The 211962-nt window shown below is 38.9% G+C and overlaps 1 protein-coding gene and 1 pseudogene across 2 annotated transcripts; both read left to right on the top strand.

Moving 5' to 3' along the window:
• The first annotated feature begins 8267 nt into the window (after window positions 1–8267).
• Window positions 8268–12740, top strand: LOC138437432 (ubiquitin-conjugating enzyme E2 D3 pseudogene; annotated as a pseudogene).
• A 15009-nt stretch (window positions 12741–27749) lies between these two features.
• MSRB3 (methionine sulfoxide reductase B3) lies at window positions 27750–211215 on the top strand. Of its 2 annotated transcripts, none has more exons than XM_069584718.1 (7): window positions 27750–28136; window positions 68498–68624; window positions 87769–87877; window positions 89493–89570; window positions 133323–133351; window positions 198088–198185; window positions 208005–211215. In XM_069584718.1, exons 2-7 carry the CDS (start codon window positions 68549–68551, stop codon window positions 208167–208169), a joined length of 555 nt encoding a protein of 184 aa, XP_069440819.1. In that variant the 5' UTR covers window positions 27750–28136; window positions 68498–68548; the 3' UTR covers window positions 208170–211215. The 2 variants fall into 2 exon arrangements, with proteins under 2 accessions (XP_069440819.1, XP_069440820.1); XM_069584719.1 differs by lacking the exon at window positions 27750–28136 and adding an exon at window positions 28269–28814.
• The last annotated feature ends 747 nt before the right edge of the window (window positions 211216–211962 follow it).

The raw sequence follows: 211962 nt of genomic DNA, 5'->3' as shown, positions 1-211962 counted from the left end.
TGGTAGGATTTTATTGATTGCTAACAAATGTCAGGCACTGTTATTTGTTAGGAGTGCAAAGATGAAAAAGACATGACACAATCGTCAAGATGGTCACAATCTAGAGAAAGAATATAGACAGCTTACTTAAAAGGTACTGTTGAAAATATAGTGAGTGAAGAAAGCAGAATAACTTCTGGGAGTATAGTGAGGTACCTTATGTATCTTGGTAGTTGGAAAAGATACCAGGACAGATGAAGTATTAATAACATTAGACACTTTTGAATTAGTATAGATACAGTGATATGTCTCTTTTCCCCTGAGCTCTCAGGGAAGCTTCTGTTCTTGTGATGAGCTCATAAAAATTAATGTGTGGAACCTGAGTTACTACAAAATCCATTTTCATGCTCATTAGTGTGCAGATTCTTGAATATCCTGTGAATATTGAAGCCTCTTATTGAACTTTGTTATATTTTGTGTGCTATTCGCTGTTTGGATGACAAGTTGTAATTTCCAAGTGAACAATGTCTTGAAGTATCATATGCCCAGAACATTTCCTTTAATCATATTGACCTTACAATTTTCATTCCTTGCTCCTGGTGACATTACATTACTATAGGTCACCTACATGGTGGCTTCACCCTTTTTCCCTAGACTTATCTCATCAAGTCACTTCTTCAGATGACTCAACAAAGAATGTAAATCAAGCAGACTTTTGGCAGCCACTCTTGAAAAGGGTGTTCAAGAACAGGTATTTGATTGAAAATTAGAAACCATTAGTTGTGGTCTAAAGAAACTGCCCATAATGCTCATTGTGCTGGTCTAGTGAGCATGACTAGCTACTCCCTTTAAGTCTCAATGGAGAAACTTTATGACTAGAAATACATCCTGACTGTAGATTTCTATACCTAAGAATCTCTGCTTGGGGCAGCAGGATAGATGCATTTTGTTGATTCTTAGACTTTAAAACCAGTAGAACCTGAGTACTTTAGATTTACTGTTTCTTGCATGGGTGGACAGTGGAGACCTGCACATGCTCCTTAAAGTTGGAAAGAAGGCCGTCTAGGTATAGAAAGATCCATATGGTGAAAGCTATGGTTTTTCCAGTAGTCAAGTATTGATGTGAGAATTGGATCATAAAGAAAGCTGAGTGCCGAAGAATTGATGTTTTTTAATTGTGTTGTTGGAGAAGACTCTTAACAGTCCCTTGTACTGCAAGAAGATCAGTCAATCCTAAAGGAAATCAGCCCTGAATATTCAACAACAATGCAGCAACTTTATTATACATCATTATACAACAGACAAATTCAAAATCTGTTTGGCTTAGGAATTTTACTAAAAAGATAGCTGGCCCAGAGATAAGCAAGCAGCAACTGAAAGAGGCAAAAATTGTTCATTTTTTAAATTATAGTTGATTTACGTCATTGTGTTTCAGGTATACAGCAAAATAATTCAGTTATACAAACCAGTCAATCCTAAAGGAAATAATTCCTGAATATTCATTGGAAGGACTGATGCTGAAGCTGAAGCTCCAGTACTTTGGCTCCCTGATACAAAGAGTCAACTCATTGGAAAAGACCCTGGGAAAGATCGAAGGCAGGAGGAGAAGGGGGCAACAGAGGATAAAATGGTTGGATGGCAACACTAACTCAACGGACATGAATTTGAACCAACTCTGGGAGATGGTGAAGGACAGGGAAGCCTGGCATGCTGCATTCCATGGGCTCGCAGAGTTGGACACACTGAGCGTCTGAACAAGGCATAGAGAACACATGAGAAAGAAAGATGAGGAGAAACAACCTAGTGCATGTATAAACTACACACAGTTTCTCATGATTCAATTACTGAGTACAAGACAATATAGAGACAGGAAAGGTAGGTGATGATCAGCTCATGGAACACGTAGGTTATATTCTGAATTTGGATGAAGGTTGTTAAAGGGAGATCAGCTGAGGATTTGTTGGGCTGAAAAATGGAGAAAGGATTTGAAAAATATGCAAGAGATAAAATGGGAAGGACTTAAGTAATTGGATATTGAGAGAGAAATTGATGTCCAATTTTCTAATATAGGAATTCTAATCCAATATTTGGAGAATAGGTGATAAGTGAGAAATTGGATGGGAAAGATGATTAATTGAATTTTGGGGTATGTTGAGATTCGGATGCCTATGGAATATCCAGGTGGATATGCCTAGTAGGTGATTAGATTTTCAATTCTGAGGTATTCTGAGAAAAATCTGAGCTGGAGATAGATACAATTTGGGAGTTTAAACCACAGAGGTGAATTAGATGACCGAGAGAGAGGGAGTCCCTATAGAGACAGAAATTTCATTTAATCTGAATTCTGCCATATATAGCTATTTGACTCTTCTGTGGAAATTTGGGTTGGGGTGAGATATTAAAATTCTGAAACAAATTAAGAGGGTAGAATTTGAAAAGGTCTTTGAATGGGGTGGTGTTGAAAGAGAATTTGGTATGACTCACATTTCTAGCTTGGGCAACAGGTTAGATGGTGTTGACATTCCCTAATTTTGGATGGGGATGGGGGGTGGGGAGCCAGATGGTAGTCAGGATACTAGATAAGACTTTCCAGAATTGCAAGAGTTAGGCTAAATAGTCCTTCTGACTTTTATTTTTCTAGTGTAGGGCACTGTTGGAGGAAAGGTGATAGGGACAATCTAACTTCCTCAAGGTTCTAGCATTGCCTATGATTGTCTAAGATTGAAAATTTTCCTGATTGTAGAAAATGAGATGTTGAGTATATCTGTAAACCTATGACTATTGAAAGAAGGAATAAATACAAAAGTTGGTTTTTAAATAGGATTGTTTGTAAATGGTTTGCCATTTACATGACCAGGAACTAGTTTGTTGCTGTATATTATACCCTTATAAAGCCTTTGTAAGCTAGTCAGGTTTTATAGGCCTGAAAACCATTTTTTCCCTTGGTGACTTCATTTCTCCTTTGATTTATTGAGTTAATTTAAAAAATGTAACTTTAAAGGGCAGTTTTAGTTTAATGGTTCCAAGTGCTACAATACTTCCTTTTACTTAAAAAAAATTAATGTGGATATTTTGAGATTTCAGTGACTTTATTTACTACTGAGTAATAGCTAAAGCTCAAGTTGGCCTGTCTTTCTCTAGACCAGTGCTGTATAATACTTAATATAATGTCAACCATGTATAATTTTAAAATTTCTGATGGTCACATTGTAGAAAGTAAAAAAACAGGTGAGATTAATCTTAATACATTTTATTTAACCTTATATATCCAGGATATTATTATCTCAACATGTAATAAAAGATTTTATTAATAATTTTTTACATGCTTTGACATCTAGAATATAGATTACGTTTACAGCTAGGGTGACCCTGTGTTGTATAACTTACAGTACTAAAACTTGTACAGATGGTCACCTTATTTATAGCCCATCTTTCAGATGCTACATTTTCACTGAAAATGTTTGATCTATATTTAGGTTTCATAAAATCTGCAGTTTGAAAAGTTTATTCATATACCCAGTTTCTTCCAAATAGACTTTAAAGTGTTCCTATAACTAAATCAGGTATCAGTTGTTAAATTTACATTAGTTGCGTAGTTGCATAGCGAAGTCGCTCAGTCGTGTCCGACCCTTTGCGACCCCATGGGCTGTAGCCTACCAGGCTCCTCCCTTCAGTTCTTCGGTTGTCCCAGCCACATTCTAAGTGCTCAGTAGCTACATGTAGCCAGTGGTTACCATATTGACAGTGCCAGTTTAGACAACCTGTACTTTTCTAGCTAAATCCTAGTACTCACCCAGCCACTGTGCTACAACTAAACTGCACTGGTTGCGCTTCCCCTTCATACTTAACTTTTGCTTGATTCTGACTTTACTGGCATTGTTGCTATTCTTTTAGCCTGAAACATGCTTCATTTCCTTCTTTTATATACCCAAATGTTGCTCCTCTTCTAGGAAGTGTTACTGTTTGCCCTTGGGCTGGAACTAATTTCTATCCTATGCATTCCTGAAGTATTTGATTTCACTTGTCTTATGATTTTGGCAGTTTCTGTCTTGTGTTCTAATATTCATTAATCTGTACTAGTTTGGATTCTGTCCTTATTACCCCTCTGAAATCACTCTTTAGGGATCACCACAAACTTCCTTTTGCCAAATTCTAGAGTAATTTCTATGTCCTCACCTTTCTTGAACTCAGCACCAACTAATACAGCTGATCATTACCTCCCATTTTACTTAAAAATTTTCATTATGAAGTAATTCACACATACTAGAATACATATGAAGGCTTCCCTGGTGGCTCAGACAGTAAAGAATCTGCCTGCAATGCAGGAGATATGGATTCGATCCCTGGGTTGGGAATGTCCCCTGGAGAAGGAAATGGCTAGTATTCTTGCCTGGGAAATCCTCATGGACAGAGGAGCCTGGCAAGCTACAGGCTCAAAGCGACTTAACACTTTGACTTTCACTTAGGAAGTGTATATTTTACTTGCATTTTGAAGTACAACATCATTTAAAAAATAGAACATTAACTTTGAAGTGCCTCAGTGTCTTTAGGAGAAGGCAATGGCAACCCACTCCAGTACTCTTGCCTGGAAAATCCCATAGACGAGGAGCCTGGTAGGCTGCAGTGCATGGGGTCGCGAAGAGTCGGACACGACTGAAGCGACTTAGTAGCAGCAGGAGCAGCAGCAGTGTCTTTAATGCTTCTCTTTCTTTCCTAACTTCCAGATGACAACTGTCTGAATTTTGTATCAATCAATCTTTATTTTTCATTATAATTTTACTGCTGGGAGCCAGCGTGGAGAATCCCACCCATGGCAAAGGTCACGAGGAAGAGGCCTGACGGGCAAAGGCGAGATCAGGACTCAAGGGACCCCCTGAACTTGCTCAAGCATCTACCCCCGAACCAGAATCTGTCTGTCTTATTATTTTCTATCTTTCACCAGCTTTTCTGACATTAGCAGGGGTCTGTCCCTGACCAAAAGAGTTAACTTAGGGCTCTAGTTGATAAATCTCCTGGGCATGAAAGGAGTGTTTTAAACCCCCTGTTAGCATTCTAGCTTACTTGGCGGCTTTATCCAGACTCTTGCAACATTGTTGAGCCTATGCAATGCTTGCTGCCAAGTTCTCACGTCCCTTATCCATTGTGTTCCTGGGAGTGCGTATAGTCAGGATGTAGAAAAAACAAGTAATAGCCTTAGCGTTAGCAACATTAGACTTTGAGTTAATAAGTTCTTTCTTTGCTGTAACCTGCTGAATCTTTGCTACATAAAAATGTAACTCTGTACTTTAAGGGTGACGCAGGCTGAGAATTTAAGAAGAAACACTTTAAGGAAAAATCATTGTTCTGGTGTTCTGGCTGACCAACCTTTATCAAAAGGAGGTCATGGAATATCAACAGGCCTCCGGAATAGAAGATGATGTACAGAAAATAAGACTGGCAGGAAGGAACCTGATATCGATAAAAGTTATTACTGATGGAATGTTGAGTTGACTCTGCATTTTTCACCTTGCCTTGCATTTTTCACTCAGGGTATAAAAGCCCCGAGAAGAATAAAGTAATGGGCCTCGCTCGAAGAAGCTTGGTCACCCCGTGTCTCTTTCTTTATCTCTTTATCTGTCTTTTTTCATTCGCCGACGTCGTCTATCCTGAGGATATCTCTGGACTCTGCTGAGGCTGGACCTCGGCATTTTACCACGTTTATGTGTCTCTATCAGTACAGTATTTGCCTTTTGGCTTTTCTGTGAATAGAATCAAATTATATGTATACTTTAGTGACTGTTTTTGCTCAACTTCATTTTTGAGATTCATCTGTATAGGTGCATGTAGCTATCACTCATAGTCATGGCTATATAGTATTCTATTACAAAATGCATACCATGATTTATCCATTCAACTATGGACATTTAGATTAGTTTTTTTTTTTTATTATAAGCAAGGTAGTTACGAACATTTCTTCTTGGACATGTTTCCAGCTGCATGCATTCAAGTTTCCTAGGTCATTGAGACTCAAGAAATATGGTTCTTCAATTAGCAGTATAAACATTACTTGGGAACATATTAGTCCAAGAGGATTTGGGGCCCCACTCTAGACTTACTGAATCAGAAATTTCAAGTTGGGGCCTGGTACTCTGTTTTAAGGGCTCCCTTGTGGCTCAGGTGTTAAAGATATCTGCCTGCAATGAAGGAGACCTGGGTTTAATCCCTGGTTTAGGAAGATCCTCTGGAGAAGGGAAAGGCTACCCACTTCAGTATTCTGGCCTGGAGAATTTGGGTCACAAAGAGTTGAACACGACTGAGCAACTTTCACTCACTCTGTTTTAATAAATCCTCCAGATGATGCTGGTGGCGTACTCAATTTTGAGAACCATTGATCTAAAGGTGAGATTAATTTGCACCTTCTTATGATTTTTGGCTTCCATATACTTTTTGAAATACTGTTTAATATTTTTCCCCTCTATTTTTCCGTGACACTTGAGTACTCCTGATGAGGAAATGATTTACAACTAAGGAACTAGACTGAAAAATCACAAAGAAAGCCTGTCAGGTGTATTCTACAGTGATGCTCTCAAGGCTCTGGCAAAGCCATAAACTGAAATAGTTTTCTTTTATGATAAAGTCAGCCTGCTCAAAGACAGTCTAGCTGCCAATTAGTTTATTAAAAAACTGTATAAACAAGACTTACTGTTTCTAAACTGTCTGCAATTTGTTCCCTCCCTTTTCCCATCTTTTGCACATTTTTTTGTCTTTTTTGCTTTGATAAGTTTTTGATTATGTCATGTGACTAAATCTGCATACAAGTAACTAGTTAAGTATTTTTGAGTATCCTTTCACACACCACAATTCTGTTACTGTTTTTTTTCTCCTACTTAACTGGTTACTCTTTTTCAGTCCCCTCTGCCAGCTTCATCCCCTTTACTCAGTCTTTTAATATTGCAGTGCCCTGGGCCATAGTCTAAGCTCCTCTGCTATTCTCTATCAGGATATTTGCTCTAAATAGCCCTGTTTTATGGTTTAGTTGCTAATACGTGTCCGACTGTTACAACCCCATGGACTAGCCTGCCAGGCTCCTCTGTCCATGGGATTCTGGCAAGAATATTGGAGTGGGTTGCCATTTCCTTCTCCAAGATAGTCCTACCTGAGCCTAATAAGTGACGCAAATTTTTATCTCCAGCCTTGACTCCTCCCCTAGGTCTAGACTTGTTTTTTCAGCTCAATACTTGATATCTCCATTTGGATGACTAAAGGTTTTTCACCTTTTACAAAGCAAAACAAAACGCTGATTTCCATGGCTAACTGCCTCCAAACTTACTCTTCTAGTCTTTCCTTTCTCCATCAATTACATACATCTTAAACTGAAAACCTAAGAGTTATCCTTTATTTCCTCTTTTTTTCCTCAATTACCACATTCAGTTAGTCCTTTCAGCTCTTCCATATCTATCTAATCTCCAGTCTATCCATTCTCTTGATGCCATCATTTATGTCTTGCCTGGGTGGCTATAAAAGCTTCCTAAGCTGGTTTCCTTGTTCCCTGCCCAGCAACAATTAATGCGACATGCAGGAATCAAAGTTGTCTTCAGAAACATGGATCAGAACATGACATTCCCTAAAACAAAATCTTGCAATGATTCCCACTGCATTTCAAATAAAATCCATATATTTTATCATGGCCTTCAAGGCCCTCTATATATTGGACTATGCCCATCTCTTCAACTATTTCTCCTATCATGCTTTCTCCACTCATTCTGGTTTACTTTCTACTCCTCTGATACACAACTTGCCTTCAGGCCTTCATACTTGTTCTGTCTGGAATTCTGTTCCCCTGGGCCCAGATCTTTATGTTTGATGAAGTCCAATTTACTATTTTGTCATTGTTGTTGCTTGTGTTTTGCTTCCTAAGCCTTTGTATAATCCTAGATCTTGATAATTTTTTTCTTCTAAGAGTTTTATTATTTTTCCTGTCATGTTTAGGTCATTGATCCATTTTGAGCTACGTTTTATATAAAATGAGAAGGTAGGGGTCCAGCTTCATTGTTATATATGTGAATATCTGTTTTGGATGTCCTGGCACCATTTGTTGAAAAGACTATTCTTTGCTCCTCTTGAATTTTCTTGTTACTCGCTGAAGATTAGGTGACAGTAAAAGTGAGTGTTTCGAGCCCCATAGGGCCAGGGAGGCACCAGCTGCCCCACGGGGAGGAGGCTGAGTCCGCAGTGTGAGGGAGTCCCCGGCCTCTCTGTGCCTATGTCTGGCAGAGCCGGTGTGAGATGAAGGAACAATCCTTCCCAGCCACTGGGATCATCAAGAGTTTTGGCCAGACCTTCAAGCACACACCGAGATAGCAGCTAGATGAAAAGCACAGACTATGGTGCTGAAACAGATTAATAAGGAACTTAGTAATTTGGCCTGTGACCCTCCAGCACAATGTTCTGCAGGTCCAGTTGGGGATGATATGTTCATAGGCAAGCCGTAATTATGGGACCTAATGACAGCCCATATCAAGGTGGTGTATTCATTTTCCTTCAGACTGCCCCTTCAAACCACCTAAGGTTGCATTTACAACAAGAATTTATCATCTAAATATTAATAGTAATGACAGCATTTGTCTTGATATTCTAAGATCACAGTGGTCTCCTGCTTTAACTATTTCTAAAGTTCTTTTATCTATTTGTTCACTGCTATGGGATCCAAACCCAGGTGATTCCCTAGTGCCAGAGATTGCACGGATCTATAAAACAGATAAGTACAACAGAATATCTCAGGAATGGACTCAGAAATATGCTGTGTGATGCTACCTTAAAGTCAGAATAACCTGCATTATAACTGGAGTAAACTTTACTTTTCCTTTTTTGATTTTCTTATCTGGCTGCTCCCCTATCAGACCTCATCTTTTTTAATTTTATTTTTTATTTACCTCCCTCCATTCATTCACATGCTCATCTGAGAAGACTTAAGTTTTTCCAGCTTTGAACAATAACTGCTTTTAGAAACTGTAAAGTAGTTACAAGAGAACAGTTGCCCAAGATTCAGAATTTTTTAAAAATGGAGCATGTGTATTACGTGGTCAATGTCTTCACTCTAACTTGGTTATGAGACTAAAATCATCCCTCACTGCTCTTAAGTGCTGAAGAATCATCTAAGAGGGAGGAAGATGTCACATCAAAGGAAGCAGCATTATTCTAGAAGCATCCATTCTTGTTTAAGCCTTCCACTGTTGGAGATTTGAGGTTACATGATATACTTTATGCTCATAACGATGTGGCTGGATAATTGGTATTGAATTTATAGTATCAGCAGAACAGAAAATGTGATTTTTTTGTGCATGTCAATAAAGAGATAACCAGTTCTGGTTCTACAGAGAATGGAAATTGGAAGTCAAACACCCTTTGTATTCCAAAATAGGGTCTCAAAACATTTTGTAATTTTCATTTAAATTGTTAGGAGGCTTGGAGTTACTAGGTAATCTATCTTCCAATATACTGTTCAATATAGCAGAGAATAAATGATGCAAGTTGTCAATGGAGGAGTGACCAACTATTAGCTCTGCTAGTAACTGGCTTATTTTTCTTCAATAAAGTTGCATAAACCAATGAATTAGCTCCCTGAATTAATCAGTATGGGAAACAATCTTTTGTAAGTGCAAAGCCGTTTTTTGTATGTACCTTTGGGATTTGCCTCATTGTTTGACATCAAATGATGTAAAGTTCAAGACTGAATATTTTGCCATGTTCAGTTAAAAGTGTGGAGTCTGTTACAAGTTGACGTATTGATTGACTTGATTTATACAGAATCAATAAGCTATTGAGATAGCGTAGCTTTACTATGCTGCACATGATACTGGCAGCCTGGGAGTTCATAGATGGGCTTGGAACCCAGCAGTTTTGAAATGTATATATGGAGTTTAAGAAATTTATTTTCCAGGTGCAACCCCCATATAACTAAATTTTTTCTTCACCTTGCACACTTGACTACCTATGTGGGATATTGAGTTTTTTAGCGGATTGAATATCCATTAAAATGGATTTGTTCAGCCATTTACGTTAATGAGCATTTAAGTGCAACAGATACCACTTCAGGTGGCTTAGTTCAGTCTCTCAGTAATGTCCAACTTTCGCCTCCCGTCCATCACCAACTCCTGGAGTTACTCAAACTCAACGTCCATTGAGTCGGTGATGCCATCCAACCATCTCATCCTCTGTCATCCTCTTCTCCCGCCTTCAGTCTTTCCCAGCATCAGGGTCTTTTCCAATGAGTCAGTTCTTCGCATCAGGTGGCCAAAATATTGGAGCTTCAGCTTCAGCATTAGTCCTTCCAATGAATATTCAGGACTGATTTCCCTCAGGATGGACTGGTTGGATCTCCTTGCTGTTGAAGGGAATCTCAGGAGTCTTCTCCAACATCACAGTTGAAAAGCATCAATTCTTCAGCACTCAGCTTTCTTTATAGTCCAACTCTAACATCCATACATGACTACTGGAAAAACAATAGCTTTGACTAGACAGACCTTTGTTGTCAAAGTAATATCTACTTTTTAATATGCTGTCTAGGTTGATCATAACTTTTCTTCCAAGGAGCAAGTGTCTTAATTTCATGGCTGCAATCATTATCTGCAGCGATTTTGGAGCCCAAAAAAGTAAAGTCTGTCACTGTTTGCATTGTTTCCCCATCTATTTGCCATGAAGTGATGGGACCAGATGCCGTGATCTTCGTTTTCTGAGTGTGGAGTTAAGTCAACTTTTTCATTCTCACTTTTATCAAGAGGCTCTTTAGTTCTTCTTCATTTTCTGGTATAAGTGTGGTGTCATCTGCATATCTGAGGTTATTGTTATTTCTCCCGGCAATCTTGATTCCAGCTTGTGCTTCATCTAGTTCAGCGTTTCTCATGATATACTCTGTATATAAGTTAAATAAGCAGGATGACAACATACAGCCTTGATGTACTCCTTTCCCTATTTGGAACCAGTCTGTTGTTCTATGTCCAGTTCTAACTGTTGCTTCTTGACCTGCATATAGATTTCTCAGGAGGCAGGTCAGGTGTTCTGGTATTCCCATCTCTAAAAATTTTCCACAGTTTAATTCAACAAATAATGTATAAGACATGTGAGGGAAACTTTTCTAAAACAGATCAAAGAAAATAAATGGAGACAGTCATCTTTCCTTGATAGAAAGACTGAATATGAATATAGCAAATAGGCTCCCTAATTCTCCCTAAAGTAGTGAAGAGGTTTAATGCAATTCCACTAAAGGTTTCCATAGATGTATTGGGTTGATGCAAAAGTAATTGTGGTTTTGCATTGTTGAGCTTTGCTGTTCAACAGTGCCATTTAAGAATGTATTGGGATACATTCTTAAATAAATGTGGTTATTTTATACATCATTTTATTGCACATTTCTTGCTTCATTTTTTTTGCTAATGACTTATTGCTGTTTATTTTATATTTATTTTAGACTAGGGAAATGATGTCTAAAAGCAAAAGACAAAAAAGCAAATTTGAGCGATTTTCTTATTTGAGTTCAAAATGTGTCATAAAGCACTGGAAACAACTCGCAACATAAACAATACATTTGGCCCAGGAACTACTAACAAACATACAATGTAGTGTGGTTCAAGTTTAGCAAAGGAGACAAGAGCCTTGAAGATAAATACAGTGCCTGGCCATCGGAAGTTGACAATGACCAATTAAGAGAGAGAAGTTAACAAAGAACTGAACATCAACTATTCGACAGTCATTCAGCATTTGCTGCAAATTGGAAAGTTGGAAAAGCTCAGTAAATGGGTGCTGTGTGAGCTGACCAAAAATCAAAAAAATTGTTTTGAAGTGTTATCTACTCATTCTATGCAACAACAATGAACCATTTCTTGATCTGATTGTGACATGCGACAGAAAGTGGATGTTATACAACAACCAGTGCCAAACCACTCAGTGATTGGACCAAGAATAAGCTCCAAAGCACTTCCCAAAGCCAAACTTGCACCATAAAAAGGTTATGGTCACTGTTTAGTGGTCTGCAGACTGTCTGATCCACTACAGCTTTCTGAATCCTGGCGAAACCATCACCTCTGAGAAGTATGCTCAGCAAATCAGTGAGATACACCAAAACTGTAACACCTGCAGCCAGCATTGGTTAACAAAAAGGACTCAATTCTTCTCCACAACAGCAACAGCACCCTGCCACACATCACACAACCAGTGCTTCAAAAGTTGAACTAATTGGGCTATGAAGTTCTACCTCATTCACTGTAGACCTGACCTCTCACCAACTGACTACCACTTCTTCCAGCATCTCAACAACTTTTTGGAGGGAAAATGCTTCCACAACCAGCTGCTGCTGCTGCTGTTGCTAAGTTGCTTCAGTCGTGTCCGACTCTGTGCAGCCCCATACACGGCAGCCCACCAGGCTCCCCCGTCGCTGGGTTTCTCCAGGCAAGAACACTGGAGTGGGTTGCCATTTCCTTCTCCAATGCATGAAAGGGAAAAGTGAAAGTGAAGTCCCTCAGTCGTGTCCGACCCTTAGCGACCCCATGGACTGCAGCCTACCAAGCTCCTCCGTCCATGGGATTTTCCAGGCAAGAGTACTGGAGAGGGATGCCATTGCCTTCTCCGTCCACAACCAGCAGGAGGCAGAAAATGCTTTCCAAGAGTTCATTGAATCCTGAAGCACAGATTTTTATGCTACAGAAATAAACAAACATTTCTCATTGGCAAAAATGTGTTGATTGTAATGATTCCCATTTTGATTAATAAAGATGTGTTTGAGCCTAGTTATAATGATTTAAAATTCATGGTCCAAAACCACAATTGCTTTACTAGTAAATTAATGTCTTGGGATTTTAAATGAATTTCTAGAAAATCAGCTGGAAGGAATAACAAAGATATTAAATTATTGAATTAAAATATGATTAATAAGGAGAGATTGGCATCAGATGTTAAATCTGTGTTAACATTGTTACACAGATATATAGTCAGACAACTAATGCTTTGAAACAGATACTTATCAGTGCGTAACTGATACCAGAAGGTCACTTAAATCTATTTAAGGGGAGCCAAATTTTCATAAGTAGCTTCACTAGAACTTTTAACTTGAAATTTTTTGCTAAGACTACAAAAAAACCTTACTTTCTTATAGTTAACTTATAAAATATTTTAACTCTTAGAAATGTTTTTTGACAAAATCATTTGAAACATGAAATGATAATCTTCACTTCATGTTGGCTGTTCCATAATTGAATCATTTTACAAAACATCCCAGACTTCATCCATTTTTGTAAGAGTATCTTCTAGTCAAATCTTGTATCTTTGACTTTTTGTTCTTGTCAGCTTTAAGAGCTAGTTGGACTGATCAACACAGTCTATGGCTCTGCTCATGTCTTGAATAGTTTTCCATAAGTTCACTTCATAGTCAATTTTCATTGCACTTGCATTGTATTTTTGAATGACAATCTGTGAGACAGTGGCAAACACAGACATTAACACAGGAGGTACTAGGAAGCAGGAAAGAATGTTTGAGGAAGTGTTGATTTCTCTTTTTTTTTGGCTACACTGTCTGGCTTGCAGGACCTTATTTCCTCAACCAGGGGTTGAACCTGTGCCCTCAGCAGTGTATACATGGAGTTCTAACCACTGGTTGTTGTTTAATTGCTAAGTCATGTCTGACTCTTGTGACCCCATGGACTGTAGCCTGCCAGGTTCCTCTGTCCATCGGATTCTCCAGGCAAGAATACTGGAGTGGATTGCCATTTCCCCCTTCAAGGGATCTTCCCGACCCAGGGATTGAACCTGTGTCTCCTACATTGGCAGGTGAATTCTTTACCACTGAGCCACCTGGGAAGCCTCCCACCATGCTTTAATAACATGGAAAAATCAAAATCACTTTCCTTGGTTTTCCCCAAAGGCAGCTGAATATACTTAAAACACTATTTAGAGACTTCCCTGGTGGCGCAGTGGATAGGAATCTACCTGCCAATGCAGGGAACACGGGTTTTATCCCTGGTCCAGGGGAATTCCACATGCTGTGGAGCAGCTAAGTCTGTGGGCCACAACAACTGAGACCACATGCTACAGCTTCTGAAGTTCACGTACCCAGCGCCTGTGCCCTGAACCAAGACACGTCACCACAGTGAGGAGCCTGTGCACTGCAACTAGCGACATTCTGTGAGCAGTAACACAGACCCAGCACGCCCAGAAATAAGTAATTTAAAAATATATTACTTGGTTATAAAACAGGGCCTTATATATGAAGATAGGTGGAATAAATATTACCCTATGAAATTTAAGTGTTTGTAGAAGTATGCTATTTTCATTATATTTAGAAAAAAATAAAGTTCAGTTGGACTTTAATATGGGTTTGAACTGCATGGGTCCACTTATGCTCAGATTTTTTTCAATAGTAAAAACTACAGTACTACACAATTCATGAAAGGCTAATTTGGCGGGTGCAGGACCACAGATACTGAGGAATCAAATATAGGTAGGGTTGATACTTGTATTTTTGACTGCACAGAGGATCACCACCCACAACCTGTGTTATTCACGGGTGAACTGTACATCATAAAGTATATCATATTCTAATATTAGAGAAATTGGTAAGAAAATTACTATTTACCTGAAGTAATTTTTGAAGATATGCCTTGAAAATTTTAATATTCCACTCACCTAGGAGCTAGAACCTGACTCAAAAATAACCAATTTTCAAAAAAAAAAAAAATTCACAGGGTTAAAACTATGGAAAGATTAATCACTGATGACTCATGAAGCAACTCAGAATATTGAAGTGCCTCATTTCAAAACTTACTGTAAATCAAAAATTGCAGTTATTTGAATTCCCTGTAAAGGTCATGAAAGCTGTGTTATTTATACTTGTGTATTTTCCTGTAATTTTTTCCACCTCTTATGGGCATCATAGAAAATAAGAGTTTAAAACTTATCCTCTGCAGTCAGAAAGTAGACACGAAAATTACTCTGGTTACTTAAATCAGGGCAAGATCTGTGGAAGACCTGTCTTAGAATCATTTGGGATGCTTGTTAGAAATGCAGATTTCTGAATCCCTCACCAGACCTGAATCACTGTATGTAGGAGAGCTCCCAGGATAGTAACAAGTTCTCCAGGTATTCTCATATTTAAGTTTGAGATCCATTGCCACATGACTTCTGGATCTGAGATATCAACCTTGAGAGCACTAAAATAATTCCTCCCATAAATGTTGATACAGGGGAAACGTGACATTAAAATGGGTGTGCTACTTCCCACAGAGTATAAGAACAGGAAATAATATGTTCTGCCATCAGACAAAAGGAATTTTAGAGGCAAAGTTGGAAATAGTTAAGAGCTATTTCATTCTTGATTATACTAATAACATCATTGCTTATAAAATGTATAGATTTTACAGTATATTTTTCCTTATTGATGTTAAGTGACATGAAATTAGCTGAGCATCATTTGATTCCTTTGGAAAATGTTTTTGTTGTTTTCGTGTTTTGCTTTTACTTTAAACACTCAGATGTATCTTTAGTTCTTTCCACTAAATATCTTGAGTTTTCAGAGTTGTGGTTGTGATACATGTTTTCATTAATGCTAGCCATTTTCACTTGTAATCCCAGTTATAATTGTTACCAGTGGAAACTGAATAAAATGGGTTTTATGGGACTTCCCTGGTGATCCAGTGGTTAAGTATCTGCCTTGCAATGCAAGGAACATAGGTACAATCTCTGATTGGGGAACTAAGATCCCACATGCTACAAAGCAACTAAGCCCACACACCACAACTACTGAGCCCGGGCTCCAGAGCTTCAAGGCTCAACTAGAGAGTCCCTGTGCCCACTGCAACGAAAGACACTGCAAACGCAACTAAGATGAGGCAGCAATATATACATAAATACACATACAGAAGGAATTAAATTTTTTTATTTTTCTTTTTACACAACTGTGTAAAGTTAAGTGGCTAATAGTTTTCATTTGGTCAATTTGTTTTCTTTGTGAGAGTTGAACACACATAATTCTTCCTTAATCATCTCCCAACTTACCCTTCAAACCTTGCGTTTCCTCCCTGCAGCCCCTCACCTCCCATTGCTGCTGCGCTGTGTTCAGTCGTGTCCCACTCTTTGCAACGCTATGGACCCACCAGGACCCTATGGACCCACCAGGCTCCTCTGTCTATGGGATATCCAGGCAAGAATACTGGATTGGGTTGCCATTTCCTACTCCAGGGGATTCCTGACCCAGGGATTGAACCCACGTCTCCTGCATTGGCAGGCAGATTCTTTACCACTGAGCAACCTGGGAAGGCTGCTTTTTGTTTTTTCTATAGGAGTTGAATATACATGAATTCTTCCTTAACTGTCTCCAATCTTCCGCTTCAAACCTCAAACCCCTCCTCCCAGGCCCAGTTTAAAAAGAATCAGTCAACAGCATTTACTGAGCGTTCATCACACCATGGGGAATCACAAAAGAAGAATCTAGGCTCCTTTTCTAAGTTCTCTGTCACTGATAAGAGTTCAGTCAGTATCCAAGTCCTGCCTCTATTACCCCCAAATTTGCAAGACTCACTTTTGCTCAGGGGCAGTCATGGACCAATCATGCGGTTTGGCCTTATTCTCCTCCACCTGTCTCCTCCAAAACGTTCTCCAGAGGTATGGGCTGTGGGCTTTTTGTGGTCTCCAGTTTCACAGGGGGCTATTCTTGGGTGCTGTTGATCATCAGTTGTGAATCCTAGTCTGCCCCATATCTGCAAAAGTGGATTGAAACCAGATCTCTTTCTCCTTGCTATCATGACTTTTCAGCCTCCACAGAGTGAGACACTAGGGCCTCGTAAAGATAATTTCAGGACAAAATTACAAAGTAGGAGAGCCAAAGGTTAAAGTTTGGCAGCTCTATTTTGGATTTTCACCTGCACTGCCCAGGAGAGAAAACCTTAAAGGTCTTAAGCTTTTAGATGGAGAAAGTCCTCCTGGCTTTGTTTGTAACACCACTTCAAATAGATTTCCTTCTTTGAATCTTTCAACTGTTCCTACTTTTCATTGAAAGGGACCTTGTTGTTTAAACTTCCTTCCTTCCTTCTTCTTTCCACTCATACCACACACTGTCCAGTCAGGACAGACCAGGGGTTTGGGCTGCATAGGGAAAAACTCCCTGGCCCAGTTTCATGTGCACATGGGTGTGTGTGTGTGTAGGAAATGATGGATGGACTATGGGTTCTCCAATTCACATCTCTTATTCAGTGTTCTCTCCAGGGCAACTGTAAGCCTGTGGCTCTTTTGCTAATTAGCCCATACCTTAAACACGCACATGTGCATACACATTCACATAGATTGTACTACATAGTACAAAACTCATATATTGAGAATAGAGTATAGCCACAATAGTCGTAACTTTCCTGTCTGGAAAACAAATAGGTCTGTAACGAATGGTTTGATATATTTCTTGATCTCTTTAGGATCTATGGAGGAGCTGGAACTAGCTCTGTATGACTCTTCATTTCATAGTGGTCACGTTGCCCACATTTTTGTTGTTTCAGAATATGCCTCAGAAACACGGGGATGAGGGTAGCAATAAGTTCACCAGTTTCTCTCCAGGATTGCCAGATATAGCAAATAAAAGTACAGGATGCCCAGTTAAACTGGACTTTCAGATAAACCATGAGTAATGTTTTAGTGTAAGTATGTGCTATGCGATATTTAGGATATACTAAACTATTATTTGGTGTTTATCTAGAATTCAAATTTATCTGGGCATCTTGTGTGTTTTTTATCTGGCAGTTCTTTTCTTATCATGTCTCCTTGTTCATCTCTAGTCTCACAGCTACCGTCTTAGACTAGGGGCTCTCATTAGCTCAGGCTTGGTTCTGCATCTGCCTGGGTTGCCTTCCCAACACTGCTCTCTACTGATCTATCCCCATAGCCTGCTACACACTAAACGTTTTTTAGATGCTACTTTCATTAGGTTTCTCTTCCACATAAGAAATCACAATGACTCCTGTTCCTTTCCAAAGTGATTTTCTAAAAAGATATGATTCAAATGAATTTATGTACAAAGTAGACTCACAGAGAATGAACTTACATTTGCCAGGGAGAAGGATGAGCAGAAGGGATAGTTAGGGAGTTTGGGATGGACTTGTATGCACTGCTATATTTAAAATGGATAACCAACAAGGACCTACTGTTGAGCACATGGAACTCTGCCCAGTGATATGTGGCAGCCTGGATGAAGGGGAGTTGGGGTTGGGGGAGAACAGAAACATGTATATGTATGGCTGAATCCCTTTGCTGTTCACCTGAAACTATCACAACAATTGTTAATTGGCTGCTACTGCTACTGCTAAGTCGCTTCAGTCATGTCCGACTCTGTGCAACCCCATAGATGGCAGCCCACCAGGCTCCCCGTTCCTGAGATTCTCCAGGCAAGAACACTGGAGTGGGTTGCCATTTCCTTCTCCAATGCATGGAAGTGAAAAGTGAAAGTGAAGTCTCTCAGTCGTGCCCTACTCTTAGCGACCCCATGGACTGCAGCCTACCAGGCTCCTCTGTCCATGGGATTTTCCAGGCAAGAGTACTGGAGTGGGGTGCCATTGGCTAAACTCCAATAAAAAGTAAAAAGATTTTTAAAAAACACCTGATTTTCAATCAGTGTGCAATTAATCACATACCAAACTATATGGGTTTGTGGGTCTATGAATTTTCCTTAGAAGATCTTTTATTTTTTCAATTGGGATCTCAATATGGTATCTTCAGGCTAGGTAGAGAACTGTGGCTTATACAGAGAGACAAAAGTAGATGAATTTAGAAAAATGCACCTTGCCTCAGTCATGACTTTTGCTTGAGACAGCAGCGTTTTGAAAGCTCCCTTATTAAATCGTTCGACTTCCACCAGCATTTTGCAGAATAGGCAGAGCAGGGATTATTTCATTTTAAAGATAAAGTAACTAAATCCCAGAGATGTGAACTGTAAAGTCATGCACAGCTGTCGCATGGCACAGCCGGAGTTTGAGGAGAAATCTGCAAACTGCAAGTCTGTTTCTCTTTCCACTTTTACAATCACCAGCTTTTAAAATGGCTCCCAAGATGGTTCAATGGGTGAAGAATCTGCCTGTAATGCAGGCGACACAGGGTTCGAATCCCTGGGACAGGAAGATCCCCTGGAGGAGGAAAATGGCAACCCACTCCAGTATTCTCAGCTGGAAAAGCCCGTGGACAGAGGACTCATGGGCTGCAGTCCCAAGGGTCGCAGAATGGTACACGACTGAGCGACTAAGTATAGTAGTACAGCTTTAAAAACTATAAAAACACTTGTACAATATTTTAAACAACAGTTTTAAAGCCACTTTGTATATATTTGAGCCTCATAAAACTTCCTCTCCGTCTCTAAAGAGATGTTGTTATTCCCCGAGCTGTGTGGTAGGCTTATCATTTAGCTGTCCTTCACACGTCGCAAAGATGGGGGAGTTGGCCATTTGGCCTATAGTGTTAACTTTTCAGTGTGGTCACAACAGTACTTGTATTCCAGTGCTTCAATTCCTCAGAAATCTAGAGACTATTTTTAGGGTAGGTTTCAGAGTCGATTTATAAGTCACAAAATAAAATCGTTTTTAATGTTTTATGTTTACTCACTTAAGCATAAAAAGGATATTACTTTACATGGTGATTCATCTATTTTGGGTCTGAATTTTTTTCCTTTTCCACAAATAATATATTCTAAGCATATAAATTGAAGAAAGAGAAAAAAAATAAAAGCTTCTGTTGCTTCCTAGGTCTCCTTATGGTATTTATTTTTCTGCTACCTCTTTAGCAGCCTCACTTTCTTTTTTCTTTTCTCTCTTTTGGCCAGGAGTGCAGCTTGTGGGATCATAGTTCCCTGACCAGGAATCGAACCCATGTCCCCCTAAATAGGGAGGTTGGAGTCTTAACTGCTGGACCTCCAGGGATGTCCCAAGCCTCACTTTCTTAGTGGTTTTGCTGGCTTAAAAAAAAAAAAAATCAATCTGGGGACTTTTCATGATCTCTCATGGTTGTTGTCTATGCCACCTGCAGCCCAGACATTTTCCTATAAATGCAATTTTCATATTTATTGCTCTAGATGAACATAGTCTTCTAACAGCCATTTCCAACTTAACATGCCCAAAACCGAGCTAATATACCACCCCACCACCTCCTTCTAAGTCATCCATAGTTTAGGAAATGGTAATTCTGCAATGCTCAAAGTATAGAGGCATTCTCAACTTCTCTTTCTTTCACAATCTATACTCGATCTGTCAGCAAATCTTATGGCCCCCTGTATCCAGATTTCTCCAAGACTAGATCACTCTTCACCACCTCGACTGCTTCCTCCCTACTCCCAAATTACTATCACCTCTTGCCTGGATTATGATCAGGACCCTCCTAACTGCTCCCCTTTTCTGTCTCTGCACTCCTTAACAGAACAGCCAAAGGACGTTAGATCATTTCAAAACTCAAAACCCTAGAGTAGCTTCCCTTCTCATTCACAATAAAAGCCAAAGTCCTTGCAAAGACCCAGAAGATCCTACCTAGTTCCCTCTCAGGCCACGTTTTCTAACTTTCCCCCTATGCTCCTTTGCATCCTTTTCTCCTGGATGATCCCCCTATGAGGCAAGCCTGACTCTGCTACGGGCATGGCCTTCTCACATGTCATTTCCCCTCTCCCAGACACCACACACACAGCTTCCTTTTTCTTCCATGTCTTTAATGTTACGACACCAACACTTTCAGCAACCTTTTCTGCCTTATTTCTCTTACTAACAGTTTATCACTAACATACTAAATATTTTACTGGTTTATCTTTTTATTGTCTATCCAGCATATAAAAAGCATTCAATAAATGTTTGTTGAATGAATGAATGAATGCAAAGATGATTTTCCCATGTTGAAGCTGTTTTTAAACACGTATTATATTTTTTTATGGCAATTCTAAAACTAGTTTTCACAAAACAGTTTGAGGAATCGTGTGTAGCCTTCTAATCTTATTGAGAAAGTTAAAAATATATTTGAAGACATAGTTACTATTAGTAACCTTGGGTATAAATATAAAATGTAAACTTGAAGAAAATATGTGTTGATGGGATTACTAAACTGAACAGACTTCCTTAAGAGGTGATTATAGATACAGACTTAGGACTCTCAGCTGCGAAGAGAATGAGTCATTTCAGAGGAAATCATATTAGATAAGGCTTAAAGGCAAAGAGTGGCTTTGTGGTAACTGAAAGTTGGTGAGCAACTATACAAGTTAATAACATTAGTACTGCATTGATATTTATTAAGGGTTTACCATTTGCTAGCATGAGGCTAAGGGCTAAACATCATGTGGTAGGTATCTTTATTTTTCCATTACACAGAGGAAAAAGAATATCAAGGCTTAGAGTAATTAAGTAACTTACCCACTGTCCCAGAAGCTTTAAGGGCAAAGGTAAAACTACCACAGAAAACCCTGGAATGTAGCACCATTTTGGAGGGCAAAATACCGTTTCCCAGGAAGCCCAACACAGCCAGGGTTTCCTCTACTTTCTATTGAAGCCACTTTGGATGAACAACACATCAAAGTGCTGGTTAGGGGTAAGTTGTGTGGAAAACACCGCACCTTTAAACACTGGACACACACACACCGTGGGGTGAGGTGCTCTGGATATCAGAAGCACTCAGGAACAGACCGCGTGAAAGAGCAAGTCTCCTGTCAGAAGTTTCCTGTACCGAATAAAAAGTTTGTCCCTCTCTTCCAGCCTCCTTATTCCGTGTGTGTAGTTGACTTTCCATATGCTGCTTTATGTGATACAATCTTGCCAAAAGCCAAGCAGCTTTGCTGGTCTAGAGAGGATTGCTTATTTCCCTACAATATTGAAAGTCTTGTTGTTAAATATTTATTACTTGTTGTAGCATATCCACAGCCAAAGGTGATAGAATTGGGCAGCACATTAATCATGGGAATGCGTTCTTCAGATGTCTTCAGAATTAATCAGCGAAAGGGATGGCCTCAACGGGAACAATTTACAAATACTATTTCAGATGCAGGCAAACCATTTTACCAAGAGAAGAAGGAAAATACCCACTTTAACTCAGCCTTCTGTCTTTAAGAGTTCTTGTCGTTTTAGCGCCTTTGATGACTGGGGGCTGGGAGGGTGTCACAGAAGTGGGACTCCTTCCTCAGAATCTAAGAAAATGTTTGGTGTCACCCTTAGCCAGTCAGCATTGAGTCTGTGTCCTTCATGTTGCTGAGAAGAGTTCTCAACTCTTTTCCTACTGCAACACCTTGAGGCATGGGGGTATGCTTCCGTCAGTGTAAAGCAGTGTTCTCAGCAGGGGTGAGAGTGATAGCAAGATAAAGTGAAAGTGAAAGTGAAGTCACTCAGTCGTGTCCGACTTTTTCTGACCCCGTGGACTGTAGCCTACCAAGCTCCTCTGTCCATGGGATTCTCCAGGCAAGAATACTGGAGTGGGTTGCCATTTCCTTCTCCAGGGGATCTTCCTGATCCAGGGATCGAACCTGGGTTTCCCGCATTGGAGGCAGATGCTTTAACCTCTGAGCCACAGATAGCAGAATTTTTGCAAGTTTGGATTGAATGAAGTTAGAAAAACTTTCTTCTGGAGAGTCTGTTACACCCTCCTATGAAGTAATTTCCTTACTTTCCAATTGATCGTTAGTGGTTTAGAACAACTGTTGCTGTTCAGTCTAAGTTGTATCCGACTCTGTGACCCCATGGACTGCAGCACGCCAGGCTTCCCTGTCCATCACTATCTTCCAGAGTTTGCTCAAATTCATGTCAATTGAGTCAGTGATATCAGCCAACCATCTCATCCTCTGTCAGCCCCTTCTCCTCCTGCCCTCAATTTTTCCCAGCATCAAGGTCTTTTCTAATGAGTCAGGTCTTCCCATCAGGTGGCCAAAGTACTGGAGCTTCAGCTTCAGCATCAGTCCTTTCAATAAATATTCAGGGTTGATTTCCTTTAGGATGGACTGGTTGGATCTCCTTGCAGTCCTAGGGACTCTCAAGAGTCTTCTCCAGCACCACAGTTTGAAAGCTTCAATTCTTCAGCATTCAGCCTTTCTTTATGGTCCAACTCTCACATCTGTATGTGACTACTGGAAAAACCATAGCTTTGACTATATGGATAATATACTTGATAAATGCTCATTGAATTGAGCTAACTCGGTTTCTCACCCTGCCTAGGACTTTTGAATAATATTAGGTTGGATGTGTCCATTTTCTGTTTGCATCTGCCCAGGCGATTTAGCAGCAGAAGGAAATGGCAGCTCACTCCAGTGTTCTCACCTGGAGAATCCCAGGGACGGGGGAGCCTGGTGGGCTGCCATCTATGGGGTCGCACAGAGTCAGACACGACTGAAGCAACTTAGCAGCAGCAGCAGCAAGGTGTTCTTTTGGGCATATGACGTGGGGGCTGTCTCAAAGCTTTACATAATGGCTGAGGGAATTTCATTAAAGAGGTGAGAACAGTATGTCAGAGAGACTGTAGTTTGAATGCCTGCCATGCTTGCAGACTCCTTTTCAAGAGGCTGCCCCCGATTCAACCCCCTAAAAAGGCAGCAACACAGTCTGCTTCTTTCTTCCTTTTTGCCATGTTGGGTCTCAGCTGTGGGGCTTGGGCTTTTCTCTAGTTATGTCATGTGGGCTCAAGAGCCCAAAGGCTTAGTTGCCACTCAGCATTTGGGATCTTAGTTCCCTGACCAAGGACTAAACCTGCACTCCCTGTATTGGAAGGTGGATTCTTAACCACTGGATCCCCAGGGAAGTCGCCAGTCTGTTTCTTTAGTACAGGTGACCATGCCATGTCCCCTCTGAGCCTTCCATCTTAGCGACAGCTGAAGAAGTAGGAGAGGACACCTGGCTCAGAGGCACTCAGTGGCTTATGAGATAACCTCATACAAGAACTTTCCCCAAGAGGAACAGTAGTGATAGAATCAAACTCTCCCCTCCAGAGCATTTGATTATGAGCTCTAGAGAACTGGCAGCTGGTAGTGGGTTTCCCTGGTGGCTCAGATGGTAAAGAATCTGCCAGCAACACGGGAGACCTGGGTTCAGTTGCTGGGTTGGGAAGATCCTCTGGAGAAGGGAATGGCAACCCACTCCAATATTCTTGCCTGGAGAATGCCACGGACAGAGGAGCCTGGCCAGCTACAGTCCATGGGGCGGCAGAGAGTTGGACACGACTGAGAGACTAACAGTGGGAGCAGAAGCAGAAAGATCTGTGGTTGTACAACTTGAATTATACTGTGTTTGGAAGACATTAACAAGGAGTAGGGGAGTGGTGAGATGGGCTGGCTCATGCGGTTGAAGAGCTGGTTGAGCACATCTCTTCTCAGCTTTGACTCCAGAGACTCAGGTTGCTGGGAGTATTGACATCCACATAAATTGGCTTTTGTCACAATTCAGGCTTCCTTCCTCCAGATCTGGTTGTTAAATATTTACTAGCACACCACTGGGGTGTGTGAGGCATCCCTGTAATATATACATAATAAACAGAAGAAGCAGTTACCTCCTCTGAGAGTTTCGTCTTAAAATTGATGCCGAAAACTCAGCTTCTCTGTACACAGTGTGGAATCAGATCTCTAAAACAGAGTTTGGGGAGAGGGTAGCAAAGAATATCTAGAGTGCACAGTGGTAAAGAATCTGCCTGTGGTGTAGGAGACACATGCAGGAGATGCAGGTTTGAGCCCTGGGTCAGGAAAATCTGGAGAAGGAAAGGGAAACCCACCCCAGTACGCTTGTCTGGAAAGTCCAATGGCCAGAGGAGCCTGGCGGGCTACCGTCCATGGGCTCACAAAAGAGCTGAACACAGCTGAGTGACTAAGCAGATTGCTTTGCCAGGCGAAGAGGGACACAGCAGGCTCAAGCCCTCCAACCAAGTGTCCCAGTTTGAGGAAGACTGTGGTAAGTTTTTCTGGTAATTGTGCAAAGAGGGTGTGATCAGCTCGTAGACATTCTTCTGATGGGTTGGTGGTGAGTTAAGTAGAGTCCACATTGTCAAGCTTCAGGTCCAACTGGTCTGGGATCTACATGCTTGTGGGCAGTATACCACTGTTGATCCTTAACTTTTCCCACCTGGAGGGGGTTTCAGTATCTGCAAAACAGCTCAGAGATATTGTTGTGTGTATTGATGGGGACCCAGGACCCTGCCCCAAGGCTGCTCTTGACAGTTTGTTTCTCCTTGGTCTCCTATCCTCTCCCTTCCCTAGTTAAAAACTGCTTGGATCTGCCCATTGGAACTCAGGGAAGGTCACGGAGGGCGAATGAAGGCTGTTTCCTATAATCAGAGAAACGTTAGACAGAAAGGCCTTGTGCCCAGGAGCCCCCCACAGGGCCCCGAACATATCAAAAGCAAGCATAGTTTAAGGTAATATTAATGTGATTGTCATTAAGATTATAATAACAGAAAATGTTGGGAAATATATGATTTAAACTACAAAACTCATTGGAATGTGGTCAGAGTATGGTAACTTTCCTGTTCCTGGTACCCATCAAAGGCAAAGGCCCCCACCCCCAGGCTCACAAAGGATGACCTGACAAGCCGGTTAAGTCTCTGGCCTTATTTCCACATGATTTCTTTACCCCTGTCACTTGAGGTAATCTGAGTGTACACCAGTTACTTAAAACCACAAGAACTCAATGGATACAGTTTTTGAAAACCCCATTTTTCTTTTTTTTCCTAATGTAGAGAAAATGGGGCAGATCAAAAGAGTAAAAAGAGTGTATGTAGCCTTTGGAATGAGATTTGAATTCCAATACTACTTTATCCCTTCCTGATAGCATAATTTACTTATCTATGCCTCTCCTTATCTGTAAAATAGGGACAAAAAATAAAAAGCTCAAAGATATTTGGAAGATTTAAACAAAATGCTGTGTGTAAAACAACTAGCAGAGTGACAGGCACTTACTATGTACTTAGGAACTTCTTTCCTTTCCTCTTCAACGTATTTATTCAAGCTTTTAGAACAGCTGCTGATATCACTGTCAAGTCAGCAGTTGACAGAATTAATCAACCCTCCACCTATAGTAACAGGCAGTGTTATACTGCATTCTTTGTAATTTTATGTAATTTTGTGCTTAAGGTCAACTAAAATATTTTAAATATAGACAAAATTATTACAATCCTTTGAAACAAGCTTTTCTCTACACTTAGGAAGCTCCTGTATATCAGTCTACAAAATGTGCTCATTTTACTTTAGTTTTTAAACAAACATTTAAACTATGGGCAAAGAATTATACCACATGTTTTGGTGGGTGTGTGCTAAGACACTTCAGTTGTATCTGACTTTGTGACCCTATGGATTGTAGCTGCCTGGCTCCTCTGCCCATGGGATTTTCCTGGTAAGAATACTGGAGAGGGTTGCTATTCCCTTCTCCAGGCGATATTCCCCATCCAGGGATCAAACCCATGTCTCTTGTGTCTCCTGCACTAACAGGCTGTGGGGGAAATAAAAAGTGAATATGAAACGAAAAGTGCTTATATAATACAAAATATATAAAAAAGAGGAAAGGGAGGGAAACTTAGAGTTTCCTGAATATTCCCTTTCAGATACCCCACTTCTAGGTACTTAAATTGAACAATGCCATGTGTCCTTTAAATCCCTAATATACTGTTCTACAGTTTATTTACTGTTAGTTTACTTAGGTTTTCTGACCTTCATCTCATTATCACTGCTAGCACATTAAGGGTGAAATATGCCCATTTGCCAGGAATAATTCATGGGATGTGGTGCTTCTCAGTACCAGATGATTTAAGGGGAACCACTTGCCAATGGACTGGTTTTTGGCATACAGGGCCTTAATACTATGCCAGAACTGAATTTGTTTTGAAATAAAGTTTCTAATTTTCAAATATAGCATTTTCAAACAAATAGTGTGATGTACAAATTACTGTACTTTAGGTCATGTTAGAATAATCCACCCTCTAAATCTGTTTGACTTTTACCCCTTAAGAATTTTGCATCAGTTAATCATTTCTGTAGCGTATCACAATGGTTATAAATAATTACATAATCCTACATCTTCAGGGCCTGTCCCATTAGTGCCAGTAAAAAAAAAAAAAAAAGTAATTAGACATCATTATGTCCTCTTGAAAAGCTAAGGTCATTTGGCCTTGATTGCTGGCAGAGTTATCGGTGCCAAAGAAAAGTCAAGCCACTGTTGGCTTAGGCCTATGATTAAACATTGGGCTTGACACTTTTGAATAAAGGTAGTACCTTTTGAATAAATTTCAACACTACCCTTCAGATAAGTTGAAAGAAATACAAAACTAGTGTAAAGGGGTTGAAGACCATATATGGTATTCAAATATAAGTTTGGGAAGAGCCTATTTTTGACTCTTGCTAAGCACACACACACTCATACCCACATCCTGGTGTAAAGGTCCCACTCATCTGGGATGCAGAGGGCTGGTTTTGTGTGTTAGATCAATAATGCCTGTTGGTTCTGTGTAGGATGGCTCACCTGAGTGCGTGCATAACTGACAGTGCTGCTCTAGCGTCTCCGCGCCCCCCCGCCCGCCACACACACTCCAGAGAAGCACTGGCCAAATATTTTTATCCCTTTACTCCCAGAGCTCTCAATTGACTGTGGGGCATGGGAAGAGTCTCCTTAAACTCCTTAGACGTCTTCCCGCGGGTCCCTGGCTAGCTGTCCGGTCTCCTCGTGATGGTTCTTCTCTCTTTTAATTCAGGGGTCTTAGGCGGGACCCGTGAAGGGGGGATGCTCCGCTCTGCTCTTGGGCCCCAATACTGGAAAGGGATGCCTTCTGGCAAGAGGGCACCTCCGGTCGCGCTTGGCGGCTGGCGGCCTCGGGGCGGCAGCCCTGGAGGAGGAGGATTCAAAGAAGGGAGGGAGCTGGCGGCTGCCGAGGCCCGGGCAGCGGGCCCCGTCCGCGGCGGGCGAGCTCCGCGGTCCTCCCTCGCTCGTCTCCTTTGCTCATATTTGGACTCGGCTGCCCGTGCCCAGGAATTTCCCGTCATGCCTCCCGCCGCCCCGTCCGTCGCCGGGAGCCGGGGAGGAAGGGAGGGAGGCTCGGACAGCGGCGCCGGCGGCGGCGGCGGCGGCTCCCTGGCACTTCCATGAGCCCGCGGCGGACCCTCCCGCGCTCCTTCTTGCTCTGCCTCTGCCTCAGCCTCTGCCTGGCCGCGGCCGCGGCCCGGAGAGCAGTGCAGTCCGGTGAGTTGGGGCTCGCTCCCCCACCCTTGTCTGCCCTCACGCCCCGACCCCGCCGAGTTGAGATGTGACCCCGACCTCCGCTCCCCTGCGAGCTCCGGCAGCGCCCCCTTCAGCCTCCTGCCGGGAGCCCCCCTCTCCTGAGCCCAAGAGGGGCGCGGGTGGTGAGAGGCGGATAGAAGGAGGTCAGGGCTGGCTTCGCCCCCGCCGACGGGAGGCGTCTGGCAGCGTGGCTGACACCTTATCCCGTCCCGGGAGCGAACCTGAGCCGGAGGGAGGCTCTGGACCGACGTGGGCCCCCGAGGGAGGGGCTTGGCAGGGCGGCTGGGGAAGGGACGCCGCCTCAGGCTCGGGAGGGCGCAGGTCCGCGGCGGGGACCACCTCGGAGCCCCTGCCCCCGCGGAGGTGTGTGTGTGTGGGGGGGGTACTCCTGCGCAGCAGCCGCTGAGATAACGGGCCCGGGCGCGTGGGAACGGCCAACCAGGCCCGTGCCTCCCGCCGCGCGTCCGGGAGGGGCGCCGGGGAGCCGGGCGAGTAGGGGGACAGCGCCAGGAGCGGCGGGCGCGTGGCGACAAGCGGCGCACCCAGAAGCGCACCGCCGCCCTCGCCGCGGGGTCAGGTTCCCGCGGGACCGGCTGGTGTCTAATAGGCCAACACCGAACAAAATCCCGAGTTTTCCAGGTACCAGTTTTTTTTTTTTTTTTTTTGAGCGGAAAAAAGGGCATCGGAGTCTGGTTTGTAAGTTTCACCCTGGGCTGTTTACAACTATAAGATCGAAAGGTGCCATTCCTGCCTTATTTGGTTTAGGACTACAAGCTATCGAGCGAGGTAATTTTGTAACAGGACGATTTTTAAAATAGTTTTCTGTAAATAATGTGGAATAAGATTATTATAAAAAGTAATTATTTGAAAGTACAAATGTAGAGTTTAAGGTAAATGTCAAATTGCAGGAACCGTTATATTTGTGATGAGTATATAGTCATCAAAACTTCTCGATGCCCAATGTTATCTGGAATGGAAGAACTGAAAATATAATTTCTCAGAGTTAAGACTTCTTCGGAAATTTTAGTTTGCTTTTGTTTTTGACACCAATAATCTAAACTGTCAAGGTATGGCTAACACCCAAGATTTATAAATTAGTTGAAAACTGACTCTACTAAGTATAGATTATATTCAACACCCTCTGGTCTATTGCTTCCTATTTCCATTTGCAGTCGTGGTGGCAAAGTAGATTTTGCCTGTAAAATAGTCTTTAGGATTCATGTAATTTATAAAATGGATAGGAGATTTTAAAAATATTTAGTGTGTGCAGATTATTGATGTTAATTTAAATAATATCAATTTCATGTTTGCTTCTGATTAATATTGTTTTTTAAAAAAGACCTATTTTTAATGAATTTACACTTTATTTTTTTATGGATAAAATATTTTTTTAATTTATTTTTTATTTATTATTATTGAATTTACACTTTAAAAGTAACTTTAATAGCACTTCTTGAGGGACACAACAGGTTCTATCTTCACATTTTATCGGCGGTCTTCTAAAATATACTGTGCTGCAGATAAAGGGTAGATTGTACTGCCAGACAGTATATGTTGTTTTTTTTCCCCTCAGTAATGTGTTGACTTAATACTTGTGGTCAACCAGCCCTTGAAGACTGAAATCCGGAGTACTATGGCCCCTTGCCAGCAATTTTGAAAACCAAGTTTATATTTGGACCATTTAAACATTTATTCTTTTAATTTTGGTCCCAACTGACATATAAGTCTAATTTCTGGTGACTTTTATTAGGGCCCTATGTGAATGTCTGGATTTTTTTTGTTTTTAATATGTATTAAAATAAGCAACTCTCTGCCATTTAGAGTTTTGTCACAGTGCCTAAACTGCCTATCTGCCAAGGTTGCAAATATACAACATCAGATAGGTTTTTGAATCAACACACAGTTTTTTGACTTTTAAAGGTGCTTGGTCTAATACCTTAACTGAAATGCTAACCCATTTGGTCAGAAACCGTTTTGCTAAACTTAAGTAATAAGAATATCCAAAAAAATATCCCAACAGTAGTTTTCATAGATTTTTCTAATACAGTATTTCTTTTATAATTAAAAATAAATTTTCAACCATTAGAGAAGCTTTAGGAAATAATCTTTTTTGGTTCTGTCACAATCTGGTTACAGTCCCTTTGGTTTTCATCTCACCTGTATTACTGTAGTTAGGGATTTGTTTGATGAATCTGGTTTCAATGTTTAGCTTCCTTCTCTGTAAAATGATGAATTTGTACATAAGTCTCTATGTCCCTTCCAACTCCAGGATCCTCCAGGATTGTTTTTGTTTATATAAACCTGCAGAGCCACCCACTAGATTGGTCCAGGCTTCTGATTGTCAACTCTGACTTGCTCTACGTGTTTAACTGGTCTCCTTGTAGTCAAATCTATTGGGTGTGGATCCAGCTTTGGGGAGACAGGATCTGTCTCAGGAAAATCTTGATACTTGCCCCATCACACAGATGTATACACCCAAAAAGAGTACCATGATATTAACCTTCTATTACTTTCTTCCCCTTATCTAATAGTAGAAAGTGCTGGTTATGTCATAGGGTCAATAGTTAAAGCAGGCCCTAAGATGTTTTGGTATTCAGTGTTGAAATGAATGACCCAGTGTTTGGGTCTGGGTCAGGGATATCACTGGAGAACACCCAGACCTCTTTGTATGGTTGGGAGAACTGTGGCTAGTCACTCGGGGCACTCCAGATGAAATGCCCTGTGCTCACTTATGACCTTTTTCTAATGCCTCAGAGGAGACTGAATTGGATCTACTCATCTGGTTTATTCAGAATTATATTGGCTTTGGGTAGGAGAGTAATCAGATAACTCTTTACGTTGCCAGTTCTTACAGATTTAGAGAACGATCTTATGGTTGCCGGGGGAAAGATTGAGGGAAGGGACTAGTTAGGGAGTTCGGGAGGGACATGAACATGCTGCTGTATTTTAAATGGGTAATCAACAAGGACCTACCCTGTAGCACAGGTAACTCTGCTCAGCGTTATGTGGTAGCCTGGATGAGAGGGGAGTTTGGGGGAGAATGGATACATGTATTTGTATGACTGAATCCCTTCACTGTTCAACTGAAATGTTCACAATGTTAATGGGCTATACCCCAATACAAGATAAACAGTTGTTTAAAAATTTACTAGTTGTTAGCATCCCTGATTGCTATGCAGATACCTCAAGGCTTTACCTTGAAGATTCTTACATTTTCTCCTTCCTGGAGATGATGGATTTTCCTTTTAAAAATACTCAACACAGTCCTGGATCCCTGTTCACATATTTGTCTCTATAATATACCAAAGTCGTGGTTATGGCTTTTAAAGGAAATACAAATGAGAAGAAAGTATAGAAAAGGTAGCTCAGTAATAAGTCAACCAGTTGACCTTATGAAGGATTTTGGTTGTTGCCTCATTTAAGCTTCTGTTCCAAGTAACAGCACTGAACTTGAACTAGTTTTAGGAACAAGACAGACAGGAATGTGATGGAAGTCAAATGCACGCAGACCTTATTAGGGACTAGGAATGGAAAACCTGGAACTTTCTCTGTCTCTAGTCTTTGCCTTTCTTAGCTTCATTGATCTGTCTGTGTGAGATCTTTCCCCCGCTGTGTTCACAGTCATATGTGGGTGCTCAGTGGTTTCTGGATATGTAGGTGTCCCTCAGTGCCAAGCACAGGGAGACACTAAATCAACGAGCCCTGATTCCAAATTCCTGGAATAACTAGATAGACGTAGTTTGGGTTACATGGTTAATCTAGATTTTCTCTACAGTCCCTTCTAATTGTAGACTTCTTTGTACTATGCAAACATTTACATGGTTTGACTTTGCATTTTTTAACTTTGTATTACAAGGTTACTAGTCCTGAAAATGTATGTATAATTTTTCCTTGATTGCAGTGTGTATGTAGAAGTCTGTCATCTTCAATGGGATCCCAAGATGTTAGTGCTTTTCATTCACACTACTGCAGGAATGCCGATGAGCCAGCCTCTGGGAGTAAACTGAGTGCAACGCCACACTCAGGGATTATAACGCAAGCTTAGGATCCAACAGAGTTGTGAAAATCCTGTTTAGTAACAACCTATCCATCTTGCAGATAATCATCTGCCTATTTTCAGGAATTCATTGAAGTAAAAGCCTGAGCTCAAATAGCTCATACACTCTTAATTCATTAAAACTGGGTAAGTGATCATTAGAAACATTCAAAATAGTAATAGTTTAGGGGCCCAGGGTTCATCAGTTGTTTTCCTATTTCTCACACTTGTAGCATTTTCCACCTCTACCTTTCCTTTAGACCATTTCTGCTGCCTGGAATACCTTTTTCTCAAGATTTGTTGAAGTCCTTACAGCCTCTGTTGTGTGGTATTTTATGAAGCTTTCTTAATCTCTTAGAATTTCCCATTTTTTTAATGCTTCTAAGACATTTTGTACCTTGACTGGAGCACGATTTTACTACCTTTCATTATGAAGTCCACATGTATTGATCTTCTTTGGGGGATTATAAGTTCTATGAGACCAATGAATCGTCTCGAAGAACTCTGGTAGAATGTTAGCATCCATTGTCCCACATGTAATGCTTCTAACTTTTCAAATGTTCTGAAACTTCTGTGGCATCCTACTTGTCACTGCCTTTTTCTTTTGACATTGCAGCTCAGTCATACTGCTTGTCTTTGTCAAGGTTCCTGTCTGTTTCCTAGGTTTTACAGGATTTTCCATGAATATGATAATTTTCTGTGTGAGAATCAATTATTCAGAATGATGAGATGTTTTCCTATAAATTGAGATGGCATGGGGAAGGAGAATATAGCAAACTCATATGGAAGGAAATCAACTTTTGTTGAGTACCCAATATTTCCCAGACCAGATTGACCAGGAGTAGGGCACAACTGGAGCATATATGAGGGGGCATAGAGAGAAAATAAAGCCCAAAGATGGAAAATTAGGTTTGGCCTAGAACACGGAAGGCTTTAATGCTAGTCTGGGAAAGTTAGTAGGCTATGATGTTGAAGTTATTTTTGGTCCTGGAAATGTAGTAATCAGAGTTGAATTATAGGATAGATGATTATCTAATTATCCAGAGGATGAATTAAATTGGGAAGGAAACCACTGGACTAATAAGGGAAAGTTACGAGAGTTTTTGTTAGAGAACGAAGACATAAGCCAGGAGTGGCAATAGGATTGGAGAAGTGTTGCTGAAGTGAATTAGACAGAAACAATTAATTGGATGTGGGGGTAAACAGAGGGGGAAAGAGAGGGATGAATAAAAGATGATGGTAAGATGTGAAGCCTGGGCGATTAGGAGGAGTGAACTTGGGGCAGGTTGGCAGGTGGGGGTAAAAAAATCAGTTGTGTTTTAGATCTCCTGCATTTGAGGCGCTGGTGGACTATTCATGTGGAAGTGTGTGGTAGAATTAGAAATGTGAGACTGTAGCTTGAAGAGACCGGAACTGTAGATAAAACATGTGTGAGTAAGGAAGGTTAAAAATAAAGGGGGGAAGAAACATTTGTTGACTGGAGTAAGAACAAGGGCACAGGAAAAGCATTGTAAAGAAGATACAGTTTGATCTGACTGAATATGCCTGATCAGCATATGGCATTCTGTTTATGCGTGTTCCTTGTTTAGGGTACGTGGCATCTTCTCCCTCCACCAACAGTGCCTGGGAAACATTGAGGAAAGGATACTGTATCTAGGATGACCTTCCTAAACTGCAAAATTGTTGCTGCTACATCTTTGCTTAATTTCCTTCAGTGGCTTATCTTTTTTTAAGCTAAGGAACTAACTCCTTAAAAGTCTTCATCATCACCAAGCCTTGTTCCTCTGGGCTTTGGGCTTCTTCCAAGTTGTTCAGTTGGCCTTGAACACAGGTTCTGCTAAGTCTCCTCCCAGTTCCTCCCTTCACCTTCCCCAAGAATATGAAGTGGATGTGATTCCCACCAGATGGAGGACTCTTTGGTTTGTTGTTGTTGTTCTTTATGGGCAATTAAAAATGATTTGTCATGTTTGTTTATGGCTGTGCTAGGTCTTCGTTGCTATGCACGAGCTTTCCTTAGTTGCAGAGAGTGGGGGCTAGTCTTCATTGCAGTGTGCAGGCTTCTCACTGCGATGGCTTTTCTTATTGTGGAGCATGGGCTCTAGGATGTGTGGGCTTCAATAATTGCTTCATTAGTTGTGGTACATGGACTTAGTTGCCCCACAGCACATGGGGTCTTCCCAGACCCTGAATCAAACCAGTGTCCTTTGCACTAGCAAGGTGATTTCTTAACCACTGGACCACCAGGTAAGTCTCTTTATGGGCATTTTTTATTGCTATGCTCAGATTTTTATTTATACAATAATCATTGACAATTTCCGTGTTGTTGTTCAGTCGCTAAATTATGACTTTACCGCACCATGAACTGCAGCACAACAGGCTTCCCTGTCCTCACTGTCTCCCTGAGTTTGCTCAAACTCTTGTCCATTCAGTGTATGATGCCATCCAACCGTCTCATCCTCTGTCACTCCCTTCTCCTCTTGCCCTCTATCATTCCCACCATCAGGGTCTTTTCCAATGAATCTGCTCTTCTCATCAGGTGGCCCAAGTGTTGGAGCTTCAGCTTCAGCATCAGTCCTTCATTCAGGATTGATTTCCTTTAGGACTGACTAATTGGAGCTCCTTGTTGTCCAAGGGACTCTCAAGAGTCTTCTCCAACACCACAATTCAAAAACATCAGTTCTTCGGTGCTCAACCTTCTTTATGGTCCAACTCTCACATCCATACGTGACTACTGGAGAAACCATAGCTTTGACTATATGGACCTTTGTCAGCCAAGTGATGTCTCTGCTTTTTAATATGCTGTTTAGGTTTGTCATAGCTTTTTCTTCAAGGAACAAGCATCTTTTAATTTTGTGGCTGCAGTCACCATCCACAGTGATTTTGGAGCCCAAGAAAATGAAATCTGACACTGTTTCCACTTTTTCCCCATCTATTTGCCATGAAGTGATGTGACCAGATGCCATGACTTTTGTTTTTTGAATGTTGAATTTTAAACCAGCTTTTTCACTCTCCTCTTTCACTTTCATCAAGAGGCTCTTTAATTCCTCTTCACTATCTGCCATTAAAGTGGTATCATCTGCATATCTGAGGTTGTTGATATTTCTGCTGGCAATCTTAATTCTAGCTTGTGAGTCATCCAGCCCAGCATTTCGAATGATGTACTCTGCATATATGTTACATAAGCAGGGTGACAATATACAGCTTTGACGTACTCTTTTCCCAGTCTCTAGGAAAATAATTTATAATAAATCACATCCCTCCTGCTTTCTTACAGAATACTTTGCTTCTCTAATCTCTTCAAGTGTCACGTACAAGGTTCTGGAACACTTGAGCTGACTACCCTGGCCACTATACCCTGACTCTGATGCTTGGCTGGGGGAGCCTGGAGCAGAGCTATGACCTGGCCTTTGTGTAATCAGATTGCCTAGCTGTGTGCTGATTTGTAAACTGTGAGACACTTTCTTGATACTCGACCTCCTGAAGGAAAGTGGAGGGAACACTGACTGTAGATAGAGAGGTTTGGAGATGACTACAGGCGAAATAGAGAAACAGTGCTGGTACAGGAAGTGTGTTCTCAAGGCCTAGTTCCTGACCAACTGTCTATCCTGATTCTGTTTCTAAAAATAGTACATTGTTCATAATGCTTGTCTAAAGTGACATGTTTATGTCCAAGTATTAAGAGTAATTTCTAACTCATTTAAGAAATGCTAGCAGTGTGGTTTTAGTAGTATTGACTGAGAAAATATATACTAACAAACAGCCACTGTGAAATTTTGAATATTTTAAAATATAGATGCATTATCATATGTTTGGAAAGTACACATATGTGGAAATTATGACTCATAAGTCTGTAGACAACATGATTTCCTGCTTTATGGATACTCTCAGGGAGGCTCCGGTCTCAACTTTCAGCAACTCATTGTCGTCTCACTTCAGAATGTTGGGGAGACTTCTGTTTGAAAATGTGAGCCATAGCTAAACTTTTCAATGAAAGGAAAACTCCTTCTCAACATCTTCTTCCAACTGTAGTTGCCTGCTTTATGCTAGGCAATGTACCTTATGCTAAAGCCGGGCTATTAAATAGTCTCAGGGATTAGTACATGAACACTTTTTAAAAATTAAATTTTCAGGTGTATGAGCATCATTTTTAGGGCTATGATCTTATTATAAAGATGAAATTTGATATATGGCTTGTATGAAGTGCTTTTCTGCAATCTGTCATGGCCGTGGCATGACTGTCTTCTATTACTATAAATTACACAGTGAAATTTTATAGTTTATTGGGTCAGTTATGTTATTTAAAGCAAAAATGAAAATCCAAACAAAACAAAATCAATCCTTCCATACAATGTTGTTAAGGCAACATTGAAAATAAACTCATGCTACATGTTAGAGTCCTTAACAGATATCAGGACAGCCCTTATATAAATCCAAGAACCCTGAATTTTCCATTATTTTTTCGTTTCTTTTGCTTGTCTTGTGTTTGGTTAACAGAGCATCCGAGCTTGGTTGGGGTTGGGAGAGATCTCTAGTGACTATTATGGGTAGGTATTTCTTTTATCTTAGATTAGCAGAGTGAAATAAGGAAAGGTGCACAGTACAAAAGAATTGATGTGGATAAGGGACCACAAGTAAGGCTTTGGAGCTCTGGGCTCACAGTACTGAGCGTGAAAGAGGGCATGCACTGTAGGCCCTGTTCCTGATTTCTTGGTGTCTGAATATGCCTTCTAGTCAGAAGAGGTCGGAAAGATGGGTTGAAGGCAGAGGGTGTTTACCTTTGCGCAGGATCAGTTGAAAAATTGCAGACTCATTGACATATCTGCATTCTTGCGTGTATGTTCATGTCCCAAGGGAGTCAGCATAGTCACTGGATAGCAACTTGAAAGGCTGGGTTTCCTAGTCCTGTTCTTATCTAAGGCATTTTAGCTTCCTATGCCTCAGTTTTCATACCTGTAAAATGAACAAATTTTGGATGGATAATAACCTGATATTGCTTTTGCATTAAGATTCTGTAATCTATGGTTTGTCTAAAAGTCTTCAAGTAGCTTTCATAATTTTTAACGGAAGTGACATGATTAATAAATTACACAAAATTATGTATTGTCTTGTTATACTTGGTTCAAGCTATTTTGTGGAACTAAATATAAAGGTTATTCTGAGACTAAGATCCTATTTGAACCTTGTAGCCTATTGTGCCCAGTAATTTGATCCATAGCAAAATTACATAACCCTTTTAAAGATTTAGTATATATTTAGAGGATAGGTTATAATGTAATAGAAATGTCATATTATTAATAACTGTCCCATCTAAAGTAATGGCATTAAGCATGAGAAATTACATTGGTTTTTGTAAATGTACAGCTAAGAATTGTTTGTTAAGGCTTGAAGATATATCCCAGTTAGGAAGAGTCTTCTTTTATTAGGGTACACTTATGTGGAATTTACCTTTGGCCATCCTAGAAATATATTTAACTGTTTAGTTAGTTTGATCTTATCATTAAAGAAGAAAATCTCTTCCATCGAGCTTTTTTTTTTTTCCCATCGAGCTTTTTAAAGAAAAAGAAACAACTAATTTGAGAGGTTAAAAAAAAAGTATCTTCTCTTGCCTTTAAAATGTGTTACTAAATTTTTGCTCTTTTTATTGTAAAATATTTCACACACACACGAGCGTATAACATCTATACAAGACATAAAGAATAATTTTTAAAAGTTTGGGTACCCCTACTCAGCTTCAGGAATGGAATGTTGAAGTTGCCTGTGTGACCTTCACCAGGCCCATCTTCCCTTTGCCTAGAATTACTCACAATCATGTATTTTGTGGTTATCACTTAACACAAATAATTAATAAACTCTTGATTTCTTTATAGGTTTACTGTAGATATATCCCTGCATTTTTTATTGCTTAGTTTTGCATGTATTGAAACACTACATAAATGGTATTAGTTGATGTATAACCTCCACAATTTGCTTTTCCCTCCATGACATTATATTTGTGTTATCCATATTGGTGTATATAACTCTTTTTTAGAGATTACCTTTTCTTTCATTATCTATATGTTTTTCTTTGTTTCATTTATTTCCACTCCTTGCACTTTTATCCATTAGGGCTCTTGTGTTTTCCTGTGAATCAAATCTTTGTATTTTGTCCCATTGCTTTTATATTTCACCATCCATATATTAAATAATAGTAATGATAATAATAATAGCAAATACATACAAATGTTACTGTGTGCCAGGCACTAGTTTCGCTATATACTATTTACATATATTAACTCATTTAATGCTCATGGTAACTTTATCAAGGAGATAAAATGTTACGATAGTTCATATGTTAAGATTAGAGTCTGAAGCACAGAGACATTAAGTCCTTTGAATTCAGGCAGTCTGGCTCCAGAGTCCATCCTCTTCATCATATACTGTTCTGACTCACTCCTCCTGTAGTCTTTTCTTTTACTTACATTTTTTCTCATTTAACTTTTTAGGGTATTACAACGTAATCGCCATAGTGAGATGTCAGATTGGTTCTCCTGTACAGTACCAGTTGCTTAAAGTCATGCCAATTTAATTTGCTTCATGGTTAGAGCATGACTTTTATTTATTTATTTGTCTGTGCCATTTCTTAGTTGCGGCATGTGGGACTGAGCTCAGGCCCCCTGCATTCAGGGAGTGCAGAGTCTTAGCCACTGGACCACCAGGGAAGTCCCTATACTGTGACTTTATTACACAGGTGTGCTTTTTCCCCTCCAATTTCCTGGGATTTATTATTGCTCTTTTTTCCTAATTAGAAGGAAAAAACTATGCCTTCTTCATATTCTTCGAAAATCTCTCAGTTCTGCACTTTCTGTGTATGGTTTGGAATTGATACCATTGATTCCCTGTGCTAATTTGGGCCAGTTTTTTCGTATTTAGACAATGGCATCTGCTTTTAAAAAATATTAGTGACCTTATATGAATCACTCAAATTTCCTGAGCTTTTGATTTCCCAACTAAACTGTTTTGTTAAGTGTGATTATTTTAGTAATCAGACATATATAATTGCTAATCAGAACTTCCTGTGTCTGTGGTATAACCAGGTGTGAAATAACCAAGAGAGATCATGAGGGAAAATAATTGAAGGGAAATTCTAGATAGTGATTAGAAACTGCTGATTTTTCCCAACCTCTTAAATTATAGACCAAAAAACTTCGGCACAGAGAGATAAAATCCCTTTGTATGATTACTTTTTAGGTATAGCTGTAATTTTTTCCTAAATTAATTACTTTTCTCTTATATTCTGTGATTTTATGACTCCTTTGGATGGTGTGCTTGCTCAGTTGTGTCCAATTCTTTACAACCCCATGGACTGTAGTGCTGCCGGTTCCTCTGTCCATGGAGTTTTCCAGGTAATAATATTGGAGTGAGTTACTATTTCCTCCTCCAGGAGATCTTCCCCACCCAGGTGTTGAACCCGCATCTCTTCCATCTCCTGCATTGTAGGCAGATTCTTTACCCCTCGAACCACCTGGAAGCTCTTGGATAATCTCCTAATATCTCTTATTTGTGTGCATGCTAAGTCGCTTCAGTTGTGTCCGACTCTATGCGACCCTATGGACTGTAGCCCACAAGGCTCTTCTGTCCATGGGATTGTCCAGGCAAGAATACTGGAGTGGGTTGCTGTGCGCTCCTCTAGAGGATCTTCCTAACCCACGGATCAAACTGCATCTCTCACATGCTCAAATTTCTCTCATCTTAAAAGAAAAAAAAGCCTACTCGTCATCCTCTGAGACCAAGTAGTTTTACAAGTTATTTACATGCTTGCTGTCACTGTTTCTCTGCCATCTATCCAAAAATATGATTGAGCACATGTTACATGTCAGGCACTAACTAGCCTAGTATCTGAGGATTTAGGATGAACCAAAGACACTAGGGACTTTCATTTTTAGTTTGGAACCATAATGGCCTGTAACAGAAAGAAGACCATTTTATGGTAGGTACAAGAGAGAGAATGGTTAGAGTTACGGGCAAAGTTCAGCTCAGTTCAATCGCTCAGTTGCATCCGACTCTTTGCTACCCCATGGACTGCAGCACACCAGGCCTCCCTGTCCATCACCAACTCCTGGAGTTTACTCAAACTTATCTCCAATCAGCCGGTATGCCATCTAACCGTTTCATCCTCTGTTGTCCCCTTCTCCTACCACCTTCAATCTTGCCCAGCATCAGAATCTTTTCAAATGAGTCAGTTCTTCACATTAGGTGGCCAAAGTATTGGAGTTTCAGCTTCAGCATCAGTCCTTCCAATGAATATTCAGGACTGATTTCCTTTAGGATGGACTGGTTGGATCTCCTTGCTCTCCAAGGGACAATCAAGAATCTTCTCCAACATCATAGTTCAGAAGCATCGATTCTTCAGTGCTCAGCTTTCTTTATAATCCAGTTCTCACATCCATATGTGACTACTGGAAAAACCAAAGCTTTGACTAGATGGACCTTTGTTGGCAAAGTAATGTCTCTTCTTTTTAATATGATGACTAGGTTGGTCATAACTTTTCTTCCAAGGAGCAAGTGTCTTTTAATTTCATGGCTGCAATCACCATCTGCAGTGATTTTGGAGCCCCCAAAATAAAGTCTGACACTGTTTCCTCTGTTTCCCCATCTATTTGCCATGAAGTGATGGGCCGGATGCCATGACTTAGTTTTCTGAATGTGGAATTTTAAGTCAACTTTTCCACTCTCCTCTTTCACTTTCATCAAGAAGCTCTTTAGTTCTTCTTTGCTTTCTGCCATAAGTGTGGTGTCATTGGCATATCTGAGGTTGTTAATATTTCTCCCGACAATCTTGATTCCAGCTTGTGCTTCATCCAGTCCAGTGTTTCTCATGATGTACTCTGCATATAAGTTAAATAAGCACGGTGACAATATATAGCCTTGACATACTCCTTTTCTGATTTGGAACCAGTTGGTTGTCCAGTTCTAACTGTTGCTTCTTGACCTGCCTATAAATTTCCCAGAAGGCAGGTCATGTGGTCTGGCATTTCCATCTCTTGAAGAATTTTCCAGTTTGTTGTGATCCACACAAAGGCTTTGGCATAGTCAATAAAGCAGAACAGATGTTTTTCTGGAACTCTCTTGCTTTTTTGATGATTGTTGGCAATTTGATCTCTGGTTCCTCTTGCCGTTTCTAAAACCAGCTTGAACATCTGGCAGTTCTTGGTCCACATACTGTTGAAGCCTGGCTTGGAGATTTTTGAGCATTACTTTACTAGCGTGTGAGATGACTGCAATTCTGTGGTAGTTTGAGCATTCTTTGGCATTGCCTTTCTTTGGGATTGGAATGAAAATGGACCTTTTCCAGTCCTGTGGCCACTGCCGAGTTTTCCAAATTTTCTGGCATATTGAGCACAGCACTTTCACAGCATCATCTTTTAGGATTTGAAATAGCTCAACTGGAATTCCATCACCTCCACTAGCTTTGTTCTTAGGGATGCTTCCTAAGGCCCACTTGACTTCACATTCTAGGATATCTGGCTCTAGGTGAGTGATCATGCCATTGTGATTATCCAGGTCATTAAGATCTTTTTTGTATAATGCTTCTGTGTATTCTTGCCACCTCTTCTTAATATCTTCTGCTTCTTTTAGGTCCCTAGCATTTTTGTCCTTTATTGTGCCCATCTTTGTGTGAAATGTTGCCTTGGTATCTCTAACTTTCTTGAAGAGATCTCTAATCTTTCCCATTCTTTTGTTTTCCTCTAGTTCTTTGCATTGATCACTGAGGAAGGCTTTCTTATCTCTTCTTGCTATTCTTTGGAACTCTGCATTTAGATGCTTATATCTTTCCTTTTCTCCTTTGCTTTTCACTTCTCTTCTATTCATAGCTAATTCTAAGGCCTCCTCAGACAACCATTTTGCATTTTTGCCATTTCTTTTTCTTGGGGATGGTCTTGATCACTGTCTCAATGTACAATGTCATGAACCTCCAACAATAGTTCTTCAGGCACTCTGTCAATCAGATCTAATTCCTTGAATTTATTTCTTACTTCTACTGTATAATCATAAGGGATTTGATTTAGGTCATACCTGAATGGTCTAGAGGTTTTCCCTACTTTCTTCAATTTAAGTCTGAATTTGACAATCAGAAGTTCATGATCTGAGCCACAGTTAGCTCCTGGTCTTGTTTTTGCTGACTGTATAGAGCTTCTCCATCTTTGGCTGCAAAGAATATAATCAATCTGATTTTGGTATTGACCATCTGGTGATATCCATGTGTAGAGTCTTCTCTTGTGTTGTTGGAAGAGGGTGTTTGCTATGACCAGTGAATTCTCATGGCAAAACTCTATTGTCCTTTGCCCTGCTTCATTCTGTACTCCAAGGCCAAATTTGCCTGTTACTCCATGTATTTCTTGACTTCCTACTTTTGCATTCCAGTCCCCTATAATGAAAAGGACATCTTTTTTTTTAAGGGCAAAGGGAGGGCCAGATCACGTGGGGCTTTTATACCATTGTGAGGAGCTGAGACACTGTTCTTTGTGATTGAAGCCAATAAGGGCTTTAGGGCAGGCAGTGACCGTATCTAATATATATTCTAAAGCAGTCATTCTGGCTGCTGTGTGGAGAATGGTTTGCAGGGGCCAAGTGTGGAAGCAGGTCCACCAGTAGGGCTAGTTCAGTGGCTCAGAGGGGAGTTGATGATGGTTTGGACCAGGGTGCTGGTGGCAGAAGTGATAGGTTGCTGATGGACTGGCTACAGGGTCTAAGAAAATGAAGAAACATCCAAGCTATTCCATTGAAACTGCTTTGATTGAAGCCATTAATGGTGTCCATATCACTAAATCCATTGGTCTCCCTATCTTCTTTCAGTGAATTTGGTATACTGACCACTCATTCCTAGAAACGCTATGACAAACCTAGACAGCATATGAAAAAGCAGAGACATTACTTTGCCAACAAAGGTCTGTCTAGTCAAAGCTTTGGTTTTTCTAGTTGTCACATATGGATGTGAGAGTTGGGCTATAAAGAAAGCTGAGCGCTGAAGAATTGATGCTGTTGAACTGTGGTGTTGGAAAAGACTCTTGAGAGTTCCTTGGACTGCAAGGAGATCACACTAGTTCATCCTAAAGGAAATCAGTCCTGAATATTCATTGGAAGAACTGATGCTAAAGCTGAAGCTCCAATACTTTGGCCATCTGATGCGAAGGGCTGACTCATTGGAAAAGACCTTGATGCTGGGAAAGATTGAAGGCAGGAGGATAAGGGAACAAAAGAGGAAGAGATGTTTATATGGCATCACTGACTCAGTGGACATGAGTTTGCGCAAGCTCTGGGAGATGGTGAAGGACAGGGAAGCCTGGTGTGCTGCCATCCATGGGGTTGCAAAGAGTCAGACAGAACTGAGCGACTGAGCAACAACACTCTTAAAAACAGTCTTTTCTCTTAGCTTCTAACACTGTTATTGTTAGATATATGATCTTGAAAAAAGTGAGAGTGTTAGATGCTTAGTCGTGTTTGACTCTTTGCGACCCCATTGACAGTAGCTCACCAAGCTCCTCTGTCCATGGAATTCTCTAGGCAAGAATACTGGTGTGGGTAGCCGTTCCCTTCTCCAGGGGATCTTCCTGACCTAGGAATTGAACCCAGGCCTCCTGCATTGCAGGCAGATTCTTTACTGTCTGAGCCACCAAGGAAGCCTATATGATTTAGGCAAATTAAATTATCTGTGCCTCAGTTTCTTCTCTTGTAGATTGAGGATAGAAGTGTTCCTACCACATGGACTATTGAATTATTAGATAACATATATGAGTTACTTAGTGCAGAGTCTTCCACAGACTTAATTCACAGTAAATGTTAGCTAGCACCCTCATCACCATCCTAATCTCATCACTGCTGTCTTTCTGGAACAATACTCTCCTTGACCTCTGCCTTCTTTGGCCACTGCTCTTTCTTGGTCTTCTTTGCTAGTTCTTTCTCTTCCAGCTCACCTCTGAATGTTGAGGTTCCTCAGGGCTCTGACATTTTGTCTTCTCATTTTACACATTTTCTTAGGCAGTCTTATTTACTCCATGGCTTCAGTTCCATCTGATAAGTCAGTTCCCCCTAAATTTACTGACAACGTAGCTCTGCATCTAAGCTACAGTCCTGTATATATCCACTTGCTTCTATCTCATCTCCATTTGGTTGGTTGTGTGTACCTTTAATAGGTTAAAAATTTATTATTAAAGGTACGTCTCCCAAGGTTACGTCTCCCACCTTGTCCCTTACCTTAGTAGATGGTATTACCATGTGCCCAGTTGCTTAAGCCAGAACTGGAGTCTTATTAAATTTATTTCTTGTCTCATACCCTGTGTCAATGGTTTGCCTAGATTTCTACAATAGCTTCGCAATTAGGCTCACTACCTCTGTTCTGATACCACTCCCATCCATTTCCTGCCTTTTAGCCATGGCAATCTTTTAAATTCGAAGATCTGATCATGTTATTCTCCTTCAGTTACTTCTTTTTCTTTTTAGGATAAAGTTCCAAATTGTTACAATAGCTTCAAGATTTCTTCCGCCTACCTCATCAGCCTCATCATCTCATCCATCTGTTCCTCACTTACACCTTCTAGCCACACTGCTTTTCTTTCATAACCTACAGTGGGCTACACTCACTTTAACCCCAGGGTTCCTGCTCATCTTTTTCTTTGTACACTTCTTTCCTCATTCTTAATTTGGGCAGCCCAGCCTTATCCTTTATTCTTAGTTTAAATATCACTACCTGCAGGTTGGCTTTCTTATGCCTCTCAAACTAGACTTTTTCCTTCTGTTTCCCCTTTTGCCTCTCCATGATCTTTATTGCACTTGCTAATAATATCTTTCTCACAAATATGTAAGCTTCTTGGTGGCAGGGACCATGGTCTCTCATTCCTCACTTTGTTCCCAGCATCTGTTTGTTAAATAGAGTAACATGAATACAGTGTGGGCTTGCCCAGTTTAGTGAGTGAGAGAGGCTTCTATCTGAGTTTGGTGTGTTTTTCTTAAATCTTTTAAGGTGATAAAAGGGAAGGAGACAAAAGTTTAGGTGTACAGCACTTTAACTTTCAGACTCCAGGGACCTCAGCTAGCGAGTAAGGAAGCAGCATCAGAACTGGAGGTGGCCCTAGCGAGAAGTGTTGCCTTAGGGTTAGTTTCTTTTCTAGGATTAAAGTGACATCAGAATTTTGAGGCAGTGCCCTGAATATTTCTCAGGCTTCACTGTCTCTTCCAAAATTCATCCTTGACAGTGCTTCCCAAACCCTTGGAATGCTAGGCTTGAGCATTGCCACAGAGCCCCTGTGAGTGTGGCTCTCAGTGTCAAAAGTGCTTGCCGAGGTGACCGTTTGGGTCTGGGCAGACCCTGTGCCCAATATCAAGCTCTCATTGCCTCCCACCTACCTGTTCTCTGGCCTTGGCTCCTCCTCCTTAGAATCCTGGATTCTCCTTCACTAACTTGCAGGAATAATGTTTGCACATGGATGAGTTAGGAGTTGGCCTTTTCTTTAAAACATCCTCTGTACTTTATCTTATACAAGTTTATTGTATTTTAGTTTCCAGGGCTGGTGTAGATTTTGCTCTATTTTTATATTCTGCTTACCATTTCAGTGGGAGGTGGTTGGAATCTGATTAAGGGAGAAGATGAGTGAGTGCTTTTCTGAAAGATATTTTTTATGTTGCCACCTTTGCCTTTGTGTACGTGTGGACACACTTTTGCACATGTATTGTGCATGTGTGCAGTCTCTTTTTTCTCTCTGCTTCTGTTCTTTTTTGATTGCATTATGTCATTTCTTTGCTTTGTAACTCTATTTGAGAGTCATTTTTTAGCAGGTGCATTTAAATCGTTTATATTTTGTTATCATGGACATATCTGACGACATTCTTGTCTTACTGTTTTATACCTTTTTTATGATCTTTTCCCTTGATTTTCAGTCTTTGGCATATGGTTTCTGTGTTTTCTTTGCTTTTATCTTTCATAGGGATTTGAAAGAGTGACATCATATTTTAGGTTCCACAACCTTGAACAAGTGTTTAAAAACATTATTGAACCTGAACTAATCATTAAATTTAAAAAAGTAAGATTCAATAACATTTGGCTCTTTTCTACAGGAAGAATTTTGGAATCTTTTATTTTTTTCCTTCTCTGCTTTTGTTAGCTAAAGTGGTACCTATAGATCTACACGATTGTTGCTATTATTTTTATATTATATGTTCACTTAAGGATTTTTATTTTAATCTTTTTCATTTAATTATGTAATAACATCTACTGCCTTCAGTGATTGTGACCATTTATCCCTTAACTTGTCATTCTAGAGGATATTTTGATTTGTGTGCCATTTGGCTAGAGTCTATCCATGAGTTGATGTCTTTTTTTCTTCTTTTTTGGTAGGGAAAAATAAATGCATGCATGTTTCCTGAGCTCTCTTATTACCTGAGGGAAATACAGACTGTTTTATATAATGTGTTAACCTTCCCTTGCAAAACAACATTTAATTGAAACCAAAAAAAGCATAATTAGAAGGCTGGAAATTGCTTATAGAATAATCTGAATGCAATTAGTACTGCAATCATGGAACATAAAATATTGCTAGTGTTCCCTATGGAAGAAGAACCTGGGAACAATGGAATTTACTGGGATTCAGATAACAAGTCAAAGGCTTTGGGGGTTCAGTGGTATAATTCTTACCCCCCAGATGACAAATCAGTATCAGTCACAAGGTTACTACTGGGAATTCAATACCTCTGATGTTGTAGATACTTTTCAGGGTCATTATGCAAAATTAGTTATAAGTCCTAGAATAGTTTTATCTCTGAGTGAGAATGGCAGTTTTAATTGAATTCCAGCAATATTTTATAACTGCTATGTTCAAATTAGAGTTGACCAAAGCCTGGTGTGCTGCAGGCCATGGGGTCACAAAGAGACACAATTGAGCGAGTGAACAATAATAAAGTTTACTTTGTCAAATTCCTGTTTTATTATTACATTTGCCTCATGCATGTATAAAGTTATATCACTCTATATAATCGACTGAAACATTTGATTGCAAAACGAAGTTTTTCCTTTTGGTCAGAGGTAATGATTTTTTGACAAACGGAGAAAGCAATGGCACCCCACTCCAGTACTCTTGCCTGGAGAATCCCATGGATGGAGGAGCCTGGTAGGCTGCAGTCCATGGGGTCGCTGAGGGTCGGACATGACTGAGTGACTTCACTTTCACTTTTCACTTTCATGCATTGGAGAAGGAAATGGCAACCCACTCCAGTGTTTTCGCCTGGAGAATCCCAGGGATAGGGGAGCCTGGTGGGCTGCTGTCTGTGGGGTCGCACAGAGTCGGACACGACTGAAGCGACTTAGCAGCAGCAGCAAACTATAATTACTGAAGTAGAAAAATTAATCTTAAATTAATCTTATCTAAGTTGTATATTAAACAATCACCTTACTCTTCCCCTGTCCAAAATTGAACTAATTAAACCCTCCAACACAGACACACAGACACAGGCACACACGTGAACACAGTCTTACTCATTCATACATGCACATATGCATACATGCACTCTCTCTCACTCTGTATCTCTACATGGTATCTCAGACCTCTTCTTGCTTTTCCTTCTCAGTAAGGGAAATAAAATTCACTGAGCAGTCTTCTAGTTATTTTCAAAAATATTATCTCACTTAATCCTTCTGAAATTTAGTGAAATAAGTGATATGATCTATGTTACACAGGTTAGGAATCAGAGACAGGTAACTAGTTTGCTCAAGATTTATCAGCTGGTTAAGAGAGTCAGAAGTTAACTCCAGTTTGACCCTTTCCTGTATACTACACTGCCTGGGTATAGTATAGGACTCTATCCTGGGGGAATTGGGACATTATGAACAGAGATGGGGGGAAACAGAGGAAGTGAAATTTGAGTTCAGTTCTGTGAAAACATTTATTGAGTCTTTATTTTACAGAAATGAATCCTGCTGACTACTTTTAAGGAATTTTTAAGTGGGGTGTGTACATGTCTAAAATTCTAACTTCCAATAATAGATATAATAATAGAGGTACTGAGGTAGGAAGTATTAGAAACAGAATTGATTCATTTTCTAATAGCATGGTTGGGGAGAAAGGTGAGAGGAATAGCTTTGAAAAAATGTTTCCTAGGGCAGATGATATCTAAACTGGTCTTGAAGGTTAAAAAGGAAGAGTTCATTCTTTATATGGTATGGAAAATATACGTGGTATAGTGAGGATGGAAAAGTTTGTAGGAAACAATAAATGGTTGACTATCATCAAAAGAGAATCTTCATTCATTCATTCACTCAACAAATGCTTTTTGAGTACTTATTAAAGGTTAGACATTGGTGAGGACTAGAGATAAAGTAAAGGACAAAAGAGTTAGTGGATTGTATAATGTCCAGTGAGTGTTGGGGTCTGAAGTTAAGATAAGAAGAGAAATGAATCTGATAGGTCTTGAATGCCAGAATAGGTTGGTTGTGTTTTCCTCATAGTTGTTGATAACTGTGGAAGCGCATGAAGCGGAGTTCTGACGTGGTCAGAGTGAGTTTACATTATGCCTGTAGCAGAATGGAGGATGGCTGTGACCAGGAGTCAGGGTAGAGGCAGGAAGACCATATTCTAAATGAGAGATGGAAAGAAAAGAATATACTAGAGCAATATCTTGGAAATAAAATTGGTGGCACTTGGTGTTGATTAAGTATAAATAATTAAAGTAGAAAATGACTGAGGACGACTCTCAAGTTTGGGGTTTAGTTGTTGTATGGAATGGGAGTAATTTTTAACAGGACCAGGAATACAGAAAAAATAATAAATTGGTGAAGAAGGAAACAAATTGAGTTTTGGGGATGATAAATAGTTTGAGGTACACATGAAATACCTAAATTCTTTTTAAAATATGATTTAATCATCTAAAATTAATGAAGAAAACAAACCACTGAGGACAAAGTAGAAACAACATAATGTAAAATATTTAATATCTTTCACTTTATGGTCTAATTTAGGGCTTCAACTTTCTCCCAAGTTCAGCATAGTGTTAAAAGATAGTTGATGAAGGCCATTAAGATTTACCTTCCAGTGGAATAGGACTACATTTCATAAAACTTGTCCTTTATCTGCTTTATCAGATACAAGGCACAAGGCATACTATCATGAGAAAATTCTTACTTTCTGCAAAAGAAAGTAAACTTAGAAGGGAGGATGCTAAAATTCTGATACAAGAGCAAACATTTGCAGTTTCCAGTGCTAAAACTTTCTATTCCAGGAATGGTGGCAAAGTTCTAAGTTAAATATTTGAAGCATGATTTATAGATACATATTTTTAGGACTTATATTAAACTCATTAAAAACAGTCTTTTAGTGATAGATACAGATAACTGTATAGTCAAAGCTATAGTTTTTCAAGTAGTTATGTGAGAGTTGGACCATAAAGAAGGCTGATTGCTGAAGAATTGATGCTTTTGAACTGTGGTGTTTGAGAAGACTCTTGTGAGTCCCTTGGACTGCAAGGAGAGCAAACCAGTCAATCCTAAAGGAAATCAACCCTGAATATTCCTTGGAAGGACCGATGGTGAAGCTGAACCTCCAATACTCTGGCAGCTTGATGTGAAGAGTCAACTCATTGGAAAAGACACTGATACTAGGAAAGATTGAAGGCAAAGGAGAAAGGGGCAGCAGAGGATGAGTTGGTTAGATAGCATCACCAACTCAATGGACATGAAACTGAGCAAACTTCGGGAGATAATGGAACACAGAGGAGCCTGGTGTGCTGCAGTCCATGACATCACAGAGTCGGACATGACAACAAAAGATAATAACTGTAGTTTATAGTCATAAGGGTAGGGCAGGATTTGATCAGCCTGTAATAGCAAGTTTTTCTTTAGATGAAATGGTCCACTGAGGCATTGCATCTTTTTTACATGCCTAAGTTTGTTTTATTTTTGTTTTTGCACATGGTTCTTGATGAGAGGGAACTTCAGGCGAAAAGCAACAGCCTCCAATTCTATCTCTTCTTATCTTTGCTTCACTCTTCTGAAGCAATGTTCTAAAATCATTCTTCTGTCAATCCCCTAGTTTTTGTCAGTACAGTTATAGCACTATTTCTTGATTCATCAATTTCAGATAATATATAGTTAGCAAAAACAAGTATTTATCTGCTCTTTCTTCTCCCTTATGTCTACCATTGTTTATTGCTTTGTTGATTTTTAAAATTCCCTTATTGTTCATTTGGTAGTGGTGGTTTAGTTGCTAAGTCATGTCTAACTCTTATGATCCCATGAACTATAGCCTGCCAGGCTCCTCCGTCCATGGAATTCTCCAGGCAAGAATACTGGAGTGGGTTGCCATTTCCTTCTCCAGGAGAACTTCCTGACCCAGAAATCAAACCCAGGTCTCCTGCATTGCAGGCAGATTTTTTACCAACTGAGCTAGAAGGGAAGCACTATTGTTCACTTTTGTAACATTAAATAATATGTTTGCTCATCAACTTTTGATATAGCCACATGACAAGCTGTTGTGACAAAGCGATTCCAGGTAGAGTGACAGACATAAGTAGAAGTTTATCTTTCTCCCCAGTGATACCCTAAGGTAGGTAGTAGCCCAAGGTTGAGTTGGTGAGTGGGTAGCTTTGCTTCATGGCCTGTTAAGTCTGCCTTTCTCATTAAGTAGCTTCCATCCCAGGCTTCAGGTGCGCTGCCACAGTTTTTGCCATTTCCCAGGGGAGGAAGAAGTCCATGGGGTCGAAAAATGTCGGGCACAACTTAATGATTGAACAACAAGAGGAAGAGGAAGTCTAAAGCAAGTGACTTTGTCTTTAAAGGAGGTGACCTGAAAGATCATACATAATTGCATTGGCTAGAGCTTAGTATCATATTCACAATTAGCAGAGGCAGAGGAGGAGGCAGAGAAATATAACTCTCTGTTCAGCTAAAATTTCAGAGGTTTTTGTTGCTCATGGGCAGAAGGGAGGATGGATCCTAAGGGACCAGTTAGCATTTTGCAGCTAGTTAGTCTCTGAATTTTCTGCTTCATAAGATGAGAGTCCTAGTACTCTCACCCTTGACTCCACCGTCCTTACTGGGCGTGCTTTACATTTTGTTAGCTATGTACATTTTGTTTTTTGTTTTAAAATGTGAAGTTACTAATGTTTACATTCTGTTATGAAACAATAGCCAAATCTTTGTCTATATGTTGTCTTTAAACTCTTGCATTGTTGTACATATTGTTTACTTCCAGGTCAAAAAAGTGAACCATTAGAGTTTTCCTTTTCCTTAGGCCAGGGTCATGATTCATGAGCCACTGAGAAGTACAAACATTTATTTTTTAGTGTCATGACAAATGAATCATTTTTTTTTTTTACATTTCTAGATTAATTAACATCAGTTCAGTTCAGTTCAGTTCAGTCACTCAGTCGTGTCTGACTCTTTGCCACCCCGTGAATCGCAGCACACCAGGCCTCCCTGTCCATCACCAACTCCCGGAGTTCACCCAAACTCAGGTACATCGGGTTGGTGATGCCATCCAGCCATCTCATCCTCTGTCATCCCCTTCTCTTCCTGCCCCCAATCCCTCCCAGCATCAGGGTCTTTTCCAGTGAGTCAACTCTTCGCACGAGTTGGCCTAACTACTGGAGTTTCAGCCTCAGCATCAGTCCTTCCAATGAACACCCAGGACTGGTCTCCTTTAGGATGGACTGGTTGGATCTCCTTCCAGTCCAAGGGACTCTCAAGAGTCTTCTCCAACACCACAATGCAAAAGCATCGATTCTTTGGCTTTCTTCACAGTCCAACTTTCACATCTATACATGACCACTGGAAAAACCATAGCCTTGACTAGACAGACCTTTGTTGGCAAAGTAATGTCTCTGCTTTTGAATATGCTATCTAGGTTGGTCATAACTTTCCTTCCAAGGAGTAAGCATCTTTTAATTTCATGGCTGCAGTCACCATCTGCAGTGATTTTGGAGCCCAAAAAGATAAAGTCTGACACTGTTTCCACTGTTTCCCCATCTATTTCCCATGAAGTGATGGGACCAGATGCCATGATCTTCGTTTTCTGAATGTTGAGCTTTAAGCCAACTTTTTCACTCTCCTCTTTCACTTTCATCAAGAGGCTTTTTGGTTCCTCTTCACTTTCTGCCATAAGGGTGGTGTCATCTGCATAGCTGAGGTTATTGATATTTCTCCCGGCAATCTTGATTCCAGCTGGTGCTTCTTCCAGCCCAGCATTTCTCATGATGTACTGTGCATAGACGTTAAATAAGCAGGGTGACAATATACAGCCTTGACGTACTCCTTTTCCTATTTGGAATCAGTCTGTTGTTCCATGTCTAGTTCTAACTATTGCTTCCTCACCTGCATATAGGTTTCTCAAGAGGTAGGTCAGGTGGTCTGGTATTCCCATCTCTTGAAGAATTTTCCATAGTTTGCTGTGATCCACACAGTCAAAGGCTTTGGCATAGTCAATAAAGCAGAAATAGATGTTTCTCTGGAACTATCTTGCTTTTTCAATGATCCAGCGGATGTTGGCAATTTGATCTCTGGTTCCTCTGCCTTTTCTAAAAGCAGCTTGAACATCTGGTAGTTCACGGTTCACATATGGCTGAAGCCTGGCTTGGAGAATATTAAGCATTACTTTACTAGTGTGTGAGATGAGTGCAATTGTGCGGTAGTTCGAGCATTCTTTGGCATTGCCTTTCTTTGGGATTGGAATGAAAACAGACGTTTTCCAGTCCTGTGGCCACTGCTGAGTTTTCCAAATTTGCTGGCATATTGAGTGCAGCGCTTTCACAGCATCATCTTTCAGGATTTGAAATAGCTCAACTGGAATTTCATCACCTCCACTAGCTTTGTTCGTAGTGATGCCTTTTAAGGCCCACTTGACTTCACATTGCAGGATGTCTGGCTCTAGGTGAGTGATCACACCATCGTGGTTATCTGGGTCATGAAGCTCTTTTTTGTACAGTTCTTCCGTGTATTCTTGCCACCTCTTCTTAATATCTTCTGCTGCTTTTAGGTCCATACCATTTCTGTCCTTTATTGAGCCCATCTTTGCATGAAATGTTCCCTTGGTATCTCTAATTTTCTTGAAGAGATCTCTAATCTTTACCATTCTGTTGTTTTCCTCTATTTCTTTGCATTGATCCCTGAAGAAGGCTTTCTTATCTCTCCTTGCTCTTCTTTGGAACTCTGCATTCAAATGGGTATATCTTTCCTTTTCTCCTTTGCTTTTCGCTTCTCTTCTTTTCACAGCTATTTGTAAGGCCTCCCCAGACAGCCATTTTGCTTTTTTTCATTTCTTTTCCATGGGGATGGTCTTGATCCCTGTTTCCTGAACAATGTCACAAACCTCTGTCCTTAGTTCATCAGGCACTCTGTCTATCAGATCTAGTCCCTTAAATCTATTTCTCACTTCTACTGTATAATCATAAGGGATTTGATTTAGGTCATACCTGAATGGTCTAGTGGTTTTCCCCACTTTCTTCATTTTAAGTCTGAATTTGGCAATAAGGAGTTCATGATCTGAGCCACAGTCAGCTCCTGGTCTTGTTTTTGCTGACTGTATAGAGCTTCTCCATCTTTGGCTGCAAAGAGTATAATCAATCTGATTTCGGGTTGACCATCTGGTGATGTCCATGTGTAGAGTCTTCTCTTGTGATCAGGACACTATATTTCTAATGTCTGTGTCTGGGCACTGACTTGTTAGATGAGCAAGAAGTTTCAGCAGGCCTGGTTAGTGGCCAGGGAACTTTCAGTCACTTCAGAAAATAAAATCTTCATAAGCAGTCATTTTATTGTGAAAATGAAATAGCAGTCATTTTATTGAGCTACTCAGTCAGTTTACAGCTGAGTGAAAATTTTAATTCTTTTTTTCCAATAGCAGTATATTTATTTTCATGGATATTAGTAAAAATACTGCTTACATATCAGACTTGGGATTCCATGTATCCCATGTATCCTATTTCCACATAGGAAAAAGCTAAATTCAACTTACAGAAAATATTAAGTAAATAATAAGGCAGAGGAGTTATGAGGATATGACAAAAATTGTGAAGAAAACCTCCAGTTCTTGAAGGGTTGGGACTTATTTGTTATATCCAGAAGATCCAAAGTGAAGTATCTTTCTCCTAGCCTTTATGTCTGAATATGAAAAGAGAGCCATATCTTCTGACTGTCTTTTGGGTATTTAGAAATAGAAAGGGTGACTAATGAGAGGAAGACCTGGTTCTTTTCAGAGTGGTCTCATTGTCTTTGGCATTGGACTCCTCAGCCTTCAGACCCTGTTGTTTTTCTAAACAAGGACAGCTATCTGGGAAATAAGAGTCCCTGCCCTTGAGGAATGTTTAATGTACTACGAAAGATTAATAGACTTCAGTTCAAATTCTGTCTTCTGACAGAATTTGACCTCAAGGAAGTTATTCTCTGAACCTTAGTTTCTGCTGGAACACATAATCCTCAGATCCCAGTGGCTTCAGCCACCAAAGTTGTATTTCTCGCTTGTATCTCGTGTTCATTGTCTGTCAGATGGGAACTCTGCTCCACGCCTCCTACTCCAGGATTGTGGTTAATGGAGCAGCCATCATCTAATTACAGAACATTGCTGATCACTGTTGGAGAGAAAGAGAGTTCTGGAGAGCTTCATGCCAGCAATTAAGTGATCTGTCTTAGAAGTGGCACATGGTATCGTTTCTGTTCACAACTTCCTCCCCAGGACTAGTGACACGATCTCATGCAACCACAGGGGCCCAGAAAGAACCTGGAAAATGGAGATTCACAGTGTTGTGGAAATAGCACTAATGACTACCACATATAGGAATGCCTACCTCAGGGTTGATGTGAAGATTAAATGATATTAGATACAGACACGGACATGAACTTGTGTGTGCCAGGGGCTTCTCTAGTAGCAGTTTTGCAAGGAAACTATTATAAATTCCAGACTTACAAATGAGACTTTCATAGCTCAGAGTAAACCTTGTCAAATGAAACCTAGCTAGTTGGTGAGAAGGTTTAAATTTGAACTCAAGTACTAGAAAAGCAAAACTATTACATAAACACAACAAAATGAAACAGTCAAAAAGACTGAAAAATTCTGAAGGTATTTTTTAACAGTAATCAAAAGTGATTTGTTTATGTGGATTTTGCTTTTCTGTTGGCACTTTTTAAATATGAAGAAAAGCTTTTTAGATGAAACACATGTAATGTCGATACTGTGGACTGTGAAATCAATGTATAATTTAGAAGAAAAAGATTTGTATTCTGTATTGGTGATAGAAGTTTTAAAATATTAATGTGAGGGACTTCCCTGATGACCCAGTGGTTAAGAATCTGCCTTGCAATGCAGGGGACCTGAGTTTGATCCCTGGTTGGGGAACTAAGATCCCACATGCACCAGGGCAAATAAGTCTGCATGGTGCAACTGAGCCTTTGTGGTACAACTACTGATCCTTGTGCCTCAACTAGAGAATTAGTGCGCCACAATGAAAGATCCCACATGATGCAATGAAGGTCCCTAGTGCTGTAATTAAGGCCCGATGCAGCCAAATAAAATAAATTAATATTAAGAATAGATTAATGTGAGAATGAATAAATGCCTGCATTTTACTAGATGACTACAAAACAGGAATCCTGGGAAAAAAGATAGCATTTAGTAGAGTTAAAAGTAACATCAGAAGATGGACTTATATCTGGGCTTCCCTAGTAACGCATCTGGTAAAGAATTCATCTGCAATGAAGGAGACCCTGGTTCAATTCCTGGGTCAGGAAGAAGGGATAGTCTACCCACTCCAGTATTCCTCGGCTTCCCTGGTGGTTCAGATGGTAAAGAATCTGCCTGCAATGTAGGAGACCTGGGTCTGATCACTGGGTTGGGAAGATTCCCCTGGAGGAGAATATGGCAACTCACTCTAGTATTCTGCCCTGGAGAATTCCATGGACTACAAAACAGGAATCCTTGTAAAAAGATAGCATTTAGTAGAGTTAAAAGTAACATCAGAAGATGGGCTTATATACATAATTCTATTTTAATTATACCATTGGTATACCTTCTTAATGGACACAGAGTAACCCTTGCATTGTCAATATTGGGTACAATTCTGTATGTCCTTTTCTTATTTTTTGTGTGAACTGAATAAAAAAGAAAGTGCAGATGTCACAACATGTACATAAAAAGAGTTTTAGCTTAATGTTTTCGCCAAATGACTTTCTGACCTTTGCTAGGTCTGTTTGTCTCTGTTTTGCTATTGACAAAATAAGAGCTTTGGATCAGCTCATTGTTTTTCCCACTTTTTTTTCCACTGGGATACCCATGATGGATGATATTTCATGAGCAACATCCTCATGTAGTCATACACAGATGATACTTACAGACTGAGGAGCAGATGGTCCAAGCTGCACGTTCCTGGTGCTAGTTCTAGGTCTAGTTTCTGAAGAAAACACTTCAGAAAACAAGTGAAGGAAAGTGCATTATTAAAGAGACAACTCTAAATATATCCTAGTTGTTTTCTTAAAAACCGTATCCTCAAAACAACAACAACATCAACAAAACAAACAAACAAAAAAACCCCTTATCCTCAAACTTCAGCATCTAAAGACAATTTTAACAAATTTGTTGTGAAACGCCTTTCATCTAATTATTTTACCTCTGTTGAGTGGTCATGTTCAAAAATCTCTGCATTAGGTGTTCAAGAATTTTTCTAGTTCTAAACTTAATGATAATAATTCTGTTATTCTCAGGTATTTCTGAAAGTTCTAATTCCTTGATAATTCTACTAGCAGTACATGAATTAACAGTACCATGTACACAATATGGGCTCAGTAAATACTGTTGCTGTGTTCAGTTGCTCAGTCGTGTCCGGTTCTTTTCGACCCCATGGACTGCAGCACGCCAGGCTTCCCTGTCTTCCACTGTCTCCTGGAGTTTGCTCAAGCTCATGTCCGTTGAATCAGTGATGCCATCCAACCATCTCATCTTCTGTTGCCTCCTTCTTCTCCTTCCCTCAATCTTTCCCAGCATCAGGGTCTTTTCCAATGAGTTGGCTCTTCATATCAGGTGGCTAAAGTATTGATTGGAGCTTATCAACAAATTAATTTTCCTTTTTCTGGACATACCAATAATTCATAATTTGTCTTCTTATCCCTCAGCAGGACATATACTTTTATATTGCAAGGAGTGGTGCTGAGGAAATTGGGCTGTAGTGTTCTGATTATTACTTTCAGAAATCTATCATAACTATCCTCCTCAATTTGATTAACTCAAAATTTTACATTTGCATTTTTCCATAGACTAGATGAAGTAGGAAATGAACTAATTACCTTAGAAGTAGCAAGAGGTCTAAATACTACTGGTATTATTTTCTAACCACCTGTTTTTTCTAAACAACATGGGTTGCATTATAAATGTAGTTCTCTGTTCCCTGTTCACTTATTCAACAAGTGCTTATGGGGACTTCCCTAGTGGTCCAGTGGCTAAGACTCTATGCTCCCAGTGCAGGGGACCTGGGTTCAATCCCTGGTTGGGGAACTAGATCCCACATGCTACAACTAAGGCCCACCATAGCCAAATAAATAATAAAAATAAAACATAAAAACACCCAAGTGCTTATGAAACATTTTCTGGGCTTTCTTTGTGTCAACCAGAGGGTTAGACCAGCACCTCTCAAGGTGTGGACTGAGGATCCCTGGAATCTGAGAGCCTTTCAAAGGATTCACAAAGTCAAAACTATTTTCATACTAATGCTGACATTATTTTCCTTTTTCACTGTGTTGACATTTGGGTTGATGTTGCAAGAGCAGTTGAAACTGCTGGTATTTTAGCATAAAGAGAGGCAGTAGAAACAAATATTAGTAGTCATTCCATTCTTCACTAACATCCACATAGGAGAAAAGGCCATTTTCACTTAAGAATGTCTTTGATGAAGTAGTAAAATTCATATAACGTTTATTAAATCTAGATCTTGAGTGCATATCTTTTTAATATTGTGTGTGAAAAAATAAAAGATACATTTTTATAAAGTGCTTCCACAAATGCAAAGTTGTCTCCAGAAAAAGTACTGGTGTGATTGTTTGAAACACCATTTCACTTGACAGAATGACCAAAAGATGAACTGTGTGTGTGTGTCAGTTGCTCAGTCATGTCCAACTCTGTGACCCCATGGACTGTAGCCTGCCAGGCTCCTCTGTCCATAGGATTCTCTAGGCAATAATACTGGAATGGGTTGCCATTCCTTTTTCCAGGGGATCTTCCCGACGCAGGGATCAAACCCGCATTTCTTATGTCTCCTGCATTGGCAGGAGGGTGCTTGACCCTCTGAACTACTGAAGCCTTTGGTTATTTAAACTTGGATATTTGGGGATTTCCCGGGTGGTCCAGTGACTAAGACTCTGCGCTCCCAGTGTAGGGGACCTGGTTTCCACGGTCAGGGAACTAGATCCCCCATGCCAGAACTAAGAGTTCTCATGTCACAACTAAAGATTTTGCGTGCCACAACTAAGACTCGGTGCAGCCAAATAAGTAAAAAAAAAAACTAGATAAATTGGATATTTGGCAGATATTTTCTTAAGAATGAACAAAGTGATTCTGTCACTTTAAGGAAAAGACTGTATTTGTTGGCAATGATAAAAGCTGAGCTTTCAAGTTAAAAAATAAAATTCTGGAAAACATGTATCTGCCACTGTGAGCTTGACAGCTTCTCAACATTTAAAGATGAACCTGAAAAAATCAGTGGTGACTATTAATGAATATGATTTTTGGTACTAAAAGCAAAATGTGTCAACATGTGAAAGATGTGCATAACCCAAATGAACCACTGTTTTCCAAATGAACAGTGCATGATGTTACAAAATCATGCACAGTTAAAAGATCCAGTCAAAATGCAAAATAGACCAATGAATTTTAATGTAATAGTATGAAAAGTTCATTGATAATACGTAGTTTCAGACTGTCATTGTTGAATTTTGGTGTTTATACCAAAGAGGCATATCTGTAGTTATCTGAAAAAGCTGTTAAAATATTCCTCTATTTTCCAACTACTTATCTGAGTGAGGTGAGATTTTATTCATGTATATACTTCAACCTTGTAGCTCAGTCGGTAAAGAATCTGCCTGCAGTGCAGGAAACCAGGGTTTGATCCCTGGGTTGGGAAAATCCCCTGGAGAAGGATATGGCAACCCATTCCAGTATCCTTTCCTGGAAAAGAGGAGCCTGGTGGGCTGCAATCAATGGGGTAGCAAAGAGTCGGGCATGACTGAGAGACTAAAACTTACTTGTACTTCAACCAAAGCAACATATCACAATAGATTAAATGCAGAAGCAGAGATGAGAATCCAGCTATTTTCTGTTAAGCCAGACATTAGAGAGATTGACTTGACAAAAATGTAAAGCTTTTCCCATTAAATATTTATTTGTTTGTTTTGGCTAATCTAGTTATTTTTCACTGTTATTATTTTTATTTTTGTTATTCTAAATGGAATAAACAAATACTTTTAAGTGGCTGTTTTAATTCTAATATAGTAAATATTGATGGGTGTAACTACAGAAACAAAAGGCATTTGATAATTTTTATGTAGGAATGTAAAGGGATGCTAAGATCAAACAATTAAAAAATGGCTAATCCTGAAGATATTAAATAAAATATTCTTCTTTATGTAACTTTTCTTTGGTTCCCAGCCCCTCATAACCCTGCCATTCCCTCCCCCTAAAGTGAAAGTAAAAGTGAAGTGCTCAGTTGTGTCCGACTCTTTGCAACCCCATGGACCGTAGCCTACCAGGCTTCTCCGTCTGTGGGATTTTCCAGGCAAGAGTACTGGAGTGGGTTGCCATTTCCTTCTTGAGGGATCTTCTCAATTCAGGGATTGAACCCGGGTCTCCCACATTTCAGACACTTTACCCTCTGATCCACCTGGGAAGCCCCCTAAGCTGGAAGAAATTGTCCTTCCTCTGAAGGACGTACTTTATTTCTGCCTCAGTAAAGGCATTGAGTACATATCTTTTGGTTCCATCTAGGCTAATATGTTTTTTGACAGCATATATCTTTGTATATTCATCAGCTGTTAATACATTATTTTCTCTGTGGTAGGAATTTATACAGGTGAGCTGACTAAAATTTTGTATCTTAAAAGTGTTATCTCTAAATGGTTTGAAAGATTGAGGATTCTGATAGCTAGGGTTCTTCTGTTTCTTATAACAAATACAAAAAGATCTCTGCTTAACAAAAGAAATGCCCGATTCTAGATTCTAGCTAATTAGGCATGTTGATTTTGAGAAGTAAATGATTGGTTGATCAGTTCATTCAGCAAATAGTTCAGTTCAGTTCAGTCACTCAGTCGTGTCCAACTCTTTGCGACCCCATGAACAGGCAGCATGCCAGGCCTCCCTGTCCATCACCCACTCCCGGAGTCCACCCAAACCATGTCCATCGAGTCGGTGACGGCATGGTGCCAAGTATAGAACTGTATCGTAGACATTTAGATTAGTGGTTTCCACATGCTGGCCCGTGATGAAGTTTCTTCTTTTCCTAAGAAATGAGAATAAGAACAACAATGAAATGTTTTACCTCAAAACTTAAATATATTATTCAAACGAACATTCTTTATCTTGAGGTTGCTTTCTGAGTTCTTGGTGTCAATATAATCTTTCTTTTCTGAAATTATGGTGAGATTAGGGTTTGGGACTTCTTGTTCTTACTTGACAAAATTCAAATTTGTCAACTTTCTGTTGGCCCTTGAAGTTTTGGGGGGAACATTTTACTAACTCATGGAAAACCACTGCTGTAGACATTCTTTTGGCATTTATTGGAAGGGATTTGACCTTTAGGTTTGACTTTTTAAATCCACTAGCACAATCAGCTCATTTATTTTGGAGTTAATTATCAACTGTGTGAGTTCCCTGCTTTCCTGTTTATATCATCTCTCTTTGGCAGATGATTGTTCAATTGCAAGAAAAAAAGTAAAAGGAAATAAAAATAAACCCAAACTAAAAAACTAACAAACTAACGTTTATCAAATTTTTGAATGTTGGAGTTCTAGGGATGAGAAAAGATGGAGAAGTAAACATTTTTGACCAAAATAGGGCATTTGAATTATCTTCAGATCTCAAGTCAGATTGCACTTTCAACTTCCTACCTCTTCACAGATACTTCTAATTGTCATGAAGGAATCAACTGATCTTAATTCACATTCTTACCTTTAAGCACCATTAAACAGTTGAGATGGCAGAGATAGCAGGGTGGGAAGTGATGATCCTGAACAACCATTTCCATAATCAGTTATTTATATAATCATTCTTCTACTCAACACATGAATGGCTGTTAGGTGCCAGGTACTAGGATACAAAGATGAAAAAGAAATTGTCTCTACGCTTAAGAGGTTTGTAATCTAGAAGAGTGGGGTGTGAGCAAATCAGTGCCCTAAAAATTGTTAATAAGGGATGTGACAGCATGCTTAGTGCTTCACTGGGGACTCAAATAGGAGAAGTTAGAAGGGGTGGGAGTTGAGAGTGGGGAAAGGAGAGAAGGATATGGAATGAAGAAAGATTTGGAAGTGGAAGTAGGAAACAGCAAACCTGTTTGCAGAAAGTTATTTTTGGCCACCTGATGCAAAGAGCTGACTCATTGGAAAAGACCCTGATGCTTTAAAAGATTGAAGGCAAAAGGAGGAGAGGGTGGCAGAGGATGTGCTGGTAAGATAGCATCACTGACTCAATAGACATGAGTTTGAGCAAAGTCCAGGAGATAATGGAGGACAGGGAAGCCTGGCGTGCTGCAGTCCATGGGGTTGCAAGGAGTCAGAAACAATTTAGCAACTGAACAACAAATGAGTATATTGGTATGGCAGGAACGTGGGGTGGGGTGGGATGTGGAGTATGGCAAGAGAAAAGGCTGAAGGTTAGGCAGCAGCTAGATGTAGAACTTTAGATGCTTTGTTCAGTAATTTGGACATGATCCAAAGGATTTACCAGAATGTGTTCTGTGGGCTGGTGATAGGAAAGAAAGGGGTTTTGTAAGGTCAAAACCATTTGAAAGGCATCAGCTGAGACAGGTGTATTTATTGTGAAACCTCTCCAGCCCTTCCTATTAGGTAGCATTTCCACTACTAATTTTGTTTGAAGGGGTAATGCCTGTTTCTCAGAACGGGGTTTGGGAAACCCTGCAACATGCAGAGAGGAATCATTAAAAAGTTTCAAGCAGAAAATTATAGATAATTGTGTAATCTAATTCTGTTCTCAACACATAGTGTCATAGTACTCATTAGGTATCGTTCAACCCCTATTTTTAAACACTAAATAATTCCAAAGTGATATATTAGATATTATGAGAGATTAGAAAGATGTGTAAATTGTATCTAGCATTTAAAAAGAACATGTTGGTTATCTATAAATGTTATTCACCTGTGAAATTATTTGAGTCAAAAACAGTATAATATGGCTGATTCACGTGGCTGTACGGCAGAAACCAATAAAACATTGTGAAGCAATTATCCTCCAATTCAAAATACATAAAAGGCAAACAAAAAGCAATATAAAAGTGAGGAAGTTGAGGATAAACTTGGGGAGCTATAGATTTTCTGGGTGGTCTTGAGGCAGGAGGTAGATGCTGCTGCTGCCCCGCCCCCTGTACCACTCCCCAGAGTAAAGCGATTGGAAATTCATTCCCTATGGACTGAAACTCCAAGATGAGAATAGCAGGACAATTAAGGGAGGAGCCTGGGCCCTGTGCAGACCACATGTTTCTCATTCTCGAAATCAGGAGACCTCCCTGACTACACATGCACAGAAAATGTCCTTGGAGGTCAAAGGGGAATGATGCTAACTAATGCCAGGCTACCCACAGGCCTCTTTGGTAGAATCCGTCTTGGTTAAGAGTACACATGGGAGGATCCTGAGATATACCAGGTATTGACTGTGAACCAGCCAAGTCCACGTGATTGGTCAAAGGAGACACAGAAGTGCCCCATAAAACTAATTCAAACAGCCTCAAGGGGGCAACTCAGCGACTCTCTCTCTCTGAGTCTGCCCGTGTGTTTATCCACAGGTATTATACTCTTTTTTTAATCTCTTAATAAATAAGTTACTTGCTTCACTACTTTCTATCTTTGTGGAAATTCTTTTCTGCAAAGCCGAAGGCCAGGGCCCTTGTCACTGACCACTGACCTAGTGGGTAGGATCTGGTACTTTCACCACCGTGACCCAGACCCAGTGTTTGGCTGGGAACTCAAGCCCTGCTCCAAGCTATTGTAGGCCAAGGCCAACTGAGATCAGTCTTTGCTCAGTATTGATTTCCAGGGAATGTTATTTATTTATTTAGCTGTGCCAAGTCTTAGTTGCGGCATGAGGAATCTTTCTAGGTGCGGCACACAAACTGTTGGTGGCAGCATGTGGGATGTAGTTCTCCAGTCAGGGATCTGACCTGGGCCCCTTATATTGGGAGCATGGAATTGCAGCCACTGGACCACAAGGCAGTGTAAGGGGTATTTAATGCTAATTCTTTCCCCAAAGATTGTCATCACTCAAAGAATGTGTTTCTTTTGCCTCTTTTTGGACTAGGATTGTTTCTGGCTAGGGTCTTTGTCCAGGCAGCTCAAGGGGCACGATGGGAAAAGACAGGCTAATTGAAACTTGAATATTTGGCGGGGGCCGGGGGGGAGTAGTGTGGAGAGTAAATGTTGGTTTGTTTGATCCTCAGAAGCACCATCTCATCAACATATTGAAGCTTTAGTAGATGCAAGTGGACTAAATCCTGGGCTTCTCTAGGTTATATATCCTAAAGGTGTGTCAAAAGAGTGTAGAGAAAAAAATTGAAGATGAAAGGGAAAGAGGTTACAAGTGATGGGACAGAAAAATTAAATCTAGACATCTGAGTATGTCTCAGGCTTTCTACTTCCTTAACTCTGTACTTTTTTCACTCAAAGTCAAGAGAGTCTTCAAATAATCTTCTTGAATTCAGTTCAGTTCAGTTGCTAAGACAGGGAAGCCTGTCTATCACCAACTCCCGGAGCTTGCTCAAACTCATGTCCATCGAGTCAGTGATGCCATCCAACCATATTATCCTCTGTTGTCCCCTTCTCCTTTTGCCTTCAATCTTTCCCAGCATCAAGGTCTTTTCAAATGAGTCAGTTCTTCGCATCAGGTGGCCAAAGTATTGGAGCTTCAGCATCAGTCCTTCCAATGAATATTCAGGACTGATTACCTTTAGGTTGGACTGGTTGGATCTCCTTGCAGTCCAAGGGACTCTCAAGAGTCTTCTCCAATACCACAGTTCAAAAGCATCAATTCTTTCGAGCTTTCTTCACAGTCCAGCTCTCACATCCATACATGACTACTTGGAAAACCATAGCTTTGACTAGACGGGCCTTTGTTGGCAAAGTAATGTCTCTGCTTTTAATATGCTGTCTAGGTTTGTCATAGCTTTTCTTCCAAGGAGCAAGTGTCTTTTAATTTTATGGCTGCAGTCACCATCTGCAGTGGTTTTGGAGCCCAAGAAAATAAAGTCTGTCACTGTTTCCTCTGTTTCCCCATCTATTTGCCATGAAGTGATAGGACTGGATGCCGTGATCTTAGTTTTTTGAATGTTGAGCTTTAAGCCAGCTTTTCCTCTCTCTTTTAGTTTCATCAAGAGGCTCTTTAGTTCCTCTTCGCTGGAACTAAATCATTTAGTTCCCTCTTTTTGAATTAAATGAATCTTTATTAAGTATTTATTATCAGCCACATTGTCTATTAGGAGAACATAGAGTCAGAGTGGGAGAAGGCAGTGACACCCCACTCCAGTACTCTTGCCTGGAAAATCCCATGGACGGAGGAGCCTGGAAGGCTGCAGTCCATGGGGTCGCTGAGGGTCGGACATGACTGAGCGACTTCACTTTCACTTTTCACTTTCATGCATTGGAGAAGGAAATGGCAACCCACTCCAGTGTTCTTGCCTGGAGAATCCCAGGGACAGGGGAGCCTGGTGGGCTGCCGTCTATGGGGTCACACAGTCGGACACGACTGAAGTGACTTAGCAGCAGCAGCAGCAGAGTCAGAGTATGTAGAGTGAATTGGTAACAACCTTAGACTTTTCATTGCCAATTATGGTGGTCAAGAGCACTGGTCCTGGAACTAGATGGCTTGGGTTCAAATCTGTTAAATCATTCGGTCCAGTGACTTAAGGGCTCTGCTTCTTACCAGCCAGGAGATTTTAGGTAAATTCCTTAACCTCCTTATGCCTCAATCTCTATATCTAAAAGTGGGAAAATGATAATATGTACCTCTTAATGTCCTAAGGATTAAAAGAGCTAATAAATGTGAAGTGCTTAGAATACTGCCTGTCATATGGCAAGGGTTTCACCAGCTGCCAAGCTTAGAATATCTTTATCCTACCATGGAAATCAATCCAAGAGTAGTAAGTTTTCTGGCCTAAATCAGAATCAGTGTTTAGAGAATGGCCTACTAAGGCTCAATATCATTGGGTATAAATGAACTGTTAGAAATTTCTGATTCATATAATTTTAAAATAAAAACAAATATTTGTACATTTAAATGCTAATAAGATGGGACTTCCCTGTGGTCCAATGGCTAAGACTCTGAGCTCCCAATGCAGGGGGTCTGAGGTTCGATTCCTGGTCAGGGAACTAGATCCCACATGCTGCAACTAAAAAGATCTCACATGCTGCCATGAAGACTGAAGATCCTGTGTGCTACAACTAAGACCCAATGCCATCAAATAAATAAATATTAAAAAATAAATAAATAGATAAATACTAGTAAGAGCTAATGATTGTGAGCATAAACTATGTGCCAGGAGTTGTTCCAAGTGGTTCTAACCAATTAACTGATTTAATTGTTATTTTAGAGTTGAGGAAACGGAGGCATTGAGAGGGTAAGCCACTTTGCCAAGGTGACACCACTCCTTAGGGGCAGGACCAGGCTTCAAACCCAGGCAGTCTGATCTCATAGAACCCACCCATCCATTATGATATCACGTCTTCCATCCAGTATATTCTGCAGTTTAGATTGGTTTGTCAACATATTTTACTTCATGTATTGCAAGCATAAACTAAGAGAAACTAATGGAAAACCGTTAGTTTAAACTAAATTTGTTACATCGTTTGACGTAGAAATATTCCATTTTCTGTTCTATAGATGAGTTGCTCCTGGTGTCACATTTAGAGCCATATCAACTAGGATACTTTTGTTTCCTGGAGTACAACATTATGAGTTTGATTTCACCAAGGCATCCAGCGTCATGTATCTGTTCTTTAGAAATGTTTCTCACTTTCCATCTCAGCTACATTTTTTTCAGGGTAGACTAGTACCTGGTGCATTTTTGCAAAATTAGCTGCTTTGGCTGTTATCCTCACGATCCCAAGCTATGAAAGGGCATGCTTTGTAGGACTTGAGGACGGAGGGCACTGTGACAAACTGTACTTTTTGTTAAAAAGGCTAGATTGCTCTGGAAATAGTCACTTTGTTATTCTGCTTTGTTGGATGCTAACACAGATGGGTTCTCTTTAAAAAAAAAACTGGGCAAAACTAATTTGCCACTAGATGGAGCCCTGGCTTTTTGGGTAGAAATAAAGGCAAGCATAAGAACATTAAATCACGCCGTCATATCATGCTGAAGGGCCCCCAGTATTTGAGGCCCTCAGCTTTTAATTATAGAATGCATCTTTGTTCTTTGCCTGACCTGCAGAGTGACATCACTCCCTTTCTTCCTGTGCGCTGGCTTTGACACAAGCCAGATGGCTGTGGCCATCGGTAGGCGCGCAGGCCGCCTGGTACAGCAGTTGATGAAACAGAATAGGAAGACGTTTTATGGTCAACTGCAGGAGCACAATGAGGCCGCAGCTTTGCTAAGTAATTACATTCATCGTGCACACTTTACTCCTCACAGAGAAGGCCACAGGGAAAAAAATACTTTTTTATTTATAGTGTTGTGAGGTATAGACCTTTGATCTTTTATTAGTCAGTAGTCTGCTCCAAAGGAATGCTCTCTTTCCCCTGCTCTGCAGTCACTCGTGCAAATGACATGTTTATTTATGTTTAATGGTTCTTTCAGGCTGTGCATTGTGATACTTACCTTCCCTCTTCCTCCTTTTTGTCTCCAGTTAGTAACACAAAAATGTTTTGGTTTTGTAGTGAGTTTAGTTTGGAGAAGTCAGAGTTCAGGCATGTTAATACAAGCAGATTTCTGTCAGATATACTCCAGAGTGATTTGGTCAAATATATTACTGTTTATTATGTGTTTGTTCTTTGAGGAGGTCAGGAGAAACCAGGAACAGACTTTTATTTGGGGGGAGAGGGAGTTGGGCGTGAGGGTCAGGAAATGAACGAGACGTTAATTTTATATCCATTTTTGGACATTTAGTGGTTAAGGGCACTTGTAATGTTAATTTTAAATAAAATATGGGAAGTTACTATTCATCTAGTATTTCCACCTTCATTTGAAGTTAATCTTTACCGACTGAAAGATTGTTTAAAACTTTAAAGAAAATCCTAACAACTTTTCTTTAAAGTTTAGCATTCACACAGTTCCACATGATTCATTTCCGAAAACTTTAAAAATTATTTATACCCCTTTTAAGGCTAGGTTGTGAATATTGGTTACAGAATTGATCTAGAAATTATAAATCATAAAATCAAATGAAAATTCATAGTCGATATATCGTCTTCAAATGTAACGCTGTTTCTACAGTGAAGCCTCCTAGTTGTCCTTAGGTTATTAGGCTCTCTATTTTTTAAAAGTATGAAACTCTAACAAAAGAAATCTCTTAATCTTACAGGATTTTGCAGTCTTCTTCAGATTTGCAAATAATTGCTGGAAGAAGGCAAAGTGGTATGAGGAGAGGGGGACTTTCTAGTTGGATAGAACAAGGCTTTCTAATTTTTTTCCCCCCACTGGCTGTTTGCTTTGTGCCCTTGGACCTTTGAGCCTTGGCTTCCTCACATATACATTGGGTGATAAAACCTACCTCCTAGGTTTATTCTAAGAATTTAATGACACAATATATGTGTATTTGGCCCCTGACAGTTCCTGTCACTTGGTATGAAGTCAGTAAATGTTAATTCCTTTCAACTGTTTTAAACTTTGTCTCTTTTTCCAACCTCTTGCAAAACGTGTTCACAGATTACACTATTATATAGTGTGTATTTTATTCATAAGATATAAATAAGCCTGGGTTGAAAGTAAGCTCACCATCTGAAAAATAGGCATTTGCAATTTATTAGCACTGTGTGTGTATGTTCAGTTCCGGATAAAACCGTAACCATCAATTGTGCAGTGAACGTGTTTAACATTTGTGATGTTTTAATTTGTTTTTGTTTTCTTTTTTTCTCCTACTCAGCTTTTGCCCCTGTTCTTTGCCTCTCGTTTTGTTGGTGAAGATATCACAGTGATGTCTGCATTCAACCTGCTGCATTTGGTGACAAAGAGCCAGCCAGCTGCCCTGCGAGCCTGTGGGCTTCCCTCAGGTTGCTGCTGCTTGTGCTGTTCTAAGTGAGGGCACTGGTCTGGGGTGGGGGGTGTTTCTGCTGCAGGAAATGATACACCACAATGCTTTGCTAAATTTCATTTTCTTTTACTTGGGCCCTAATTTGAAGACGGAAATTGGTTATAAATCACCACTCTATTTAGAGTAACATTCATTTCCACAATCCTTACAACCCTTGGAAACATTGTCCAGTTTCCTTGCTTAGTATATAATTGTCACTAATATTTCATGATATCTTCTTATTCTTTAATGCACACTACCCATCTGAAAATCATAATGTTCATAAGAGGCTGGCAGTCTTGATAAGAAACCACCCCAAATCACACAAAATAAGATGTTCATCTTGTTAAAGGAAAATGAAAATGCTTTTCATTCCACATGTGGTCATTCCTTTAGGAAAGAAAAAAAATCAAAATGAACAACTTTAGTGTAATAAAGTTAGTTATTGTACTTGCAAAGAAAAGATATTCTATTTAACAATGACCAAATATAGAGAATTACTATAGCATGTATTAACTGGTTCTTAAATTAGAACCACCAACCAGTCTTTTTAAAAATGTGATTTTAAGCATTTAAACAAGAGAGACATAAAAGTCCAAAATTTTACTATTTGCCTGTGTTTAACATTATAATTTTGTTATGAAAGTCACAATGGCCAGATATTTTCTGTGAACGTTATTATCAATATTACTTTTATTTTCTTTTAGTTTTCTCTATTACTATATTATATAGAGAATTTCATTCTAACTCATTAAATATTCATTGAATATTAACTATGAGTGCCAGGCATTGTGTGAAGCAGTGAGGATACAATGATAAATAAGATCAAGCTGATTTCTTTAACAAGCACAAGCTGGAGCTGAAACTGTGTAAAGACCGTTGAACCATGTGGTGATAAGACTAAAGTATTTATGCCTCGGATGTTAGGGGAATGCAGAGGATGGTCCTAGCTCTTTGCTTAGGGGAAGAGATTTTTGGAAGGGAGGGAAGGTCTCTGAAGTTTAAGAAAGGCTTCATGTAGGATATGCTTAAGTTGAATCTCAGACTGTGAGCAAGAGTTAGCCAGATGTCCAAGGAGGGGGAAGGATGTTTCTGACATATGAAGTAGTATGGGCAATACATGAAGACCTGAAAAAGCAAGGTATCTTCAAAGAAATACGAGTTATTTAATGTGGCTTGCTTGGGTGGGTGAGGGCAAGTTAGAAGAGATAAGAAAGAAAGGTAGACAAATCGTAAAGTGCCTTATATGATGTTTTTAAAATTTTAAATCTTAGGGAAGGGATGAAGGGGAAGTAAAATGACTTGGTTTACATTTATAAGGTTTATTGATTTAGTATGATGGACAGTCCGGGCTGGTTCCAGATATTTCTAAGAGAAGGTTGAGAGATGGCAGCTTAATTAGAAGTGAGGATAAGGCATTTGTCTTGAAGCTATAGTTGAATAGTAAACACTGTCCATTTCAAAAAATAGCTTTTATGTCTGTGTGTGTTGAGAGGTCAATAAAGCTTAATGCTTGGAGTCCATAACCACTCTTCCTGACACCTTTGCTTCTCAACCTGCCATGTTCCTATACTGCTGCCACTGAGTATGTTGGGAGAGCTTGAGGCTGGAGGGACTCATGGAGCATGGAGAGCCTTAACAATGATTGTTACAGTAGGTGTGCAAAGAAGGGGTATGGATAAGAGAAAAATTCAAGTTACAGAACTGACAAGTTTTATTTCCTTTATTGTATGTAAGCTGGAGGGAGAGCATCAACCAGTGTAGTTTCTGTGCTATGTGAAACTTTTCCATGACTATGAACTATGTGTAATAATTCCTGGGTCGGGAAGATCCCCTGGAGGAGGAAACGGCCACCTGCTCCAGTATTCTTGCCCGGGGAATCCCATGGACAGACCTCTGGTGGGCTACAGTCCATGGGGGTCACAAAGAGTCAGACTCAACTGAGCAGCTGAGCACACATGCACATAATTGGAGTATGCAGGTTATTTAACTAATATGTAACCATGTTTTCCACTGGGAAAAAACCCCAGGTACGAAAGCACTAGCATAATTCTTGTAACATTAGTTTGTTGTACACTAAGGAGGCTAAGTATTTATGGAAACTTATTAATTAACATGGTATCACTCGAGATATGACAGTTGTAGAGTTAAGAGATTTCATAATGAAATTGTTTCATCAAAATATGTGTCTTAAAATTTTTATATCCTAATGATTCAAAGATAATTCAACAAAGATGATAATTTTTAAGAAGTAACCATTATAGCACAATGCTCAAGCACACAAATTCTGGAATTCCACACATCTAAATTCTAGCTTTGCCACTTAACTGGTTGCGTGCCTTGACTTCCTTGTTTGTAAAATGGGAATAATAATAGTACTCACCTGAAAGGGTTGCTGTGAGAACAAAATAGCTTAGGATGTGAAAAATGCTTACAACAGTGGCTGACATATAGTAAGCACTGTATGTAAATGTTCACTAGGTCATTGTAGACATCTGTATCAATATAGATATGTATTTTTTGTGTTTTTCTAGTAAAATAGACTTTAAAAAAGTATTTCAATACATCCCATATTGCACTTAACTTGTTTTTCTTTAATCGGAGCCACAAATGCACTTTATATTTTAGAAATAACCATCTCAGTTTGTTGTTTTGATCTCTTTATTTTACTCATACATCCCACTGAACCAGAATTCAAGTCCTGTAAACATACAACACATTTCTTTTATTCTTACTATCTAGTACTAATGATTGCTCAGAGGGACTCTGTCTTTTTTCTTAGGGCTTGTAAACCTATTTTACTTTGATAAATGATTTGGTATCCATAATTGCTTAGCCATTCAAGGACCTTGTACTTTTTAAAGTGTTATGAAATTTCCAGTGTGCACATATTTTATAACTTCAGTGTCAACAAAATCTTTGTTACCGTCCATTTCTCTGACAGAATTTTACTTTTGTTGTTCAGTCGTGTCCGATTCTTTGTGACCCCATGGACTGCAGCAGGCCAGGCTTCCCTGTCCTTCACTATCTCCCAGAGCCTGCTCAAATTCATAGAATTTTACTGTTAGAAAAGTAGCTATGTTGAAGACACTGCTAAGTTCAACAATAATGTGAAACAAACAATTTAAATTTTGAAAAAGGAAAATGAAATTGAAATGGGAATTCTAGCCTTCATTACTTTATTCAAGTAGAGAGGGAAGAGGCCAAATTTGGAGATACAGGAAATTAAGGTAAAAGTTTGACGTCTTTCTTTAATTTACTGTTCCCTGGTCAAAACCCATTACAACAAAAATCTCTGTAAATCAAAAAGACTTCTGCTCCCTAGCCAGTACCCTACTAATTTTAGGTATTATTCAATACGAAATAATTCTAGAACTGAAAAATAATTGGAGCAGGCTCTTAAAGTTGATTATAACTGGATTGACCTGTATGAAGGCCATATCCCAGAAGGCTGATCTATCATTTTTCAGCTTTGACTTCCTTTTCTTCTTATTTTTAAATAGGCATAATTTCAATTTAGAGCTTATTAAGTGCATCTGAGTTATGGTTTGCTCATGTTTGTAATTAAAGGTAATTTTTTTCCTCTCAGAGCTCTTCTTAATTTCCTATAACAGTTTCTTTTATGTATTGAAAAAGAGCACTGGAATAGGAGTCAGAGAACTAACCACAGCTCTATCATTAACTTGTGTGCCCTTGAACATACCAGTAAACCTCTTCAGAGCTCAGTCTCTTTATGTTTTAAATGAGAAATTTAAATTAGAAAATCTTTTCAGTTTTGAAATTCTGTGATTTTATGAACTGTCATTGTTTTGTTTTTACTTGGCTTTGGGTTAATCAGATCTTAAGAGTTGGTACTAATTAATGGCTGGGAATTTACAGAAAAATCTGCTTGGTTGTGGTGGGAGGACAGAAATATTTTCCATGTTTGAACATTAGAATTCCTTTCCTCTAAATCAGGACTGAAGGGGTTATCTTAGCAAGGGTTAGGAAGCACAATTTTACACATAGTTTCAGTGCTTGATAAAAATTAAGTCAAATTGTAACTTAGACTAGATATCATGGTAGTTTTCAGCCAAGCGAGAGTATTTGTCTAAGTAGTACTAATTGCAGTGATGAATTGTGCTTTTCTCCAACATCATACATGTAATATGTGGTTGTTACTCTTATAGACTTTACTGGCATGTTTAATAGTCCATGAATTGAACAGCCACACGGCAGTTTGTAAAGGTGTTATGTCATAATATTGTAATGTAGAAATTAGAAGTCTTAAAGACAGATACTTTGCAAATGCTGTATGTAAGTAGGACTATCGTTTGGTTAAGTAGGGCTCTCCAAGAATCAGGGGCCTGTGGCTCCAGAGCTTAGCACAGTGCCTGGCACTTAATAAATATTTGTTAAATGAATGAATAAACATTTGGAAAGTTTACATGTAGGTGAAGTGATAGCTATAACAGAGAGGACAAATTTATCTAAGACTATTTTGGCCTCAAATAAATCTAATGGGAAGGTTAAATTAAAGTTCATAGTTTGGGTGCCTTTTGAAAATATTGTAAAAAAACCAATTTCTCTTTTCTCACTTAATTGCATTGATACAATATGGTAGATTTCTTAGGAATAAATCACATTGTAGCCAAACAAATAACAATAAAAAATGGTAACACATATTCAAAGTATATTATCCAAAATTTCTTTTACTTTTTCTCTCCAGCAATTTGAGTTTTGGTGATAAACTGTTTGAGGAAAGGAATAAGTACATATGATAAGTACAAATTATAGATATTATGAATAAGTACATATTATAGCCTATAATATAATAAGTACATATTATATAGCCTACAGTCCATGGGGTTGCAAAAGTGTCAGACACGAGTTAGCAAATAAACAACAACAAATAACTTACCGTGAGAAGTAAGAACTCTGGTTCTTTTGGTCACTTCTCTCTGGAACAAATTAATATTGTCTTTTGGACTTAAAGTTCTGCATTTGTAAAGAGGAAGTACTACATATATGTACCAAAGCAATATCCATAAGTAAGAAGTAATATTATTCAAGTCTGAGCTGGCAATATTTCATTAATAGCACCTGACGTTCTTTATATTTATTGTAAAGAAATAATTGCAGTCATTGGTATGCTACTCACCTACCAAATAGATTGGCTTTCTGTATTATTTTTATTTTTTAACCATTTTGAATCATGAAAACATGAACCATCTTTAATCTAAAAAAATTTTTTATAAACTAATGTTATGACTTTTCTTCCCCAGAAGAAAAGAAACATATGTTCACCTAGAAGAAACATATGTGCACCTATGCAAGTTTTCATATAGTTTCAAGATTTTTTTTATTAGATATCTGATACTTGTAATTGAGGGCTATTTGACCACAGATTCAGAACCTGTCTTCTAAAAGATACATTTGAAACCAATACAAAAACACTAATCAGAGCGCATTATTTCTAATTTCTGTATTGATGTCACCAATGAAATTTTCTCCCACAAGTTCAGTTTAATGCTCTCTATTCTCTGGCTTCACATTCTTACATGTTCATCTTACCTAATTTAATTTGATTAAATTAAAAATGCCTTGTGGAGGGCTATTTTTATTTTTAAAGAAACAAAGAGTTCTTAAAAAAAAAAAAAGACATTCAGATTTCAGCTCCCCTAATTCACAAAATTTGCAATTAATTGATTGAATGGCATCCACTTCTCCCAGTAGATGGCACTAGGTTTACACTCTTTCACAGCTTGAAAGGGTATTGATATCATTAGCACATAGGTGCATTGTGAAAACTTAAACAAAAGCATGTTAAAAATATTCAGTTAAGAACACATGGATTTACAAGCCACAAATTTTTTCTGCTTATATTATGTTCAAACAATATTTGTGGAGTGCAAAACCTTTTTCCATTTTCAACAGGCTTCCAACTTCCTTCTGCTTGAACATCTCATCGAAATTGTCTTTCATGTGTAGACTTTCTATAAACTAAAACACGTTTTCATAAATTAACTTATCTTGTATCCAAATAGCTGATTTAACAGTAATTTATGGTTTTATATATAGCTAAATTTTCTTCAGCAGACCACCCAAGAATTAAAGAAAATTTCACATTTTGTTTTGCTATGTTTTGAATTTTTATAGAATCTTGAAAATGTTATTAATTTAACATGTTGACTGTTAAGCATGAGTCCTTTCTTGCATGAATGAAAATATTTTTGGAAGCTAAGAAAAATTATATTTAAAATGTTGATGAGTACTTGGATACAGCTATATTCTTTACTAAAACAAAGTACTTTAATAACTCCGTGATATAATAAAGTATTAGTTAATGTTGAAAAATTGCTGTACAGCATCTAATTATTAGATGAGTTTTAAAAATCATTTGTGCATGAGGCTAAATTGCTATAGAACAATAAATGCATATGTATGAATAAGGTGTTGGGCATATGGTTTGTTAAATGTGGAATTTGTTAATTTTTTGTTAAGTATAGAATAAATTCTTCACCTACATTAATAATGATAAAATACATAACAAAATCTAGTATCAACAGATAAAATAGACATGCACACAAAAGAGTTTTAATTTTGTTTGAAAAATTCTCTAATTAACAATGACTACTGAATATGAAATATTTTAAGTTCTGAAAACAAATGATAATTTTACAGTTAGTTTATTGAGACAACACGGACTTTTGGGAATCATATAGGTAGAATTATTAGATGTTTATCTAAAATTTACCTAACAGGTCATAGAAGGATTTATTAAAACAAGCCATCTTTTGCTTTCAGCAAATACGTGTTTAATGAAGAATGGGATGTGAATGACAGTTCACCAGGAGTTACTAATATGTGGCTAGATACTTGATGAATTTTTGTCAGTCTTTTCTAGTTTATAGCTTCATCCTAAACATTTTATTTAGAGATTGAATCTCTCATGGCTGCTTCTGCTAGATACATATATATATATATATTTTTTTTTGTGAGTTAAGTTTTATTTGGGGCAAAATGAGACCTGCAGCTGGGAGGTGGCATCTCAGAGAGCTCTGAGAGACTGCTCCTAGATATATTTTAATTTAAAATGCTTTGAATAGATTTTATTGAGATGCAGTGGCAAATTATCTAAATTTTTGTGCCTTTTCATTTGAAATCAACCCTTTGAAATTTTTTTTGTTTTTAACTTTTTATTTTTACTTTATTTTACTTTATAATACTGTATTGGTTTTGCCATACATTGACATGAATCCACCACGGGTGTACATTTTAAAATCCCCATTTATTTGAATTCTCTTGGTTTCTCTCTCTCTCTCTTTTTTTTACATTTATATTTACATTTATATTTGCAATTGTATTAGTCACTTTAGAATGGATATTATAAAAATTACCATGAAATGACAAAGATATTAGTTTTTTAAGTGACTTTTAAGAGATATACATTTATAGAATTTAAATTTACTCGGTTACTACTATGGTAAGCATTTCCTTCAACAGTAGATATATTTATTGTAGTCAACCGCATAATTGCAAAATAAGAATGTACTGCTAATCTAACTTGCTAGATTATTTAAATTTTAAGCAAGCAAATAAACCCCCAAATTTTATAGCTATAGTTTTTAAGATTTAGTTTTGTTACAGAAATGCTTAGTGGCTCACAGAATGGTACAGCTGTTCATAGTATATTCCATTTTGATCAATATTTCTTATGCAAATTTTAGATACCATCACAGCAAGTTTCGGAGTTTGCTATCCTGTTTTTGGTATCGATGAAGAATGAGTTTGGAAGCATAATCTACATTTACTAGTTTGTTTTTACCACCAACTTGTCTTCTGGCCCCAGAATCTGTTTTGTACCTTTTATTCCTATTCCTCATCTGTAAACTTAGAACGAAATACATTCTTGTCAAATTGTTCACAATTAGATATTACCCTCAAGTGTTAACATTACTTGACATTTCCCAGAAATTCATTCTGTTCAACTTTAATCCCTGGCCGTAAGGGAGAATACACTGGAAAAATATAAAAAGGCAGAGGTGGGACATCAAATAAGTCTGGGAAAGTTGATAGGTTTGATCATCAAAATCTATTTCTATTACAGGAAAACTTATGGTTCCTGCATAGTAAGCTCTGGCAAGGTAGAGATTTTTTTGATTGTTTAATTCACTATGCCGTTTTAGCAACTAGACTTCTGACATCTGTCACTTATTGAATAGGTACTCAGTAAATATTTGTTGAATGAATGGATGGTGATGAATAAGTAGCATCATCTTATGTATCCAAATAATGCCACATAGTAAGTAATGTGAGCTCTGTTTTTAAGGAATATACATTCTTGGAAAGATGGCTGGCTACTTTGGGTTCAAATTTTGTTATCTATAGAATAAAGGGAGTTAAATACTTCATGTTTTTATGATTCTATATAAACATTTCCTCCTTTGCTTTACTACTGAAGGAAGGAGTAGAAGAAATAAGAAAAGCGTTGTGCATCTTTCTGCTCAGAATGGCTGATGAACTTCTTGGATTAGGATTTGAAGCAGTGAGAGTTCTGGAGGATATTGAAGGAATGCAGGAGATGGAGTTATAATTAGCAGGAGACTCTAGGAGGAGAGGGTGGCCGTGTGGAGAGTGGGAACAGACTGTGGGCACGTAGGTTAGTGAGAGATGGGCATGTTAATGTACAACAGAGCTCTGGTTCAAGAGAGGAATATAATGAATGAATAGATTAAAGGAGGAAAGCTGCAGACAGGAGCTCGCTCTCATTAGCCAAGCGTGTGACCAGGTCATGCAACATCTTTGGGCCTTGGTTTTCTTCCTCACGAGGGCTTTGGACTAGAAGTTTATCAATTCCCAAATTATGAACACTTGTTCTACTAATAGCCTATAAAATGGATTCCATCCTCATGTGGAGAAACTGCATGCTGCCACATCTAAGATGACTTGTGTTCACATTTCACCATCTTGGTAATGAGGATGCAACATACAAATCATTTTGATAAGGAAGTATTGCTCTGGTTTGATTGACAATTCTTTTCCACCTTTCTAGTGGAGCGTAAAATAATGGTGTGTCAAAATACCACATATTCAATAATGGACATTGGCATAAGAAAGTCTGGACGAACTCTTCATTTAAAGCCCATGTAACCTAGATTTTCCTAATCTGGTTTGACTGTGGAAACTTCTCTCACCCCCCAACAGGAACTACCTGTAAGCATTTATTTTCCAGAGCCAGTGTTTCACATGATATGTTTTGCAGAATGCTGAATTAAGTAATCTCAGAGTCTTAAATTCAGATAATTAATGGAATATTAGTCATAATAAAAGACTTGAGAGTGGAACTCTAGAGAGGTAATAAAAGATTCAGAGTAGTAATTTAAAAATTTAGTCCATTATTTTTAAAAAATTTCATTCGTTTATTGAGCAAATATTATTGCAGATTTTAAACTAAGTTCTAAGAAACAGCCTGAGCTGTCATTTAGAAAACATCTTTAGGAAGAAAATTTAAATAGCAATAATTAAAATGGAGAGTTGAATAAATATTTAAATACAACATGCGTTTATTTAGTACTTACTCTTCTCTGGGCACAGTGTAAGGTTCTGGGGATGCAAAGATTATTGAAATTATCCCCCTGTCCCTTAAGGAGATATTGAATAATTCAGAAGAAGTCTTATGCCTTTAATGCCTTTACTTAAGTTATCTGGCTGATAAAGAAAACTGTAAATTTTTTGACTTTTTTTTTTTCTCCAGAATCTCTTAGATTTTTCTGGACTGTATACATGTATAGCTAGACTCAGATTTAGCTGTTCATTGAGTGACAATTGCAGACTTATCTGTCTATTGAGCTTAATTAATTTAGATATTAAATTTGATTTGGGCGATAATGTAATTTTAGACATTTACAAAGCTGAGCTCTTAGACAATGTAGATTTTAGTTTCTTTGTAAAAAAAGTATACTTGATGTTACATGGAAATAAAATTCTGCATGGTAATCTAAGAGAAGGCTCCTTTCCATCCTTTTTGTGGGTGGTTACCTCTCATCTTCCCCTTTCAGTCTTTGCTCCCAAGACGGTGAGGGAGGATGAGAGAGAGAACTATTTTTTGCAAGTCTTTTTGATTGCATGTGAAATGTAGAATGGAAATGAGTCTGTCTGTTTTTAATTTTTTTTTCTATACTGGCTATGATGTTCTACTGAAGACCCATACTGGAAAAAAATATTAAAACCAGGGAACGCTAACTTTGTCAGATGTTTCACTTGCAATCAGCTAGACTTGAAGTTAAGTAACTTTCTCTTCCATTATTGTCACTTGATGATGGCAGTGCCTTTAAAAATCCTCTTTTTACTCAGATGCTTTGTAAGTAAGAAAATGCTTTCTGGATCAACACATGTTTGAAATATTTCCCTGAACTCTAGTCTTCACGGTCCACATTAATACAAAAGTCATTGCTCTTGGTATTGGCATTACATTTGGAAGAATTGATAAGTACTCTTTAGTTCATTTTAATACACTTAGAGAACAGTGATAAAATGATTACTACACATGAATTCAACAATTAAAACTTTGTAACCTGCAAGTAAAGATAGAAATGTAAAATGTGGTTAATGTATCATCGGATAAATGTAGTGGTAAAGCTCTCCATTGTCTCCTCTCAGGAAAATCATGCAGTCTTACAGATTATTTACTATTAAAGGCTAGAATTTGAAATCATTTAATAGACTTTAGATGTTGTGGGAGGTACATTTACTCCTATTGACTTGCAGTGAGAAAACACTGACATATTTCCCTTTTAATTTTAAAACTGCCTCATTTCTCTGCTGCCCAATTTTTCCTCTTCCAAATCAGAATATACATTTTATTCTGGCTATTTTACTTTGTTAAATTAGCTAATCCCACTGACATGAAAGACTCTGATTACCATCTTGACATTGTATGTATTTGATCACACTACATTTATCAGCTTGTTTACATAGAGTTCTCTTCCCTATTTGAATCTCCTGTGGCCCGCTGACCCTGTAGATGCTGTTTCTACAAATAATGTGAGTTTTCTATATCCCAGTTATAATCAGACCTAGTCAATGTTGGTGGGCAAAGTTTAACAGTATTAATGTCTTCTTAAGTCTCTTGACACAAAACTTTACATATATTTTTCCTATAAGACTGCACATTGTATTGATTGTTTTTCTTATCTTTACTGCTACAGTATGTGTTCCCCTAGGGGCAGCAGCCTTGACTTACTCATTTTTAATTTTCCAGTGCTCATCACAGTTCTTACTTCACTGTAGATGTTTAATAAATAGTTTCAGAAAGTATGAATTAATATTAGGCTCAACAGTTTGTGTGTTCAAAGAATTTATAATCTGGGAAAATAAAGCAGAAACAACTGAAGATATTTGAGAATAATCGCAAAATATTATATTAGCTCATGTAAATAGTACCCTGCGGAGTAAATGCATGAGTACTGAGGATATTCAGATGAAAGATCAGAGTAGGGATGAATTTATAGGGATATGTAGACTTGGAAGGAAAACTTCCTTGAAAATATTTTCTTAGTTTATCTATTCAAACCTTCAGTATGGAAACCAGAAGACCAATTTTATCATTCAACTATGCACCACTAAAACATATGGTCTTGTTTAATTCAAGAAGTTTAAAATGCTGTGTTGCCTTGGCATGCTTATAATGTCCATTGATGTTAATTAGAACTCTGTGCATGCATCAGTAGAATAGAGCTGAAACTGATCTGTAGAACCGTCTTATGTGAAGTATAATAGAAAAACAGCAAGAAGGCATGAAATGCGATTATTACTATGAGAAATAAAGATATGCCTTTTCTCACATATAAAAAAGAAAAAGATCTTTACCTTCTGATTCCTATGACCTAGAGAGTTTTTTTGTTTTCTTTGTGTTATATTTAGGACATGGCAGACCGACAAAATTAAACTGAACCTGAGTGTAAAAATTAAGAATGTTTTTAAAAAATGAAAACTAAGTCAAGGTCCTAATTTTATACTTTCTTTAGTTATGGATGTTTCCTGCTACCACCTACAAGAATACTTCGAAGGGGAGACTTATTGAAATGTTTCCAAAGGGTAAATGTTTGGCCAAAGGATTTTGTTCTCTAGGCCTGTCAAAAATTCATCACCAAAGAACATCCACTGAGTATCTTGCACATGAGTCCAGGTTGAGAGTGATGATCGATAGTCTGAAAGGGATGACATTAAATACACAGAGCAAACTAGCAGAGGCTGCACTCTGATTCTGTGTTCAGCATTCAACCAAATACTCTCTGAGAGCTATTTTGAGTATAACATTTGGCTAAAAGGATTTCACTTCGCTAAAAGGAAGAAAGAAAGGTCATGTCAGACAATGTCTGTCCTAAAATATTGCAATTGTAAATTTCCAGATATAAAAGTATATTCTTTTTGTTGTTTCTTATTCATATTTTGGCCACCTGATGTGAAGAAATGACTCATTTGAAAAGACCCTGATGCTGGGAAAGATTGAAGGCGGGAGGAGAAGGGGATGACAGAGGGTGAGATGGTTGGATGACATCAGCAACTCAATGGACATGAGTTTGAGTAAACTCTGGGAGTTAGTGATAGACAGGGAAGCCTGGCGTGCTGCAGTCCATGGGATCGCAAAGAGTCGGACACGACTGAGCAGTTGAACTAACTATCTACACTATTCATATTCAAGTTTTAGTATTTGCATTGTAGTTACTTGTCTCCATCTCTACCACTGGAATAGGAACTTTTTAGTGTATTCACCTCTTACATATCTTACAGATAGTGAGGGACAGGGAGGCCTGGCATGCTCTAGTCCATGGAGTCACAAAGAGTTGGACATGACTGAGTGAACAACAACAACAGTCTCTCACATTGGCTGTTTCCCCCAGGTGTTCAGGAAGCTCTTCCTTCAGAGAGCAGCACAGCCAACTTCTCCTCCTTCAGGGCTGTGCTCAAATGTCACCTCTGTGAGGCTTACCTTGACCATTCTATTTAAGGTTATAGCCCTTACTTCTAGCACTCCCAGTCTTCTTTGCTCTGCTCAGTTTTACCTTTTTTCCCCATCCTGTATACTTATCACCTTCTGAGAGGCTATATAATTTTCTTATTTATTTTCATTGTGTTTTATCTGTTTTCTACCCCTGCTGGGATGGCAGCTCCGTGAAAGGATCTTGATTTTACTCACAGATATGTCTTAAGTACTTAGAATAATGCCAGAATATAGTAGGTGCTAAGGGCTTCCCAGGTGGGGCAGTGGTAAAGAATCTACCTGCCAAGGCAGGAGACACAGTGTCGATCCCTAAGTCGGGAAGATCCTCCGGAGAAGGAAATGGCAACACACTCCAATATTGTTGCCTAGAGAATCCCATGGACAGAGGTATCTGGCGAGCTACAGTCCATAAAGTGGCAAAGAGCCAGATATGACTGAGTGCACATGAGTAGGTGCTCAGTAAGTAATTGTTGAATGAATGAATATTTTACTTAGCCGAGTACTCTGTAAACACTCAACAATTTTGATGACTTAAAAAACCAGTAAGGAAAACGTTGTATCGGTGGTCCTCAAAGTAAGCCCTGCAGCCCTAGTTTCATGGAAACCCCAGATCTGAAGCCAGTGTCATGATGTCTTAGATGGTATGTTCATCTCAGGAATGTTTTTCCTGTATAGGTCTATGCTGAAAGAAAAAAAAAAAATCAAAAGAATTGAGCATTCTTTTACAAGCATGGAGCTTTTCTTTCTTGTGTTAGGGATTTTTTTTTTTTTAAAAACCCTTTATTAAATTACTAGAATGTAAAACAAAACACAAGGAAAAATGGTTCATGGTATATAATTTTATATTCTATTGTAAAAATGGGCTAGACTTGGCTTTTATAAATGTACACTTATTTAGAAATTCCTAACATTACTACATCTGGGATAAAAGTTTCTTTAACTTTCCAAAATGACAGACTAGTAACCAACTAAAAATTATAATTTATAGTGAAAATTGAAATAACCATTTTTAAATACAGTGGCAAGATATTTAAACATGAGCTTTACTCAAAGGAAAATAAGGTAGTCTTATCTTCACTTACTACATTGGGAAAATAATAGTTTTATTTTTTTCCAAAATTAAAATTACGGGATCCTAGGACCAAAATTAAAATTATGGGATCTTAAGATTTTGTTTTGTTTTGATTTTTCACACAGAAATATAAGATTTATGTCTTAAAAGTGCCCTAAGATTTAGGTTACAGATTTGATTTACTTCTTAACAAGAATTTAAAAAGCCTTTCAACATTTTATAGACATTGTGAGAATCCCATTTGAACCTTGTCACTGACCCTCTGCTGAAGGAGTGAACCCAGGTAAAACAGACATTAGCTAATAGGTAAATGTTTTTACTTTCTGGATGTACTACAGTGATCATTACTTTCCTCTCTTGTTATTTTTAGTTGTTAGTGATAGTTTTCAAGTTTAAAGTTATCATATAATTTAGGAAGAAAGAAGAAATTTGTAGCTTAATTTTTCCATGGGTTTTGCACTCCAACAGCCTGAGATTTGAGTCAGTATATCTTTTTGCTGTTTGTCCTTAGTAAGTTATATTATAACCTCTCTGAGCCTCAGTTTCTGTATCTACAGAATGGACATGACATCTACCTCCTGGAATTATTGAGAGGATTAAATGTAGTTATGAGAAAGTGCCTAGAAATATGTCTGCCACAGAGTAGTTACTCAAATTTTAATTTTCTTTTCTTCTTCCAATTCTTGTTTGAATCATTTTAAAAGAGAACTTGTGAGGAAAATACTATCCCAAGAGAATTATTTTAGAAAAACAATTATCAATAAAATATTTTAGCACACTGAAATGCCTGATCTGGTTATCTTTTAAGTACAGTTTTAACTTCAGAATTCACTGTAATCAAAATGATAATTTAATACTGTATTTGTTTGGACAGTGTTTGTTAACTGCTAATTGTTGTGATTCTCATAGCAGACTTCTGAGGGTAGTAGTGTGTAGAGAGAGACCCATTTGTCTAAGGTCCCATGACTAGGAAGCAGACAGAGGCAGGGAGTGAACTCTGATTCAAGACAATACTAGATTCAAGGCAACAATATGGAACAAGCTTTGATATAAAAAGAGACTTTGGCCATATTTTAGCAAATAAATGCCCTTGGATTGGGTTCAAGGTGGATCTGATATATACCAAACTTACTCCATAAGGAATGATGTTATGATTAGATACCTAGGTAGCAATATTACCCTTTCAGATATGCTTTGTGTTGCCTATGTATATATACACACACTCGTGGCTTCAAAGTACTCTATTAAGCATTTAAATAAAGAGAAAAATCTTTTCCTAACATACTTCTAAGTCAATTTAGGGGTCATTGAACAGATGTCATATAATACTAATGTTAAATTACCCTGTGTAATAAGAAAATTACAGTACCTAAGTGAAGATAGTAAAGGGAAACCATCCAATGAATTATTCTAGAATTTCAAAATGAAATGATTTCTTCAAAATTGACAGTGGCACCACATGACTTTAGAAAAGTGAGTCTGATAGGGAGAAGGAAAATTAGAGACAAAAGTGAAGCCTTTCTGTGTTTATATATGCCAGGTTTTGGTTATGATGCGAGGAGGGCTAATGTAAGAGTATAGCTTTCAACTGTCCAGGAAAGCATATTATTATTAAACTATGTGGCAAGAAATTTATTAAAATTTAGCCAACTTCTCATTGTTTCGTATTAAATCACAATAGTTGTTTCTAGTCCACACACACTTCCTTTTGCTATTAGGCACACTTTAAAAGCCTAATTATTTTGAGAACATAGTATGACCAAAGAATAAAAATGTACAAAGTTTGACAACTTTAAATAAACACTAGCATTTCTTAAAGAACAAACCTCACTTACAGTTAGGAAACAATATTTATATTTAAGGTTGAAAAGCCAGGATGTAGGAAAATTTTGTTAATTTGGAAGATGACCTTTAAGTGCACCAAAACCAAATAATTTGTAGGCTATGACATAGGGCACATTCCTGCAAAATTTGTGTGAATACTGCTTTAGTGGTTCTTGAAAGACAAACAAAGAAAGCTGGAATGAAATCTTTACCCCCGCCCCCCGGCCTCAAAATAAGACGGAGCCTAACAAAAGAGTACAGCAGCACGCTTTCAAAGCTTGCCATTAAAACGAGGTCTCTGTGGCACGACTAATGAGATGGTTCATAGCGGAAAACAATCTGTTTTTAAGAATGTTTAGATCAAAAGTAATTTCTAATCTATGAAATAAAGTCTTTTCAGTACCCTTCATTCACCAGCAAAGCTTTTATGTTTGTATTATTTACTTCAATCAGATGTTTTCAATTTTACCTTTTCTCCTTGTACAAATACTTGACATGGTTCGTCAATACTGACCAACAGTTTTATTCTTTTTCTTCAGAAAAGAGAGATTTTTTGGAGAGAAGGAGAATGAAAAAGAGAGAAACATCTTTGCCTAAACGATTTGCAAGCATCTGTGCTTTAAGCTACTTTTTATGAACACTCCTTAGTAAATGACTCAAGGTAAAAAAGCAGAAAAGCATCCAATGTTAGGAAATTGCAATCCAATACCATGTAATTTAAACCTGCAGTTGCTTCTCTTGTACTAAATGACATACAGATGGGTAGCTTAGTTCTCTCAACTTTGGGAACACAATTGGTCTTTTTGTATGAATGAACATATATTAACAAAAATATTTTGGACAGAATTGTTTCAGAATTGTTTAACTATACAGAGTTTAATTATCTGTGCCACTGAAAAGAATAATTTTAACCAAGATATTTTTGTCATATTAGGTTTGCAGTTAATGATTTTTTCTGGACGAAATCAACAAAGAGACAACCCTTCCAACATATAAAGAAACAGGAACAAGAAACACCTTTTAAGATGTCTGTAGTGAATTGCGCGGAGACTCACCTCTCACAGCCAGTTCTGCTTTCAAGCTGTGGAGAGACTTGTTCTGATCAGACAGACGTTTCTCAGGGAAACATTTCTGTCTGTCTCTTAGAAGATATAAAAAGTGTAAGTAGTAGGTATTTAGAGAAAGCCTGGTGTACTATGGGGTCCAGTGAGGTGAGTGACATGGTGGCTATTCATTCCTATGGCTCTCTTCAGGCCAGAGCAGCACCAGCCATGCTTTGTGGAAGGACAGAAGAGGTGCTGTTTGACACCCTACAGGCCTGCTCAAAGGTGTGCTCTTCTGTTTGGCTCGGGTTTACTCTTTTCCTGCCTCCATGTTTTCTCACAGAAAATCAGTCACTGTCCTGGTGGCCCTGATTCTGGAAGCTGATACCCTTCTTCAATCCCAGAGTCAGGGTCAGTGGTTAGTTAAGTTTCTCTTGTTATAATTCCAGTGATCTCATATACTATGACACTAGGTGCCTTAAAGTAAAAGGAGTAGGAAGCATTTTTACTCCTCAATCATATTTTTTTTTTAGGTTCCCAAAGAAGTTTTTACTATTCTGGAAGCTTAAGCAAGCTTTCTCTTAGTAACTTTGAAACATGGTAAGAAATTTTTGCACGTAGGGCCATCTGCATGCCTCTTTCACCCTGTGATGCAAAAGCAAAGAAAAGCAACTTTACTGCATTGAGTAAGGGTTGCCATGTCTGTAGTTAACGGTATCTCTCAGTATTCATGGGGGATTGCAGTTACCAAAATCTGAGGATTCTCAGGTTCCTTATATAAATTGGCATAGTATTTACATATAACCTATGCACATCTTCCTTTATACTTTAAATCATCTTTAGATTGGTTGTAATAATACCTAATACAATGTCAATGCTGTATAAATAGTTGCTTTAGCATGGCAAACTCAAGGTTTGCATTTTGGAACTTTCTGGAATTTTAGGGGGGTGGTGAATATTTTCCATCATGTTTGGTTGAGTTTGTAGTTGTGGAACCTGTGGATACAGAGGACTGACTGTATTTCTCTCCAGTCATTTGTTCAGGTAAGACAGAATAACACATATAAGCAGGTGTTGTCTGGACATTTTACTGCAGACTATATAAGTTGAAATAAAAGCTAACATTGTTATTAGAATCACATTAAAATTATTTTACCATTGAAATACATTTAATCAGTGAAGTCTTCCTAGGTATACTTTACAAAAGAAAAATGTAGGTCTGTAAATAAAATCCCATTTACTTTTCTTTGTCTTTCCCACCTTCCTTATTTTTCTCACTCTTTTTTTGGAACTTCTTGAAACTATGTTAGTATACTTGCCTTCTCTTGGAGTCTGTTACAAGTTTCTTGCCCATTTAAACACAGTAAGATACAGTCTTGCAAGAGATATTTATTTTAAAGGACTCTTCAGAGCCCAGTGAAGCCTCTTGACAGAATCACTGTGCTGTGCTCATTTGCTTCAGTTTTTCCGACTCTTTGTAACCCTATGGACTGTAGCCCTCCAGGCTTCTCTGTTCATGGAATTTTTCAGGAAGAATACTGGAGTGAGTAGCCCTTCCCTTTTCCAGGGGATATTCCCAACTCAGGGATCGAACTCACGTCTCTTATGTCTCCTGCATTCCAGCAGATTCTTTACCAGCTGAGCCACTGGGGAAACCCCAACAGAATCACAAAGAATAGCAATTCCTAGTTGTGGAAAAATGCATCTCTCAGGTTCAGTAAATAACTAGGACAGTATTTAAATCACTCAGGATGGAAATTGAAGGAGGACAGTTTCAAGCTCTTCTACTAATTGAATGGAGAGTTACTGTTTAACATAATATGCCCATCATCTTATATATACAGCAGAAATGCTTATAAATAGTTACGCTTTTTGAATTTGTTTGTAAAAAAAATTCAAGGTGTTGGAAGACATAAAGAATGTCCCATTTTGTGAATGTTCAGTGGGTTTTTACTGTTTCGTGCTAGCAGCTTTGGCTGTGGCACATCATCAGTGCACCAGTGGAATCACTTGAATCTCGAGCACCTTTCTCTTTAAATTGAGAGAAGTAACTGCAGTTCAGGTAAGTTTGTCGCGTGACCAGGGACTGCTCTGGTCATTGACAAGTGACAGCAGAAGCTGTGCTGTGGCGGTCAGCCAAAGCAGTTATTTAGGGTTGGAGCTAAAAGTCCTCCTTCTCCCATATCCTCTCTCTTTCCAGGGTCATGTAGGGATAAAAAGAACTGTAAGGTGGTCTTTTCCCAGCAGGAACTGAGGAAGCGGCTAACACCCCTGCAATACCATGTCACTCAGGAGAAAGGGACCGAAAGGTAAGGCGAGCTTACGAACACGTCACTAAGCAAGAGCTAGTTTTCTTCATCCTCTGTACCCCTGCTCCAACCTTTGAATCCTCTCCCTTGCCATTTAATTCAAAGGATTCTGCACTTATTTGCTAAAGTCTACAAATTAGTATCCTTGAAAAGGTTGAAAATGGTATTGTTTAGATTAAGACTAAGTTTTATTTATTCTTTTCCCCATTTAATGAACACTCTATCTTTTGTAAAGTCACAAGGCTTTTGTTAAGGGCCTGTTTTTAGTTTACTACAAAATGTGTGGAAGTAATAGCGATTTAGGTACATTTTTTGGGAAGACATCACAGTAAGCAAAACCATGAGGGAATGGCACTTTGCCAGGATGCTGAAAATTTGAAGGTGGCCATTGTAAGTATAGATGTTTTGGCTGCAAAAAGAAGGTAGCATAATTTAGTTCCTTTCTACCCCACTCCAATTTCTTTTTGAAGCACATGTGGAGAAAGTATTTATTGGCTCATTTGTGGTTGGAATGTCAAAAATTTTCAATAACTGCCCTCACATGGCTTTGGTCCTTGGAAGTTCGCCCTAAGTCCTGAAAAAAGAGTTTGTTCACTTCCAAGACTGTTTTTGGTGAATAAAGTCTCTCTCAGCTGATTCCAGCTCAAAGGTAACTTGCCAGAGTCTGACCATTTTGTTGTCTAATTTATACCATGGAGCTTGGCATAAGGCCGTAACTTACCTCTGATCCAAATTTATTAATGATGTAACTTCTTGTTTTCATTCATGAACTGAAAGAGCTCTTTACCACACATGGGGTCTTTGTTAATAGGCAACACTCTCTTCCTGTCACAGTATATACTGTTTACTGACTTGACCAAATGTTGAATCTCTGACAAAGTCCACCCTCACCCCACAAGGAGCTAGAGATGGACTTGGGTCTCGGCCCGAGACGTCTACTCGTCCTGTTGTGTACATGACTAGTAAAATGATTTAATGCACACAAACAACTAGAGATTAGGTCATTCTTAAAAATTCTGTTTATAAAAAATTGGACCTCATAAAGAGGGTGAAAGGATAATAAAAACAAGCTGCAGAGCACATAGACTTTTTGTTGGGCTAGCACAGCTGATTTGTATTAGCTGAATGACCTCCTAGCCTTTAAGATTGTTAACTTAGAAAAATATTCCCTTAAAGCTGCAATATTCCTTTTCAAACTAGAAAATAAGACTCCTTCCACTTGAAGTGTTGGACCCTTCTGTATTTTCTGGTATACATTCTTGGACACTGTAGAGGAGCAGAAATCTCATGTAATAATGTTTTTCTCTGTGAATCTGAACTACAAGCTTTTTTTTTTAATAGGAAAAAAAAGTTTCTAAGCATTGCATAACTAGACGGCTTGATTTTTTAAAAAATTTAACCTGCATTAGTTTGTAGTAGTTATATGCACATTTTATTATATAGATTTGAAATATATTAGTAATGTTCAGATTTCCATATGTTTGGTCTGTTCTCATTTTAAAACAAAAAGCTCTTGAAAGATTTATTAGAGAAATATATTTTAAGCAAATACGTTCTATAAGAAATAATGCTAACTTTGTTTAATTTTTTTTATGCTCTGTTTACTGTGTATCAGTGCCTTCGAAGGAGAATATACACATCACAAAGATCCTGGAATATACAAATGTGTTGTTTGTGGAACTCCATTGTTTAAGTAAGTATATTAAAAACCTAAGGATATGAGCAAATCACAGATAGTAACGAGCTTGATTTTGCCTGTTCACATTCGATCTTCCCATTCCTAAATTTTCTTATTTCTAATTTTTCTACTCCCCGCCCCCCCAAAAAACAAAAGTAATTATTGGCTTTCATAATAAATTACCAGTTTGGTAGACTGGCTGATTTCTTGTTACTTGAATCTTTAAAATACCTAGCATTAACTTGGTCATCTTAGTAAACAAGGTGCTTAGCAGAGCTATGAAAGAGATTTTGGTGAACATAAAAATGTCTATATTTATTGATTTTTCTATCACCAAGTGATGGCCCTAAATTTATTTATTGGACCATAATGGAAGTTCTTTACGTGAATCCTTCAGATTGAATAATATCCACCAACTGGATTATTCACACTTCTGCAGTGAAGGGCAATACCTTTATTAAAAGTCAAGTGGGAATTATAACAAATATTTATACATATGTAAGTAAATTACATACTCTGAGTTTAAAGTTTTGCATTGATCAAAAATCTTTTAAAGATCCCAATAGATTACTATAAAACAGGCAGTACATAGATTTTTTTTTAATGGAATAGTTAAGTCAGACATTGTATTCTAGAAATTATGGATCTTATCCAAGAAAGAAAACTCTTTATTAAAAATGTATTTATTTAGGACGAAAAAAATCCTAGGAGCCCCATACTCCCCATGGGGATGCTGATTTAGGGAAATAAAAAGAAACTTTAATTGAGAGAAAGTGTCATTTATTTAAAACAGAATTATAAATTTCTTAGGGGAAATGCACAAACAAGAATCTGATATGTATAGCTTGTAAAATATACTTAATATCTCCTCGCAAATGTTTCCTTTTGAAAACACTAGCATTCACAGATTTTCCAGAAATAACAGGAAACAGTAGTTTCCTTAAAAAAAATTTTTAAGTTTAAAACCTTTCTTAACTTGCATAAACCTTATTGCACATTAGTGTTGGTTGAGAATCTGTTCTGAATTCTTATGTATTTATTCATTCTGTTAAAAAAACCAGCCCTTCAAATTGTCACCCATTTCCTCTCAGAAAACACATGTCTTTATATTTCAGCACCTTTAGTTTGTGTCATAATGGTTGATATAACACTTAAGATAGTTGCTGAGCCATGTTAAACTTGTTAATATCCCAAATGGTAAAAATTGGCCATATCTCCTTTGCTTTTGTTTAAGATTCTTCATTTCTTTCCCTATTATATGATTTAGTGAAGTAGTGGATCTAAGGAAAACTCACTGTTTTAAATAAGAAACAGAGCCACTGTAAATGAAGGATTTAAGCCATGTGACATCTTGAGTCACAAATAGTTAAAAGCAAGACCTTCATCCAACCATAGGTATGGGTGGGGTTCAGGAGTTTCATATTTGATGTGATATTGACTCTAAAGGAAACTTTAGCATTCTTGTAAGGAAAGCTTTTAGTTTCTAAATTTTTATGGAATATAATTTAATATTTTTAGTCTACATTACATGAAAAAAAAATGCTGAGCTTCTCCCACTTGGTTTCTTGTCAGTTTTAGAGTGAACAGTGTCTCTCTGGCCTTCAGTATAGAATGCAGTAGTTCTTTGGTCTGGCGCTGCTTTCTTCATACTGGAAAACTTATACCCTGGGTGTCCACAGGGCATGAACAGCTGTGAGGGAAGCAATTTTCTGATCCTCAGCCCTATGCAAGCATTTTCTTGAAACTTCTGTCTGTCACTGAATAGTAGTCTGCCACCTCGTCCTTCCAGTCTCCTCTGTCATGGTTCCCCTTCTCCCACTTCACAAAAGATGGCATAGCTTCCACCCACCCCAGTGCTTACTATGATTTATTATCACAGGGTAAAAATCTCTAAGGCACTGAGCAAAAGGACAGTTCAGGAATGCATTACTTCTGGAGAGACCCTTGAAAGCAAGGCCAAACAAACAAACAAAAAACAAAACAAAAATAAAACATTGAAAAGTATTGAACTGGTAAAAAAGAAAAAGTATTGAAACAGTGTTTCATCTTAGAGATCCGCAGTCTGCCTGCCAGCTGTCTGCTTATCTACCGCTCCATCTATCTATCTGTCTATCCATGTTCCACCAGTCATAAGTGAGATGTGTGTCATGAAAACATGTACGGACATATTTGTTCAAAATTTTTAGATGAAAGTCTTTGTGTATGTATATGTGTACAGGAAATAAATCCAATTTACTTGAGACAGTTTACAATCAGGTTATACAGTAGTCTTCTCCATTCATTAACTGATCTAGATACGTCACTCTAAGGTTTTGACAAAAATATATTTTAAGAATATCTATATTCAGAACACCAGATAATTTATCTTTTTTCAATTATTTAACTTCTTGGTAAGAAATTTTAGCTATCACATTAAAATGTGTGAGGAAGTGTGTATCAGTCAGCACCCAATCTGGATACAGAAGCCACACAATAATTTGAACAGGAAAGTCTAATACAGATAGCGACTACATGTGACAGAGAATGGTGGTGATGAGGGATTGGTAGGTAAGAAGCAAATAGAAATTCTGAAGAATATAGAGACAGCGAATACAGGAAGTGACCATGCCCCCTAGGGCTGAGATAGACCTCAAGGGAAAGCTTCCCCTGCAAACTGCCCCTGATTCCAGCAGCTGATGGCCCAGGAGTCACTGTGGGGCTATGATGGTGCAACTTTCTGGGATTCTGCTTCCTGGAACTTACTGGATACCTCCCCTCTGGGGTGCTGGGGAAAGCTCTTTGCAGGGAAGTGTCTCACTGGGGGCCCTCCACTCCAAAACTGCCTGAGGGAGGTGCTGGGGAGGCTGCTGGCCACCAGGTGCTGCTCATCCCTGTGCCCTGAAACCAGCACCTTGCTGCAGAGGAGATACTGGTGTCACAGAGCTATCGCCAGAGAAGCAGCATGGCTCAAAGTGTTGGCGACCAGAGAGGCTGTGTACACCAGGAAGTTGGGTGCTGGGGAAGCTGCCCCCATTGCAAGGGCCTGCAAATAAGAGACGCTCCATGCACATGAGCCACATGCCAGGGAGGCAGCGGGCTCTGCAGGAGCCTGTTTGGAAAGCATACTGAAACCAAGAAGGAAAAACCTCTTTCTCCCGTAATCCTTCTCCTATGCCCGCTACTGACAAAGTTTAATATCATGTTGGCTGACCCCCCCACCCCCCCACCCCCCCAAAAAAATTTAAAGGTCCCAGCTCCATTTTAGCAAAGCAGGTAAGGAAGATACATTTAGAGGTGAGAAGCAATGTATTGATCACTGGCGCAGAGTCTCTGTTTTATTCAAAATTCTTTTAGGGATTCGTGAGCAAAAGTTTGAAAGTCACTCAGTAGTCTAGTGAATTAATGGCATCACTGTCAGACCCCCTCTTGATATAGCTGGTTTCATACTTTGAACACAAAGTGTGGGAACGATTGACTTGGGTTAGTATGAATGTGAAGGAGAAAGTGTGTGGAGGTTTTGTTTGTTAGAGAAGAGGGAGTGGGAGAAAATTCGGCAGAAAAGACTAAATAGAGGAACAATAGGAGAAATAACAGTGGGAGGAAAACAGATAAATAAAAAGCAATAAGGAAGCACTGAGTTTTAAAATGCCTTATCACTAGCAGTATGAAAAGGTTGTTTTTCCAACTGCCATTTCTGTTACCATACTCACACTCATTTTATGTGTATATGTGCACATATTCACATATATGTATAATTCTCTTCATTTACTTGACTGATATATATATGTATATATAAAATACTTCCTTGCATAAAAGGCCATTCAAACTTGTCCTCTACCCTAAGTACATTCCCTCTCAACAATATACTGCTTTTTTACTGCTTACCAAGTACAAGAACCTTATTCACAGGCTGCTTTATAAACCAACTGCGTAATTTATTCCATGGTTCACGTTTTCTTCACATTCACAAATTCTACCAAGCTAAGTTTATTTCTCATATAGTACTACGGACTTTCAGTTAGTAAATTAACTGACAGAAGTAAGAATGTTCTCTCCTCTGGCTATTTGAACTTCTAAACTTTCATAAAATGAATTTATTGCACATCAGATAAACCATAAAAGGCATTGGTGAAATAATTTAATTCAGAAAGTATTTTCGACATCTTGGACTTTTCTCACACTTTGCCAGGTATTGCGAAACAGAATAAATTTGTGAACCCTTTTTATCCTTAAGGTATTTATAGTTTTGTTGGAGTGATATGATAAACAATAAACAGTGACAGACTGTGGAGACATAACATTAATCTGCACATACCTGTTTGAAGTGCTTTCATGAGTAATAGGAGAGTATATGAGTGTATTCCAGTAGGGCCTGTTTTCATGGAGGAGATGAGAACACACTACTAGGCAGAGAATATCTGATAGAGAATGCCACATGAGGTAAGGAATTAGAGATAGGATCAAAACTGGGTTTTTCAAGGGAACGGTTCTGGGACTGGTGCAGTAGGAGTTGGGAGGTGAGTTATGTTGGGAGTAATGGTGACATGTCTAGAGGGTTAAAAAGGACCAAATAAGGAAGCCTTGTGATCCCAGCGAAGCCTTTAAAGTTTCTGCTTGAAATTCTTTAAGCCTTGGCATCCTTTCCTCCAGAAGCCAAATCTGAGCCTTCTAGGGTGAACTCTGGTGTTCTTCATCTCTGCTCCCATAGCACCTTGTATGCATGCATTTCCTTCGTTGCACTTTCTGCTTTGTTCTGTGTGTGAGGGCATGCTGAGTTGTTCAGTCGTGTCCGACTCTTTGCAACCCCATGGACTGAAGTCCTCCAGGCTCCACTGTCAATGGGATTCTCCAAGGCAAGAATCCTGGAGTGGGTTGCTGTGCCCTTCTCCAGGGGATCTTCCTGACCCAGGGGTTGAACCTGTGTCTCTTAGGTCTCTTGCATTGGCAGGCGGGTTCTCTACCACTAGTGCCACCTGGGAAGTCCCACTTTGTTTTGTATTTATCTGTTTATGTGCCTGTCTGCCCACTAGTAAGTAAACTCCACAGTTGCAAGGCCATGTCTTAGTAGTATTTATATCTCTGGTGGTTTAGTCTCTAAGTTGTGTCTGACTCTTGCGACCCCATGGACTGTAGCCTGCTAGGCTCCTCTGTCCATGGGATTCTCCAGGCAAGAAGACTGAAGTAGGTTGCCATTTCCTTTTCCAGGGGAATCTTCCCAACCCAGGGATTAAACCCAGGTCTCCTGCATTGCAGACAGATCTTCGCTATTTATATCTATTTATATCTCTAGCCTCTGGCATAAAATAGCCATCAAATATTTGTTTGTTGATCAGAGGCATGTCTGAAGTTTGTGAGATAGACTGTGGAGAGACTTTGAATAAGACAAACGCATGATGAAAATGGGAATTAAGCCAGAACAGTTCACAAGATAGATTTCTGGAGCTGAAAATAAAATAAAATAGGGGTTTGATAGCTTCAGTGAGAACTTTTTCCTTTGTCAGCTGATAAACCTCAATGTTATCCATATTAATCGGCTCCTGATAATTTTAAGGTTTTTAGGAGCCACATAAGACAGTTTTTATTTTCTACGTGTTTACTAATACGGCCCTTGCACTGAATTAATAGCTCATTTTACACAGATTCACTAATGATGAGGATAATAATAATAGTAAGTAATAATCAAGAGTACATAGCACTTACTTCTTGCTCATTATGGTTCTAAGTGCTTTGTATTTAACTCAGTCTTCACAGCAAAACATTTTATAGATGAAGAAACTGAGAGGATAAGTATCTTGTGAAGAACATACAGACAGTGTACATGGATTTAAAACAGTAATACTCAAAACTTTGAGGAAAGAAGAAAGTTTATTCTAGGAAAATAAAGTTTTAAAATTTTATTTTGATCACTCATATCTGATTATTTTACTCGGCATACTTGGAATAAATGCAACACACATACATACACACACACGCCTCAACTCCTTGAAAACTCTGCCTTTGTCATAGTGTTTAAGTTGAAAATTGAAGACTGTTCCAATCTAGGGAGGGCTGTTGTCTTGTTCAGTCGCTAATTCTCGTCCAACTCTTTGCTGCTACACGGACTGCAGCATACCACGCTTTCCTGTCCTTCACTATCTCCCGGAGTTTGCCCAAACTCACATCCATTGAATCTATGATGCCAACTCATCCTCTGTCGTCCCATTCTCCTCCTGCCCTCAATCTTTCCCAGCATCAGGGAGGGCTGAATCAAAAGTAAATAGATCCATCATGGCAGGTCATTAAGAAGAATTCAGCTTCAAGCTGGCGGTTATCCTCAGGGAAGTCCTTTGGAATCTGAGCAGGAAGATGTAGCCAGTGTTTAGGAAGCCATCAGGCCATTTACCATCTGTGAAGTAGGGCAGCAGCTGGATTTCTGGGCTGGATTCTAGTTATTAAAATTGGAAAGTCGTTTTATTTTCGCTACTAACCCCCCGTTACAGTTTCTCAAGGAACTGTGTTCCAAATTTTGTATCGCTTTTCTGTTTTAAATTCTGTCCCTGTATTTCTGAGAAAACTGAGGCCACCTGACATGAGCTCTTTTAAATGTCTTTCCTTCTATCTTGAAATTTCTTTATATCTTCATTTTTATCAGACAATCAGAACAAGCATGGGCTAAAAGCAGTTGATGGGTTGACTTGAATACCAGGCCAGATGTGTGACCTCAAATTCATCACCTATAAAGTGGGAAAAATAAAACCAAACAGGTGTAAGAAAAGTGCCAAGTATATGGCAAGTATTCAACAATGTTAAATTCAAGTGGCCTGACCTAGTTTGAGGAACATATCATACCATCACAACAGTCTAAGAAACTCCTTCCAACATGAGAAAGTGCAGGCTTTACTAGAGAGCGTCTGTCGTTAACAGTAGATGTTAGTGTGGTGAGTCACTGCTCCAGCTATGTTGCTATGTTTCAGATGGGACTCTGCTGCAAAACTGTTCACACATGCTGCATTTCACATGCGCCTCCCGTGCAATCTTATTCCAGGCTACTAGAAAATTTAAGCCTTTTTTCAGCTCTTTAAGAACATAAGCCATTTCACTGAAGAAATTCCAGTTCAGTGCCACATACAATTTATTCAACTATTCTATTCCATTTATTATTACTAAAGGAGACTTTCAACATAAGCTTTCCCTCTTCTGATAGAGTGGGGTGTGTGTGTGTGTGTGTGTGTGTATTTGTGTGTTGCAAGCACAGAGGGGGAGGAGATAGGGGAAGAATGAAGGAGTTTTTCATCCTTACTTTCTATTCAAATTCCATTTTTCCAATCTTTTTCTTAGCCATAGGATATCTACTCAGAAACCATTCCACTCACTATGGAATTCTACCAGGAAGAGTAGCATGAATTTAACTTCAAGCTTTCTTTTTATAGAACTCTAGCTGGAAATTGCTCATAATTCTGGCAAATGTTTCTTAACCTTTAACAAATTACATTTAACTTGAATTTAAAAGACCTGAATTGCCCTTCACTTCATTCTAAATCCTTTAACAAAGTAAGCTCTCCAGTACAGTGAAACCATTATGAAATGAACTAGGTTTCTGAGTAGTGACTTAAACTTTTGTTATATCTAAATAACTCATATGTTATTTTGAAGAGAATACCAAATCGACTTTTCTCTTTCCATTGATTTTCTGTCTTGTCCATACATACAGTGATATACAGGAAAAGCATCTGTAATGTAGAGAATTACTGTTCTATCTTCACATCACCTGAAAGCTCAGGGCAAGACCACAGCTAGAATGAAAGAAAAGTACTTCATGGAATTACTGGCAAAGATAGGGAGAGAAAAATATTGTTAGTTTTTCTGACTAATTAAACCTGATTCATTAAACCATCAGAAGAAAAAGAAAAGCATAAATAGTAAAATCATAAAAGCATAGCATAACGTAAAGAACAACTCCAGTTTGAGAAACTTGAAAACTATAGTAAGGCATGATTCAAAGTCTGACAATATGCAAAGATAATTGTAACTGCATTTCTCTTATTAAAAACTACATAGACACATATAGAAAAATTGAAGTGATAATTACACATAAAATCTTTGGATAGTTGAAATTGGGTACAAGACTGTCTGTGTATCTTGGAATGGGGAGGAATGCGGAAAGGTAATCTTGCCTTCTATTTCCTAAACTAAATCCTAGTTGTGTAGTTAATTTTTCCGATGTAGACGGAAATAGATTAGTTTTTTATTAGTGAATTAGAATGGATAATAAATTGGGAAACATAATAGGCAAAACTTTTAAAACTATAATTCATGTAAATTTATCCTGATTATATGAAAATACATCAGAAAATTAATGAACATCTGTTATTCCCATTCACAGACTTTGAAATTATTTAAAGACAGTTTATAATGTACAATTTTAGCCAGTACTTCTAAGGCAGTCCACAAAGCTGCTCTTCTTATAAATGAATAATACTTTTTTCAAAACATGGTCATCAGTTCAATGAGAATCACATAAATTTTCACTCAGATACATGTCTTCAGTGTGTCTTATACATGGATAAGTGACTGCATAAGGAAAAGTGCAGAAGCTATCCAGAGTACCAAGCGGAAATAAAGTTCTATGAAGTTCCAGCATGGACTTAACTGCATAACCATGAACAAGTTACTTAAACATTCTACCTCGTTTTTCTCATCTGTAAAATGGTAAGAATAACATTAGCGCTTTCTAACTGATAGTACTCCTGTACCAAATGAAATAAACACATAAGCATGCTATAGAAGATATAAAGAACAACTCATCTGGCTTGCAAAAAGGCAAACAACCTGATTAAAAAAATAGACATTTTTCCAAATAAAATATACAGATGGCCAACAGGCACTTGAAAAGATGCTCAATATCAGCAGTCAGTAGAGAAATGCAAATCAAAACTGCAGTGAGGTATCACCTCATACCTGTCAGACCGGCCATCATCAAAACGTCTACAAATAATAAATGCTGGAGAGGGTGTGGAGAAAAGGGAACCCTCCTACTCTGTTGGTGCAGGCACTATGGAAAACAGTGTGGAGGTTCTGGAAAAACTAAAAATAGTTACCATATGATCCTGCAATCCCACTCCTGGGCAAAACTATAATTAGAAAAGATGCATGAACCCCAGTGTTCATAACAGCACTGCTTACAGTAGCCAAGACATAGAAACAACCTAAATGTCCAGAGACAGATGGACAGATAGAGATGCGGGACATGTATACAATGGAACATTAGTTGGCCATAGAAAGAGTGGCACGCCATGTGTGGCAACATGGACGGACCTCGAGATCATTGTATTAAGTGAAATACGTCAGAGAAAGATGAATAGCATATGATAGCACCTACATGTAGCCTCTAAGAAAAAGATACAAATGAACTTACTTACAAAGCAGAAATACACTCATAGACAAAGAAAACAAAGAAATTCATGACTACCAAAGGGAATAGTGATGGGGGGAGGCAAATTAGGAGTTTGGGATTAACATATACATCAGTTCAGTTCAGTCACTCAGTCGTGTCCGACTCTTTGCGACCCCATGAATCGCAGCACGCCAGGCCTCTCTGTCCATCACCAACTCCCGGAGTTCACTCAAACTCACGCATATTGAGTCGGTGAAGCCATCCAGCCATCTCATCCTCTGTCATCCCCTTCTCCTCCTGCCCCCAATCCCTCCCAGCATCAGAGTCTTTTCCAATGAGTCAACTCTTTGCATGAGGTGGCCAAAGTACTGGAGTTTCAGCTTTAGCATCATTCCTTCCAAAGAACACCCAGGGCTGATCTTCTAGAATGGACTGGTTGGATCTCCTTGCAGTCCAAGGGACTCTCAAGAGTCTTCTCCAACACCACAGTTCAAAAGCATCAATTCTTTGGTGCTCAGCTTTCTTCACAGTCCAACTCTCATATCCATACAAGACCACTGGAAAAACCATAGCCTTGACTAGACGGACCTTTGTTGGCAAAGTCATGTCTCTGCTTTTGAATATGCTATCTAGGTTGGTCATAACTTTCCTTCCAAGGAGGAAGCGTCTTTTAATTTCATGGCTGCAATCACCATCTGCAGTGATTTTGAAGCCCAAAAAGATAAAGTCTGACAGTTTCCAATGTTTCCCCGTCTATTTCCCATGAAGTGATGGGACCAGATGCCATGATCTTAGTTTTCTAAATGTTGAGCTTTAAGCCAACTTTTTCACTCTCCTCTTTCACTTTCATCAAGAGGCTTTTTAGTTCCTCTTCACTTTCTGCCATAAGGGTGGTGTCATCTGCATATCTGAGGTGGTTGATATTTCTCCCGGCAATCTTGATTCCAGCTGGTGCTTCTTCTAGCCCAGCATTTCTCATGATGTACTCTGCATAGAAGTTAAATAAGCAGGGTGACAGTATACAGCCTTGACGTACTCCTTTTCCTATTTGGAACCAGTCTGTTATTCCATATCCAGTTCTAACTGTTGCTTCCTGACCTGCATACAGGTTTCTCAAGAGGCAGGTCAGGTGGTCTGGTATTCCCATCTCATTCAGAATTTTCCACAGTTTATTGTGATCCATACAGTCAAAGGCTTTGGCATAGTCACTAAAGCAGAAATAGATGTTTTTCTGGAACTCTCTTGCTTTTTCCATGGTCCAGCAGATGCTGGCAATTTGATCTCTGGTTCCTCTGCCTTTTCTAAAACCAGCTTAAACATCAGGAAGTTCATGGTTCACGTATTGCTGAAGCCTGGCTTGGAGAATTTTGAGCATTACTTTACTAGCGTGTGAGATGACTGCAATTGTGCGGTAGTTTGAGCATTTTTGGCATTGCCTTTCTTTGGGATTGGAATGAAAATGGACCTTTTCCAGTCCTGTGGCCACTGCTGAGTTTTCCAAACTTGCTGGCATATTGAGTGCAGCGCTTTCACAGCATCATCTTTCAGGATTTGAAATAGCTCAACTGGAATTCCATCACCTCCACTAGCTTTGATCATAGTGATGCTTTCTAAGGCCCACTTGACTTCACATTCCAGGATGTCTGGCTCTAGGTGAGTGATCACACCATCGTGATTATCTTGGTCGTGAAGGTCTTTTTTGTACAGTTCTCCTGTGTATTGTTGCCACCTCTTCTTAATATCTTCTGCTTCTGTTAGGTCCATACCATTTCTGTCCTTTATCGAGCCCATCTTTACATGAAATGTTCCCTTGGTATCTCTAATTTTCTTGAAGAGATCTCTAGTCTTTCCCATTCTGTTATTTCCCTCTATTTCTTTGCATTGATTGCTGAGGAAGGCTTTCTTATCTCTTCTTGCTATTCTTTGGAACTCTGCATTCAGATGCTTATATCTTTCCTTTTCTCCTTTGCTTTTCACTTCTCTTCTTTTCACAGCTATTTGTAAGTCCTTCCAGACAGCCGTTTTGCTTTTTTTCATTTCTTTTCCATGGGGATGGTCTTGATCCCTGTCTCCTGTACAGTGTCACGAACCTCAGTCCAAAGTTCATCAGGCACTCTACTCTATCTATCAGATCTAGTCCCTTAAATCTATTTCTCACTTCCACTGTATAATCGTAAGGGATTTGATTTAGGTCATACCTGAATGGTCTAGTGGTTTTCCCTACTTTCTCCCTACATATACATACTATTATATATAAACTAGATAAACCATAAGGACCTATGAGGAACTATAGTCCTAATAACCTGTAATGAAAGAGATTCTGAAGAACAAACATATGTACATATATGTATAACTGATTCACTTTGCCATATATCTGAAACTAACACAACATTGTAAATTAACTATACTTCAATTTAAAAAATAATTAAGGGACTTCACTGGTGGTCCAGTGCTCAGGACTCCCCACGTTGCCAATACAGCATGTGCAGATTTGATTCCTGCTTGGGGAACTAAGATCCCACATGCTGTGCAGCGAGGTAAAATAAATTTTTTTTTTAATTTTTAAATACTTTGAAAAGATATAAAGGTATAAATATAAATAAGGTTTGTGAAGACTGCACCTTTAAAATTTTACCTGGTAAAATATAAGTAGCATACAAATCTAAAATTAAGTCAGTTTCTATCCAGTAATTTAATCTGGATTCTAAATTCCCCAAATAATGGAACTTAGATGAAGTAACTGAGAGTTTTAATACATTAGTTATTTGTAAGTCTGTCTCTAACAAATCTAGAAACCTCTAGAGAGAAGAGGTCATGATGTAGGATTTTTGCAGCTAACATCTGCACCCTGTGCAGGGGCATGAAAGTGAAAGTCGCTCAGTAGTGTCTGACTCTTTCCGACCCCATAGACTATACCGTCCATTAAATTCTCCAGGCCAGAATACTGGAATGGATAGCCTTTCCCTTCTCCAGGGATCTTCCCAACCCAGGGATTGACCCCAGGTCTCCTGCACTGCAGGTGGATTCTTTACCAACTGAGCTAAGATTCTACATATCCTGGCTACTTAAATTATTTATTAAATAAATGGCTTTAGTTCCAGTAAATCAAGAGTAACAGCAGAGTTAAATGATTCAAGTTGATACTGGAATGTTAGAAGTATAATTAAAAACTTGGAGTCTCTAAATTGTTACCCCCTACCACACTTTTCAAAGTAACATCTATAGACCTCTCAGGGAACTTAATTTTAGTGGATGCTTCTTTCAACAATAGCACTGCTTGCAACTGCAAAGATACACGTATTCCAACTAAGAGAAAGATGGAAATGTCCATGGCTGGGACCTTTTACAAGGACACAGTGAAAAGAGCAGAAGGTGAAAATAGACAAGGTCAGCTACTGAAAGTGATATCAAATGAAAAGTTTGTAGTCAAACATGTTTATTAAATATAAGAAAGATTAAAAACAACTGAACTAAATAGTGACTCAAAAGACTAGAAAAATTACAACTGCAACAACAAAATAAACTGGGATAAAATGCTCACTACTTTCCTCAAAGGCGTTTGCCAGTTCTAGGCAATGGGAGAAAAGTAAAGATTCCAGATGTTTAGAAACAGAAATGCTAGTAGACTAGGATTTCTTAGCCTCAGTACTATTGACGTTTGGGCTGGGTAATATCTGGTCATAGGGGGCTGCCCTATACGTTGTAGGATGTTTAGACCATTCTTATTCTCTGCCCACTAGATAGCTGTAGCTCTTGCCCCTCTTTTTCTCCCACCCCCTCCCCACCATCATGACAAACAAATATAATTCCAAGAATTGTCGCATACCCTGGGGTGGGGTAGGGCAGCCAAAATTACCAACAGTTAAGAACAACTGATCCAAACAATCTACAAAATGATAAACGCTAGTTTGTAGGGTTTGCTGATTCTTGTGGTACAGATACTTCCACCTTAGGCTATTTCAAGTTACAACTCTTACATTACTGAATGTGGAGTTGACAAGAGATATGTAGTAACACCATTATATAGTATTTTTGTAATACAAATACACAGATGTAAATAGCATAGAACAACAGTTAAATTTAGTTAAAAATTTAGAAGTGGTGAATTTAGAGTATGTATTATCTTTGTTTATAATTTAATTCTAAATTTATATAATTTGTTTTTAATATTGTTTATGTTTAGCAACTATATCCCAAAGATTTAAAAAATTTAACAATAGACTCTTTTGAGCTTTAGCACACCAGTATAATGGGGACAAATCAAAGGTAGACCAAATTTATCAAAAACTGCAACCCAATCCCCAGTGAGTTCAGTCCCTGATTAGATTAAGTTAATCTTTCCCCTCTTCCCCACCCCATTTCCACTGCCTATCAGAGAATAGGATAAACCCTCTGTAGAAGATTACATCATCATCATTCAGAGTCCAATTTTTCATACACAATGTCTGGCATTCATCAGAAATTACCAGGCATACCAAAGTAAAGGACCAAGGGAAATAAACTGACAAAAGAAACAGGTCTGTAAATGGCTCAGATATCTAGATAGTCAAGTCATCAGGCACAGACTTTAAAATAACTGTGATTAATATGTTCATGAAAATAGATGGCAAGATGGAGAATTTCACCAGAGAACAGAAATCTGTTGTTAAGAATAAAATAGTTCTAGGTCTGAAAATGCAATAACTGAAATATAAACACGAGATGAATTTAATATTGTATAAGACATAGAATGCAAGGCTGATGAACAGAAAACAGGTAAGTAGAATAGATTCAGACAAGCTAAGAGAGCTAGAAATATGAAAAGGTATTGCTAAGATAATATAAGATACAGTTTCAGGTTTAATATATTAGAGCCACAGAAAGGGAAGAAAAAGATAATGGGAAAGAAGCAATATTTGAAGAACATGATAGTCAAGAATTTTCCCAAACTGAGGAAAAAAGTCACAGATTCAGACAGTGCTACAAAACCGAAGCAGGATGAATTCAAAGAAAGCCACGTCTAGGCACATCATAGGCAATCAGGTGGAAAATCAGAGGCAAAAAGAAGATATTAAAAGCGCTTAGATAAATTAACTTGAAAAATAAAATATTAGAATTAAGTAAATCCAAAAGGTTGATCTTCTAACAGACCAATGAAGAGAACCATTTCTATCAAGTCTAATAGAAAAGAAACAGGAACATAGGAATGTCAAAACACTAGGAATGAAAATGGGATAAAATCAGATACAGAAAATATTATAATGTAAGAGAATACTATGTAAAACCCTATTCTTATGAATTTAAAATCTCATCCTAGGTTTCTAAAAATAAAAAATTTGACTAAAGAATTATAAATGAATTGACCAGTAACTCTATAACAAATCAAGAGTTATCACAAACCAGCTTAGACTTTTACAGAAAAAAAAATTATCCCTATGCTAGTATAAACTGTGTCAATCACAGAAAATAGAAGCTTATCAACTTCTTTGACAAAGGTAGCATACCTCTGGGATTGTGGGCAGGAGGAGAAGGGGACAGCAGAGTATGAGATGGCTGGATGGCATCACCGACTTGATGGACATGAGTTTGGGTAAACTCCGGGAGTTGGTGATGGACAGGGAGGCCTGGCGTGCTGCGATTCATGGGGTCGCAAAGAGTTGGACATGACTGAGCGACTGAACTGAACTGAACTGAACATACCTCTAAAACCAAAATGTGACAGAGACATTACAAAGGAAAACTATAGACTGATCTTATTTATGAAAATAGATATAAGGACCAACACTGTGTTGAATGAGTAATATGCCATGGTAAAGTAGGTCTTAGTTTAGGAATGTATGAATAGTTCAGTACTAGAATAACTTACAGAAAATTTTAGTATATTCCCAGTAGAGATTTTATAAAAATTCCAAGTGCATTCTTTAATTAAAAAAGAAACTCTTAGTGAAATATTAGAAGGAAATACTATGTTTTGTCAAGTCTAAGAAGCCCTTAATTAAAGGATTTATTATTATTTCAAGTAATGCTAAGAAAAGAAAAAAACTTGCCAAGTAGATTGTGAAATGTTTATTATAGACACATTCAGGTTTCAGAGATGTTAACATGTATGAAATAAAAATGCCAAATAGAATCAAAGAAATACATATATAGTGTTGGGGCAACCAACAAGATATTTAAAAACTAAATTTAGACTCCCACCCTCAAGATCTTACAACCCAGTATCTTATAAATATATCTTATCCAATGAAGTCTATGATGAATAAAAACTTGAAATAGTAACAGTAAGACCATACAAGTTCTACGGGAAACTGTAAGTAGGAAATTGGTATAACATTTGGGTGAAGTAAGCTTTTCTAAACAAGATTCCCAAAGCAGAAATTAAAAAGAAAAAGTATATAATATTAAGTTGCATTACCTAAATATTTTACATTTCTATAAATCAAAATATTATTTTAAAAACTGGTAAACAAACTGGAAAAAGTATATACACAATCTGTGTGACAAACAGAAAATTAATATTCAAATCAATTAAGAAAGACAAACATTAGAAAAATGGGCAGAAGATATAAACATTTTTCAAAATAAGAAATATAGGTAATAAGTATAGGCAAAAATTATTCACTAGTTAGTAATTTTTAAAAAGGAGTAAAAGGAGGAATAGTTTTTTATATATCAAATTAGTGAACATTTCAAGTATCATGAAATCCAGTGATGGTCAAGGTCTGGGAAATTAGCACTGCTAGTAACTTTCTGGACAGTTTAATAAGTTATGTCAAAAAGTCTTTGTAGTCTGCATGCCATTAATCTAGCAAATACATGTCTAGGAATTTATGCTGAAAAGCCATGTTTATGCATAATGATATAGCTACAAGAATGCTTTTAATCACCCTTTTTTTGGTAGTAAAAAAAGAAATACTTTAAATTTCTAAAATAGGGGGCTAGCTAAATGATCTGGGAAAATGTATATGGCATTTCAACTAGTATTGCAAAGCAATATTTGGTGATCTGGAAAAAAATTTTAAACTTAGTTTACAAGCAGTAATTATATATGACCCTATGTTTGTAAAATACACATATTTCCATATACATGAAAATAGTTTAGAAGGCTATATACTAAATGTTAACAGTAGTTATCTGTGTGGTTGGATTGTAGGTGACTTTTTTGTGTGCTTATCTACTCTTTTAATTCTTTAAAAAGATACATATTTTGGGGGGAGCAATAAGAAAAATATTTTTTTAATATTACCTTTACTCAATGTTCCCTGGTGGCTCAGAGGGTAAAGCGTCTGGCTGCAATGCTGGAGACCCGGGTTTGATCCCTGGGTCAGGAAGATCCCCTGGAGAAGGAAATGGCAACCCACTCCAGTAATCTTGCCTCGAAAATCCCATGGACTGAGGAGCCTGGTAGGCTACAGACCTTTGGGTCGCAAAGAGTTGGACACAGCTGAGCGACTTCACTTCACTTCACTTTACTCAATGTTACAAACACCAATTTATTTATTTATTTATATCTGTTGAACATAGGTTTGATGATTTTTCTTTTTTAACCTTTATCCTTTAGAAAACTTCTATTGGAGTATAGTTGATTTACAATATCGTGTTAGATTTTGCTGTATGGCAAAGTGCATCAGTTATACATATATCCACATTTTTTCTTTTCCTACATAAGTCATTACTGAGTATTGAGTAGAGTTCCCTGTGGCATACAGTAGGTCCTTACTAGTTATCTTTTTATTTCCAAGTTTACCTTTTTCCAGTGATAATTTGAAAGAATGAAGTGGAATGTAATTTCACATTCTGTATGAATGTGATTAAATTATAAATTTAATATGAATTATGTCCATTTAATAATCTATTCCCATCTCAAGTAGATACTTGACTTACTGCCTTCTTTTGTAAGTTGTTGCTTCTTTTTTCTCTCTCTCCTATCCCTGAGTGATTGGTGATGATGATAACCAAGGGGAGGCAGTCACTGAGAGCTTACACTTAGCTCTAACCTTTATTTGCATACCTCCTCTGGGCTTCCACTTCAAGCATCATTTCAAATTTTCTCCCTCCTTGTGACTGTCTTCCATCTTCCCCTAGTCTTCACGTAACCCTATTTCTAGACATCTGGAGGTAACTGATGAAGGATGGAACACCAAAGTCAGAAGGTTTGTATTTATTTCTGAATAGATTTATTTCAGTAAACTGTTTATTGTGTTTGAATTAGGTTTTTTTTTTAAATTGAATGAAGACTTATCACCTGCCAACATTACAGTAAGCCCTTTAAAGAAAATTATCTCCTCTATTTTTTGTAACCGAAATATAAAATTAAAGCTCACAAAGGACACGTAATTTACTCAAGGTAACACTGGCAGTCAGAGATGGAGCTAGGGCCCCAGTTCAGGGCTGCCTTACCCCAAAGAGACCACTCCTTAGCTCCTGTATTATGTTATAATGCCTCCCCAGATTCTAGGTGATTGCTCTTTTTGCTTAGTAATTCACCATCTGGTAGCTATCGCACTTTGCTGTTAATTGGTGCTAATTTTCTGGTGATGACCAAGTGACTATACTTGGATTTTAAAGTGGAGAAAGGTATGATTAAAGTGCAAGACACAAGGTTAAAGTCACAACTTTCCTCACTTACTGTGTGTGATTTTGAAAAGCTACTTAACCTCTTTGAGCCTTAATTTCCTCATTTGTAAGATGAGGATAATACCCATGTCACAAGAACTTTTGAGGGGATTAAGTAAATAATGTTGAAATGTTTTGTAAGTGGAAAAAACAGTCCATAAATGTGGAGCACTGATTTGAAAATATTGTAAGGATTGACATAAATTGTGGCTTTCAGACCTAAAGTTCGGTAGAGAAAGGGAGGCATGCCACTTAATTTAGAACAGAGATCAGAAGGTCTTTTAGGTGAGTAATGCTTTAAAATTCTGCGAAGTTATATCTGTTTGCTGGGTGATTCATATTCTGGTAGTTATTACAGATCAGAGTTGATTCTAACAAGTAGCAATTTGCTGCAGAGCATGGAGATGATTTTGCTTGTCCAGCATAAAGGCAGATCTAGAGAAATCCAGGAGACAATGGATAATTGACAGTCCCTATCTCACAAGCTGGCCAGACTATCTCTGTGGTTCAGTATAAAACCCTTGCTTTAAAAGGTTTATAGATAAAATGGACCACATTCAGAGAAAAGGAACTGATGGTTCAGTTCAGTTTAGTTGCTCAGTCACATCCGACTCTTTGTGACCCCATGGACTGCAGCATGCCAGGCTTCCCTGTCCATCACTAACTCCCTGAGCTTGCTCAAACTCATGTCCTTCGAGTTGGAGGACCATCTCATCCTCTGTCATCCCCTTCTCCTGTCTTCAATCTTTCCTAGCATCAGGCTCTTTTCCAATAAGTCAGTTCTTCACATCAGGTGGCCAAAGTATTGGAGTTTCAGCTTCAGCATCAGTCCTTCCAGTGGATATTCAGGACTGATTTCCTTTAGGATGGACTGGTTGGATCTCCTTGCAGTCCAAGGGACTCTCAAGAGTCTTCTTCAACACCACAGTTCAAAAGTGTCAATTCTTTAGAGCTTACCTTTTGTTATAGTCCAACTCTCACATCCATACATCACTACTGGAAAAACCATAGCTTTGATTAGATGGACCTTTGTTGGCAAAGTAATATCTCTGCTTTTTAATATGCTGTCTAAGTTGGTCATAACTTTTCTTCCAAGGAGCAAGCATCTTTTAATTTCATGGCTGCAGTTACCATCTTCAATGATTTTGGAGCCCCCCCAAATAAAGTCTTGTTACTGTTTCCATTGTTTCCCCATCTATTTGCCATGAAGTGATGGGACCAGATGCCATGATCTTAGTTTTCAGAATGTTGAGTTTTAAGCCAACTTTTTCACTCTCCTCTTTCACTTTCAGCAAGAGACTCTTTAGTTCCTTTTCACTTTCTGTCATAAGCGTGGTGTCATCTGCATATCTGAGGTTATTGATAGTTCAGTTCAGTTCAGTTCAGTTGCTCAGTCATGTCCGACTCTTTGCAACCCCATGAATCACAGCACACCAGGCCTCCCTGTCTGTCACCAACTCCCGGAGTTCACTCAAACTCATGTCCATCGAGTCGGTGATGCCATCCAGCCATCTCATCCTCTGTCATCCCCTTTTTCCCCTGCCCCCAATTCCTCCCAGCATCAGAGTCTTTTCCAATGAGTCAACTCTTTGCATGAGGTGCCCAAAGTATTGGAGTTTCAGCTTTAGCATCATTCCTTCCAAAGAAATCCCAGGGCTGATCTCCTTTAGAATGGACTGGTTGGATCTCCTTGCAGTCCAAAGGATTCTCAGGAGTCTTCTCTAACACCACAGTTCAAAAGCATCAATTCTTCGATGCTCAGCTTTCTTCACAGTCCAACTCTCATATCCATACATACTGGAAAAACCATAGCCTTGACTAGATGGACCTTTGTTGGCAAAGTAATGTCTCTGCTTTTCAATATGCTATCTAGGTTGGTTATAACTTTTCTTCCAAGGAGTAAGCGTCTTTTAACTTCATGGCTGCAATCACCATCTGCAGTGATTTTGGAGCCCAAAAAAAATAGTCTGCCACTGTTTCCACTGTTTCCCGGTCTATTTCCCATGAAGTGATGGGACCAGACGCCATGATCTTTGTTTTCTGAATGTCGAGCTTTAAGCCAACTTTTTCACTCTCCTCTTTCACTTTCATCACGAGGCTTTAGTTTCTCTTCACTCTCTGCCATAAGGGCGGACGAGACTCAAATCATGTCACTTGAAGAGATGAGGGGAGAGAACTGAAAAATGCTTAGTTTAGGCAGAGGGGAAGAGTCATGGAAACTTCTTGGTCTACTTTGCATGCATGTACATTCTAAGTCACTTTAGTCATATCTTACTCTTTGTGACCCTCTGGACTATAGCCCACCAGGCTTTTCTGTCCATGGGGTCCTTCAGGCAAGAATACTGGAATGAGTTGCTTTGCCCTCCTCCAGGGAATATTCCCAACACAGGGATCGAACCCATGTCTCTTATGTCTCCTGCATTGGCAGGCAGATTCTTTACCACTAGTGCTATCTGGGAAGCCCATGGTCTACTTTGTGTGTGTGTGTTTGTTAGTTGCTCAGTCATGTCTGACTCTTTGCAACCCCATGGATGATAGCCCACCAGGTTCCTCTGTCCATGGAGTTTTCCAGGCAAGAATACTGGAGTGGGTTGCCATTCCCTTCTCCAGGAGATCTTCCTGACCCCAGGATGGAAATGGAACCCAAGTCTCCTGCATTGCAGGCAAATTCTTTATCAGCAGAGCTACCAGGGAAACCCATGGTCTACTTTAGCAGTTTGCAAATCTGGCTGTCCATTAAAAACACACATTCCAAGCCTCTCCCCTCAAAATTCTGAATTAACAAGTTTGCAATGGAGCCTGGATTATTTTTTGTTAAAGCTCTCCTCTAATTCTTACGCTTGGTAAAAGATTTTCCTTAGGGTGACATCAATAGAATGATGTAAGGGAGGGAAAAAACACTACAGACAACAGACAGTAAGAGCTGAAAAGATTTATCAACGGTCTGAATTATGAGATTGGTGAAAGTCTTTAGCTGTTACTAAAGATTAATTTGATGTTTAACACCTGGCTTGGGAAGAAAGATGATGAATGCCGTTTTGGAAGCTTGATGGATTTCAGGTTTTAATCTATAATTTCAGGTGCATCAATATTCCCCAAAGTATGTTCTACAGAGTATCTGTTTAATCAGAATACTATTCCTACATTATAGGAGCTCCACGATATGTTAATATGTGTTCCATGAAAAAAATTTTAAAAAGAGTTCTTTTCATGAATGAAACAAGATTGCTTATTGGAAACCACTGAGTGAAAATGAGTCAAATGGTTGCTTTATCATAAAAATCAAGGAGTGCCCAATTCACTCATGTTCATTGTAGAGCTTTAGGAGCAGAATGTTGTATGTAGTGTTTTTTGAAAATTTCTGACCACAAAATCTTTTCTTAATTGAGAAACTTATAGTGAGGCCAACATTACTGATAACACACATAGGGAAATGCCAAAGTAGAAAAGACGATGTTTAAGTTTAGTATGCAGGCCAAAGTTGGATATATAGATATTATTGGAGACATGTACTAGACTGTGAGTAATGCTGAGACTCAGAAGAATAAGAATTAGTCATTGGGTTTGGCAATTAAAAAAAATTATTGGTGTGTTAGTTTCAGGTGTACAGCAAAGTGAATCAGTTATATCCAGTAATATACCAATATCCACTCTTTTTTTAAAGATTCTTTTCCCATGTAGGCCATTGCAGAGTATTGAGTAGAGTGCCCTTGGGGTTTGGTGATGTTAGAGAATAAGTTTGGTAGACCTGGTAGTGAAAAGAAGATTGTGAAGATTTTAGGACACAATCTGGTGTTTTCAAACAATAAGCTGAAGTGGAGATATAGCAAAATTTTTGAAGTTGGAATAATCCCTCAAAACACAGTCATCATAGCTGTATCATTATAGTTAAAATAGGAATTTGAGGCCAATCCCTTGTGAATGGATGGAAAACAAACAAGGGAATTTTTTTTTTTTTTTGGATAAATTGAAGAAAGTTGTAAAGTGGGATCTATTTAAGCTATTAGAAACAAGGGAAAGAGATTTAAAGAACAGGTAGAATAAACTTTAGAAAAGATTAACTTTTCTCCTTCTATTTCTGGGCAAGAGGTAAAATAAAAATTTTTAGATTAATATCCATCTATGAGATAAGTTTTTAATGTTCAATTTTTGGGAGTAGCTAGGTTCTTTGCTCATATGTAAGTGTTAACTATGCCTGCCGTGGAGTTAGAGTTCCACTCATGGCAGCTCTTATTACTGTTGCTGTTGTTTCCACTCTTTGAACACTTACTGCATTGCGCCACCACCAGTGAGTGGACAAAGGAAGGGAGAGTCAACATCAAAACAGACGTTGACTTATTATTCCTTTATTTCATGATCATGGATTAGCTGGTTGTAATCTAAGATTCCTTCTGCTATTTCTGTCTTTATTATCTTGCATTGTACTTGGAACAAACTATACTTTTGTTCGTTCGTGTCTAGATTTGTTTTTTAGTGGTCATTCCAGTTGCAATTATTTTTTTGCCCTAAGGAAAGTTGGCCTTATGCTGCTGGAGATTTGCACATTTTACTTCTATGTACTCACTTAAGTATATAGTGTTAATGGCTGTTGCATGACTCATAGTCTACATAAGCATAAATTAACTCCAGTACCTCTGTGGTGTGCCCTCTTTGAGATTGCTCTGGAAGACCACCCAGAAAGTGGAATTTACACAAACTGCAAAGGCCCATTCAACTTAAACTGAGCAGCACTGACCAAATTACACTTGCATCCTTCAGTATGAACCAGCTACGCACTTGCTCCTGCTTGAGGTTCCAACTGTTGATCTTTAGCTGTAAAGGGCTTTATGGGCTGAATTATGGCAACTTTAAACGAGACCTCTTCCTTCAAATAGAGTGCTTTGCACATAGTGAGCACTCCATAAATACTCTTGACTATGACTGAATGAAAATTCAGATCTTCTAGCAAACTTCAGTTCATGGTTTCCAGACTCAAAGAAAAGCTTCTTGATATTGAATTTTTGTCTTTCGTATTATTTTTGCTTGGGGGGTTTAATGGAATGTAAATTTACTGATCACACAAGACACATCTTTTTAGTGTTTAATCTTTCTAGGTGATTTGCTAGGCTAGTCTGAGTAAACCATACAATCTAAAGTTTTATCATTTGATTCATCTGGCCAGAAACAATAGCTTTGAAATCGAATGTTTTTAAGAAGTTCACCCAGAAAGTGGGTAATGTGTCATTTTTTTCTCTGGGATTAGATCTTTTCTGACAAATCTCTTACTTGTTTGGCATGTACTTCAGTGCTTCACTTAGTTCAGTGCTTCACAGATAACTTTATAAAGTGATGCACAACAATCTGTGGAAGGTGGGAGTTTATGCAATGTGATGGGGATTTTTTTTACTTCCTTATTGGGCAAAAACTTATTTTGGAAATTACTAATAGAAACAATTCTACATAATTAGGAACTTGGGATGCTTTATTATTTTAAATAGGAAAACTTTTTCTTTATTTTATGCCATCCAGGTCATTGGTTGTCACAATCATCTGGAGAATTTGAGAGTATAGATTTCCAGATTAACCTGTGCTTTTTAAAAGCTTGATATAATCATACATTTTCCAGACTCACTTATGTGGACTTAGGGAACTGGCGATTTAATGTGAATTTTTGTCTCAAAATTAGGTCAAGAAACATTTTGCATCATCTCTTTTTAAGGCAGTTATATAGTTTTCTACTATAAAGCATTCTTGTAGTATCTTTGAGATTTAAAAATATTAAAAATTTATACTAATTTGAGATCCCATATAGGACCATACAGCTTGAAACTTTCTTATTGATTCAACCAGCTCACAAGAATAAATCAGGAATTAATTAGCAAAAAATTGAGGTAGCAAAATGACTCAGAAGCAGCACAATCTATTTTTCTTTCATTTCCCCCCATATGCTAAGTAAAGGTACTATTCATTATCCAGATCAGTTCAGTTCAGTCGCTCAGTCATGTCTGACTTTGCGACCCCATGAACTGCAGCACACCAGGCCTCCCTGTCTATCACCAACTCCCAGAGTTTACCCAAACTCATGTCCATTGAGTTGGTGATGCCATCCAACCATCTCATCTTCTGTTGTCCCCATCTCCTCCTGCTCCCAGTCTTTCCCAGCATCAGGGTCTTTTCAAATGAGTCAGTTCTTCGTGTCAGGTGGCCAAAGTATTGGAGTTTCAGCTTCAACATCAGTCCTTCTAATGAACACTCAGGACTGATTTTCTTTAGGATGGACTAGTTGGATTTCCTTACAGTCCAAGGGACTCTCAAGAGTCTTCTCAACACCACCGTTCAAAAGCATCAATTCTTTGGCGCTCAGCTTTCCTTATAGTCCAACTCTCACATCCATACATACTTGAGCAAAAAACCCAAGAGTCATTCCTGATTCCTCTTTTCCTCACTGCCATATCTAATCTATCGACATATTTTGTGCTGTGCACTTTGAAAATACGTTCTGAATCTGACTCTTCACCATATCCACTGCTTCATCATCATCTTTATAATCTTTGACCTAAATTAATGTGATGGTCTCTTTGCTTTTTTTTTTTTCTTAATAGACTTTATTTTTGAACAGTTTTAGATTTGCAGAAAAATTGAGATTGTATGGAGTTCCCATGTACTCCCTTATTCAGTTTCCTCTATGGATATCTTACATTTGTTTAGTATTCTTGTTATAATATATGAACTAATATTGATATATTTTTATTAACTAATTTTATTCAGATTTCTTTATTTTACCCCTTATGTTCTTTGTCTGTTTCAGGATCCTATCAAGGTACTACATAACACTTAGTTATCAGGTCTCCTTAGGGTTCCTTTTACTCTGATAGTTTCTCAGACTTTCCTTATTTTTGATGACCTTTTAAAATTTTATTTTTATTTATTCATTTTTTGCAGGATTTGTACTTTTTTACATTGGAAGGTCATTGTTTTACATTGTTGTGTTGGTTTCTGCCATACAACAATGTGAGTCAGTTATAATTATATATATCTCCTTCCTCTTGAGCCTCCCTCTCCGACTTCTTCCCAGCCCTCTAGATCATCCCAGAGTGCCAAGCTGGGCTGTCTGTTATATAGCAGCTTCCCACTAGCTATCTATTTTATACGATAGTGTACATATGTCAATGCCATTTTCTGAATTTGTTCTACTCTCTCCTTCCTCCATGGGGTACCTCCATTCCTTCCCTGCAAATAGATTCATCAGTACAGTTTTTCTAGATTCCATATATATATGCATTAATAGCTGATATTTGTTTCTCTGTTTCTGACTTCACTCTGTACATTCAGGCTCTAGGTTCACCCACCTCACTACAACTGCCTCAAATTTATACTTTTTATGGCTGAGCAATACTCTATTGTATAGTTATGCCACATCTTCTTTATGCATTCACCTTTTAATGAACATCTAGGTTGCTTCCATGTCCTAGCTGTTGTGAATAGTGCTGCAGTGAACACTGGAGTACATGCGTCTTTTAGAATTGTGGTTTTCTCGGGGTATATGTCCAGTAGTGGGATTGCTGGGTCATATGGTGACTTTTATAATTTTAAGGACTATTGGTCAGGTCTTTTGTAGACTGCCTCTCTGTTGGGATTTGTTTTTCTTATGTTTTCCTAATGATGGTGTTGTTGTGTTAGTCACTCAGTCATGTCCAGCTCTTTGCGATCCCATGAACTGTAGCCCACCAGACTCCTCTGTCCATGGAATTCTCCAGGCAAGAATACTGGAGTAGGTTGCTATTCCTGTCTCCATTTCTAATGATTATATGGAAGTTATGGGTTTAGGGAAAGATCACAGAGGTGAAGAGAGAGTTTTATCACCTCATTTCAAGGGTGCATACTGTCAACATGACACTGTTTTTTTATACTGAACTTGGTCACTTGGCTGAGGAGTATTTATGGGGTTTTCCCCCTATGTGAAGTTACTGTTTTTTTCCCCCTTCTCATATTGTCCCCTTTGGAAGGAAGACATTATGCCCAGCTCACAGTTAAAGAGTAGAGAGTTATGCTTCCTATCTTGATGGGTAAATTATTTGGAATTTTCCCACAAGTGAGATTTGTGCCCTTTTTTTTTTCTAATTTTTTAATCACTTGTTTATATCAATATAGACTCATGGATATTTATTTTATACTTTGGGTTATTTTGTTGCTCACTTTTGTTCCAATTTGGGCTATTGGGAGCCTTTCATAGATGGCTTCTATATCCCTTTTAAATACCTCCATTAATGTAGGGCTTTTTGTTTCTTTGCTTGTTTATTTTCGAGCCCTTCCTTCCTCTCTGGCACTACTTGATGTTCCTGGCTTATCTTACACATTTTCTGCCCCAGTCCTAGAATCAGCCATTTCTCCAAGGGGTCCTAGTTCCTTTTATTAGAGAATGGTATTAAAAACCAAGATCTGGGTGCTAGGTGGATTCTCTGCTTTGGTTGTTTTTCCCTTGTCGTTAATTCTCCACATAGGTGTGGTTAGTCGCTCAGTCATGTCTGACTCTTTGCGACCCCATGGACTGTAGCCCGCAGGCTCCTCTGTCTATGGGATTCTCAAGGCAAGAATACTGGAATGAGTGGCCATGCCCTCCTCCAAGGGATCTTCCCAAGCCAGGATCGAACTCAGGTCTTCTGGGTTTGATAAAGGAGGTAAAGGAGGATTCTTCACCATCTGAGCCACCAGAGAAGCCCAAGAATACTGGAGTGGGTAGCCTGTCCCTTCTCCAGGGGATTTTCCTGACCCAGGAATTGAACTGGGGTCTCCTGCATTGCACGTGGATTCTTTACCAGCTGAGCTACCAGGAAAGCCCTCACATAGCAGGGTGAGGATTTAAATAATTTAAATCAGATTTTAATTTGTTCTTTTAAACTGCAGAAAATTTATCATTGTTTCTTCAAAAATCACAGTTTCTTATAATGGCTTTTAAAGTTGTGACCTGGCTCTCATCTACTCTGATTTCCTCTCTTGTTGTTCTCTCTCTTATTCACTTCTTTCTAGATACAGTCTTCTTCTCCCATTCCTCTTTCTCTCCCCCTCCTTCTCCTTCTTCTTCTTCATGCCAGGCTTGGTTTTTGCATTGGCCCTTTCCTTTGGAATCTCTATTAAAGATTCCATTTTGCACCTTCATTGTTTGTGGGCTCTTTGTTGTTCTTTAGGTGCCAGCAGAAATGTCCTATCCTTCTAAAGCATATCTATGACCACTTTATTTATTACTTTACTTTCTTTTTAAAAAAGCTTTTTATTTTGTATTGGGGTATGGCCTATTAACAATGTTGTGATAGTTTCAGGTGAACAGCGAAGGAATTCAGCCATACATATACATGTATCCATTCTCCCCTAAACTCCTCTCCCATCTAGGCTGCCACATAATACTAAGCAGAGTTCCTTGTATAATAGAGTAGGACCTTGCTGGTTATCCATTTTAAATATAGCAGTGTGTTCATGTCCATCCCAAACTCCCCAGCTATCCCTTCCCCTTATCTTTCCCCATCCCTGGCAATCACGTTTGTTCTCTAAGTCCGTGAGTCCCTTTCTGCTTTGTAAGTAAGTTCACCTGTATCATTTCTTTTTATATTCCACATATAAGGAATGTCATTTGAAATTTCTTCTCTGACTTATTTCATTCAGTATGACAATCTCTAGGTCTGACCACTTTATTTAAAATAGTTCCCCCCAACCTCACCCCTAAACTCTACCCCACACCCACTAGATTTTACTGCAGAAGACACTTTATTTCGGCCTCTATGAAAAAGCACCTAACTTGTGTAGTTGTTTGCTATCTGACTCTCTTTACCAGAATAGGAGCACTATGAGAGCAAGAACTTTGTCTCTCTTAGTCTCTGCTATATCCCAGAGCCTAGACCAATACCTGTACATGGTCAGTGCTCAATAAATATGTTTAGTGGATGAATGGAAAAAAGGATCAATGGTTTTATCATCCATTTTTCCCTTGAAAGTTTTCCTTGAGTTTTAATTTCTCCAACTAGAAATGCTAAATTTTTTAAAGTGAAATGATGGATGAATTTAAGATTCTTAATGAAGATTAGTTCCTATACTCAGCTTAGTTACTGAATTTTGTAATCCTAAAATTCTCAAGGAAAATTCATTCCTATAATATTTTCCTGTGCTTCATACATTGTTAATTTTGTTCTAAAGAACTGTATGGAATTGCAGGTATTATTACTTTAAAAAATTTATACAATTTTTAAAGGTTACACTTTGTTTACAGTTATTACAGCATATTGGTTATATTCCTTGTGTTGTATAATGCATCCTTGTAGGTGATCTCACACCCAATAGTTGAGTATCAGATACTGTCTTTACAAATGGAAAACATAACTGATTTTTTAAATTCTAATGACTTATTTCAGAATTTTGTAGACACAAGGAGTAAACTTAAGATTGGAAATCAGATCTTTTTCTCCATGATCTCTTTATTCTTAATTTAGGTTTTTCTCTTCCAATTTTGTGTTGCTTCTTCTGTTTGCGTACAGTGATATCTAAGAAATGAAGGGCTTTGGATTAACTTATTGCTTAGACAACTAAAACATCTATTTTAAACCTGAGATTATTAACTAGTGATTTTTAAAATATAATTCTATCAAATGATTATATATAATTATTACACTCACATGTCTTACTAAACAGAGTTATATATAATACATAATACTCATGTCTTTCTAAACAGAAAATTAAATGATTATTTTATGACTTGTAGCTATCACTTAATATTACTCAAATTTTAAAATATTTTTAATAACTAAAGCTATTATAAAACAACAATACAGTTAGGTTCTAATGAACTATATAGCTTGTCCCTTTAAGGAACTCCTATAGAATTCTGTCAAGTGTAGAGGTTGATCCTCTTTTATCTTTTCATCATCTACAGTTGACCTTCTCAGAGGCCGTTGATATGTCTAGAGTCTATACAAGTCAACCATGGATTGCTCTTATTTGAATTTCTCTCGTTGTCTCTCTAAAATTTTAGGATCTGTCAATTATTGTGTCTATCACTAATCTTCTAGCCACAAAATTCTGTCATTCTTTTTCTCATTACAACCTATGACAGAAAAGAAAATTTCTAGGGAAAATAAGAAAACAAATATTACATGTAAAACTGATGTAGAGCAATAAACTTTACTACCCCCCCAAGTCTACCTCATGCTCCAGAGAGCATATGACAAGTATGTATACAGTGTCAGTGTCAAAGGACCAAGCAGAACCAGTGGAATCATCCTCCCACAGTGACATAAAAAGACAAAGAGCCCATTGATTATATCTGCTGTGCTTACTGGTGGTCTCTGCTCATGTGAAGAAGCAGCTGCCCAACGATCACAATGCAATAAAACACTTTGGCAGAAAATGGTTACAAATACTAAGGAAGAATATGTAAATCAAATATATTTTGTACCTGAAATGGGTTAAAGTGTATAAAATCTGTAGACATTTTTATTTCCAGCTAATTTCTAGGTTTGGGGCTTTTATTGGAAATCTCAGGTTGCTAAATGGCTGACAGAAAAAGAAATGGGATGTAGAAGTTGGCTTCAGTTCGGTTCAGTTCAGTTGCTCAGTCATGTCCGACTCTTTGCCACTCCATGAATCTCAGCATGTCAGGCCTCCCTGTCCGTCACCAACTCCCGGAGTTCACTCAAACTCATGTCCATTGAGTCGGTGATGCCATCCAGCCATCTCATCCTCTGTCATCCCCTTCTCCTCCTGCCCCCAATCCCTCCCAGCATTAGAGTCTTTTCCAATGAGTCAACTCTTCGCATGAGGTGGCCAAAGTACTGGAGTTTCACCTTTAGCATCAGTCCTTCCAAAGAAATCCCAGGGTTGATCTCCTTCAGAATGGACTGATTGTGTCTCCTTGCAGTCCAAGGGACTCTCAAGAGTCTTCTCCAACACCACAGTTCAAAAGCATCAATTCTTCGGCGCTCAGCCTTCTTCACAGTCCAACTCTCACATCCATACATGACCACAGGAAAAACCATAGCCTTGACTAGATGGACCTTTGTTGGCAAAGTCATGTCTCTGCTTTTGAATATGCTATCTAGGTTGGTCATAACTTTTCTTCCAAGGAGTAAGTGTCTTTTAATTTCATGGCTTCAATCACCATCCGCAGTGATTTTGAAGCCCAAAAAAATAGAGTCTGACACTGTTTCCACTGTTTCCCCATCTATTTCCCATGAAGTGATGGGACCAGATGCCATGATCTTCGTTTTCTGAATGTTGAGCTTTAAGCCAACTTTTTCACTCTCCTCTTTCACTTTCATCAAGAGGCTTTTTAGTTCCTCTTCACTTTCTGCCATAAGGGTGGTGTCATCTGCATATCTGAGGTTATGGTTATTTCTCCCGGCAATCTTGATTCCAGCTTGTGCTTCTTCCTGCCCAGTATTTCTTATGATGTACTCTGCATATAAGTTAAATAAGCAGGGTGACAATATACAGCCTTGACGTACTCCTTTTCCTATTTGGAATCAGTCTGTTGTTCCATATCCAGTTCTAACTGTTGCTTCCTGACCTGCATATAGGTTTCTCAAGAGGCCGGTCAGGTGGTCTGGTAGTCCCATCTCTTTCAGAGTTTTCCACAGTTTATTGTGATCCACACAGAAGTTGGTTAGTGTTGCCGTAACAAAGTACCACAGATGGTGGTTTAAACAACAGAAGTGTATTGTCTCACTGTCCTGGAGGCCAGAAGTCTGAGACCCGGGTGTCGGAAGGGCTGGTGTCCTTTGCAGTCTCTCTCTTTGACCTGTGGATGGCTGTCTTCACATGGCCTTCCCTGCGCATGTGTGTCTGTGTCCTAATTTCCTTTTCTCATAAGAGCACCAGTCATACTCGATTAGGGCCCACTTGAATGACTTCATTTTAACTCAATTACTTCTTAAAAGCCCTATTTCCAAATTTGGTCACATTCTGAATTACTAGGGTTTAAAACTTCAACAGATGAAATTTGGGAGGACACAATTCTGCTTCTAATGTGAAAGTATATTCTATTCTTCTTAACCCTGATTATTAGTTTAAATGTTTTGAATTTATTCTCAATAGCTAATGCATCTTTATGTTAAAAGCTTTGTTCTCTCTACAGATGTAAATATATACAAGAAACAGATTATTTTAAATGATTAAGTACCATAAATCATACAGACAGGAAATGATATTGAAATTCAAATAAGGCAGTTATCAATATGGCCTAGAGAAAATTATAGTACCTGGGGAGCCAAAATGACCTTAACAATTGTTTTTTCAGTCTTATTCATCTGCATGTTCAAGTTCTACAGAGGTAAATTTTTATCATCTCATATTCACTTTTCCTCCACCCTTTCTACTCTCCTTTTCTTTTCTTTTTCATTCTTGGAGACTGCAGAAAAATTTTGATAGCTTACCTCTCCATGGGGTAGTTTGTGTGGAGCAGCATTGATTCATTTCAAATGTCTCATTTTACTAATAAAAAAAAATACAGCTCATAAGTTAAATGACCTTGTGGTTGCTGAACTAGCATCCAACTAGCATCCAATACTGATTGGTATTCCAGTATGCTCTCAAGTGCACTGTGCAGCTTTTTTAGTTAGAGAATGGTTTATTTGTGTTTTAAGGACAAATAAGACTTGCATCAGGAGATGCAAAAGATTCAATTTTAGGTTCGATTGGTGGGTCTGGAAGATCTCCTGGAGAAGGGCATGGCAACCCATTCCAGTATTCTTGCCTGGAGGATCCCATGGACAGAGGGGCCTGGCAGGCTATGGTCCATAAGATCGCCTGGAGTCGGACACAACTAAAGTGACTTAGCATGCATGCGCTCAAGATTTCTGTAGGGCTTCCTAGGTGGTGCTAGTGGTAAAGAACCCATCTGCCAGTGCAGGAGATGCAAGAGATGTGGATTTGATCCCTGGGTCAGGAAGACCACTCGGAGTAGGAAATGGCAACCCATCTTTATTCCCAGCTAATGGAAAATTCCATGGACAGAGGAGCCTGGCAGGCTGTAGTCTCCATGGGACTGCAAAGAGTTGAACATGATTGAGTGACTGAGCAAACACACACACACACAAGATTTCTCTGTTGTGTAATTAAGTCATTTATATTATTTTCCATTAGTCTTCCCTCTTAAATGTTTCCAGTTTCTTCAGTTATTTTATTGCTGTTCTCTCATTTTTTCTACATGGTTTTGGCACTCATATTAAAATCCCAAGTAAGATATCTATCAGAGTACGTGTGTGCTACTGTGTCGCTTTAGTTGTGTCCGACTCTTTGCAACCGTACGGACTGTAGCCCATTAGCTCTTCTGTCCATGGGGTTCTGCAGGCAAGAATACTGGAGTGGGTTGCCATGCCCTCCTCCAGGGGTCTTCCCAACCCAGGGATCAATCACAGGTCTCCCGCATTGTAGGAAGATTCTTTACTGTCTGAGCCACTAGGGAAACCCATGAATATTGGAATGGGGAGCCTATCCCTTCTCCAAGGGATCTTCCCAACCCAGGGATCGAACCCTTGTCTCTTGTGGCTACTGCATTGCAGGCAGATTCTTTACTGCTGAGCCACCGGGGAAGCCCATCTATCAGCATAATGCATTCTTTCTTTTTATAGTATAGTTTTTGTTTTCACTTGTTAAAATACTGCTATTGGTACTTGTAGCCACAAGCTTTAATACTATTGCTACCATTTTTTAAGTTTTAAAGTTAGACTTCTTTTTTAAATATTTTATCTACTTATTTTTGCTCCGCTGGGTCTTTGTTGCTGGGCATGAGCTTTCTCTAGCAGTGGGGGCTGCTCTCTGTTGCGGTGCCTGGTCTTCTCACTGTGGTGGCTTCTCTTGTTGCAGAGCATGGGCTCTGAGTGCACAGACTTCAGTAGTTGCAGTACGCAGGCTCCACAGTGCAGGCTCAGTAGTTGTGGCTCACGGGCTTAGTTGCTCCAAAGCACGGGGGATCTTCCTGGTCCAGGGATCGAACTCGTGTTCGATCTGCCTACACTGGCAGGCAGATTCTTATCCACTGTACCATCAGGAAAGTCCCCTTACTGCTGCCCTTTATTCAGATTTTCATACATGCTAGGACCTGACCTAGGCACTTTATAGTATCCTATCATTTAACCTATGTATGTGTTAGTTGCTTAGTCATGTCCAACTCTTTGTGACCCCATGGACTGTAGCCCACCAGGCTCCTCTGTCCATGGAATTCTGCAGGCGAGAATACTGGAGTGGGTAGCCATTCCCTTCTCCAGGGGATCTTCCAGACCCAGGGATAAAACCCAGGTATCCTGCCTCCAGAATCTGCAGGCAGATTATTTACTGTCTGAGACACCAGGGTAGCCCATCTAACCTATACAAAACTTTTTAAAGTGTAGATACATTGCTGCTATTCTGTAGTTAGTGAAAGCAAGATATAGAGTGTGATGAACTTCTCTAAAATCACATAGGATAGAAAATGGAAGACCTGGAACTGGGCTCTGATCTGTCTGTCTCCATTGCCTACCTTTTCCATTATCGTTGCCTCAGTATTAAGCAGTTCATGGACTATATTACTGCTGTATAAAGTCTCTGGATTACCAAGGTGGCAGTGATCCCAGTGAAAATGCTAAGATCCGGTTAAGATGAGGAACAAAAACAGCACCAGTGGAAGCAGAACTGTGTCATAGGGAGCAGGAATTTATACAGCTGTGTTGTCTGCAGTAATTACAGTGCTCAGTGAGAGTGATAAATGAGGAAGAATTGTAGCTGCACTCAGCCTGAGCATTCTCAGTAACAGGCTCATGTCAGAGATCTAACAACAACGTAGGAGGAACTATCTTGCTCTTCTGCTCATGATTATCAGTTTCATTTTTAAATTTCTGGTTTTTTAATTTATTTTTTTTTAGTGAATAAATTAGGCATGTAGTTAATGGGCACCTTTATTTTTATCTCTTTGTTTTCAGCTGTGGTAGCTAACATGTCTTTAAACATTTAAGTTCATTTTGTTTTCTTTCTGCATATTATCAGTCTTTTGTGTTTTATAGCATCATTGTTATCAAAATATAACAAAATATATCAAAATATAACATAGAGGCCTAAATTTTAAACACAGTAAGTAGATAGTTCATGACCTAGTACTGCTATGGTAGCAATATCAGTTAGAATATGTTGGGTTAAAAGTAACAGAAATACCCACACAAAAATGGCCTCACACTGCCAGACTTGGCTTTCTAACTCAGCAGGAACTCTAGAGAAAGACTATTTTGAAATCGGAGTGACATCAGAGTTCTGGCTTGGCATTTCTACAGTTTTCTTGGTCTTTTCCTCCTGGTTACAAGGTTGCTACAGCAGTTCTAAGTGTCATATCCTCACATAATAACTTCAAAGGCAGGAAACAGTGAGAGTGTAGGTAAAGGGCTTTCTCCCTAAATCACCCCAGTCCTTTTCATGAGGGAAAACCTAACCAAGAAGTATCCTGCGCAGGCTTCCCTGTACCTGTCACTGCTCAGAGCTGGCCTCCACGCCTGTCCTTGAACCAGTCATTGACAGAAGGAGTTTAGAATTGCCACAGTTGGCTAAGCCTAATAATGATTCAGTCCTGAGGTGGTCACATTTTTAGCACCCTTCAAGAACTTCTATTCTGTTATTAGAGAAGAGGGCGACTGGCGATTACATACATAACGGGTCGTGTCTGCCACAATTATTGAACTCTTTTAGTGTGATCAGATAACTCCATGAACAAAGGTAGAATGAATTACAACTCTGATGAGTGCAAAGAAGTGACTGGTGCTGTAAAAGTAGAAACTCTAGGGATTTAATCTAGTCTGGCCACTTGTCTTCAAAGAACTGATAATTAAGCTAATAATGGAGAAAGTTTTAGGAGTTAAGTAGGTGGAGGGGTTAAGAGATACTGGAGTGGGTAAGGGGGAGGAAGAGAGAGCTTTCCAAGGAGAGGAAGCATACTGTGTTTATGTAACTGAAAGAGGAGCATAAATATTCACTGCAATTATTACTAGCCTCTGGTCTGAGGAAAGCCTTTGAATTACTTGTAGGGGTAGGAAGAAATTCTTAGCCTTGTATGTAGGATCCTGAAACATTGGAATTTCTGATGTCTATATTTTATGAGGGACAACAGGATAGGTTATTAGACTTGGATTGTCCTGGAAAATCCTTGGTATGGAGTTGCCATATATAATACACAGGCAAAAATCAGTCTGCCCCTCCTACTCCTTCCCTCTAATAACTTTTTGCAGCTACAATCTTTAGTTTACACCCATTAAAAATAATATGAACAGCATTCTCATTCTTCTACATGTTGTCTGAAACCTTTTGAAACATTGACTTCATTAACTTGTAGTTCATATACTTAACATAAGTCCCATTTACATTTTTTCAATACAATCAAAAGTAGCAAGAAAGCAGTGGAGACTTTCATGGATTCCTCATAAGAGACAGTAAAAATTTTAAAATAATAAAATAACTTGACTTCAATACACATAGAGCTTTCATAGATACTGGGTTGTGTGTGCTCAGTCGCTTCAGTTGTGTCCGACTCTTTGCGACCCTGTGGACTGTAGCCTGCCAGGCTCCTCTGTCCTTGGGATTCTCCAGGCAAGAGTATATTGCCTTGGAGTGGGTTACCATGCCCTCCTCCAGGGGATTTTCCTGACCCAGGGATCAAACTAGCGTCTCCTGCATCTCCTGCATTACAGGCAAATTCTTTAACAATGAGCCACCAGGGAAGCCCAGATACTGGGTTATTTCCTATAAACAGAGAACAGTAGTTTTATAAACTTGTTCAGGACTATAGAGCTCTAATCTATGACTGAAACTGCCTTCTTTTGAAAATCTACAACTTTATTATCAAAAGAATGCATATGTTATATATTTTAATTATTTAAAAAATAATGATACTTAAATTTTCCTAGCATCTGCCTTTTATGGTTTTAAAATTCATAAAAACATTTTAAGTTTAAAAATTCAAAAGTTTTAGTTTAAGCCTTTTTTTTTTTCAGTGTGATACTATTACAGCTGCTCTGACAAGACTCCAAAATAATAATGGCTTAAACATGGTAACCATTTGGGATTGATATGGTGCTGCTAGTGTGTGTGTACCATCAGCCAAAGGCCGTTGCTCCACTATCCGCTTCTCTCTCATGATCTAGGAATGGCTGCTTTAGCTCCAGGAAACAACTGACGCTCCTGCCAGTGGGAAGAAGTGCAGAATTCTGCTTCAATGGCATAACTCATAATGCTTCTCCTTGCATCCTTTTGACACGAACTTAGTTCCATGATCAAAACTAGCTATAAGAGAAGTGGGAAATAGTGAAGAAAAATTGTCTTATCTCAGCAGCCATGTGCCCATCTAAAACTCAGAGATTCTATTTCCAAAATAATAAAGGGGAGAATGGATACTAGATGATAGCAACGTTGGGGCTATATTCATTGTCTTTCTGCAGTTGCCAAAAGAACTGGTTGAATAGCTTTGAACTTAGATATAAGTATATAATCAAGGAGTGAAATGTGTCTCTGTGGAGACACAATTATATTCATGTATCTTATACCTCATACAACCTTACTTTATACATCTTTGTATTCCTACCATCCAGCATAGTATATGAATGAAAATAAGCACATAAGGATTGTGTTTGGAATGAATGAATGAACACCCCTCTTTGTCTTTCCTGTATTGTATGTTATTATGTGAGTTCTTTTTTCACACTTGCCCTTTCTATGTTGCTATCTATATTTTCAGTCAGTCAGTCAGTTCAGTCACTCAGTCGTGTCTGACTCTTTGTGACCCCTTGGACTGTAGCATGCCAGGCCTCCCTGGCCATCACCAACTCCTGGAGTTTACTCAGATTCATGTCTCTTGAGTCAGTGATGCCATCCAACCATCTCATTCGCTGTCGTCCCCTTCTCCTCCCACCTTCAATCTTTCCCAGCATCAGGGTCTTTTTAAACGAGTCAGTTCTTTGTATGAGGTGACCAAAGTATTGGAGTTTCAGCTTCAGCATCTGTCCTTCCAATGAATATTCAGGACTGGTTTCCTTTAGGATGGACTGGTTGGATCCCCTTGCAGTCCAAGGGACTCTCAAGAGTCTTCTCCAACACCTCAGTTCAAAAGCATCAATTCTTCGGCACTCAGCTTTCTTTATAGTCCAACTCTTACATCCATACATGACCACTGGAAAAAAACATAACTTTGACTAGACAGACCTTTCTTGGCAAAACAATGTCTCTGCTTTTTAATATGCTATCTAGGTTGGTCATAACTTTTCTTCCAAGGAGTAAGCATCTTTTAATTTCATGGCTGCAGTCACCAGCTGCAGTGATTTTGGAGCCCAAGAAAATAAAGTCTGTCACCGTCCCCACTGTTTCCCCATCTGTTTGCCATGAAATGATGAGACCAGATGCCGTGATCTTAGTTTTCTGAATGTTGTGTTTAAAGCCAGCATTTTCACTCTCCTCTTTCACTTTCATCAAGAGGCTCTTATGTTCTTTGCTTTCTGCCATAAGGGTGGTGTCATCTGTGTATCTGAGGTTATTGATATCTCTCCCAGCAATTTTGATTCCAGCTTGTGCTTCATCCAGTCCAGCGTTCCTCATGATATACTCTGCATATAAGTTAAATAAGCAGGGTGACAATATACAGCCTTGACGTATTCCTTTCCCGATTTGGAACCAGTCTGTTGTTCCATGTCCAGTTCTAACTGTTGCTTCCTGACCTACATACAGATTTCTCAAGAGTCAGGTCAGGTGTTCTGGTATTTCCATCTCTTGAAGAATTTTCCATGGTTTGTTGTGATCCACAGTCAAAGCCTTTAGCATAGTCAATAAAGCAGAAATAGATGTTTTTCTGGAACTCTCTTGCTTTTTCAATGATCCAATGGATGTTGGCAATTTGATCTCTGGTTCCTCTACCTTTTCAAAAACCAGACTGAACATCTGGAAGTTCACAGTTCACATACTATTGAAGCCTGGCTTGGGGAATTTTGAGCATTTTTTACTAGTATGTGAGATGAGTGCAATTGTGTGGTAGTTTGATCATTCTTTGGCATTGCCTTTCTTTGGGATTGGAATGAAATGGACCTTTTCCAGTCCTGTGGCCACTACCAAGTTTTCCAAATTTGCTGGCATATTGAGTGCAGCACTTTCACAGCATCATCTTTTAGGATTTAAAATAGCTAAACTGGAATTCCATCACCTCCACTAGCTTTGTTTGTAGTGATGCTTCCTAAGGCCCACTTGACTTCACATTCCAGGATGTCTGGCTCTAGGTGAATGATCACACCATCGTGATTATCTGGGTCATGAAGATCTTTTTTGTATAGTTCTTCTGTGTATTCTTGCCACCTCTTCTTTATATCTTCTGCTTCTGTTAGGTCCATACCATTTCTGTCCCTTATTGTGCCCATCTTTGCATGAAATGCTCTCTTGGTGTCTCTAGTTTTCTTGAAGAGATCTCTAGTCTTTCCCATTCTATTGTTTTCCTCTATTTCTTTGCACTGAGCACTGAGGAAGTCTTTCTTATCTCTCCTTGCTATTCTTTGGAACTCTGCATGGAAATGGGTATATCTTTCCTTTTTTCCTTTGACTTTCACTTCTCTTCTTTTCGTAGCTCTTTGTAAGGCCTCCTCAGACAGCCATTTTGCTTTTTTGCATTTCTTTTTCTTGGGGATGGTCTTGATCCCTATCTCCTGTACAATGTCACAATTTATATTTTGTTTACTTTCTTAAAGAGGATTTATGAGTAGGGGTGATCAGAGTCCATAGTATGATAGAGGAGTGCTTTGTTTCTCTGTGTATGTATGTGTATATGTAAAATTCAATAGAAATTAAATTAACTTATAGAACCAGTTTTCTCTAACCCTAAAACTGATAGTGTTCACTTTTATTATCATACTTTAATTATTATTAGAATAGTTTTGTAAGAATTAAAGATATTAAAATTTAAAAAATAAAAAAAAATAAAAAAAGAATAGTTTTGGATTTTTTAAATATTTATTTTTGTTTATTTATTTGGCTGTGTCAGGTCTTAGTTATGGAACTCGGAATCTTAAGTTTTGGAATGTGGGATCTAGTTCCCTGACCAGGGATTGAACCCAGGCCCACTGCATTGGGAGTTCAAGTCTTAGCCACTGGACCACCAGGGAAGTCCCAGTTGTGGCTTTTTGAAGGTGCAGTACTGTGCCTGAGAATTCTGAAAGTATTTTTTTAAGCTGACACTTAAATCATTAATTAGTTTTTGAAAATGTTTCTCTGTACATTATGTGTATTTTTTGCATGTTGACCAGATTTCTCTGAAGGAGATAAAATGGTCTGGGGAATAACAGTTTCTGACATGATTTTTCATATTGCAAATGAGGCATTTTATAGAGTTTTTGGTTACTATATCTTGTTTTTGGCCCTCTGTTAATTTACAGATTCATTTGTTCAAGTGTTAATTCCTGCTACACATTTTAAAAATTGTCACTTTTCCCATATAATTTTTAAAGTTGATATGTTATATTTTCATTTTTATTCAGTTCAAGAATTTCTTTTTTTTTTTTTTTGGCACAGCAGATCTTAGTTCCCTGACCAGGGATCAAACCAGTGTCCCTGCAGTGGAAGTATGGAGTCCTAGCCACTGGACAACCAGAGAAGTCCCCTGCTACACCTGTTTAATAACTGTTAGATACCAGGTGCTGTGCTCAGTGCTGGGGACATGAAGAGACCCTGCTGGGCTTAGTGTCAGTGCCACATAGCCGGGGAGCAGCAGGGGCGGGAGGCAGTTTGCTGTGCCAGGACTCAAACTATGGAGTTACTGAAGGTAAGCAAGAAACTCTAGGGGGAGACGGGGGTAGGCAGGCTGCTGCCAGGACTGAGGCGAGTCTATGGAGTAAACATTTGTCAGCAATGAGCTGGAGGAAAGGTGTTCTAAACTGAGGATACTGGATGGAGGCTGTGAAATAATGTGGCAATTGTTGGATTCAGTGAGAGTGAAGGCTACAGTTTAGAGGTGGATTTGAGGCAGGATTACAGGTGAGGCAGGAGAACCAGATCATGGTGGGCCCCTTATACCGCATGCAGAGGAGGTGAACTTGGCGTCCTTAGGTCAGTCGTTTTTCAATGTTTTCGTCTGTTACCCATTGTAAGACATACTTTGCTACATGATGGCTCATTACTAGTCCTGGCCCCAACATATGCAGGGCCTGGGCAGGAGGACAAGTGGGGATACAATACAGCTAATTATTTAAAAGTATAAGTCAAGGCAATAAACTGTTAGAAAAGTTTGCTAACCTACCTTGACAGATAAACCTTGTAACAAAAACAGTGAAAACAGTGTGTAGAATCACTGATATCAGGTAATTGAAAAAAGTGCAAATTTTATTTTATTAAATTTATTTTTTTAAATTTATTTTATAGCTGTGGGGCATGCAGGATCTTAGTTCCCTGACCAGGGATTGAACCTTTGCCTCAGCAATGGAAGTGCGGATTTTTAACCACTGGACTGGCAGGGCAGCCCGAGGATAGGGCGGATTTTAAATAAACTTGTCTTCCAGCAAAAGATGGTTATTCAGCCTGGGGAAATGCAGAGGTAATGGTAACCAGGCCGAGTGGGAGGGGACGAGAAGCTTCCCTCAGCCTTCTCTTCCAATGGTTATGGAATCCGTAAGAGAAACACCTTTCTTTTCTTCTTCATTGAGGGAGAGACTCTTTCACTTCTGCCACAGGGTCTGTACTCCTCCCCACTCTCCATTCCCTGTTCCCACCAGTCAGGCCCCCAGTTCCAAGGCCATCAAGACTGTGACAGTCTGGCCTAAGTGGCAACCCCTGGCTTCTTGGTCCTCCCAGCTCCCCACTCTCACAGGAGGGTTTGAATGAAGAATTCTCTGAGCAGGAATGTGGAAGAATAGGAAAAGCATTTTGCCCTGCCCTCTTTGTTTCCCCTTCCTTCTGCCCTCAGGTTCAAGCTCCTTCCTTCAAGGAACAGCCTTTGGCCACTGCTTGGGCTGGAGACACACACACACAGTAGCAGCACAAGCTGACCTGTAAAAGATCCACAGAGTCTGAGGAAGCCAGCTCAGGGCCATTTGGGCCGAAAATGCTGAGGACATTGGTACTTGGAGCTTCCAGGGAAATAAGAGACTCCTTGCCTGGTGGAGAGGAGAGTGCAGCCAGAGGAAGGCCAGAGCAGATGTTCTTTGCTCATTTGTAAGGCTAGTAACTGGCTAGTACGCATATGCATGAAAACACACACGCACACAAATGCATGCACTTCTACCTAAAAGTTACACAAAACTGCACATGCTCTCAATATGGGATGCATCTGTCTCTGTTCTACTTCAGTAAAAAAATACTAGTCATAATCCACTAAATTAGTTGTATAATCCACTCATGGGTCAACTTGTGATTTAAGTTTGGAAAAACTCTGCTCAGTTGTTGGGTGGTGGTGATAATGTGATCAGATTAATGTTTGGAAAACACCTGGCAGCTGATTAGATGAGATGATTGAGCCAAAGTGTTAGTTGCTCAGTTGTGTCTGACTGTTTGCAACCCCATGGACTGTAGCTGGCAAAACTCCTCTGTCCATGGAATTCTTCAGGCAAGAATACTGGAGTGGGTTGCTTTTCTCTTCTCCAGGGGATCTTCCTGACCCAGGGATCAAACTCTGGTCTCCTGCATGGCAGGTAGATTCTCTACCTGCTGAGCCACCAGGGAAGCCTAAAGGTGGCCTAAAGGTGGTAAGAATGAGGATAGAGAGGAGGGAGAAGGTAGTAGAATCAACAGGTTTGGGTGACTAGTTAGATATTGGGGGTGCAGAAGAAAACTAGCATAGCATCATCATTTCTGACTCAAAAGGATAGGAAATATAGCAAGAGAATTATATTTGTGGGAAAAGAAAATGAATTCAGTTTAGTACATGTGGCATTTGAGGTGACAGCACAATGTTCAGGCAGGATTTTAGTGGGAGAGAGGCTTAGCAAAGTGGGGACTGTAACAGGGCTGTTGGGTTTGGTATTAGGAAGCCATTGAGAAAACTTAGCAAGGACAGATCCTCGTGGTTCACAGAGTGACTATGTTGGGAGGTCAGGAAAGGAAGATGTGCAGTATAGGTTAGAATCTATCCTCTCAGTATACTCGCTTGTAAAGCCAGGAAGAAAAAGGGATAACAAGAGTATGACACAGGTTTGAAGGAGGGTTTTAAGTTAATTCTGGAGCTCTTCTATACATAAGGGAGGAAGAACCTGGGGAAACTCAGATATTGCAGATTTAACAGGAAGAAGGAGCAATTGCTCTAGCCTGGTTTCAGGGGAGATGACAGAGTGCCCTTTCGGACATGAGTGTATGTAATGTTAGCAGGAGGAGCACCTCTTGTACAGGATGCATGGGGAGGCAGGGATTTCCCTTTATAGACATTTGTTGACTTATAGACATTTCCTGTTATAGGCATGCGCACCAGGCGCTAGGCTGATGCTGTGGTTGAGGACTCTAGTAGGGCATAGTGTAGTGGAGAAGACAGGCAAGGAGACCAGCAGGGCAATGTGTGGTGAGTGTTGCCATTTAGAGCTATGCCCAGAGATGTGGGAAACAAAGAAGTGGGCATGATGCTAGGCTTTCCAGAAGAGGAGAGGACAAAAAGTAAAAGGTTTGCACCTGAAACAGGAATCAGGGACACCTGAGAAAAGGATCGAGCTGAGGACTATAGTGGGGCCAGGGTTTGAGACAGATACGAGCCTGGATTACAGCGGTGGCTGTTGATAACCATGGTTGTGATAATCATTTTTTTGTGTTTATGATTTTTGACTTTGTTGAAGCCTCAGCTGAAACTTTATTTGGGAATACTTGAGAACGAATTTTTATGTCAAAGGAACCTGTTTCTTGCTTATCCTTCCCCCTCTTCCTCCTTTGATGACTTTTCTTGAAGCTAATTTAGGTAAAGAAAGCCACCGCTTCCAAAAGTGCTTTGGTACCCTGGCGTAATTTCAAAGAAATCTCCTTTCCCACTTAGTTAACTACATTTCCCCAGGAAAAAAAAAAAAAAACCTTCTCTGTCAATGTAACATCCTTTAACAGGACTCCTGCTGATCGGTTCTTGTATCTTGCTGTGGCAGCTGTGAACATATATACTATTGATTGTTAATGTGTGATATAAATCCAACTGGAGCATGCCCACTAATTGGTTTGAGAGCTAGATATAGACAATGCTGTCTTATAGTAGCTTGTGTAGATAGGCCTAGTCATAGGGTTAATTCTGCTTGACAGCACATCAGCAGCATCTTGAGAGTAATTACCCAACAGAAGTTTTCCCACAGCCAGACTGAGAGCTTCAAAGGCTTCTGAATTTACAACCAGTATTAACCTATATCTGAAACATCATGTTCCCACAAGGGCTCAGATTCTTTTTTCTCCTTCTTATTAAACGTATGGGGTTACTAGGTTCATTTACTCTGTGAAGAACTTAGTGAAAAATTACTTGATTTTGAATAACTGAAAATCTTTAATAATAAGTAAAAAGGATAATTTAAAATTTGAGGGTTTTTTAAGTTGCCTTATATATTACTGAAAAGTTAATCTGTAAAGATTGGCTGCCTTTTTTGTTTGTTTGTTTTACAAAATTTATTCTCCTTCTGTCTCAAAAAAATGCTGAAAAGTTAATATCTTTTCCATACTGTGCCATCTCTATGGATATGTACATGTTTAGAGGACCTAAGATTATACATGCACTTAAAATGGTTAAAATAAATATGAATTTGCATTTTAAAAAGCTGTCTTACTTTTTGACCAATGTACTGAAATCTGTTACTATTACATCTTTCCCCCCTCTTAAGTTACTGTTTAATGTGATTTTTATATTGTAAAAAATTTCTTTCCCTTTGCAGGTCAGAAACCAAATTTGACTCCGGTTCAGGTATGTTTATATTAATAATGTTATTCTGAGTATATTTTATTTACATTATTCTCTGAGGAGTAATTCATCAGATCAAGAACCATTTTGATTTTAAACAGACTAGGCAGTCTCTTTTCAAAACATGAACCCCACCTCAAGGCAGGACTATTGACTGTTTGGAATGATGTTATTAAGATGTTCACTTTGGGATTCTCGATGGTTCTGAAATAAGTACTAAAGGCTCTATATCTGCAGAGTTTCATTTTAAAAGCAAAGATGAAGGTCATAGATACTCATTGCTAAAAACAGAATGTTATTCTCTCAGTGGACAAAAATCCTGAATAATTTGAAGGTTCTCTGCAAGTGACTTGTCATCATAAATGGGTAATAGATACATTTAATCCAGCAAACTGTAAAGGGTTTTAGCCAATAGAAATAGAGATTTGTCTATGACTTATTAATTTTTTAAAATTTGTTTTGCCAGGGAGATGGGTGATGGAAAATGAAGGTCACCTTAAGCCATTGTTTTGGCTCTGTCAAGACAAAATTTACATTCTCACAAACAGTGGCATATCTGCCTTATTGGATGTTTTCTTCTCATTAAGCATGAATATAGCTATATAATCCTTACATTTGACTGTGTCCTCGTGTCACTAGCTGAGATTTCCATGCTCCAGAGTTTCTGATGGTGTTTACAATTAAAGGACAAAAATTACCTCATGTTCAGTACAAAGGAATTATGCCTCTTATTGAAGTATTATAGATAAATAAACATTAATTTTCAATTCCAGAAGAAAATAATTTGCAGAAAATATATATAACTCATTGAATTTAAAAGTAACATTCTTACTCTGATTTAAGTTCCACTATGTTTTAACTTAAAAAAAAGTTTTTGTTTGTTATGTTCACAAAGGAACCAAGGACTGTACTTTTTGATAGTGATGTTAAGGAGCTGATATGTTTTTCTTCTTCAAAAACTGTATCTTTTATTGTATAGCTTAATGAATTTCTTCAACTTGATGTGAAACCCTTTAAATATGACATCTGTACATTTGAGTTAACAATTTCACCCAATTTAAGAACTGCGATATCAGAAATCTTTCCATTCTGTGTGCACTTAGGCTTCTGAGTCACATGTGACAGTGATAATAGAAGGTAAACATTTCTGGTTTACAGTGTTGATGATGTGGAGACTAAAGGCATGATGGCATTGTATCCATTCTTTTGACTTTAAAAAAAAAATTGATTCATAGGAGTAAAATAGGGTAAAATATTCAAAATAGGGTAAAAAGTCTTTGTCATTTCAAAATAGTTTAAATATTCAAATATAATAAAAGAGAAATGGAAAGAAGTGAGTATTAATTTTTATATAAAACTGCCTGTCTTTTTATCATTGCCAATCAGCCATCAAATATTTACTAAAATTCCCCTTTATTGTGGTCAAATCCCTTAAAAATCAAGTCAAAAACTGGTTTTAGCCTACAGGATCTGGAATATAACTTTTAAAAATGAAAAAGTCCACTAGGTTCATTTTGAAGGCAAAACCTGGAAATAGTGTATAAAACTGAAATATTAGGCAGCTATTGTCAAAGTTAGAAAATTTATGTTAAATTTGCAAATCCAAATTAAAGTGTGCTGCTAAATTCCTGTAGTGAAGGTTAGTATTTATCATGAAAATAGTTATAACATCTGTACAGGCACACATCTTTCACTCTTGTGACCAAAGATTTTGTTCATGATTCTTATTTTTTCTAAGTCTTAATTTTTTTTAAACATCTTTCATGGACAACATCTGCCTGTCTCTGAAAGCTCCAAAGTTTTGTGCTCTGAAAAATCTTACAGAGAATATGATTAAATGTTTATTTTTTTCTTTTAATTTTGAATCTAAATATGTCATGGAAAGAATTCAGATGGTTTCAAGTTAAGAATCAGGTAATTCTTTTTCCTTATAAATTCTTTTAGCTTAATATCAAAAGAAGGAATCATGACAAAGAAAGCTAGAAATGTATTCTTTGGCATTCTATAGCATGCGAATCTTGGTTAGAATAAGGTAGCATGTTGGAACAATTAAATATATGACTTTAATAGGTTCAGGTTCTCTATTGTTCATCAAATACAGAAAGTAAACTAGCTCTGTTTAATGTTGTATACAACTGTAACAGTGTTCCTGACAAAGTAAGATTTTTAAATGAAAGATGCTGATCTTACTAAGAAAAAAAAAGCTCTTAAAAAAATAAATAGTGTGGTCAATGACTAGCCATAAAGGAAAGAATTTCAAAGTAAATATATATATATATATATATATATATATATATATATGTGTGTGTGTGTGTGTGTGTATACAGTTTATTTGGGTCCTTCAAGTAAAGGACCCAACTTATACAGCTTACTGCATATTTGCAGTTTGTATAAATGAGTTTCAGGCTGTAGAGTGAGATTCAGAAGGAAGGAAAGTTTTCATTGTCAGAACATGGTGAAAAATGTCAGTTTTTAAATATATACCAAAATGATCAGCCTAGGAAGTGTTTTAATTTTTTCTTATCAAAGTCGTATAGATTTTTTCTATGAAAGCAGATTCACAAACAACTTTGCACTTTTAAAGTTTTAAAAAAATTTTTTAATGAAAAACTTTCAACTGTATATGAAAGTAGAGGGTATAGTATAGTAAGCACATACACATTCATCATCTAGCTTTTGCTGTTATCAATACTTTGCCTTTTGTTTCAGTTTTCTTTTTTTGCTTGAATTATCTTAAAGTGAAATACATTTCATGTGATTTTTAAAACCTGAAAATTATAAATTGTGTTGACTTATTGAAAGAAGTCAGTTATTTTTCTGAGGTTTTTGTTTATCTCAGAAATTTGAGTCACATACAAATTCTTATGGAGAGGATCCTGACATTACCGTGTCCACATTCAGTTGGAGATGTTGGAAGTTCTATTCATGTGCTGAAGGTTAAGAAAAAATCAGAAGGTGCTGAATTAATTCTAATCTGAGAACCCCAGAATTGTTCTGTCCTCAAGACTAATTTGATGCAAGCTTTAGCTACCGTCTAGCTCTGTCCTTTATGTACTGGGTTGTATCCTGTTTAACCTCCATTTCTGTTTATAACCCAATGACCTAAAGGTTAGCTTTGCCAATTGAGAACAATCAGCCTACCTTATTTCTAAAGGAGTTTTAAGGGTTCCATTTTAATACTGTTTCCTAGTTAATGTACTAATGTTGCTTGTCTATGATCCTGAGTAGTTGGTGATTTTACTAACAGAGTAAAACAGACTTCCTTTTATGTTCAGAAGTAGCAAGAGGCAGTGCTCTTCTCCCCACCTCCCAAGAAGGGAAGTTAGTTGATGCTGGAGGAAGCAGAGCATTGAGTTTAGTGTAGTGATTAAACATGAAAGCCATATATCAAATCTCAGGAGAAACATGCTTTTGAAAGAGGCAGAGAACTGTGGAGCATATTGCATGATAGGCTATGTAAACAGAGCCCTGGAGGTCAGTGTGTGGATGCAAACCAATTAAATAAAGAACTTACTGGCTTTGCTTTCTATCATCTGGATGGGGAGAATCACAAGTTAACGTGCACTGGGCTGAAGTATAAACTTTGCTTGAGTAAGCTAGGCACCTTTGGAAACTTCATTAACTCTTTCAATTCACTACCAAGTTTGGTTGGGTTTTGTTTTATGTGTTGTTGTCGGTTTTTAAAAATTTAACCAAAGTCCTTAGGAAGTTAAAACAAAACCCAGACTATATGGTCTCTTGGCCTTTCCGTGCATACCTATCAGCAAAGGTGCCAGTGATGAGCAGAACGGAAGACAAAGCAAAGAATGAATTGCTGAAAAGATCAAAGTTGGCTGTGTAGTCAAATTTCAGTGACATGAGCATGTCTTTTAAAACACAACCCATTTGGAAAAGCAGAGTTCTTGCAGAATAACTGGAAAAAGATGTTTTTTCTTTTCTCCTGAATTCTGGATATGAGGAAAAGATATAGTTAGAATTTACTAGCTACTACATAACATCAGGATATTGTTATTTCTGTTCTATTGAAATAGAGTAGTTTTCTAACCAAGAAGAACATGAAACCTATAAGTTAAAAACTGTATGGTAAGGACTGCCCAGAGTCTTAATTTTGTGGTCCTCACCTTCTCAGGCAGTGTTTGGGTGAGAAAATGAAATACCAAGTTAAATGGTATAGTTTCATGGTCCATAAACATTCAAAACAAAGATTTTTTTTTTTTCCTGTAGAGTCATGTTGGCTGAGAAAGTGAATAAGCTTATGTTTAGTGGTTGTTGATTCTGGGCCGCTTGGAATAGCAGTACTAAGGAAATGGGCTCACAGAACACAGCAACTCAAAGGTATAAGATTTCATGAAAGCAAATTATGGAGGATTAAGAAATCTAATGAGCATGGTTTAGTGCGGAGAGTGGAGGAGAGAGCTCACTATTAAATAAAGTCCAAGAGTGTACAAGGTTAGGAGATCCTAAAAGGCACGATAATAAAAGGCACAACAGAATATAATTATCCTGAAAGAGAGAGAAAAAAAAAAAAACAACCCTCAAAAGCTCCAAGGAACAAAAAGCAGCTAGTGTCGCTTTTAAGATCTGTAGTTGAAAAGGAGTCTACACCAGGGAAAGGAAATCAAAGAATATAATCAGTTAAAGCTTGAGGCAAAAACATATGGGTGGTGAAAACTAGAGTGAGTTGTTAACGGTGGTCACTAAATTGAAGGAAAATGGGGAATTTGAATATAGAACTAGAATTTTGAAAGTTTATTAGCAAATGAGACAATCTGCCTAACATAGTAAGCCTTTCTCAAGAAATATTAATAAGGAAAACATTTTCAGGTCTTATAAATGTGAGAATATGTTGACTATCATTTCACTCCTACAAATCAATTTGTTATTTTAGGCTTCTTATTTTTGAGGTTCTCTTAACAGTGAAAAGCCAGGAAATAAAATATAAATCTCTGTAAGAATACTGAAGTCTGTCTTTGGGCATTATTCAACATATATTTTTTAGGCATACTACATGCCAGATGCTGATACTCTGCCTCTGACAGAGGGGAAACAATTCCTTCTCTCATAGACTCTTAGCTGGTTGGTCTGTTATACAAATTCACATGAATTTCTTTGCATATTTAGCTGAGAAGGGCTACCGAGGTTAAATTTAGATCCAGATGGTGTGTTAAAGAACTCTTGATATTTAGATATAAGCTAATATATTTTATTTTGACAAATTCACCTTTCTTTACTTTGTTCAAAGCATCTCACTGCTTTCTACCTTAAAGAGAACACTTTTAAGAGAACAACCTAATAATGCTAATGGCTAAGTGTTTAGTTTTTCTATAGCTTTTAATAAGGAGTGACATTTCACATTTGATTATCATTAAGAGAGATTAACTTAGAGAACAATGACAAATGTTTGTGAATACCATTCTCTTCACTTTTATTTTTTAATTCATTCTTTTACTGGATCATATTCAAGGTTGGCCTGGAAAATCAAGCAACCTCCTCTGTAACAATCTCATGGGATTGTGTGGAAACACTTAGAGGGGACGTAGCCCTTCATTTACCTTTTACAGACTAAAGACCAGGAAGCAGTGGGGCATGGTGGCAAAGTACTGAGGTGCTGGAGCAGATAAATCTGAGTGAAGATTTGTCTCTCTTTACTTCTAATAATTTTCAATTGGTTTTCTTGGATTTCATGTATAATCATTATGTCATAGACTTAAATTTTGTGTTTTCATTCCTTCTGATTTGCAATTAAAGCATTTGAAACCATAAATTTCCTTCATCAAAGCTTTAACTGAATCCGAGATTTTTTTCAAAAAATCATATTTTAAGTAGACGCCATTTTGATTTTGTTTTGGGCACATTGATTATTTAGGAAAGTGTTTTTTTGAACTTCCAAACTTTCTACTTGCTACTTTTGTTTAGTAATTTTCAGTTTCATTGCTTTAGTGGTCAAAGACTGTGACCTTACTACTTTTTAACTGTTTATTGTTTATTGTTCTGTACTTACTAGATTTTTATCTTGGGGCCTAGTTGGTGTTTAATTTTTGTAACTCTTCTGTGGGTGATTTGAAAACTATATTCTCTGCAACATAAGGAGTGTGATACATAGTTATTAGATCAACCCAATTCATCATTTTTATCATTATTTGTTTTATTCTTCCTGACAAAGACTTTGAGAGGAGAGATAATTTATCATTCAGTGTTTTTTCTCCTGAATTCTGCCTCCTTAAGCATCACCATCTCTGTGTTATCTGCTCTAGGTACTCTATATATTCTGGCACTTGCCATCTTGCTCAGGTCATAGATTGCACTTGTCCTCCTGTAGAGAACATTATTCCAAAGCAGTGCTCGTTGAAATGAAAGCTGCTCTAATTAGTAAACTTCTTCTTCTTGTTCAGTTGCTAAGTCATGTCTGACTCTTTGCAACTCCATGGACCATAGCCCGCTAGGCCCCTCTGTCAGTGGGATTCTCCAGGCAAGAATACTGGAGTGGGTTGCTATTTCTTTCTCCAGAGGATCTTCACAACCTAGGGATTGAACCTGCATCTCTTGCATCTCCTGCAATGGCACGCAGATTCTTTACTGGTGAGCCACCAAGGAAGCCCAGTTAAGAAACTTGCTGCTGCTGCTGCTGCTGCTGCTGCTAAATCGCGTCAGTCGTGTCCGACTCTGTGTGACCCCATAGACAGCAGCCCACCAGGCTCGCCCGTCCCTGGGATTCTCCAGGCAAGAACACTGGAGTGGATTGCCATTTCCTTCTCCAATGCATGAAAGTGAAAAGTGAGAGGGAAGTCGCTCAGTCGTGTCCGACTCTTCGCAACCCCATGGACCGCAGCCTACCAGGCTCCTCTGTCCATGGGATTTTCCAGGCAAGAGTACTGGAGTAGGGTGCCATCGCCTTCTCCGAATTAAGAAACTTGTGTTATTCCAAATTTATATGTGAAGCAAGAAGCTGTTTTACCATTGTAAATACCAGTGTTTTCCTCTTCCCTCTTGCCCTTGATACCATAACTTTATAAGGCAAAAGGCTCTGCACCATTATATGATGCAAACCTTTGTCTCCACTTAGCATCCCCCGCTACTTCTCCATCTGTCTGGCAAGATTCTATTTACCTTTTAAGGCTCAGCTCAGGCATCACCCCCTCAATTAAATATAGTCTTCCTTAACACCTCCCCAGAAATTCATCATCCCTTTCACTGTACAAACACTGGATCTTGTATTTACATTTACTATAGCATTTATTATCTGCTATAATTATTTGTGTGGATTCCTCTTTCTCTCCCAGTCTATGACTTTTTTTGAAGGCAATAATCATGTCCTATTCACCTTTATAAATTTGGTATCTGTTGTGAGACAATTAGTCAATAAACAAAAATTCAATGAAATTGGGAGATCTCCTTTCTTTGTTCTGTTCTCCAGCTGTGATCGAAATGTTTAACTAACGACCAAAGATTTATCTTCCCCTTTCATGGTGTAGAGTTGTTGCTGGGAAGTGGCGCCTCAGCCAGAGATTACAGTTTCCAGCCCCTTTGCATCTGTGTGGGGACATATGACTAATTCTCCCACTGGAGTATATGTCATTTCTGGGCTAAGTGGATTAAGTATCCAAGAAGCTTTCCCACATCTCACTTCCCCTTCTGAGGTGACATCAGAGGTATATGTTGAACATGATGGCATCACAGTATGGAAAGAGTCTTGGTTCCTGAGTCATACTTAGAAGAGATCCACTCAGGAGAGCTCTTCATCCCAGAACATCTTCATTGGCCTTTATGTAGAGGGAAATAAACTTTTACTGTAATAGGCCACTAAAATTTTGCCATTGTTTATTAGGGAAGTTAATGTTCCATACCCTGAATAGCCCAATGCCTAGGATATTCTCTGGTAGATAGTTAGTAGTCACTGATTATTTCTGATTAAATGATAAAATTAATGGCTATGGATTACATTATCTATTAATAATCTAAAGATGAGCCTTTAAACTAATGATCATACCAATATAGTATATTATGTTCTGCATCATCACTGGGCCTGTCAGTTAGTGATCGTCACAGTAACAAGGTGTGAAAGGACACCATAAGAAGCAGTGACTTAAAGCAACAGTAGTTTATTTGTGCCCACACATCTACGGCTTGGGTGGGAGCTGGTTGACATAAACTAGTCACAGGTTAGGCTCAGGTCTGCTTCACAAGTCTTATCATGAATGGTAAAGGAGAAGAAGGCAAGCCCCACTGTGCAAGCGCATTTCAAGTTTCTGCAGCAGATCGGGTAGCATCCCATTGACCAAGCACGTAGCATGTTTAAGCCAAAAGGAAAGAAATGGAAAGAGCATGTTCTTCTCACTTGTCATGCAGGTGTTAAGCATTCTGTCTTCCCTCTAGTGGGCAGAACTGCCAAATCACATGGTGAAGGGTGTGGAGATAGGAAGGGAAGAATAATAGAAGCCCCAAATTGAATCTATCACAGGAGAACTTTATGTTCTTAGATCAGTTATTTAGTAAAAATATTTTATAGAGTTAGTGTGATTATATTTTTAAGAGGATCCAATTCCTTCTATGTAGTTGCATCATTTGGTAACCTAACTTCAGATGTGATATTAATGGATATATGATGATAGAAGTATTTATATTATATAACGCTTTACCATTTGAAAAGCATCTAATTAATCTTATCATTTGAGACTCACAAAAATCTTTGTAAGATACACAGGGATATTTTTACCTTTCTGAGATACAGTAAGGTTTATTGAGTTGCTTAAGTCCACATAAGTGGTAATTGGCTAATCTAGGACTGAACTTCAGGTCTTCAAGTTGCAAGGACTGTGTCCTTTTTATTAGATCATAAGATAGTTATTTTAATGAGCAACTTTTGTTTTAAAGTTTTCTATTATTAGCTTTTTATTTTGTATAATTCTATGTGTACTGTTATATATTATCAAATTTAATCTTTTTTCAAATTGAACATAATACGTTTATAAACACACCTTAAAAATACCAAGTATAGTACAGATTTATAAATGATTACAATGTGGCCATTAGTAGGCCACTGAAAATGTTCCTGGCAGTTTCCCAAGAGGCCTGAAATATTAGTATCAATTGCCTTGGTGAATTTTCTGTTTTCCAGTATCTAGTCTTAAAATTTTAGACTCAGAAACGTAGATATTTCAGTAGCTCCCAGGGATGGACTCATGTGGACAAACCCCAAAGATGGATGAATGAAACTAAAATTTAGATATATTTGCTTACAATGAGAAGTCTAATTTTCACATAGCTCAGAATACTTACATCTGCATGATCATTGTCTTTTTTCTCTAGTCAAGCTCTATAACTCACAGAATTACCACGTGAACTCACTTTATCAATTTGTCAAAATGAACCATTCGTGTTGGGCCTGAAATTTCCTTACTATTGTGTATTATCACCCTATAGGCAGACCTACATAGCGAGTCAGATCATGTCCAGAAAGTCACCCTGTTGCACACAGAGGAGTGTCAACTTAAAAACAATGCACAAGCTGAGAGTTGCAAGTTGAGCTTTATTTGGGGCAATATGAGGACTGCAGCCCAGGAGACAGATAGCTCAGAAAGCTCTTAGAGACTGTTCCCAAGACCTAGGGGGAAAGGACATATATATTATGATTTTAGTAAAGGGGGAATGCATGCAATCAAGCACTTATTTTGTTTGTTTGTTTTGTAGAAAGTTTCTGCTGGTCCTGTGAAGCTTTTGCTAGTCACAAGAAATAGTCATCACCAAGAAGGATTTTAGTGCTTTTCTAGATATGAAGAATTGGGCTCATAAAATCAGCTCCTGAGAATATCTAACTTTCTGAAGACCTGTCCTGCCAGTTTTTCCCTGAGCACAGAGTACCTCATTTCTGCTCTTACCCTGAACTCCTTCAAAGGGTGTTGAACGTCAGCAGCTGCAGCAGCACACGATTTAATCCTTGTGGAGGTAGATGGCAAGCACTCATGGCGAGTGCCAATTTGTGGTTGACAAGAACAAAGTTTGGAAACAGACAAATTGAATGTTTAGCTTTATGAGTTAAAGTTACCATGAATTATCTATCTCAAAATAGGAATGGTCCTGGCCATTGAGACTTTATTTGACTTTCATTGGCTTCAACTTCATCCATCCATCTGCTCATCCATCCATACAAAAGATAGTTTTGCCATTAGACTTGGCGAACATACTACAGATATGCTACTTAAGACTTTGTTTCCAAGTTCTTGGAGCAGGAGACCATGAGTAGTAGCTTTAGAACTTATAATTTACAATTTAAACGTTATTTTAGCTATTGAAGCATATATTAAAATTGTAATGGTTTAACACACCACTTCAGCATACTAAAATTAAGATATAGACCAATGTCAATGTATAGGCCAAGACAGAGGCCATTTCCTTTACCCTAGAGTGTTCTCTCATGTTTTCCTTCAGTCAGTAACTACTCCCCAGAGGGAACCACTATTCTGACTTCAGTTATCAGTGATTAGATGTCTATTCTTTAACTTCATATAAAATAGAGTCATATAGTATGTAGTCTTGCATGTGATGCATGCGTGTGTGCTAAGTCGCTTCCGTCATGTCCAACTGTTTGCAACTGAACCCGCATCTCTTATGTTTCCACTTAGCAGGAAACATGGGCTTCCCATGTGGCCCAGTGGTAAAGAATCCACCTGCTAATGCAGGAGACTCAGGAGACATGGGTTTGATCCCTGGGTTGGGAATATCCCCTGGAGAAGGAAATGGCAACCCACTCCAGTATTCTTGCTGGGAAAATCCCATCGACAGAGAAGCCTGGCTGGCTCTAGACCATGGGGTTGCAAAGAGTCGGACATGTCTAAGTCACTGAGCATGTACGCATGCATGTTATTTCTAGGTACCAGGAGCTATTACCAAGTAGTTTAAGTTGGGATGCTTATTTTGGTCCAGTTCTGGCTACCATTCATGCAGTTGTGTTGGCTGTGTGTAGTCTCTTGTTTCTAAACATTCTCAGGTCCAGATTACTGTTGTTAATGCATTGAGCCAGTATGTAGACGCTTTTGCATTGATTCTGCATGATCAGTCAAATCACATGTGCATGTAGAGCACTTACTATACCTAAGACATGGCGGAGGATATATGAGTATGACAATTCCTGCCCTCATGGAGCTTATAATCTAACTGGAGAGATGAGATACGTATACACATACACTAAGGTATCTATAGATGTAGGACAATATGAGTGGTTCCAGTAATAGAGTCCCAGTAGAATTTAGAAGAAGGCGATTACTTTAGGCTATGGTGATTGATCAAGGAGTTTCCTTGTTGAAGGCAAGACTTGGGTCTTCAACACTAGAGTTTAGATAGAAATAAAGCCAGTCAGTCGGTTCAGTTGCTCAGTTGTCTCCAAATCTTTTCAACCCCATGAACTGCAACACACCAGGCCTCCCTGTCCATCACCAACTGCTGGAGTCTACCCAAACCCATGTCCATTGAGTCGATGATGCCATCCAACCATCTCATCCCCCGCCATCCCCTTCTCTTCCTGCCTTCAATCTTTCCCAGCATCAGGGTCTTCTCAAATGAGTCAGCTCTCCGCATGTAATGTTTACATAGTAATGTTTACATAGATGGTGGCTCCTAAGAGCCCTTGCGAAGAAAGAGTATCCACGTTTTTCAGATGTGCAGTTCGAGAGGTGGGGCGAGAAGTGACCTGCAGGGGCAGATAGTGGGGCATTGGGCCTCGTTCATCATCAGTGTTGCTGGACTGCTGCATGCTCAGCGCATGCCTGGGCAGCCAGGCCCATGGTGCCCTCTTGGTCTCGGATGACAGACCTGCCATTTCTGTTTTCAGGCCTTTCCCAAAGGGGATGTTTCTCCCTCAAAGCTCTCAATTCAGCCGCTCAGTTGTGTCCAACTCTTTGCAACCCTGTGGGTGCAGCATGCCAGGCTTCCCTGTCCATCACCAACACCCAGAGTTTACCCAAACTCATGTCCATCAAGTTGGTGATGCCATCCAGCCATCTCATCTTCTGTCGTCCTCTTCTCCTCCTGCCCCCAATTCTTCCCAGCATCAGGGTCTTTTCCAGTGAGTCATCTTTTAGCATCAGGTGGCCAAAGTATTAGAGTTTCAGCTTCAGCATCAGTCCTTCCAATGAACACCCAGGACTGATCTCCTTTATGATGGAATGGTTGGATCTTCTTGCAGTCCAAGGAATTCTCAAGAGTCTTCTCCAACACCACAGTTCAAAAGCATCAATTCTTCAGTGATCAGCTTTCTTTATAGTCCAACTCTCACATCAGTACATGACCACTGGAAAAACCATAGCCATGACTAGATGGACCTTTGTTGGCAAAGTAATTGCCAAAGTAATCTCTGCTTTTTAATATGCTGTTTAGGTTGGTCATGACTTTCCTTCCAAGGAGTAAGCGTCTTTTAATTTCATGGCTGCAGTCACCATCTGCAGTGATTTTGGAGCCCAGAAAAATAAAGTCAGCCACTGTTTCCACTGTTTCCCCATCTATTTGCCATGAAATAAAGAAGGAGGTCATTTTAAATAATAAGTCAGTTGAAGACAGACATAGAAGTGAGTGTACAAAATATATTTGAGAAACAGTAAGTAAACCAACTTGCCAGAACTGGTGGACTTTTGTTGAGGGCTAATGGTATACTTGAGAGTCTATTAGAATTAAAGAATTTGGACCTAATTCTGTGGATAATAATAATAGTAACAATCGCTAACTCTCATTTTTATATAGTTGTGTGACACATTGTACTTAGTGCTCTATATTTACTAACTTATTTAATCTATAAGAATTCTAATAATTATTTCCATTTTATAAATGAGTAGACTAAGGCTCAGAAGGTTGGAATTTTACAGTATGAAATATTTTAAGGAATAAGTACAAATGTAGTAATGAGCAAGCTAGAAATCACTTGCTTATTATATCAAAATTGATATTAAAATAATTTTAAATGACAATGACTTTTTAGTTCTTTTTATGTCTCAAAAAAATGTTTGGTCTTCTCTTTTGTATTATAGAACTATGCTATAGGAAAGAACATTTTCCAAGAGGTTCTTTTGATTTTTGAATTAATTTTCCTGGATAGGAACCAAAGAAGAACAAATTAAAAGTAAATTTTTGTTTAATGACCACTTTTAGTGGATTTTAGTGCATTTTCAATATATATATTTTGGAGATTCAGATACATACATCACTTAAGTTGTCAGATGGCCTATGTGGTATTCAAATACTGCAAATTAATAATCTACCAGTTTAGTTGTACTACTTTTTTGTTTTTTGTTGAAATTGTGCTGTGCTGTGCTTAGTTGCTCAGTCATGTCCGACTCTTTGTGACCCCATGGACTGTAACCTGCCCGGCTCCTCTGTCCATGGGGATTCTCCAGGCAAGAATACTGGAGTGGGTTGCCATGATGTCCTCCAAGGGCATCTTCCCAACCCAGGGATCAAACCCAGATCTCCTGCATTGCAGGCTGAATCTTTACCATCTGAACCACCAGAGAGGCCCTTTGTTGAAATTAAAGACATTTAATTGATATATACTAAAGATATACTTATTCAACTGTATGAAAGATGATGCTGTAAAAGTGCTGCACTCAATATGCCAGCAAATTTGGAAAACTCAGCAGTGGCCACAGGACTGGAAAAGGTCAGTTTTCATTCCAATCCCAAAGAAAGGCAATGCCAAAGAATGCTCAAACTACCGCACAATTGCACTCATCTCACATGCTAGTAAAGTAATGCTCAAAATTCTTCAAGCCAGGCTTCAGCAGTACGTGAACCATGAACTCCCTGATGTTCAAGCTGGTTTTAGAAAAGGCAGAGGAACCAGAGATCAAATTGCCAACATCCGCTGGATCATGGAAAAAGCAAGAGAGTTCCAGAAAAACATCTATTTCTGCTTTATTGACTATGCCAAAGCCTTTGACTGTGTGGATCACAATAAACGGTGGAAAATTCTGAAAGAGATGGGAATACCAGACCACCTGACCTGCCTCTTGAGAAATCTGTATGCAGGTCAGGAAGCAACAGTTAGATCTGGACATGGAACAACAGACTGGTTCCAAATAGGAAAAGGAGTACATCAAGGCTGTATATTGTCACCCTGATTATTTAACTTCTATGCAGAGTACATCAAGAGAAACGCTGGACTGGAAGAAACACAAGCTGGAATCAAGATTGCCGGGAGAAATATCAATAACCTCAGATATGCAGATGACACCACCCTTATGGCAGAGAGTGAAGAGGAGCTAAAAAGCCTCTTGATGAAAGTGAGAGAGGAGAGTGAAAAAGTTGGTTTAAAGCTCAACATTCAGAAAACGAAGATCATGGCATCTGGTCCCATCACTTCATGGCAAATAGAAGGGGAAACAGTGGAAACAGTGTCAGACTTTTTTTTTAGCTCCACTGCAGATGGTGACTGCAGCCATGAAATTAAAAGACGCTTCCTCCTTGGAAGGAAAGTTATGACCAACCTAGATAGTATATTGAAAAGCAGAGACATTACTTTGCCAACAAAGGTCCGTCTAGTCAAGGCTATGCTTTTTCCAGTGGTCATGTATGGATGTGTGGGTTGGACTGTGAAGAAGGCTGAGCACCAAAGAATTGATGCTTTTGAACTGTGGTGTTGGAGAAGACTCTTGAGAGTCCCTTGGACTGCAAGGAGATCCAACCAGTCCATTCTGAAGGAGATCAACCCTGGGATTTCTTTGGAAGGACTGATGCTAAAGCTGAAACTCCAGTACTTTGGCCACCTCATGCGAAGAGTTGACTCATTGGAAAAATCTCTGATGCTGGGAGGGATTGGGGGCAGGAGGAGAAGGGGATGACCGAGGATGAGATGGCTGGATGGCCTCACGGACTCGATGGACGTGAGTCTGAGTGAACTCCAGGAGATGGTAATGGACAGGGAGGCCTGGCATGCTGCGATTCATGGGGTCGCAAAGAGTCAGACACGACTGAGCGACTGAACTGAACTGAACTGATGGGGTAAGATTTGTTGAATAAGTGATGAATGAATGAATGATAAATGGAATAATGTTGAGTTTTGCAAAGGAAAGTATTTTTGTCACAAAATAAAGCAGAATATTTATCACTTATAAAAATCATATTTTTCTTCAAAAAATGTACCTATAAACTACCTTGCATCCAAATCATTCATGATATTGATGGAAGGCCATTATATAGAAGATGAGAGATGTAAATAACAAAAAAGTCTGCTAGCAACTAATATATTTTACAACAGAACAAAGCAACACAAAACAGCAATGCAAAGACTTAAGTTTTAGAGTTTATCAAATTAGTAAGCCCCAGGCTCCCCAATCAGTCAAAAATAGAGTTTGAAGTATTATCCTGATAACATATTGGATTTGAATTCATTTCTATGCTATAATATTTTATTAAAATGAAGTCAATTTCCCCCTGTGTTGCTGTATACTAAAGTAAAATATACTTTTACTATACAAATGAAAGGGGCATTGAAACTCATTCAAATGTGATACATTAGAGTTATCTTCGTAGGAATTTCTTCAAATTTGTCACATTTTGTGGCTTGCTTTATATTAATTTTTATCTATATTTTTGCCTTTTAAATTATACTATATGAAAATGTACTCATTTTATTTTTTTGTCATGCCTTGTTTCTTAGTTAGCAGTACTTCTTAAAATATTGTCTAGATATGTGTCTTTTGCTGATTTATTCATTTAGACATTTGTTGGTTTTTGAATTCTAAGCAATGTACTAATATATTTATTTTTCTAGCTGTATGATTTTATTTTTTTAAGATTGTAGAAGAATACTGCATACTATAACTTAAAATTGCCTTTAGTTTCAAGTATGTGCATTTATATATACAAGAATTTTTAATTTCCCCGCAAATCTAGTTTTAAAATTATGTGAAATTCATCCATGATGAAATACAATTCCCCCTTCCCAAATTTTCTGGGTGATTAGCATGCATTTTATGTAACCTGAGGATTTTATAAAATTTTATGAGAATACAGTCGTGTCAAAATACAGAAATTTCATAGAATTACATACTGTGATGTTTTGTTAAAATGATTCATATCTTTTTGTAAATGAATGAGTGAATAAAAGGGAAAATTTTAGTGTCAAGTGAATACCATTTCATCAGTTTGGAAGTTTAATGTGCATGCGTGCTAAGTTGCTTCAGTCGTGTCTGACTCTTTGTGACCCTCTGAACTGTAGCCCGCCAGGCTCCTCTGTCCACGGGGATTCTCTGGAGTGGGTTGCCATGCCCTCCTCCAGGGGTTCTCTGACCCAGGGATCTAATGCCTGTCTCTTATATCTCCTGCACTGGCAGGCGGGTGCTTGACCACTAGCGCCACCTGGGAAGCTTCCCTTGGAAGCTTAATGTAACCACACTCAATTCCAAAATTGTTGATTATACTCAGATAAAGCTTTCATGTTGCCTTAAGCAAGCTATTTGTAAATTATTTTAAGATAGTTTAGTGTCTAACAGAAACAACTTTCAGTGTAGAAATTAACTATAAACTACTGTTAGGATATTCTTACATGACTATGGTAAACAGGCAACAGTCACCTCTCTCTGCTACCTGTTTGTTTTATAGTTAACAAAGCCAAGGGGCAGAGGCTTTTGATTATTTTGTGTTTGTGTGCCTGCACATACCTAAGGAAAAAATAATCACAGATCCCAGTGTCAGTTTAATTATGCGGTTGATTTAACTATTAATTCAACAGCTAGTTACTGATCACAATGTTTTAGTATTTGTAAACTTCTCAGTGGTAAGGGTGACAACAAAATAATGATAAATGTATGTGTTTTCCTGAAGTAGGAAATTATATAAATGAACAAAGATGCTTTGTTAGTAGGATTATTTTAAATTTAAAGATATGCAGCTTAATATTTTATTACTTAATAGGCATGACTATAGATTTGAGGAAAACATTTAAAGACAACATTTAAAGACAACCATGTGTATTTTCACATGGTTAATTCTACTGTCTGTCTATTTTATAACCAATTTTAAAGGAAATATTTTTATGGTTTTTCAAAAGACTAATTTGTTTTGTAGAAATCCTGTCTTAGCTATTATTTTTTTAATTACCTTTTAGAAATTCCCCAGTTTGAAAAGCAGTTAGACTAATTCTCATCTCTATCTTGTAACCAGTTTATTAAAAAGTAATTTTTTCTGTTCTTTCAAAATACTTCAGATTTATCTATTAGAAATCTGAAAGATAACATATCTTACTTTTATCAAATGATTGATAGTAACTTTCTCTTATGATTTATTCTTCTTACTGCTGGATTTAATAATCTTTCTTTTTTGGCATGATTTTTCAAGAAGGTATTTTCCCAATTCTTATGAACTTTGATATATATGTTGTGTCACCAAACAAGTCTATGCAACCAAAAAATGAAAGCATCTACATTAATCTGTTACATGCATTTCTCGCAAGTTAATAAAATGGTTGTATATGGGATGTTCAGAAACAGGAAAGCTATGGTTTAGCAAATGTTTTAATCTGTTTCAAATAATTTAGCAGGGAAATATGGTAAAAATGACATGATTAATGATTGAAAATGATTAAAATATTTTCATGTTCTGTTTTTAATGACCACTATCTTAAGCTTCTACTCTAAAATTTATAACCAGTAAAATATTACAGGAAAAATATATCATATAATCCACTGGAAGTTGTGTTTTACCTTATCAAATTGTACTTGCTTTTTAGCCAAAATAGCATAAATTAAAAAGAAATTTCAACTAAAATATAGCTTTTGTGCTACTCTTGAATACATCCTTTGAAGTGTTAATATTTATTAGGTTAAGTTCAGCATAAAAGAACCAGGATTATTGTTTTCAGTTAGGCAGGGTAGCATTTTAGTCAACATGTCATTTTTGCATTTACTTTTACAACTAGGCAGACCTTCATCATTTGCAAATAAGTTATTTTAGAGAGTTTAACTATAAATGTTTTCTATGTGTATAAATAGGTGGCAAATATAACTATTAATTTTGGAGTTTTGCCCATTGATTGTAGTTGTTCTGTCTTTTTTATCCAGAGATAATGATGTGTATTCAGCCTCTGCCATATTTACCTAGAGGAAGTCTTTTTAATCCCTCATTTTGCTCTTTCACTGAGGTTATGTGTAAATACTACATAAAATGGCAAATGGAAAAACGTCTGTTTGGTCTAAAGATACCATACATCTTAAACAAACACATCAGTCTGTCTTTTGAAAGCATAGTGATAGAAGTTGTGTTTGGTGGGAAAGGAGGAGGATGGATAAGACCAAAGCAAAAATATGTTGCAAGCTATATGAACCAGTATTAAATCCTCTTAAAAACTGGATAAATTTTTCTGATTGTGTCTACTTAAGGCAATCATGCCACCCCCATCCCTACACTGTTTCTGTTTCTTAATTTCTGTCACCACTGGTATACCATTTTTATAAAAACATACATTGATTTCTGATCAAATCTGAAGCTAATTTCTAATCAGATATCATAGTATAGTTTTTTTGAAAACCATTGAATTTATAATTCCATATAAGAAAAAATATATTAATTTATTTTAATTATTTCTAATTTGAAATTCCACAAAATGGAATATAATAACTTTAACTTCCTATCCTATAAAGTCTTTGGGGTTAGAGGCCCTGTTTAATTCTATTATATTTATCCCCGGCACAAAGCACAAATAGGTCACAAGTGATGACCGAATAAATGTCTACTAAACTAATACCAAATGATTAGTCTTTAATTGCTTAAATTTGGTTGACCACATTTATTATGAAAACCAATGTATTTGGTATTGTTGCTGACATCTTGTCTTCTTTTTATTACACCATTGTCCTTGTCCTTTTCTCTCCTTTCCCTCTTTGGTTGGATTAAATTTTTACTCCTTTTAAAAAACTTCTAGTTATAAGTTAAACGTAAGTTTTAATTTATCTACCTACCAGTTAACTTTAAGAAGCCTATTTGACTTTGTGTTCTTTGTTAATATAGGGAATATGTTAAATTCTAAAACCTCCATCTGGTCCTCCCAATATAAGGACTTTAGTACTTTGATTTGTCTCTGACCTCTGTGCCCTTAGGAGCTTCCCTGGTGGCTCAGATGGTAAAGAATCTGCCTGCAATGTGGGAAACCCAGGTTCGATCCCTGGTTCAGGAAGATCCCCTGGAGAAGGGAATGGCTACTGACTCCTGGGATCACAAAGAGCTGGACATGACTAAGCAACTAACACACAAACACACACACCTGTGCCCTTAAGCTGCCTTCAGTCTGGAATTTTTGTAATATTTTTCATTATGTCTCTGCTTTCTTAAAAATCATTTCATAAGAATTTTATTAAGTTAATTTAGAATTTACTATTTAATTTTACCTGTTTATTTACTCATTACTGTTTCTTGTGTCCTGATCTTTCTTAGATCTGTTTTCATTTTGCTATAATACTCCTTTAGGTATTCTTTCAGAAATAGTTTTAGATAGCAAATTATGTGAGGTACTTTATATGTAGATTATTTACTCACACATCTCCTGATATCAAAAAGGACTCAAGGCAGAGAATGCATTGTGCAGTTTTTCAAGTTAGGAAGTTGATGAGGAGAACATACGTGGTTCTAAGATCTTTGCGTGTGCTTCCATTAAGAGTAGACTTTTTATTTTTCTTTTATATGCTGAATGCTTTTAAAGGTATGATTTAAAATTAATTATAACTTATTTGCTAAGAATTTTTCTCTTGGAGGAAAAAAAGAACTTGTTACATATCATACAGTTAAAATATGTACTTCAATAAATAGTTAATAAATATCTTTTCTATAAAACAAATATGCAGTATTGATATCCAGTATGTTTCCAGCAAATACCCAGTATGTTCCATGTGGAACATATTACATGCAATACTTGGTAAAATGTATTAAAATATGCATTCTTTCATGTTATAGTTTAAATTTGGCCTTTATAACTCTGGAGTTTTAAGAATACTTTAAAACTAAATATATGTAAAGTAAAATTTGAAGATCTGCTATTATCATCTTTAATCAGATTGGAGTACAAGTTGTACAACTTTTTAAATACCATTATCTATTTTGGGGTACTTAGCTAAGTTAACAACATGTTACAGTAATTCAAGAGACAAGAGGGTTTCACTTTGCTTTTTTTACCACAAAGATTAACATAGCAAAGAACTTTCAGGTCAGTTTTGTTGTAAGTGAAGGAACTATCTATTTGGAAAATATATGTTATTTTAATGTAGACTGTATTTTCTGATATTTTTCAGTCTTATCTCATTATTTCTACTTTTGGGTTTATTTGTGTAAGACTATTGTAGAGCTAATGGTTGACAGGATTATAGTACAACATTGGTATCTCACTTTAAAAGCATTCAGAGAGTTAGTTTAACACAACAAAGAATATAGTTTGAAAATGAAGGGCAAAGAACAAAGGGAAGTAGAGGAAAAATTTGGCAGTGTGAATAAATAAAAATAAAATACATAAAAATAAAGGCTGAATAGTCTGCACATTTTAAAGACTTAAGTTTTCCTGGAAGTTAGCCTTCCAGAAAAACTGTACCAGTTTATACTCTCACCAATTGTATAAAGTATTATCTTTTTCTGGTTACACTGGCCAACTCTTGAGTTTTACCATCTTCCTATTTTCTTTACTAATCCGATAGGTGAAAAGTAGGATCGCATTGTTTTAATTTACATTTCTAATGACTAGAGAGAGTGAACATTCTTCTTCTTATGTATTATTTATCATTTGTAATTCTCTTCTGAATTGTTTATTAACTGTGTGTGTGTGTGTATGTGTGTCTGTATGTGTGTGTATGGCTGGAAGTAAGAGCAGGGCTTGAGTCAGACAGACCATCATTTATATCCTGGCTCTGTCTTTTAAGCTTTGTGCATTTTGGGGCAAGTAATGTAATCTCTCTCAGCCTAGTTTCTTCATTTGTAAAGAAAGAATACTTATAATACCTATGTCAATGTTATGAGGACTAAATAAAATAATATATAGTTAAATCCCTCATCAAGTGTTAGGTACACATTAGTGATGCTATTGCTGATTATTAAAAGGATAATGCATTTAATATTTTTCCCAATTGATTGCTTGATGTTTAACTTTAAGATTTTTTTTCCTCTACAGAAATTTTAAAAATTTTATTAGTAGCATGTCAATCTTTTCTTTTATAATGTTTACTTTGGGATTATGTTAAGAAAATTGTTCTTCACACCCTATACTATAAAAATATGATGGAAGTATTTTTGAATGTGACTGAGCTATAAATTGAATAATTAATTTTAGTGACTCAGACTAAGAAGGTAGACTGATAATATGATTTTTCATTTCTTTGGGAAAATGTTAACTTTTACTCTTGTTGAAAAAATTCAGAAAACATTAATTCACATATTTAACAAATTATCATTAGTTTTTATCTTTTAAAAAGACTTCGACAATACATTCCCCTGGATTATTTGTATATTTAGGAAGGGCTTACTTTATACAATACCTTTGTGTCCATTAGAAAATGGTGCTGTCCTTAGGTCAATGAGTTAGATAAAGCCCCCTTCTCTATCCTCTATTCCATGTAGCTGAGTGACTTTTCGAGGTCAGTGTGAGTACACAGGCTTGGGAGAGAGGGAAGCATGAGCTGGAGTTTCCACATGACTCTTCCACCAGATTCCTTTTGCACTGCTCAGATTTTACCACGTTATCCGATGGCCATTTCCATGTTATCATAAAAGGGCTCAGATTAATGAAATCAGATTAATTTTGAGGAATTAATGACTGATTTATCTAAAACCACTCGCATAATTCAATTGGATGGAGTAACCTCTTATACTGGTACTTTTATAAAAACAAGAGAAACCTTTTTATTTGAATATTGCAGGCAAAAAATAAGAGAGCAGTAGTACAAAGCATACAGCCCTCCATTATTCTACCCTGATTATTAATTCAGTGTGTTAAGGGTTGATTCCTTCCTCCCAGTAAATAGTGTTGTTAATGACCCATCTGAGGCCATGTCTTTTTGAATGTTTTTCTTGTTACAGGAAAATTGATAGGTATGATGTTGCGTCTCCAGCAGATGTGCTTTGCAGAAGTCTTACCCTCTCACTACGCTTAATCATCCATGGTGCTCCTCTCTTACTTCTGTTTTCTTCTGTAGCCTATTATTCTTGAATCTTTCTTGCTAACCTTGTAACCATTTTTACTTTGTTCTTTGGAACTCTCATTCTATTATGAATATATTCTAATATATCTTCAAGTCTCTTCAGAAAATGTCTTCTTCATTTTCTTGCTTTGAGATTTGGCTCTGTCCCAAGGTTTTTCTTGCAACTGCAATTTTTCCTCCACCCCTCAAGGCGGTATCAGTAACAATCCTCATTACCTTCTTCAAAGCCTCAGTTTTTCTTTCGCATGTTAAGAACTCCTCTTTTGAGGTTTGCCATCTTATTCAGTGACTTAGCACGCACAGTTCAGTTCAATTCAGTCACTCAATTGTGTCCGACTCTTTGTGATCCCATGGACTGCAGCACGCCAGGCCTCCCTGTCCATCACCAACTCCCAGAGATTATTCAAACTCATGTCCATTGAGTCGGTGATGCCATCCAACCATCTCATCCTCTGTCATCCCCTTCTCCTACCGCCTTCAGTCTTTCCCAGCATCAGGGTCTTTTCTAATGAGTTAGTTCTTCGCATCAGGTGGCCAAAGTATTGGAGTTTCAGCTTCAACATCAGTCCTTTGAATGAACACTCAGGACTGATCTCCTTTAGGATGGACTTGTTGGACCTCCTTGCAGTCCAAGGAACTCTCAACAGTCTTCTCCAACACCACAGTTCAAAAGCATCAATTCTTTGGTGCTCAGCTTTCTTTATAGTCCAACTCTCACATCCATACATGACTACTGGAAAAACCATAACTTTGACTAGATGGACCTTTGTTGGCAAAGTAATGTCTCTGCTTTTTAATATGCGGTCTTGGTTGGTCATAACTTTCCTTCCAAGGAGCAAACACCTTTTAATTTCATGGTTGCAGTCACCATCTGCAGTGATTTTGGAGCCCGCCCAAAATAAAGTCTGTCACTGTTTCCACTGTTTCCCCATCTATTTACCACGAACTGATGAGACCAGATACCATGATCTTTGTTTTCTGAATGTTGAGTTTTAAGCCAACTTTTTCACTCTCCTCTCTTACTTTCATCAAGAGGCTCTAGTTCTTCTTCAATTTCTGCCATAAGGGTGGTGTCATCGGCATATCTGAGGTTATTGTTATTTTTCCTGGCAATCTTGATTCCACCCTGTGCTTCATCCAGCCCAGCATTTCTCATGATGTACTCTGCATATAAGTTAAATAAGCAGGGTGACAATATACAGCCTTGACGTACTCCTTTCCCGATTTGGAACCAGTCTGTTGTTCCATGTCCAGTTCTAACTGTTGCTTCCTAACCTGCATACAGATTTCTCAAGAGGCAGGTGAGGTGTTCTGGTATTCCCATCTCTTGAAGAATTTTCCATGATTTGTTATGATCCACACAGTCAAAGCCTTTAGCATAATCAATAAAGCAGAAATAGATGTTTCTTTGGAACTCTCTTGCTTTTTCGATGATCCAGTGGATGTTGGCAATGAGATCTCTGGTTCCTCTGCCTTTTCTAAAGCAACTTGAACATCTGGAAGTTCACGATTCATGTATTGCTAAAGCCTGGCTTGGAGAATTTTGAGCGTTACGTTACTAGCATGTGAGATGAGGGCAATTGTGCGGTAGTTTGAACATCCTTTGGCATTGCCTTTCTTTGGGATTGGGATGAAAATGTACTTTTCCAGTCCCATGGCCACTGCTGAGTTTTCCAAATTTGCTGGCATATTGGGTGCAGCACTTTCACAGCATCATCTTTTAGGATTTGAAATAGTTCAGCTAGAATTCCATCACCTCCACTAGCTTTGTTCATAGTGATATTTCTTAAGGCCCACTTGACTTCACATTCTAGGATGTCTGGCTCTAGGTGAATGATCAGACCGTCTTGATTATCTGGGTCATGAAGATCTTTTTTGTACAGTTCTTCTGTGTAGTCTTGCCACCTCTTCTTAATATCTTCTACTTCTGTTAGGTCCATACCATTTCTGTCCTTTATTGTGCCCATCTTTGCATGAAATGTTCCCATGGTATCTCTAATTTTCTTGAAGAGATCTCTAGTCTTTCCCATTCTATTGTTTTCCTCTAGTTCTTTGCTTGATCACTGAGGAAGGCTTTCTTATCTCTCCTTGCTATTCTTTGAAACTCTGCATTCAAATAGGTATATTTTTCCTTTTTTCCTTTGCCTTTCACTTCTCTTCTTTTCACAGCTATTTGTAAGGCCTCCTCAGACTAGTATTTTGCTTTTTTACATTTCTTTTCCTTGGGGACGGTCTTGATCCCTACCTCTTGTACAATGCTACAAACTTCCATCCATAGTTCATCAGGCACTCTATTAGATCTAATCCCTTGAATCTATTTCTCAGTTCCACTGTATAATCGTAAGGGATTTGATTTAGGTCATACCTGAATGGTCTAGCGGTTTTCTCTACTTTCTTCAATTTAAGTCTGAATTTGACAATAAGGAGTTCATTATCTGAGCCACAGCCAGCTCCCAGTCTTGTTTTTGCTAACTGTATAGAGCTTCTCCATCTTTGGCTGCAAAGAATATAATCAATCTGATTTCAGTATTGACCATCTGGTGACGTCCATGTGTAGAGTCTTCTCTTGTGTTGTTGGAAGAGGGTTTTTTCTATGACCAGTGTAAAACTCTATTAGTCTTTGCCCTGCTTCTTTCTGTACTCCAAGGCCAAATTTGCCTGTCACTCAGGTGTTTCCTGACTTCCTACTTTTGCATTCCAGTCCCCTATAATGAAAAGAACATCTTTTTTGGGTGTTAGTTCTAGAAGGTCTTGTAGGTCTTCATAGACTGTTCAGCTTGAGCTTCTTCAGCATTACTGGTCTGGGCATAGGCTTGGATTACTCTGATATTGAATGGTTTGCCTTGGAAACGAACAGAGATCATTCTGTCATTTTTGAGATTGCACCCAAGTACTGCATTTTGGACTCTTGTTGACTATGATGGCTACTCCATTTCTTCTAAGGGATTCTTGCCCACAGTAGTAGATATATGGACGTGAGTCTGAGTGAACTCCGGGAGATGGCGATGGACAGGGAGACCTGGTGTGCTGCGATTCATGGGATCGCAAAGAGTCGGACACGAGTGAGCGACTGAACTGAACTGAACTGAGTTAAATTCACCCATTCCAGTCCATTTTAGTTCGCTGATTCCTAAAATGTCGATGTTTCCTCTTGCTATCTCCTGTTTGACCACTTTCAATTTGCCTTGACTCATGGACCTAAAGAGCAATATTGCTCTTTACAGCATCGGAATTTCCTTCCATCACCAGTCACATCCACAACTGGGTGTTATTTTTGCTTTGGCTCCATCTGTTCATTCTTTCTGGAGTTATTTCTCCCCTGATCTCCAGTAGCATGTTGGGCACCTACCGACCTGGGGAGTTCATCTCTCAATATCCTATCTTTTTGCCTTTTCATACTGTTCATGGGGTTCTCCAGAATAGAATACTGAAATGGTTTGCCATTCCTTTCTTCAGTGGACCACAGTTTTTCAGAACTCTCCACCATGACCCATCCATCTTGGGTGACCCTACACGGCATGGCTCATAGTTTCATTGAGTTAGACAAGGCTGTGGTCCATGTGATCAGATTGGTTAGTTTTCTGTGATTGTGGTTTCCAGTCTGTCTGCCCTCTGAGGGATAAGGATAAGAAGCTTATGAAAGCTTTCTGATGGGAGAGACTGACTGAGGGGGAAACTGTGTCTTGTTCTGATGGGCGGGGCCGTGCTCAGTAACTCTTTAATCCAATTTTCTGTTGTTGGGTGGAGCTGTGTTCCCTCCCTGTTATTTACCTGGGGCTTCCCTGGTGGCTCAGACTAAAGCATCTGCCTGCAAAATGAAGTCGCTCAGTCGTGTCCAACTCTTTGCAACCCCATGACTGTAGCCTACCAGGCTTCTCCGTCTATGGGATTTCCCAGGCAAAAATACTGGAGTGGATTGCCATTTCCTTCTCCAGGGGATCTTCCCAACCCAGGGACTGAACCTGTGTCTCCTGCATTGCAGGCAGACACTTTACAGTCTGAGCCACCAGGAAAGCCAGGAAATGGCCTAAAGAGTGTAGCTAATACTTGTCATAATTTACTAAACACTGATCATTTCTAGCTGTTACTATTTGTGTCCTTTTTAACAAATGATCTAAGTAGGGATAAAGAGATTAACTTGGAATGAATGAATGTAGGAGTTGTATTTACTGCCCTGTCTGGTTTTAACCTTTCCCACAGGTGAACTTGCTGGAAACCTTTTTACACTGTGGCATTTGGGTCCTGTTTGTTAGAACTGCTGCCATTGGAACCTCCCCTCCCTTTTGTAGCATATTTGATATTCAGACCTCATTCTCATTTTGTTTCAACAACTTGGGAATTTTTTGGGTACTCATTGTATAGGTTTTCAATTAACTGGGCTTTTCAAATAAATACAGTTCAGACACACAGAGTACTATTTTCAGATACAGTGTATACTGCATTTAAGTCTATTTTTCCTACTTACCTAATAATGGCATTTGTACAAGTAAGAGATATATCTAGTGAACAAATGGGTGTTCCTAGCTCTGGATATGCCATGGAGGCTTTAATTCTTTTTTATTAGTGACTTTAAAAAAAATCTCTCCCAAATGCTTGGAGGAATGGGAACATGAGCTTTCCACAGGGAAATCTTACTTGTATTATTTCTTTTTATGTAAGTTTTATCTAACTGTCTATTCTGTGGTTAAATAAAATATGTCCTCTCTATGGTTACCAGTGTAACCTTTGTACACATGCTACCCATGATTCTCAGATCTCCTTCTTAAAATCCCACATACACAAATGAATGCAAATTTTGTACTCTTTTACCTTTGAAAAATTTGTGAGGATCACTATATCCTTTTGATCATTAGATTAGCAAATGCTTAACTTCTCACAAAATTCCCCTTAAAAGATATTTAACTATTTGTAGTTTTCAAATATTCAAACATACGTGCCTTTTAGAAAGACAGAATATATGTATATGATTATTAATGAAAGAAAGAGAGAATTATTGCTACACCATAATCTATTGCTTATGTCATTGTAAATTAGATTATTTATAATATATATTTTGTGTCTACATGTATATTTGTGTGTGTTCACTTGCTCAGTTGTGTCCGATTCTTTGCAGCCCCATTGTCTGTAGCCCACCAGACTCCTGTGTCCATGGAATTTCCCAGGCAAGGATACTGGAGTGGGTTGCCATTTCCTTCTCCAGGGGAACTTCCTGACCCAGGGATTGAACCTGAGTCTGTTGTGTCTCTTGCATTGGCAGGTGGATTCTTTACCACTAGCGCCACCTGGGAAGCCCCACGTTTATATTTAATATATACTAAATATATAACATATGTAATATATAATACATGTATGCATATGAGTGAGTGAAAGTCACTCAATTGTGTGTGACTCTTTGGGACCCCATGGACTGTAGCCTGTCAGACTTCGCTGTCCATGAGGATTCTCCAGGCAAGAATACTGGAGTGGGTAGCCTTTCCCTTCTCCAGGGTATCTTCCCAACCCAGGGATCGAACCCAGGTCTCCAGCATTGCAGGTGGGATTCTTTACCATCTGAGCCACCAGGGCATATACATATACATAAAACAGAGGATGTAGTTTGTCATGATTCGATTTTATAAGAACAGAGTATTAGCATCTGAAAAAGGAACATTAAAGATGGTGTAATCCAACACTCATGTGAAAATGATACAAACTTAGAAAGGCAGCATGTGGATTTCCCAAGGTCTCGTGGAAGAACCTAGCTTAGAATTCGGGGCTGTGTTCATGATACCATTACTGTAGTCATATTCTCATTCAATTCCAAAGCCTTTTAATTTTAATGTCATAGTCACTATTGTTAGTGTGTGTGTGTGTGTGTGTGTGTGTGTGTGTGTGTGTGTGGTGTGTGCGCGCGCGAGAGAGAGGCTCAGCCCTTTCCATTTATTCCTATCCAGTAATTTGGCAGATTTCCTTTAAACAAGTGTCATCAATTTAGGAGCAGGCTGATGAGATATCACTGAAGCTAATGAGAAAAAAAAAATTAGCGTGTTTCTTATCACTGAAAATGTTCAATAGCCTCCCTAGTACCTACAATATGTTATGTATTTTTTCATCTTGCAGCCTCAGTAGAAGAATAAGTGGTTACTTGATTTTGCCTTTACCTGTGTTCTTCGTTCTGCTTACTGTGGGCTTTGAAATTGTATGCCGTGTTCAAAGGTTTTTGAGTAGCCCACAGTGAAAGTGAAAGTCACTCAGTCCTGTCTGACTCTTTGAGACCCCATACACTATACAGTTCATAGAATTCTCCAAGCAAGAATACTGGAGTGGGTAGCCTTTCCCTTCTCCAGCAGATCTTCCCGACCTAGGAATCAAACCGGGTTCTCTTGGATTGCGGACAGATTCTTGACCAGCTGAGCCACAAGCGAAGCCCCCAAGTAGCCCAAGACCATCCTAATTAACTGGATAGGCTTAATGGGATTGAGAATGATGTTTCGATAACTGTGCCTTTTCATTAGGCAACATTATTAAGAGTACAGCTAGCTCTGTTTAATTACACTGATGCTGGTACCCACTCCTTTTGAGGAATTTAGTGCTCTGTATCTGCAAAGTAGCACCTGACAGTTACTCAACTATTGATGTCTCTTTTGGAGAAGAAAATGACAACCCAGTCCAGTAGTCTTGCTTTGGAAGATCTCATGAACAGAGGACCTGGTAAGCTACAGTCCATGGGGTTGCAAAGAGTCGGGCATGACTTAGTGATGAAGCAACAACAGATATCTCTTTAAATTTCTAAAATGCCCTTTTCCCTACCTTCCAGACAAGGCACATTTGTTCAAATATCAGACGATGCTTTTTTAATTCTTTCTTTTAAATATCAAATGTTCTAACGGATTGGGCACTTAATATGTATGGTGGAACGTTGACTCAGGCCCTGCCCTAACTGGATGGGTTCTTTAAATATGATTCCAAAGAGGAGATATGAGATTTTTGGAACTAGCAAATCTGATTATATCATCCTTTTACCCAGAGGTTTTCAGTGGCTTCCCTTTGGCTACATCTCTTTCCATCTTGGCATAAAATGGAAAGGCTTTCATGATCTGGCCCTCTTTCTGTCCATATTTAAGGCAAACTCAGAGTAACAGGTCAAGGAAGGTCTCTGGCTTTAAACTGAAACCCGGAGGATGAGTAGGAGAGATGTAGGCAAGGGAGGGGAAGGCTTGAATGAGAATATTCCCAAGAAATAGAATGAGACTCAGTGAAGGTCCTACTGCTGCTGCTGCAAAGTCACTTTAGTCGTGTCTAACTCTGTGCGACCCCATAAATGGCAGCCTACCAGGCTCCCCCATCCCTGGAATTCTCCAGGCAAGAACACTGGAGGGGGTCGCCATTTCTTTCTCCAATGCATGAAAGTGAAAAGTGAAAGTGAAGTCACTGAGTCGTGTCTGACTCTTAGCGACCCCATGGACTGCAGCCCACCAGGCTCCTCCGTCCATGGGATTTTCCAGGCGAGAGTACTGGAGTGGGGTGCCATTGCCTTCTTCTTGCAGGCCCTGAGGTAAGATTAAACATAGCAACCCCCTGTTGTCTTTCTTAGCCTCGGTTGTTCATCTGAACCATTGTTATTGTTCAGTCTCTCAGTTGTGTCCGACTGTCTGCGACCCTGTGGACTGCAGCATGCCAGGCTTCCCTGTCCTTCGCTAGCTCCTGGAGTTTGCTCAAATTCATGTCCATTGAGTCAGTGATGCCATCCAACCATCTCGTCCTCTGCCACCCCCTTCTCCTCCTGCCCTCAGTCTTTCCCAACATCAAGGTCTTTTCAAGTGACTCAGCTCTTTGCATCAGGTGGCCAAAGGATTGGAGCTTCAGCTTCAGCATCAGTCCTTCCAATGAATATTCAGGGTTGATTTCCTTTAGGATTGAACCATAGGCTAAAGAAAAAAAGATTTGAATCACTATTTTTTCAGTTTTCTGAAAGATGGTACATAATGAAGGCCACTTCAGATGCTTAGGAGAGGCTGATGACACTGCAGTGGGTGCCTTGGATTAGGCCCTCCATCTGGGTTTTCAGGCTTAACTATCTGTGGTTGAGAGAGGCTGTGAGTATGGAGGATCACCACACTGACAGATCACAAATCCGTAAGCCTCTTTCTTGATTTGGAGATTACCCCATCATCTCATTTTATCTCCAGTCTGCTTGGCAATCTTAGAAATTTAGTGACAGGCATCTGGTGCTTTTAACCCCCTATGTTTTTGCAAACTCAAGTACCTGAAGCCACTGCCATACCCTGTGTTTCGCTAGTTTTCCTGTGCTTGGCCTAGTAATACTTCCAGTCCTCTTGCCTCTCCATTTAAACCCTGTATACATCATGCTTTGCAGTCTACCTGAATACACTGTGTAGCCACACTATTCCCAGTGGCACGGAGATAGAGAATTGGGGTCTAAAAGATGAGGAATGTCCACACAGCCGTGAAACAGAATTCCTTGTTCGATAGCAGCATTCTACCTCTAAATCCTGCTGGTATTTAGGAGAGAGAAAGTCTTGGACCATTAAATACCTGGAAATGAAAGAAGAGCTTCCTATCCAGTGTCCAGCTCAGTCCCTATAACCCTTCTTAAGATAAACACTATTATCCAGAACTTGCACTGAGGGCTGCTCTGCGGATGAATGTCACAGCCTGTAAAGCCACTCAGAGACAAGCTAAGTATTCGGCAAGATTTGTCGCAGCTTTTCCTCCCGTTGAATCCCTCTTCCTATTTCTGATGCCTATTTATTGTGGAACTCTGTTGGCTATCCCTTTGCTATCTGCCCATAATCTGATTTTCTAAATCACCTAAATCTGTTATCAGATTTTTTTTCGAAAATGTAAATCTGCCATGTCATCCCTCTGCCCAGAGTATTCAATGGGTTTCCACTGGCTGTAGAATAAAATCTCTCTTCCTTTGCGTAACAAGGAAGGTCTTTCAAGACCTGGATCCCTCTCTGTCCAAGGTGACATTCTTCTCTCCCCACTCTCACCCCTAACAATTTATATCTTATAAAACCTGAACTGATTCCCACAGAATGGAATTATGTGCTGTTTCGGCTGTTTCTGGGCTTCCCAGGTGACACTAGTGGTAAAGAACCCTCCTGCCAATGCATAGGAGATATAAGAGATGCAGTTTCGATCCCTGGGTCGGGAAGATCCCCTGGAGGAGGGAAGTATTCATGTCTAGAGAATCCTATGGACAGAGTAGCCTGGCAGGCTTTGGTCCACAGGGGTTGTAAAGAGTCAGACGTAACTGAAGGGAGTTAGCATGCATGCATGCACATGGCTGTTTCTGGGCCTTTGCACACACAGTGCCCTCCCTTGGAATAGACTTTTAATTTCCCAGTAAGATAGGCATATGAAGGAAGGCTATTTCTACTAGACTTTTGTGCCTCTGTAAAAGCATTATCTTACTTTATTATGATTCCTTGCCAGTCTCCATTCTCTTTATAAGGTTTTTGAGGATGAATCTACATCTTTTCATGGTATTTTATCCTCAGCCTCTGGTAGAGTGGTAAACACATCCATTCACTAAATATTTACTGCTTTAGCAATGAGAGGAAGAGTGGTAAACAGACAGGCAGGGTTCCTGATCTTCAGGCATCTACATTCTAGTGTGTATATGTGTCTGGCACTAAACCAGTAAACCAATAAACATGATGACATCTGATAAGAGCAGAGGACATGGGAAGGATCACATGGTAGGGAATGGTGATGTAGGGAAGGAGGCACTAATTTAGATAGGATTTCTAGGAAAGCCTCACTAAGGAGGAGATATTTGAGCTAAGGTCTGAAGTATGAGAGTCCAAACAAAGAGTTTAAGGGAATGTTATAAGCAGAGGAGAAAGCAAATATAATGACAAATATAATAAGCAATGAATTTGATATGTTACGGAAACTGAAAGAAGACCAATGTGGTTGGAGCGCAATGTGGAGAGTGGTTCAAGATGTGTTTGGAGTTCCCCGGTGGCATAGTGGTGAGGAATCTGGGCTTTCAGTGCCTTCCTATAAGCTGTGCAGTGCGGCCAAAAAAAAGAGAGAGGTGGGTGGGAGTTGGATAATATACACTCTTGTCTACCTTGGAATATCTCTAATTGGATGTGTCAGGTCTGGTCTAATTATGCACAGCCACTGTATTGGAGAAGGGGTCGGCAGAGGATGAGATGGTTAGATAGCATCGACAGACTCGCTGCACTTGAATTTGAGCAAGCTCCAGGAGATAGGGAGGAGAAGGAAGCCTGGAGTGCTGCAGTCCATGGGGTTGCAAAGAGGTGGACACGACTTAGTGACTGAACAACAACTGTGTCCGTCCTCTTCATCTTCCAACATAGCCTTAGGACCCACTTCTCCCCAAAACTGTTCCCACCAGGCCCAAAATCACTGCTATAAGCATGTAAAACATATCCCTCCTTGGTTTTATTTATGGAATTTCACCAGATCTGAAAACATTGTGGGAATCAACTTGGCTCTAATGTTTCATCTTCTGAGCTGGCCTTTGACGGGAGTCACATCACAATGAATTCAGGATGATGTTAACAGTGATTACAGAGGAACAGGACTAAGCACGGGTCAGAGATTTCTAAGTAATACCAAGAATGGGAATCCTTGCATTTGTTCCTGGCTTTTGTCTTCATCTGAACCAGCAACATGAAAAAGGAAAGAAAAACTCCATAACCAGTTCACTCTGCACCCTAGCAGAAAGTTAGAGTAGAACCCAGTGCAGAGATCACGAGTGAACTCTAGAAATCTTACTACGCTTTTCAGAGATGGCAATGGAATTGTTTTTGTTTTATTAAAACAACTGCTCATATTAATGAGCAATGAAGGAAGTAACTGCTGATCTGAAGTCTCTAAAAGGCTTCAGAATAGTAGTGAAGTGGACTATACATTCTTCCAGCTGCTGCTGTTCACAACACTCTTGACAGTTAAAATACATCACACATTCTCTTGTCCTTTTAATGTAAACATTTACTGCTTAAAGTGGACTATAGAATCAAACCAAAATAGAAGGATGCAGACTGATATTTCAGAGGTGAAGCTAAACACGAGACTAAATTAAATAAAAGTAATTTGCAATCTAACTCATAGTTACATATTGTACATTATACTGTGTTTGTCCCTGGGAAAGATTAAACAGAGGGCTTTCATTGCTTGCTTTATTTTTACAACCTGTTACCAGAAGGGGATTTCCTACAGAGCAGGCAAAATTTTGAGTTAGAATAAAGTTAGGAAAAAGTGGAAAATGTTTTAAGGTAAGGATAGGCTCCTTGAGGCTGATTTTCTTCTGTGCTTGAGCATTGTCTAGAGTCAGGGAAATAATGCCATGTCTGGTTTTTGTTGTTGTTGATCTCCCCAGGAAAAACTCAACCTCCTTCTTTCTCTCCCCATTGGCATCTGGCCCATGCCTTTACCTTCAACTCTTATAACTTCTTTCAAATTGTATTAAATTTGAAGACAAAGAACCTTCAAATGACCCACATTTGAATCCTGGGCCTACTTCTGGGCTGACTTGAGTAAGATATGGATTTTTTTTTTTTTAAAGGATATAAAATTTTGCTTAAAAATCCCAGTAGTTAAAAATGTGGCATTCTATAAAATGTTAGACCCTATAAGAAATTCTGGCATCCTTGAACTTATTAGTAGTTTTACTCTGAAAGGAAAAATTATAAATAAATATAGATTCAAATTTGTTCACTTTTCTGTCTTGCTTAAGATTTCCATGCACAACACATAAATTTATCAAACTCCTTTCCTGGTGACAGTACATCATTAGATTACTTCAGTGAGTATTCAGGAGATTTTAATCTTATGAGTCATAAAATTCTTTTATTCCCCAAAGAATTTCCTGTGTCTGCCTGGAATTTCACGTCTTTGTAGTTTTAGCGGGACTCCTTGAAGCAGTTACTTTCTAAATGACTGTATTCTTGAAGTCTGTATGTAATACCTGGGAGGCCGGGTCACAGATTGAGTCCTGTTTTTCAAGAAAATTGAAAAATGAATCCCTTTCACTGCCTTAGTTCTGGTGATTTTATTCAGAAATTTTCTTAAATTTTTTAACCTCTTCCTTTCATGATGGAGGTATTTTCACTTGCTGCATATGCAGTCGGTTCCCAGAATTAGCCTTTTGTGCCCACGTAGGCCTGTTTTTGTTTCTTTCTGTGAATATCCTCCAGTGACTGGATATTAGTGCATTGCTGGCCTGTCCCATCAGGTTTTCATCACTCACTTGGTGTAAAGGAAAAGGAGATAGAGTTACAAATATATAGGACCATTTAGCAATTGATGAGAAATGCCTTTGGATATCCCTTTTCCTCCTCTTTTTTTTTTTTTTTTTAAGCTCTTTTTGAAGAAGGTGAAAGTGAGGTTATAGTGGAAAGCCAGAATCCTTGTGTGTTCCCATTTAAAAGGTCCAGGGAAGTGAAGATGATACTTTTTGACATGTGAGTTTCAGAAAGTCTTACTGATTATTGCTAATACACACTTCGCTTATGTGAAGAGCTTCATCTGCATGTGCATGTCTTTGTGTGTTTTAAAAGATAATGCCTAACTGCATTCTGATAATAAATGGCAGCTGAACAAGCACGGAGGAGACTGAATGTGTCTGGACATACTATTTGGCAAGATTCATCTAGCCTAGGACAAACAAAAAGTGGAAGGCTCGTGAACATTGACTCTAGCGAATAAATTATTCAGCAGTTGATTACTAGGAAGTCTTTTATTAGATATCAGTATGTTTGGTGATATGTTTTGTTAAAACAAATCTAGAATTTTATCCAAAAAGCTAGGATCTTATATAATATTTGCTTTATGGCTACTTTCTCACTTTTCAACAAAGGGCTTTAAAAATTTTTAAATCAATAAAAGAATATACACATCAGATAAATGTTTTACTTGGTTGATTAGTATATTACTTATTTTTAGAGCAGAGAAAAAAGTCAATGCAGTAATTACTTTCTGTTCACTATATGTGAAAATATAAGTCCTTGGAATGTAGCACACATTATCATTGCATAATCTATATCCATATGCTGTTTATAACAAGCTGAAATGTTAGACCCATGAGAAAAGAACCAGATTCTGGCACAGGACAGTTTTGTGGTAAGGAAAGATGAATGGATTCCAAAAAAAAAAAAAAAAAATTTTGTTAAAAGCTTGATGTTTCCACAGTCAAATAAGAGAACTGAAATGGGGGTTTTAGAGATGTATATTAACATAAACTGACATATGAAACAGTTAATTCCTTTCTTCATCTGCATTTTCCTCTGGCTCTTCTAAGCCTGACTTAGGTAACTGAACTGACTCACACCGTTCTTAGCAGGTAGAGGTAGGAACAAAGATGTCTGGCACTGTAGCCCTTGCCCCACCCCCTTGTGTGGCCTTTCTTTCATAGCTGTTTTCTCTAACAGTTAGAGGCAGATCTGTGCCACTCGGTGATGCCTTGGTTGGAGCTTGCTGGCTTAACAGTTGTATTTTGCTAACGATGCTAGGACTACGTGTTTGATGGCCAGTGTGGGTATTTTCATACTGTGAAAAAGGCCTTTGTCCAAACATTTATTACTCACCTCACCCTTTCTTAAATAAATTTGAGATAAGGAGATTGGTGAATATGAGAATGACTCAATAAAAAAATCTATTTGGAGCACATTAAAATGGCCATGATTAAAAGAAAAAAAAGAAAAGAAAATAACAAGTGTTGGAGAAGATGTGGAGAAGTTAGAATGCCTGAACATTGTTGATGAGAATGTGAAATGGTGCACCCAGTGTAGAAAACTGTATGGAAGTTCCTCAAAGATTAAACATAGCAATTCCACTTCTGGGCATATACTCAAAAGAATTAAAAACAGAGATTGAACAGATGTTTGTACATCCATGTTCATAGCAGCATTATTCACAATAGCCCAAAGGGGGAAACAACTCAAATGTCCATTGGAGGAAGAATGGATATACAAAACATGGTATATACACAAATTAGAATCGTAGTCTTAAAGAGGAATGAAATCTGATACATGCTACAATATGGATAAATCTTGAATACATTATCAGTTCAGTTCAGTCACTCAGTCATGTCCGACTCTTTGCGACCCCATGAACTGCAGCACCCCAGGCCTCCCTGTCCATCACCAACTCCCCGAGTTCACCCAGACTCATGTCCATCGAGTCGGTGATGCCATCCAGCCATCTCATCCTCTGTCATTCCCTTCTTCTCCTGCCCTGAATCCCTCCAGCATCAGAGTCTTTTCCAGTGAGTCAACTCTTCACATGAGGTGGCCAAAGTATTGGAGTTTCAGCTTTAGCATCAGCCCTTCCAATGAACACCCAGGACTGATCTCCTTTAGAATGGGGACACAAAAGAACAAACATGGTTACACATACACAAGGTACCTAGAATAGTCAAATTCACAAAGACCTAGAGTCACAGAGACAGAAAGAATGGTGGTTAACAGACTGGCAGGCAGAGAGAGAGGGGAGTTGTTTAAATGGTACAGAGTTTCAGTCTGAGAAGTGGAAAAGTTCTGGGAGACAGACAGCGGTGATTGCTCAACAATGTGGATATACTTAGTGGCACTGAACTGTACACCTAAAAATGATTAAAGTGATAAATTTTATATTATGTATATTTTATCCCAATAATTGTGTGTGTATATAAAATATAACATATTATTTCCTTGGGTTCCAAAATCACTGCACATGGTCACTGCAGCTATGAAATTAAAAAACGCTTGCTCCTTGGAAGGAAAACTATGACGAATCTAGACAGCATATTAAAAAGCAGAGACATCACATTGCCAACAAAGGTCCATGTAGTCAAAGCTATGGTTTTTCTAGTAGTCATGTATGGATATGAGAGTTGGATCATGAAGAAGGCTGAGCACCAAAGAACTGATGCTTTGGAACTGTGGTGCTGGAGAAGACTCTTGAGAGTCCCTTGGATAGCAAGGAGATCAAACCAGTCAGTCCTAAAGGAAATCAACCCTGAATATTCATTAGAAGGACTGATGCTGAAGCTGAAGCTCCAATACTTTGGCCACCTGATGCACAGAGCTGATTCACTGGAAAAGACCTTGATGCTGGGAAAGACTGAGGGCAGGAGGAGAAGGGGGTGACAGAGAATGAGACAGTTAGATGACATTACTGACTCAATGGACATGAGTTTGAGCAAACTCTGGGAGATAGAAAAGGACAGGGAAGCCTGGCATGCTGCAACACATGGGGTTGCGAAGAGTCAGACACGACTGAGCGACTGAACAACAAAATAAATGTAGAGGGAAAACACACTGCTGTGTGTGTGTCCTCTACTCTTGATACTCTATTAGAGCACTACTTCAATTCTGATACCAGGCGTGTGGGTTTTCCATACATCAAGCAATTCAGAAACACCAGCTGGGTGTCCTACAGTTTAACTCGATTCTAACAATGTTTACCAGGAGGTAGTGTCAGAGCTTGGGCTTTCCAGGTGGCACTAGTGGTAAAGAACTGCTTGCCAATGCAGGAAACATAAGAAGCATGGTTTCCATCTCTGGGTTGGAGATGCCATGTCCTGGAGGAGGACATGGCAACCCACTCCAATAGTCTTGCCTAAAGAATCCCATGGACAGAGGAGCCTGGTGGGCTACAGTTCACGGGGTTGCAAAGAGTCAGACACGACTGAAACGTATTAACACACACACAGTCACGTGCACACACACACACACACACACACACACAGTGTCAGAGCCCCCAGGCCCAGTGAGGGCTCAGCCCCACAAGACAAGCATCCACCTTCTACTTCAGAGACCAGTTGCAAGGCCACCTTGTTATTTGTACTGGTGACTGACCTATGACTATAAATTGAAGGTTCCCAAGACTCGTCGCTCAGGTTTGATTAATGTGCTAGGGCAGCTCACACAGTTAAGAAAAGCCGTTTGCTGAGTAGATCATCAGCTTGCTATGAAAGGATATAACTCAGGTCCAGCTAGATGGAGGAGATGCACATGGCAGTTATGTGGGAAGTTGGTACAGGGTTTCCATGCCTTCTCCTTAAGCACTGCTCTCCTAGCAGTTCCACCTGTTAATCAATTGTAAGTTCTCTGATCCCATCCTTTTGGGTTTTTTATGGAGCTCAATCTTCAGCCCCTCTTTTCACCCAGGAGGTTGGGGTGTATGCGTACATGCATGCTAAGTTGCTTTAGTTGTGTCTAACTCTGCAACCCTGTGGACTGTAGCCTGCCAGGCTCCTCTGTCCATGGGATTTTCCAGGCAAGAATACTGGAGTAGGTTGCCATGCCCTCCTCCAGGGGATCTACCCAACCCAGGGTTCAAACCAGTGTTAGTTTCTGCCTTGCAGAAAGATTCTTTTACCATCTGAGCCACCAGGGAAGCCCCAGGAGGTTGAGGAAGGAGGCTAATCTTCTCATCACGTGGTTGATTTCCCTTGGCAACCAACCCACAGCCTTAAAAAGTCACGGTATTAACATAAACTCAGGGGTGATTGGTTGAAAGGGGTTTGTTAGGAATGACAAAAGACACCTTTGTTGCTTTGATCACTTAGGAAATTCCAAGGGTTTTAGGTTTGCCAGGAAGGGAACAAAGACCAAGTATATATTTCTTATTATAATTCACAATATCACAGTCTAGCCCCTGCTTCATGTATTGACCCCTTATAGCAAAACGATTATAAAAGTCAAAAGGTACTGACACATTGCTAGAATCCCATTGTGCAATTAATAATTATCTAATCTACCACTACAGCATATGTGAATGTGTTGCAGGGAAAGGCCGCATAGATTAGTATATTTATATTATTATAAATATTAATAGGGCCTCCCTGGTGGCTCAGATGGTAAAGAATCTGCCTGCAATGCAGGACACCCGCGTTTGATCTCTGGGTTGGGAAGATCTCCTGCCAAAGGGAATGTCTACCCACTCCAGTATTCTTGCCTGGAGAATTCCATGGACAAAGTAGCCTGGAGGGTTATAGTCCGTGGGGTTGCAAAGAGTCAGACACAACAGAGCAACTAACACTTCAAGCTCCTGCGATGGCTCAATGGCAATGAAGGAGACACAAGAGACATGGGTTTGTTATTTATACTAAAGGAAAAGGAGTATGTCAAGGCTGTATACTGTCACCCTGCTTATTTAACTTATATGCAGAGTACATCAAGAGAAACGCTGGGCTGGAAGAAGCACAAGCTGGAATCAAGATTGCCAGGAGAAATATCAATAACCTCAGATATGCAGATGACACCACCCTTATGGCAGAGAGTGAAGAGGAACTAAAAAGCCTCTTGATGAAAGTGAAAGAGGAGAGTGAAAAGGTTGGCTTAAAGCTCAACATTCAGAAAACGAAGATCATGGCATCTGGTCCCATCACTTCATGGGAAATAGATGGGGAAACAGTGGAAACAGTGTTAGACTTTATTTTTTGGAGTCTCAAATCACTGCAGATGGTGACTGCAGCCATGAAATTAAAAGATGCTTGCTCCTTGGAAGAAAAGTTATGACCAACCTAGATAGCATATTGAAAAGCAGAGACATTACTTTGCCACCAAAGTCCATCTGGTCAAGGCTATGGTTTTTCCAGTAGTCATGTATGGATGTGAGAGTTGGACTGTGAAGAAAGCTGAGTGCCAAAGAACTGATGCTTTTGAACTGTGGTGTTGGAGAAGACTCTTGAGGGTCCCTTGGACTGCAAGGAGATCCAACCAGTCCATCCTGTAGGAGATCAACCCTGGGATTTCGTTGGGAGGAATGATGCTAAAGCTGAGATCCAGTACTTTGGCCACCTCATGCGAAGAGTTGACTCATTAGAAAAGACTCTGATGCTAGGAGGGATTGGGGCCAGGAGGAGAAGGGGCCGACAGAGGATGAGATGGCTGGATGGCTTCACGGACTCGAAGGACGTGAGTCTGAGTGAACTCCGGGGGTTGGTGATGGACAGGGAGGCCTGGTGTGCTGCGATTCATGGAGTCGCAGAGTCGCACACAACTGAGCGACTGAACTGAACTGAAATCACAATATCACAATATATTAATACATATTATCTAATGTAATTTGCCATAACTTTTATTTAATAGTAGTTATTTTACAAAGTTATTTTACAAAGCCTATACAAGAATTTTCTTCAGACCATCATAACTAGAGATTAAAGAGGAGAAAGTTAGACTTTAAGGTACAGTGGCAAGAAGAAAAGACATCTGTTCCTCCTGTACTCTACTAAAGTCTGATTAAAATCACCAAAGCAATGTGAAAGAATTTTTTAAACGCTGAGAATTACTACCAGATAAGGAAGATTAGGATGTGACTATGGACGCTGTTAAGGGAAGATTTGTCATTCTCCCTCATGAGAAAGTGGTATAGGTATAAGTTAGGGTGATCCTGTCAGAACCCAAATAATACTTCAGACATTTGAGAGTCTAGAGCTTAGAGGCCAGGCTAGTTCTGGGGACAGTTGGGGAGCTTTCCATTTTGAAAATCCTGTCACCACTGTGGAACAACTGTTTATATTGAGAAGCAATTGAGTGGAGAAGTCTAAAGGCAGTTATCATCACACAGCATAGGTCAGGATTTAGATTTGTCCTTGCAGGGCCAGGCGGTAGATAGTAACCGGATGGATGCCAGACATTGTTCCATCATACACTTGGAAAGGTGGCCAGGCCAAAGATTAAATTACATGTGGAAAAGATATTCCTTGGCGTTGGCCAAACACAGGGAAAGGTATACAGAGTCAAATGTCCCCAGTGAGGACAGCCTGTAACACCTGTTCCCTCCTGTTTCCCTCAGCGTGCTGGATTACTGGCCTGGTAATAGGATGGTTCTCCGAGTCGCAGTTACCCTCAGCAAAAGTCTTTAAGGTCAAACTTCAGTAGTTCTGCTGGCGGTCTTGTCTTTACCCATTGTATGCTGAATGAGATCCTGGCCGCACACTTCCACCACTCACACGCAGCCTGTAGACCTGGGCACTGTCTCTGGGGTGTTTTGGAAGGCATTTCTGAATGTTGTCACACTGCTGCTTTACTGATAACACTTCTCAAAGGTTGTGCTATGATGCTGATAGTTTTCCTGACTGAAAAAATACTCTTTGTTCTTTCATAAACTTATTTCATTGGATTTCTACAGAAGGAAATCTTTTTCTGCCTCTATGCTGCTTCCTTGACCAGAGTCTACTTTGTGGCCTTTGCCTTTGTTTCTCTATAAGATATTCTCTTGGATCCATACACTGCAGCCCAACAGCAGATCCACTCTACTTGTCTTGCCCTGGTGCCTAGCTAGATGCTGCATCTCAGGCTTTCTGGGTTACTTTATCTGCAGGGAGAAACTTGATCATTTCCCTACATTCCTTTCAAAGTCTGACATATTCTTCTGAAAATCTTCAGTAGTGGAGAATCATTGCTCTTTAAGGTGTTAATTTTTCTAAGTATGGTCAAATTAACCTTGCAGCCCAGTCTTATGTGGAACCTTCTTTGGTTGAAAGGCTACTTATTTACAGTGTATGGGGTCCACTCTTCTTTTTTGAAAATTGGACAGATGGATCCTTATTGTCTACGTACACCTGGGAGCTGGACCTATACATTCATGTCAACATCTGATTTCAAGCTCTTGGCTCTATCCTCGGACTTCCGTCCTGCTTCTTTGGAATTAGCATTCCTACTGTGATCTTTCTAGCCTGACTCTGGGTATCTTCTCTAGGATTTGGCTTGGATCTGCCCTCCGCACTCTTTTCTAGTATATTCTTTAGAACAACCTCTGTCCAATATTCAAAAAACTTAAAATGTAGTCTACTATATGTGTGTGTGTGTGTGTGTTAGCTTCTCAGTCGTGTCCAACTCTGTGCAACTCCATGGACAGAGGACCGCCAGGCTCCTCTCCAGGCAAGAATACTGGAGTGGGTTGCCATTCCCCTCTCCTCTCCCACATCGCAGGCAGATTCTTTACCCTCTGAGCCACCAGGGAAGCCTACCCTGCAAGTAACTTAATATCTGGTTGGGAAGATAAGCCTAAACATAATAAAACAACAGACAGTAATTTAAAGTGTCATTGAGTAGGTTTCAGGTTGTCTAATACTGTAGACATTCAGAAATAGTGGAGAATAATTATAGAACCCGGCAGGGAACATACAGGACTTCAACAAGGTTTTAGCAAATGGTTAGGATTTAGAGATGGCAAAATTCCAGTTAAGTGAAAGCATATGAATAAAAGAAGAAAGTGGTTATGAGCTTGGGTGTGTTGATGCAACCATGAAAATACTCATCTTTTCCATAAATGAGATAGTAAATAGAGGAACAACAAATAGAATTGGGAAGTGGTTTGGGCAGGGAGAGTCTTCTGTCTGGTAGTCCAGTTAAATGTTATCTAGATAGAAAATAGATATTTTGATGGTAAATGAGGAGTGGAGAAGAAGGGATGGAAATTAAAAATCATAGTAATTGTAGTCGTTAATGACTAAGTAGATGTGGGAGCACAACAATGGTGATGCCATCATCAGAGGCAGGAAAGTATGTATAAGTCAAGCCTCTGATTTGTTATTTCAATACAGTTGCTTTTGTTTTATAAAATAAGGTAAGGAATTCTTTCTGACTCTTTGCACTTTCCTGTTTAAAATTTTTGTTGTTTTTTTCTTCATCTTTCTGTCAAGACCAAATCTATATTTTAAAATATTTTTACATATTTCATGACTCTTTGTCTTTCTCTTTGCCAGACAACATAATCCAGGTACTTGTTTCTTTAACCATTTGTACAGGCCATTTTTAAAAACTCTTTTTTGTTTTTGTGACTATCTTCTGAATCTTTTTCATTTATCCACATCTTTCTCTGGATGGTGAATTCAGATTTGGTCGTACTACTTCATTATAGTTACAGCCTGAACAATATCGATTTTGAATAAGGAATAGCACACCAAGCTTCTTCGAATGTCTACACCAGTTCATTCATAAAAGCAGAGTGTTACACTGCATGATGAGCTAGGTTCAGGTCATTATGCTTCCTGAAATGTGCTTTGAAAGATTTTGGTAACATTTGTGAAAGTTTGTTGGAATGTGTTGATGGGCTTTCAGGCAAGATTCCTTCTCTAAAGGGTAAAGGTCTCTGATAAGAGAGCAATTTATCAAGGTGGCAGTAAAAGATAAAGCATGGTTAGTAACTCAAGGTCTGTGAAATCCTGAAGTTTTGGTATGTACATTTAGATTCATAGTTTTCTAGAGGGGATCCAGATATTTCATTCATTATTCAATAATCCCCAATAAATCTCAGGAAGTAGATTCCTATTTCAAATTAAAGAAGAAGAAAATGAGGCTCAGTGAGGTTGCGTTTACTTATCAGAGATTCTGCAGATAGTTAATTGCAGAGCAAGGATTGAACCCAATTTTGTGTGTTTGTGTGTGTAAATTAAACATCAAATTCCATGCTTTTTCTACTTAATACATCCTACTTAGTAAAAATGATTCTATTCTATCATTTTGCTGTACAACCTGAAACTAATACAATATTATAAATCAACTATACTTCAAGTGAAAGAAAAATATTCTATTCATTAATGAAAAGATACATTTATTACTAAATTGGAAATTTTTTTTCCTGGTATTTTGGTAATTCTATTTAAAGGTTGTTTCTTTTCTGATAATCCCGTGTATTCCCTCTCATGCATTTAAAAACATTATCCTGAATGGTCCATAGGCTTCACCAGACTTCCAAAAAGCCCATGGGACCAAAAAAAAGCTTAAGAACCCCTGCTTTGGGTGTTACATTATCATTTCATCATTTCCAAAGTTTTTATTTTTTTATAAGTGCATTGCACATGGGACATGCAGCTCTGGGTTTTACACATATAGTATTTCTTATTGAAAAGAACATTTACAAAAATCATTAATCTTCTGGTAGAATGTGGACTATTTGGCTTTCAGGAAATGTTTGTAGCGTCTTACTATTTTATTTCTTTTCATCGCTAGTTATATTCTGTCACAGACTATCTCAACTTGACAACTCTCTAGGCTGCCTCAGAGACAGTTCAGTGTAGACTTCGTGGGAAGCAAAGTCATTCTTGTCATTTGCAGGCTGGTAGCAAAGCGGAATATGATGCAGCTACTAGATCATTTCTGTTTGTGTGTGTGTAGATATGATTCTCTGTGTGTGTGTGTAGATATGATTTTGTGAAGCTATAAGAACATGGACAAAACTGTGCCACAATCGTTATTAGGTTGTTAACATAGATTTCCTGCAGGATGAGGAAAGGGACCAAGAAAAGAGAGGGGAAAAGGCTGCACTTAAAGCATGTAGGATATATTCACATTTATGAATTTGTATATGGCTAATAAATGTATGCATGAGATATTTAAACAGTAATAGGACACACTACATGCATGCTCAGTCACTCAATCGTGTCTGACTCTGCCACCCTGTAGACTGTAGCCCTCTAGGCACCTCTGTCTATGGAACTCTCCTACTCCAGGGAATCTTCCCAACCCAGGGATCAAACCCGTGTCTCCTACATCTCCTGCATTGGCAGGTGATTCTTTACCACTGCACCACCTGGGAAGCCCCAAGAGGACACACTGCTGCTGTTGTCGCTGCTGCTAAGTCGCTTCAGTCATGTCCAACTCTGTGCGACCCCATAGACGGCAGCCCACCAGGCTCCCCCGTCCCTGGGATTCTCCAGGCAAGAAAACTGGAGTGGGCTGCCATTGCCTTCTCCAATAGGACGCACTACTAGGTATACATAGCTATGCAGTAAGGACCTACTGTATAGCACAGGGGACACTACTCAGTACTCTGTACTGGCCTATGGGGTGAAAGAATCTAAAAAAGAGTGGATCCATGTATATGTATGACTGATTCACTTTGCTGTACACTGGAAACTAACACAACATGCCAATCAACTATACTTCAAAAAAAAAATTAAAATAGAAAAGTAATAGGAGCCAAGCAACAAAGCACTAAAAAGTAATAACATTAAGATATCTTGGAAGCTAGAGACCCAGGGCAATACCTGGAATTAGGCAAAGAGTTGAAATTGAGAGGTAAAAATTATTTGTGTAGGAGAGCTATTACAAATAAAAAAGCACAAAAATAAAACTATTAATTGTCAAAGAGCTATTATACCGGTTCTTGATTGATACCTCAAATCAAAGGAGGTGATTTTAAAAGACCTTTTATATAGCACCAGACCTTGGCGAAATTTCCCAAGGGAGTTTTCTAATACAGGAAATCCAATTAAAATTTATTTTTAAATAGCCTTTATGACCATAATTTTGGTGATTATTTAATAATTCATGGTTGAGACTTTAGTAGTACATGGTTAAGTGCTTTATGTCTTTGGATGCTGACCACACCTTCTAAAATATTATGCTACCCAAACATGAAAAAAATCAAAAGAAAGTACACAAGTGCACATAACATACTATCACGAGATAGTAATCCATGGAATGCTATATTCTGGTCTAGGGACGTAAGCAACAATAAACAAGTGAGAGGTGACCTTTATCAAAATTCATAAATATATACATTGATTTAGTGTGATATCATTTTCACAATTTTGTTAATACTTTCTTCATCTTCAATTTGGTTCACTTATTCAACAAATATTTATGTAATGTTTGTTCAGTACTAAGTAGCCAACTTTTGCAACTGCACTTTCCATCATTTACAACTGGTTTAGTGAAGAAGGGCTTAAATATTACTGCACACACAGCTGATAGAATGCTGTATCAACCTATAGCCCTTGGAATATACTATGGATGTGCTTGTATCTTTATGGAATTTTCCCCATTTGTTTTGTTTTTTTTTTTTGTCAGGATGATCCAGTGCCAAATTAAAATATGTGTGCAGTACCACAATCCTTTCTAGCCAAATTCATGTATCTGAAATTCAATTTTCTTCATGTGATGACTTCTAATTTTTTAATGCATTAACCTGTCAGTGGTCAGAATCAAAGCCACTGAAGGTTTTCAATTTGTACCCATGGCTCTTGCTGAATATAGGATCTTGGTTCCATGGACTAGATTAGTTTTGGCTTTCTGAGATACTAATGTGCTGTTAATATGAGGACTATTAGGTGGGTTGCCTTCATAGAAGTCCCAGAATGTAGGTAGCAGTTTGGAATGCAGAGAAAACTGCCAGCCAGGCATCAAAATCTTCAATAAACATTAGTAAGTGACCTAGTGCAGTTCAGTTTAGTCACTCAGTCCTGTCCAACACTGTGACCCCATGGACTGCAGCACGCTAGGCTTCCCTTCCATCACCAACTCCAGGAGCTTGCTCAAACTCATGTCCATCAAATCGGGGATGCCATCCAACAATCTTATCCTCTGTTGTCCCCTTCTCCTCCTGCCTTCAATCTTTCCCAGTATCAGGGTCTTTTCCAGTGAGTCAGTTCTTCACATCAGGTGGCCAAAGTATTGGAGCTTCAGCTTCAGCATCAGTCCTTCCAATGAATATTCAGGACTGATTTCCTCTAGGATGGACTGGTTGGATCTCCTTGAAGTCCAAGGAACTCACAAGAGTATGCTCCAACAATACAGTTCAAAAGCATCAATTCTTTGGCCCTCAGCTTTCTTTATAGTCCAACTCTCACGTCCATACATGACTACTGGAAAAACCATAGCTTTAACTAGACGGACCCTTGTCAGCAAAGTAATGTCTCTGCTTTTTAATAGGCTGTCTAGGTTGGTCATAGTCTTCCTCCCAAGAAGCAAGCATCTTTTAATTTCATGGCTGTAGTCACCATCTGCAGTGATTTTGGAGCCCAAGAAAATAAAGTCTCTCACTGTTTCCATTGTTTCCCCATCTATTCAGTATGAAGTGATGGGACTTGAGGCCATGATCTTTGCTTTTTGAATGTTGAGCTTTAAGCCAACTTTTTCACTCTCCTCTTTCACTTTCATCAAGAAGCTCTTCAGTTCCTCTTCACTTTCTGCCATAAGGGTGGCGTCATCTCCATATATGATGCTATTGATATTTCTCCTAGCATTCTTGATTCCAGCTTGTGCTTCATCCAGCCCAGCATTTTGCATGATATATTCTGTATATAAGTTAAATAAGCAGGGTGACAATATATAGCCTTGACATACTCCTTTCCTAATTTGGAACCAGTCCGTTGTTCGATGTCTTATTCTAACTGTTGCTTCTTGACCTGCGTACAGATTTCTCAGGAGGCAGGTAAGGTAGTCTGATATTCCCATCTCTTGAAGAATTTTTCACAGTTTGCTGTGATCCATGCAGTCAAAGGCTTTGGCATAGTCCAAAGCCTTTTGCTTTTTCTATGATCCAGTGCATGTTGGCAATGTGATCTCTGGTTCCTCTGCCTTTTCTAAATCCAGCTTGAACACCTGGAAGTTCTCAATTCACAAACTGTTGAAGCCTGGCTTGGAGAATTTTGAGCATTATGTTACTAGCGTATGAGATGAGTGCAATTGTGTGGTAGTTTGAACATTCTTTGGCACTGCCTTTCTTTGGGATTGGAATGAAAACGGACCTTTTCCAGTCCTGTGGCCACTGCCGAGTTTTCCAAAATTTGCTGGCATATTGGGTGCAGCACTTTCACAGCATCATCTTTTAGAATTTGAAATAGCTCAGCTGGAATTCCATCACCTCCACTAGCTTTGTTTGTAGTGATGCTTCCTAAGGCCTACTTGACTTCACATTCCAGGATGTCTGGCTCTAGGTGAGTGATCACACCATTGTGTGATCTGGGTCATTAAGGTCTCTTTTGCATAGTTCTTCCGTGTATTCTTGGCTTTTCTTAATATCTTCTACCTCTGTTAGGTCAATACTGTTTCTGTCCTTTATTGTACCCATCTTTGCATGAAATTTTCCCTTGGTATCTCTAATTTTCTTGAAGAGATCTATAGTCTTTCTCATTTCTTGTTTTCCTCTGTTTTGCTGAGGAAGGCTTTCTTATCTCTCTTTGCTATTCTTCAGAACTCTGCATTCAGATGGGTAGATCTCTCCTTTTCTCCTTTGCCTTTCACTTCTCTTCTTTTCACAGCTATTTGTAAGCCCTCCTCAGACAACCATTTTGCCTTTTTGCATTTGTTTTTCTTGGGGATGGTCTTGATCTCTGCCTCCTATACAATGTCATGAACTTCTGTTGATAGTTCTTCAGGCACTCTGTCTATCAGATCTAATGCCTTGAATCTATTTGTCACTTCCACTGTATAATCATAAAGGATTTGATTTAGGTCGTACCTGAATGGTCTGGTGGTTTTCCATACTGTCTTCAATTTAAGTCTGAATTTTGCGATAAGGAGAATGAATGAACTCAATGAAACTATGAACCATGGCATATAGGGCCACCCAAGATTGATGGGTAATGGTGGAGAGTTCTGTAAAAAAAAACATGGTCCACTGGAGAAGGGAATGGCAAACTACTTCAGCACTGTTGCCTTGAGAACCCTATGAACAGTAACAGTATGAAAAGGCAAAATGATAGGGCACTGAAAGATGAACTCCTCAGATCAGTAGGTGCCCAATATGCTACTGGAGAAGAGTGGAGATGTAACTCCAGAAAGAATGAAGAGGTGGAGCCAAAGTGAAACAGTGCCCAGTTGTGGATGTGACTGGAGATGAAAGTAAAGTCCAATGTTGTAAAGAATAGTATTGCATAGGAACCTGGGATGTTAGGTCCCTGAATCAAGGTAAATTGGAAGTGGTCAAACAGGAGATGGCAAGAGTGAACATCGACATTTTAGGACTCAGCGAACTAAAATGGACTGGAATGGGCAAATTTAATTCAGATGTCCATGATATCTACTACTGTGGGCAAGAATTCCTTAGAAGAAATGGAGTAGCCCTCTTAGTCAACAAGAGAGTCCCAAATGCAGTACTTGGGTGCAATCTCAAAAATGACAGAATGATCTCTGTTCGTTTGCAAGGCAAACCATAATCCAGTAATCCAAGTCTACGCCCCAACTGCTAAATGCCAAAGAAGCTGGAGTTGAGCGGTTTTATGATGACCTACAAGACCTTCTAGAACACCAGAAACAAATGTCCGTTTCATTATAGGGACTGGAATGCAAAAGTAGGAAGTCAAGAGATACCTGGAGTAACAGGCAAGTTTGACCTTGGAGTACAAAATGAGGCTAACAAGAGTTTTGCCAAGAGAATGCACTGGTCATAGCAAACACCCTTTTCCAACAACACAAGAGACAACTCTACACATGGACATCACCAGATGGTCAGTACCGAAATCAGATTGATTATATTCTTTGCAGCCGAAGATGGAGAAGCTCTATACAGTCAGCAAAAACAAGACCGGGAGCTGACTGTGGCTCAGATCAAGTGACCTAGAGCTTCTGTGTATTTGTATTGTGTGTGTACTCAGTAGTGTTTGACACTTTGTGACTCTTTGGACTGTTGCCCACCAGGTTCCTCTGTCCATGGGATTTTTCAGGCAAGAGTGGGTAGCCATTTACTCCTCTAGAGGATTTTCCCAACCCGGGGATTGAACCTGTGTCTCCTGCATTGCAGGCAGATTCTTTACCTGCTGAGATATTGGGGAAGCCCTATAACTAATTCTATAACAAAGACTTCAGTGGCTGTGTGTTTTAAAACCAAAACAAGAATTATTTTTAAATCTAAGATTTTCAGAGTAACAAGAATATATATAGAAAGTTCATTAAACCAAAATTTATTAAATCTCAGACATCCTTCTAGGAGCTTTGAATGCATTGGGAACAAAACAGTTAACTTTACACATAGGGCGCTTACATTCTAGCTGGCTGAATACAGATAAGAAAAAAAAATAACAAAACCTATTATAAACAGTAAGTTATATCGTTTTTTGGAACATGATTAAATATAAGAAAAGGAAAAGCTAGGTAATGGGGATTTGGTACTGGCAAAAGATTTCGTTAAAGGATTTATAAAAGAATGAATAGTTATCAAAGTATGTCTTGATTTCATGTATTTTGCTTCCTGTCTTTTTGATGTTATTTATTTAAAAATTTTAATATGTTAGGAAATATACAGTGTTTGATAAATTGCTTCAGTTTTGCTATGTGTCTGCTACAAAGGAAAAAACATCTTTTGTCATGTAAACAACTCTAAGTAATCATTTTGTTCTGGATTATTTGTCTTTAATAGCTTTTCTGAGCAATCTGTTCTTTTTCAAAATATTCTTTCAAGATGGGTTGTCAGAAATTTAAATTGTGGTAGGTGAACTGAGTTTTGACATGTCATAAAAAGGTGATATAGAGCAGCAAAGGATCATAGATTTATGAAAACAAGGAATTATTTTATTTCATATTGTTGTTACTAAAAGTAATAATAGAATAAAGATCTAAAGCCTATTCAGAAGCCTAGAGAGAGTTTAGTTAGAGAAAAACATCAGGAGAAAAGTTAGAAAAGAAAAATAAGTTCAAGACCTAACTTCCTCTTAGAAGTAATCTTACATTTTTATCAGGCACATATATTTAGAGGAAATAGTCTAAAATTTTGGATAGGTACCCAACTGAAGAATGTAAGTGATAGTCTGACAGTCCCCAAAGATGCTATATAGTGAATAGACCCAATTCAGTACTGCAGTTGAATGGAACATTATTTCACTGTTAGTCTGGATTGCCTGTCGCTGAGAATAGAATCTGTATTTCTTTGAATTTCCCCATTCTGTATCCCTCCTGGAATTCTTAAGGTCAGTTAAGCACAGTAAATAATCTTCACTCAGCAAGCAACCCAAATCACCATCTTCCTGTTCGATGTAGCTAATAAATTCTAAGCAAACTCGAAACTCTTTGTGAAGCTTCCTAATGGATGCCTCCACTGGACTGAAGAGCTTTTGGAACAAAATAAAATAATCATCTAAAGTTGAATGTTTGGGGATCAAGGTTACTAGGTCAACACTAAATTTAAAACTAGTTTGAGAGACAATTTTTAATGGCACTTAGAAATTATGGCTAAAGGTCAGGCCGCTACATGCCATGTTGCTCAGAGCCTTTGATGCTAAAGGTCTATGACTGACTTATGTGTAAGATATATTTTTTAAAACATTAACTGTGATTTAAAGTAGCAAGAGACAGTGTTCAGGCCAGGGAAAATAAAAGTCCCCCTCCTCGGTTTTTCGGTTGAAACAGTTTGAGCTTAGTAATTTTATTGAACCTGAAAAAAATTATTATTTGCTGCCTTCACAAAGGGGCACAGGGAAGCTTTCCTCTGTCAATTCCTGCTTAGGAGTTTCTGAGATGTTTTGTGACTGTAAGGAAACTGTGGATGAAATCTATACCAGTTAGAGATCTTGTGTGTTTGGAACCATTTAAAAATGCTGTGTGGGGCTCAAAGGAATTAGCGAAGGCTGCTGCATTACAGCTACATTATTAATCTCCAAAGAGAATAGATACCAGATGTTCATGCTGCCCAAAGGACACCTCAGTGTTCTTGACAGTTTTTAGTCATGTTGTCCTTTCACAGATGCCAATGCCTGAAATCCTTACAGGTGACAAGGCTATGTGGCTTCTACATATGAGATTATTAGTAATCAGTTTGAGGACATGGACTATTGATAGCAGGGAAATTATCATATTATGTTAAGTTTGATATTTATAAAAAATTGCCTAAAACGAAATAGTAGAAACTCTTCATCCTTTTTTTTTTTTTCCCCTGATCAGCATAGTGATAGGCAGGTCCACACTAAGTGATAATCCTTTAATTCAGTCCAATTTTGTTGTTAAATAATGAATTTGTGCTGATATTTTCTTTGTTAATTAATTCATTCAACAGATATTTCTATGAGCTATGCATTGAGGATATAATAGTAAAGAAAGTGGTCATATTCACATGGAGCTTGGTAGAAGAAGTAAAGAGTAATCAAAAATTACCCACTCAAAAATAAATAGTCACAAACCATGATACATGCTTTGAAGAAAAAGTACTGGGTGCTCTGAACATCTTTGACAGTGAAACTTGACCTAGAATTAAAACTCTGGATTCATTTATTCATCCATATTTAGTGAGTACCTACTACTGTGCCAGAAAAGCTGGACAGATTGCCATAGTCATTTAAAACTCAAACTCGTAACTTTCAGCTTGGTAGACCAAAAGATATTAGGAGCAAAACAACAACAGACAACTTGAAACATAAACTAAATATAAAACAATTCTGGGGATGGAATTCTATTTTAGTCTTTTAGCCTTTCTTCAAATACAACTTCTGTTCAGAAAGCTAAGGAGCAGTTGAGTACTGCTTAAGATTTTTTAGCATGTCTAAATATTTTTCACATTACTTATTTTATTGCAAAAACTCCATAAAAAAGTAATAGTGTGAGATATTAAACACCTTAGAAAAACAGAAAGGTGGAATCAGTAGGAGGGGCCCCAAGAACCCAAATATTTTAGCACAAATGTCATTATGCTCTCCACTAGCCATCAACCTGGCTCACCTTCCTTCCCTGCCAGGCTTTGTAAAGAGCAGTCTTTGTTCACTTTCTCCACTTCACATATGCTGTTCTGTCATCATCACATTGAAATGTCTCTTCTTAAAGTTCCTCAGATCTCCTAATTATTGAATTCAGTAATCTCCTCTCAGATTTTACTTGACTGGTCCTTTCTGTAGATTGTGTCACTACAGTCTGCCCTCCAGCCTTGAACAGTTTTCACTTTATTATCTAACTTTGTCTTGATACCCCTGTCCTCCTCCTATTTTCTGGAACACCCTCTTCTATTTTCCTTTGCTGACTCATTTTTCAGCTCACCGTTTAAATACCTGTATGATTCTCCACTGCCACCCTATTCTCCTTCTTCCAAACCTCATTCTAGTCTTACTGTCTTCTGTGCTCTGCAGACTTTCACATCTGTATCTTTAGCCAGGGTCTCACTTCTGAGCCCACATATTTCTCTGCCTCTAGTTTCACACTAGACTGATTTTGTTATTTTCCCTGAAAACATGCATGATGGGCATGATCCAACTGGTCATACAAGCTGGGAATCTAATCATAATCTGACCCTGCCCTTCTCCTTCACTCCCCCACAGGTATCCCAGTCACCACAATTGGAACTGTGCTCTCAGTCTCTGTAATCGCTCTCCTGATCCCCAGTCCCATTGCAATTGTCTTCATTTAGAACTTCTATTCCTGTACATAGTCTTCATCTGGTAGACCTGCTTTCATCTTCCCTTTTATCCCTCACCCTCCAGACTGCTTCCAGAGCCATCTTCCTAAAACACAGATCTGATCATGTAGTCTTTATGTGATTCCCCGTCATCGTGCCATTCAAAATGTCCCAGCAACAGTGCCACTGCCATTTAGAGCTATTGGGTTACCTGGCAACAAGACAGAAAAGCAAGGTAACTAGTAACCAAAATAAAATTCATGTTTGAACAGTGCTTTGCGTGCATATATGCATGCACACAGTCATGTCTGACTCTTTGTGACCCCATGGCCTGTAGCCTGCCAGCCTCCTCTGTCCATGGAATTTTCCAGGCAAGAATACAGGTGTAGGTTGCCATTTCCTTCTCCAGGGGATCTTCCCGACCCAGGGATCAAACTCATGTCTCTTGTGTCTCCTGCATTGGCAGGTGGGTTCTTTACCAGCTGAGCTATAGTACATTGTATTTATATTTTACTAGCGTTATTTATATTCATGGGCTTCCCTGCTGGCTCAGACGGTAAAGAATCTGCTAACAATGCCAGAGACCTGCATTTGATCCCTAGGTTAGTAAGATCCCCTGGAGAAGGAAATGGTTACCCACTCTAGTATTCTTGCCTGGAGAACCCCATGGACAGAGAAACGTGGCAGGCTACAGTCCCTGGGGTCACAGTGAGTCAGACACGACTAAGTGACTAACATTTTTACTTTCATTTATCATTATCTTCATTGATTTTTAGTATCTATAGATTGATTATAATTTTATATATATAAACTCTTTGCTTTAAGTATCATTTTTGCTTGAGGTACCACTCACTAAAGCTGAATGAAGCATAGGGAAAATGTTTGCCAAAACCGATGGTTTTATTTTTGTCATACTTACTATTAAAACCATTTACTCGAGAGTTTGCCACTTGAGAATTTGCCTCTTGAGACTGTTGCTTGTTTACAATAATGAAATCATGTCATCAGCATATGGGGGACGCTTGTCCTTATATTTGCTATGGCAGGAGGGCCAAAACACAAGAAATTCTCAAACCGCATTAAGCAAATACAAAGTTGAAAAGTAATCTAAGAAATTTTTTCCACTGAACTGTTCAGGGAGGAGACTATCCTCCCTGCCTGATTCTAAACCCAGAGGGCACTGCAGAGGTCATGAAGTAAGTGCTAATCTCATCTAGTTAGCCCATAATCACGTTTTAGCCAGAGTCAAATCTGAACCAGTTAAAGCTGCTAAACCTTACATTAATTTTGGTATTTTTTTTTATCAGTAAGGTAAAAAATAATATAATTGTGATTAGTGGAAAAAATTATAATGCCTGAAATCTGTTGCTTCTTTCCATAAACTACTAGATCAAGACACTAAAATCTGCAGTCTATTAAAAAGAATCTCAGCTTCTTGATGATAGACTGAGCATTTGTTATTCAGTTGCTAAGTCATGTCTGACTCTTTCCTACCCCTCGGACTGTAGCATGCCAGGTTTCCCTGTCCTTCACTATCTCTCGGAGTTTGCTGAAACTCATGTTCATTGACTCAGTGATGCCATCCAACTATCTCATCCTCTGTCACCCACTTCTCCTACCCTCAATCTTTCCCAGCATCGGGGCCTTTTCCAATGGGTCAGCTCTTCACATCACGTGGCCAAAGGATTGGAGCTTCAGCTTCAATACTTCTGGTGAATATTCAAGGTTGATTTCCTTTAGGATTGAATGGTTTGATCCCCTTGCTATCCAAGGGACTCTCAAGAGTCTTCTCCAGCACCACAGTTTGAAAGCATCAATTCTTCTTTATGGTCCAACTCTCACATCCATACGTGACTACTGGAAAAACCATTGCTCTGAATATATGGACCTTTGTTGGCAAAATGATGTCTCTGCTTTTAAATATGTTGTCTAGGTTGGTCATAGCTTTTCTTCCAAGGAGCAGGCATCTTTTAATTACACGGCTGCAGTCATCATCTGCAGTGATTTTGTTTATTAAAAAGAATCTCAGCCTCTTGTTCATGATGATAGACTGAACATACAAGTTTGTTTTCCTGTCTCCCAAGAAACCTCTTTAAAGTGACAATTTTAAAAAATAGAAGAAAGAGGAGGAGGAGAAGAGGGAGGAGAAGTTAAATAGGAAAAGAAACCTGTTGCAAAGAGAGTTAGATTGTGGGGAGAGTAATGGGATCTTGAGCAGACAAGAAATTATAACCAGTTTTCCCAAGGGGGGAAAAATGGGAGGAAATGCATTAATGGGTATGGTTGATTAAAGAAAGATACAACGCAGAATATGTGCTAGAGTTGTTTTGAGGTGCCCAGCAGAATTATCAAGAGGCAAACGGGACTGACAACAAGGTGTTGAATCGAAAGTCTAAAGAACAGCAAGACCAGCTTCTCATCTTCCTCGCTTTCATACTTAGACTGACAGATCATCAGTTAGTCACATGGCAAAAGAAGAAACCTGGAAGAGTCCTTTCTTCAGATATTAAACAGCCTCTCTGGGAGAATTGGTGCTGCTGTTCAGGTGTTGTGCTCCAAAATGAACCCTCAGTTCAGTTCAGTTCAGTTCAGTTGCTCAGTCGTGTCCGACTCTTTGCAACCCCATGAATCGCAGCACGCCAGGCCTCCCTGTCCATCACCAACTCCCGGAGTTTACTCAGACTCATGTCCATCGAGTCAGTGATGCCATCCAGCCATTTCATCCTCTGTCAGCCCCTTCTTCTCCTGCCCCCAATCCCTCCCAGCATCAAAGTGTTTTCCAATGAGTCAGCTCTTTGCATGAGGTGGCCAAAGTACTGGAGTTTCAGCTTTAGCATCATTCCTTCCAAAGAAATCCCAGGGTTGATCTCCTTCAGAATGGACTGGTTGGATCTCCTTGCAGTCCAAGGGACTCTCAAGAGTCTTCTCCAACACCACAGTTCAAAAGCATCAATTCTTCGGCTCTCAGCTTTCTTCACAGTCCAACTCTCACATTCATACATGACCACAGGAAAAATCATAGCCTTGACTAGACGGACCTTAGTCAGGACTAACAAATTCTTGGGCATCAGCTGTGTTCACAGAGCTCCCAGTCAGCTTTTCTATTCAGAGTTAAGACTAGTAAGGAAACAAACCTGTACTGTACCTGAAAGCAGAGGACCTTGCATAGTATAGCTGCAGAAGATAACTGACCCAGACCTCCATGCTCAGAGAGAAATGGCCAAAGATCACCATCGATGTACCAAGAAAACCAAGAGCACGAAAGACAAAACCCAAGACAGAGAGAACAATTACCCTAGAGAAAGCAGAGACATTTTAGAGAATAATAGGAAAGCTAAAATAAAACAACCCACTGATTTATATTATCAGGGGTATTTGAAATACCTCATATATAAAGATAAGATGATGCTGTTAAAAAAAACACACACAAAATGTAAAAACAAACAGAATAACTGGAGGCCAGGAATAATGTGGAAAAATAATCCGTCAGAAGGTACCCATGATTTGATGTCATTTATATAAATCATTAAACACTTAGAATATTATATATTGTTTATGGATATTACACTGCAGAAAATGAACCAGAACACGTGTTGGGGGGTGGCTTAGTGGCTCAGTCGTGTCCAGCTCTTTGCAACCCCATGGACTGTACCTGCCAGGCCCCTCTGTCCATGGAATTCTCCAGGCAAGAACACTGCAGTGGGTTGCCGTTTCCTTCTCCACATGTGTTGGGAATGGTACATAAATGATTATCTTTGTGGTACCAGGATGTATAGGAATAGGGAAGAAGGTTGGAGGCAGATCTGGCTATAATTGTAACATTTCATTCTGTTAGAAAAAGAGAAAAGTTGAAGCAAATATTTTTTTAAATTATTATCTGTCAGATCTGGATATCTGTTAAATCGTGGATGCCCATTATATTCTGTAAACTTTTGCATGTGTTTTAAATATTTGTAATTAAAAACTCAAAAGTTGAAATACTGAATTACAGAAAAATTTTGTACAATTGTATAATGAAAATCACAGTCTAAAAGACAGGAGAAAACGTGGCATGCCTTTTAACATGTGATGCAATGTAAAAACAGGAAAATGTTTGATTTTAAGCATTCTGAGATTATGACAATTGGACCATCCAGAAGGAAAGATAATCCGAGAACACTTCAGCTCTGCAATAAGCAATACATGTATAGTCATAATAATACACAGGCTGCTTGCTCATTTTCAACTCTTAGGATTAATCTATAAAAACATGGACGACTTAATTAAGGTTAGGCACTGGAAAGGCAGGAAGGATCAGAGCACTAAGGAGAGCCAAACAGTATTAAGTTATAGGATAGTCATGCATTCATTCAATCGTTACATAGTTTTTAAATAACATTCTTATGTTGAAGGCACTATTTTAAGTAACTGGCAATACGTGCTAAGTCGCTTCAGTTGTGTGCAACTCTTGGGGCCCTAGGGACTGTAGCCCACCAGGCTCCTCTGTCCATGGGACTGTCCAGGCAAGAAGACTAGAAGCAGGCTGCTGTGCCCTTCTCCAGGGGATCTTCTCGACATAGGGATCAAACCCAGGTCTTCTGCACTGGCAGGCAGGTTCTTTACCACTAGCGCCAGCTGGGAAGCCCTGTTAGCAATACAGAGGTGAACAAACTCCCTGCCTTTATTCAACTTTACATTCTAGTTCAAGAAACAGACGTTACCAAAGAAGGTTTTAAAAGAATTATCAATAAAAGGAATGTAACTGTAAAAATTAGAAGGGGGAAGGAAGGGGAGATAGTGTAAATATGAATATAAATCATAATTCACAAGAAAGAATCAATTTATAGTTCATAAACAGCACTGTTCACTGGTGAAATATTTTCTATTTGTGGAAAATAATGGTAGAACTATTCTATATCTGGATCTGTGTTGTCCAGTGTCATCACCATTAACTACATGTAACTGTTGAGAACCTGAACTGTGGTTAGTGTGACAAAGAAACTGAAATTCAAATTTTATTTAATTTTAATTAATTGTAATTTGACTTGTGACGTGTTCCTGGCTACTGCTGTACTGGACAGCACAGATTTAAAATGAAGGGATCAGATAGCATATGCATATCTTGTAGAAATAAATAGGAAGCCTGTTAAACATGATTGTCTACAAGGTGGGGAGAATTGAAAGGGAACATGTCACTGAGTCATCGTGCACTGTTTGATCTTCTGCTACATGCATGTATTTGGTTGATTAAACTTTTGGGTCTTTGAGGGGGAATAGAGAATCATCCTTTTAAAAATGTTATTCAAGTTATACCTGAAGTGAATAACTGGGCAAGAATCAGAGCTCTAAGCTTCAAACCATTTTTGTTATTAGGAGGTCTCCATAGAGAGTTTTATTATTTGGCTTGAGATAGCTAATAAGGTATATATTGGTCAGTGAGGTTAATAGTTTCTGGTTTCAGAGAAACTACAAGCTACAAATTTTGAAATACGGTCCTAGAATTATAGAGCTGTGAGAATTGCTATCTGTAGAAAATTATATCTGCAGATCTCCAACTTGTCTCACCAAAACCATGCTCAAGTATATATCATCATTATTAAACCATCACTCAAGCCCAAGTGGCCTTATTTTTGCATTTGAAGATAACAAAATACTTGTCGTTATATTTCAATTCAATGTATCCTTGGTCACCGGTAGTTTCTGCTGTGTTCTACTGATGGGTCATGTAGCTAATTTATTGAGGTTTCTAATCTTATCTGGGGGTTGAGGGAGTGGGTAGGGGAAGAGGAAGCTGTATAGCCATCCTTGTTAAATTAAGAGTAAAGGAATGAGGGCCACTTTTTCTAGACATGGTACAGATGGAATTGGCTTCAGCTTGTTTATAATCTGTTGCTAGTTTTAACAACTTGTTTTGAAGATGTTTGAGAGGAAGGAGGAAAAGGTTGGAAGAGAGAGCTAAGGAAGTTTTTCTCAGGGGGCAATTGGAATGAAACATTTTTAATCTGTGAACAGTACACTACTTTTGGAGAGCTGTATCACTATAAAATTCCAGGTTCAAGTAGACTTAAAGCAGCTTTGTTAAGCTACATTACGAGTCAGCAGGAATCGTTCTTCCTACTGCAATCTAAAAAAAATCCATTTTAATGTAGGTGGTAGCAAGCACCAATGACCTACTGTTAATAAACTAGATCACTTACTCTTACATTCGAGATGTAAATGAACATATCCTGGATTTGCATCACATTATACCAGCATATACCATAGACACCAATTTATGTCTGCAGATTAATTTGGCCTGATGTTTGGATAAAATCGAAGCAAAACTGCCATATCCCAATTTGTCGGTATGAAGGGTAGTACTTGTAGTTACTTGCTATTGAGAAAGGAGAATTCTTAGAAAGGAGAATTATTTATTGAATATAAGTTGTTCTTGATATTAATAGGCTAATATCTAAAAGGTACAGTTTATGGTCTTGGAAATAAAATGATAATCAGCCCATATCCAAACTCTTTGAATAGAAACAAAAGGATGTACTGGGGATAGGGTGAGTCAACTCTGTTTATACAGGTTTTCACATGACTTTTCTTTTAAAAAGTATATGGAATGCATCCAAAACAAATACTGTTTTGTTAGATGAGAAGACCAAAAGGGAAATCCTAGAGAAAGGAGGATGGATGATCTGTCTTTAATGTCAAAACTGACAAAAACACATCCCCCCCTCTTTTGCTCAAGATAATTTTCTCAACAAGACCCAGATTGCTTCAGTCTTTGCCTATCACCCTTTGAAGCACTCTCCTTATTATTAGGAGTGGGGGCAGGGTTTCCTTTGAGGATTTTTACAGCAGTGAAGAGTTCCTCCTTTAAATACTTTCACATGATGAGGGAATTCTGCTTTCAAAGTGCTGTCATCACTGTGGCTTCTCTCCCATAAGACGATTTATTCTTGGGTGAAGGTCCTTCTTAGTTTGATTGTCAATAGGACTTACCTTTCTGATGGATTCTCTTTCTATAGAGCTTGCTTGTTCTGAGAGATGCAGCAAAAGGGCTCAACGTGCTCTTTTGTTCACCTTACTGATGAAGTTGACCAATGATTCTCTTTTGAAATATGTTCCATCATATACAGTTATAAACTTCAACGTGGCTCTCTTTGTCAGCCTCCACCAATTAAGATGTGGGTGACATGTCCAATATTCCTGCTTGAAAGCTATAATTCTTCTACAGTGCAAAGGGACTCTGAATTTGGGGATGCTTAGTGTCTCTTTCAGTGTTTAGATAGCACCATGGTAAATAACAAAAACTATTCAAGTGTCAACAGTGTTCCCAGAAACATTGAAGTCTTTTGAGAACCTGTACTCCATGTCACTCCAGATCACCCTGCTCAGCTCTTAAATAGTCTTTTGGAAAATTCTATAAATATTTAATTCATGGAAGCAAAATGTATAGCTGTATGGTTTCATAGCTCATTTGAAAGCAGTTCTCTCCCCTCCCCAAAATCTTTAGTAGGCAGTGATTCACAGTTATTAGAGAAAAATTAGAATGAAGAAACCCCAAATAAAGCTTATCATTTTCTCAATATTGTTGCCTAAAGGTGAGTTTTTAAGTCTTCCTGGCTGTTTTAGATAAATGAATACAAATCTTGCCTATATCCCAAACTAGATGACATCATTTACATCATTACTCTTGGACTTTCCCTTTAAACGGTTTGGTCTTTAGAAGGTGCGGGAACTGGTATTGTCTAGGGTACCCATTCACTATCCCCTTCCACCTAGCAGCTCTTAAGTGCAACAGTGTATCTATCAACTAATCCAGACTAGCAGTAAACATAATTCTTAAACCCGACAACTTCCTTCCTGCTACAGTGTTTAAATGATTGACCTCTCAAGCCCTTCACTGAGGAAGAAAGTGGGACGTAAGTAGAGCACCTAGACTAAATCAGCTGTAGATTAAGACAGATTCTAGTTTTGGCTTTGCCACTTCCTGCCTGAGTAAGGCTGACAAATAACTCTTCCTTCTGCTCCCCAACCCTCTCCCTGCACAACCCAGTAAAGTGAGTAACCTAGATGATCGTTATGTGTTTTTACTACCTTAAATAAATAATAAGGATATTTCACCTGGATAGAGAGGCTTAATTATAGAAATTGAGCCAAATTGGATAGTCCAGTGAGAAATTAGAACGGATATTCCTTAATCTGGTTTTGTAAAGGAGTATGATTATGTTCTCTCCTCTTATGGACTCTATGATGTACTATAAATATTCATTCCACTTTCTTCTATAAGCCAAGTTGAAAATCAGTTTAATAAACATCTCAACTGTACGTCTGTACTGTATATCATGGGAAGCTCTGAATATACTGAAGTCAATTCCCTTCAAAATGCTCACCACCTAAACAGGGAGAAAGCATGAAAACAAATCACAAATCTAGTATAATGAGCAGAACAAGATAAGTATACACAAAATGCAGGGGTAAGCATGGGAAATGAATATATATTTCTCTGGATCTATTTTAAATTCTAGAAATAGAAAAATGTGTGTGGGGGGAGGGTGGTAGCTTTATGGTAAATTTTTTTAAAAAAACAAAACCTCCTGAGTTTTTACCTATTTACTGCTGAATCAAATATGTCTCCTCATAATATTATTTGCTATAAACTGTAATCAAACAAGACATGGAAGGTTTTCAACAAAAACCAGAATGTTCTCTTTCTTTTCATAGATAAATTATTTTTCAATGTCTTAAAACATTGGGATTCCCTGGTGGTTAAGATGGTTGAGTCTGCCTGCAATGCAGGAGACTCGAGTTTGATCCCTGGGTTGGGAAGATCTCCTGGAGAAGGAAATGGCAACCCACTCCAGTATTCTTGCCTGGAAAATCCCATGGACGGAGGAGCCCGGCGGGCTACAGTCCATTCGGTTTCAAAGAGTTGGACACGACTTCACTTTCACTTTAAAACATCACCACTAAGTTTTTCTTTAGTATTGGTAGCCTGGCATGCTGCAGACATAGGGTTGCAAAGAGTCGGACATGACTGAGCGACTGAACTGAACTGATTGGTGCTTCTGTCGTTAAACAAAGAAGAGCATTGAAATGTGTCAAGTAATCATCAAAAACCAAATAGTGTAGCCCAGAATATGTTGAGAGTCTCTCTGGAATTTAGAAAATGGGGAGAAATGAGTTTTCTTAAGGATACTGATGTTTCTTAGCATAATTGGGTTTTGTGGATTATTAGCCTATATCTACTAAGTTAAGGTTTTCTTGGTGATTTGTAGCAATCTTGAATTAAAATCAAGGAATTCAGTTCAGTCGCTCAGTCGTGTCTGACTCTTTGCGACCCCATGAATTGCAGCACGCCAGGCCTCCCTGTCCATCACCATCTCCCGGAGTTCACTCAGACTCACGTCCATCAAGTTGGTGATTCCATCCAGCCATTTTTCATCCTCTGTCATCCCCTTTTCCTCCTGCCCCCAATCCCTCCCAGCATCAGAGTCTTTTCCAATGAGTCAACTCTTTGCATGAGGTGGCCAAAGTACTGGAGATTCAGCTTCAGCATCATTCCTTCCAATGAACACCCAGGACCAATCTCCTTTAGAATGGACTGGTTGGATCTCCTTGCAGTTCAAGGGACTCTCAAGAGTCTTCTCCAACACCACAGTTCAAAAGCATCAATTCTTCGGCACTCAGCTTCCTTTACAGTCCAACTCTCACATCCATACATGACCACTGGAAAAACCATAGCCTTGACTAGACGGACCTTTGTTGGCAAAGTCATGTCTCTGCTTTTCAATATGCTATCTAGGTTAGTCATAACCTTTCTTCCAAGGAGTAAGGGTCTTTTAATTTCATGGCTGCAATCACCATCTGCAGTGATTTTGGAGCCCCCAAAAATAAAATTGGAAAGTGTTTAAACTCTGGGTGTTAAATCTCGCACTATGAAAGCTGTACTGTTGCATGAGGGGAGTGCAGGGCGGGGAGCTTGAGGGAATTTATTATAAAAACCTGGTCTGAGCTAATTTGTTTTTGTTTGAAACTGGAAATCATATTGTTGAAATTTGCATTCTGTTTTCTTTCAATAGGTGTATTAACACAAAGTACTCTGCTTTTAAAGGGCTTCCTCCTTTCTACAGGAAAAATTTCACTTCTGAAAAAGAAGCAATTCAGCAACATTGCACCTCTTTCATCATTTTAGGAATACAGACTTCAGCTCAGTAACTCCAGACATATTTTCTGGAAACATATAAAAACAAGCCCATAAGTACTGAACGTAAAACCTGGGTATACCCATAAACATGTGTACAATCTGAAAGTCTACTTACCACTGAGTTTTTAAAAGCTGTGTGCATATTTTAATAATCACTAGAATAAATGAAAATTGGAACAAGATGCTGTTTGAGAGAAGGTGCTACCTGGAGATTCCTGAGGAATACTGCTCTGTGACTGTCCTATGAAGTGAGCATGCCTCTTGCCCATCAATAGATAGCACTTGTGCTTTCCAGACAACTTCCTGTTCAGTCACTAAGTCACGTCTGACTTTTCGAACCCATGGACTGCAGGATGCCAGGCTTCCCTGTCCTTCACTATCCTCCTGGAATTTGCTGAAACTCATGTCCGTTGAGTCGGTAATGCCATCCAACCATCTCATCCTCTGTCGCCCCTTCTCCTACTGCCCTCAGTATTTCCCAGGATTGGGGTCTTTTCTGATGAGTTAGCTGTTTGCATCAGGTAGCCAAAGGATTGGCTTCAAAGCTTCAGCTTCAGCATCAGTCCTTCCAATGATTATTCAGGGTTGATTTCCTTTAGGATTGACTGGTTTGATCTTCTTGCTATCCAAGGGACTCTCAAGAGTCTTCTCCTGAGAAATTATATTAAGATGGAAACAACAGAATTTTAAAAATATATATTTTAACTATCCAAGTATTAGTCACTCAGTTGTGCCCGACTCTTTGCGACCCCATGGATTGTAGCCCACCAGGCTCTTCTGTTCATGAAATTCTCCAGGCAAGAATACTGGAGTGGTTAAGTCATTCCCTTCTCCAGGGGCTCTTCCTCACCCAGAGATCAACCTAGGTCTCCTGCATTGCAGGCAGATTCTTCACCATCTGAGTCACCAGGGAAGCCCTTAACTATCCAAACTAAGTACTTAAAAAGTATTAAAGAAGTATGGAATAGTTAAAGTTAACAGCCAGACCAGTTGGATTGTGTTTTGGAAAAAAAAATCACAGTGTAAAACTCATAGTGGTTCTGAACTATGCCCAGTGACTCTGAAGATAAGAACAAGAAGCAGAAATGGTGAAAGAGAGCTTTGTAAGTTTGGGGGATGTGCTCAAAACTACTGGATGTTCTAAGAGAGTTTAACAAAACATAAATCTCAATGCAGCTATAATCTGGATGTGAGGAAAAGGTTATTCTTAAAAAATAGTTGCATTTTTGCAAGATACTTTAACCTTCAGTCTTTGGCCTTTCTTTTTTCAGGTTGAAAAAGTTAAGCATGATTCATATACTAAAGATTTCCTTTCTATGCTTAGTATTCCTTTTAGAATTGCATTCTAACCCATGGTTGTATCTCTCTCTGTTTTGGTTCTTGTGCGTGCTATGCCCCAGGCTGGCCTTCATTCCACGACGTGATCAATTCTGATGCGGTGACATTCACAGATGACTTTTCCTATGGGATGCACAGGGTGGAGACCAGCTGCTCTCAGGTCAGTGTACCCCACCTAAAAACCCAAAATGTTGCTCATTCTGCTTTGCAAACACTTCCAAGGCTCCTGGTTGTGCTAAATATAGTAACTAAGGCCAATTGACCCATCACAAAAGTGACAGACAAACACAATGAGGTCTCTGTCAAGTCCTAATGATATCTCAGTCTTGAGGAGTTTAGCAAGTCCTATTAAATGTCGGTCTTCAACACTAGTAAACAAAATCATTGGTTGGAAAAGTTCTTCTTATTGACTCAGTACAGTGGGGAACTGAATGAAGATTTCATTACGTGACTTCACGTGATCTGACGTTTACTCTCTGTGTGTGCTCACTGTTCAGTCATCATACCTCTAATAATAATGATCCCAGCATGGTCAGCGAAGACCCCAGAAACGTCTCTCCTTGGATGGATGTGAGGAGGGAGGCTGGAGAACAGCAGTAGGAAGAGGAAGTTTAGTGGCAGGCTGTGCGAGAGCAGAGAGAGAACATGCGAGAAAATAATTCCTTCTATAGATCTCCTAGAAATAGGCCTATCCTCACGTCTAAGGATGTTCCTTTCACTCTCCTCTGACTGAATCAGTGCCGGATCTAATGGGAAATGAACATGTGTTGAGGAGGAGGCAAAAATATAGTTAATCTGTCATCTCAATCAAGAAACTTGAACTTAAACCCAGGGACATGGCCAGAACCTTCTTATACATAGATCTAGAGCAACTGCACATTCTAGTCCAGAGTAGGTCATCCTGCTCGACTTTGCTTTACATAAGTGAAATGTAAATCCGAGTGCTATGGTACGGAAACTCACTGATGCTAGAGTGCGTTGCTGGGGGCTGTCTCTTGTACAAATTAGAGGTGGAGGGGCACCGTCAGGCAGCTGTGAGAGCAGAGGGATTGCCACGTGAGCCTCCCTCAGCATTCTTCTACCTGCCCTTTAACCCTGTTCATCAGCCACAGGAGTTTTAGGGAGGAGGTGGCATATTTACTACCAAGTAGGGAGGAAGATTGGTTTGAACCTAACCATCTGATGAATTTCTATTTCATTTTTTTTTTTTTTAAGTAAAGCTGGCAAGTGAACTGTCTTCTAAGTATGAGGACCACTCTCTCCCTTGAAAAAGTAGGCTTTATATCTTATCTAAGTCACATTTTCAATTCACCCTCATTTCTCAGATCTGAGTCTAAGTGAGAAAGTGGTACTTTTTGATCCTGGATCTCACGCTCAGAGATTTCTAATTTAACTGGTCTGGGTGAGGTCTGAACATCAATGTTCTTAAAAGCTTCCCAGGTAAATGCTCACAGTAACCTTCTGAGTAGATAATGTTATTCTGTCTCATCTTACAGTGGAGGAAACTGAGGTACAAGAGGTGCGGTTACACTTGTGTAAATATTCATAGATTGAACTGAGACTTGAATGTGGGCATTTAGCTCCAGAGCTTCTTATGGTGCTCAAATGGATAGGTAAGTAGATAGATACAAGCACCATAAAAAGTCACATTGAAATAAGAAAAAAACAAAAAAACAAATCCTATGATCCCCTAGCAGTTAATTTAATTCAATTCAGTTCTGGATTCAATTGAATGTTTATTTTTCATAACTTCCACAAAAGCAAATTGCGAATATCTACTCAGGAATCTAAAACATTTGACAAAAAAGTAAGATAGGATGGTACACAGTCATTTATAACTTAGGTACATAGTATTTAGTAAACCTCCCTTAAGGCTAATGGTTGTGGGGGTTTTTTTTTCCCCTTTAGTTTTTTAAGCTGCCTTAAAGGCTGTTCTATGACTGCTCCTTTTTTTTTTCACTCAGAACCTATTTTCAAACATTGAGTTCTATGAAAATCATATGAAAAGGGACAGAAAAAGTAGGGCATAAGATAGGACCTTTCCTTCAGGGCCTACTCTCTGAAGTCTTTGTGACTAATTCTTAAAATTCACAGTTGGAATACACTTCCTCATTTCTCTGTGCCAGCTGCTGAGGTGACATCAGTAGTAGTCAAGATAAGACCCTTAGGAAGGTGTCTTGCGGGGACCAAAGAGGAACAAAACCACAAACTGTGCCCAAATTAGGCAACACTCATAACAGACACCACACTAACCCAGGCATAGCTCTCAGCCCTTGGTTAAAGGCCTAGTGACTGTTACTCTTCTTTGGGTACAGTTGGGTAAAGCACTAATACTCCTTTTCAGCCTCTTTTTCCACCACCTTTATTTCTCACGTAAGAAAGTGCATCTTGCTGACGATGCGTGATGTGTGTGTGATCAGTCGTGTCCGACTCTTTACGACCCCATAGACGGTAGCCAGGCTCCTCTGTCCATGGGGTTGTCCCCGGCAAGAGTACCGGAGTAGGTTACTATTTCCTCCTCATGTTTCTTTTGCTTCCTGCATTGGCAAGTGGATTCTTTACCACTGAGCCACCTGGAAAGCCCAGAAAGTGCTTGACCCTTTCTTAAATAAAAGTCTTAAATTTATAGAAAAGAGCAAGGGATATTTGTTCTGTTTCTTTCTTAAATGTAGAGACAAAGGGAGGGAAATTTGTTCCATTAATGCATGTGCAAAAGTGCATGCTTTGGGAAGTAAGTGCCACATAGAAAATAATCAGGTTCCAGCCCCAAAGAATATGTTTGCTGGAATCTTCCCCATGTGGACAGAGTGGGCCTGTCCGCCCCACTTTGGGCTAATAGCTCGCTAAGAGCCAAAAGTGTGTATCTTGCCTTTCAGTTTCTTTGCCGTTTAATTTGTGCTTGATACAGAAATTCATTTTTCTTTTGTTTTACATTTTTCTTTAGTTTTCTCTTTTCCATTTTCTCATTCATCCTTTTTATCTTGACATGGGGTGGGGGGTGGTGGGGGAACTGATTTAATGGTTTCCATACTAGAGAACGGAGAAGGCAATGGCAACCCACTCCAGTACTCTTGCCTGGAAACTCCCATGGATGGAGGAGCCTGGTAGGCTGCAGTCCATGGGGTCGCTAAGAGTCGGACACGACTGAGCGACTTTACTTTCACTTTTCACTTTCCTGCATTGGAGAAGGAAATGGCAACCCATTCCAGTGTACTTGCCTGGAGAATCCCAGGGATAGGGGAGCCTGGTGGGCTGCCGTCTATGGGGTCGCACAGAGCTGGGCACAACTGAAGTGACTTAGCAGCAGCAGCAGCATACTAGAGAAACTGCTTGTATCTTACTTCCTGGTTTTTCATCCTTAATACTGTTTTTCACTATCAGTTTATCTTTTCCCTTTTATTCTTTCAGTTTATGTAGTCTTCTACTTGCAACTTATCCCACCTTTTTTTTTTTAAAAAAAAAAAAACCTTTGGATGTGAACATGGTAACTTATCTAATTTGCTTCTCCTCTTAATAAAACTCTTGTGTTTTGAGTTTACATGGCTTGTCATTTCTCTGGACTGAATTGCATCAAAGGAGTTTGTGTTATGACGAATCTGTTAGTTGTTTTCAGTATCTTAGAGACATTTTCAGCTGGACGTGTTATGTGGAATGCTTCTTTCTTTATGGTAAAGATGGAACATCTAAACAAGAAGACCCTTTTACTGCCAACTTAACACCAATAAACTGAGCTTCTGTGGATAAAACCAGTAGACTCAACTTGCCTGCAAGGCAATATGGTGACTTCTTTTGGTCTATGGGTCTCTAATTCTTGCTTTAGTACTTAGAATTCTTCTTCTTCCGCTTCTCCTTTTTTTCCCTTCCCCATCCTCCTTTCTCTTCCTTCCCTATTTCTTCTTCATGGTTATATGAATCCACCATGCAGTTAGGCCTCATATTTGGGTGCATGCATGCATGTTAAGTTGCTTCAGCAGTGTTTGACTCTTGGCAACCCTATAGACTGTAGCCCGCCAGGCCCCTCTGTCCTTGGGATTCTCCAACCAAGAAAACTAGAGTGGGTTGCTGTGCCCTTCTCCAGGGGAATCTTCCTGACCCAGGGATTGAGCCTGGGTCTCCTGAATTACAGGTGGATTCTTTACTGTCTGAGCCAGCAGCTGCTGGTGCTGCTGCTAAGTCACTTCAGTTGTGTCCGACTCTGTGTGACCCCATAGACGGCAGCCCACCAGGCTCCCCCAAAGCCCCATATTTGGGTAGAAATGACAAACACATTGGGAGCCATGCCTACTGCCTCTTTATACTACATTGTAGCTTTACCATGTGTCCAGTGACATCTTAGGTTGTAATATTTTAGTAAAATTTTTATTGAGAAAGTTAAAGATTTATTCAGTACAGTAATCACTTTCCAGAGAAATATTATAGTCAGGTCCTTCTGAAAGAATCTCTGTGCTTCCAGTGATTTTAGAAGGACCTGATCTTTAAGTTAACAACACAGAAAATAAGCAAGGGTAGTAGAGCTTCCTTATTTCCTTCATCAGGATTCCTGCTTCTGAAGGAAAATGGTTATCCTTTATATTCTGATGTTCATTGCAACTATACCTGTTTTCTTTTACCATTCTATCTACTAAGTTAAGGAATAATACTCCACTTATCTCTTCCAAAGTGGAACTTTATCTTAAATCTGCCCACTTTGGGGTGGGCATACATGGGTTTCTCCCCCCTGGCTGTAGCAATTTCCTAACAATTCTCAGTTATAAAGAATTTTCCTCAATTTTATATAACTTACATTTTTAGTTAATGATAAAAATATGTTGCTTCTAATCCAGTTTCACTGATGACTATCAATAATTGCTTGACAGCGTCTCCCTAAACCTCCAACCCCAGCCTGTTAAGCAACATTGTCAGGAATTTAAATTCAGTGGAAAGAGGTAAGATTTGCATGATATAAGCTGCAGTTCAGCAAGATAAGTCCCTCCTGGAAATACTTGGGGAATTCTTCCTTCTTTAGATCAAGTTTCTATGTCTGCAGCAAATGGGAGACCAATAAATCACCGAACATTTTGTAATAATCTTTGAGGAAACCACCAGAAGCCTGAGTTTACCCAAGCTGGACTCTGTTTATGACTGCAGCTATTACTGTTTGAATCTATGGTAGAGTCCCTTAGTTTGTTTTAGATCATTATTAATTTGTTCTAAGTCAGCCAAATCAACAGAAAGGTAAATATCCACCAACACAAAGTATTTTTCAAGAGTTGAACAGTTTTGGGTTAAACCCCAAACTTTATTAATCTTTTGCAGATGACAACTCATATATTGCTGATGATTAAAGATACCCATGTGTTACAATAGGGTTTCAGACTCACAGCCCCCTCTCTCTTTTTCTTGATCTTTCAGTAAAATCATAATGCTAAACTGGTGACTTCACAAACCTTTCCTTGGCAAAAGATTAATATCACAGGCACAGAAGAAAAGAGCCCTACTTACGCACAAGTGTCTTCAATAACGGTGGGAGAAAACAGGATACTACTGGCAAAGTCAATTGCTTTTCTTCTTAAAACTCTTTTCTCCTTCCCATCCTACCCCATGCGCCCAAGTGTAAAAGCCCAGCTTTGAAACCACTTCATCTTGTAGATCAAACACTTAAGAGAAAATGACAACAATAAAGCCTAAAACATCCTAGGAATAGCTGGGAGAAAACCCTCTAAGACAGTTGGAAATACATCAGTGCAGAAATATGTAACTGGGTTCAATGCACTATTTGTATTTCTTATGCACACAATTGAGAATTGCAGTCAGATTTTAAGGAATTATGTTAAATTTGATGCCCAATCACTTTTTTTGGATGTGGGGGTTGGGGTGGGCGTCCTTTCCTTTTGTTCTCTGCAGGTTCTTTAGTTGCCAGTTTTTCTGAGTGAGAGGCTTAGGTGATAAAGGATTCCTGTGGGAATTAAAAGTTTTCTTTTGAACAATGCTTATCTCATGCTTCCTCAGAATGAGAGCTAGAATATTCTGTCATAGTTTGTATTTTACCTATAAAAGAAAGAAATACATAACTACCTTAAAACAACTTTCAAAATGCACACCGAAGATGCTACCCTGAAATAAATCCTTAACAGCAGGTTTCAGAGATTTCTTCATCGGGCAACCAGTTTGTTTCAGTTACAACCAGGTGTGCTGAGAGAGCCCAACACATTGCCAGTTGGCTGGGGCAGGGGAGGCAGAGCTCGCAGGCAGCTAAAGAAACAGTGTGTCACTGACAACTTCCATTCATCATCCCAGCCTTCCGCCAGGGGTAGAAGGTGGAAAGAATGGGCTCCATGTGCGTTCCCCTCAGGGAGGAGCCTTCAAGCTTTGTGCACTTTTAAAAGAAATTGAGTACTAGTCTTTTGGACTGCAAGGAGATCAGACCAGTCAATCCTAAAGGAAATCAGTCCTGAATATTCATTGGAAGGACTGATGCTGAAGCTCCAATACTTTGGCCACCTGATGAGAAGATCCAACTCATTGGAAAAAACCCTGATGCTGGGAAAGATTGAAGGCAGAATGAAAAGGGGATGACAGAGGATGAAGATGTTTGGATGGCATCACTGACTCAATGGACATGAGTTTGAATAAGGTCCGGGAGTTGGTGATGGACAGGGAGGCCTGGCGTGCTGCAGTCCATGGGGTCACAAAGTCGGACACAACTGAGTGACTGAACTGAGCTGAACTTTTATGGGAGACTGGGTGTTCCTGGGAGGAAGCAGAAATGGTACTGTGTGGTTAGGCTTCCTTCAGGCAAATGGTCTTACAACTTTACAGGCAGCCAGATGGGCACGTATATGGTGGCGATGGTAGTTCAGTTTCTAAGTTGTGTCCAGCTCTTATGACCCCATGGACTGTAGCCTGCCAAGCTCCTCTGTCTGTGGGGTTTTCCCAGGCAAGAACACTGGAGTGGGTTGCCATTTCCTTCTCCAGGGGATCTTCCCTACCCAGGGATCTAACCCAGGTTTCCTACATTGCAGGCAGAGTCTTAAAAAACTCAGCCACCAGGGAGGCTCATGTATGTGGTGGCACAGATATAAATGAACACTTTGCTCAAACCGTAAAAAATCTGCCTGGAGTACAGGAGACCTGGGTTCATCCCCTGGGTTGGGAAGATCCTCTGGAGAAGGAAATGGTGACCCACTCCAGTATTCTTGCCTAGAGAATCCCATGGCTAGAGGAGCCTGGTGGGCTACAGGCCATGGGTTCCCAATAGTCAGACACAACTGAGCGACTAACACTGTACTGTACTGGTCCTCCCTCACTTACGTGAGCCTAGAGTGAATCTTCCAGAACATCTTGTGCAAGCATGATGAAGCAATCACTCTTATTTTTAGGGGACCCACATCTTTTCTGAGGATTTCCCTACCCCATCCCATCGCCAACCCATACAGTTGTTTGCGAATGATTTTTGTTGCCTTTTCCCAATTATAATTTCTCCTCCTCACCTCCCTCCCATTTTCTCTTGCCTGGATTAGGGACATCTAGAATCTGTGTTTTTCTTACTGTTTAACAAAAAAACTAGTGTCAGACTTAGCAACTGAAACTGCAGGCTGATAACCAACTCAAGTCCAATAGATTAAATTACTCTAATTTGGGGAATGAATGATCTGGGCACTAAATACTAAAAAATGGCTTTAAGTATACCATTGCTATGCTTTATTTTTGAAGTAAGATAAATAGAACCATTCGCTAAATATGCCTGAGATGATTAATAAAGGCGCTATCATTTATTTTTGCCCAGATAACTGCATTCTCTCAGTAAAAAAAAAAAAAAAAATCAATCTGAGGCTTTTATGTGAAAACTCCACCTCTCAGATGCCAAGTGATCAAAGTGCTGGAGCTGCATGTGAGATCAGTAATTGTGCACACGTACTGGTCACCGAGAGCACCAGTTCCTGTTGGCCTGCACACTGACTGTTTTGGCAGGCAGAAATAGGTGCTTTCCTGTGTCCACTGGGTAAGCATATGTATTTTCACTGGTGCATCTTAGCTGCTGATGCCTGAAAATTTGGCCTCAATTGTTTATAGAAAGGAAAAGCAATCTGAGCTGTCAGCCTTGATATTACCTAAACCTGCATAAAATGTGGAAAAATAATGCAAGATTTGTTTTTTAGGCCTGTTTCATATTTTCCAGGCAATAGATCAAATCAGTTCAGGGTTCATTTTTAGTTCTTTAATAAGCTGACACAGTATGTTGGCAGTAAAATAAGAATGCACTTTTAACATGAAAGTGCCATATAGTCGAAGTTGCTATTTGTGCTATTTATTAATAATAGAGAGCCCTCGAGAATGGAGCTTAGCACTTTCAATGGGGAAACAGATTCTAGTCCTTTCCATTGTAATAAGCACCATCCTTCACCTCTCTCTCATTGTCTCCGTTTGGTATGGAGGGACAGAAAACCCCATTCCCCTGTCAAGTCCTGCTTTCTTTCCCTGCAGTGGATAAGTGTTTTATATACCAAATGAGCACAGTGAGAAGAATTAATAAATCATCTCTATGCCCCTTCTCGCATATTCTTCCCTAAATTGTGACTCCTCCATCTGCTTGAAATGTTCTCCCCAGATCTGCTTCTTCACTTCCTCCAGGTTCTCATCCCAAAGTTACCCTGGGAGAACTACCGTTGACCACCTCACCTAAACTGTCAGCTCCCAATCTGACAATCTGTATCACTTTCTCTCTGTTTTAGTTTTCGTGGGTTTGTTTGTTTGTTTGCTCCTGAGTGTTTATTTCCACCTACTGTGCTTACGGTTCCTTATTACCTTTGTGTTTTCTGTCTCTACCAGTGGAATGTAAGTTCCACGAGGCTACTGCCTGTACCTCTGGAGTCTGGGACAGTACCTGGCATAAAGTGGGTATTCCGTAAATATTTGTGGATTGAATAAATGGGGGTCACTTGCCCCAGGCTTTGATTTCTTTGTTACATAACAAACAAACGATATGTTTTTGTAGCCTGTTTAAATGTGCGCTAAGGGCTGCCGTCTATGGGGTCACACAGAGTTGGACACGACTGAAGCAGCTTAGCAGCAGCAGCAATGTCTCCATACCCTTTACCCTGTCCCTTACTACCCTGGGAGATAGTAAGTGTGACCTGTGCGGTTGTCTCCTGGAGCTGCACTCAGCAGCAGACAGGTGAGCCAGCCTATTTGGAGACACTTTCTCTGGGCTGGATTTCTCCTAAACACCATCATAACCAACCATCCCTCCTTCTGCCTCTGTCTGGACTCTCCGCCTCTTCTCCTTCCCGCTTTGGGGATAGTCAGTAGCATGGATTGAGCTCGACAGCTTGTTCTTCTCCACATGATCCAGTTCATGCAGGAAAGCAACCCTCCTGGTACCCACCTATCCAAGGCCAGACTAGTGGACTAGTGACATTTCCATTCGCCACGCTGCAGTCCTGGTGACCATAACGTAAATCTGTTGCACCCTGCCATTGCTTTACTGGGCTCTAAGAACATCCAATGCTTTTCTGATATTAAGTTTTACTGCCCATGAAAGCAAACAACACCTCTGTCACGGCCAGTTACACAGTATCTTCTACAGTGGACTTCTGCATATCTGAAACCCATCCATCCAAAGCCAAAAGCAATGCTGGTGGGAGGGGGTGGAGATTTTATTCTGCCATGTTTCTTACAAGGGGAGATCAAGGGTCAACTCAATTCATGAAATTACTGCAGTCATTTTTCAGCTGGCTGAGCGGCTTCACAGATCAAAAACTACAGTGGCTCCTAAATAATTTCTGATATGCACAATTCTAGTGTTTTTTATTCTCAGCATGTGGTGCAAAGCCTGCCAGAAACCATCTTTGTAGCTATTGACAGGCAGATTAGAAATCATCCACGAGGGTCTCCATCATTTCTCCACAGGCTGGTCATCCATTTAAGCTGCTGACTGCGAGTTCCCCTCAAAGCCTGCTTTGTACACACTGTTGACCTACAGTTTGTTCTTCTGTTGCAGTGCGGTGCTCACCTCGGGCACATTTTCGACGACGGACCTCGTCCAACCGGCAAAAGATACTGCATAAACTCGGCATCCTTGTCTTTCACCGCTGCAGAGAGCAGTGGCCCCCAGGGGGACAGTGCAGGGGGCAGCCTGGCCCCTGGTGACAAGACGGAGCTGTAGAGAAGCGGCCGGAGGTGGCGACAGAAGAAACAAGTGTACTTAATGCACAGCTTATTAAAGCGAATCCCATAGCATTTTTCTCAAATCTATTTTTTCAAAACTAGAAGGGCAGTTTTATGCTATTGGTATTTTTCTTCTTGCTTAAACAGAGGCCCTGGCCATCCATGCATTTTGCTGTTGACTAGATGGGGAACTGCAGATCTTGAGTGAACTCAGAGATAGCTTCGAGAAACTTCTTTACAATCCACTTACGTAGCATTTGGCATTATTTTCTTCGCCCACATAGCTTCCTTTGATTTTTTTTTATTTTCCGCCCCCTTGTTTAAGAGGCATAAGGTGCTCGGTCTCCAGAAAAGAAAATCAAGGTCTGCTCTGCAAAGCGGAGACCAGGGCTGAGGGGTGGTGGGGATGTTGAGACCTGTGAGACACATGGCTGGAGGCGTTTGTGCAGATCCACCTAAGATAAGGATGGAGTGATGTCTTAGGAGACTTCTCAGCTTTGTGGAAAGTTTGAGCTAAGGTCATTTATTCTCACTAAAAGGGTGTGAAGGTCTAAAGTCTTTCCTTGTGTTAAATTGTTGCCAGATCTGAGGGGGTGCCCTGAGTGTTGTGGCAGAGAAGTAAACATTACCTCATGGTTAGGCCTTTATTTTTATTTTTTCCTTGAAAACATCAGAATGTAAGATAACTATAAAATGTTGAGCCCCATTTTGTCCAAAGTTCACAAAAGAAGAATGTCTGCCATTGCCTTTTGTAAGTCTGTCCCTCCACACCTAATACCAGCTGCAGCTGGAAGGGCATTTTGGTGAATTCCCCATGTAAAATAAAATATTGGGAACAACACACTTCATTAAGGCAAGAGAATAAGAGAGAAAGCAGAGAAGGCTGAGGAGGAAGCCTGGGGGTAGATGTCCAGAGCCCTGCAGAAGAGCTGACCGCAAGTCACCAGTAGAGCCTGGCAGTGGTGAGGATGGGGACCCTGTGCACAGGGCCAGGTGACCTCCTAGAGGATGTTGGGGCTTAAAATAGAAACAGCCGGGAGCTCACGTCCCACCCTTGACACTAATCTGCTGTGTGACAAGGGACAAGCTATTTGCTCAGCCTCTCCATGCCTATTCTTTATGTATAAATGCGGACTTGGAATATTTGTAAAATAATTGACACTCTCAGGGGAAAATTACTGTATTGCTGTACAATTAAGATCAGTGTTGTAAAATTAAACTGATCTGGTTCTAATTGCCTCAAAGGCCGAAGCCCAGGCATTTGAAATGGAAAGAAGCAGAGAGGGGTTGACTTAGCTGATTGGTATGGAAACAGTTGGGCCAAGAGCCAGAAATTTTTCTTTGTAGCAAGATGGCTGGTTTTACTCTAAGAAGCTTGGCTCGGCTCGGTTGCTGTATAACATTTAGTCTGGTGGGATGGATGTCATTGAGCACAGTAAGGTTTTTATGGCTCTGAGCAATGGTGATACACGTTGGTATTGCCGCCAGGTGTGAAGGTACAGTGTATGACTGATACATATTGTGTTTGTAGCCCTGAGTGCTAAGCCCAAAGTGTAGCTTTTAAAAAATAATATTTTGTAAATTTTTGAAAGCTTATGAAAACTGACATCTTTCCTTATCAGCACCAAGACCAAAAATAAGAAAGAGAAACATGTGACAATCTTAAAGAAATAATGAGACACTAAAATGAAAAGTTGTGATCAATCCAAGTGTCAGTGCGGTCATGCCCACGTCCTTCTGTGTCCCTCCACGTGCCACCTGGTGAGGCCCTGACCTCCTGTGATCTTCACTGTCACAGGGCCACACCTTGGCCATTCCAGGCCCATTGTGCCCTTCCTCCCTCGGCTCCCAGATGTGGTACCTCAGGTCCTGGGGTCACTCTGGAGTTCACAGGTTTCATTCCCCTAAGACCCTGAATTTAAAACCCTTGAAGTCTTAGCGTCTAGACTATCTTAGAAGTCTTTTCTGACCTCACAGAAGGAGTCCCAGCATTTCCCAGCAATCCATGGATCCCTAAAGACACAGGTCTCCCAGGAGATGTCCGTCCCTCGTGTGGTCCATCCTTTGGAGGCTCACACAGCACTTCTTGCATGGCTCCCTGCCTTACGTGGTGGCCTGCCCTGGGGTCTGCCGGACATAAGCCACAGTGTTGGGCTAGACAAGGAAGATAAACGAGGGGCTTCTCCCTCTCCACAGAGATTCTGGATTCTCATTGTTCCTCCAGTTTTATTGTAGGGCTTAACATTCCCCTCAAAAAGCTCATCTTCTAATGCTTGGTCTTTGTTTCAAGAAAAGCCAGTTTTCTTCTACCACATTTTCCAGCATCAACTTTAAGAAAAATGCAACCTCCATCGCAGAAAGAAAGTGGGGTGTATGCATGTGGTTTAATTTCAGGTTGCTTTTGAGTTTAAGTGGTATTGAATTTCAGTATATTTCTGTCTTATGTTAAAGAAATATATTACTAAAATGTAAGTGAGCAATAATGTCAGCTGTCGAGCACTAGATTTATTTTTGCAGGATATGGAGTGCAATGAACTGAGTCAATATGGTGAGGTGTATGTGATCTGTGGGAGTTATACCATTTAACGCAGGAAATGCATGGGACTTTCCCTCTCTGCACTCAGGCCCTCCCTATACCATTAGGAGACACAGGTTTCTTTGCTGATGTGTAAAAAAGTTCTGTCCATACACTTAGGTAGAATGAATCTGAAGAAGGCAACAATTTGTATTGTACTAGGAGATGTTTCTATGTGTTCATACTTTTCACTCTATAGATACATTTAAACTCAATGCAAATGACATAGCAGTTTGAAAGTCTCCATGTTCATTGAATTGAATATGCCTTGCTTTAAAATATGGAGTATGATGAAAGGGATTAGTGTTTTTTCTGAAAGTCAAATACTACTTTTGCCTTAGACAGCTTTGTAATAATATTTCTCTAAGCAATTCAAAACTTTTGAAAAATGACATGAAATTTTCATTAAAGACGTTTTCCTATGTTTATTGTATATGGAAATTATTCAATAAAATTTCTTTATAAAAATGCCTCTCTGATTCCTAAAGACTTCTCTTATTTTTATCACAGATGCATAGACCATCCACTGGAGCTGGCCACAGGCTGCTCTGTCTCCTTACCCAGCTGATGTGTCTCTTTGTAGAGAGGGCCTTTATCTGGTGTGACTTTCATAAGCGGGGCTCTGAGAGTAGGATCCAATCCGCTCTCCATACCTCAGGACAAGAGAGGCCTCCTGGGATCCGAAAGGTTGGAGAGAAGGGAAACTCTTACAGGATTACTCTGCCTTCACCTCACCTCTGCAGGATCTTCAGCAGCTTGTATGTATTTTTGTGCTTAAGACATGGACTCTGGCAAGTTGCATCACAATAACTCTATAGCTGAAAATGCAGGAATGATACCATGTCGATGCCTGGGCTTCTGGTAAAGAAACTGACTGGAGACTTACCCTGTCATCAAGGACTGGTTTCCAGGGAGATATGTTAGGGGCATTTCCCCACTGCTAACAGGTGACTCACCTTTAAATATCTCTAACAGAAGAGTTTTAATATAGTATTATTTGTCATTAAAAGTTTTTAGTTTAATTTTTTGGTTCGTTGTGTTGATTTTGTTCATTTTGAGAGGAGACTCGAGGTGATGAGGACTTTTGTTTTTCAGCCAATTCTTTAAGAGTCATACTTCTGGGATCCTAAAATTCACAGGCCAGCAATTTCATGCAGTGTACCTGAGAACAGCGCTCCTCAGAGTGTGGTCCCCAAATGACAGCATCAGCATCACC

Source organism: Ovis canadensis, chromosome 3 (assembly GCF_042477335.2).
Source record: "Ovis canadensis isolate MfBH-ARS-UI-01 breed Bighorn chromosome 3, ARS-UI_OviCan_v2, whole genome shotgun sequence".
Lineage (NCBI taxonomy): Eukaryota > Metazoa > Chordata > Mammalia > Artiodactyla > Bovidae > Ovis > Ovis canadensis.
This window is presented reverse-complemented; position numbering and strand designations above follow the sequence as displayed.

Coding starts and splice junctions, on each gene's coding strand:
- MSRB3 (XM_069584718.1), top strand. CDS start 68,549: ATGTCTGCATTCAACCTGCTGCATTTGGTGACAAAGAGCCAGCCAGCT. Junction 87,878..89,492: donor CAGGAGAAAGGGACCGAAAG/GTAAGGCGAGCT, acceptor ACTGTGTATCAG/TGCCTTCGAAGGAGAATATA. Junction 198,186..208,004: donor TGGAGACCAGCTGCTCTCAG/GTCAGTGTACCC, acceptor CTTCTGTTGCAG/TGCGGTGCTCACCTCGGGCA.